This window comes from Corythoichthys intestinalis, chromosome 16, assembly GCF_030265065.1.
Source record: "Corythoichthys intestinalis isolate RoL2023-P3 chromosome 16, ASM3026506v1, whole genome shotgun sequence".
NCBI lineage: Eukaryota > Metazoa > Chordata > Actinopteri > Syngnathiformes > Syngnathidae > Corythoichthys > Corythoichthys intestinalis.
This window is the reverse complement of record NC_080410.1, coordinates 14,407,217-14,650,956: the sequence shown is the minus strand read 5'-3', so window position 1 is coordinate 14,650,956 and position 243,740 is coordinate 14,407,217. Positions and strand designations below refer to the sequence as shown.

Here is a 243,740-nt window from a genome sequence, read left to right as displayed (position 1 = left end):
AACAAGACAGCCAGCACTTCTACAGTTTGTAACCAGCCTTTATGCACATTTTATCGTCAGTATTTGTAACCATAGGCGGAGTTTTACTTTTGTGGGGCTGGGGGCAAAGCATGTTGATGACAAACAAAAGTCAAAAGTTTGGACACACCTAAACATTTTTACGTTTTATATATTTTCCCTATTATTGTAAATCCTCTCTGAACACATCAAAACTATGAACGAACACGTGGAATGGCAAAAAAAAGTGAAATAACTGAAAACAGGTTTTATATTCTACATTCTTTGTGTCGCCAAACTTTTGGCTAATACTGTATGTGTACATACAGTGCCTTGCAAAAGTATTCGGCCCCCTTGAACCTTGCAACCTTTCGCCACATTTCAGGCTTCAAACAAAGATATAAAATTTTAATTTTTTGTCAAGAATCAACAAGTGGGACACAATCGTGAAATGGAACAAAATTTATTGGATAATTTAAACTTTTTTAACAAAAAACTGAAAAGTGGGGCGTCCAATATTATTCGGCCCCCTTGCGTTAATACTTTCTAGCGCCACCTTTTGCTCCAATTACAGCTGCAAGTCGCTTGGGGTATGTTTCTATCAGTTTTGCACATCGAGAGACTTGACATTCTTGCCCATTCTTCCTTGCAAAACAGCTCGAGCTCAGTGAGGTTGGATGGAGTGCAGTCTTCAGCTCTTTCCACAGATTCTCGATTGGATTCAGGTCTGGACTTTGACTTGGCCATTCTAACACCTGGATACGTTTATTTTTGAACCATTTCATTGTAGATTTGGCTTTATGTTTTGGATCATTGTCCTGTTCGAAGATAAATCTCTGTCCCAGTCTCAGGTCTTGTGCAGATACCAACAGGTTTTCTTCCAGAATGTTCCTGTATTTGGCTGCATCCATCTTCCCGTCAGTTTTAACCATCTTCCCTGTCCCTGCTGAAGAAAAGCAGGCCCAAACCATGATGCTGCCACCACCATGTTTGACAGTGGGGATGGTGTGTTCAGGGTGATGAGCTGTGTTGCTTTTACGCCAAACATATCGTTTTGCATTGTGGCCAAAAAGTTCAATTTTGGTTTCATCTGACCAGAGCACCTTCTTCCACATGTTTGGTGTGTCTCCCAGGTGGCTTGTGGCAAACTTTAAACGAGACTTTTTATGGATATCTTTGAGAAATGGCTTTCTTCTTGCCACTCTTCCATAAAGGCCAGATTTGTGCAGTGTACGACTGATTGTTGTCCTATGGACAGACTCTCCCACCTCAGCTGTAGATCTCTGCAGTTCATCCAGAGTGATCATGGGCCTCTTGGCTGCATCTCTGATCAGTTTTCTCCTTGTTTGAGAAGAAAGTTTGGAAGGACGGCCGGGTCTTGGTAGATTTGCAGTGGTCTGATGCTCCATCCATTTCAATATGATGGCTTGCACAGTGCTCCTTGAGATGTTTAACGCTTGGGAAATCTTTTTGTATCCAAATTCGGCTTTAAACTTCTCCACAACAGTATCTCGGACCTGCCTGGTGTGTTCCTTGGTTTTCATAATGCTCTCTGCACTTTAAACAGAACCCTGAGACTATCACAGAGCAGGTGCATTTATACGGAGACTTGATTACACACAGGTGGATTCTATTTATCATCATCGGTCATTTAGGACAACATTGGATCATTCAGAGATCCTCACTGAACTTCTGGAGTGAGTTTGCTGCACTGAAAGTAAAGGGGCCGAATAATATTGCACGCCCCACTTTTCAGTTTTTTATTTGTTAAAAAAGTTTAAATTATCCAATAAATGTTGTTCCACTTCACGATTGTGTCCCACTTGTTGTTGATTCTTGACAAAAAAAATTACATTTCATATCTTTGTTTGAAGCCTGAAATGTGGCGAAAGGTTGCAAGATTCAAGGGGGCCGAATACTTTCGCAAGGCACTGTATATACAGTGGGGCAGTGTATCAAATACTTGTTCTCCCCACTGTATAAAACTGTTCAAGCTCCGTAGTTGTTGGTTACGTTTGAAAGCTTAGGTTTACAGAAATTCTAAAAACCCATTTTGCCTCCACAGGTGTAGTTTTGGCTTAGCAAAGCAAAAGCTAGTGTCTTAGGCAGGGGTGAAAGTGGGCCAGAACGGTCAGGAACGCAGTTCCGGTATAAGATTCAGGGCAGGAGTGCTGTTCCGGTGTTCTGCCAAAATATCCTACATCGGTGAAACGTCCTATATTAGTCGAATTTGACACCTAAAGTACTACTGTGCGCTCTAAACTTGTTTTGTTTAGATGCATACAGGAATAACGTACTAAAAAAATGCCTGCAGAAAATACTTAAATGTAGTTATATCAAATAAGGACGGTTTAAATACGCTACGTGACTAATGTGGTCAACTCCTTCAAAGCTAACAAAAACATGAAACATGCTAACATGCAAAAAGTATCTTTGAGGCAGTGAAAAGGTTCTAAATAACTAAATAAAAACAAAAATCGTGAGTACTCGCCGCTTCTAACTGATGTGCGCATGCGTGTGGATGCATGCGCAAGCGCCCTGAGCATTGTGTAGGACGTTTCGCCGCGTAGTAAGGAATGGCCGAACACCGGTACAGAGTGCTTTGATTTAAACCAGCAGAGGGCTGCTCCTCTAATGCCTATGTCACATTCTAATCTCTGCAATAAGATATTATGGTCGATTGTGTCAAAGGCTGCACTCAGGTCCAACAGAACCAGGATCGAGACTAATCCAACGTCAGCGGCTAGTAACAAGTCATTAGTTACTTTGACTAATGCAGTTTCAGTGCTATGATGAGCTCGAAAGCCAGACTGGAAATGATCAAATAAACTATTGTCCTGTAGGTGCTAACAGAGATGTTTAATTACCACTCTTTCAAGGACTTTGGAGAGAAATGGTAAATTAGAGATAGGTCTATAATTGGCCAAAATATCAGGATCAACAGTGGGTTTTTTCAAAAGCGGTTTAATAACTGCATATTTAAAGGACTGCGGTACGTGGCCAGTAACTAATGAGGTATTTATTATATTTAAGATAATATCAATAGAGGCAGGGTCTCTTTAAAGAGTTTGGTTGGGATCGGGTCTAGGAGGCACGTTGATGGTTTGGAGGACATTATAATTGAAATTACATCAATTTGGTCTACAGCGGTAAAGTTATTTAATATTTTAGAGGGGTTTATAGGAGATTCTGAATTTTTTGTCTGCTTTTTATAAGACCTAATAGTTGGAAGTAATTCATTTATTTTATTTCTAATAGTTGCAATTTTATTGTTAAAAAATTTTAGAAAGTCATCACAGCTAAGGGTGGTTGGGATATAAGGTTCTATTGAGCTGTGACTGTCAGCCTTGCTACAGTGCTGAACAGAAACCTAGGATTATTTTTGTTTTCATCAATTAAGGATGAGTTATATCTGGTTTTAGTCATACGCAAGGCGTGTTTATAGGTCACTAAACTGTGTTTCCAGGCAGAGAGAGCATGCTCTGTGTTGGAACGGCGCCAAAGTCTTTCTAATTCACATGCCAATTGTTTAAGAGAGCGTGTTTCAGCATTTACCATTATACCAGAGAGAGGCTCGTCTCGGCTTGACAAACTTTAATTTGGGGGGAGCGACAATATCGAGTGTAGTACGAAGAGTAAACGTAAAACTATCAACAAATTCGTCATTAACAGCAGGGCCGGACATTATTCCTTCATAATCAGATGACATGGAGGCAAATATTGGCTGGATTATCTGTTTATACTCTTAACCAGAGCGATCACATAATGTCCTTTTCATCTAAGTTCTGGTCACTAGTGACGGATTATCTTTAAGCACAAACTGAAAGGTAATTAGAAAATGATCAGACAGTACAGGGGTGTGGGGATGGACACTAAGATCACTAATCTCCGTACCGTAGGTTAAAATCAGGTCCAGGGTGTGCTTGTGACTATGAGTTGGTTTATTTACATTGTCTGTCTACATCATGACTGTTTTATGACAGTCATGATGTCGCTGTCAAATAAAGTGTTACCCGTTAATATGTTTTGGTGTAAATATCCCATAATACAGTGAGGACCGCTGCGGCTTATAGTCTAGTGCGGCTTATCTGTGAACAAATGCAGTTTCTGTGTCAAATTTGGTGGGTGGTGGCTTATAGTCAGGTGTGGCTTATATTCCGAAAATTAATGTATTTATATTGCTAAAACCTACCAAAAAGTTAATATGTTGTACTTGTGGTTTACGGCAAATTATGTCAATCTAAATGATCAAGTACAATTAATTACAGGACTGTATGAGCTCTCAACACTTCAAAGAACTTATCATTCCGTTAGGAACTTCGGTCATCACTTAATAGACAACATAGTGCCAAACAGAACAATATAACAAGGTGCGACCTCCAGGCAGGAGTTAATGTTGGCATTTGACCTCAGTCCAGGGATCGGGAACCTTTTTGACTGAGTGAAAAATAAAGGCCTTAACAAAGACTCCAAAGTTGACAAATTATTCCAAGTCGAGGACAATCCAAAATAGAAATATATTTTTAAAAAGTATATCGGCCTCAAATATCGGCTTACATACCCGGTTTCGGATATTGGCAATCAGCGAAAAAAAAAAAAAAAATTGACATCAAGATCAGCATTTGAAAATCACCGTATCAGTCGACTTCTAATATACATGGTGGAAAACACTCAGGTGACATGAAGTTCCGCTCTGAGACCCCCAATTTGGCCAAATTTCAAAATTGTCCTATACTGTATGCATGTGTGATACATCATTGAAAGCTTAAAATCTATTTTCTGGGGGGAAAAGTTTGAACAGGAGGACATTTTTTGACTCTTTAAAAGTAGGTCAAATTAGGTGAGTGAAGATTAACATTTTTGAGGCCTTTGACATTTTCTTAGTTTCTCTTTTAAAAAAGGTTTTGGACATCCATCCTGGTACATAATAAATAACGAACACTTCAAGATGATCCACCTTTGTCTACTCAAGTCTTTGATAATCAATATGCATGCATGAAGACACCACAACTATAGACACCATGATTTTAATGAGATATTATCGTATACTTACCTTTTTTCGATCAAAAAAACTCCATGTAGCATTTATCACCAAGTGTCAAGACAGCGGTGAATGGCCACAGCCGGACTTTGTGGCGATTTTATGGGTGAAACACAGTAATATAACAAAGGTCGAGATGCAGAATTCACAGACAACAAGGGGTGGTCGAGAATTTCTTTTTCAAATATTTACCCTTTTAAACGTTTTTTTTTTTTTTTAATTTCTTTGTATGGATCGATAGTTTATCCTCTAAAATATTGGGGTAAATGCGACAGTAACAAAAAAATACAATTAGGCGATAGTTATGAGGTAGATATCTTTGACCTACAGTGGGGTAAATAAGTATTTAGTCAACCACTAATTGTGCAAGTTCTCCCTCATGAAAATATTAGAGAGGCCTGTAATTGTCAACATGGGTAAACCTCAACCATGAGAGAAAGAATGTGGAAAAAACCTGAAAATCACATTGTTTGATTTTTAAATAATTTATTTGCAAATCATGGTGGAAAATAATTATTTGGTCAATACCAAAAGTTCATCTCAATACTTTGTTATGTACCCTTTGTTGGCAATAACGGAGGCCAAACGTTTTCTGTAACTCTTCACAAGCTTTTCACACACTGTTGCTGGTATTTTGGTCCATTCCTCCCTGCAGATCTCCTCTAGAGCACTGATTTTTTGGGGCTGTCGTTGAGCAACACGGACTTTCAACTCCCTCCACAGATTTTCTATGGGGTTGAGATCTGGAGACTGGCTAGGCCACTCCAGGACCTTGAAATGTTTCTTACAAAGCCACTCCTTTGTTGCCCTGGCTGTGTGTTTGAGATCATTGTCATGCTGAAAGACCCTGCCACGTCTCATCTTCAATGCCCTTGCTGATGGAAGGACATTTTCACTCAAAATCTCTCGATACATGGCCCCATTCATTCTTTCCTTTACACAGATCAGTCGTCCTGGTCCCTTTGCAGATAAACAGCCCCAAAGCATGATGTTTCCACCTCCATGCTTTACAGTGGGTATGGTGTTCTTCGGATGCAATTCAGTGTTCTTTCTCCTCCAAATACGAGAACTTGTGTTTCTACCAATAAGTTCTACTTTGGTTTCATGTGACCATAGCACATTCTCCCAGTCCTCTTCTGGATCATCCAAATGCTCTCTAGCGAACCGCAGACGGGCCTGGACGTGTACTTTCTTCAGCAGGAGGACACGTCTGGCAGTGCAGGATTTGAGTCCCTGGCAGCGCATTGTGTTACTGATAGTAGCCTTTGTTACTGTGGTCCCAGCTCTCTGTAGGTCATTCACTAGGTCCCCCCGTGTGGTTCTGGGATTTTTGCTCACCATTCTTATTATCAGTTTCATGCCACGGGGTGAGATCTTGCATGGAGCCCCAGATTGAGGGAGATTATCAGTGGTCTTGTATGTCTTCCATTTTCTAATAATTACTCCCACAGTTGATTTCTTTACACCAAGCGTTTTACCTATTGCAGATTCAGTCTTCCCAGCCTGGTGCAGGTCTACAGTTTTGTCTCTGGTGTCCTTCGACAGCTCTTTGGTCTTGGCATAGTGGAGTTTGGAGTGTGACTGACTGAGATTATGGACAGGTGTCTTTTATACCGATAATGAGTTAAAACAGGGGCCATTAATACAGGTAAGGAGTGGAGCCTCGTTAGACCTCGTTAGAAGAAGTTAGACCTCTTTGACAGCCAGAAATCTTGCGTGTTAGTAGATGACCAAATACTTATTTTCCACTCTAATTTGGAAATAAATTATTTGAAAAGCAAACAATGTGATTTTTTTTTTCACATTCTGTCTCTCATGGATGAGGTTCACCCATGTTGACAATTACAGGCCTCTCTAATCTTTTCAAGTAGGAAAACTTGCACAATTGGTGGTTGACTAAATACTTATTTGCCCCACTGTATTTACAGACACTATTTTTTTCATTGTGACGTAATTTGTTTAAAAGTTTTTAAAAAATGCGAGTGAATAATTTTTAAAGTCTTTTTTTTATAGTAAATATTAGACATAAATTAATAATTCTAAACTAAAATTGATAGACATTTTGAATAACAAATATAATCACTTACATTCTGTTTATGGCTGGGTTGAAACAAAAGCGTTTGCGCATTGTCTGTAAACGGGGGTCTCCAGGGTAAAATGGACAAATTAAAAATAATCTGGGGCATAATATGCCATGAAACTGCTATGGCAGCATATAGACATATTGTTCTATCAAACACAACAGTTCTCTTGGCTTAAAATCAAGGGTATAGGTTAGCATAGGGACGGTAGGGATATAACACTACCAACTTTTCAGGATGCTTGAATTATCCCCACCAACTTTTATGCAACCTTATTTGCATTGTATAATTACTTCAATTATATAGATAATTTAAATTGTCTTCCCATGTTGTAAGGTTAGAAATAACCCTACCATTATTAAGTGAACTACAGTACTTTCAATATGTTCAGACTTACATTGACCTATCTTCACTTGATGAATGTGCTCGTCCATTTTATCCCCCCTCAAACGCAAGTTTGATTGGCTGATGACTTGACATTTACACACGTTCACAGCCGGTGTTCTGTCAAAATTTTCACCCTGATACTATTTTGCTCCCGAAGCTTTTGTGGTGTTGAATAAGCACTCTTTTACATTCAGTTGGACTCTCAAAGTTATCCAAAGGTGCTAAATAAACAAAAGATTATTAGATTAATTATTTTATTATTTTCATGTCCAAAAAGGCATCGCTTCCACACGGGGTTCTCCAGGGATCTGTCCTCGGCCCTCTTTTATTTTCGCTTTATTTATTGCCTCTTAGTTCTGTTTTTAGGAAACATGGTGTTTTATTTCATTTGTATGCTCTATTTTCCAATGGCACAAAATGGCACGTTCTGTCAACTCATTGAATGCCTCAACGACATAAAGTCGTGACTTTTTTAAGTTTGAATGACAGCAAGACTGAAGTCATGGTGTTCAGACCAAGTAGCCAGGCCTCTTTGAATGTTGACCTCGGTTCATTGTCTCCATTTCTTATGAACTGTGTCAAAAATCTAGAGGTCCAATTTGATTCTGATTTTAAATTTCAGAAGCAGATTTTTTGCGTTGTACGTGACTGTTTTTATCAGCTTTGCCAGATTGCTAAGGTGAAATCTATTGTTTCACGCTCTGATTTGGAGAAATTCATCCATGCTTTTGTCATAACTCGGCTGGATTATGGTAATTCTTTGTATGCAGGCGTCGGTCAGGCTGCACTGGCCCGTCTACAACTTGTGCAAAACTCTGCTGCTCGACTCCTAGCTAAAACCCGCTGGCGCGAACATATCACCCCGATTTTAGCATCTCTTCACTGGCTCTCAGTACATTACTGAATCTATTTTAAGATATTATTACTTGTTTTTAAATGTTTGAATAATCTTGCGCCGCCATATCTGTCAGAACTGCTTTAGCCTTATAGTCCAACCAGAACCCTCAGATCAGCTGACCACTTGCTTCTAAAAGTCCCAAAATCAAGGCTGAAGCTTAGGGGTGACCGTGCATTTGCAGTGATGGCGCCCACGCCCAGGCTGTGGAACCAATTACCACTTACTATTAGACAGGCCCCTTCACTTACGGATTTTAAATCACGCCTGAAAACATTTTATTTTTCTTCAGCTTTTAATGTGCAATGACTGTTTGTTTATTTTATTTTTATGTGTTTGTTTTATTTTTGAAAGTTAACTTATTTTGCTGTTTTATGGTATGTAAAGCACTTTGTTCTCCTTGGCGGATTTTTTAAATGTGCTATACAAATAAAGTTGATTGATTGATTGATTGATTGATTGATTGATTGATTGATTGATTGATTGATTGATTGATTGATTGATTGGTAATTGGATTATTTTTTTGCAAGCAAGTAACTCTACCGATTTCACCAATGAGACGTCGCAAAAATAATCACATGACTCCATTATACCAATCAGAGGGCGTCAATGCTCTTTGGACGAATAAATGTTTTTTGTTTTTTTTTCTCTCATTGGAATTCAATGTATTTTTTGGGAGGTATTTCTTTGGCTTAATGTGGTTATGTATTGTGTTATTGTCCAGTATCATTATAACAACGGTTCATACACCATTGTTAAAAAAAAATCAAACAAAAATAAGCAGTTACCCAAAATGTTACTCTTACTTGAGTATTCTTTTCACTGTATACTTTTTTACTTGTACTTGAGTCCATTTTTTGGATGACTACTTTTACTCTTACTTGAGTAATATTATTTTTGAAGTAACGCTACACTTACTTGAGTAAAATGTTTGGCTACTCTACCCACCTCTACGTTTAAATATTGCAATTTAAATTTGCTTATAAAATCCAGACACCTATTCTGGAAGTTTTCAAAAGGTTTCTTTTGTAGTTTTTGAAAACAAAGGTTTGAATCGAACTGTGTACCACGTAACAAACCAGTACATATGCACAGAAAAACTTAACTTCCCTTGTTTTCAGCGTAAATCTACTAGAAATAAGTGAAACTATCTGCTAGTGCTTCAAGTAAATTTTACTCAGATTTCTTGAAATAAGAAAAACACCTAGCTGAAAATAAGCTTACCAGACTTATTTTAAGCAAAACGTTTGTATATTTAATATAAAAAAAAAAAAAAAAAATTGTTTGTCAGAAATGTTCTTAATTTAAGAATAGTTATTGTTCAAAACATTATTTGAAGGCATTTTTTTCTTGATTTAGGTGAAAAATGAACAACTTGGCCTTAATAAGAACAAATACTATAGTAACATTTACTTCAAGTAATTGGAAGAATCTGACGCATCTTTTAACCAGCCTTTAACACTCAGAACAAGATGGAGAAAATTATTCGACCAGATTTAAGAAAAATTATCAGATTAAGACGTTATAAATTAGCAGTGAAGAATAAATTTGTATTGATTTATTTTGCATTAATAATTTAGCCTATCAATTAATTTGGTTCACATTGGTGAGAAGTGTAGCCGTGACCGCCTTTCACCCAATCTGCTTGGTCTTATTAATGTCCCGTCTCAAGCAAAAAGTGTACATGGCTGTTATGCTGTTATATTGTCCCTACCAATATTGAGACGAAACCTATGCCCTTGCTTAAAATACAGCTGTTTCTTTTAAAGAGGGGTGCAACACCAAAAACTGCTTTTTCAGCCCTGTCTCTGTTTTCCACCATGTATATTTGAAAAATAATTGAATCATTTCAAAAGGTTTATTTGTAAAATTATAGATTTCTCATCAAGCATACAAATTCATATTAGCTATTATGCTAGCAAAGTTAGGCTGAGGGCTAACTCTTGCACAAAATGTCCACTCTGTTAGTGTCCACTCTGTTACTTCCAAATGACACCATATAAAATAAATAAATAAATAAATAAAAGAACCACGAAAGTATCACAGACATTAATGCCATGACATCTTTATTGGTCCCATTCAAAAAGTGTACACTGTACAACGATAGGCTGTTCTAAAAAAATAACCAAGTAAATTTTGAACTTGTTTGCTGTTAAAATGTATAGCGCTAATCCAAAAATGCTCATATTATGTGCCTTTTTGTCATTAAATTCACTTAATTTGCTATATGATTTCATTAACTTATTAGCTGCTAAGGGTTAAAGATGAATGAACAATTTCTGCCCTCCAAATCAAAATGGCAGCAGGGCCAAAAACCAAAAGTGGTTTTTACCATGTGGTATTTATTTGCCATGTGGCAAAAAATTTATGCCACATGGCAACAAAAAAATTCCACATGGCAAAATTTTTTTGCTACATGGCAAACATTTTTTGCCACATTGCAAAAAAATTTTGCTACATGGCAAAAAAATACCACATGGCAAAAAAATGCCACATGGCAAAAAATTTTGCCACATGGCAAAAAAAATTCCACATGGCAAAAAAATTTTGCCACATGGCACAAAAAATTGCCACATGGCAAAAAATGTTTGCTACATGGCAAAAAAAATGCCACATGGCAATTTTTTTTTGCCACTTGGCAAAAAAATGCCACATGGCAAAAATTTTTGCCACATGGCAAAAAAAATTCCACATGGCAAAAAAATTTTGCCACATGGCACAAAAAATTGCCACATGGCAAAAAATGTTTGCTACATGGCAAAAAAAAATGCCACATGGCAAAAAAATTTTGCCACATGGCACAAAAAATTGCCACATGGCAAAAAATGTTTGCTACATGGCAAAAAAAATGCCACATGGCAATTTTTTTTTGCCACTTGGCAAAAAAATGCCACATGGCAAAAAATTTTGCCACATGGCAAAAAAAATTCCACATGGCAAAAAAATTTTGCCACATGGCACAAAAAATTGCCACATGGCAAAAAATGTTTGCTACATGGCAAAAAAAAATGCCACATGGCAATTTTTTTTTTGCCACTTGGCAAAAAAAAAATGCCACATGGCAATTTTTTTTTGCCACTTGGCAAAAAAAGTTTGCTACCTGGCAAAACAATGCCACATGGCAAAAAAACAAAATGCCACATGGCAAAAAAAATTGCCACATGGCAAAAAAAAATTCCACATGGCAAATTTTTTTTGTCACATGGCAAAAAAAATGCCACATGGCAAAAAAATTTTGCCACATGGCAAAAAAAAAGGCCACATGGCAAAAAATTTTTGCCACATGGCAAAAAAAAGGCCACATGGCAAAATCGATTTTGCCAAATGGCAAATACCACTTTTGGTCCTCGCTGTCACTCCAAAATGGATTGGACGTCTATCGCTGTCAATGGCGGAGTATGAGATAAATTGCTCAGATTCTCAGAAGTAACCTGTGGGATCACTCTTGTCGCACATTTGCACGTGCACGTGCGAGGTGATTCCCGGGTAGACGCTCTGCATGTTCATCATGACGCCCAGACGCTGGCCCTTATTCACCGTTCCGCTAACCTTATCCGGCCTCACGTAGAAGAATTTGAAGCAAAGACCTGCATGGAGCAGATGAAAGTCACACAGCAAAAGATCATTTCTGAGTACTTTTGCGGTCTGAGGTGAAGGTATGAGTGCGGCGTTGACCTTCGCCCTGCATGTTGATGCCGTTGTTGATGGCCTCCTTCGTGGGGTCAGTATAGACAATGACTTTCCCGTTGAGAGTGACATCAAATGGAGCGTAGACCACCGAGCCGTCTTCACAATTGATGTCTAGACCTTGGTGGCTCCTGCCCCCCCTAGAAGACAACATATTCACAGGTCAGCAATTGGACAAATCCAATTTGTCCGCTCTGGGTTTTCAGGTTGTGTGAGGCTTACCGTGATGCTCCGTAGTAGCCTTCACCCCACCGGTCTGACCCTCTCCTGGCGTTATTGGGGTTCCCCTGGCATATCTGCCCGAAGGTCACGCCCTCACACACGCACACCAAAGCTGCACACGAGCAAAAACAAAGTTAGCACGAGACAGGCGAAGGTTTAGTGAATCTCCCGATTAGGTTTCTCACCCAGCAGAGTGGCAGGCAGAACCAAATTCTTCATCGTCTTAACTGCGATGACTCCACGGAGGTTTCTCTTCAGCTTTTAAGCACGGCATGACAATGACCGCCCAGCCATTGACATCATCAGAGAAATTTCCATCTGGGTGTTAAGTTAACAAAGTACACACAGACACATAGCGAAGGCCTATGCACATTTCAAGGTTGCAGTGTTGGTCAAAGTTCTTGTTGTGCAAAGCTGGAAAATCTGATCACTGTTACCCACAAAAAGATTTCTGCTTTTACTCAATATCTACTTTTTGACTGTGAGCTGACCAATTTCTCTGTCCTTCCTTTAAATGCTTGCTTTAAAACCTTGCCAAAGGTACTGAACCCCACGAGTTTCACAGGTACATTCACCAAACCCTTCAGAAATTCATAATAAAGCCATTTTTTTTTTACAAATTCAAAACCTAGCAAGTTAACATTTACGGCACCCGGGGATCTAAGGGGCCTGGTTTGCGGGCGTAAAGTGGGCACGGTTGGGCGAGGGGAGGGTCACACAGAAAGGTAAGATGATGCGTGGACAGTGGTGGGTAGAGTAGCCAAAATTTGTACTCAAGTAAGAGTAGCGTTACTTCTAGGGTTGTTCCGATCATGTTTTTTTTTGCTCCCGATCCGATCCCGATCATTTTAGTTTGAGTATCTGCCAATCCCGATATTTCTCGATCCGATTGCTTTTTTTCCCCTCCCGATTCAATTCTAATCATTCCCGATAATTTTTCCCGATCATGTACATTTTGGCAATGCATTAAGAAAAAAATGAATAAAACTCGGACGAATATATACATTCAACATACAGTACATGAGTACTGTATTTTTTTTTAAGACAATAAATCCTCAAGATGGCATTTACATTATTAACATTCTTTCTGTGAGAGGGAAAGATTTGTGACTTTATATATTGTGACTAAATATTGCCATCTAGTGTATTTGTTGAGCTTTCAGTAAATGATACTGAAGGCCATGCCCAATGCATGATGGGAAGTGGAACCATGACAAGTGAAACCACGACTGTGCGTAGTGCTACCAATTCATATATCTTCTCTGCGATGGGAGATAATTCAAAGTGTTAAGAAAAAGATCAATTGCTAATTGGCTTCCCCACATTGCTTCCCATGATAATTCTAATCGCAGGGAGAGGGATTGTAAGGCTTTAGGCAATTAAAATAAGGTTCCAAAGGCAGCCAAAAGTCACTCTACTCATTATACGCTGTCTTTTGGCTCTGTATATTGGCATAACGGCGCCATTACAGATGGAGCGCAACAATGCCTGAGTGGGTCGTGCAACGCATGCATTAATTGCATTAAATATTCTAACATGTTACATTTTTTAAAAAATCAATTACTGCTGTTTTTGGGATGAATTTGATATCCTTACCATAAGCCTAAACTAAAGACTCTGGATAAGTGTAATATATTATGTCTGTAACGTTAAATACAATAAGAAAACTATTTAATTAAAATATATTTTTTTAAAAAAGCATGGCCGATATTTTTTTGCCGATTCCGATACTTTGAAAATGACGTGATCGGGCCCGATCGATCCATCTTTTGTTACTTCAAAATAATATTACTCAAGTAAAAGTAGAAGTAGTCATCCAAAAAATGTACTCAAATAGCCAGTGAAAGGAATACCGTAATTTTCAGACTATAAGGCACACCTGACTGTAAGCCGCCACCCACCAAATTTGACACGAAAATGGCATTTGTTCATAGATAAGCTGCAGTGGACTAGAAGCCGTAACTGTCCGCACTGTATTATGGGATATTTACACCAAAATACATTAACCAGTAAAACTTTATTTGACAGTGGCATCATAAGAATGTTTAAGACCATATAAACAACCATGAAGCTTTGATGCAATTCGCTGCAAAGCTCCATTGCAAAGCTCCATTGCTTCCAGAAGCTTCATTTGGCCATCAATGCTCCCTTGGGGGAGACAGTCAACTTCTGCTGCCACCTGCTGTCAACATTATTGTCATCCAACATACCTCCTAGCATGCATTGCAGCGCTACATATATAAATAACAATCAAAATTCATGTTCTTTTGCTAATTATTTCTTCAGTTACTGTTCTAGTTGTTTCATTAATTGCTAGCGATGGTATTTGGCAACACTTTATTTGACAGTTGCGCCATAAAACTGTCATAAGAACATCATAATTATGATATGACACTGCCATGAGCATTAATGCATGCCAATGACAGATGTAATTTTGTGTCATCCGGCCAATCATCTCACTTTTAAATGGAATTAAAAGATCCAAGCTGGACATAAACGGAGTTAGTGACATAATTTGCCGGATGATACTTAATGGACCAAAGTGAGTCATAGCTGCACTGCACACACACATCCGCACAGATTGTTCCCACAACAAAATGGCAAACAAAGGATGATTAAATGTCAGGGACAGAGAATAAGACATAACAGTGCTCTAAAGATATGCCCTCCAGTAAAATTGGATTACTGATCTGCCATTGCAACGCGAGTGCTGTGTTTAACCTGCTGTAAGATGGAGCTTATCGACTGGACACTCAGCTCTTTGGACAAAATTTTTCTACAATGAAACCTACAGCAAGCCAACGGCCATGTCCGGCCAACACCTTCACGTCTGGTTATGTGGAGGATGCCTGGGGAAAATGGAGGCCAATATGCTTAACGTCTCTCCAGATTGAGGACATCGAGGACCACTTTATCTTCGGCTCTCTGATGGCGCCCGCCCTCCTGTTGCTTCTTGGTGCCCTCTGGGTACACCAATTCTCGATGAGAATCAAGAGTCAACTCCACGAGGCAATGGAGGTTGCTCATAACAACGGTGACAAATTGTCCCAGGTGACGAAGGAACAAGCAGCGTGAAGTGATGCCACCGCTCAAATGGTCACAAAAATCATCACGGAGCGCCGGGATCATGAAAGGCTCGCTCGCGGCAACCAGGGAAGGGAGGATGATGACTAATCTTCTGAAGCAGATACAGCAGACGTGGGCCTCCATGATACCCCCGGCCACCCCTCCCTACACCAACTTGGACATCAAGTGATACAATGAACCCACTCAAATGGACAATATGTGAAATTCCATGGCAATCAATGACTTTTGAATTATATGTGAGTTAAAAAACAAACAAAAAAACTGATAATAACTGGACTGTAACACAAACATGCTTGACTGTGCGTCCCGGGCTGTTGGGGGACGGGTATCGATAAGCATTTGCTTTTTCCCGTCTTTCCTTTGTCTGTCATCGTCTTTTTTTTCGGGCAAATTCCACACTCTGAAACTGTCAATGATTATGATGATGATGACAATGACAATAAATTCATTCATTCAATGACATCTGTCATAAGCATTCAATAATGCCCATGATAGTGTCATGTCATAATTATCACGGTCCTATGGCAGTGTGATGACACCATCGTCAAATAAAGTGTCACCTATTAACCCAAATAAATCAACAAATCAGCTGCGCTGGACTATAAACGGCAGGATTCAAAATGAGGGGAAAAAGTAGCGATTTATAGTCCAAAATTTTACGGTAATTCGTGTTCAAATTTCATCCAGAGTGAAATTAACTACAAATAATTTTGCCTTTTGCTGTTGATTTCTCGTTCCTACATAAAATGAAATTCATAAAATTTAACATTGTTCCGTTTTTTGTTTTCATGTCTGCATTCTCATTTTAATTTCGCATCCTTGCATCACATACTATTTTCATGACGTATAATGACGCAAATGTCTTCCTTTGTAATTATCCAAATCTATCATTTATTATTATCTACAAATAAAATAAAGCCTATAAATTGGGGGCAAACCTATAACGTTAGTCAGCATACAAAATAGGGTTTAGCATTTTCTAAACATTCACCTAACCCCTGAGGCTGACTCACCGAACTGCGTTAAGAACCACTGCTTTAATCTAAAGCAAAGCAGCCTACTTAGACAGGCATTGAAGTAATGTTCCTAAAACACAAAACTACAATTTAAAATTGAGAATATTTACTGTAATGTACTTTTTTTTTTTGTAATTAAACCAGAGATACCGTATTGGCCCGAATATAAGACGGCCCTGATTATAAGACGACCCCCTCTTTTTCAAGACTCAAGTTTGAAAAAAGACTTTTTGAAAACCAAATTAATTTTTATACTTAAAATAATTACAGTACATCCTAAACAAATGATTATAACAATATATTTGAGAGAAAAAGCATGTTATTTTGCCTCATTCAAATCTTAATATCTGAACAATTAAATATGTAAACTAAAGTGCAATTACATTCGTAAATGAATGGCTTCTGGTTTTTTAAATGTAAATAAACCAATCTATTGTGATAAATCATCAAAATTGCAATAACTGCATTAACCATCAAATTGAAGTCTAACTGTAGTCTTGAAACAAATCTGAATAAGGAAAAACATTGCAATACAATAATGCAAACTGGTTAAACTTGAGAGTAGCTGAGATCTGTCATGACAAAACATCGCTTCAATGATATCTGGCGCCATCTAGCGTCGTGAATGGGTATAATGTCAAGACCGCGAATAGAAGACGACCCCGTCTTTTTCAATCTTATTATCTTATCTTATCTAAACACCGTTTTATATTCGGGCCAATACGGGTATTTACTGGTTTTCCTTTTTGTAAAGAAATCCCCAAATGAATAATGTTTACCATTTAAGATAAAAAATAGTATGTCAAAGATTAGAAAAATGAATTTAAAAATAGGAAGAATATTTACAATTTTCCTTTTTTAATTAAAACAAACTGAATGAAGAGTATAGTTTCCCTTTTTATTTAAAGGGGAAAAAACTGAAATAAAAAAAATGCTATCAAGCTAAAAGAAAAAAATGTATTTGGACAATTTTCCAGTCAGCAATGTTTAATCGTCTATCAAAATTGATTTGATAACCGATGAGTTGACGATTACTCAATATATCGTGGCACTTGACGTCCAATCCAATTTGACTTGGAGGGGCGAATGAATGAAATCATCTTGATTATTCGGCCGACACAACGGCCCACTGAAAGAAAATCGAAATACGGTGTAGCCCCTACTACTGTGGCTTACCAAATATGACACCGACACAGCGTGGCATAGCAAAGAACTTCAATCGGTTAAAAAATGCAACAAAAACAATTCACTGCTACAAAGACCTCCGTGAAGTTGGCCCCCCATCAGACGCATATTTATTTAAACATTATGTCAATCATTTGTGCTATGATTGTGCTTGTTTGTGCTGCAAAAAGTTTCGTTTGTGCCATCATCGTTTTGCAGTTATTAAACATTGTTTTTTTAGGTCATCCAGAGTTCACCCAGCCCCCCATCTGCGGCGGAATGGAACCCCAGTGGTGTCATTTGATTCTGCCTCGTTAGTGCTGGATTGTGCTGCAAAAAGTTTTGTTTGAACTGCTACGGTTTTCGAGATATTCATAATAATGTATAGTGATGACGTCACGCACAGCTCCCCATCTGCGGCGGAATGCAACGGCAATAATGCCATTTTTTTCTCCGTCGTTAGTGCTGGTTTGTGCTGCAAAAAGTTTCGTTTGTGCCATCATCGTTTTGCAGTTATTAAACATTGTTTTTTAGGTCATCCAGAGTTCACCCAGCCCCCCATCTGCGGCGGAATGGAACCCCAGTGGTGTCATTTGGTTCAGCCTCGTTAGTGCTGGATTGTGCTGTAAAAAGTTTTTTTTGAACTGCTACGGTTTTCGAGATATTGGTAATAAAGTAAAGTGGTGACGTCACGCGCAGCCCCCCATCTGCGGCGGAATGGAACAGCGATGATGCCATTCGATTATGCTTCGTTAGTGCTGGATTGTGCTGTAGAAAGTTTTGTTTGAACTGCTACAGTTTTCAAGATATTCATAATAAAGTATAGTGATGATGTCACGCACAGCCTTCCATCTGCGGCGGAATGGACCCGCGATGATGCCATTTTTTTCTTCGCCGTTAGTGCTGGTTTGTGCTGTAATTTTTTTTGTTTGAACTGCCATCGTTTTGCAGTTATTAAACATTGTTTTTTTTTCAGTAATGAAGACGGTGCTCAACTTTATGAGTTTTTTTTTTTAGTTAAAAATCGAAAATTCCCTGCGTCGCGCGAAAATTCCATTCAATTCGATTTTTGACCGGTGACGGTCAGTCAAACGGTTTGGCCTGTGCGGTGCGCCGAAGAAACGCCTTAAAAAAAAAAAAAAAAAACAGGAATTTTGGTACGTGGGCTTTTGCCTTGCAAAGCCCTATAAAACAACTTCAAGGTGTTCTAATAAACATTGTGAAAATAAGAGCTTCAACTGAAGATATGGAAAAAGTGCCTATATTGCACCGGCTCTATATTGCACCACACCACTATATTGTTGAAATCAAAACATGAGTTTTTTTGTGCTTTTTGTGCCTCTGGCACAAAATAACAAAGGCACACAGCTTCAGTACAGTATATGAGGTATGTAATGGGTTTATAATCCGTTATTTTTTACTCATTTATTATTCATTTAAATTTTGCAACATGAATGCAAATGGTCTAGAGATGTCACCGAAAATTCAGCAAAACAATGTCAATATTATCTGATGTCATTTTAAAATGCTTTTATTGGCCGATAATATCAGCTACCCGATAATATCAGACAACTCTAATTATGTAAAAAAAAAAAAGATTTTTTTAACCATCAAGCTTATATAATTTTTAATGCCTGGAACATTTAGTTTAATGCTTTTTAATGCCTAATTTTGACAAAATCCATTTATAGAAACACTTGGTAGCTTTTCAGTTTTGGTCGATTTTTGCAACACCGGTGGACAAAAGCAGTAGTGTCAGCGCTGACGAGTTTGGTTGGGTAGGGGGGGTCACGCCAGCGAGTGAAAGCCGGGCCGATGTTTATTCTGTGTATCCTGCCTTTTTTTCTTCACCAGACCAAACGTTTTTGTTTCTTGTTGCTCTGCCGTCTTTGCAGAATTCACGCAAAAGCATTTGCATCGACTTCCGGGGAAAGTGACTTATTCCCTTAAGCAGTCAGCAATTTTTTTTTTTTTTTGTGGCAGGGTTCCTGCCACCCTCCTCGAAGTTAGTGACGGGGAAAGCGATACGGACCATCTCAAGATATAAAAGAGGTGTCTTTCAAATAGTTTCCAGTCGACATATCACAAATCTTATGAAAATATTTTATAAAGGTTGAAAAGTTACCAAATGTTGCTTTAATGTCTTTAAATGCTTTTTAATGACCCGCATAAACCCTGTAAAAGTAAAATATTAAGGATAATATTAGAAAATGTTTTCTATTGGTTGACTGACATAACGGCCCACTGAAAGAAAATACGGTGTGGCCTTCACTTTTGGGGCAGGGCTTCCCAAATATGACAGACACAGCGTGACATAACAAAGAACTTTAATCGGGTCAAAAATGCACCAAATAAAGTTCACTGCTACAAAGGTGTGAACACACGGGGAAATCATGTAGCTTCTTTGAGATTAATATACACAAAGAATCAACATGCTAAATAATACAATTGAAAGTCATAATGTTAAAACATGGAACTGTTTTCAACTGCAACAAAGATGCATTCATCTTCCAATGCTTCTGATTTTGAGAATCAAGTTTCTAACCAACTAAATATCAACAATGCAATCACTATCACGGGAAAAACATTTTTACAAAAAGATTGAAAATTTGAAGTCAAAAACTACTCACGATTTTAAATACAGCCATATGTTGCAATACCATACAACGCTAACTCCAGTTATATTGTGAATTCGAGTTTAAAATTTTTTTTTTTTTTATAGTGTTCCATGAGAAAGAAGCTACTACTTTGTATTTTGGGAGCTGACAGCACAGCACAAATAGGCGGTGAGTAAAAGATATTTAAGATGCACTTTATTTGCATTACCTAACCTTTTTTTTAGTAAATGAACAAACATAAATGAACCCTATAAAGATAGATCACATTGTAGGTCATGTAGACCACACTTTTACTCCAAATGTTAATATTGTGATCTCAATTATATATATTTTTATTTTTGATATAAATCATTTCAATGTTTTAAAAAACAAAACAAATTCAGAAAATTAAAATAAGAATACCAGAAATACACTCTAGTGTGATTGGGCTGTTTTTTATTTTTTTATTTTTATTTTTAACTCATTTATTTTATTATTATTATTTTTTAACTCATTGTCTGGCATTGACAACGATAACCGTCCAATTCAAACTGGGAGGACGGGCCTGTGAATGCTTAACTTTCAATGTCATTGACGGTGCCAGACGTCCAACCCATTTTGACTTGGACTTGAGGGGTGAACGAACATAAGTGGAAATAGGTAGGGTGTCTTGTCAAGTCTAGTCTAATGCTGTCAATGGCAGCTAAGATGTTCAACGAGTGTCCTATTGTGGGTTAAAATTTTGTGTCTTAAAAATACATGGGGGAAATCAGGAAAAAAAATGTAAATAGAAATTTTGTTGAAAAAAAAATATATAGCAAAAATCTGCAAGTAATTAAAGGAGGAACAGAAGATTAATTTTGAGAAAATAGAGCAGCTTATTTCACTTCAAATTGTTTCCTTGGTATCAAGATTCAAAGACGTCATGCCGAAAACCGAAATATTTTCAGTGAATAAAGCTTAGCTGAAAATTCTGACGATGCAGATGCCGAACCACAAGCAAGCGTCAGTTCACCGCGCAGGTTGTCAGTGATCTTTAAAAAAGGTGTTCACATGTCTTCAAAGCAAAAACAATACCACTGACGTAAGGACAAATCTCTAAGTGTATTTAGTATAAATAAACACACCAAGACAGCTGTACATTTGTTTTTAGAATTCTAAAGCTATGGTCCTTTTCTATCAGTTTTACTTATTCATTCCTTATTTCACGACTTGAGCCAAGTTAATGCAGTGTAACCCTGTTTCTCTTTTTGTAAGTGGTCAGACTGGCTCATGATGACATGTGAGTAGATGTGATTTAGTCTACACCAGGAGGTGGTGGTTGTGGTTGCGGAGGTTGAACAAACTGGAAGGGGACCATGGGCTGAGGCGGGATGAACTGCTGGACCATTAGGGGCTGGGGGCATGAGTAACCCGGTGGGACTAGCCCCACTTCAGCTCCCAGTGGCGCGGAGCCGCCCACGGGAAGACTGTATTGGCTTGTACTACCGTCGCCGCTGTTACTGTTAGTCTTCTGGTACGGGTCGGAGGCGGAGGTGGAGCCGGAACCGGAAACGTAGCCGCGTCCTCCGTCCCTGCTGCTGCGATCCCTGTAAGACGAGGAAGAGGATGAGGAGGAGAGGCGGTCCCCGTCCCGGCTGCTCGCGCCTCGACCGTCTCGGGAATCGCGTGATTCGTGCCCGTCGCGGCCATAGCTGCTGCTACTCGATCGTCCGTCTTTGCCGCTGCTGCTGACTGAGCGCATTCGTCGTTCGCACTCATCTTGGTACATCAGGTTGGGATTGTTGGAAGACGAGCCGCCTCTGAAACGGGAACGGCCACCTCAAAGGAAGAAGATACATACTGTTATTATAATAGTGATTCTTATTGATTTTTATTTTGTCATTACAGTGAACAGCTATTCAAAAGTTGGCACTTATACTAAAGATGTGACGGAAAACCTTCGGCCGAAAATAGCCAAAATGGCATTTTCGGGTTTCAGTTAAAAGACCGAAAGTTTACCACTGAATAGTGTGAAGAACAGAGGTCCTATTGTGATGTAATCAAAACACTGCGAGAAGCAATACAACTGGGTAACAGCCAACATGTCCACGGTTTGGAAGTATTTTGACGTATCAAAGAAATATATACCGTATTTTTCGGTCTGTAAGTCGTAGTTTTTTTATTTTTTCATAGTTTGGCTGGGGGTGCGACTTATACTCTGGAGCGACTTATGTGTGAAATTATTAAGACATTATTAGATCATTTCACATGTTATTTTGGTGTTTTGGTGTGACACTGATGGTTTGGTAAACTTGTTAGCGTGTTCTTTATGATATAGTTATCTGAAAAACTGAATAGCTATGTTATGTTAACATACCGGCCACGTTCGCATGTCATTGTTCATGCATCATATAACATTATCATACTGTACACTTATTCAGCATTAGGGATGGGAATTGATAGGATTTTTACGATTCTGATTCCATTATCGATATTGCTTAACGATTCGATTCTTTATCGATTCTCTTATCGATTCTAATTTGGGGAAATAGAACAAACGTTTTGATTGGCATCGAGTTTGTTTAATCAGAAGTCACAACCTTACAAACTCACAACGAGATCAAAAGAGGCCCAAAGCCTCAATTTTAACTGTGGCAATAAGTGGCAAATACACAAGCATGTGTAACATTTTACTGAAACATTTATCTAATAGAAATAAAAAATATTGGTATATATTGGCAGATAGGTTTTTGTTCTGCCTTTGGCAATATGTGTTAAAGCAGGGGTCCCCAAACTTTTTCCTGTGAGGGCCACATAACTTTTCCCTTCTCTGATGAGGGGCCGGGGTCAGTTTGTTACAGAAAAAGTGTGACGATTGCAGAAGTGCATAAATGTAAAAAATTTATTGTTTTTCAGAAAGCCACAATCAAGTACCCCTTTCTGGATTCTTTATAATAATAATAATAATTAATAATAAAAACACTATTAATTAAATAGATAATAACCAAATAACCCTCTCTGAATTCTTCAAAGAAAAGGCCAGAAAATAAATAACACGATTGAGAAAAAAAAAAAAAAATCAAAATGGCCGGACCAAATGTGGAGGCGGGCCGTATTTGGGCCGCGGGCCGCAGTTTGAGGACTAATGGAAGATATCACTTTGGGCCCCACCACCAGTGCCGGGACACACACACACATTTAGAGTATCAACTACGTAATTTCCTGCATTCTGGTGAATCTTTACACACTAATTTGTGCATTTTCTGCATTAATTTAAGATGAAAATATATTTATGTAAACATACAGCGTATAGAGCAATAATGAATAGACTGATATCATCTTTAAGAAATGTACTGAAGCCCATCTTTTACAATCTAAATATATTTTTATTAGAAATATTCTCAAATACCACAATGAATGACTTAAGTTCAAACAAAACTTTTATTCTAACAATACTACAGCATACATTAACGCCAATCAAAAAAACAATCTTTAGAATGATATAACAAACAAAGCGAACACCACACACACACACACACACACAAGCAATCACACTCACAATTACAAACAAAGTGAGCAGATTGCAGGTTGCTCAGCCTTAGTCACCAAGAGCCCAGCGCCGAGCCTTCTTGATAGCAAAGTCAGTGATCAAATCATTAAAGTCTAGCCTCCTAGCCAACTGACTTTCAATGGACAACATGGCAAGACTAGAAAGCCTGTCCTGACACATAGTGGACCTCATATAATTTTTTATGAGTTTTAGCTTACTAGTTCTCTCGCCGCCTGCAACCGTTACGGGGAGTGTGCAAAATATTCGTAAAGCGATGCACACTTCTCCAAAAATGCTTTGCAGCTGCATCTTAAAAATTGCATTCAGGAGACCAAGAGAGGACAAGTTAGGGGGGAATGTAGCAGTATACACAGAGTTCAGGTGTCTTACTGAAGATGGTCCTGGCTCTGTAGTGTACATAAAATGACAAATATAACAATATCTTCTATATTATTCTAGTATCATAATTTAATTATTAATTATGTATCATTAATTAATAATAATAATAATTATTATTAATTATTATTACTTATTACTATTTGTCTCTTAGCCACTGATATTTTATGTGTGGTGTGGCAGTGTTCAAGTTGATTCCTCACCTCCTTCAGTTGGGAGTAAAGATGAGGCTGGCTCATAAAGGGTGTCAGGAGACAGGGCTGCTGAGCCAGACGCAGCAAGAGGAATTGTGCTTGTGCCTATTACAACAGGCGAGGGCAGAGACAACTGTTTTGGTGTGGAGAGCTTGCGAAAGGGTTAACCTGCTGTACTAATTAAATGTAAGCTAAAAGTGGAGCAAACACTAGCTAGCAAACAATTACAGTATTTCATTATGGAGTAGGCTTAGCCCCATTTGAAAACTTATAAAAAAGCTACAGCTCCGAAGCCAGGTCCCTTCCTTGTTAACTAACTAAATTTAATTGATGACAAATTAAATTCAATAAATTCTTGACAAACTGGATTCAACCAGATTAAAAAAAAAATCCACACCAACTTTCAACATCTGTATGATACCAAAAAATGCCGTCATTATTTGGAATTCATGTTCTTGAATTGGTCAATGTCGCTCACTGAGGTCGGGAAAATCCCGTATTTCTTACGGAGTGAGCTGGGACCTGCTTCTGAGCTTTCTAATAGACGTCGCGTGAGCTAAAATAACAGGTTAATTTTCAGCACTACACTGACACAATTTACACCAACCTTCCTTTGTGAAGTACTTTTTCGCATGCTGTTGGCCTTTTCTACCCCTCTCCTGCTTTGCTTTATTTTCTTTCCTCTTTTGATAGCCTGATTTCTGTTTTGAAAACATTTTTGATGTAGCCTACCGCACGCACAGTACTCAGAGTCATTGACTGGTGTAAATGTGCACCGCTGCTCAGCCTGCGCGCGGTCTGATCAAAGGAAGGGCGGACGAAAATGGCGAAAATTTTCCGTCATACTGTCCCTACAGTATCAGCTATTTTTTTATGTCCCGAAAAATGCATGGAGAAATACCTCGCTTGCAGCTACAAGGCTCAACCCTCCCCCACAAGTTGTTGCTCATTGTCAGTGAGTCAGCTGTGCTACATGATGGCTGAAGGAGGTGAAACTCCGGAACTCCCACCCCAGAAAAAAATGAAATCGCTGGTATGGGAATACTTCGGCTAAAGAAAAGTTACAGACGGCTACTGCTTAGAGGAGGAGGGCCAACCGACATGTAAAACATATTTGCAGAGAGTGGCTGCCGAGGATGCAGTACCTCCAATATGATTTTGCATTTATACAAAATTAAAGGTAAGTAAACACTATAGGTGTGCAAAATTTTTGATTCTTAGATTATTCCCGATTCGGCCGTGGAAGATTCGAGAACGATTCACAAACATCAAATTCCGATTATTTAATTATACCACGTAAAGTGGAACTAAAACACAGTCAGCGCGGTCTTTGGGACGCAATGAGAAACGGACAAAGAGTAAATATCATGCTTCTCATAACCTGGGTAATGAAAATGCTCAACTCACGGCTCTTGCTTAACTCATGCCGCTAGATAAAAAAACAATAATACCTGACAGCTGCTACAAATTACATCCACATAATGCTATGGTAAATATCACATGCATAAAGAACTAGATGCGAAATGACAGACTCAGCGGCATTAGCAGCACATGTATTAAAACTGCATGCGAAATGACAAACTTGCCAGCGTTAGTAGACAGCCGCCATCTTAAAGCTGTAGACTTCCCTGAAAGGTTATTGTAGCGAACCTTCCAAGCGAACCTAATTAACTTTTCATCTAAAATACTCCTAGAGCGGCAAAATCTTGACTTGAATCTATCTTTAAAAGTTTTTAAAATTTCACATGTCTGAAGTAGACAGAAGGGAAATTATGGAATAACGGGAGCAATTTTAACAACTTTAGCGGTTGATTTACAACATTACATTAATTGAATGTAGTTTAAAGCTGCTGATACAGAATGGGGACTTCAGTATTTTATGTACTGTTTTGAACTATTAACTTGATACTAAAATAGTCGTTTATTTAAGCCTGAGAGGATTTTTGTGCAATTTTTGAAACTAATATACGAAATATTAAAAGCAGCTAATAGCTTGGGGGGAGGGGGGTCATCAATAATTGAATCGTAGCCTCTGAATCGTAATCGAACCGTTAGGTGCCCAAAGATTCCCACCTCTAGTAAACACGGTCATGAACGTTTCCCACCATCTACGAGAGTCAACTCCAGCGTGTTTAGTGTGTCTAGCGGTGGTAAAACGTGTTTTTTTTTTTCTCTCTAGCAACTGTCTGTGTTGAGAAAGAGAGTGTGTGTATAATGTGAACATGATACGAGTTTTACACACGTGATTTTTATGGAAAATAATTCAATTAGTTTTGTTCTGATGGTAATAATGTTGAGCTGTGGCTGTGGGTTTAGGCTCACCTAGAGGACTGCATTTTATGTCGAATATTTTGTTATTTTTTAAAATTTATTCAACATTATACTTATGTTCCAATTGGCTAATATGTTTTGAAAAATAAAAATCCTGTTCAATGGAAAGAATTTTTTTTAAGCCCAAATATCTCAAAGTAACACATTTTAGAGCAGCAATTGCAATACCCTGATATTTTGGCTTAAGGTTATCATGCCGTCAGAATCTCATACTGGCACATGACTATTAAGACGCCCAATCCATTTTGACTGGGAGGGGCGAATGAACACCTCCCAGTCAAAATGGATAGGACGTGTACTGCAATGGCAGCCAATGAATTAAATGAGTGCTCTGTAAGTGTCAAAAAATAGTTTGTGGATGAAAGGGTTCAATCTCATATTCCTGACCAGTGTTATATTTTAAAAAGTAGTTGGTCTAAAGTGGTCGTTTCATTTTTTTCTGTGTGCATTCACTTTTCACAAAAATGTAGGGAAATGTGGCTTTTGAGCGAAGGTTCGGCATGAACGGCTCGATTCAGCTTTAACTTTTCCAGGTGAAATGTTACCTTATTTAAACTTTTCAATGTCAATTAATCAGTATGTAAGGCTTTTTTTGTTGACAATTTGCTGTTCCTTACCTCCACTGCTGCCTCCTCCTCCCCGTCCAGAGTCAACCAGCTGCAACAGTTTGGGATTGATGTCCTGTCGGGCTTCCTCCAGAACCCGGATCAGATCGCGGGCCTGGCGGAGGTTACCCGGAGTAAAGAAAGTGTACGCAGTTCCTTTGTTGTTACTGCGGGCTGTTCGTCCGATCCGATGGATGTAGTCTTCCGAGGAATTGGGGTAGTCATAGTTGATGACAAACTTTACATCTTCCACGTCTTTTGGAAATTGGAACGGTAACAGGGGGTTGAATTGGGTCAGTTTGATGGGAGAAGTTGGGGGAAGGGAAAACAAAAATGGTAGTTAGAACAAAATAATTGCTCGGAAAAGTTTTTTTGCTTTTAAGAACACTCACTAGTATCCACTTACCTGTACAGCATATAATTAGCATATGACAACACTTACCACGAGTCATGACTATGAAAAATATATAAAACATGAATTTAGCATAGTTTCATTACACTCCTGTTAAGGCCGTGTAATTTAAATCAGCAGTCTTTGTTGCCTGCCTTGTGGAACCCTGATGTTATCTAGATTAAATATCGGGGTGAAAACAATTTTGTAGAATTGAGCACAATCCTGCTCACTATGGAAGAGATATAATTACCCAAGTGGAAGTCAAATTGATTTTAAAATTGGGGTTATAGTGGTTTTAATTGATTAACATACTGACAGGAATTAGAACTGCAGGAGAGGACTAGTAATTTGAAATATGTTGGTAATTACAGATGACAAAGGTAGTCATTGGATAAGAGGCTGATGGAAGTGAAGAGGCATGGTGGTACCTATCGCTTATCAGAGTGTGATGTGTAGTGATGGGTTTAAAAGGTTAACCCCTGATCACTTACACCTCACAATGTGAAGGGCAAAAGAGGTCCCGCCCCCTACTATTCACCAGATCACTCGCACACAAACAAGAAATTGCGTACAACTACACCCTGAAAACTTTGGTCTCTTACCAACCCCAGAAGGATCGTTAAGGGATTCTAGCGAGGGGTGCGTTGCCAGATTTTGACAGCTAGCGGGACAAATTGAGATGTGGGTCTATTGGAAAGATTGATTTTGAGACCCCAAGACTTTGGGGTTCTTCGATTGTAATCCTTAATTCCACTTTATTGACGTGCAGTATCCGTGAGGCCAAGTAACTTGAAGGACTGTATGGCCAAGCATAAAACAATTGAATGTGGCCTACAAAAGCTTGACAGAATTTTCTTTTACTTCTGTTCAAAATTAGCCACAGCAAATGTGAGTTTTTAAAAACAATAATTGCTCTTCATCATGTTTTGGTTGTACTTGTCGGCCTCTTTCATATCTTAAAAACAACAAGACTAAGAAACAAGGCCCTGAAAATACGCCCTGTCCATAGAGTCCTGCGTGAGGTAAATTGTCAGCAACGGTCTGGTTCAATGGCTATACAGAGGAGTTGTTTTGTGAGCGTATAGCCCTACAATGACATGGTGAGAGCTAAAGTCTAAAAATGAATGAAAACAACAAGGACATACAAAACGCTAACCAGGTTGAGGAAGAGAACGAAAGACGAGGCGAAGATGAGAAGTATCGTTAATGTGTGCAGGAAGAATAAGGAAGGGTGACGAACAATTACAGAGAGGTGACTCCTCCAGGCCAGGACTCCTGCCAGCCAGGACCAGACATGACGTCCGCAGAGGGAGAGGCCGGCCGGCCGCCACAGCCAGTGGTGATGTGTGTGTTGGTGGTGGGCGGCCTGGGGGGATGTCAGAAGCTGACGCGTCGGCGGGCGGGCGCGCGGCCTGCAGCACAGCCGTCCACGGGCGACTTTGGCTCCGATCCACCCTCAGCTCCCGGTGGACGAGTCGCTCTTCGCGTGACGCACCACAGTGTCACCAATTGAGAGCTGATTGATCTGTTACAGACATGCTCGGTTGACGCTTGTGGCTCCTCCAATCTGTGTGGTGCGCCACATGGACGATGGCGTGGCTGAGGGGAGCCCGCCCTGACAGCTCAGCAGCCCCCCATGCTCGCCCCTCCTTCCGTGCCCCCTCCCCAGTCAGCCAGGCAGCCGGCGTCCTGGCAAGGCGGGGAGAGAGCATTGTGTACTTGGAGATGGCTGTGCGGGGCTGATTAATCAGGCCGTCTCTCTCCCAAAAGTCGGCTTTCGATTAGTCATGCCTAGGTCCGGCTGCAGGCTCCCGAGGGCCTGTGTACTTCTAGTTGGCGGAAGAGAGACTTGGAAACAAACAAAGAAAATGAAAAGAAAACAAATGAACATAGAATTAGGTTCAAGCTTGATCTGCATGACCAGCCTCACCTCTTACATTTCATCTTTAAAGGTCTTCACTTGACTAAATATATGATTTGCTTCAGAGATGCACACTGATCTGAGAAGCAAAGCGCCATGTTTTGATAAGGAAGAGAGCTCTAAATGCTAGCGCAAACTTACTCTTATCTAACTAGACAAATCAAAATGTGTTTGTGTAGCGTGAGGCACATTTGAGCGCTGAGGACATACCCAAACCACGGGAAGCCACATCAGTAGCGATGAGAATTGGAGCTTTACCACTTCGGAACTCTAAAAAAAATAAAAATAAATAAATAAATAACATACAAAGAAAAGATGATTCAGGGTCTGGAATTAACTTTGTGTATTTCATTGGCAACAGGGGTGGTTCTCAAACATTTTACGGAAAAACTGCCTCAAAAAATGCTTAGCTCTCCGAGCATCGTCATCAGAGCCAACATTAACTCTGTGGCTGACATTGACGGCGCTATACGTCCAATCCATTTCGAATGGACGAACGTTCATTTGCCCCTACCAGTCAAAAAACGATTGGGACAACCAGGGATTTTAATGGCATTAAAAGATGAGAATTCGTAGCAAGTCATCCCCAGTTTAATTGTAATTTTATTTATTCATAAACAAATCCCAATTTTTTAAAAATACATATCATTTTAATTGAGATTGAGATGTATGAGCAAATCACATTTTGAGTCGACACTTGTATACCAAATGTTAATGTTGTGGCCTACATAACGCAAAATCTGATGTCCACATACTTTGACTGCAGGTCTTTATGCCAATTGCCTAAAATAGTCTAGTTCAGGATTGTGTTAAATGGTATTAGACCTAGTGTTGGCTCCCAAATATAAAATATTTGAAAATAAAGTTCTTAAGTCATTATATGTCACTATTTTGTAGTTGACATTGAATACAACTGAACTGTATTTGATTAATGCAATATAGCAAATTAAAAAGGTTGTTTGAACACTTAATTCTGTCAATCATTTGCGTAAAAGTAAAATTTAATGCTTAAGGCATTTTTAAAACTAAAAAACATAATTTAAGACTACAATTACTGATGAAGAAAAAAAAAATCTGTAAAAATAGAGCTGCTGCCATACACCGCTGGTGTTTTTCTTCTCCTCTGATGGGCGACTCAACAGCTTTGACCCCCATCATCCCTATTGAAAAAAGTCTTTTTGCAACTTTTCACTGGGTACTTTTGTTATTTTCACCAAGGGGCAATCACCTCTTGAATAAACCTTCCATCCATTTTTGATTGAATATACACTTCCCCATATTTGCATATTCCTACTCACCCTTACAACCGCGAGTAACCAGGAAATTGCCTCATGGCGACAACTCAAGTCGCCGACATACACCGAGGTTATGGACAACGTACCGTATAATATATTAATTCCAAACTCTCATATTTGGTGCATGGGCCAGTACGGCCATTAATAAAACAAATATACACCGTTAGGGGTTTTACGGCGGACTACAGTGATTTCCCTTTTTTTTTTGCAGCCTCTCCTAAAACTTGACGGCAAATATCCGTGGTCGCAAGCATAATTACGTTTCTTGGCTTTAACGATACGGTTCGCCATGAGGTATGATGCGTTCACTGGATTCGCTTTTGTTGCCTCGTTTTCTAGCTTTTAGCCACATATTATGCAGAATGGATTTGGTTGTAGGCTCCTCTTCTGGCTCAGCAGGTGGCCTTTTCCCCATAAAAAAGCTGTCAAAAGATATCGCCGCCCGCAGCACACAACCACCGCAGCTAAAATGACTGTTTACATTGACGGGCGGTGGGTTGCTATAGGTGTGGCAACACACCAGTAATTACCGCCAACCACTAGCTGGCGACCTGTACAAAGTTTGACTCGAATTAGTCTATAGAGAAGACAGGGATATTATGCGTTAAGGCCACAGTCACAGGCCGGATTGCTGTTGTTAACAAACAATTTATTATTTCTCTGCGGCCCGGTAGCAAATGTGCCACGCACTGCCCAGTGGTTGGGGATTACTGCACTAGAAGAAGCCCATGTAAAATTGGTGGTACGCGAACCACATTTTGAGAACTGCTGGGCTATAGTATAAAATTAATACCAAATGCTTTAAAAAGAGGATTTTAGTAAGTGGAAATGTGTTCAATGATTTTAAGGGTGAGGCAAAACTGCACATTTTTTTTAAAGTAGTCTGTCTACAATCATTATTTTAATCAATTGTGTTAGGGTATGAGTCATGAGACATAAATGGGGGTTTGCTGTATTGTTACTGTTACTGAGCTTGCTGTACCTGACAACACCCAATCTCTCTCTGGCTGGCTCTTGTCACCGTGAATGCACATTGCTGGCCACCTGAAAAAAACAAGTTGAAACCGAAACCAGCGCTGCGATATTAATGATTACCCCTCAGACGATCGCATCATCTTCCTCAGCTCACCCATCACGTCTCATCCTACGTGTGAGGTCATCACATCGCTTCTTGGTCTCGACAAAGATGATAGTCTTGTTCTCTTTTTCAGCCATTATCTCCTCCATCAGCTGTATCAACCTGAAGTTAAAATGAAGAATAATTAACATGCAAATAGGTGTTATAAGTGTGCTGTGGCTTACTTGTTGTCCTTTTCACTATCCATGCACACGTCCACTATCTGAAGGATGTTGTGGTTTGCACTTAGCTCAAGTGCACCAACATTGATCTGCACATAGTCTTTAAGGAAGTCTTCAGCCAGCTGACGCACCTCTTTAGGCCAGGTGGCACTCCACATCAGTGTCTGTCTATCCGGCTGAACAAGCATACAGATACATGTCACACAGATTAATATTTTTCATTCATTAGGAAACAGTTGGTCATATTCCCATTTGTAGATTTGTGTAGATTATTGGCGTTACCCTGATCTGGTCCACAATTTTGCGAATCTGGGGTTCAAAACCCATGTCCAGCATGCGGTCAGCTTCATCCAGAACTAAATATGTGCAACGCCGCAGATTGGTCTTTCCCGCCTCAAGAAAGTCAATCAGACGACCAGGAGTGGCGATACAGATTTCAACCCCTAAAAAAGAGGGAAATGGAAAAATATAACCATACAACCTAGGAAAGGAACATGATGCAGTGAATCTAGAAATGTTTAGATCTACAAATTCAGATGCCGTCTTTCTCTGAAGAACATAAAAATTCCCTTTCACCAATTAAAAGCTATGAATATTTTTTCCCCTCTTTTTTTCCCAAACAGTGGTCAATAGCGTACCTCTCTCCAGATCTCGGATCTGAGGTCCTTTGGGAGCACCTCCATAAACACATGTAGTTTTGATACGGGATGATTTCCCATAATCGTACGCCACCTGCTGGACCTGTTGTGCCAGTTCTCTTGTTGGGGCTAGAACCAAGCACTGCAGAGTATCACAATGCCATTAAGACTCACAGAATAAGCAGTTAAAAATACACAGCACAAGACTCTCAGCATTGTAGTAATATTCTGCTTCGAAACATACAACGGGGCCATCTCCACGCTCCAGGAACGGCTGATGGTTGATGTGCACAATGGCTGGCAATAGATACTGGGGATTGGTAAAAGGAAATAGATTCCATTAGTATGAAAATCAGCAACAAATTGACTGATGCTTATAATTTTGCAAGTTTAAACTGCATTCACTAGGCATTCCTGCACAAACTAATGTGAGCCAGTACAGGAGTTATGTTTTTTCTCAACAACATGTTAATTATTGTCATTGTAGTTTGTAGTACGCATCAAAGTATCGATAATGAAATATTGTATCCAGATACAATATTTGATAGCAAAACAATCAAGACTATAGTATTTATTTTGTTTTTGTACCATCTCAGGCCACCAGGAATTTGTCATCGGTGGGTAAATTTGATTTTGCACATGTCTTAATAGTAACAGAGGATATTTTTGTTTCTTCCTTGTCAACCCATTGGCTGCAATTGACGGTGATAGCCGTACAATCCATTTTAACTGGTCATTGCGAGTCAACCAAAGTTTTCCCAAACAGAGCTATTCAAGTCATCTGGTGAAAATTTTTAGTTTTAATGTTGCAAAATATATCGCAAAGCCCCCAAAAATCGCAATGTCAACTTTTTTCAATATCGTTCCTCCCCAATTGCAACCTAAAACCACAATCAATGTTAACTTAAAAAAAAAAAAAAAAAAAAAAAACTGTCTCACCGAAAGAGTCTTCCCTGAGCCGGTCTGCGCAATTCCCACCATGTTTTTCCCACTGAGGGCTAGCGGGAATCCTTGCGCCTGAATGGCTGTTGGCTCCTTGAAATTTTGTTGCATCAAGACATCCAATACATATTCTAAATGGAAAAGATATTCATGACACATACTTAGTAGACAAGACGCCCAAGATATTCACATTTATTTTCTGTATTTTTTTGTTTTTAATGGTCATGCAAGCTAACAGCAGTGTTGTTGGGAGGTAAAGAACTCTAAGTAAACTTTGTTAATACAGATTTTTCAGGTATCTACATATTTTTGGATTATTTTGACTCAGTACTTAATCCATTCACCACTGCCATTGACAGCAATAGACAGCCATCTACTGTGAATTTTAAAGAGTTTGTCACGAGCTTCTGCTTTTACACAAGTATCGGTACTTCAAAAGGTCCCCATCAGGCATGAAAATGGGTCAGGGGTTAAAAAGGTAAAAAAGGGTGTGGAGGAAATATGTTCCGGTGCACTGTACAACTAGAGGACTGTCCCAAACGATTAGTCAGCAGACTATATTTACGATTAGTCAACTAATCTAATTATTTTTTTCCTGCTTTTTTTTTTTTTTTTTACAAATTTAACAATGAAATTTTTGATGAACCTTATTAATTGACAAAAACATTTTTTAAATTTTTTACTAAAGTACAAATAAACAGGTAAATAACAACAATAAATCACAAACAATGAGGTCTAATGCTGATGGCATTAACTAGTAGAGGTGGGAATCTTTGGGCACCTAACGATTCGATTACGATTCAGAGGCTCCGATCCCCCCCGCTTTTAATTTTTTGTACACTAGTTCCAAAATTGTTCAAAAATCCTCTCAGGCTAAACAAACTACTATTTCAGTATCAAGTTAACCGTTAAAAACAGTAAATAAAATAAGACCCCATTCTGTATTTCGACTTCTCTGCCCCTTTTTCTGCCGGAAAGCCAATATCTCCAGCCTGCTACCAACGACGCATTACTCCATGCACATCAGGAGAGTTTGTGGCTGCTTTTGGAGACTTACAGCAGCATCCTGGCGCCGTGCTGCCTTCTCCTCTTTGCTCTGACAGTCTTCTCTCCATTTTCCATTCCACTTGCACCGCTATCTTAGACTCCATTGCCCCTCTACGGCAAAAAAGCTCCAAACCCAAAGCCGCTCCATGGTTCAACGACACTACCCGCCTACTCAGGCAAAAATGCAGGCGTGCTGAACGCCAGTGGAAAAAGGACAAACTCCATGCTTCTCTGCGATTGCTGAGGGACACCTTAGCTGCCTACCAGGAGGCCATAAAACAGGCCAAGTCTAGTTATTTATCTACCATTATAAATAACAGCTCCAATCATCCAAGACTCCTTTTTAACACTATTGATTCTGTTTTAAACCCACAACCCACTGTCTTAACTGATGTGTCAGCTGCCAAATGTGAAGAGTTTCTCAATTTCTTTCAAAACAAGGTCTCTTCAGTTAGGCAAAATGTCAGCAACTCTGGTTTCTCATCCGATAACGTACGTCCTTCAGAACTGCTCAATGTCTTTGAGCAATTTGAACATATTTCATTGTCATCCCTCACCGAAATAGTTAGTAGCATGAAACCCACTAACTGTCCATTAGACGTAATACCAGCTAGGCTTCTGAAGGAAGTCTTTAGTTGCCTTGGATCAAGTCTGCTGTCTCTCATAAACACCTCTCTCAGTTCCGGTTCTGTCCCAGCTGCCTTCAAACAGGCTGTAGTCAGACCCCTTCTTAAAAAACCCCATCTCGACTCCTCTGTGCTGTCCAACTTTAGACCTGTCTCCCACTTGTCTTTCCTTTCCAAAGTTTTAGAAAAAGTTGTTTTTATTCAATTGCAAACCTTCTTAGAGACAAATTCCACCCTTGACAAGTTCCAATCAGGTTTTAGGTCCAGACACAGCACTGAGTCAGCATTGTTAAAAGTACATAACGACATTGCTCTTTCTGTGGATAATGGAAACCCGGCTATCCTTGTTTTACTGGACCTCACAGCAGCATTCAATACAGTTGACCATTCAGTCCTTGTATCTCGTTTAGAACATTTCATAGGTATCCGTGGTAACACTTTAAAATGGTTTAAATCCTATTTATAACATAGAACATTCTCGGTAATGATTAGGGAATTTTCCTCCTCACAAACTTCTCTGTCTTGCGGGGTACCGCAAGGCTCTATTTTAGGGCCTGCTCTTTTTGCGCTTTATCTCCTACCTTTAGGATCAATTATAAAAAAACATGATATCGCTTTTCATTTTTATGCTGATGACCTGCAGCTTTATCTGCCCCTGAGACCTAACAAAAAAACTGCTCTTGCTAAATTGATGGGGTGCATATCTGATGTGAAGCAGTGGCTTGCACAAAACTTTTTACACCTTAACGAGAGCAAAACTGAATTTATTACTTTTGGCACACCTTCCATGATGAAAGCCCTTGAGCCCAACTCTGGCGCTCCGGCTGACATTTTTAAGACACACGTTAAAAATCTCGGAGTGATATTCGATAGCAGGCTTAACTTTGAAAAACAGATTAGTTCCGTTGTAAGAGCAAGTTTTTTCCAGCTTCGTCTCTTAGCCAAAGTGAAGCCTTTTCTTAGTCGCCACGACCTTGAAAAAGCAATTCACGCTTTTATAAGTTCAAGGCTGGACTACTGCAATGCACTTTATGTTGGCCTACCCAAGTCCTCGATCTCTCGGCTGCAACTTGTTCAAAATGCTGCTGCTCGATTTTTAACAGGTACACCTAGACGTGAGCATATTACCCCCGTGCTATCATCACTCCACTGGCTTCCAGTCCATTTTAGAATTGATTTAAAACTTTTACTGTTTGTTTTTAATTCTATTAATGGCCAGGCTCCATCTTATCTATCGGAAATTTTAACTTTTCGTAACTCTGGCAGGACTCTTCGCTCGACCGGCCAGCTTCTTTTAGATGTTCCAAGGTCAAAACTTAAACAGTGGGGAGACCGATCCTTTGCGGTTGCTGCCCCCAGGCTGTGGAACAGCCTTCCCCCCGAAATCCGCACCACCACGGATGTAGGTCTTTTTAAGTCTCGGCTAAAAACACACCTTTTTAGACTCGCCTTTTACAAAGATTAGGATAGCCTGGTTTTATTAGCTTAAGGGCTTTTTTAATGTTTCTTTTCGATTTTATCGGTTTTATTGTTTTACTTGCTGGAATTTTATTGCGATGCGCTCTTTGTTTTATTTTATTTTGTAAAATGTCATTGTATAATATTTTCCTGCCTTTTATTTATCTTGAGCCATGTTTTGTTGTAAAGCACTTTGGGGGCCTTTCGGGTTTTGTAAAGGGCTATATAAATAAATTTGATTGATTGATTGATTGTATTGGCAGCTTTAAACTACATTCAATTAATTTAATGTTGTGAACCAACAGTTAAAGTTGTTAAAATTCCTCCGTTATTCCATAATTTCCCCTTTGTCTACTTTTGACGTGAAAGTTTTGAAACTGTTTCATCATTTAAAAGATAGATTCAAGTCAAGATTTTGCCGTTTTTTTGTAAGATAAATATTAGGTTCGCTACAACAGAGCCTTCTAGAGAGGTTTACGGCTTTAAGATGGCGCTTGTTTACTAGCGCGGGAAAGTCTGTCATTTCGCATCTATTTCTTGGTATATGATCTAACACGGCCGCCGTATGTCATTTCACATCTAGTTCTAGATATATGTAATATCTACCATAGCCGTATGTTGCCGTATGTTTGTAGCAACTAGCAACTGGGCGCTGTTTGTAGCGGCTGACGGCCGCAGTCAGGTATTATTGTTTTTTTTGTTTTTTAAATCCAGTGGCATGAGTTGAACATGATATTTACTCTCGGTCTGTTCCTCATTGCGTCCTCAAGACCGCGCTGACTGTGTTTAATTTCCGCTTTACCTGGTATAATTCAATAATTGGAATTTGGATGTTTGTAAATCGTTCTTGAATCTTCCACGGCCGAGTCGCGAATAATCTAAGAATCGGAAATTTCGCACGCCTCTATTAACTAGTGCAAAAGAATGTAACGTAAACAGATTCAGAACACTGACTTTGCCCTTCCAACATTATTCAAAACAATTCTTTAAAAAAAAGTATCTAGCTTTAATATTATTAGTACACTACTATATATAATAGTATTATAATAATTGCCAATCAGATTTTTCAAAAAGGGTGTCATTTTAAAGCTGTTCTTAGTGTAAAATATGAATTCTGAAGTATGTGGGATTAACTCCAGAAATCGTTATTTACATGACGAACATAGGGGTTTTTATTTCGAAATATTCACCGGAAGTACATTCGCTAAACCGCTAACAGTAAGCTTTACACTCTGGAACAAAAAAAAAAGCTCTTTTTGTCATTGCATGTGGTGTTAATCATTTTTTTGTTGTTGTTGTTTTTTTCATTTGCAAACTCTGTTGACCAGTGATTTCTACATGTTTGAAGTGTCACCTTTTAACTGCAAGTTTGCGTTTTGGAGAAGACTGCCAATATTTTATAGCAGGCTAAAGTAGGTTGTCTTTTTCCCCCATTAGCCTCAACGTAGCAATGCTAACGTTTACAGTGTTTAATATAGATGTGTTTCCTTATTTTATATGTCTGAACTTTAATTCTATGGCATGTTGATGACCAATAAACATTTGCGAAAGGAACTGGAGTCTCACATGCCATCAACATGCACGTGTACATGCACACACAAATGTATGGACGCACGCAACGATAAAACGCAGCCGTGGAAATCCCCCCACTAATTTTTATTTACCATGCGATAAATGGACTAATTGCATATCGCGAGGGGCTTAGCAAGGCTTAGTTAGATGGACTTAAAATCTGTCAGCTTGTAATTGTCTCCTGTCGTCTTCCAAAATTACAACTGGGGGACTAAGCTTTAGGTGTTCATTCACGGCCGACGTGCAGCCTAGCTTGGCATTGAAGAGACAGGACACAAATGTGTACCCTCCTTTGTTTCGTTGAAATAAGTCAATGTTTTGGCCCCTCAGGTGCGTTTATTTTTGGCTTTGTGCCGCTTTCCCCAGTTGCATACCAGCGTCTGACATTAAAAAAAAAAAAAAATCAACAGAACCCTCCTTAAAAATGTTCTCCTCGGATCAACACAATTCACGTAGGTCACCCTTTTTGACTTCAAAACGGCGAATTTCGCCGAAAGGTGGGAGATTTCATGCCTGCTCTATGTAAACTGTGTGTTTGCCATGTCTAGATAAGGTTTACAGATACTTACGGGGAAACTTTGCTTGATGGAAGGCGGTAACGGGCTTTGGGCATCCTGAACCTCGGATAGTTATTTCTTTCTTCCTTCTGAACTCCTCAATGTCATACTAATAGGGGAAAAAGAATAGAGAGTGAGAATTCAAATGGCGGCGCTGTAGTTAAAGCTGTAGTGTGAACTAATTTCTTCACATGCCAAATAGGGTCACAAGTAAAGTAATGAAACATTGTCCACCAAATAAAGCATGAAAAAATAATTTATATGTTGTATATTTGACAAAATAATCGCGTTTCTGAAGTTCGAGCCTGAAAGGGGACGAACCTGGAAGTGATACGTCACACCGGGAACAGCGTTGGCAGCTCCATACATACGGCCGCCATACAAAGCCCTTCAAACAATGATTCAAACAGCGATATAAGCGATAGACCGAGCGCAAGGGAAGAGATCCAAGTTTTTAAAGAGTGGGAGGAAGAAGAGGAGCTTGGAATTTTATGTTGGATCTAACATGTATTAGCCAGACGCTAATCAGAATGCAAACAGTGTGCCTAGACTACCTGACATGGAATAGATACAAGACCCATCGAGATTACAACATTGGTAAGATATAGGCTGTTATTATTTTTATGATTGGAAGATGCAGGCATTTGCACATAATGTTATGTTTTTGTCTATCTGATGACATTGTTAAAAAAAATAATAATCAGACTTGATGTTCATTTTGGCAGAGCCGGCAGCTCTCGTGCATATAAAATAATAATATAAAAACGTTGGGGGGAAAGAAGGAGATGAGTCTTCGATGGCTTTCTCCACTTTATTGCGGCAACAATAAGACAACAAAATAATAGCGGACTGCCGCCACATTCGACCACGAAGTTTTGCTTCTCGCCGATCTCCTCCTCGCCTCCCACTCCAGCGTCTCTTAAACGGATTGTGCATAGTGTCTTGTTATGAGCTTTTTGTTTACAAATGTATCGAACACACGACGCGCTGACAACCTTGTCTCTTTATTAACACATGGAGCAGTTCTTATTGAAAAGTTAGAACACAGCTCGGCACAGCTCTCGGCAGGAATTGGCGTCTAATGGCTTGAGGAAATGTAGTTTTTTCACACAAGCGAACAGATTACAAAGCACCACTTCAGTGTTGTCCCGAGACTACATTTCCCATGATTCACTGCGTGACCTGCGCGCTCGCTGATTCGCTGCGAGATTGACTCAATAGCTACGCTAAACCAACACGCTATTTTTCAGCTGTCACCTGTCAGCGGCTCTCATAAAACACAAACTAGAAGCCTATCATGCGATCACCGTGAACGCTGAACCGTCCATAAGCAATGCAATGCTTGAAGAATGAAGGTGGAAATACATAATACAAATACAAATAAATGTGCACAAACTAACCGGCGGTGTGTGTCTCTTACAGCAATGTGACCGTGAATTACCGCGACGCCGACCCGTTTATATGCACATCCACACCCGTTTCCCAATTGACAGTGGATTAACCCTTTCGGACATGATCGTAGATGACGCACAATTTAAACACGCTTAACCTAGCGAACGCAACAACAACTATGATCGGGGATTTCCACGAGTTAACTTTCGGCTAACGTTGCTAGCTTATACTGTTCAATTCCACAACAGTAGGCAGCTATGCTTTGACAAAGTCATCAGTCATCTATCCAAAAATCACACTTACTTTTTGGCAAATCCTTGATCATAAGCAGACCGGTTAAGGAAGCAGGCATCTTCGAAGTGTTTGCAGCAGAGAACACTACTCGATGATGGCGTGAAATTCATTCGCTTTGTGCGAACGAAAGATGTCCATTTACGTGCCCTGCTATCCTTTGGCCACTCATACAACTTTTCGTTTGAGCGAGAACAAAACATCGCCACACACCGCTGTGGCATCTTACCAAGAAGCAATGCAACAAAGAATACTGTTCTATGGTGGACTTCCCTCGCATGTCTAGGTGTGACGTAATTTCCGAAGATTGCCGAAGAAAAGCATTTTCGTTGTCAAGGGCGTTGCTATGGGTTAAACAAAGAATCTGGAAGGGTTGCGTTAAAAAAAAAAATGAAAATATGCTTATAATTGTTTAGCCATTGATGTTATTCAAAAACATGGTTGGCCAACCTTACTTCAAAGTTCCCCTTTAATATGCCTAACACAAAAATGCAGCATCATGACTAACGTAATTTCAAAAACATACCTGACTCATGCGCTGTACTTCCGGATGTTCGTTGTAAAAGTTCTTCTCAAATTTAGGGAGATCATCCAGGTCCCATCTTTTCTTCCGTAAACGCTCGCCAGGACTGCCGTATTTTTTAATCGATGATGAACTGCTTCTGCTAGACCCAAAACGAGGGCTCCTGTAACATGATAAAACACAATATTAATACGTCTTAAGTTGTATAAAATAGCGAATTGTTCTTTCCGTGGCGATACTCTCAAGCATGTGGTGCACACAAATTGAGCTGATGTTAGCTTATAGGCTAACGTGGATTTTTCTGTATTTTCTTACCCCCTGTCACGACCACGGTCTCGGTCTCTATCTCTATCCCTGTCCCTGTCTCTGTCTCTATCTCTGTCTCTATCTCTATCTCTGTCTCTATCTCTATCTCTGTCTCTATCTCTGTCTCCGTAGGAACCTCTCATTTTCAAGACTCTCGCTTCCTTTGTAGATGATGGCGTTGTTTCTGTTTTCGTTAGCTTATCTCGAGTTAACGTTTTTCAGAGCTTCTGCAGCTACACTCCGGCGCACTAACTTGTCGGGGGAAATGCTCAACGCTTCACCCTGGTTGCATAAACAGTCTGTTACGTCCTTAGTGATTCCTAGGAAAGTAAAACAAGGAAAATAGTAAGTAGTGTATCTTTTGGCAGTAGTGTAGACGTTTAGACTGGTGTGAAATCGAAGGTAGTATCAGCTAAATTGTTAGCTTAGCTGTTAGGCTGGGAACGGAAGCCACATTGATTGGTTAGTTGCTGACTAGCCCCGCCCCAGAAAAAGATTGGCAGATTGTTATTCTCTACATTCAGGGCGCCATAGAGAGCACATACATAAGACTCGATGTCTACAGTCAGTAACAGTCATCTCGTGACAGAGTACTTCCACGGTGGGGTTAATTGTAGTGGACGAATATTAGTGATTTTCCCCCCTCCACTAAAACTCTTAACCGGCTGAATTCGTAACAGATTTAAAAAAAGATTGGTTTATTTAAAAAAAAAAAAAAAAGAAACCTATTAACGTGGCTATGACTGAAGCCGTATGTTGAAAGGAAATCATGCATTTTTAAGTATGCATTTAATTTATTGCAGTTATGACGTTTATGAAAATCCAAGCCGTTTGAAAATTGAGCAATTTAGTTACTTCAATGTAGACGCTTCATTGGGGCTTATTAAATCGTCCCGATGCAAAATGGCCGTCAAGTGACGACACTTAACGCGGACATCGCGCATCAGCATCTAGCTATATGATATCTCTAAAGGGAAAAACACTCAGGATAATCCTATTGCTATACTGATCATTTTAAATGTTTAATTGACTTTATGGTTATTAATGCCAAGTTTGTTTGTTTTTTTTATACACAAACAAGTTTTTAAAAACACCTCCAAAATCAATATATTCGAATTATAATTTGATTCTTCACCGAGAGCTATAAAATGAATTAACAAATTTAAAAATCAACAGTGATGAGAATGTTTTCACTGAAGTTCCTTTTTAAAAAATATATAATATAATATAATATAATATAATATATATTTCAAGTCCCCGTTTAAAAAAAAAAAAAAAAAAAAAAAAATCCAATCTGTTCACATGTTTAGCTGTGTTGCTGTTTTCTTTCTTGATTTTATAAATATTATTGATCATTTCTGTATATGTTGTGCGGAATGTCTAGGTTTATAAAACAGATGTTGTGTTGTGTGTACAAAAAAAAGAAAAGGAAACCAACAACCAAGCATATAAGGGTGCCTACAGGTTTCATCAAGGGAAGTTTTAAGATTTTGTCTTTTAAACCTTTTAAGACCGCCATATAAAATTTAAGAATTTTAAAACTAACCAGACAAAACTCGATGCCTTTTTAAGACATCAAGATGAGTAAATTCAAGAGCCCGTGTGAACGCTGTAAATAAGTAAACCATCAACCCATGTGTGAGAAAAATGATTGTACCCATGACATCTTTTCATCACAAAATATCTTCATTAGCCTATTGCACGAGACTTCACAATCTCACTACATATGCATAAAATTTGTAACAAAAATAAATAAATAAAATAAATTGTCTCCTCACAAACCAGAAGACTGCATTTGAAGAACTACTCTATATATAGCAATTTGTTTTTCCATCTCTTCATATTGCAGTAAGGTGGTAGTTTGGCATCAAAACAAAAACTGTTCAGATTTTGTCTTTGCGTTTATTTCCATTTCAATAACAAATTCCAGCAGCATAAAAGTATATAACACAGCAATAGGCAGATAAAATATATACAACAAAAACCGAACAGGGATTTATACATATATTTCAAAAAATTGGAATTGTAAAACAAAGCACTATATGAAACAATGCCATTAAAACATGAAATGCCTACCAGTGTTTAACTCTTACAACATTTTCTTCTGGAATGTTTCCATATTTTAGTATATCCAGTTCAATTATGGGATTTTAAAACAGCCTTTTAAGTTTGTTGAAGAGCAATAAGAGCGGAAGTTATCATTGCCCGATATTGCCATATTTGCGCTCACTGATCATAGTTGTTGATTTCAGATGAACACTTCTCTTAGTTTGCATCCTATATATTTTTGCATTCGCCACAACACGCAACAGCTATTTAGAGGCAACATATTGCAGTGCTCCACCATTAAACATTAACAATCACAACCACAATGTCTATTGGCTGCCGCAAAAACACAATTAGTCATCACTTTAACTAAAGTCTACTCAAACACATTCCATATTCTGTCTTGAAAGAGTAATAGTCATTTTTTTTTGGGGGGGGGGGGGGGGTAATGAGAGCTTCCGCCTGTGATTGACATTATGCTCTCTTCCACGTTCCGTTTTTTCTGCACATTATAGAAACCTTTCAAAGTATGATTTCCCCGTTTTAGAAACAAGTGCATTTATCATTATCCTCTGGTACGTCTTTGTCTAGCTGTTACAACCTAAGTCAATGTGGCTTGATCTGGGATGCGTGCAATGACCTTAATTGTGGGATTACAATCCAGTGCACACCACAACTGGGCAGCGGTGCAGTTTCAATAATCCGTGTAGGCCTTGTCCTTCTGTCAGTCTTCCTGGCTCACTAAAATCTCTCCTAAATCACATTCCATGGCGGTAAACATTAACAAACATCAGAAGGTCATTAAATCTAGTTATGACATGACACTTGACACCCCCCCCAAACAACTTAGAAATAACAATTTTCATAATCAATCCGTACCTTTTAAGGTCTCATGTGATACAATATTTGTTTAAAAAAAAAAAAAAAAAAAAAAACTTTTAATCGCAGGTTAAATTGACTACCGAAATCGAGGAATCCGATTAAATAAACACACTTCAAAAAAAAAAAAAAAAAATTATGTAATAAACAAATGTGGGTTTGCAGTATATAATGAGCTAGTCTTTAATTCACCCACATATTTACATATTTTTTGTTAAAGTTAATGGGAGTTTTAGTCCTCTACAATAACTTTAATCAGCACGAAGTTGTGCACTTTTTGGGGGGTCTTTTTTAGATTTAGATTTAAATGTTGGACTGTTCCGAGTGGGAAAAAGTCCTAAAATAGCACTTTTACTCATTGGTTGCCATTGAAAATGACACTTTCAATCCATTTGAAGTGGGAGGGTGAAAGCGAATGATTTACTGCCACTCTCCCACTTCAAATGGATTTGACATATACTAGTGATAAACCCATTACAATTAATCAAGCCCCACCCCTAATATTAACATAAAGCCTTTGATATATTTAAATATAACTATGTCAGAGTGCATTATTAATTTGAGCAATTGTTTCCTCCCTTTTCTTATTTGGCAAGGTTTCGGCACATGTTCAAATCAAGAATCAAAATGTAAAAAAGATGACGTAAGCCACCAGAAGTGATAAGATGATGGCACTTTGTAATTCCAGCTCAATATATCTAGTTTTCCAAAAAATAGCTATGGGGTTTAAAGTGCAGAAACAGGAAGCTATATGTAGCCATGAAACAAATCGTAAATACAGATTCCAGGCTGTAATTGCCTCTCTGACATTAATAATCTTACCATCTAATAAACAGATTATAGAAATACCCCAAGCACTTAACTAAAATTCTTAATCCTTTTAGTGCTCTCACCATGTCATAAACCAGACATGAACCTCAGCTAAACAAGGAAAAGCTCAGAGTTGTCTGCCATGGCCACAAGAGTGAATGGGAAACTCCAAAGAATGTGTTTAAGTCTCAGAACTCATCGTCAGAGCTGAGCAGCAGGGTCTTCTCATTGTCCCCTCTGGTGCTGAGGTTACTGTGGCTGCGAGAGAGAGCAGGGCCTCCCCCTCGCTCCAGGGTGGACTGTTGGGTGTACTGCTGATAAGCTGGCGAGAAGTTATGGATGGCATCCTGCACCATGTCCCCTGGGTTCATGGTCTCCTTCAGGCTGCTGGAGATGCTCTTCATTGGTGCACAGCGGCCTAGACATAAAATATATCAATTACTATTACTACTGAGCAGAGAAATTGAGAGAGAGACATAACAGAAAATCCTGTTGTGACTGTTTGTTTAAGGTTCTCCTGCGACAAACTTGAGTGTTTATTCTGAATCGGGAAGACAAAAATTATTTACTAATCAATCAAATAATTTGCCAGGGTCAACGCTATAATAGAATATCAGTAGATCTTATATCTATGCCACTGCTCAAAAATGTTGTACTGTATAGAATTCAATAGAGAGCCTTTATTATCGTTGTACAGAGTACAACGCGTTTCAAAGCTTTGCCATAACATGCACCACATAAAACAAAAGCATAAGTTTAAAAAGGTTATAATTAAAAAAAAAACACACAGTTTACAGCACAGGTGTCAAACAGATTCCAGAAAGGGCCAAGTCGGTGCTGGATTTTGTTCCAACCGATACAACGCAGAGAGTTTAACCAATGAACTTCCTGCTGAAACAAGCAGCACCTGACAAAGTTTAACTGATTACACATGTAAAAAATCTAATTGGTGAAAAGGTGTCCTCTTAATTGGTTGGAAAGCAAACCTGCACCCACTTGGCCCTTTCTGGAATCGGTTTGACACCTGTAGTTTACAGTGTACACAGATTGAGAATTAAGTGAATAAGTGACTAACAGGAAGTGGTGATGTAGTTTGTTGCAATATGACAGTGCGTACAGGACAATTTAGAGCACCCTAATTTTTGGACTATAAGCCGCTACTTTTTCCCCTCATTTTGAATCGCGCGGCTTGTAGTCCAGTGTGGCTTATTTGTTGATTTATTTGGGTAAATAGGTACCACTTTATTTGACAGTGGCATCATAAGACTGTCATAAGAACATCATAATTATGACATGACACTATCATGGGCATTACTGAATGCTTATGACAGATGTCAATATGTGTCATGTGGCATATTATGTCACTAAATCCATTTATGTCCAGCTCAGATCTTTTATGTCCATTCAAAAGTGAGATAATTTGCTGGATGACACTAACTGACATCTATTATAAGCATTCATTAATGCTTATGACAGTGTCATGTAATAATTATGACTGTCTTATGACAGTATTAGGGCACCACTATCCAAGAAAATGTTACCAAATACCATAACTAGCAATTAATGAAACAGCTGGAACAGTAACTGAAGAAATAATTAGCACAGAACATGACTGTTATTTACATCTGTAGTGCCGCCATGCATGCTAGGAGGAATGTTGGATGACAACAGTGTTGAGAGAAGGTGGCAGCAGAGGTTGACTGTCTACCCCAAGGAAGCAGTGCTGGCCAAATGAAGCTTTTAGTGACAATAAGGCTTTGCAGCCAATTGGTTCAAAGCTTAATGGTGGGTTATTTGGTCTCATGACAGTCTTACGGTGCCATTGTCAAATGAAGTGTTACCAGTTAATATCTTTTCGTGTAAATATCCCATAATACAATGAGGACAACTGCGGTTTATAGTCCAGTGCGGCTTATCTATGACCAAATGCTGTTTTCATGTCAAATTTGGTGGCTGGCGGCTTATAGTCAGGTGCGCCTTATAATCCAGAAATTACGGTACTCAGGCTAGGAGGCAGATAGCTGACTTGATATGATAGTAAAAATGACAATTTGTGCATAGCTATTGATGCAACAGTGCGAAATGCTATAATGTAACTGCAAATATTGCATAGGCAGTACCCAGATTGAGACATCTTTGAAAACATATTACTTGGTGAGATGCATGTGACAATGTTGTGGCATTAGCAGTGCAATGACAGTAAAATTTTAGTCACTGTCATTCCACTGCAAAATACCACATTTTTCAGACTATAAGTCTCACCAAACAAAAGATGCACAATGAAAACAAAACAACTAAAAGTCACAGGTGTATAATATAATTTTATCAGAGACCATGATCAACATCATACATGATGGTAATAACAATAAAATGTAGAACAATTGGCTAAATAGGTGTCCATTAAAAAAAAAAAAAAAAAAAAAAAAAGCTCCGATACCGATACTAGTATCGGCAGGGGGTGCCGATCCGGCCCAAAATGGTGGTATCGGTGAGTACCAACAAAGACGGCGCAGATACCATTTACCGGTCCATTATTATAACATTTGACCGCAGCCTTTTTTTTTCTCCTGGCGCTCACTACACTTTGTCTCTGTGTTGTGTGATGACTAGGGATGGGAATTGATAGGATTTTTACGATTCCGATTCCATTATCGATATTGATTAACGATTCGATTCTTTATCGATTCTCTTATCGATTCTAATTTGGGGGAAAAGAAGAACAAACGTTTTGATTGGCATTGAGTTTGTTTAATCAGAAGTCACAACCTTAAAAACTCACAACAAGGTCAAAAGAGACCCAAAGCCTCAATATTAACCGTGGCAATAAGTGGCAAATGCACAAGAATGTAACATTTTACTGAAACATTTTTCTAATAGAAATAAAAAATATTGGTATATATTGGCATATAGGTCGTTGGTCTGCCGTTAGCAATATGTGTTAAACTTGCAGGGTTCCCCAAACTTTTTCCAGTGAGGGCCGCATAACTTTTCCCTTCTCTGATGAGGGGCCGGGGTCAGTTTGTAACAGAAAAAGTGTGACGATTGCAGGAGTGCCTAAATGTAAAAAAATTATTGTTTTTCAGAATGCCACAATCAAATAACCCTTTCTGGATATTTCACGGAACAAAAGTAAATAAAATAAAAATAATAATATAACAATAATTAATAAAAATAACACTATTAATCAAATAGATAATAACCAAATAACCCTCTCTGAGTTCTTCACAGAAAAAGGCCAGAAAATAATTAACACTATTGAGAAAAAAAAAAAAAAAATTCAAAATGCTCTCTGGTATTGTTCAGGGGGCCGGACCAAATGTCGGGGCGGGCCGTAGTTTGGGGACCCCTGTTAAAGTATTATTTACCAGTATATTGAAATGCACGCCTTTTAGTCTTTATGGTGCTTTCACGCTCAAGTGGGGGCGCACTTGCGCTTCCTCACGCGAAGAAGAACGCGCTCACGTGAAGAAGAAGAAATGCCGCATCCAAGCGAGTTAGTGAGAGAGGGAAGCACTGTTGCGACCCTACGTTCTTTGTTAATGCTTGTAAAATATCTACAGAGGCAACGCCTGTATGTATCATCTTTTGTGTTGTTGTTGTGTGTTTCCACTCGCGATCGGACACTTAAATCCAGTTGTGTAGTGGTTTGAACGATGTGCTAATGCTAGCGAACGCATGCTAACTGCTTTGTTATTACTGAATTAGCCGCTAATCATCGCTGATTTACGTTGATGCAAACCTGTTTGTTATTGGGGACGAAATTGATTTGTTTCATTTCTATTTTTAGTTTCACTCTTCAAGTGATGGTTGAATAAAGTCAGCAAATTATACCAACGTCTTCTGTATCGTAATTTCGGAGTTTAGCTAGCTGTATAGCTGTCTCTGTGAGGACAGTGCAGTCTATTCCCTCCCGATGCAGTTATCTCCACTTTCCCTCCCGATGCAGTTATCTCCACCTTGCAATGATTGTAAGTCGTTTTGTTGTAATTTTTTCTCGTGAAGTGAAGACACACTTTCGAGTGTTTGAACCTACGTGCTGTCATTGTTATGTTTACAGCTGCAATGCTCGTGCTAAACCATCGTAACCTTTCATTTTCACCCTCTTTCCTGTTGAAGTGTAGCCAAACTTTGGAGCAGGTGGTTCTTGGCGCCATGCTAGTTTGATGTGTTTGGACAACAAGACTCGTTAAAGGGATCGTTAAAGGGATCGTTAAGGCTTTTTCATTGTGATGTCGAGGCCTCGAAACACTAGAAACCGGTTCCGAATTGGAATCGGATTTTGATTCCCATCCCTAGTGATGACACGTGAACACCAAGCAGCTATCGCTATTGGCCTGCTCCAGACCAATGAGAATGGGCCAATAGCCACTTCTGACCAATGACAAGGCCGCTTGGCGTCATGGCGGCGGTCGGGAAATATTTCAAAATATAAATCCCGTCAATTAAAATCAATGGCTGCATGCAAGATTTGCGGCCTGAAAGTTTCGAGATGTGGAGTTAAATCGGCCAGTTTCAATACCTCGAACCTGATAAAACATTTGAAGACGAAACGTGAACGAACACAACGAGTTTGAGCCTGCAAGAGCAGGACTGCTATCCAGAGGAAGGGCGCTGGACAGTTGCAACAATCTCTGGTCAGTTCACTACGTCATCTTTCCTTTGTCTTTTACTTAAAGAAATGCTGCAGTAATTTGGGAACTGTTTCCAAAGTAGGGTTGCCACCTTTCAGAAATAGAAATAAGGGACTCCCCCTCTCAAAAAAAGGAGGCTAATAGAGAGACGGGATGCTGTGGTCAATTATTATTACTTATAATTGTCAGCGTCCGCAAATGCGGAAACAAGGTTGGACCTCGAAGCGGACAACAAGCGGAGGATACATACAAGGGTTTAATGATTGCAAACAAAAAATAACACGCGATCGCGGGATAGTAGAAATAACAAAAGGAGTCCTTGACAGCAGGTTGACGGAGCTCAATACTACAAACTCAAAGGTTAATAAGACGATAGGCAGCGAGCCAAAAAGCCAAAATAAAAACACTCAAATACCTGCACAGGGTAGAGGTTACAAACGAGTGCAGCACACTAACAGAAAAACCCAATGCAGGGGCGTAACAAGCAAATGTAGCGAGACTATAGTGCGAGATGTCAAATGGCGATCAGCAAAGCAAATATCTCGGCAGCCTTCTCTGAGCTCACCCGTGCTTAAATGCTGCGTTGATGAGCCCGCATTGGATTCAGGTGCGACGTCAGGAACGCCCCCACTAACAGCCCAGCAACAAAACACAATCGAACCAGCAGCAGAATGTGACAATAATTTCATGAAAGTTGCACTGTTTGGCCTTTGAGAGGTTTAAAAAAGTTTACTCAGTTCATTCAGTTTATTATTATGAACTTAGTTTATTATTATGAACTTATTTTTACTTTCTTACTGTTGGGCTAGTATTATACTTTGTACAAGTCTTTTTCCTATTTTGCAAAGGTAAGCAACAGCCTGACAAAGCCTTGATAGCAATGATTTCACATCCAATTATGTAGCTCTTTTGGGGGGGTGGGGGGGTTATATATATATATATATATATAAACGGGGTGGTATCGGTATCGGCCGATACTGCGCAGCCAGGTATCGGGGCCAAAAAATGGTATCGGTGCAACACTAATATATATATATATAATTCAGATAACTATAGCCTTTCAGATAACTATAGACTAAACAAGGCAAAATGACTAGGAGAAAAAATGTGAGGGAAAGCTTGCATTCTGGTTGATGGATGGAGCACTAGTTGGTCAAAAGTGTGACAATGTGAAAGCTGACGATTTTGGTTGTAATGTGTTGAAGGATAATTTGAGATGAAAGGATATTATAATTATGTATTGGGGCTAGTGCTCTATGATATAGATTGCTTAAATGATTAAAAGCTTTATATTTTACACGTTTAACGTCATTATCTTCATAAATACACCTGTGCCTGTATTTTGTATTTTGGACAGCAGATGGCACCAAATTTGATCTGAATTACTACATTGATGAGATTTCATATGCCATAGTAGTACCACCAATCGGCTTCAAGATGTCCCCATCTCCACTCAATAGTTCCCCCTATCAACTGTATGCTAGTAATGCATGGAGAAAAAAAAATGAAAATAGCAACATAATCCACGCACAGCACAGATAACAATTCAAATGAGCTGTAAACCATAATTTAAAAAAATGAAACTGAACTCAGTGATTAAAAATGTAAATGATGACAAACTTTTACTATTGTGAAGCATTAACTTTTTCACTGCCATTGACAATGATACAGTGCCTTGCAAAAGTATTCGGCCCCCTTGAATCTTGCAACCTTTCGCCACATTTCAGGCTTCAAACATAAAGATATGAAATTTAATTTTTTTGTCAAGAATCAACAACAAGTGGGACACAATCGTGAAGTGGAACAACATTTATTGGATAATTTAAACTTTTTTAACAAATAAACTGAAAAGTGGGGCGTGCAATATTATTCGGCCCCTTTACTTTCAGTGCAGCAAACTCACTCCAGAAGTTCAGTGAGGATCTCTGAATGATCCAATGTTGTCCTAAATGACAGATGATGTTTAAATAGAATCCACCTGTGTGTAATCAAGTCTCCGTATAAATGCACCTGCTCTGTGATAGTCTCAGGGTTCTGTTTAAAGTGCAGAGAGCATTATGAAAACCAAGGAACACACCAGGCAGGTCCGAGATACTGTTGTGGAGAAGTTTAAAGCCGGATTTGGATACAAAAAGATTTCCCAAGCTTTAAACATCTCAAGGAGCACTGTGCAAGCCATCATATTGAAATGGAAGGAGCATCAGACCACTGCAAATCTACCAAGACCCGGCCGTCCTTCCAAACTTTCTTCTCAAACAAGGAGAAAACTGATCAGAGATGCAGCCAAGAGGCCCATGATTACTCTGGATGAACTGCAGAGATCTACAGCTGAGGTGGGAGAGTCTGTCCATAGGACAACAATCAGTCGTACACTGCACAAATCTGGCCTTTATGGAAGAGTGGCAAGAAGAAAGCCATTTCTCAAAGATATCCATAAAAAGTCTCGTTTGAAGTTTGCCACAAGCCACCTGGGAGACACACCAAACATGTGGAAGAAGGTGCTCTGGTCAGATAACCCCAAAATTGAACTTTTTGGCCACAATGCAAAACGATATGTTTGGCGTAAAAGCAACACAGCTCATCACCCTGAACACACCATCCCCACTGTCAAACATGGTGGTGGCAGCATCATGGTTTGGGCCTGCTCTTCTTCAGCAGGGACAGGGAAGATGGTTAAAATTGACGGGAAGATGGATGCAGCCAAATACAGGAACATTCTGGAAGAAAACCTGTTGGTATCTGCACAAGACCTGAGACTGGGACGGAGATTTATCTTCCAACAGGACAATGATCCAAAACATAAAGCCAAATCTACAATGGAATGGTTCAAAAATAAACGTATCCAGGTGTTAGAATAGCCTAAGTCAAAGTCCAGACCTGAATCCAATCGAGAATCTGTGGAAAGAGCTGAAGACTGCTGTTCACAAACACTCTCCATCCAACCTCACTGAGCTCGAGCTGTTTTGCAAGGAAGAATGGGCAAGAATGTCAGTCTCTCGATGTGCAAAACTGATAGAAACATACCCCAAGCGACTTGCAGCTGTAATTGGAGCAAAAGGTGGCGCTACAAAGTATTAACGCAAGGGGGCCGAATAATATTGCACGCCCCACTTTTCAGTTTTTTATTTGTTAAAAAAGTTTAAATTATCCAATAAATTTTGTTCCACTTCACGATTGTGTCCCACTTGTTGTTGATTCTTGACAAAAAATTAAAATTTTATATCTTTATGTTTGAAGCCTGAAATGTGGCGAAAGGTTGCAAGGTTCAAGGGGGCCGAATACTTTTGCAAGGCACTGTAGACGTCCATTCATGTTGGCTCTTTTCATCCATTTTCTTAAATGAATTTATCGCTAGTAGATGTTCAATCCATTTGAACTGGATAGAAATCCACTTCAAAGGGATTGGACGTCTATCGCTGACAATGGCAGCAAATGAGTAAAAAAAAAAAAAAAACCTGATAGGCACAAACATTGATGTAACAAAGCTTAAGATACACCTACCGTATTGTCCATAGATTGGAAATGAACCTTTAAATGCAGCATGGCAAGGAAGAAAAAGGGCAAGGGGAAATACAGTGCAAAATTCAGAAAAGTGAAGGACTGACATAAGAGGAAAATAGAAACAATAGCAAAATAAGACAACTCACAATAGAAAGAATTAACTTTTATATACTGTATAGAAAAATAACTCACCATATGAATCCAATCTTTTGTCCATGTAGACCTTATAAGTGAAGGCATGGCGCAGAGCAACAGCAGCGAAGAACATCTCAATGCAGATGATGAAGTTCTGGTACCCAGCAGCAACAGTTCCCTCACCCACCGAAAAGTCAGCCGAGTTTATCTGAGGAATGGCACCACACTTCTCTAGGATGGCCAGCAGCATCCCTGGAATAGATTAATGGCATATCAATGGGAAAAAGTGATTAGACATACGAGCAAACTGAAAGCACGGTCAGAGAATAAATTGTTCTCACAAATCAAGTCACTTAATCACTTTCCATTATGGTTGCAGTACAGCAAAGTGACTTTAGTCAGGTGTGACATTATGTGCAGTTTGTTGTGGTCTTCTTACCCTGCCAGAAGGAGAGAAAGATGACAGACTTGACCATGAAGAACTTCAGCACAGGGCTGTATGGGACAAGTAGCTCTCTTGTGGCAAAGTAGAAAAGGAAAAGCGCATACAGCGACAGGCTCACAGAGATGTTGTAGATGATGGTTGCGTACAAGTAGCCACTGGCCACACTGAAAGAAAAACATAAAAAGGAGCCATTAAGGTGCACTGTCAAACACTAATGTGGAAGTACACAAACTGTGTAAATCCCTTCATCCATTTTACATTTTTATCATTTATTACTTTGAGCCAACATTGATTTTTTTATAGTTATGTGTGTTAACTAGCACAATGAGATTTGTGCTCATATTTTATTATAGCAAAATACATACTGCATTTAAGCATTGTGAAGGCATCTGAGCATTAGCTATGACAGCTGTATTGCTGTTACAATACTAAAAATTTCAACTCGATATTCATACACCCAAAAATATTCAATACTATTTTCAATACTACATAAATAAAAACCCCAAGCGTTTTTCCATTGGTGGTCATTCTTTATGAAAACAACAACAAACAACCTCCTTTTAATTGCCCCCCAATTAACAGGCAGTGACCCAGGCCAGGAATGCCTCAAAATCAACAGAAAGTGACCTAAAACCAACAGAAAGTGTCCCAAACCCAACAAGAAGTGACCCGGAAATGCTCAAAAACCAACTGAAAGCGACAGATGAACTGGAAGTGACAGGGCAATGACCTAAAATCAACAGGAAATGATCAAAAAGGTACAGGAGGGGAGACTGGAATTACACTAAAATTAACAGGGAAGTGACCAAAAATTAAATTATTGCCTGCCGCTGACAACGATAGACACCCAATTAATTTAAATTGGAAGGACTGGCTGTGAAGACTAATGCAACCAAGAGTAATGAAAAATTTAGTTTACCCCATGACAACAAATCTCTGGTGACCTGTGGTAGTGCAAAAACGAATAATGGGAGTATTGATACTTTTGCAATCAAATATACTTGGATACATTTGACAACCCCCTAGACAGCCATGAATGACGGTAAACTGTTGTAGAAACATACTTGAAATCTCCATCTCTGTATTTTCCAAAAGCCTGAAGAATGACGGTAATGACTGCCATTAGTGGTTTGACCACACAGAACTGCAGAGTGGCCTGGGGAAGCGAGAGAGTCAAAGTCAAGTCTATATATTTGGGAAGCTGGGGAATGTATACCCTTGTCATTATACTGTTTGTACATATAGCATGAAGACTGGAGAAATACATTAAAGTCACGTAATTAGACAATGGTAAACTTAATACCTGTTTGCAGAACCTGAGGAAGCCGATGGAGTAGGTCTTACCCCACAGACAACAGGTACCATACACACAGCTTGACCTGTGCAGGGTTGCAGAGGTCAAATAATGATGGAAACAAATGTGCAGATTATGTCACTTGATTTTAGCAGGCAATAAGACTTACTCAATGGGTTTCCCCCTGATTTCAGCCATGATAGCACTTTCACCTCCCAAATACTCATAACACAGACTGAGGAAGTTGTAGATGACGAAGGCTGGAAAGAAAGCACACAAACATTTACAGTACTGTACTGTTTACAGTACTTGTTCTCCCTCTTTTTCCGGTAGTGTTGCGGAGTTTAAAACGTACATATTTTTGTTTCTTTTGGAAATGGTACGGTGAGGAAAATAAGTATTTAGTCAACCACCAATTGTGCAAATTCTCCTACGTGAAAAGATTAGAGAGGCCTGTAATTGTCAACATGGGTAAACCTCAACCATGAGAGACAAAATGTGGAAGAAAAAAAAAAAAAAAAAAACAGAAAATCACATTGATTTTTAAAGAATTTGTTTCCAAATTAAGAGTGGAAACGTATTTGGTCACCAACAAACAGGCAAGATTTCTGGCTGTCAAAGAGGTCTAACTTCTTCTAACGAGGTCTAACGAGGATCCACTCGTTACCTGTATCAATGGCACCTGTTTTAACTCATTATCGGTATAAAAGACACCTGTCCACAACCTCAGTAAGTCACACTCCAAACTCCACTATGGCCAAGACCAAAGAGCTGTCGAAGGACACCAGAGAAAAAAATTGTAGAACTGCACCAGGCTGGGAAAACTGAATCTGCAATAGGTAAAACGCTTGGTGTAAAGAAATCAACTGTGGGAGCAATTATTAGAAAATGGAAGACATACAAGACCACTGATAATCTCCCTCGATCTAGGGCTCCATGCAAGATCTCACCCCGTGGAGTCAAAGTGATAACAAGAATGGTGAGCAAAAATCCCAGAACCACACGAGGGGACCTAGTGAATGACCTACAGAGAGCTGGGACCACAGTAACACAATGCGCCACCAGGGACTCAAATCCTGCACTGCCAGACGTGTCCCCCTGCTGAAGCCAGTACGCGTCCAGGCCCGTCTGCGGTTCGCTACAGAGCATTTAGATGATCCAGAAGAGGACTGGGAGAATGTGTTATGGTCAGATGTAACCAAAATAGAACTTATTGGTAGAAACACAGGTTCTCGTGTTTGGAGGAGAAAGAATACTGAATTGCATCCAAAGAACACCATACCCACTGTAAAGCATGGAGGTGGAAACATCATGCTTTGGGGCTGTTTTTCTGCAAAGGGACCAGGACGACTGATCTGTGTAAAGTAAAGAATGAATGGGGCAATGTATCGACAGATTTTGAGTGACAATATCCTTCCATCAGGAAGGGCACTGAAAATGAGACGTGGCTGGGTCTTTCAGCATGACAATGATCCCAAACACACAGCCAGGGCAACAAAGGAGTGGCTTCGTAAGAAGCATTTCAAGGTCCTGGAGTGGCCTAGCCAGTCTACAGATCTCAACCCCATAGAAAATCTGTGGAGGGAGTTGAAAGTCTGTGTTCCCCAACTACAGCCCCAAAACATCGATGCTCTAGAGGACATCTGCATGGAGGAATGGGCCAAAATACCAGCAACAGTGTGTGAAAAGCTTGTGAAGAGTTACAGAAAATGTTTGGCCTCAGTTATTGCCATCAAAGGGTACATAACAAAGTATTGAGATGAACAATTGGTACTGACCAAATACTTATTTTCCACCATGATTTGCAAATAAATTCTTTAAAAATCAAACAATGTGATTTTCTGTTTTTTTTTCTCCACATTCTGTCTCTCATGGTTGAGGTTTACCCATGTTGACAACTACAGGCCTCTCTAATATTTTCAAGTGGGAGATCTTGCACAATTAGTGGTTGACTAAATACTTATTTGCCCCACTGTATTTTTGGAATATTTTGCGACTCTTTAGTCCTTTTGAAAAAAAAAAAAAATAAATAAATTTTTTTTTAAAAAAAAACTAAAAACACAATTCTTTTCACCCGAATCTGATCCCCAGAAAAATGGCTAAATTAGCCCGATTTCGATCATGTGATCGGATTGAGTACATCCGTAGTTAATTTAATTACATATCGACGTTTCTGCACTCATTTAAATGGGACTCCAGTCTGGTGATCTTCATTAGTGAAGTAACATGGCAAATCAAGCACTTTCATTCCCAAGAGATTTTTTAAATGTTTTGCCTTAATGCATTCATTTCTCATAGAATTTTTTAGTAGTTAAAAAATAAAACATTTCTAAACTATGATCTGGTTAGTTATAATGAAACATTAGACAATAGCATTCTAAAAACTAAATACTGACATAGTGTTCACTAGGGCTATGTAATCATGCAGAATTCATAATGAGGATTAATTTAAACTTTTCCCTCATTTTCAGTCATCATGCCTCAGCTTATGTTGTAGATTTTTCTTGTAACCAACCACACAGACTTGAATTAAAATAATGTGAACAAAAATGGCCGTCAAAGGCAGTGTAACATGATCGCTGAATGCTAACTATCCCATTTCAAACGGATTTGATGTCAATCACAGTCCATGGCAGTGAATGTGTAAGAAGACGCAAGGACGGACAACTTAAAAGTCTTAGCATTCCCACATTAATGTCTCAAATGTCTGTTTTGCAGCCGTTTTGGGAAATTATCAAATCAATGCAGTTTTACTACAAATGAATGACAATGACAATAAAACATTTAAAACAAAAGATTTAAAACAAAAGATGTGACATAACATTCATTTGAAAAATTTGTAAGTACTGCCTGCTGACGAGCTTTTTGTTTTTTTTGGTCTTTTCTGAATTTGCTGCGTTTTATGTGGTTGCTAGGAAACAGGTTAGCCCTCTCTTGTAATATTCTATGGGCCGTAGAGACGTGATAATAAAGACTGAAGCATTTGTAAACCAACTGTATAGTGTAAAAGCCATTGGCCACGTTTACATGCTGACTTTTATTCATACCGATTCAAATCATTCCGAATGGAAATTTCAGATCAGCTGTTTACATGTCACTTCATCTATTCCGATTCAGCGTTTACATGTGACTGCCTTTATTCCGAAAGGACGTTTGACAACTGCCGTCTGACATGCGCAGATTAATCAAAACAAAGCGTCACGTTGCAAAACATGGAGATCGATCGTCGGAGTGCTGCTGTTTTAACTTTAACCCACTAGTTGTGTTTGTGGGGTCGTATCCGCTTCTGCTGTTTTGCTCTTTTGCCTTGTAGTAGCCGGTTTTCCACCGGTTTCTAATCTGGTCAACGCTCCGGTCTATTCCGGCTTCGTGTAACCTCTCGTGAACTTTCTTAAATAGTTCACTGTTCCTCGTTTTACGCCCGTCTAAGCGAGCAATTATATTCAATTCTTTTAAAGTTTGAATTAAATACAATCTTTCCGCCGGACTCCAATTAGGTGCGCTGTGCTTGGAAGCCATGTTGCAAGTGACGTTACTTACGTCACCAAGTGACGTCACCACGTCAGTACGGAGCATGCGCAGAAAGAACGCAACCAGACACCATTCCGCTTCCCTGTTTACATGATATAATTTTACTTCTAATCGGTTTGGGAAAAGGAATATTCCACCCCTGTGAATCGGAATGAAATTCCATTTGGTTTAGGCCTGTTCATTCCGAATGAGGTGTTTATATTAGTGATGGGTCCGTGAGACCTCATGAAGCGTGTCGACACAGTGACACATTGTGTTGACACAGTGTGGATACTGTGTCATTGAATACTGACACCTGCTGGACATAAAAAATCCCTACAGGCAACCCACTTGACAGACTGACACGGAATTGATGACATAGCATGTAAAATCAAATCATTTAAGTCTTTGCATTCATATCGCATTATTCCATATCTTTAAATTATGTGAACATATATTATAATGTGAAAATGTAAGTAATAATGAATGGGTGAATAAGGAATGCCTGTGGACTTTTTGTTCTGATAAAATTTTATTCAAAAACCTAGTTTTTTTTATGTTTAAAATTTAGTTGGTTCCTTTTTTTTTTTTTTTTTTAAACAAGCCTGCTGTGGACAACACACTCGCATGGAACCAACGATGCCAGCATGCAATAGAATTTCCAGTTGAAAGAGGTTTGGATAAGATGTCCATTGGCTCCTCCAGTATTGAAGAAAATTGGCATTGCGTACCATGTTCGGCTCAGCCATGCATCGGTGCACTTTTGCAATTTCATCTACAGTTGCATTGCCTCCTTGACTCCCCACTTCGTCATCTAAGTGCTACCATAGCCCATCAGTAAGAAATTGAAGTGGATAAAAAATAAATTATAGCTTAATTACAGATTTCTAATAAATTACATAAAAAGTGACTGTGGGAAAGTAAAGGAATGGCTCTATACCTGTGTTTATTTTGGGATTATCAGAAACTTCATTCTCATGCTTTGCCCAATAATGCTTCAGCATTGAGGAGGTGGCAACTGTTTGTATATGACAGGTTAGTCATATACAAAGTACAAATGTGACATTTCATCTGCAAAAAAATAACTTTAATAGTAAAATCCAAAATTTTGAAACCGCGCTGCGCTTCATTCAACACGTCCTGATCAGGACTCGAACCCACGCGCACGACGCGTAGGGGACGAATGGCGTTTGCTTTGACCACTAAGCTAGCAGGTCACATGTTGTCGTGTCTTGAAGGCAATCCAACACAAACGACGGACCAACGTGCACCCGTTACACTTATAAACTAAGATTTACCTTAAAATTAATTGTATTTTGAATGGAAGATGAGAAGTGCGTTTCCCTGTCTTACGTCCATTTCCACAGCATGTAGACAACGAGGAAGTAACCGTGAGATGTGGATTGTTTCAGCAGCTCCATCGCGTTGACAGACGCGCTTCCTTTTGAACCAGTTTGCCGCGTCATGACTGTGTCGACACAGTTCAATGAGTTCATGCATCGGTCACGTGATTTTCTTGTAGCGATACGCGCACCGACGCAGGGGTTCCGCCATGAGCTTGGCGCGCGCGCCGGCGCATTAGTATCACTGGACCCATCACTAGTTTATATGGAACACATTTATTCGGTTTGGACAAATATTCCGATTGTAATTGGAATATTTGGCTCCATGTAAACGTGGCAATTGACTGCAAGCAAAATATTCACCTCTAGTGTCTATCAGTGAGTATGGCAATATAACTCAAGGCCAATAACAAAATGAATTCATTTATCTGTCTATTGACTCACCTTCATAGCAGTCTCTAACTGTGTCAAAGTATACGTAGTACTCCTCATTGGTAAAGAATAGAAGGCTGAGCCAGGAGTCAAACGCATAGATGGGGACAATGAAGAGAATCCTCACTATATGCCTCTGCTCATTTGGAGAGCTGTAGTAACGTAGATGCATGTAGATCTGCAGTGTAAAGGAGAACAGGATTATTGGGTTCCATAACTTCCATTGGAGTCAGATGCACATTTTTGTTAAAAAAATGCCCCCCCCCCCCCCCCCCCAAAAAAAAAAAAAGATTAACAATAGACCAGAGTAACACTACACAGCTCTAAAATCATATTAAGAGAAGAGCTTTGAGACCAAGTTCCTCATTTCCCTTTGAAGGAGCGTCAGCGTTCCTTTTTTTATATGGGAAACCTCCCAGGAGAAGTAAGGGGCAAGTGAGAACCCATTCCTTGGTAAAAGGCAAGATAACCCAACTGGAGGTGCCCAACACATTCTCAGAAATAAAATTATATGATCTGACAAAAACACATATACAGTGGGGAGAACAAGTATTTGATACACTGCCAATGGGTTGTATCAAATACTTGGTCTCCCCAATGTATAACTACTTAGCCTGACTACCAAGCTTTGTTTCAAGAGAAACAGGGTTCGAGTCATCATCTGACCAATATCAGCCTTGCAGTGAAGAAAGTCGGCAGCTTCAAGTTTTCAAGGATGTTTTGTAGCACCAGGAATTTTAGACTACTGTAATTTTTGGACTATAAGGCGCACCTGACTATAAGCCACCACCCACCAAATTTGACACAAAACAGCCTTTGTTCATAGATAAGAGGCACCGCACTATAAGCCGCAGCTGTCCTCACTGTATTAAGAAATATTTACACCAAAATATATTAACCGTAAGGGTGTAACGGTACATGTAATAGTATTGAACTGTTTCGGTTCGTGGTGCTCGGTTCGGAACACACGCGTACCGAACGTGTTTCTGACATAATATAACCCTTACTTTTCGAGGCTGTGAGTCGATCGGGTTACAGTTTCTTTGTGTAGATTTTATTTACTCCGTCTTCTCTTCTATAATGAGGACCGACACGGTAGGACAGTACCCAGAAACGTCGACGGCGCGACAACGTGTCCGCCGCGAGAACGCAATGAAACGCGGGCGTTAAAGTCAATCAGCCAATGCACACCAGTCGCAGTGCGGCCGCATGTTAGAAGCGTCTCAGAAGCGGCTCAACATGATGCACGCGAAAAGAACGGCAGCGTTTATTATTTGACACGAGACGCGACCCTCCTGCGTCAATACTACTACTGGGAGCTAGGATCGGGCAGACCGGAAGTCACTTGTTTAAAAATATGGTGGATTCGGTCGATTTTCACACTAATACGCAATCGTAACCCACTTTTTGAATCCATCAGATCTCTTGAGTGGTAGATCGGGGCACAGTTGACTTGTCTTTGTTGATTTACTGCCGTCTTCTCTGCAATAATAATAACCAATACGGCCCCGTGTTCAATACAAAACCCTCCTACCACAACAAAACAAGTAGGAACTATTATTCACATAGGTACTAAAGTTATACAACATAAAATATACAATATAAATGAATACTACATCACATTGGTAAAATATAAACACATAATAAAATAAATAGTAGCCCATTTAAATAAAATAAATTGAAATGAGCTAAAACACCTGTAATTAAATAGTAATAATACACACATCCTGCTTAGACAAATAAATTTATTAATTTCTGTGTGGCGCTTTAACTTGAGAAAATCCACCAATAAAGCTTTTGAAAACCGTTCATAAGAAAAAAAAATGTTTCATTGAGGCATTTAATTTGTAAAATACATGTTAAAATCTTTGTCCCTGGGATTGCTTTTCTTTTTAGCACAGGACTTCTTTTTCTCCTTTCTTTCAGAAAGAAAGCTGACCAATATGCGGGGTCTGAAAGGCAAATTGTTGTTGGATTATCTTTAAATATCCACTACTTTTTGAGCAGAATTCTAGCTTTGTATAGGCTAATGTTCCTATTGTTGAAAGCACAGAAGTGTGTAATAAAAAACAAGCACATTTATATTTTGCATTTTGTTTTCTTACTGTACCGAAAATGAACTGAACCGTGACCTCAAAACCGAGGTACGTAACGAACCGAGATTTTTGTGTACCGTTACATCCCTAATTAAACGGTAACACTTTATTTGACAGCGGCGTCATAAGACTGTCATAATTATGACAAGACACTGTCATGAGCATTAATAAATTCTTATGACATACAGTGTATCACAAAAGTGAGTACACCTTTCGCATTTCTGCAGATATTTAGGTATATCTTTTCATGGGACAACACTGACAAAATGGCACTTTGACACAATGAAAAGCAGTCTGTGTGCAGCTTATATAATAGAGTTAATTTATTTTCCCCTCAAAATAACTCAAAATATAGCCATTAATATCTAAACCCCTGGCAACAAAAGTGAGTACACCCCTTAGTAAATACGTACATCCTTAAATGTCCAAATTGATTACTGCTTGTCATTTTCCCTCCAAAATGTCATGTGACTCGTAACTGGAGTGCTGTCAGCACTGCTGCAGAGATTGAAGAGGTGTGGGGTCAGCCTGTTAGTGCTCAGACCATACGCCGCACTCTACATCAAATTGGTGTGCATGGCTGTCACCCCAGGAGGAAGCCTTTTCTGAAGATGGTATGTAATAAGTGTTATCCGGCAAATTTTTTCACTAACTCTGTTTATGTCCAGATCAGATCCATTCAAGAGTGAGATAATTCTTATGATAGTCTTATGATGCCGCTGTCAAATAAAATGGTACCTATTAACCCAAATAAATCAACAAAAAGCCGCACTGAACTATAAGCCGCAGAATTCAAAATGAGGGGAAAAAAGTATGAATAGGACAATGTTTTTATTTAATTTGACAAAAATAAAGAATGCACAGTCTGTTAATGAAATGGAGGTCTTTACCTGGTGGCATGTAATCAGGAGTGCTGTCCAAACAAAAAACCCCGATATAGTTTGGGCAGTAGAGGTCATGAGGAAAATGGGCTGCTCTGGGGTGACCAATGGAGCGTCTGGTATAAGGGAAGAGTTTGACCCTGACCCCTGGGGGCGCATGGTGGCAGCAACTCTGGGTGCAAGGCCTGCAGGAGAGTCATTAGCCAGCCTCTCTGACAAAGGTATATCTCTCTTCCAAAGCTGACTCATCTATTTGAAAAAGCGAAAGAGAGGAAGCATTTCAGCAAAAGCATTCAAAGACACACCTACTGTAAGTACGGTTGAATTTCAAAAATTGATTGGAACAGCGAGTCATGTTGTGTTTTAAAACTAAAACTATTTAAATGAGTTTATCATTAGTGGACGTTTGATCCATTTGAACTGGGAGGCTGGCAGCAAAAGAACTTGCTGCCACTCCTCCCAGTTCAAATAGGTTGGACTTGCATTGTTGTTAGTAACGCGTTAATAAGTAACACGTTACTGTAATCTGATTACTTTCTTTCACTAACGAGTAACCTAATGCATTCATTTTTCCAAACCAGTACTCTGATTGGTTTCCTTAGTGTCTGTGCGTTACTATTTTGTTATTGCCTCATAATGTATGAAGAATGAAGAATATTGTAGTCATGTATGAAGAGCATTTTGAATAGAAAATGCTAGAAAAAGGGTTCCGCTACGTATTTGTTTCCATGGTAACCGCTCAAAGTTACTTCCTGTTTTGATCTCGAGTCACACAAGGTAAGTGTTTTGGGACTAAGAAAGGCCAGACAGCCAACACGGGTGCACATTCGAGCTGAGTGCAGCCACTTGTTGAGATGTGCGAGGGAAAATTGATCCGTGTACGTTTATGAATGAACGTGAGTATTTTTCCTTCATTCTGTTGGGTTCCAGCGATAGGCTGGACCCCCTGCATGCGCGGCCGTCTCAAAGGCTTTGCCGTTGCGACGACGGGTAGTCATTGCTCCAAGTTGGCAAGCATTGTTTACATCATATTCGTGTTGCACGTTTATGCTGTGAGGTGATGTGTTCATTTAGTATCTTTGGGATGTGTTGTAAGGCCGCTTGAGTGTAAAGTGCTTAGTTGATGCTACGTTTTGTGGCCAAATTGACCTCGTGTGTGTACGCTGTACTTCTGCCTCCACCTTTGTCTTTATTGCACTGTGCAATTCATTTGTGTGTTGTTGATTACTGTGCAGTCGATTTGCATTGTTTTACATTAGCACTGATATGCTGTTAACCCTAAACCCTAACCCGAAACTCAGAATTTTTGAAGTTAGGCTTAATCTTCAAATTAGCGGGGTTAAATTAGTCGGTGGAGTTGATTTCAACAAATTCCACGCAGTTTGTCAGTTACTTGTTAGTTTCAGGTAGTTTTGCACCGATACCATTTTTTGGCCCCGATACGATACCTGGCTGTGCAGTATCAGCCGACACCGATACCACTTTGTTTGAAATATACATATATATATATATATACATATATATATATATATATATATATATATGCACATATATATATGCACATATATATATTAGGGCTGTCAAAATTATCGCGTTAACGCGTGGTAATTAATTTTTTTTAATTAATCACGTTAAAATATTTAACGCAATTAACGCACATGTCCCGCTCAGAAAGTATTCTGCCTTTTGGTAAGTTTTACAGCAAGGCTTTTTGTGCTGTCCAACAGCGAACTCTTGTGGTCGCTTTGCGACATGGTTTATTGTTTTCTTGCCAGTTCATCATGGCTGCACGACGTCTCGGGCTGATAATGTTGTGCTTATATGATCCTTGGACAAGATTTGTCCGTAAGTATGGTTGTTGTAAAGAATGTACATATTATGTTAGTAAGCGAAATGTTATATTTTTTGTATGAGACGCTTTTTGTTTATGTTTAGTGAACCTGTATAGCGTGCTAAGCTAATGTTGTTGCTAATGCAATGCTTGTGTACTTTTTTTTTGTAGTTTTATGACGGTCTAAAGAGGACAATGGTTTGAGGCCATTTCATTAATAAATCAGATGAAAAAGGAAGAAGTCTAATTATTAAGGCGTCGTTCACTAGCTGTCTAGCTTTGGAAAAAGTAGACGCTTCGGAGTGAGGACAGCATAGACAGATTTAAATGACAGTAGAGTGAAATGCCCACTACAGTCCTTATGTACCGTATGGTGAATGTATATATATATCCATCTTGTGTCTTATCTTTCCATTCCAACAATTTATTTTACAGAATATATATATAATTTGCAGAAAAATATGGCATATAATATAGATGGTTTGAATTGCGATTAATTACGATTCATTAATTTTTAAGCTGTAATTAACTCGATTAAAAATTTTAATCGTTTGACAGCCCTAATATATATATACATACATACACAAAGTGAATCCAGTTGAACATTTTGTTGCATACCTGGTATGGGTGACAAATTAGTTAAACATTTGACCAACAAAGGCCAAAAATAGTTCTAAATTTGTGAAATTAAAACATGTATAATATAGTGAAAAAGTAAAAATTTAATGAATGAATAAACTTTTTAAACCCCGAGTTTTGGCTCTCAAAGGTCAAACAGTGCAACTTTCATGAAATTATAAGTAATAATAAATTGACCACAGCATCCTGTCTCTCTATTAGCCTCCCTCTTTATGCACCAGCAGCAACATACACTTAGCCACTTAGCTTAGCTTACTTTGCTTACTTCTACAGCACTTTTGAGTAGGTTTGCCAACCATCCTTTGAAATAAGGAGTCGTTCCAAATTGGGCATTAAATATTGCGTTGCGTATTGAACCAATACGGAATATATATAAATAGATACATTTATATGGATTTTAGGAATTTTGGGAATGTCCCTTTTTTTTCGTTGCATGTCAGCTTTGGGTGTGAGGGGGGCGTCCCTTTTTTTATATTTCTGAAAGGTGGCAACCCTACTTTTGAAACAGGTCTCAAATTACGGCGGCATTTCTTTCAGTAAAAGAAAATAAAAGTAAAGTAGACGAGGTAAACTGACCAGGGTTTGTTGCACCGGTCCCGCCCCCTTTCTCTTGGTAGCAGTTGCGGCTGTTGTAGCCTCAAACTCTACCATACTACCATTTCGGGCCGGATCGGCCCCTCCTGCTGATACTGGTATCGGTGCATCTTTAGTTTCAGGGCTCCGGATTGGCTAAGCTAGCTAGTGACTCAATGGTGGTTGAAATCAACTCCATTGACAAATTAAACCTCCGCTACTCGAAGATAAAGCCTTTTGTTAAAAATTCTGATCTTCCCATTTTAATTCAATTATCGGAAAGTCAATTACATGCGATGACATTTTTCTGTTGTTATTCTTATGTTGAGGCGTCAAAGGGAGAAAAATTGGTAAAAAGTAACTGATAAATTATTTTTAAAGTAACTTAGCTACTTTGATAATAGAGTAATCAGTAAAGTAACTGGATTACTTTTCTGAGGCGTAATCGGTAATCAGTAATTAAATTACTTTTTCAAGTAATCTGTGACGACACTGATTGTCATCAAAGGTAGCCAATGAGAAGCATGATTGAGGACATAGAACTGACTTGATCGAGAGGACAGTGCACGGTTCATTGTTTACCTTATAAAGTAAATGATTTTCATTCATAGATAGATTGATAGATAGATATAGAATGTGGTCCTCTATACAAATAACAACAACACAGCACAAGCAAAAGATTAGATTTGAACTACAGTGAACAACAGTGGGTCTCCTAGCGACCCACTTTTAAAAGGTGCTTCCAAAACCGTGAAACTGAGCAAAATGTTAGTCAGGCTCAACACAATCAAATTTTTAGCACCATTCAGACGAATAATAAAATTAAACATCAGCATCCTCAAAACAGACTGAAGAGTATTCACTCGAGCTGCTGCAAATATAAAAAATGTTGTTCTGCAGTTCTAACAATAACACAGTTCCTAAACTCTAAACCCAACCCAAAGACATTGGTAGCATTGAAAGTCACAAGTCATTATTAAGGTCTGATTCATAACAAGTTTTATATGATAACATGGATTTGGCTTCTCTCACAGATTGTCAACTCAGTCAAACTGCGTTAGAGGGGACCGACGACAATCACTGCCCCCTAAAAATTGACCACGATTTATGAATTAAATAAGATTCGTTTACAATGCGTCTACAAATATATATATTAGCATGACACGTAATATATGGCACTTACCTCATCTGCAGTTGTCTGTTCAGCGGAACCGCTTCGTATAGAAATCAATTTAGCTCATCTCGTGTCAATTTTCAAGATGACCGACGAAACTGTGGCATTCTGACGACCTACGATGTAATCGTGGAACTGCTGCTTTTAACACAAACACATTTTCTTCTTTACAACAGCAAGCTAATGTCGGTAGATGGAGGGCTAAAGCGACAGACGCTAGCTCGCGTTAGCTTGACGATGACTGACTTGTTTTCTTTTTGTTACATTCAGAATTAAAAAACGCTATGATGTTTTAAAAAGCCCCAAACGGTGAAACATCATTCAAATATAACGACTACTATCTTGTAATTCCCTCGTAGGATCCAAGTCCAGTCCAGTGTCATTCAGTCCTTCATATCCCCACCAGTCGCAAAGCAAACATCATATTTTTACGCATGCGCAGTGATGTTTATTAGTGCACGTATTACAATGTAGAAAACATTCATCATCGTACATTTTTTAGTTTAGGCCGCACACGCATGAGAATGGGTTACGGTCGGATCATAGATCATTTTGCTTAATTACATCAAATTAAAAGTCGAAATAAACTATCCCCACGGAATCCCCCCTGTGCCAGGGTAAAGAAAAAACATTTTTCATAGGTAATCTTTTGTGAATTGTGGGTCAATTTGGTAATTTGCACCCACAGATTAACTTTATTATGTAGTATTGGGTCTGATCTTCTTCAGCATGTACAGTCATGGGCGAAATTATTGGCATTCCTGGAATTTTTCCAGAAAATACAGCATTTCTCACAGAAAGGTTGTCAGTATTTGTTTCTTGGATGTGCACTGGAAAAACACAAGTTAAAAAGAAAAGCCAAAATGTACAAAATTTTACACAGAATGCAAAAAATGAGCTGGATAAAATTGTTGGCACCCTCAACTCAATATTTGGTTGAGCATCCTTTAGAAAAAATAAAGTAATCGCTTTCTATAACCATCAAAAAGTTTCGTGCACCTCTCGGATGGAATTTTGGACTGCTCTTCTTTTGCGAACTGTTCCAGGTCTCTCAGATTTGAAGGGTGCCTTCTTGCAACAGCAATTTGAGATCTCTCCATAGTGGTCAATATGATTTAGATCCAGACTCATCGATGGCCACCTCAGAATTCTCCAGCACTTTGTCTCCAACCATTTCTTGGTGCTATTTGAGGTATTTTTTGGGTCATTGTCTTGTTAGATCACCCAAGACCTCTGACACAGACCCAGTTTTCTGATACTACATCCTACAAACATTTTGATAGTCTCTATATTTCATGACTTGCACACTGTCAAGGCACCCAATGCCAGAGGTAGCAAAGCTACCCCAAAACATCATTGGATCTCCACCATGTTTGAATATTGGCACTGTATTCTTTTCTTTGTAGGCCTCATTCCTCTTTCTGGCACTGGGTGCCTTTACAGTGTGCAACAAGTCATGAAATATGGAGATTATCAAAATGTTTTGGGCCAGTCACGGGTGTTCCAACAGGGCATTGACCCAAGACATACCTCAAATAGCACCAGGAAACAGTTGGAGACCAGTGCCCAGTGCAAGAAACAAGAATGAGGCCTAAAAAGAAAAGAACACAGTGCCTATAGTCAAACATGGTCCAATAATGTTTTGGGGTTGTTTTACTGCCTCTGGGACTGGATTCCTTGACAGTATGCAAGGAGTCATGAAATATGGAGACTATCAAAATGTTTTGGGCCGGAATGTAGGGTGTAGTGTCAGAAAACTGGGTCTGCGTCAGAGGTCATGGGTGTTACAAAAGGACAATGACTCAAAACATACCTCAATTAGCACCAAGAAATGATCGGAGACAAGGCGCTGGAGAATTCTGAGGTGGCCATCGATGAGTCCGGATCTAAATCATATTGAACAGTAGGGAGAGACCTCAAAATTGCTGTTGCATCAAAGCACCCTTCAAATCTGAGAGACATGGACCAGTTCGCAAAACAAGAGTGGTCCAAAATTCCATCTGAGAGGTGCATGAAACTTGTTGATGGTTATAATAAACGATTGCTTTCTGTCATTTCTTCTACAGGATGCGCAACCAAATATTGAGTTGAGGGTCCCAACACTTTGTTCCAGCCCATTTTTTGCATTCTGTGTAAAATTGTGAACATTTTGGCTTTTCTCTTCAGCTTTTTTGTTTTTCCAATGCACATCCAAGAAATAAACGCATTCATACCAAAAACATTTGTAACTGCATTAATTTCTGTGAGATGTATTTTCTGGAAAAATTCTGTATGATAATGACTGTATATTAATGACTTGCCCTCGGTGTGATGTATTTCAGTGCTATGGATGACTATCAATAGCGGTACTATGACATCAACATTGTGCAGATCAAAAGTGCTGAAATTATGTCACCAAGAGTGTGAGATTTGGTTTTATTACTTCATAAAATATACACAATTACTGTTGTAAATAAAGTGTTAAAGAACTGTACAAGATATCAGTACACAATACATTAAGTGAAATACTGTCACCTGAACCTATTGCATACCCACCCCCAACACGCATACACATATACACAACAGTTACAATGCCACTGGGTCATGGTGGCCTGTACAAAGGTAATTACACAGAGTACCAAGCTATTTACACATCCCTGCAATTGAGTCACTTGGGTTCATCTGAATGACATCATCAAGATCGCAGGTTAAAAAAAAAGAATGAAGGTCACATCGAGCGTTTGGACTCATTTCTGCAGGAGGGTTATAGAAAGCCCTGTGTTTTATAAAGGTGATCAGACAGCCTTTGAAGGGAAGTGAGAAACAAACATGGCACATATTACTTCAGGTGACAATACAGAAAGATACATTTAAAATAACATTTTCAAGACAACCATAGTAGTTTAACAAATAGCTGACGGGGAGAGGGGAAGGGCAACTCACAAGCACACAAATTGAACCTTGAAGTCCTATCGGGGATTCATTCCACTGCCAGTCACACTTTCACACCCATAACCTTAATTCACCCACATGTACACTTTTATGACCCAGCTGGCAGAGCAACATAAATGTCCAAAATATAGTACTGTAAATAACAAAATGTTTATCCCATACCATTAATACACACTTTTCTACTTTTCATCCCAAAAAAAAAAAAAAAAAAAAATCTTCACGAACTTAAAAACAAAACATATTTACAGTGATGTAAACATAAATGGATGGCCCCAGCCCCCCAAAATAGTCCATAATAATGGACTTTTCAGCTATTTCCTCTAAGGGTTAAAAAACAAACAAAACAACAACAAAAAATCCTAAAAATTACACAGCCATTCTTTGTTGGTTAAGAAACCACAATGGACATTTTCCGAAGACACCGTCTCAAGATTTGGGAGTGTTTTTCTGAAACTATGGTGAAAGATAATAGAGCATACTTAAGTGATAAGAAATGGGTACTGGATATTTTTTACTATTTGAGATTTAAGTACAGTTAAAATAGAGAAAGGACAAGCAAGCAACTCACATAAAACAGAAGAAAAGAAAACCTTTAAAACCTCTTTGGGCTTTAACGCTTCCATCTTGGGCTTCCCCGGAAAGGGTTTAATTTTCACTATGACTAAAAAAACAAAACAAAAAACAACAAAACCAGGAGTGGACCTTTGAAATGAAACATGCTAGGACCCGTTATCTTTTCTCGTCTTCAATTCCTCTCATTCATCAAGACTCAAAGCTTTGTAGGGGAATGTTTCTCAGAGGGGGGCAGTCACGAGCAACCATGATGTCACTTTTTGCATCGGCATGATGATCCTGGGTTTCGCAGAGGTTTCATAAAAGACTGGATGCTGGCTACTATAAAAAGTACTTCTCTGGATCCTGTTGGAATTTGTTGTTCTTGTCCAAAGATCCACGTGTCCATTGGCATCAATCTTTTTATTAGTTGAAGTAAAAATGAAGGGAGGGTCCAGAGCAACAGATAATAAAATTGCAGCCCTGCAACAAAATATATATTAGTCATCTATTGTGAAGCAGTGCGTTTCTGCTATAATCACACATATTAACACAGAGAACTCACCTGTCATTTTAATGTTCATGCAGAGCCAAGGAGCTTTACTTTCCCATGTGCTCGAATGGCACGCTCACCTGCAGAAACAAGTATATATCTGACCCAAGAGAATTTCAGTCTCTTCTCAATGAGAGACAGTTTTACTACAATCAATTTTAAAATTGAAAAACAAAGGATATATTTCAGACCCACAATTTGTGGACATCTGCTAAATAGAAAGGCTATATTTTAGAGCTGAAACGATTACTCGAATAATTCTAGTAACTTGATTTTAAAAATTGATCGAGGCATTTTCTCCGCCTTGAGGAATCGTTTAATTTTGCCAGCTCTAAGCATGACGTTTTGCCCGGACTACTTTTAATGCGGCAAAATGCACTGATGTCGCGTGCGTAGAGGAAGAAGGGAGAGGTGGCGGCAGGGGTCGCGTTAACCGAATATTTTCCGTCGTTGACCGGTTTTTTAAAACGGTGACGGAAAAAACTGAAGTCCGTCCGTCATTTTGACAGGTTGCAATTCACACCCCAGACCACAGGGTGGCGAGTGAGCATATTAATTAGCTATTGTCTCTCTTAATGCATGACGTCGTTGGCTATTCTGTCAGAATATTGTAGCGTCACCGGGGTCTGGCGGCGGCACCGTGATTGACACATCAACGCGAGGTTCTTATTGGTGCACCCGGTGTGCCAGCGCGTCATCCAATTGGTGGACTAGATTTCCGCCTGTGTATAGACCCCAATCACATGACGTCACAACTCCGCCCCCTGACTGGAGCCGCCATATTTTCCGTCAGCTCGTCGTGTTTACACATTACCGCTACGTACATGCCTCCCATTACGGCGTGTTTTTCTGCTCGTTAACATTAATAATCAAAATGGTGAAGGCGTGTGTGGCGGTTGGTTGCAGTAACAGAGAAGATAGACGGAGAGACTTGAAGTTCTACCGTATTCTGAGAGACCAGAAGAAGAGAGCGAGATGGACTGCTGTAATTCGACAAGAAATCTGGGCACCAAACGATCACCACAGACTATGTAGTAGTCATTTTATATCTGGTAAGATGCATTTAATATATATTTAGAAGATTTTGGGCTGACAACCACAATTAAGATCATTGTGTGACGTTGGTGATTGGGGCCTATATAGTTGCCTTTTTTTCTTTGGGGGCGGCGTTGTTGTTTTGTTGGTGTTGTTGGCGGTAAGCAGAGTAAAAAGAGGGTGAAAAATACCACGACTTCCGCGTCTAATTTTTCGCCGCCAAGCAAGCGTTACAATATTAATTAAAAATGAATGAAAAGTAAATACTATTGAATATGTCATCATTATCATTTAAAAAATTTAAGTGACAGGTAAAAATAGATTATGACCAGATTTTTATGACCCTGTCAGTCAAAATGAGAGACAACGAAAATGTCTAGCGCAACCTCTGGGTGGCGGATATGTTTGATTTCAACCGCGCATGAATATAGAGGTAACGACAAAGAAGCCTACAAAAGCAAAGAAAAAGGCACCAAGAAAAAGCAGAACATGTCAAAAGTGTGGCTTCAAGCTGGAGACCAGGGGAAATACTGTTTCATGTATTCACTGTAAGACAGCGCTTGCATAACACTACCCCCGCCTGGCCCCGGCTACCGGTGGGCCTGCCAAAACTTCCGCACCCCCGGCTGGACCTCACGACCGATGACCACCCCTGAAACCCGGGCCGGGCGCCACCATGCAACCCGCCCGCAAAGCCCACGCTCCACCAAAGGCACCACGTTTACTCCGAGAGCGGAGAAGTGATACTCGGGACAAGGTAAAATCAAGTAACTTAGCGCTAATAAATAAGATTAACATTACTGTACCTTGCTAACGTAACGTTAGCCTTGCGGAGGGCTAGGTTTTTATTAATTATGACTACTGTCGACGCATGGCTAACGTGTCTTTCATACAGGCTTTATTTTATCTGTTAAAACACAGCGCTGTAGAGTGATGAGGGTGTAAAGTAAAAACATAATAAAGCTGTCAATTTTAGCTCGGTAGTCACTGATGGATAAAACACCAAGTAACACTGGTGCCTAATGTGCTCCAATACAGCAGGTATCATACATTTATTTTGAACACGGCAAAAACTCAAAATCCTATCAAGGACTTACAATTTAGACTTGACCTTAAAACTAGAACTAAAAAATAGCTTGAAATCAAATGGAAATTAAATTGAAACATTTGGGAAAAACACCTTACTTTTAAGTGATGTGTGTGCTATCTCCCGTAATGACATTTTTGTCCCCTCAGCCGACGACGGCTTGTCGCGTATCCCCCCCCGCCGGAAGAGCACTATACTCGGTTTATTGCCCTCTTCATGTGCCCGGTGTTCTGTCAAATTTTCCAACCGATCAGAAATTGCAACTTTGTGTTAAAAATAGCCGCGAATACAGCGGTAACAAAGAAAACACTACAAACTTTCTTTAAATAAAGGACTACTAACATTTGATCATGGATGGGCATGTAAAAAGCTCTCCTCATACACATATTGTCATGTTAGCTGCATAACAACTGCAGCCGCCCTCCTATGGGTCTCTTGCTGTTTATGACTTCGCCGTGTAGTAAAGCATTATTTTGCTATATTCATGTTAACCATTTGGCAGCTCCACGCTTTTACGCAAGTAACGCACATGCTCCGCTCAAACAGATTAAAATGACAGCACAGTGCAATGCCAACTTGTTACTTGTGTTCTTTTGAGTTTCGTCGCCCTCTGCTGGCGCTTGGGTGCGAATGATTTTATGGGCTTAAGCACCCATGAGCATTGTGTAATTATTGACATCAACAATGGCGGGCTACTAGTTTGTTTTTTGATTGAAAATTTTACAAATTTTATTGAAACTAAAACATTAAGAGGGGTTTTAATATAAAATTTCCATAACTTGTACTAACATTCATCTTTTAAGAACTCAAAGTCTTTCCATCCATGGATCGCTTTAACAGAATGTTTATAATGTTAATGCCATCTTGTTGATTTATTGTTATAATAAACAAATACAGTACTTATGTACCGTATGTTGAATGTATATATCCATCTTGTGTCTTATCTTTCCATTTCAACAATAATTTACAGAAAAATATGGCATATCTTGTAGCTGGTCCTGATCGTCCTGAATAAATGCATTTTTATCATTTCATATTCCATTTGGCACAAGACTGTTATTTGTCATGACCATGCCGTTTCTTTAGCTATTTGGGAAAAATACTTGGATAAAAAGAATATCCTGTAAAAATATTGGAGTAGAGAGACAAACAATGACATTTTCATCCACCTGTTGGGGACGCTACAGCCCTATAATGGTAGGTGTGGCTAACCGGCAGATTAAAAGACTAATTTCTTCACATCTGTGCTTTGCTAAATTGTTGTATATGGTCGAATCGTCTCAAAATATGATTCTAATTCACATAATAATGCTATTTAAGACTTTTTTTCTCCTGTCGTACGCACTTTAAGCTTTTTGAGTAAAAGCAGTGAATTTATTGGGGTTTTTTTCCTAGTCACATCTGAGATGTAATTGTGTGCCGTTTTCAACAATGTACATCTAATCTAATGTCTAAAAATGGTTCAATATTAGGTGAAACGTCTTGTTTTCTCATGTATATTTATAAGTGCTCCATCTAAAAAAAAAAGTTTTATCCGATTAATCAATGGAATTTTCAGTAGAATACTCGATTACTAAAATATTTTATAGCTGCAGCCTACTGTATTTCTCACCTGCGATGTGGAAATCCTGGATTGGTCATGACGGGCCGTCAGGTCAGAGGATGACACATTAGCAGGAGCGCCACGATGGAGTCGCATGCTCACCTTCCTTTCCCTTTCTGCACGAGAAATGGCACGAGGCGATGTGTTTCCTGAAACAATGCATTAAATTGATACCAGGCTACGGCATGTTTTGTTAAATGACTGGGAATGCCATTTGGAGACTTTGTCAATTCTGGGACCAACTCACCAGACTGTTGGACTCGTGAAGCGGGATTAGAGATGGCCTGTTCTGGTCCGTTTCTGACTCTGTTGGCTGGTCCAGGGTTAGGACCTGGGGGTAGTCCTCGCGCTGCGGAACCCCTGGGAGCAACACCAATTCGATCATCCCTGTCGTCACCAGTCCTCCTCTCCCGGTCTCCATCTTCTGTCGTCCGTGTGGCCCCCTGTTTAGGTAAGAGCAGCTGCAGTTAAGATTGATCACAAAACTAAAATCAACATTTAAAGCAAGGTATATAAACCTTCACTTAGAATACGCTTTGTAATTTGGGGGGGCTGAAAGCACAAATAAGGGCGTGAGAAAAGAGATCTAATACAAATGTTCTGAAATTAATTTGCAATACTTTTGTTCAACATGTAACTTTTTTTTTCACCCTTACATTGGACAGGTGACTTTTTCGTAATTAAAAAAACAAATAACAAAGACCTGCCATCCACAAACAAGTGCATGGATTCTAGATCTCAATTATACAAAGTTTTGGATTATGAATAATTCTTCATGTATAAATTAGTTAATGAACAAAATCTGATATACACTTTCTAGTTAAGGCCGTTTCAAACTAGCGGCAATCCATTATTTGTGTATGTGGGAGGGGACTCCTCAGCGGAAGTAAGCGGCGGTGGTCATTTTGGACGGCACGGAAAGTCTTGAGTGAATTTTCACCAAGGGGAGGGGCCCAAAATACAGACTTGTTCCATTTTCACAGCGCCGCCGCGCTGACGTCAGCAATGCATCCAATAGCAGAGGCGCAGCCGTACGTATATTTGTGCTATCAGGCTGTTTGGTGGACTGAAATACTCAAATCACGGTCAACGAAACCTTGGTAAATGCGCTTTTTAAAAAGTTTCACAAGCTCTGGGACACTTGAAAAATAACTCTCATACTTCTCCTTGCTCAGCTAAATGGTAACTGGGTGTGCGTTTGTGTGGAAATGTAGTTCACGAACAAAAAACTATTCACCTTTTCATCAAAACTAATTAAACTTTACATAGCTATTATAATGCCTACTACTCCTTGAAATAGGCAAAGTCGCTGTTTTCTTGGCAAACAATAAACATATTGGTGCTTGGGCTTATAGTAAATATGCTTGGCGCTTTTCACTTCCTGGCAGCGTCTAGGTCAGGCTACATTATATGACTGCTCCCGTTTTGCACTTGCCATGGACCCCTCTTCACACTGGACTGACACTTGTGTGAAAAGGCCTTTGTGGTCCCCAATAAGAGTCTAAAATAGGTTTTATTTCTAGAACATATATCCCAGCCCTACATAAGACACTTGCACAACTTACAAATTTAAGCATATTCCAGTCAAAGACATAATCGTAGGAGAAGCCCTGCCGGTGGAAGAGATTTCTGAAGAGCTGTCGTAAGTAGGAATAATCTGGCTTGTCATCAAATCGGAGTGATCGGCAGAAATTCAGGTATGTGGAGAACTCCGCTGTAGGTGGAGGGGGGAAGAAATGTCATATTTTGAGATTTTTTTACATTTTTTTCTACTATGTAAACAGAAAAATAAGAGTGAAAATCCAGCACTACTTACAGGGGTATCCTTTGCAAAGAACCTCAATTGGTGTGGACATTTTCTTCTCACTGATTCGTTCATACTTCTGTCTCTTAGTCGCAGCCTTAAGGCCTTGCCAGGGTAAGGATCCCAGGTTGAAATACATGAGGACGTAGCCAAGAGACTCCAAGTCATCACGTCTGGATTGTTCTGCAAACAGTATTCAAGAGTTAGAGCTTCACCAAGTAATATATTTCGATGATAGTTTGATTTCATGTGCATGTATAGCTGATTTTATCGAAATAATTCAACTGCATAAAGTCTACAAAAGTCAACCAAGCTCACTTTTACACTAATATCATTTTCGACACCAATGTTCCAAAGGAAAATTGCTTCATTTTCCCCATTTAGCAAAAAGTGTCAATGTTTATTGAGGCTACGTCTACACTAGGACGGATAATTTTTTGACTTATAATTCGGACAATATTTTAATACTGTCCGCACTACTTTTAAGGTGCGTTTATAAACGCCCTGCTCCTGCACGGAATGCCTGCATTTGTGCAGACTACCCATGCACAAAAAGGAGCAGCCTCGTGTGTGACGTCATTGTCCGCGAGGGTCACCTCTGAACTGAAAGCTTATCATTTTTAGGTGTTGTTCGAAATGTCCTCCGGATATATTAAAGCGTAAGAAATTTTAATTCATTCCGAGCTTCTTGGCGACGGATGAAAGAGTTAAAGGGTACCACAGATAGAAAGACCTGTAGTTCCTAAAAGATAAATGTTAGTACGATTTATAATAATTTAAATATTAAAACCCCTCGTAATGTTTTTGTTTTAATAACATTTTAAAAATTTAAATAAAAAAATTAACTCGTAGCTCGGCATTGTTGTTGACGTCGCAAGGCGGTGACGTCACATGGGCTCCCTGCCGTACTTCCAGTGTCACTCTATAACAATGTAAGGTAGTAATTTAAATACAGCACAAGGTGTCAATGGCGAGTTTTAAATTAATTAGAGATCAAACCAATGAGTGCGTTTTGTCCTTCGACTGACGCAGTAGTTCCCCGTTTAATGTGGGTCAATTGTACTTTACGTTCATTTGAGTGTTGTCCTCGCAACTTACAAGACTCCTGATAATGGCTCCCAGAATCAGAGTTTGTATATGTGACTAAATATTGCCATCCAGTGTATTTGTTGAGCTAAAAAAGTTGCTAAAACGTTTGAATAGAGTTTGACCAGAGTCTGAGTAAGTTTTATGTGAATTTTGCATATCTATTATGATTGTGAATGCCAGTTCTCTTTGCATTGTTGTTTAAATGTGTGAGAATAGGGCCTCATTAATACAGTTAGAAGCGCTTTTCTTTTAGTGAACATTATTTTTTTTGAGAGATATGAATACTATTTTATTTATATTGTCAACATATGATACTTATTTTTTTTGTGAAGGAGTTGCCGAAGCTTTTGCCAATAAATGGCGCGGTCCAATGAACGCCTGTGTCCACTTGCCTTTCTCTGCCTCTTCGATCTCAAAATAAAGTGTCATTATAATCTGTTGGGCATTGTTCTAGTTTTCGTGTCGCTTATTCTCCGGGAAGCAACCGGCAGGATGATCAACAATCTGGACATCTGCTTTTACGTGACAAAATGTCACGCCATTCGACATTTCGGTAAAGGCAAAAGTTTTCGTGTATCATGATGCACGGCCCCGGGCTATCAGCAAAAATAATCAAACTGCAGTGTTTCACTGTACACCCTAATCACATGTAAAGCACACGGCAGCTCTGGATGCTATCTCCAAAATAATTTTGGAAGTTGGATCACACAATAGTTTGTCAATATCTGCAAACAGTTTTTGACATCACTCTCCTGCTCTCGTCACTAGAGCATGGGAGTGCTGTCACTAGCGAACTTGACACATGAACGCTCTCGACTCATTCGCGTCTTTTGCTTTTCTTCACATGTTCCACTCGAGTCCAAATTGGAAGGGCAGAACCGAGGACATGTTCATGTAGTTAAGGGGTGACATGGTGGAAGTCTGGCAGCGTGGCCATGTGACGTCCCCGCCGTGCGACGTCAACAACAATGGCGACCTACTAGTTAAAATAATTTTACAAATTTTATTAAAACAAAAACATTAAGAGGGGTTTTAATATCAAATTATTATAACTCGTACTAACATTTATATTTTAAGAACTATGTGTCTTTCTATCTGTGGTACCCTTAAAGTTTGTGGAATCAGATGATTCAGCGGTCGCAATACTTGATTACGTGGCTGGCAATAAAAATTTTAAAAAAACAAACCTAAATGACAGGTTATAAAAGAAAATTAACCAAATATTGATGTAAAAATTCTCTTACAAAAATATTTGCAAAAGCAAAACATTCTGATTATCAATTTCATAAACATCAAGTGTTTTTCACTCTTTGGCAGATTTTTTTTTTTTTTTGCATTGTTAATTGCGGAACAAGCGGAAGATAATGGATGGATGTTAATTGCAGACGACCTTTGTCTTTTTCTGTACATAATGGCCCTAAAATTGCTTTTGCATCATTTTATCCTCCAAATACTATACTAATTAGATGTAACACTTCGCTATCCGTCCACTGCACACCTCCATCTCTGCCATTCTCCCTTTTGCCTGTTACTGAGCAATACAAACTAGGCCAGGACGCATACTGCATAAAAAACACAATCACAGCTCATTGTGGCTGACATAGTCGAGCAACACAATGAATCAATAATAAAATTTGTTGACAACACTTTAAGTGATCAATTCTCATCAATTTCTTGTTGCAGTCCTAGAAAAATGTACGTTATGAGAGATTACCCTTCAGGACAGGTCTGCTTCAGCACAAAAGTGGTTAACAGGCAGATGCCAAAGAGGGCAATGATACATCTTTTATAAATTAAGGAGAATGTGTGTAAACAACAGGACTGAAACTGCATTCAGTCAGCTATCAGCTCTGCTCTGTTTGGGAATAATATGACTTGATTCATTAAATGAGAACAGCAGGTGAGACTGGGCGATTTTGAGATCTCTCTGCTTTGGAAAATAACTTTAGGTGTTAAGACAAAGATCAACTGCCACCTTGCTTTCCCATATGACTTCCCATGATATTTCTAATCATAGGGAGAGGGATTGCAAGGTTTTAGCCAATTGAAGAAAGGCTCTAAAGGCTGCTAAAATTCACTCTACTCATTTTGTGCTGCATTTTATCTCTCTATATAGGTAAAACGGCGTCATTACAGATTGAGCGCAACAATGAGTGAGAGGGTCGTGCAGCACACATATTAATAGCGTTAAATATTTTAACGTGACACATTTTTTAATAAAATAATTGCCGCTGTTATCGGGATATTTTTGATAACCCTACCTTAAGCCTAAATTAAAGACTCTGGGTGAGTGTAACATACTATGTCTGTAACGTTAAATACAATTAGAGAACGATTTAATAAAAAAAAAAAAAATATATATATATATTTAAAAAAGGCATGGCTGATATTTTTTTGCCGATTCCGATAATTTGAAAATGACGTGATCGGACCAGATCGATCGGCACATCTCTTAATTCAAGCAGCTATTACACTCCAGTGATGTCAACTGTGAAACTGTCGATTTACATTAAAAAATTACAAATTATTATGAATAACATTAGACTAAAGCCTTATTTTTCTATTATTTGACTTCATTCGAGGTTCTTCCGGGTTTGAACAAGTGAATTTGAAAAATTAGGGGACCAAGTGGAATAGAATTTAAAGTGCTTACGACATCAAAAAGCATGTTTATTTCATATTTCACACGTTTTTTTAAGCTCCTGAATGAAATGGACCGCTTGGATGTGTGCGGAAGCGAGTGACATACAGTGGGGCAAATAAGTATTTAGTCAGCCACTAATTGTGCAAGATCTCCCACTTGAAAATATTAGAGAGGCCTGTAATTGTCAACATGGGTAAACCTCAACCATGAAAGACAATGTGGAAGCAAACCCTAGAAAATCACATTGTTTGATTTTTAAAGAATTTATTTGCAAATCATGGTGGGAAAAAAAAGTATTTGGTCATTACCAAAAGTTCATCTCAATAGTTTGTTATGTTCCCTTTGTTGGCAATAACGGAGGCCAAACGTTTTCTGTAACTCTTCACAAGCTTTTCACACACTGTTGCTGGTATTTTGGCCCATTCCTCCATGCAGATCTCCTCTAGAGAAGTGATATTTTGGGGCTGTCGTTGGGCAACACGGACTTTCAACTCCCTCCACAGATTTTCTATGGGGTTAAGATCTAGAGACTGGCTAGGCCACTCCAGGACCTCGAAATGCTTCTTACGAAGACACTCCTTTCTTGCCCTGGCTGTGTGTTTGGGATCATTGTCATGCTGACAGACCTAGCCACGTCTCATCTTCAATGCCCTTGCTGATGGAAGGAGATTTTCACGCAAAATCTCTCGATACATGGCCCCATTCATTCTTTACTTTACCCAGATCAGTCGCCCTGGTCCCTTTGCAGAAAAACCAGCCCCAAAGCATGATGTTTCCACCCCCATGCTTTACAGTGGGTATGGTGTTCTTCGGATGCAATTCAGTATTCTTTATCCTCCAAACATGAGAACCTGTGTTTTTACCAAAACGTTCTATTTTGGTTTCATCTGACTATAACACATTCTCTCAGTTGTCTTCTGGATCATCCAAATGCTCTCTAGTGAACCGCAGACGGGCCTGGACGTGTACTTTCTTCAGCAGGGGGACAAGTCCTGCAGAGCAGGATTTGAGTCCCTGGCGGCGCATTGTGTTACTGATAGTAGCCTTTGTTACTGTGGTCCCAGCTCCCTGTAGGTTATTCACTAGGTCCCCCCGTTTGGTTCTGGGATTTTTGCTCACCGTTCTTATTATCATTTTGATGCCACAGGGTGAGACCTTGCATGGAGCCCCAGATCGAGGGAGATTATCAGTGGTCTTGTATGTCTTCCATTTTCTAATAATTGCTCCCACAGTTGATTTCTTTACACCAGCGGTCTCAAACCGACTCCACAAAGGGCCGCAGTGGGTCCTGGTTTTTGTTCCAACAGATCCAGCACAAACAGTTCAACCAATGAGGTTTCTACTAACATAAGCAGCACCTGATTGCAATCAACTGATTACACTTGTAAGAAACCAGATTGGTGAAAAGGTATTTGTCTCGTTTGGTTGGAATGAAATCCAGTACCCCCTGCGGCCCTTTGAGGACCGGTTTGAGACCACTGCTTTACACCAAGCTTTTTACCTATTGCAGATTCAGTCTTCCCAGCCTGGTGTAGGTCTAATTTTGTCTCTGATGTCCTTCGACAACTCTTTGGTCTTGGTCATAGTGGAGTTTGGAGTGCGACTGACTGAGTTGTGGACAGGTGTCTTTTATGCCGATAATGAGCTAAAACAGGTGCCATTAATAGAGGTAAGGAGTGGAGCCTCGTTAGACCTCATTAGCCAGACCTCTTTGACAACCAGAAATCTTGATTCTTTGTAGGTGACCAAATACTTATTTTCCACTCTAATTTGAAAATAAATTCTTTATAAATCAAACAATGTGATTTTCTGTTTTTTCCCCCACATTCTGTCTCTCATGGTTGAGGTTTACCCATGTTGACAATTACAAGCCTCTCTAATCTTTTCAAGTAGGAGAACTTGCACAATTGGTGGTTGATTAAATACTTATTTGCCCCACAGTATTCATTCAATTTTTTTAAACCCTATTTTTCGTCTAGCAGATTAAAAGACTAATTTCTAATCATCAGCGCTTTACAAATTGTTGTATATAGTGGAATCGTCTCAAAATATGATTTTCCTTCCAATAATAACGCTATTTAAGATTTTATGGTGTGACAGGTACTTTAAAGCCTATTACAGGATTAATTTCACACACTCTAAACAAAATAAAAACAATTCTTTGCCGTATGAGCATTTCTCAGACACAAGACAGCGCAATTTAGGACTGATATGACAGAATTCAAAGCTTTTAAAAGACACTTTTTAAGACCCTATTTATTTTATTTTTTCCCAGAAATATTTTTATTGCCTGAACAGCGAAAGATCAAGTTTGGTAAAGGCACAAGTAAAACGATTAGTGCCCTTCTAAAAAAGTTCACTTTAATCCCAAGCAAATTATATTTTCAACCAGTCAATTTACAAAAGGTGCTGGGACTCAAATGACCAAAACCTTTGCCAAGTAACAAATAGGGTTAGTGTGTACATGTCATGCGCTGCTTACCAATTCCAAGATGGGTGTTGATAGAAGCATAGCGTGCTGTGCCTGTGAGGTTTTTGTTCTCCCTGTAGGGGATGTGCTGGTGTGTGCGGGCATCACGGTATTTTTTTGCCAGGCCGAAGTCGATGATGTACACAAGATTACCCTTCTTGCCGAGCCCCATTAAGAAGTTGTCTGGCTTTACGTCACGGTGAATGAAATTCTTGGAGTGGATGTACTCAATACGGCTTATCTAGATAGTCGAGAAAAGAGGGAAAAAATTGAATTAAATTTTTGGAGTTGATATACTCAATATGGCTTATCTGGATAGTCGAGAAAGGAGGGAAAATGTTTTGCACAAAGAAAGGATAAACAGTAAAGAAGGGCCTGCTGCATATGATTGCAAGATGCCTGGAAGTAGTTTCTGATAATATACCGCTAAACTGGAAGATTAAAGTTGCATGACCCTGATGACATACGAGTCTGTATCCCATCACAAAATTGATGGAAAAACACTCCCCTCCCCCAAATTTGTCATGCATCAAGAAGTCAACAAACTGTGAAAGATGTCAGCTAAATTAGCAATCAACGATTAAGGTTTTTTTTTTTTTACTATTACAAAGTCACCTCAACTCGTTGGCTGCCATCAACGGCCATAGTCACTCAATCCATTTTAACCGGGAGGGCTGCCAGCCCTTCTTGTTCAAATGGATTGGATGTCTACTAGCGACAAACTCATTTAAGTTCACAGCAGAATGACGAAGAGTCACATGATTGATGTCTATCATTGTTCGTGGGACTGAGAGAGTTAAATGTCATCAAAGTTGAACCACAGAAAGTTATGTTTGAAGCTATGCTTAAACCCTCGACCACATTATTTAAATAATAATATTTCCTATCAGGAAATATTGTGTCCGATAGCAAAGAAAAAGGTTAACGAGTGTCTCAAAACAAATTGTGTTAAACAATAAACCCTACCCACCGACGTCACAAAATCACGTGATCGCTGTATTGTTCCGCCCCCTTGTCCGTCATTTTGTGTCTGTATTATCAATGGTCTCAATTAATCGAGCAATTTATAATGCATTTCATGGAAGACCCGGTGCTTTCGGATGCCGTAAACTCACTGGATGCGTTGCATAAAAGGCATTATGTGGAAAAGCTTCAGTTTATCCATTCGCCAGATCCATATTTGATGCCTAAATCGATGTTTTTCGACCCGCTGTCTGCGCCGTCTTTGCCTGACATCTGCTAGCTAGCCTGATATTTACAACTATCTTGTCCACACAAAATCAGCCTATTCTCACAAAAGTTTGAAAAACTTTAAGAGCTTGGAGGCTTATAAATACTTCGTTGCTGGTTGGGTGAAACAGGTCCTCGTCCACGAAAATTCGGCAGGAATCTATCTTGTGCTTGGAAAGGTGAGTTACGAAATTTTCAATTTAAAATCTTTTGTTCTTGCTAACATCCACTGTCAAGTCTAATGTATTTCATGTCATTTGTCAATGGAGCTAGGGCTTTTAATGTTTATATGGTTTAGCGATAGCACTCTCACTACATACATACGTGTATGTTGTCGGCGATTAGCCTAGCAATGATCTTAATTGTGGTTGTCAGCCCAAAACCCTCTAAATATATATTAAATGCATCTTACCAGATATAAAATGACTACAACATAATCTGTGGTTGGAGCCCAGTTTTCTCGTCGAATTGCAGCAGCCCATCTCGCTCTCTCCTCTCCGGGTCTCTCGGAATCCGGTAGAACTTCAAGTCTCTCCGTCTATCTTCTCTGTTATTGCAACCGACCGCCACACACGCCTTCACCATTTTGAGTATTAATGTTAACGAGCAGAAAAACACGCCGTAAATAGGAGGAATGTACGTAGCCGTAACAGGTAAACACGATGTGTTGACGGACAATTGGGCGGCACCAGTCAGCAGGGCGGAGTTGTGACGTCACGTGGGTAGGGTCTGTAGAAAGACCACTGGTTCAAATTCCAGAGTAAATGAAAATGATCAGTAAGATATCACTAGAAAAAATAATTAACAGTCAAATACAAATGCATTAAACATAGGACCTAGTGGCGTCCAAAAATTATATAATGAAAGCCATACCATTTGGTCCGCCAAAAGCAGGACCGTTTTGAGGCTGAACTTTCGGGAGCAAAAGTTGAAAAGATCCTCAAGACTTGGACCAAGAAGCTCCATCACCATCACATTATAGTCACCTTCTGCACCACACCACTTTATCGATGGAATGCCCACTGGGAAGACCAAATGCACATATTTAGCATGACATTGGTTCAACTCTAAACATACATGACACTTTAGTTTTTTAATCTCAAAGCAGACATTTAAACTCAAACATGGATTTTATCGTTCCTTTGAAATGCCCCTCCATTCTTATGATAATTTACATGCCTCTTTTCCATTTGCTACAGTTGAAATGCAGAAATTCTCCAGTAGATTTCAACTGCTGATCACATTTAGTGGAAAACCAGTCTGACCAGGCAAAACTGATACAAAGTTGTTTTTACAGAATTTTTAAAGTTAAACCGTGCTTGTTAACTTCAGATGTGTTGATAATCTAAATCAGTACTTGCACCTCTACAATACCTCTTAAGAGTTTAAGTACATTTATATGAAGGTAAGTGTTGCTGTTAAATAACTGTGGCATGCGTGGCAACATTAAAAAGCACAATTAACATTTCTTGTCTGGCTATAAACAACCTAAGTTTAATTGTGCAAGTAGAGGGTTGCCATCAAATAGAACAGTGGTCTCCAACTCTCCAAACCGGTCCTCAAAGGCCCGCTATGGGTGCAAGATTTAATTCCAACCAGACAAATGACAAATCTTTTTCACCAATCTGGTGTTTTACAAGTACAATTAGTTGATTGCAGTCAGGTTCTGCTTGTTTTAGCAGAAACCTCATTGATTCAACTATTTGTGCTGGATCGGCAGGAACAAAAACCACGATCCACAGCGGGACTTTGAGGACCGGGTTGGAGACCACTGAATTAGAAAATTGGTATTTGTGTTTCCAACATCTTTTAAGCATATACGTAAGGCTTAAACCAGGGGTCGGCAACCGATGATGTTGAAAGAGCCATATTGGGCCAGAAACAAAAACAAATATGTCTGGAGCCGCAAAAACATTGAAAGCCTTAAAGTGCCTGCGATAGCAGGAAAAAAATCTTAAATAGCATTATTTTGTGAATTAAAATCCTATTTTGAGACAATTCGACTATATACAACAATTTGGAAACGCGCAGATGACGAGAAATTAAGTCTTTTAATCTGCCGTTTCGACCTGCCTGTCAGTATAGCGCTCTAGCGTCCCCAGCAGGATGATTATGTCGGCAGGGTCACGATTTCATCTGATTTAGAATTCAACCTATTGGGGGTGGGGGGGGATGGGGATTCAGAACGAGGAAAATACGACAGAGAGGAGCAAAATGTCATGAATGTTTCAGTCTCTCTACTCCAATATTTTTACAGGATATTCTTTTCTTCTAAGTATTTTTCCCCAATTGCTAAATACATGGTATGGTCATGACTCATGGCAAATAACAGTCTTGTGCTAAATGGAATATGGAATATTAAAAAAGCATTTGTTCATTACGACAGGGCAAAATTACTGCATAATGGTCAAAACTGGACACTTCTTCCTCTACCAAACCGTATTTTATGCCACCGTAGTTGTCCGACTTTTGTCATTTCCCTGCCCCGGCTTCGGAGAAGGAGGAAAGGGCGTTCTGCTGCGGCCACGGCAGTGCTCGTCAGAGCGGGGTGCTGCTTGTGGCGAAGCCGAGGAAAGTGCATTCTCGGCGGGCACGCGAATATGACTGAGTGGGAGCAGTGGGGTGCTGCTTGTGGCCAAGCCGAGAAAAGCTTGCCTGGTACACCAGACTCACCGCTGTTCCAGCGATTGACTCTGGCGACCATCCGGCGGATCAAATTCCCAGGGCGGAGCAAGCCACAGCAAACAGACAGCGGAGTGGAGCAATCGGCGACGGGCAGATGTGACGTTAGTAAAGCGACAATTAACTATCGGTAGCGTAGCGGAGAATGGAGAAGTTTATTCAACATGGCTAGCATGAGACAGACTGTTGTCAATGACTTGTGTCGATGTGTTTTTGGTCATTTAAAACTGATTTTACCGCGGACTCAAACATATTCTTGGCTCTCCCGTTCGCCATTTGTGTTGTTGTGGAGAAGACTTCCTGCGCGCAAGAGTGACGTTGCTCATAATGAACATGTCACGCAAATAAACGAATCTGATTGGACGGCTGATTTTGTTCTTGCTTGAGAGGTCGTTAATGGGCTTTTATCGGCCGGCGACCATGGTGTGGGACAAGCCGCCGGTCATCGGCCGTGTGGCCTTCTCGGTAGACAGGGAGTATTTTCAGTTCACCCACAAAATGCAAGCCATCCATGATCCCAGTATGTGACATAATATAAAACACGTACCTTATTTCTCTCAACCATCTTTGTCCATTTTCAAACATTTTTGAAAATGCTCCAGGGAGCCACTAGGGTAGCGCGAAAGAGCCGCATGCGGCTCTCAAAACACGAGTTGGCGACCCCCGGTTTAAGCAAATGACAAGTCCTCCTCCGGCTGTCCGTTGAAGTGAAACCAACAAATAAGGGAATCATTGATACTTTTTATATTTTTTATTCCCAACACAACACTATTTGACACGATTATGGCTAGCAGAGCAAATTATTGTTGAACATATACTAAATTAAGCTTGCGGGACCTCGGTTTGCAAATAAATTCAGTCTTTCAGTGTACAGTGGGGGACATAATTATTTATTATTATTATTTTTTAAACCATGTGTATAGTTGAATAAGCATGGATAAAACAAAATGTTTTCAATGCTCTGCCCGGCCATAAAGCAAAATGTTACAATTTTTAAATCAAATTTTTTTTCCCCTTCTAATTGACGGGGAAAAATCTCTGGGTGCACTGCACATCCCTGTCATGACTTTGATGCACGCACACCTTCTTGGGAATTTGATAATTGCTGAAAAAGGATGCGTTTTGTTCATACCTCCTCCTTGCATCATCTTGTAGAACTTGCTCTCAATGTGCAACTGAGGGTGTTTGGTCTTTACACATTCAAGTTTGATGGCTACCTCCTCACCAGTGGCAATGTTGGCACCTGACAAGATTCAGAGAAACAACCTTAAGTGCAATCATTCATGGAAATGAATAGTGAAACAGCATCATTTTTACTTACCAAGGTAAATGTCTCCAAAAGAACCGCTACCTATCTTTCTCCCGAGTCGATATTTGTTACCCACTCTGAGCTCCATGATTGAGAGCAGTCACTATAAAAAAACAAACAAACAAAAAAACATAAGATGAAAAGATGACAGCAAGATAACATACTAGAAGACTAATGTGAGAGCTATAATATAGACACAAAAAAAAAAGTGGTGGAACAAGTCAGACGCTCACACAGTCCTGGTCAATCACACACACACATTGATTTGGACAGCGTTAGTATGAAAACTGAGCTGGGCTAGTAGATCAGCACACAGCTGTCTGCCCTCCAGTCATGCACAAATAGATTTGGAGGGTAGCAGGGCGGGGGTAGGTAGTTGTATGCAGTGAGATCAGCAAAAACAAGGGTGGGGGGGGGGGACAAAACGAGGGCTTGGCAGTTCCCAGTTGCCAATTGGAAGAGAAGTTGAGAGGGAAAAAAACAACTAGGACTATGGAGACTGCACGGGAGAAGACAAAAAAAAGTATGAGTTTGCTGGGCTGTGACTGCATGTGACGTTAGAGCAGGATCATCATTTATTCAAAAATCTACCACGCCACATTTTGCAGCCAATGTGAAAGCAAGACTAAGCTCTTAACCAACTTTGGCGGGTAAAGGGAGGCAGCAGCCACAGTCTGCTGGCTGCCTTAATCAGTGTCAATGCCCTCAGATGAGTCTGTGCAGTGGACTAGACAGCAAAGTGCTGCTGAGAACACATCAGCCCAAAGCATGACTTACTAAAGAGATTTCCTTCTTCCCAAACACCTTGGGTACATGACTGAAAAAAACTGTGCCTTATATAGAAACAGCAGTGTGTGTAGACTTGTTCCAAATCAGGCACTGCTGCACCCTCAAAAATACATTTCCAGTCAGCCTCTGGACTTTTGACCGACCTATTGACAACTGAGCATGGCCATTCCATGAGAGATGGACCATTTTAAAACTTCAATGAATTTAGTCATGCAATGTGCAGCTTGCTCTTAAGCCACACAGTCTGAATAGTAACGCAGATTTGTTAGTCTGCTGGAAAAAGTAAGAATCATCCTTTTATTCAGCAGCCAGAGAGTTATTTTTTCCCCTTTGCTTGTATATTATCCTTTTTGATGCAAGACTATAATCCACCATGGTACTGGCCCGAGTAGGACTAAAATCAGATTTCCAATTTTAATCTTTGTTTTCCCCTGTTTGCTTACAGGACAGCAAATGACAAATTTCATAACTGACCAAAGAATCTTTGAGACAGTTTTTTTTTAATCTTTTAATTAAATGGTTTAATTAAATGGTAACAACTCCCAAACAAATGCATGTATGGAAACACACTTTTTCTTCAACAGACATTGTGACAAGTGCTTCCTATTTAGAAAAAATCTTTGATACTTGATGAAATAACATTTAAAATGTCAAACATTTTCACATAAAATGATCTATGTGGCACATGTCACTTCGAGATTTTCTGCAGTTGTTTCTTGATTAGGGTTGGTCAAGGTAGCCTTAGTGAAATATTTGCATGTTGGAAAAATGTCATTATAAGGTAAAAAAGTTCAAGAGATGCTTGGTACTTTGATTACTTTTAAGTATTTCTCCTTATAACATGCAAAACAATGGTTAAATGATTTCAATTATGATGCATAATTTGTAGCAAGATAAATGTCACAAATCAAAAAATACACTCACTAAATGAGACAAAATATGGCAAAATAGTTCCTCTCTGTTCCACAGCAGTGGTGGTATTGCAGGCTGTGCGTACATGTGACCTATGATGCACTTTGAACTATGGAAGCCACGGAATTGATTTTAAAAATGCCTTTAGCAAGTTTTAATCAATCTGTACTCATTTATCCTTTAGAAAAAATGGAGCATAGAGTAAGGGTATATTTTTTGGGACAGGGTTGTAGCACATTATTTAAAAACCTAACCTCTGCCTATCTGTCATGGACCTAAAACACAAATCTGTCATTGCACTAAGCCCGTATTCACATGCAAACACCAGATGATGCGACACATTTAAAAATGGAGTCGACAGACCCCCCCCCCGTCTGCAAATGATGCCAACCTCCTTTTTTTTGTTGAGCTGATGCATTTCAGCACATGAAGGGTTAAAGCAACACGAGGTAACTTTTCAATCTTTACAAAATATTTTCTTAACATTTGTCATATGTCGACTGTCAACTAGTTGAATGACACCTCTTTTATATCTTGAGGGGGTCTTTATTGCTTTCACAGGCATTAATCAACTTAGAGGAGGGTGGCAGGAACCCTGCCACAAAAAAAAATACTAATGTGCAGTAGGCCTGAACGATACTGGAAAAAACTATTGCTGCGATTTTTTTGGGGTTTGCGATATTATATTGCGATATTAAAAAAAAAAAAAAAAACAACAACAACAACAAAATATATATATATATATTTTTTTTAAAGATATTTTCACTAGATGACTTGAATAGCTGTTTGGAAAGACTTTGGATGACTCTCAATGACCAGTGTACAGTGATCCCTTGTTTTTCGCGGTTAATGGGGACCAGAACCCGCCACGATAAGTGAAAAACCGCGAAGTTGCGCCCCCCGCCCCCCAAATTTTTATTTTTTTGTGTGTGTGTGCTCAATGTATTTATTCAGATTTAGCATTGGAAAGAGATACATATAAGGCATGTTTTTTTTCTCACCTTTTCCCCAAAGTATGATTAAAAAAAAAATATATATATATATGTATACAGTACTGTGCAAAAGTTTTAGGCAGGACACCTGCCTAAAACTTATGCACAGTATTGTATATTTTTATTATATTACGTATATACAGGATATACTGTATGTATATATTTTCCCCAAGTGGAAGCTTCCATGATCCTAATAAATTTAATAATTAAATAATTATATATATATATATATATATATATATATATATATATTATTAATAAATGGTTTTAAGCAATTCAAACGTTATTTTATATTATGATCAGTTTTAAACACAACTGTTAAACCAAATCATTTTTGAACAAGAATAAAGTACTGTAGTCGAAAAATGCTTGGCTTTATTAAATACTTCTGTTTATCTACCTTAGCTGTGACTCTTGTTGGACATGTAGAAATTACAAACTCCTCATGATCACTTCTGGCATTTAATTTATATGTCTCAAACGTCTCCACACACGCACACACATTCATTCCAAAGCGCTTCCTTGGTGAAACGGTTTTACAAGTTAAACGATGATTGACAGCTGCTGCGCTGTGATGTCCGCTTCTTTGACAAGATCAAAGATACCAGCATCATTAACTTTAATAAGCAAGTGCTGCAGTGACTGTGAGGTTCAAAGAGCGTGTGAGGCTCTGCGCAGAGCAGAAAGCAGGGTGTATGTGGATTAAGAAAAATAAAAATTATCGCACGTCCTTGCGATGGGACTATCGCGCACACACACATCGCGATGGCGATGTTTAAACGATATATCGTTCAGGCTTAATGTGCAGACTGCTTCACGGCATACGTCACTTCCCCCTTTTCCCATTCATTATTAGGACGGAAGTAGATGCGAACGCTTTCGCGCGAATTCTGCAACAAAAGAGACAAAGTTTTGTCTGAGGAGACATAAAAAATAAAAAAAATAAAAAAAAGTTGGGGAATATGGTAGAAAATCAAACGTTTGTGATATTATACCCTGTCATATGCTTTTATTTTGCCACAACTGGATTCATTACAATTCACCCTATCACACAGCCACTGGAAACAGACAAACATGTCGTTTAATCCATCTGCATGCGACCGGGAGACCCGGATTTTAAGACGCTGTGCGCTGGTCCTCATGCGAAACGCAATCTTTCTTTAGACAAAACAGTAGAGGTGCGCGAAATTTGCGATACTTAGATTATTCGCGATTCCGACACGCAAGATTCGTGAACGATTCACAAACATCCAAATTCCGATTATTGAAATATATATAGTAAAGCGGAACTAAAACACTGTCAGTGCGGTCTTCGGGACGCAATGAGGAACGGACCGAGAGTAAACATCATGCTTGTCATTATCCGGGTAATGACAATGCTCAACTCACGGCTCTGGCTCAACTCATGCCGCTAGATAAAAAAAAAAAAACAACAACAACAACACAAAAAAAAAAAAAAACAACAACAATATCTGACTGCTACCGACAGCCACTACAAACTACGTCCACATAATGCTACGGTAGATATATAACATGTATAAAGAATTAGATGCGAGATGACAGACTCAACAGTGTTAGCAAGACATGTATAGAAAACTAGATGCAAAATGACAGACTTGCCAGTGTTGGTAAAAAGCCGCCATCTTAAAGCAGTAGATTTCCCTGGAAGGCTGTTGTAGCGAACCTTCTAAGAGAACCTAATAAACTTTTTATCTAAAATACTCTTAAATCGGCAAAATCTTGACTTAAATCCATCTTTAAAACAGTTTAAAAAAACTTTCACATGTCAAAAATAGACAGAAGGGAAATTATGGAATAATGGGAGCAATTTTAACGCCTTTAACAGTTGATTTACAACATTAAATCATTTGAATGTAGTTTAAAGCTGCTGATACAGAATGGGGACTTGAGTATTTTATGTAATGTTTTGAACTATTAATTTCAGCCTAAAATAGTCGTTTATTTAAGCCTGAGAGAATTTTTGTACAATTTTTGTAACTAATGTACAAAACATTAAAAGCAGCTGATAGCTGGTGGGGGAGGTGCATCAATAATAGATTTATAATCACATCAATAAATCGATTTATAATAGAATCGTAGTCTCTGAATCATAATCGTAATCGAATCATTAGGTGCCCAAAGTGTCCCACCTCTACAAAACACTAAAGCCTTTGTCCACTTGCGTCGCTAAAAATCGACCAAAACTGAAAGGTTACCTAATGTTGCTTTTAGTTTAATTTCTTAGTGGCCATGCTTATTTAAAAAAAAAAAAAAAAGGGGGGGGGGGGGGATACTAAAATGATGTATTTTGCTATGTACAAGACAAATCTGGCAATTTTAATTCTCACAATCCTGACCTTCATTGATTTGCAGTTGGTTAGTGCAAAATTTCATATTATTTTGTTAATCTTCTGGAACTAATAAAAATGTTGATACCATTTTACTCAGACACAATAAAAATGTTGATTTGGGGAAGTTGATGAAGTGTTATATCAATTCTTTTATGATTCCGGGATTCCTGTGGGAAAAGCTCTTTCATTTCCAAAGAGCCATTTTGATAGTTATGGAGTTAGAGGTGATGTTGCAGTCAACATTGTGTAAGGTTGTCTAAACTTAAAATATGCCGAGCTCAAGAAACACAAGTTATTTGAAGTTCTCACTTGTTCAAATTGCTGACTGAGTGAGTGAGTGAAAATTTCACTGAAATTTCATAATTATTTCTGAAGTAGTTAAAAAAAGTATTCTTGTTGGCAAAGGGCAGAACCTGTTGGTTTCTGAACTGTCAACTGTGAGGGATAACCTGATATATCTACTTAAGGGAAGAAAAGTGTAGCTGACCAAACAAACTACCAAGTGGATTAGTTATATACAGTGGTAACTCTTCTTATGAACATCTCTACATACAGAATTTTCAGGTTAAGACACACCTCAACGGAAAAATCTTCTCGTTACGAAAATTTCAGGATACGAAAGGTAAAAATACAGTATGGCTAGTACTCACAGCTCCCAGTTTACTAAACGTAACATACCTATACCTGCTCTGCCATTGGCTATTGCCTAGAATTCCTGGCATCCAGTTGGGTAAGAGGGACCTATACTGTATGTGAAAGTGTGTATCCCAGCGTCCTCTTCATCCGCCCCCTGTGTTCCGACAGCTTTCCATGAGTGTATTAACTTTTATTCTTTATTCTTGTTTTTTTTTACATTATGCACAACTCTGATGTGATGTTTATTGTGCAGTAATATAATTGTAACATGTATTTGTTACATGTTCTGAAGCACTTTTATGCATTATAAAAGACTTATGTCTGAATTCTGAGGGGCTTGGAAAGGATTAGGGCATTTACATGGAAAACGCGTCTCTACTTACAGAATTTTCAAGTTACGAAACTACTTCCAGAACCAATTAATTTCTTAAGTAGAGGTACCACTGATTATATCTACCCTGCTCTACTGCCTCATTGTGTGACTGCGGTAAGGTTTTTTTTTTTTTTTTCTTTCACAAAGTGACACAATAAGTGCTATAATCTAATTAGATGGTACAAGATCAGTGTCACACACTTCCACATGGCCTGGTTAAGCTCAGGTATATCTGGTTTGTTTACATTACATTTCAATATGCCATTATTTAGCTCAACAGACCACTGGAACCCTCATAATATGAAATTATTTCTATGAGTATTCTAGGTTCGGTGGGAAATGAAAGGTATTTCTAAAGCTGTATTATCATCACCTTGTTCAACTATATATGATAAAAAAAAGCACAGTAACGGCAGTACATATATTTGATATGTGCTGACCTGCACAATTTTTTTTCTTTAAAATCGCAATTGCTCCTATAAGTATAAAAATGCTTTCATGGTTGCTTAATATACTTACTTTACTGTGTGTGTGTGTGTATATATATATATATATATATATATATATATATATATATATATAAATATGACTTCTGAGTATTTAGTAATCACCACAAATGGTTTCTGTTTGGAAACTATACCCCACACTTCTTGAACGGACCTTTTGATAATTTACTTTGTTGTATAATACCAAATTCTATGTGCCCTCACATCCCTGCAACAGACTGACAATCAATGTACATGATATTGTCGCTAAAGCAGTGAATAGTTGTGATATGCATGAGCCTGCAGATGTCCCCATTATCTTTGAAAAGCAACATACATGACATTTCTTTGTATCAATGAGTCTCAAATGGAAATCCATGGACTCACACTGCATTATGAGCTGATGTTGAAGTTAACAACAAGACAATGACCAGCTCATATTTTGGTTTATATTGATGTCAGTCTTGTTGAGGGGGTACCTACAAACTATCGTATGAGTATCGAATCTGAAATGAAAAAGTAGTTGCTAAATTTAAGTAAATATTTTAGTACAAAAGCTTGAGAAAAAAAAAAAAAATATGGGTAAAATGGCAATTCTCAAAGCCCTCAAGGCAGGTTTCACAATCGCAGAGTAAAAAAGCAATACTGCAACGCCTCTTACGCTGTCATTCCATTATCACATTAAAATCTCGACAACCAGCCCTTACACAGATTTATAGTGTAATATAACTCTAATCCTACACAATATATACATATCGTTAAAGGGTCTCCTTGATTTAGTATGCTACGTTAGCAATTTTACGAAGAGCAGCTCGGTTGAGATTCACAACAGGGGTGAGAGCCTAAAACATGAGATTTTAACAAATGTCGGAAACATTTAATGTGTAAAAGATATTCAGGGATTTCACCCAGATGCCCGAAAATCACTTTTGATACCGAAGTACAGGTGTCAAACCACGGTTAGCTTTGAAGCGTAAGCTAGCGTTACTTGGTAGTGGGCTAGCCAAAACGTTGATGCGTAACAATTACTACTGTTTCGTCAACATTAAAAATAGTTTTACATTTCGAACGTCAATTAATATCTTCACTTTTCCAATCTTACTTACAACCACACCCATTCGTACATTGGACTGTTCTGTGTTGATAGACACGGCCAGCTACTCGCCCCCCTCCCCCTATGCTGCTAAGCCGTGAATAGTATACCATGGTTCGGCCGCATCAAGCCCTCTTTCCCCCCTGGTTTTTCCGGTTCCCGAAAGCCCCACTCACCCGATATTGGATTCGTATGATAGCTGGTTCTCTGAAGATTGTGTCCCGGCAGTTGTCAGGCAGGTAGGAGCCTTGGTTGAGGAGGATTGGAGCGGATTCTAGCGGCTCTCATTCCCCCAGCTCGTTGCTCTGTCGTCGGTTGCACTCCCTGTTGATAGTCCCTGAGAAGCTCCAGTGGCACGAGCGGCCGTCCTCCACGAAACTGCCACCCCCCGCCCCCGTTACTTAAGCGTCGATGATGTCATTCTCCCGACGTCAACGCACGGGTATTTAAGGGAAAACGCACACATTTTTACCCCTTTATACACGAATTCATGCACAACAACTAATTTTTCCCACCGTCGTCAACGTGAACCTTTTTGTAGCGCTTACGATCTCTCATCACGTTATTTTCTGCACAATTACCCGTTATCAATACAATTGATCAAATAGGATTATGCAAAGAATAAAACGGTTTAAAATGATCAAATCGTTGTGAGAGGGGGCTTAATTTTAATAACGTAAGCAGTTTACAGTAAACCGATGTAGGATTGATTTGGGTACGGAAAGTCGCTGATGTCACAATTTATAATTGGCAAGGTCAATAAACGCGCTTGAAAGGTGAGCTTTATGACATGCTTAATGATTCCCACGCCACATTATAATTTCAAAGACAAGACTAGAATATCTGAAGTGACTCCAATACACATTTTAAACAAGCCAATACTTTATTAATATTGTTCTCATTAGTTTAAATATGTTTTTCTTTGTAAAATCTCAAAACAAAACCACTGAACAGGAGTGTTAAAACCTGTCTTAATTTAAAACAAATACACATCATCAGAACATTAAAAACGTATGGTAACTCTTTCTGCATTTGTAAACAACCCACCCCACCCCCTTCCACAGAGTTTGATAAGATTTGGCATTTCATTTTTTTTCTAACACGTATGCCTTTAGCTGTTTGTGTCATTCACTTTTTTCAATTATTGCAGTTTGGACAATATAAATCTAACTCTACTAAAAACAAACAACTTCTAATAAGAGAAAAAAGCTTTAGTGCCAATATTCTTAACACATTCAGCAGTACAACGAACACACAAAACAATTCATATAGACCTTCTGTATAGTAAGCAGCCTTGCCTGCACTTTTGACAGGCAGTAACATGCACACGCACGCGCACAAATTAACAGTGGTGGTTTAATCCACTTACTTGGTCTCAGTCTCACTCACTCTCATGTCCATAGTGTGAATGATAATAGTATCCACACAAGGAGAAATGCAAAATGAACTTTTAAAAAAAGCCTCAATTTAAACATGTATCACTGCAACAGTAACAAACATATTCAAGAGATAACAAGAGTGCGCAAGGTAAAACAGTAGGAGGTCAGCATTTTGAAAACAAAATAACATTATTTTCACAATTCAAAAATTAAAGCCTTACATACAAATTGGAAAAATATAAACAAACTTGACATACACAGTAAGATGCAGTTCTGTTAATCAGAGCTGATTGCATGTGTTTGGATTAATGTCATTTTACCAGATGCGTGAATACAAACTGCACTTTTCACAAGTCGTAGTTCTACATTTTCTTAAAACAATGAAGGTAATGCTGTTTACAGTGACCTTTTAAAAGGTGCATCTGAATTTGGTGTATGAATGAAACTCTGTTCAAAAATCCTCCATTTACTAAGCACAATACAGTCTCGTCTAGTCTTTCAGACCAACTGACTTACCATTCTTATTCAGTTTTCAAGTCTAAGCAGTTGAAATCTTCATCTGTGGAAAAAAAGGCTGTATACAACTAACAGTCCCTGCGTTTATTATATAATAGCTTAAGTCTGGCCACAAGAATGTGTGTAAGCATGTCTCACATTTTTTCTTTATGCGTGAGCACATTGATATGCAAACAATGTGTATGCACATGTGTGGAACATTAATATATGCATATCTGTAAATGTGTCGATGTGCTATAGTAAATACATAGTCTATCCCAGTGTATGCAGTATCAGTGTGTCCAAACCTACATAAGGACAAGGCTCTTCAGATCGAATCAGCTCCACCACCCAGCAAATCACCCGGCAACAAAGCAGCGGGACTGTCCATTTGGTGCCGTTCCTCAATTTGTGGTGCCCCCCACAGGCCGCTACCATGGTATCCTGCAGCCATGCCCCCCCAAAGTCCAGACCTGCCATGTTCTGTTCCAGTCCCCACCCCTCCTGACCCATTGGCACTCCATTGGGAAAAAATCCCCAGCCCGGGCGCTTGGGCTGAGGTGGTTTCTGAACAGCTACCTGTACCTTCCAGACTCTGCCAACCAGAACCGGGGGACATTACACCACTCGGACCAACAGATGCGCTTTCTACTCCACTTCCACTTCCATCTCCACCCGAAGTGGTGCTCACTACTGCCCCTTCACTTCTTGGAGAGCTAGCTCCACCTTGGGTCACTACGCTGCCTGCTCCAGGTGAAACCTGCATACCAGCAGCTGCTCCTGCTGCTGCTGCTCCTCCTCCTGTGCTAGTTTCATCAGAAGCTGCAGCCTGGCAATGTGCAAAATAGTGAGCAACTTCTTCTTCGCTCAGGAACTCTGCCAGGATTGTGGTGTTGCCCAGTACACACCTACAAAGAAAGAATTTCAGTCATGTTCTGGAAGACTTTATCTTAATTACGTATGGTCCATTACACTCAAATTACTCAATCATAATACATACCTGTTTATCACAGTTCAGAATTTTAACAGGATAGATTTTTTTTTTTTTTTTTTTTTAAAACACTGTTACAACCAGCAAATTCTGAATGAGTGTATAGTTACAATCTATGTATTTACAATCTATGTATTGTATTTCATTAGCTGTTTTGTCAGATAATCCTTTTTTTAAAATCAGGAAATAGTAGTGTTGTTATAAATAAACCTACATGTGCAGTGCACCCTGGGCCTTGGCTGCTTCAAGACGGCTGCTGTAGCGAATCAGAGCGCTGCCCTGGGTAAGGCCAAGGTGAAAGGTCAGCAGGGGACCATGCTGCATGCAGATCGTTTTGAGTGTGGAGCCATCTATCTACAAGGCAAGAACATGAATTTTTCCTGTAAGTGGGATTCGGCAGTACAGTAATGATGTTTTTCTCTTGTTGGAATATAAATTGTAAAATCCATAGATAGTTAAATGGTCCATCCAACTTGCACAATTCAATTAAAGCAGGCTCAGCTATCATTTTCCTGTCTTGTCTTGTTTTAGAACACAGATGAATGATGACTCAGGTTTAAGATGCTCTTACTCAACGAGGATTCATTTTTTTATTAGTTATCTTCATTCATCACTCTTGTCAAACAGTTAATCATTCTTTTGTATAAAACAATCCCTCCTTACTTGCGGTGTCAGGTTGCTCAACAGCAACCAGGAACTGCCTCTCGATGCCACACCATCACTCCAAGCTGTGCCTACAAAAAGGACAAACTCCATTTAGTGGACAGTTTAAAGAAAAGCCATTATATTATTAGATTGCAGGCTTGAGTTAAACTACACTACCTGGCCCAAATCTTGAGTCGTGTTTACCACCACCCGCTCCCCAGCCCCGGGCTATCCGTGGGCCTACGCTTCCCCAAGGAGAGGGTGCGCCCTGCTTCTGATTTGTTAAGCCGGGAGGGGGGCGTGGCGGCTGTGAGCTGTTGCGATTGGCCTTCCACGACTTACTTTGTCCGATGGGCTCAGGGGGCCAGCTGGACTTGTATTCTGAGTACTTTGCTGGAAAGGAAATGGGAGGGGCAGGGGGGCGAGATGGGGAGGGAACACTAAGTTTCAACAAATAAACCGAAAGTTATGGAAAGAGTATGTGATAGAGCTTGTTCTAGATTTTTAGTGCATAACTTAAACAGCAATCATGTACAGTTGGTACAATTTATTGGGAGAGAAAAATAGTCCTGAATACGCAGAACTTCGAGTATTTACCTGTATTGTGTGCTTTGCCGAGTGGGCTGTCTGAGGCACTGTAGGGCCAGGCACCATGTGAAGGCAGTGAGGTGTTGAGGGCAGGATTTGGCCCTGTTAAACATTGCAAGATTGTTTAATGTTAGAAATAACGTGTGGCAGTCATGATAGGAAAATTATAATGATGAATAATGATAATTGTAGAGTACAGCAGAGATATCTGGGCCAGTCTTAAGCATCCATCCATTCTTAATATCACTTATTCTCACACAGGTCAATCACAGTTGACCCTGGGCAAGAACCGGGCTATAGACCCCATTCACGTGACGTCACAACACCGCCCCCCTGGCTTGTGCCGCCATATTGTCCGTCAGTTCATCGTGTTTACTTATTACCGCCAGTGTTGTTAATAACGGCGTTACAATATAACGGCGTTACTAACGGCGTTATTTTTTTCAGTAGTGGGTAATCTAATTAATTACTTTTCTCATCTTGGCAACGCCGTTACAGTTACTGAGGACGGAAAGGCATGCGTTACTATGCGTTACTATATTGGTCGAAAAGTCTGAGGGAGACGGACTCACCGAGACGACAGAGCAGAGCAGGAGTAGGGAGAAGGAAAGTAAGTTGTGACGCCGAGCAAACGCGATGCTAGGTAGCTCCAATAATACATGTTGTAGCCGATAGCCTACAAACTACGCCCGCATGTTATGGTAGATATGGTAGACATGGTAGATATCACATGTACTGTACATAGATAAAACTAGATGCAAAATGACAGACATGGCACTAAATGACTTAGTAGACAGCCGCCATCTTAAAGCAGTAGACTTTTTAGGACGGCTCTGTTGTAGAGAACCTTCCTAGCGAACCTAAGTAACTTTTTATCTAAAATACTTATAAATCGGCAAAATCTTGACTTGAATCTATCTTTAAATGATGAAACAGTTTTAAAACTTTCATATGTCGAAAGTAGAGAGAAGGGAACTAATGCAATAATGGGAGCAATTTTAACAACTTTTAACAGTTGATTCAGGGTAAAGGGTAAATTAGGGTAAAGAATTGGGCTCGGGCCAATTGTACCAAAAACCTTCACAAAAAAACTTTACATAGTGTGGCCAATGTTTTGTTTTTTTTTTTTTTTTTGGAGGAAAAAAAGTAATTATTACCAATTACTTTGCCAAGTAACTAATTAATCTTACATTCAGGTAATTGAGTTACTAACGCAATTACTTTTTGTTAGAAGTAATTTGTAACTATAATTAATTACTTTTTTTCAGTAAGATTAACAACACTGATTACCGCTACGTAAGCCTGTTGCAATATGCAATAATTCCATTTATCGCACGGTAAATAAAAATGAAGGCGATAATTTTTCTGCTGCGATTTATCGCCTTGCGTGCACCTGCGTGCGCGCGTGCGGCTGACGTGCTGTTAAAAGTTCGGCTTCCTTGTTACCAACTACGCAAAATGCATTTTAGTTCTGTTTTTAGTTTAGTGCAGTTTAAGTTTAGTGCAGGTGGAGAAAAAAAAGAAAAAGTGACGCTTACCATTGAAATGAAGATGTGAATGATAGCAAAATATAAGCATGCTGTGTGCATCCATGAACTGGGTCGTAGAATGCCGATCTCGGCCGGCAGTCCCCCTCCGTTTGCCTGTCTTTATAAGTTAAGGTGACAGTTCTTATTGTGGTAACATCGCCTAAGAAATCGCCAGCTTCGTCAGGTTTCAAATCATTTATTCCATCAACTCGCCGAGTGTCCACTGCCGTTGACGCCAGGATCGAAACAGAAAGTAAAATAGCGCTCTCCTGCTCACCGTCAGCCCTGCGGTGCGTTCAGGTAAAGCAAAAAAAGTCCGCGCCATTAGAAGCCGATTCGTTACATTATTACAGGTACTGTACTGTATTATTGTTATTATTATTATTATATTACTGTTATTCTGATTTTTATTCATATTTTATTTGTTTTGCTCTTTGTAATTGCTATATGCAATAGTAAAAGCAGTATTTATTAAGGATGTAGTGTGGGTTTTTGGGCTGTGGAACGAATTATTGGAATTATAATGTATTCTTATGGGAAAATCCTGCTCGACATACGACCATTTCAACTTACAAACAAGCTCCTGGAACGAATTAACTCCGTATGTAGAGGTATCACTGTATTACACATGGAATGCCATAGCAGAAGCCATGTTTCTGCTGTGTTTCTGTGCAGTATTAATATTGTCTTTTACTTAAAAGAGGCATGGTCTATTGTTTTTAGTTGTGATTTCCTAAAAAGTATTTTTGAATTTAAGAGTAAACATTTATTGCGTTTAAATGGGTGTACATGATCTATTAATATATACTGTATTCTCACAGTGTTATTGTAATTTTTTTTTTTTAATTGGGGGGTGCAATAATATCGCATATCGCAATAATTTATTAAATAAATTATCACACACTAAAAATTGTTATCGCGACAGGCCTACCGCTACGTACATTCCTCCTATTACTGCGTGTTTTTCTGCTTGTCTAAGGAATCACCGCCTAGTAAACGAACCCAAAAACTTTCCTGACGATCGTTAACATTGATTAATCAAAATGGTGAAGGCATGTGTGGCGGTTGGTTGCAGTAACAGAGAAGATAAACGGTCATTTTAGTAGTTATTGTGTGCCCACTGTTAAAAGGGCAAATCTCTAAAGCAGCACGGTTTGTTTATCTCGGTCCATGATGCGTTTGTGTTGACAGCCGTCAGACAGCGGCGAAAACATCAATAGTCGTGATGCCAACACGATCGCAGACATCATCAGACGGAGACTACGAAGCTCGTTGCCACGGTCGCGCAGCAAGAAGGTGAGCGCGACAACAGGTGTTGTGCCGAAAAATAGCCGCCCCGCGTGAAATGTCCCGACTGACAGAAGCGCCCACACGGAAACGACTTTCTTGTACTGTGAATATGTATCATTTTACTCTGCTTGAACAAATAAATCTTGTACTGTGAATATGTATTATTTTACTCTGCTTGAACTAATAAATGTCATACCTGTTAGATTGTCATTGGGATATGGTTTTGAAAACCTGTAGACTAATACATTTCTGTTCAAAGATGGTTATGTGGCCCAGTCCATGATTTGTTACTAAAATACAGTACTAATATTTTGTGTAATTATTTAAAACTGATTTTACAGTCGTAAATCCATTACTATAATGCGTCCATGAAAACATTTGATGTTTTCACTTCAATAAAGCATTATAAATAAGCACTCCCGTCAGGGGGACATTTCACACGGGATGGCTATTTTTCGGCACACTCCGGCCCGTTGTTGAACCGCCAATCAAGCTTTATTTTACAATCGTGACAACGGTGACGCTCAGCTGCCCAAATGTTGGTTTATATTCGGGCCAGTGCCGATTTTGGGTACCCGACTCCTCATCGTGACATAAACTGGAGTATGATTGGAAATGTTGTGGTCTCAGGACGAGCTCTGACGCGCACGGGACGGGACTGGACAGGAGGAAACATCGATTTGGACATCAAATATGGATCTGGCGACTGGATCGACCGAAGCTTTTCCAAATAACGGCTATTATGCAACTCATCAAATGAGCTTACAGCGTATGAAAGCACTGGGGCTTCCATAATTTGCAAGTGAATCCACCTTTAGAAACTACGATCATTGACAATACGGACACACAATGACGGACAATATGGCGGCACAATACAGCGATCACGTGATTGTGTGACGTTGGTGATTGGGGTCTATACCATGAACTGGTCACCATTATGGCGAGTCTTCTTTTTGAATATTTGTTGTTTTATGATCTTTTCATTGCAGAGTAAACTGAAGCACACAATATAAAAATTGGGGTAGTTTGGAATGAAATCAAAGCAGAGAACATACTATAAAAAAAACAAGAAAAATGACTGCACTTCAGTGCCACATGCTGTGCAAAATCTTTTTAATCGTAAACAATTCTTGTGTGCAATTTACATTGCTTCTACTTTTGGAAACCGTGATTCCCCCAAAAATAGTGAATAATTTACCCATATAATTTTGTATGTAATTGTTGACGAAATATCGAAACTTGTGATCAAAATGTAGACCGTATATACAGTCTCGGCAATTCACATCGCATGGCATCCCTTAATAAAATTGCTCATTGCGAAAAAGTGAGTAACTGATAGTTTTTTTGCTATTTGAAGTCAGATTTGTAAGCACTGTACTGTGTGTGGCAGCAATAAAGTCTTATAAACTATTCTCTCAATTTTGTAGCCCTTTGTTGTGCCCTGTATATTTTAATGTAAGACTGCTGAAAATTTCACCCAATGTAATACAGATTTTGTTTATAAATGTTTACCATATAACAAAAAATTAAATAAGATACTCAGCTGAGCTAATTAGCTTTACTGTAATAATTACTCAACATACCTATGTTATCTCGCAATAACTGATGGTCAGAATCATTGAGGGTTGGGGGTCCTGGGGATCCAAGAACACTACTGGGGGTGATGTAAGGGTCAGAATCAAGGTCACCGCTATTCTGCATTCCGTTCCAGGGCACACCAGGCTGGAACTCTATCATTACAGAGGAAAAATATCATTGAATCATTAATTGCCCTTCCCACTCATTGTAACCTTACCATTCAAATCTATCAATTTCATTCTCATGTTGTACTTTTCAATAAGGCAAAATAAACACAAACAATCATAATTACCTGGAGGCCAACTGGATAAGGAAGGCTTGTTCCCCATTTTACTTCCAGGGGTACGCTGCCAGTTTTCTGTGGAGCCTTGAAAGGGAATACCCAAAACATTAAGACTCAAAATCTCACCAGCAATATGGTGAGCATCCACTCATCTTTAATGAGCACGAAAAACTGGCCTCAGCAAAGGTATGCAAGAGATACAGTTGTTACCGAAAGTATTCAGACCCTTTCATTTTTCGCCTCTTTGTTGTATTGCAGTTATCCCATTAATATACACACGGCAACTTATTTTGACAGAAATATACTTAAAAAAGAAATATCAAAAAGAGTGAAAAAGTTCAGGAGGTCTGAATATTTTCCATACGTACTGTAATTTCAGCCACAGAACACTGAGCGCTTGATATAATTTCGACTTAAAACATTTTACATTCAATATGGTTCATTAAAATACACTGTCAATGAGGATGAGTTAAGACCAGATTGAGGTTTGGGAGGTGGTAAAAATTCGGCGACAAACCATCTGCTGACCTACCGTTCTTGAGAAGGGTTGAGTCAGGTGGAGATGGTGCTGGGGAATGTCCCTCCATCATCCATTTGAAGCGTGACTGCTGTCCTCCAATGTCTTTCATCCCTCCCATCATGGGACTTCCAAGTTCCAATCCTGATAGGTTGCCACCAGGAGCAAACCCTGACCACATGTGAAATTAAAACATGTTAATGTTTTGATTCATAGCATGTTTCTCACAGAAAATGCCATCAGGAAGAGTATTGATCATGTCAAACGGGAAGAGTGAGACACGTTACCCAATCATACAGAATGAACCCAAATTGGCAGCATAATTGTAACACACAGTATTTAATAATAAACAATCTTCAAATTTGCAATTGTTGCACAAATGTTATGATTGGTTTAATATTATTTATGAATTAAATTACTGGTACAAAAAATTGAAATGTGAAAAATGAGATAAAATGATTAACGCACCAAAACCTTTGTCATCCCAAAGCATTTATATAGTTCTAGGACTGCAGCTATCGATTATTTTAGTAGTCGATTAATCGATCAACTAGTTAGTTCGAATAATCGAGTAATCGTATAAGGAACATAAAAAATTAAAATACCTTAGCTGAGCCTCAAACGGTACAAAAAATAAATAAGAATCTAGGTAAAACAAAAGAACAATTAGCAAACTTACATAGTAAAAGTCCGCTAGCTTAAATGCTATAAAATACTAATGTTTTTTTTCTATTTATACAATGCTCTAAACAAATGGTTCAGACACATATTCCCACAAAAAATGGCTAAATATACCTTTAAACTAAATAACGAATGCATTAAAAAAAATACTTCGAAGCCCTCCTCAATTCCACCGACACGCCTTCCTTTGAGGGAGCAGAGTCTGGGGACTCTGAGGTGGGCTCTTCGATCTCTGGGGTTGAAGTCACTGAGGCGGTTGGTAAGCTCCTCGGTGGCAAGGCCCCAGGGGTAGATGAGATCCGCTCGGAGTTCCTAAAGGCTCTGGATGTTGTGGGGCTGTCATGGCTGACACGCCTCTACAACATTGCGTGGACATCGGGGACAGTGCCTCTGGATTGGCAGACCGGGGTGGTGGTCCCCCTTTTTAAAAAGGGGGACCGGAGGGTGTGTTCCAATTATAGAGGGATCACACTCCTCAGCCTCCCCGGTAAAGTCTATTCAGGGGTGCTGGAGAGGAGGGTCCGTCGGGAAGTCGAATCTCGGATTCAGGAGGAGCAGTGTGGTTTTCGTCCCGGCCGTGGAACTGTGGACCAGCTCTACACCCTCGGCAGGGTCCTCGAGGGTGCATGGGAGTTCGCCCAACCAGTCCAAATGTGTTTTGTGGATTTGGAGAAGGCGTTCGACCGTGTGCCTAGGGGAGTCCTGTGGAGGGTGCTCCGGGAGTACGGGGTACCGAGCCCCCTGGTAAGGGCTGTTCGGTCCCTGTACAACCGGTGTCAGAGTCTGGTCCGCATTGCCGGCAGTAAATCGAATTCGTTCCCAGTGAGGATTGGACTCCGCCAAGGCTGCCCTTTGTCACCGATTCTGTTCATAATTTTTATGGACAGAATTTCTAGGCGCAGCCGAAGCGTTGAGGGTGTCCGGTTTGGTGGCCTCAGCATTGCATCTCTGCTTTTTGCAGATGATGTGGTGCTGTTGGCTTCATCAAGCCGTGACCTCCAACTCTCACTGGGGCGGTTCGCGGCCGAGTGTGAAGCGGTTGGGATGAAGATCAGCACCTCCAAATCCGAGACTATGGTCCTCAGCCGGAAAAGGGTGGAGTGCTCTCTCCGGGTCGGGGATGAGATCCTGCCCCAAGTGGAGGAGTTCAAGTGTCTTGGGGTCTTGTTCACGAATGAGGGTAGGAGGGAGCGGGAGATTGACAGGCGGATCGGTGCAGCGTCTGCAGTGATGCGGACTCTGCACCGGTCCGTTGTGGTGAAGAAGGAGCTGAGCCAAAAGGCGAAGCTCTCGATTTACCGGTCGATCTACGTTCCTACCCTCACCTATGGTCACGAGCTGTGGGTCGTGACCGAAAGAACAAGATCCCGGATACAAGCGGCCGAAATGAGTTTCCTTCGCAGGGTGTCCGGGCTCTCCCTTAGAGATAGGGTGAGAAGCTCGGTCATCCGGGAGGGGCTTGGTGTCGAGCCACTACTCCTCCGCGTTGAGAGGAGCCAGTTGAGGTGGCTCAGGCATTTGGTTCGGATGCCTCCTGGACGCCTCCCTGGAGAGGTGTTCCGGGCATGTCCCACCGGCAGGAGGCCCCGGAGTCGACCCAGGACACGCTGGAGACACTATGTCGCTCGGCTGGCCTGGGAACGCCTTGGAATCCCGCCGGAGGAGCTGGCTGAAGTGGCTGGGGAGAGGGAAGTCTGGGCTTCCCTGCTAAAGCTGCTGCCCCCGCGACCCGACCCCGGACTAAGCGGAAGATGATGGATGGATGGATTAAAAAAAAACATTAGCTCAAACAAAAATTCAGCTTATGTTGGTCTTAACAGGGAGCTGATGGATTTAGCCATGTGAATGAGGCAGACTAGAGGGCAGTGTATTCACCCAAATCAATAAAACGAAACGCAAAGACTTTAAAAAAAAAAAAAAAAAAAAAAAACATTACAACGCCACTTTAATTAAACGAATACTCAAAGCAGCAAAATTTAATTCGAATATTTTTTTTCTAATGAAATACTCGAGTTAGTCGATTAATCGTTGCAGCACTATATAGTTCATCTCTGCATTTTAGGGGTGTTTGCGCCAGTCTATCCACCTCAGAGTGCCACATTTAGGGTTAATCCGTTACATTTTGCCTGAGAACGTGGATTTCACCTTCATCTTCTGTGTCCTTTTACCCAAAAATAGTGGGCTTCGGTCAGAGGTTTGAGTAACTTATTGAGAAAAATGCACTTCTAAGAGTACTTTTACTAAGCCATACTTTTTACTTGAGTAGATTTACTTTTTGAGAAAAATGTACTTCTAAGAGTACTTTTACTAAGCCATACTTTTTACTTGAGTAGATTTGTGAAGAAAAAAACGCAACTCTTACTCTGCTACTTTGAGCTCCACAAGAGTAGGTACATTTTTCCACTTTATTGTACATATTAGATTTTTTTTTTTTTTTTGCCAGCAATGCCAAGAGTACCTCGACTAATTTTGCCAATGAGACGTCGCAACAATAATTACATGACTCCATTGTACCAATCAGACGCAAGCTTGCCGTTCTATGATAACGCCAACCTGTTAATCACGTGGCGTCTTTTAAGCACTGTAAAAAAATAAGGTATATGACATAGAGAGCTGCCCTCAACATGACTCCAAAGCGCACATTTAAACCGCTCTCCTAGTTTTTATTTGGCACCGATTGACCACGGAAAACCAGAGATTCTTTTAGTTTCATAACAGTAACTATGTAGGAACTATTCAAACTAGGAACTATTTTCTCCAAGCGAGGGCACCCATGCTCTTGGATGAATAATGCTTTATTTCTGTCTTTTTTTTTCTCTCTCACTGGACTTCAATGATTTTTTTTGTATAGTTATGGCTTAATGTGGTAATGTCATGGGTTATTGTACATTATCATGATAGCAACAGTTCTTCAAAAAAAAAAATAAAAAAAAAAAAAACTAACCCAAAAAAAAAACCTTGTTTAAAAAAAAAAAAAGTCAAACAAAAACAAGCAGTTGCTCAAAATGTTACTCATTACTTGAGTATTCTATCACTGTATACTTTTTTACTTGGACTTGAATTTTACTTGAGTAAGATTATTTTGAAGTAACGCTACTCTTACTTGAGTAAAATTTTTGCTATTCTACCCACCTCTGGCTTCAGTTGGCCATGAGAGCAGCGCGAAGTACCTGGAGCCTCAGTGCTGGAGGTTCTCAGAAGCATTCATTCTTTCATTCATTCCACACATTCATTTACAGTTTACCTGTCTATTGCAGCTCAATGAATTACAAAATTCGCCTCAGACTGACACATTTTGGGCTGAAACAGCCAGTTACTTTCTGCTTGACACAGGGACTCCACCCCGATCCTCTGTGTGCTTTTGCCCACATATGGTGCGTCTCGAGCGGCCAAGTGAGCTCTGCATGGCGCCAGGAGGTTCATCATTGTATTTTCATCTAAACATGCTCAAAAACGAACATGATGGGTTGCACCAAGCAGCCAGACGGGTCCACGTACTTTGTGCTGACTCAACGTGCCCCATTTTGGCCATTAAAACACAAAATTAAGTTTTACCTGGATCAGGTCACCAGGATGATTTCTGGCTGTCCCCCAGAACTGGCATACATACATGAGAGTGTGCGGTGTCTTGAATTCCAAACTACGGGATGAGGGCCATAATTTATCGAGCATCAAAAAATTAAAGGTGGAAAAGGGGGGGTTGCGTTAACGTTGTTGTTCACGCCGTTTTTAACGTGTTAAACTGACAGCATTAATTAATACCTTTAGAGAATTTAAAGTGTCTTCAATGACCTTAAAATCAATGTTTTTTGCAATGTGGGAGGAAGCAGGCATGGAAGGGGGAAAAAAAAAACCTGCGCAAGCACACCGGAAGGTCAGAGCCCAGATTAGAACCTCAGAAGTGTGATGCGAATGTGCTAACACATGCTGCCTATTACTCATCTACATCTATTAAATTCAATAAACAACAATATTTTGCCTGTTTTACTTACCAGAGTACATCCCTTGCATTTTGGAATGTGGATCTGATACATGGCCTCCCACTCCAGGTGGTGGATAGGAATCAACCATTGGCTGCTTTGACAGACTTCCTCCAAGATGAGAGGGGGATAATTTTGAACTCCCTGTAGCTGCTCCACCCTGTTGATGTCGTTGTTGCTGGAGAATTGCCACAATCCTTGCCAACTGAGAACCAGGCAAAAACATCACTATTTAATACAAAATAAAGTATTTGATTGTTTATTAATAGTATAAATGAGAGCAGTTGATGTAGCTACAGCTAATAAATGCACATTCGACAAAATGTTAGGCAGTGTCAAAGAAACCATGTATAATGCTTACCTGCTGTGGGTCTAGCTGCTGTCTGAGTGGCTGTGGCTGTGGGAATTTACGCTGGTTTTGCAGAAGCTGCTGTTGTTGTTGTTGCTGCTGCTGTTGTTGTTGTTGTAGCAAAAGCTGGCAGGCCTGTGTGTTTGAAATCAGATAATGTGAGCTGGCGGTAAAGAAAGAGACGGGATATAAATTGATTCTCGTGTTGGAATCAGTGTTAGTAAGGGTTTATGTAATTCTGATATCTTACATGGCCATTAGTTTATTGTATCCTTTTTTTGGTGACCCCAATGTACTGATTTGAGTTTTTCCTTAACTCCTCTGTCTATCTATCATATTCAATAAAAAAAAAGCCACGTATAAACACATAAGTCGTAAAAATTACATACAGGCATTCTAATGAGCAATCGTAATTGAAGCTTTTTAACACTTTTAGAAACAAAGTAAGTATAAAATAAGTAAAAAGAAAATATTTTTTGATGAAAACAAACAATCCATAATTTTCTGGTTTAATACGAAGAGGTTTAAAAACAATTCCCAGTTAAATTTTTAAATATCACATACCAGATGGAATTGCTGCATGTGGGGGTAGATGTTGCTTAGCACAGCTAATTGTTGTGGGGAAATCTGAGGGAACACTCCTCCACCAACACCGCCAGCCCCACCAACGGAACCAACACCTCCTACACCTCCAACCACACTGCCACCAGGAGACGGCATCTGCTTCAGCATAGGACCCGGCACCTGTATGTCACAGGATATGCGCAGAACTTGAGAAAACACAAAGCTAATTTTTAAATTTAATTTCAACAGGCCTGACCACAATAAAATGATAGCTAATGATGACATTACATTGACATGCCAGATGACATTACATTACACATGCCAGTGATATAAGGCCCAAAGAGAGAATTGTCTATGACTTAAAATTTAGCTTGTATCAATTGCCAGAGCAAAGTGGGATAACCCAGTTGTTCCTTAGCATTTTCGTGGCACCCAACGTTTTAGATTAAATTAAACCTGTCTAAACAAAATGTGCTCCTTTTAACAAAATAACAAGCGATTTTTACGATAATGCATTCCTCCTCATTTTCCAACAACACTGTCTAAATACCAAAACAGACAAAACACCATTGTTTTCAATATTGCATTAAGATTTCATGTTGGTTAGTAACTTGCAGTGCCAACTATGTATGCTTTTTGTTGCAAAATTGCTTAAGATTTATTGATGTCACTTTTCCAGCCTTTCTGCATTCTGCTTTGAATGCAACTACTAAGGCGTTTCTTCTTTTCCTTTAATCTTGCAAGTGAACTTTCCATGCAGTCTCGGCTTTACTGCCAATAGTATGACAATCAAGTATATTTAACTCCTGACTAACAAGATCAGACATGCAGGACCTGTGCAGACAGGAATGGATGAGGCACTTGAGCACGAAGCCCCTGAGATGGGTTCATTGGATGCACACTAGGTTGGTGTATCCCCCGGGGCTGATGCATCCCACCACCGCTGCCAACATACATTCCATGGCTACCCATCTGTAGGAAGAGTATAATAAAAATCACATACTTTTATCTCATCACTATGACTTTTACACCCCGAGTTAACTAAAACACTAATATTGTCGTTCAATAAACTTAGGGTTAAAAGATGCCATCCCTGTTGACCTGACATGAAAATTCGCTTATATGAAATAGGTGTACATACTTTTTCACCGTAAGTGCTCATGTCAACAGGACCCATGTCTTTGGAATTAGACATGCGGTAACCTCCTCCACTTCTTCCTCCTCCTCCTCTCCGCGACTCCCCATTGTAATCAGCAATCCCTCTCTTGTCTCCGTCTTTCTTATCTAGGCTGGTGTCCTCACCCTGAGAGTGAGCAATGCAACGATTAACAGAAATTTAGGATAGGGACACATTCATAAAATCATGGAAGGAAAGTATTTTGGATGACAAATGCATTATTGGCACATTTGTAATATAGTTTTTTTCAGTTGCATGAGTAAAAGATCATGAAAATTTGTCTCTTCCAGTTAAATCATTGGCTGGCACTGACGTGCTAGACGTCCAAATCATTTTGACTGGGAAATAAAATTGGACATATAGAGCCATCAATGGCAGTAAAACATAATGACACAATACCATTTATACCAGTTCAAACTGTTTTGATGTCTATCAATGTCAATGACAGCGAGTGAACGAGTTAAGGATAAAAATATTACCAGAGGACCCATGTTTGAAAACTGCCGTGATATTGGATTCAGCCAGCTGTCTCCACTCCCCACCTTTGGGAAAATATTCAAACATTATTGTCAGCCATATTATGTAACAGTACAATAGTAATAACCCCCAAATATATGTTGCAAAACTGAAAACGCTGCTGTGCCATACATTGACACCACAGTAAGAGAATCAATTTCAAATACTAACTCATTTGCTGCCACTGACAGCAATAGACATCCAATCTATATGAAGTGGGAGGGCTAGCACTGCCAACCTCACCAATTCAAATGGAATGGACTAGTGGCAAACCTATTTAAATTCACAGCTGAAAGGCAAAAATGGCAGCCACAGACTCAAACTCCAAATCCAAAAAAGTTGGGACATTATGTAAATGTAAATAAGAAACAAGAATACAATTAATTGATTAATCGACAACTAATCGATTAGCAAATTAATCGCCAACTATTTTGATAAACAATTAATCGTTTGACTTATATTTTGTTAAGTCAAAATAGGACATGAAAAAAAATCAGCTTTTACTTTGGAAAACAACAATTCATATTTTTGACGATTTTCAGACATCTTACTATCTAAACTAGTATCTTAATGGGGCTGCAACAACTAATCGATTAAGATCGATTCATAAATTAGTTGCCAACGAATTTGATAATCGATTTTTGTCCTTGTTTGAGTGTAATGTGTGGCTGTGCGTGCGCGTACCAGTGATTAGAGCGAGGGAGAGAGAGTTCACTGCTATACTGAGGTTGGGTTGCTGAAACAATAATATTACGAAAAGTCGAGTTAGATTGTCTTTTGTGTTGTTAGATCCAGTGTGTCTCAGAGGTGAGTAAATGAAGCCATGCGTTGTTTGTATTCTTTGTGGATGAGACGTTACTACTTATCACGGAGGGCGAAGCTAGGTAGCGATTATGCTAATCTGTGTCCTATGCGTTCGTTTCTATTGTGTTTAGGAGAAGCATATTAGCGCTTGAGTTATCATTAGATAGTAAAGTTGATAGTAAATTTCTTTTTATAAAGACACCACACACATAAACCCATTCATATAACAGCTTAATCTCAACACAAACTCATATTCAAACTGTAAATTCTCATATAAGAGTTTGCTTTGAAATTGGATTTTGGCTTTATTGTTACTTACAACATGCCTCAGGTTAACATGCTAAGGTAATTGAAAAAAGTGACATTTATCCGATTAATTGATTAATCGTTTAATTAATTGGCAGATTAATCGATTATAAAAATCATTGTTAGTTGCAGCCCTAAATACATTTATTTCCAAATCGTTCCATTTTCAAATACATTTGAATTTTGAATCTGATGCTTGCAACACATCCCAAAAAAGCTAGTATAGCGGGGCAACAAAAGAAGAGATACAGTTGAGGAATGCTAAAAAAACAAAACAAAAAAAAACAATAGTTTGGAAAATGGGACAGGTGAGCAAATTAATTGGAAACAAGGAAGCAAAGGCTCAGTTATTCAAATGTCAGGATTAGACCAGGTTCAACACTTTGTGAACAAGTGCATGAGCAAATAAATCCAGTATCTTTAAAAACACAACATAGGCTTCGTAGAATATATAGGTTGGGTATTATTTGTGAAGCATTGGATTTCTTTTTATTTACATTTTGGGCTTTGCACTTCGAAAGTTCAATTTTTACTAACCTTCAAGTTGCCCCGCCTTCCTCCATGACTCCAGCCTCCAGAGTTAAAGGAGGAACTACTCCCTTGGGAACCAGTGCTATTCCAGATCCCTACTCCACTATCATCTTCCTCTTCCCAGCTGGGATGACGGGAGGCTGCTATTGAGCCCTCTCCCTTTGCACCCCAGGTCTCCATCGACTTGGTACCTTCAACAGCACAGAACTAACGGTAATCATGCTCTTGAGTAAAACAAATCAAAACAACAACAAAAAAATACTGTAACTGGCGTGGGTCTAAGAATGGCTCAATGTCTATCCCGATATTGCCATTAAGATATGTTGGCATGTGCTGAAGGAGCAGAAGCTTATTAGGTATCAGCCAACCACATAATATGAGTCACTGAAGTAATGGGGTTACATGGCAATCTTTAATCTTGTACTTACTTTTACCAGGGTTGGGTGACATGCAACCCCAGCCAGACATTTTCGGATCATCTGAGTCACCCCATCCTGATGCCGTATCTGAAGGTTGGTTCCAAGCACCTGACCCATTATCAACAGATTGTGTACCTCCTCCCCACATACCTGGACCTATAGATTTATAAAAATGGACATTTAAATGTAAAGTCAGTATTCAATTCGGAAAACTGACAAAAATTGGAAAGCGCACAAACAATGCTTACCAACTGCTGCATTTCCAGAATTCGCATCCCTGTGTCGTCTCAGTGGCTGCTGCTGCAGTGGCATTGCTGGGGCCTGCTGATTAGGGCTTTCGTTGGACGGGGCTCTATTTTTGTCCCATAAATTCACATTTTTGCCATTGTAATTGGTGGGATCTCCCCAGGCTGAAGTCCCATCGTCAATTTCCATTTTGCGGCTAATAGACTGAGGAGAGGGCTCATCCCAGCCACTGGGTTCTACAGAGTCATCGCCTGAAATTTGGGGGATTGGGCCTGATACCCAGCCCGAACTTTGGTTTTGAATCTTGGATGGTGGGCCGCCACCTAAAATATTTGGCCGACTGTCCCAGCCTCCTTGTAGTAAAGTTCCTCCTGGTGGTTGGTTTTTCATTGTGGCCACTTGGTTGTCTGGTGATGGTGCTGCTGTGTGATGCTTGGAACCTCCCCAGTCATGGCGAGACTTAGCGACATCTCCTCCACCCCATCCTCCCCGCTGAGATGCACAATCATCTGGGTTACCCCACGAGGATCCTTCATCAGAGCTGCTTGTGCCTCTGATTCGAGCATCTCCCCACCCAGCTCCAGGTTTGGAATCACTCTGTGCCCAGTCTCCCCAACCACCAACCTTCCCCCTTTCAGTTCCTTTCCAACCCCCCGTCCCTTTATCCTCTGGGCTTACTGTCCAGCCAGTGCTCTGTTGTCCTTTCTCCCTCCAGTTCCCTCCTCTTTGCTCCCCCCAATGGTGTTCTTCAGTCCATCCTTTGCCAAGGTTCTCAGTTGGAGGATCACCCCAACTTCGTGCAGTATTTCCTTGACTGCCCTCTATATCTGGCATTCTTGGCTGTTGTATGATGCCATCAGAAATGTGAGAACCACAAGTAGCTTGTAAGGTACCACTATCCCATGTGTCCCTCGCTGAAGCAGGGTTAGAGTTCATGCTGTCAGTTTGGCTGCCAACAGACTCGTCGGTAGTATTTATCCTTGAAGTAGTGAGGTACCCACTATTGGTATTTAATGTTCCTGATGAGAACATGGAAGATGTTGTTTTTTCATTTCGGTTTCCTCCCTGTTTGGAGGTGTTCAGATCCCAGGCCACATTCTGGCGAATTTGTGTCTGCCCCCAACCAGTGTTAGATAGAACCCTTGGATCCAGGTCAGATCGATTCAGCATGCCAAGTAAGGCCACTTCCGCATTGGAGGTCTGGTTGGAGAGGGTGACAATTTCCTTTTTCTGTTCAGTACCTCTCCCCTCTCCACCATTTTCTGTACCATCACCGCCAGAGGTAGGTCCATCCCCTCCGGTGCTTTCTCCTTGTTGTTCTGCTGTACACCCACTCTCTATCCCTTTCTGATTGTCCCAAGCATTTTCCATTGTTGCAGACTTTGGTGACGCAGAATCTTGTATAGAACTCCCGCCATCACTTTCAATAGCTCCATCCCTACTGCTGTTGTTTTTGCTCCCACAACCCACTGTTGCACTTGCTATTGCTAATTTATTTGAACTTACACATTCGTCTGTATCCCCACAGCCAAGTTCTGAGCTCCTATCTTTCCACGCTCCCTGAGATACCTTTTGGATATTTGCACCATCATCATCCCTTCCTTTTCCCCACCCTGTATTGTCACCCTGGTTACCACAGTCCCCCAGATTCACTTCTCGTTCATGGGCCCCAGTCTGTCCTCCACTCCATTGATCTTCCTGTGAACCACCCGTTACATGAGCAGAGGGCACTGTAGTCAACGGTTTCCAAGAAGAAGAGGCAGCAGAAGATGAAGACAAAGGGACAGATCTATTCACACTGCTTTCTCCTTCAGCATCAGACACAGCTCCCCTGTCACCATCTTCTCGATTTGGTCTTGGTCCCACTTCTTGTGCCTCTTCACTTGAACCCAGCCTGCGCTCTGTGTTTTTCAAGGGATGTTGTTGTTCTGTACCCATGTCTAATTCTGCTGTCTCAATGTGTTCATGAGAGAGAGAGGTGGGACTGACAGGAAGTGGGGACAAATGTAAAGAAGTAGCTGAAGTTGATGTATTCCCCTGAACTAGCGTTGGCCAGGCCGAGGGATTCACATTGGGGTTTAAGGTGGCACCAGGGAGATTGCTGTTGCCATCTGCGGGACTGTCTTGGGGTCCTGGAAGCAGATGGGAGACTTTGGAATTATAAAATGCTGCTGATCCCAATCCTGCCTCCATTCGACAGGAAGTGGAGGAACTCCACATGACACCACCTGTCTGAACACATTCATTTTGTGATGAAAAAGAGGAAGGAGTTGAAGAACAAGGCTGAGTGGGATTGTCCACTTTCCCTGCTGTTCCTTCAACTGCTCCTCCTCTCTGCTGGAGGTTCTCACGACATGAGGCACTACTGTTTTTGTTACCAGGGCGATCTTGCTCCTGCACTCCTCCAGAACCATCAGAACTTAATTTGGCTGCACCTACGATGCTAGGCCAGCTGTCCAGATCAGTCCCATCCACAATGATCTTGTCACAACCCTGAGAGGAGGACAGGTTGACGGACCCTGCCCCCCATGTGGAATTTGCATAAGTTGAATTGGTAGAAGTTGAAGACGATGACAGAGTAGTGACACATAATGAGGATGATGTGTTTGGTGGTGAAGGAGAGGATGAACCCAAATTTGAATCTAGATGAAAAAGATTTAGCAGAAGTTAGTAAATGAATGCCATTCAGCGCATTAACTTTAGTTGTCATTTAAGAATCACATCAACTGCTTAATTGACACTATTGTAAATTGCAAAAATAGAACGTTTAAAGAACAAAATCCATTTTAGTAGCACATGAGCATAGGACTGCTCACACAACTCATTAATTACTGCTCATTAATGCTGTTGAACCTACCTGTGTCTGTGTTTGCATTGGTGTTTTCTGCTTCCTGCGAGGAAAGAGATGGTGTGGCACCCCAGCCACTGCCTCCCCCAACCCCACCTGTACTCTCATCTCCCCCACCTCCCCCAAGCAGCATGGAGGACAGTGGAGGCTGCCCCCTCTTCAGTAGCACTTTGTGGTCCTGCTGGCAGCGAAATCTTGGGGGAACCTCTCTGGACATGTATCGCTGCTGCTGGGAAGTTTGGTTTCCAGAAAGGGAGGAGGGCTGTCCGTTGGCCACAGCAGTCCGCTGCTTTGCATTGTTCCCACCACCAGGAGGAACAGATGCAGAGAGCCCAGTGGCAGTAGGACTTGGGGAAGAAGGGGCCACAGGGCCAGGGCTGGGGGAGACTGAGGCTGGGATGGTGGGTTGCTGGGAACAGGAGGACTTGTTTGATTCTGGCACTAAAACAATAAAGGAGTACCTTAGGTCAATAGCCTCAACAGGCAGATAAATCATAATTTTTGTAATGTAAAACATAAAAAAAACTATATTTACCTTTGACGTTCTGCTCTGGGACCTAAGGAAAAAAAACAATGGATATAATGTCGTGCAAGGACGCAACTTTCAAACACAGAAGAATAAACAATAATATGAAAATATGTACACTACACTAATCCTCCACAATGCAGTTGTCAGATTTATTGTCCATTTTTTCCTTTCTGAGATAAGTCTTCTATCTCACCATTTCAACCAGTAGCCCAGACATGTGAAGATTGAAGGGATTGTTTTCACAAGTACTAAACAGACAATACACATCACTTTCATATTTCTTTACTTGACGATGACTGTTTGCAATATATTCCATGGTATGTTTAATGAATTTGAAATCCTTTTATACTTTTCTCTTTGTAACATTAAACAATGTAATTCCTTTGATACTGTCAACATTTTCTGTGGACTGTGGATTATTTTGTAAAATGTGACCAAAAATATTTTTTTAGGAAAAGCCTATTTGAACCACTAAAATTAATTTGCCGCACTTTATTGGGAAATGTTTTATTTTTGTCTCATTTCTATTGATTAGAAAATCATAGTATTTGAACAGTGTGTTGACTTTTTATATCCACTCTTAATCCTTACAGCACTTTGATTCAAAGCATACATTCATCTACGATTTGCTAGTCATGTATATATACATATACAGTGGGGAGAACAAGTATTTGATACACTGCCAAAAACCCATTGGCAGTGTGTATATGTATGTATATATATATATATATATATATATATATATATATATATATATATATATATTATATATATATATATATATATACTGGACTGTCTCAGGAAATTAGAATACACAATATTCTAATTTTTTGAGACAGTCCTGTGTATATATACAGGACTGTCTCAGGAAATTAGAATACACAATATTCTAATTTCCTGACTGTCTCATTTTTAAGTTCTAGTTAAGTTTTAAGTTAGTCTAAACTGTAAGTCCTGATAGGATTTTGAGTTTTTGCAGTGTTCAAAATAAATGTATGATACAGGCTGTATTGGAGCACATTAGGGACCAGTGCTACTTGGTGTTTTATCCAGCAATGACTACTGAGCTAAAATTGATAGTTAGCATGATTAAGTTTTTATTTTACACCCTCATCACCCCACAATGCTATGTTATGTTAAAGCCTGTATGTAAGACACGTTAGCCACGCATCGACAGTGGTCATAATTAATTGAAACCTAGCCCTCCGCAGGGCTAACGTTACGTGAGCTAGTAGCTACAGTATCGTTAATCTTATTTATTAGCGCTTAGCGCTCTTTATTAGCGCTTAGCGCTGTACTGCTTTAAGATGGCGGCTGTTTACAAACGCTGTCCAGACGCGGCAGAGTCTGTCATTTCGCATCTAGTTCAACATACATGTGATCTCTATGAGACGCACCAGAGGCTACCTGCTGTTACCAATGTAGCATTGTGCGGGCTAGTATTTAGCAACGTCGGCGTGGATCCGTTTTTAAACTCGAGTTACTCGAGTTGCTTGAGTACTCGTTTCAGCTCTAATGAAAAGGTAAAAGCAATAAGACGAGGAATGCAAAACCATGTAACTGTTGACCTTCTGAGAAGTTTCCTTTTTCTTTTTTTCTTCTTTCTTCTTTTTCTTGTCTTCCATTAACTGCTCTTCCCGTTCCTTATTCTCCTGTCTGTAAAGAGAACATAGGACACATATATACACACCTAAGAAATGTTTATCAACAAACTCTTGCAATTAAGAAAAAATCCTGAACCTGCACAAAATTACTGTTTATTCCTTGGAACAAGTGAAACTATTTTGTCTATTTTCTTGAGCCCTGGTAGAGCTTTTTGTCAAATTGTAATGCCAATGTGGACTTTCCAGTGAAACCTCAGTTTTTGTATCGTTTAGTTTTGGGGATAATATGGTTTTTGTACAATATTTATCTCAAAAGCTTCCCCCCACTCCTAGTGTAAAATGGTATGTGCCTATGACAAATTCATCTACCTGGTTGCATAAATATGCCACTAATTTCCAGAAATCCAGCAATCACAAAACACATTTAGTGAGTATGCGCAACTTTTAAAATGTCTTCTTGTTGTGCGAGCTTCACGTCCATAGGTCATGTTCAAGATTTTCTAAAGGCTTTTGTGCTTTTTAATCGGGTGCAACTTTGGAAGTTTCAAGTGTCTGGCCTATGTGAACATTGGCGAGAAACACCAAAGAATTAAAGAGGAAAAAACTGGTAGCGTAGTACAAAAGTGGTAGATTCTTCTGACAGTCACCCCTTTCGCCCTCTTCACTTTTCAATGTCATTCATGCACCATCAAGCATTTTTAAAGTGATGTTTAACTAATTGGCTGCCACTGGTGGCGATTGACTGGGACTGGGAGTCCAGCCCAATCTACGTCAAGTCCAAATGGATAGGGCAAGAACTTCCATCAATGGCACTGAAACATGATCATTAACTGCCAGCCATCCCAGTTCAAATTGATCTGATGTCTATTGCCAATAGCAAGGAATGAGTTAATGTTAATGTATCCATTTCATTTGTCTATTATATCTGCAGTGTTTCACTGTTTTTTTTTTGTTTTGTTTAATCATTGGAGTAAACATTATCCCCATGAGAAATATTGCTTCAAAATTGTGTTCAATTCCCATTCTGAGACATGAGTTTCATCAAAATTTAGTGTTGCACAGATAATTTTGGCTCCCAATACGAAAAGTGGGAATCTTTGGGCACCTAACGATTCGATTACGATTCAGAGGGTACATTTAGATTATAAATCGATAATTGATGTTTTAAAACTGTTTCATCATTTAAAGATAGATTCAAGTCAAGATTTAGGAGTATTTCAGATAAAAAGTTAATTAGGTTCGCTACAACAGAGCCTTCCAGAGAAGTCTACTGCTTTAAGATGGTGGCAGTTTACTAACGCCAGCATGTTTGTCATTTCGCATCTAGTTCTCTATACATGTTCTAACGCCGTCGTCGTCTGTAATTTCGCATCTAGTTCTACATATTAGTATATGTGATATCTACCGTAGCATTACTAGTATTGTGGCCGTATGTTTGTAGCAACTAGAAACTGGGCATTGCTTGTAGCGGCTGTCGGCCGCAGTCAGGTATTATTGTTTTTTTTTTTATCTAGCGGTATGAGTTGACCCTCGGTCCATTCCTCATTGCGTCCAGAAGACCATGATGACCGTGTTTTAGTTCCGTTTTACCTGGCATACTTCAATAATTGGAATTTGGATGTTTGTGAATCGTTCTCGAATCTTCCACGGCCGAATCGTGAATAATCTAAGAATCGAAAATTTTGCACGCCTCTACCCAATACCCTTTCCATTACCTAGGTGTTTGGTAGCGGTCAATGCCGATACTGATACCACATTTTTTGACCCGCAACCTTTGATCACTAAATTACTGCCTACTCACTTGAATGTAAAGTCATTCCTATCATGGCTTGGTCAGACACTGCTTAATTATTGGCTGCCATTGATGGTGTTAGACATCCAATCCATTTGAAATGTATAAACCCTTGGTCAAACGTTTTGAAACTCTAATTCAACTGTATGGTGAATTTTTTTTTTAAAAAACCTATGACTCGGGTGTGCTTATTTACTTATAAATATACATATGAATTCATAATCTTGTATAGATTTATTTGTTTCTTTTGGGGAACAACACTTTTAAAAAAAAGAAAAAATTATGTAACATAAAAGTCATCATACAATAAAAGATTCCTTATTATAAACATATGCAGCAAATGAGCACCCTGCAAGAGAAATGCAGCAATGTCGACCATATATTTATCATTATCTTATAGACAAGGCAAAACAAACAAACATTGGTTTACAAAAACATTAGTGAGGATTCCGACATTCACCAACATTTGCTAACACGTCTGAACGTTTGTGTGCAATGTAACGTTTGATAATGCTACTCAGGGCCAATCCTAGCTGAAGCTAGCTGACCTACGAGCTGCTGCTGCACGGGCGCAGTGACCGGAAGAGCCCGGGGGCAAAGAGGGGGTCATGACCGTCAGACACATCCAGTCAGCACGTCAAGTTAAAATATCCGTTACTCAAACTGTGCACCCCATTTGACCTAACTCACAAGCAGAATGCGCGAAATGGCTATAAAACACAAGCAAAAACAGCCACTATCCAGCTGTACCCTGTAATGGCCTACATTACAACATGCCGCTTATTAATAACTATGTTTACGATACCCTTACCTACCGTGTTGATGTTGTAACGCAGTCGAAGCTGTTTGGACAGACCCCGAAATGCCTTTGACCTGCATAACCGCGGATAGAACAAAACGAACACACGAACGACGAAGATGTCAAAAGACAACAAATCAAATGGTTGACTCACCTCGGGAATCACATCTGAAATAAAGTGCGTCCCGTGCAGAAGACGCTCGCAGACCGACGGGCTAGCTAGGGAAGCTAGCTTAGCGAGCTAGTTCTTCGAGGCTTTCAAGGCTAAGTTGGATAAGAAATGACATCACCGAGACGTGAATCGCAGGGAGGCCAATATCCTTTTACACGACTGTGGTACTCAGGCTGTAAACAAAACACACACAATAAGCCCACGGTGACTGACTGACGGTACGAGATCTGTTAGTTTACTATCGGCCATTTTGCTTCTGTGTGGACTGACTGCCAAGCAGCATAACATTTCACTGGCTGCTTGTTGATCACTGGGGGGAGGAGAAATTGCCGTGCTGCTACAGTCCACCAGAGGGAGATGTCGTCATAAAAAGAGGTTAAAGGAACACGGGCCGTTGATTTACGAGTGGAATTCATTCTGTGACTTAACTCGTAGCTCGATTTCTAATACAGAATTAAAATAGGGCAATGGCGTAGGTTTGGTCAAAACATTGGTAGGGACGATATAACAGCATAACCTGCATGTATACTTTTTGCTGGAGTAGGGACATTTATAAGACCAAACAGACTGGGTGAACTGGTGTCAGGGCTACATTTCTCACCAATATGAACATAAAAAATGATAGGCTAAATGGTCAATGCAAAATAAATCTGTATTGACTTATACTAACTGTGTATTGGTTCAGATGATAAACCGTTCGATTCAAACCTTTATTTTCAAAAACTACTAAAGAAACATTTTGAAAACTGCCAGAATAAATGTCTGGATTTTATGAGCAAATTTAAATTGCAAAATTTGAACACAAATCATATTAACATACAGAAGAAATACAAACTTGTTCATCATGAATTAACTATTTATAAGGGAGTAATTCTTAGTTCACTGCATTTCTTAGTTTGATTAACATTAACAGTAGAAAACATACAGGAGGATTTCTCTCAACGCATCTTCCTCCTCGAGTTCGACAAATCACACAGATTAATGTTATGCTAACTCTGATGCAGGTCGGACTTTCAGTAGCAAAATTAGCGGCGTGTTCCCTTGTCTTCGAAGGGGACTAAGGAGGCGGCATGTTGTATTTCTGTCAGGCTGTGAATGCGTTTGTTTGTGTGTGTGTGTGTGGGGGGGGGGGTCAAGCACATCAAACGTGCGTTTGAGGGGAAAAAATTGACTGGCACATTCAGCAAGTCAAAAGGGGCTCAATGTAAGTCTGAACATAATGAAATTACTTTAATTCACTCAATAATGGTCGGGTCAATTCTATCCTTACAAAATATGGGAAGACACTCTAAGTGACCTTTATAACTGAAGTCATTATATAATGCAAATAATATTACTTAAAGTAGGGCTGTCAAAATTATCGGTAATTAATTTTTTAAATTAATCCCGTTAAAATATTTAATGCAATTAACGCATGCGTGGAATGATCCACTCACGCATTGTCGCTAATAGACTAGAATCGCGCCGTTTAATGTGTTTTGAGAGCTCAGAGGCAGAGACAAGTGGAGTGGGCAAAGGCATTCATTGGAGCCTCGTTATCAATTGGTATTAGCTCTATCGTCTCCTCCAGAACAATTAAGAGTATTGTGGTGAGTGACGTGGAGACCCACGATAGGAGATGATCATTTTCTTAACCCCCTGTATTGTGCACAACGCAGGGAAGATATACCGTTGACAGCCACCACTCACAGTCATGGTTGCACAACTTCCCATCATGCATTTGGGCAGTTAAGAACGGTTAAGTCGCTACAGTATCATTTAGTGAAATCACAACAAAAATAATATTCCTATCTCTCATATAAATATAATGTTCACAAAAAGACGCTCAATGCAAAGAGAGCTGGCATTACCAATCAAAATAGCCGTGCAAAACAATACTCAGTCACTGTATCCAAACATTGCGTTTCACTCAACAAATACACTAGATGGCAATATTTAGTCACAATATACAAACTATAAAAATTACTATAACTTGTACTCACATTTATCTTTTAAGAATTACAAGTCTTTCTATCCGTGGATCTCTTTCACAGAAAGAATGTTTATAATGTTAATGCTATCTTGAGGATTTATTGTTATAAAAAAACAAATACAGTACTTATGTGCAGTATGTTGAATACATACATCCGTCTTGTCTTATCGTTCCATTTCAACAATAATTTACAGAAAAATATGGCATATTTTGGAGATGGTTTGAATTGCGCATAATTATAATTAATCAATTTTTAAGCTCTGATTAACTCGATTAAAAATTTTAATCGTTTGACAGCCCTACTTAAAAGTAGGGTTGGGAATCTCTGGCTTGAAGCCGATTCGATATGTATCTAGATACACATGTTACGATTCGATTAAAAAAATGATACATTTTTAAGGCCGAGCGATTTGATACGGTTCAATACAGTGTAAGAACAATACGGTTCGATAGAGTGAAAACGATACGATAGTAAATATTTGTTGTGTGTGTTTGTACAGTATTTTAAACATATAAAAGACCCCATTTCTAATATAGCAAAATTGAACAACAAAATTTCATACCAATGTTATGTTTTATTTTATTTTATTTTTCTTAAATAAGGCTTACTATATGACCGTTATTTTGATAGATGGGATTGATAATAAAACTCCAATGACAGACAACAATAAAGTGCAGTAATTCAATTAATGTATTTCCTGGTGTTTTTAATACAAGAGGTAAGTAATTTAAGTGCAAACTTTCGACGTAAACATCTTACAAACAAAAAATATTATATGCAGCAGCTCTAGAAAAAAAAAGAATCAAACCTGCTAGTGTTATCATAAATAAATAATAAATTAATCTTTATGACTGGTATAATTGGGGGAATAAAAACATGGCATTTTAGACAGACAGGTCAATAATCATTACTTCAACCTAATACACAGCAAAGTCATTCACTTATGTCTGTGCTTCCTCATTTTTTATTCCTCATCACTGTCCATATCATTTTTTGAAGGGCAGATTTTTCTTGAGGAAGATCAACTAATCCACATGTTCATGTTTAAGTAGACTGTTTCGTGGAAACAATATGCCGTCCATTCCACCATTGTAGTGGGTTATTTTTCAGGGTTAAAAACTCACGATCTCTGTATACCGCTCCACACTTCACACAAGCTCTGTCCCATGCGAACAGATCTGGCTGCCTTCATCACTTCAAAGTCTGACTTTTGTTTTCCTGGGTGCGTTGAAAATCAATAGCTGCACGTCGCTGGCGTCGGTGATCACACTGTTCATTGTTTTAGCATGTTGCTTCGTTGCCACTACTAGTTTAGTTTTGGGCTGTGAAGAAAATGCTATGGCGCGTGCGTTACAGTGGTTTCGTTAGCTCTCGCGTTGTTATGCCCATGACGATCGGGTAATGACGGCGACGAGTAGCGGTTGTGAGTAGTGCTTGTCCATATTATATCAGGCGTGCGGTCTCGTGCTAAGTGCGCTGTGTGGTGAATGACACAAGCGCAGCTTGTGAAGTAAAAGCTAAATTATTATCAAATTTCGCAACACATTGAACTAGGCATTAGAAGCCGATTCTTGCGCTCGCGATAGCCGAATTCTATCTCCACTATCGGTTCATTGAATATTTAATGGCTAATTACTGTCGAATGGTAACTTTACTATTGATACATCTATATCTCTCACCTGTAAACCCGGATATCTGGTCGTATCGGTTTATCATTCTCAAGCTTACTTAAAAGTGGTAAGACAATTTCAGCATCCTGAAAAGTTGGTGGTGTTATGGCCCTACCGTCCCTATGCAAACTTACGTCCTTGAAATAGGAGTAATATTCAAGCCCCGACAAAATGTGGTTATCAAGCCTAACTTTTCTATTCAAGAATATACAGTATTCCTAGAATATGGCCGAATGAATACACGAGACGTCCTCTTAACATCCTCACTTCTGCATTTATTTTCTTTCTTAACTCTTTGTTCCTCATAACCCAAGCACAATCACATACTGGCGCCCACTGGCGGCATGGTTTTGTTGCTGATCAATAATGTAATACATTGCTCCTTCGTTTTTCACGGTTAATGGGGACCAGAACCCGCCGCGATAAGTGAAAAACTGCAAAGTAGCGCAACCCCCCCATTTTTTTGTGTGTGTTCGATGTATTTATTCAATATTAGCATTAGAAAGAGATACCTATAAGACAAGTTTTTTCGCTTTTTTCATAAAGTATAATATAATAATAATAAAAATATATATATATATACATATATATATATATATATATATATATATATATTAAATGTTTTTATGTTTGTTGTTTGTTTGTATGTCTGTTTGTTGTATGTTTTTAAGCACTTAAAATGTAACAATTCTGATCAGTTTAAAATATGTTAGTGTCCCACTGAATTATCTTTAAACAAAAATAAAGTAGTAGAAAAATGTTTGGCTTTATTAAATGCTTCATCCCACTGAAATCCGATCACTCTGCTGAGAGCACTTACACACACAATGAGTTGCCACAGCAACTGTTTAACAAGTTAAATGATGATTGACACATGCAGCGCTTTTGAAGTTCGTGACTCTGCCAAGATGATACACAAACATCCGTCAATCATCGCTAACTTTAATAAGCCACACCAGTGCACGTGCACTGCCTGACGAACAACGAGCAGGGAGAGGAAGGGAGGGAGCGAGAGTGAGACTACACGATCGGCTCGGGACATCTCATTCGTGGGTTTTTTTTTTTTTTTTTTGATTGAAAAAAATACGCGATGGACTGAGGGCGTGAAGTTTGAAGCGCGAAGTAGCAAGAGATCACTGTAATCCCAATACATAACTCTTAACACTTTCAGGGACAAGAAAGCTAAACTAATGACATTTAATAATATACCAATAAAAACAGAAATACACTCATGTTACGGCCCCAAGTAACACCCTAAAGTACTGTAGACTTTTTTAAAGACTATTTAACTCATTGCATGTCATTGATGGCAAAAAATGTCCAACTCATTAAAACTGAGAGGACTGGCCGTGAATGTTCATCTTTCAGAATGGGCAAAATAAATATAACATCTGCGCACGGACTGAACCCTTTATTGCTTCAATAAATGCTACATAATGAAGATAATAGACTGCTGGTAATGCTTTCATACAATTAAGTGAACAAATAGTTTTTTAAGGTTGAAGATGTACCCTGGTCAGTGTTACTGTATCTTGTATACAAAGAAATTGGATCTTGAAACGGCAATGACTTCTATATGTTTCCTACTTTTACATAAAGATAACACATACTTGCTGTATGCTTAAAAGGATCCTCGATCTTTAAGACAAGTAATTCTTAAAAGATAAATGTTAGTATGAGTTATAATAATTTGATATAAAAAACCCTCAATGTTTTCATTTTAATAAAGTTTGTAACATTACTTTAAGTGATAGGTCGCCATTCTTGTTACGTCGCAGAGCGTGACGTCACCGTCCGTTGCCGAACTTCTAGCGTGTCACTCGTTAGCTTTCCCAAAATGTCGTCGGTTCTGCCCTTCCTATTTGAACCAGATCTGAAAAGTGAAGAGCTGGACAGCACTGTCAGTCGTTCACAAGACGAGCAACAGGGCAAAATGCGGTGCAGCAAATACCTGATAAGACAAAAGTTGGGCAAAACTGGTGATGCGTTCGCGGCAAGTGCGTCTCAATGCCAACGGAGCGAGAGAGTGTATGCTGTTGAGAACTCCGGTTTTCGTTAGCAGATCTTCAAGGTAAGCTATTGCGTTTTCAAACTTATTCCAGTATATTTGTTAGCACCCAGAGCTATCCTGTGCTTTACATACAGTCCAGGCCAAAAGTTTGAACACACCTTGTCATTCGTGCATTTTTATTTTCATGACTATTGACATTATAAACTCTCACTGAAGGTAATAAAACTATGAATGCACACGTGTGATAGTCAGGATCGGAGTCGTGTTGTGGCTGACTGTCCTCGTTAAATTCGTCATCTGACGGGAACAAATCCTGGAATCGAGTGTAATCCATGTCTTATACATTGTAACGCGTGGTAGGTAGGGTACGTGCATAAAAGTACCAAAAAGGGGAGAAGCTTACACTTATGCACATTTATTCACAAAAAATAATATTTCCACCTTGACCACTCGACACTCGGGAGCTCAGTGGTAAGCACACACATTCCCAGAGGAACGCCAGCATAAAAGTAAGGTCCATGTCAGAGTCACTGTCGTCACTGTAGTGTGCCATAGTGCTTTAATTATTTGGTATGATTTGGGGAAAATTCCCACGAAGAATAGAGAACACAAAAAAGATAGCAATAGTAATCCAAATCTGCGTTTTTTTCACTCACACGAAGATCCAGGAATTAGTCAGATCCCATGGTAATGTTGCAGCCGCGATCAGGCTGTCGAATTACAAAAAAAAATAGACAGATCCAAAAAGCCGCTGTGAGACCAACAAATCAAGAAAATAAACAGATCCGAAACCAATATTGCAGCTGCGGTGGGACCGTCTGAGCCAGAAAATAGACGGATCCCTTACTTGACTGAGGATCCAGGAAAAATGTTCAGGCGCCAGTTGTAACGCGTGGTAGGTAGGATACGTGCATAAAAGTACCAAAAAGGGGAGAAGCTTTCACTTATGCACATTATTCAAAAAAAAATAATAATTCCACCTTGACCACTCACGTCACTCCCCTTGTTTCCATTTGACTGGAAATTGCATCCAAAAGCAGCACATCGTGGCATTTTACTTCGCGAGCTTAGGCAGCAATACGCAATTTTTATACACGCTACACTTTGGAAACATCCCATTTACGTCATCACTGCGAGCCCGCAAAAAAATGGCGCCAACTATCGGTCAAAATATGTACTAAATTTTATGAAATATTGCCATTGATTTAACATGTAATGTGTTTCTTACAACATATTTAATTACAAGAGAGCAATTGTGGTTTATTAGAGCCGACATGTATTTAAGGTAGAGGATCCATTTAAATACATGCATTTAGCACAAACAATTTTTCATAGTTTACATTAAAAAAATTTTTTTTTAAAAACTGTTTACCAAAAGTAATGCTTCAAAAAGTGAAAAGACTTGCTGTGCACAAATCAAAAGGCAGCATGGCTGAACCTCTAAAAAGAAAAAAATTAATTATCAGAATATCTATATGAAAACAGTGCTGTTTTGATTGGAAAGTACTTTGGACATGTTGACATGTCACCAGCAATTGTTCGATTAGATCATAAAGATGTGAGTGACTCTCACCTGGGCCTGCTACATCGGGTCACTAGAATGAATTATTTGGCTCTGTTTTTACTTACAAAGCATGTTTCCTAACAGTAACTATAGACAGTGCTGAATGGACAGCGTTTGACCTGTGCAACTTTATATGTACAGTACATCGTTCTAGCCACAATTCAGCAAGTAGATGAAAAAGTAAATAAACCATGGCATTGTAAGAATAAGTAAAGCTACGTGTGTCGGAATAAGAATCCACACACTGTTTGATTACAATTGAGCCTAGTCAAAATTAAGATTAAGAATTTGTCTTGTTGACTAATCCAGTAACAACATTCACTCTGTGAGTCTCTCCACAGTGGTGTGGTGTCAATACTCTGGCATCGACTTTTTGTGACATTTTCATCTGGTGGTGTGCAGTGAGATTTTTTTCTCATGCCATGTTGTCTCCTTGGGTCAATAAAAGTGGGGAAACTCGTATATATTACTGTAGCCTATCCAGCTCAACCCAAGCTACTGACATTTGTTGGCTAACGATGGCATTGCGTATGGCTGTGAGCAGTTCTTCTGTGCTGCTCCATGTGCTGGACTCCAAAGTACAGTAGAGCAGGGGCAGAGTTTCCAGCTGTAACTGCTCTACGTGGCACATCTCTTCCATTGCACTCTCCTTCCCATATCGTGTGAAAAATTTTCTGTTTGCAACACAGATTGGTAAGGGAAATGAGATTTACATATTATTGACTCACAGATTTATGCCCAACACATAACACCCCCCCCCCCCCCCCCACAAAAAATTTTTTTTTTCATTTTCATTTTTTTAGTTTCTGAGTACAATAGTTGAGGGTTGGTATCTGACTAAATCTCCTCCATTGACAATGGGTCAAATTAAAACCAATAAATAAGTGTTTTGGGAAAAAATAAATATATAAATATGGTATATGTGTAATTTTGTCATGAATGTAGATAGTAGGAAAATGTAATGCAAAGTGTGCTTTTTGCTACATTGATGGTTTTATTTTTTAAAATTATCTTTCTTTGCATTAATTGTTATAATAATTACCCATTAAGCTTCATAATAAACCATGGTATTCAATAACATTGTATTGTTTTCAACTGAGTGTTTAAAAAAAGAATACAAAAAAAAAAAAAAAAAAAAAAAACAATTGCCAAATATCAATGCGGAAAACAGAAAATCCTTTTTCTGTTCATCTCCATGCATTGTGGGCTAGATTTCATTATTTAGTTAGCATCACCACTCATCGAAATGTAAGGTGGGACACACTGAGGTTACTCAGTACTCACCTTAGCTTCTTATGTTTTTTGCTCTTTGGAAGGATGTGGATAACAATAGGATAAATACCATGTCGCAACAAACGCTCGACACTGTGCAACCCCAGTTCTAACAAACAGTGTTTATCCTGAAATTGGCAAAAAAAACAACAACTCAGTTTGCAGCAGGAGCATTTATCATTACTGTATTTTTACCAACGACCTGGTTATTCACCTGTTTAATGACCTCTTTTACGGATTCTAGCCGTACGCCGAGAGCTGGCTGTTGAGCTTGGGAATCCAACAGAAATATTTTCTTGTCTCTCCTCTCCGATACCGGTATTATCTCTACAAATGACAGGTTCGATTGAGGCGAGGATACTGCAGTTCATCATATGCTCAGGCGACATACTGTTAGTTCCCTTTACACAGATTTAAAAAGTATCACAATAAATATAAATTCAGGTCACAAAACAAATTACTAGTGTGTACAAAAGAGTTGAGCAAAGTACAGACTACAAAATGCAATTTCTGGAGAAATTTGCTCTCCCATGCATGTGTCAGTTCTTGTAGATTTTCACTTATTAATTCGGGGACATTTTCTGGTCAGTTCCTTACTTAATTAAGTTGCAGCCATGTCATTGGCTGTCTCTTCATGTTGATTATGGGTCACTTCCTGCACATTTTGGGTTCACTTCCTGTATATTGATCCATAGACTTCATAATTGTATTGACGGGTCACAATCATCAGCCACTGCGCAATGCCTTCAAGTAGGGGGCTGTACTACAGTCTGCTTCAGTTATTCGCAGTCGGTCGCAGTTAGTCAACACATGCAAGGATCCAACATTGGATTTAGGTAGGAAAAGTACGAAAGCTGTACCGCATACAAACAGGAAGAATTGTCTCAGGAGTGATTTGTTCGAGGATTCAAGGTAATTATTATATTTTTTGTACAATGCATGTGTTTTGAAACATTGAGAAAAAAATCAATGGGAGAAATTAGCCGCTACAGCATTGGCATAATACTTCGCAATATTTTCGCAGAATAACTGCTAACTGCACATTTTTTTTTTTTTTTTTTTGCTTTTAACCAAAAATGTTTATGTCCAAATCTATAAAGAATTCAGGGATTTAAGCATTTATTCACAAGTTTTTAATGAAAAAAGCTCTTTGTTTACATATGGCGGCTGCTAATGTCCTGACTAGCCTCATAGTTTGAAATATTTACGTAAAATAAATGCTACCTGCACAGTTTTTTTGCTTTTAGAGAAGAATCAAATCGAGACTGTTTTACGTCCATATCTGTAAAGAATTCAGGGATTTAAGCATTTATTCACAAGAGTTTTTAATGAAAAAAGCTCTTTGTTTACATATGGCGGCCGCTAAGGTCCTTACTGACTAGCCTCATAGTTTGAAATATTTACGTAAAATAAATGCTACCTGCACATTTTTTTGCTTTTACAGAAGAATAGAATCGAAACTGCTTTACGTCCATATCTATAAAGAATTCAGGGATTTAAGCATTTATTCACAAGAATTTTTAACAAAAAAAGCTCTTTGTCTGTGTTTCCACTCGGTCAGCTTTGACGGAGATAGGCCCCCTATGAATCGGCCTCGTGTCCCGTCAATACATTATGAAGTCTATGATTAGTCATTTCCTGTAGATTTAGGTTTTTTTTCAGGTAACTTCCTGTTGATGTCGGGTTAGTTTTCCCACTGGAAATGAATGGGGCCATTTAAAATAGATCAATCGATCAATCAATACACTTTATTATTCCCTTTGGAGGGTTCCCTCAGGGAAATTAGTTTTCCAGCACCCATAACACCTATGTGTAAATTATGTGAATTGGATATAATAAAATTTAGGACCGTTTGTGTAGTTTCTAATTTTTTTGTCATTGAAAATTAATAGTTTTTTTCTTTGCTGCAACTGTACAAATTTTTGGAACATTTCGAACTTGGAACAGTGAGAATCAATCAAAGTGCTGTGGGCTGTGCAGTGCTCTGATAAAGTGGATGGAAAAAAACACAAATATTATGTGAGTGGAGCTTTGCAAAGCATCCCCGCTATAATGTGCCATTCAGTATGTAATAATAACAATAACAATAATCATTTTGGATATACCTGGTGCACAAGTGTTGAATTGCAAACCAGACTCGACAGGCTGCAACAGTCTCTCAATGAGCCCATGAGAGAGGAGAGATGGTGAGAAGATGACAGGTCGCTTGGTGTCAACCTTTACTGGCTGCACTAGGCTATAAGGGATCAAATGCTCCTCATAACCTGAGTTAAGCAAACAAACAACACACGCACACAGACACACACACTTGCACATTAATGAAAAACAAAATGCACAAATAGCACAACACTAATTGCAAACGGACTGATTTTGACATTTTGGACCCGACCAATTGGGCATTTCTTACGTTTGTTCAGAGTGTAAAGAACCTGCTTCGTGGACCCAATCTCATTGAATTTTGGATCCAATGCCTTTACCAGGCGAACTCGACTGCAGGATTTCCTTATTATCTACAGAATATGGTGATAAATTCATGAATTTATCATGAATGAACTAATTTTGCAGCAAGAATATGACAATGACTTATAATCACCTTCTTTTTGAAATCTTTTTGCTCCAAGGCCATTTTCCGTAACTTGACAAGTAACAACTGTTGTGCCCTTAAATACAAAAAAGTGCAAATGAATTAGAAATCTGCATATTTATATTTTCTAACATACACGTCTCACCATCATGCAGATACGTTCTACCCTAAGGTGATCATTAATACACTGAAAGTACATGACCCACCTGTTATAATTTGGCACGCTTCCTGCTTGCAGGGGGTTGGCTGTTGTAGGGTCCACAAGGGAACAACGCCAGCTATATTTACCATCGTACCTTGTGTCTGTTACATGAATGATATCATCACATGACACGCCTACAGACGATGGGTCTCCGAGAGGCTCAATGCTTAGATTGACCCGCACATAAAACGAGTCAGCACCCTTAAAAGTGGACGATGAGAGTTGGGAGCACAGCTTGGCATATTCTGAGGACAGAAAGCAGAGGGACAGTAAAATTATTGAATGAATGAAAAAATTTTTTGTGTGTGTGTGTGCAAAGAGACCCACCCTCTTTGTTGCACTTGTGTTTGAGGGTGGATGGTTCAGTCCACCATTGAAGAGAAAAGTGTGCTACCTCGGCAGTGCACTGGCTGAGCAGAATATTTCCTTCACCCAAGAGAACATTTTCTAGCTAGACGGGAAACAAAATTACATGTACAGTATATTACATTTCTGATCTCAAATTAGTCCGTTTCTCTATTCTATATTCAATATTTCCTTTTCTTTTATGTGCTTGTGAACAAAACAGCATTTAACCATGACCTTAAGCAATGTCTCACAAACTATTAGGCTGTAAAAATAATATTAATGAAGTCTTTTGATCTTTTAGTAAATGAATGCTCTGTCAATTCAAAAGAAAAAAATCATAATTTGTGCATGAAAAGGGTTAAAGATGCTTTAGCTGTTTACTCAGACTGGTACGCACCTCCAGGAGTTCACTTCCCTCCTTCAGTCCACATTTCTCTGCCACTGAACCAGCTTTAACGTGGCTGACAAAGATTCCTGTTTGGTTTCCACCAATGATGGTAATGTCATCAGCGAGGTTGGCTTTACCGTTTTTTGGTGTCAGTGGAGGACTTGAGGATGGAGAGATAGGAGGTATCCTAAAATATAGCAAGCATCACAGTGGTGTAAACTTTAGGCTCGGTCTGTTAAAACTGATTGGGATTGAGGTTATTGTTTCCATGTTATTACAGTTTTTCTCAATTGCTTTGGTACGTTTCTGAGATCAGAATTGCAATTCTCAAAACTACTTGTTCAATCCTCACAACATCACATCACTAGTGCACATCAAAAAAGAGTTTCTCATTCGTTTGAGCAAGTTGCAGATGTTTTTGTGCATCCATGCAAATGATTTTGTACAATTCTCTGCTGTTTCCACATTATTAGTTGCATCTACCATGATGGTCAAAATGGATTATCATGGGTCTCTATTGAATAGTCTCACCACCCACAACATCTAGTCATTACTTCATTGCATAAGCCTTTATGTGCAAAATGGATAAACATGTTGTCAAAATATATCAACAAGTGTTTGCTTCTTTCTGAGCATTTTCATTACTTATTTTACGTAACTTATTTTAACCTGCCAAAATTTCGAATAGTTTGGGACAATGCGAGTTTCCACGCCAACATTATCAGGGAATGGTTTGCAACCCACAACAGAATGGTAATGAAGACCCTACCACTACACTCTCATTTCCTCAATCCCATAGAAGATTTTGGTAACACTTTATAATAACTATCCGTTTGACTAGTTAATAGATCATTAGTAAACTGTTGATAAATGATATATTTTTGATTTGTGAAGTATTTGTTAACAGTTTGTTAAGCATTTACAGGGTGTTCCAATATTGTTGACCCTATTCTAAATGCCCATACTAGTTGATGGATCTTGATAAAACTATATACACTTTATGTTGAAGGTCATAAGTTTTATTGGTTAAATATACAAAGAAAAGTACAAATATTTGTTGGTTCTGTGGCAGATTTTCATAAATGTGCGACATGAGCGCTGCCTGCAAAATGCCTATCAAAATGCCTTTTCTTTTGAAGTGAACGGCCTTTCTTAACCTGAAAAGATAGAAATGCTAAACGTTACACACAAGAACTTGAAACGTTTCTACACAAACTGTGTTACAGGTTGAGAACACCTGCAAATGCTTAACAAACTGTTAACAAATACTTCACAAATCAACAATAAATCATTTATCAACAGTTTACTGATGATGTATTAACTAGTAAAAAGGATAGTTATTATAAAGTGTTACCAAGATTTTTTTCTCCACATGGAGATGGCAAGTGTATGATCGCCAGCCTCACAAACAGATGACTTTCCTGGATACCATGAATGCAGCATGCAGTGACATCACAGCAGATGCCTGTAGAGGCTGGGTAAGGCATTCAAGAAGAATCTCTCCATGCTGTATAGCAAGTGAGGAAATCTGTTGTGACGTGGATGAAAATTTGTGGCCAAAGAGAGGAACATCAAGATGTGTAAAAGGAATGGATGAATAATCCTGACGACATTTGAAGTTTAGTTGAGCCGATTGTCTTATGTTCACATTTCTAATTTATCTTTTATGTTATATTTCTTTGTGATACTCAGTGCTGGCTTTTGCTTTCTGTGTTGCAATGACATGGTCTGTCAAGACATTGTAAAAACAGTAAAAGTGTAAACTGAATCTTGTCCAGTCTCTTGCAATCAATCTCCCACACACAAAGGTGTAAACTTGCCATTTTCATCAAAACCTACGCACACCATCTTCAGCACCAGAGCCTTTCACCAGAGTAACCAAACAATTGAGAGCATGACTAAGCAATTTGACTCTCTTGTCTGTACACAATGAAACAAGGACTTGTCTTTCTGACAGCACTGACATGCTCATTGACACAGAAATTTAATTTTGAACGATAGACGAAGTATTCTGCACAGAAAACTGGCTTTTGCAGGTAATTCATGTTGTTTTTCTACTTGTGCGACATGTTGTCAGGATTGATCAAGTAGTTTTGAGAACTTCAATTCTGATCTGAGAAACGTATCAAAGCAATTGAGAAAAACTGTAAATGTATCTCATTTCACAAGCCTGCAGGTAATACAGTACCGTAATTGCATCTTGAACAAAAGGGACATATTAAGTTATTTTTAACTTGCTTTATACATCTTGAACAAAAGGGGACATATTAAGTTATTTTTAACTTGCTTTTATGGACAATAACAATTACCTTGGACTGCTGGGACTGTGTTGATGTGCGCTAACTGCTGGCAGGTTGACCAGATCAGGGGGGAAAAGATGAGAGTGAAGAGAGTTCCATGAATCCTCTAAAGATGGTTCACTATGTTCACCTAAAATAAAATTTAGATCCACTTACAACATGAAATGTGATGATGCAAATGAAGACAAATTGGCATTACCTGGAAAGTCATTCTCATCACTGCCCCAAGAGTCCAAGTCAAACCTTTTCAAACGGCAAACAGATTCAGATTAACTGAAACGCCCCCAATTGTTTAACTCTTTCACAGCCATTGACAATGACAGACGTCCAGGGCTCGCAGTGAATGAACAAATGTTCGAATTAGTTGGTGAATTAATTGGTTCTGGCAGCAAATGGGGTTGATTGAAATAATTGAGTCAGAGTAGTCCAATTTTTCGTGAAGGTGAATAAGAAATTTCAAATTAAATTATTCATATTCAGTTTTCAATGCAAAGATTCAAACAATACAATTTTAACTGACGTACCATATTGGCCCGAATATAAGACGGTGTTTTTTGCATTGAAATAAGACTGAAAAAGAGGGGGTCGTTCTATATTTGCGGTCTAGACATTATACCCATTCACGACGCTAGATGGCGCCAAATATCATTGAAGCGATGTTCTGTCATGACAGATCTCAGCTACTCTCCCCATTCACGAAGCTAGATGGCGCCAGATATCATTAAAGCGATGTTCTGTCATGACAGATCTCAGCTACTCTCAAGTTTAATCAGTTTGCATTATTTTATTGCAATGTTTTTCCTTATTCAAAGTTGTTTCGAGACTACAGTTACAGTTAGACTTCACTTTGCTGGTTAATGCAGTTATTGCAATGTTGTTGTTTTATCACAATAGATTGGTTTATTTACATTTCAAAAACCAGAAGCCATTCTTTCACGAATGTGATTGCACTTAAGTTTACATATTTAAATGTTCAGATATTAAGATTTGAATGAGGCAAAATAACATGCTTTTTCTCTCAAATATATTGTTGTAATCATTTGTTTCAGATGTACTGTAATTATTTTCTGTATAAAAATGAGTTTGGTGTTCAAAAAGTCTTTCTTCAAACTTGAGTCTTGAAAAAGAGGGGGTCGTCTTATAATCAGGGCCGTCTTATATTCGGGCCAATACGGTTTTATATTTCGACTATTCAAGTGAAGTATTTCAAATTCAAGTTTAGCATTTCAGATTCAGTTTAGAATAACAGATTCAGTTTGATTCGGATGGCACAAATATCAGCACAAAGCCAATGAGTTAATTATAAGAGGCTGACAAAACTCACTCAGTATTGAATCTTCGGTTGATGGAGTTTATACCGGGAGGAAATGGGAACGTTGAAAGCCGATTTATTTCCTTCTCATCTTCTGTCTGAAGACACAAATGTCGACAAAGGTTTACTATTCTTCTTATTTTTTATATCTGACTATGAATCGCCACCCCAACATGAGTTAAAATGTGTGATACGCACCGATGACAGCGGATTCTCCTCAGAGTTCGAATGATAATCTGTGAATGGAAAAACACGATATCCAACCAAGTATACATATCCATTCAGGAGAAACTCGTAGATCATATTTGGACTTGCAAACAAAAAAAACTATTTACCTTCGGAATTGTCATTTGTTTGGCCTCTAGAGGATGCCTGTTGCAGACAATAAAAAAGAATTACAGTACAAGTATCACCTCATACTAGGAGAGCAGCTCACTGCACGTACTAACTTGTCAAACATTGCTCAGGAATTTACCGTTTCTTACATAATGGGATCTTTATCGTAGTTTTCTTGAAATCTCAAATGTACATTGAAAACATAATAATAATAGCATCAGAACAAGACATTTTTTTTGCTACCAAAACTTTTTTTTATGGGGAAAGAATACCATATATGTATCCCAAATAATATACAGTACAGTAAAGACCAAAAATTTTTTTTAATTATTTGATGACCTTCCGTAACTGAAGATGGGTGCCATTAACAGGTAAGTTATGGTCCAGGCCAAGGGAGCAGCAGGGTCCGTAGCATTGGTCTTCACTGCACAGCGACAGGTGGGACTGGAGAGCACATGTGAAGAATCATGTGTTATATAATAATTGGCTGTAGTTCAAGCATTCCTGTCTATACCGTGTATTTTATATTTGTTTTTCAGTAATGATAGTCATAATAATTCATTATACTTTGTAGAGACATGCTACAAAGAACAATTAACACAACAACTTGTTATTCACAAATACATCATTCAGGCATGCGTGGGCAATAAGAAATGAGGAAAAAATGTTAAGTCAAATTGTTTTAATTATTTATTCTGAACAGTCTATTCTATGATTTACTTCTCTTGGCTTTTTGTCCAAACAGATTTTTTATCAGTAGTGCTGGCCATAAAATAATGTAATTTAATATAAAAGTAATATAAAAAAATATAAAATAATATAAAGTGTCTGTTTCTTAAATCAATGAGAATTAAACTGTTATGTCCTATTACATTGAGTTTTGATTGTGAAGTTGAAACATTATGGTAGTGCTATTAAGAGGCAGATTATGTGAGATGAATTTGCACTGAAGATGCAGGTACTAAAATGCACCGCCTGCCACTGGACAGTAATTCCTACACGCAAATTATTATGACTGTATTCCAATTGACAGAATTGTACTGCTTCATTGACAAGTGGCTTAAGTCAGCTAGTACACAAGGGGGTTCACTTACACAGTGCAAGCAGGAGCTCTGCTCCATTTGCTCCCTGCTTTTTTCTGCCTCCCGCTCCAACTCCCGCTGCTGCAGTTCCATTTTGGCCAGCAGCTCTTCAATGCGTTTACGCAAACGATTCTTGTCCAACAGACAGTCAGTGTACTCCAACTGCAGGCTGTCACGACTGCGCATTGCCTGAGGGAAAAGGGAATATGGACAGGAAAAAATGATATTTAATGTCCATACAGTCTGGCTCGCAGGAAAATCTTTAATTATTAAAAAAAAAAGAAAAAAGTTTCGTTGTACTCCTTTGCGCATTGCACGAAACCGCGACGGTCACCGGTCATATGCTGGTGCTATGCAGTAATGAGCAGACGTGACTTTTGCGGCGCATGTTAACTTTTTTAATGCTGCGACAACACTAGCACAAGTCGCACTGGATATCATCAAATAGCAACCTAGATGTGCTACGTTAGATCCCCCCTACTCCCATGTCATTGGCTGCGTGAGCCCAGGGTGATCATGGGACACGTATATAGTCCGTATACTACAACCGGCAACTAGAAAGCCGGTTCGCAGTAATTTTAGTGGGAAAGTGGCAAACGTACATGTTGTGGTGTCTATCTATGTATTTTAGGGCTGTCAAATTTATCGCATTAACGGGTGGTGATTAATTTTTAAAATTAATCACGTTAAAATATTTGACGCAATTAATGCATGCATGGAATGACCTGTTCATGCAAACAGTTTACAATGACGCCGTTTTATCACATTGAGAGCGAAAAGGCAGAGAAATGCGAGTGAACACAGGCATTCATTGGACTGCGCCTTTTATTGGCTTGAGCTTCGGCAGCCACCACTGACAGTCATGGTTGCCCAACTTCCCATCATGCACTTGGGCAGAACAGGAGAAGTTCTTTTTCTTAACACGCCTAATTGAACACAACACAGAACATACTGCATACCATTTGCAGCCACCACTGACAATCATGGCTGCCCAACTTCCCATCATGCATTTCGGCGGAACAGGAGACATTCTTTTTCTTAACACGCCTTATTTAACACAAAGCAGAACATAGTGCATACCATTTGCAGCCACCACTGACAGTCATGGTTGCCCAACTTCCCATCATGCATTTGGGTGGAACAGTTAAATTGCTACAGTATCATTTAGTGAAAGCACAGCAAAAAGAATATTCCTATCTCTCTAAAAAATAATGTTCACAAAAAGAAAAGCGCTCAATGCAAAAAGAACTGGCATTCCCAATCAAAATAGCAATGCAAAATACACATAAAACTTACTCAGACTTTGACTTGGCTATATCTCTAATTAATTTAAAACTCGCCATTGACACCTTGTGGTGTATTTCAATCACTACCTTATGTAGTTAAAGACACTGTGGAAGAACGGCAGGGAGCCCGATGTGACGTCACCGCTCGGCGACGTCAACAATGGCAAGCTATTAGTTTATTTTTTGATTGAAAATTTTACAAATTTTATTAAAATGAAAACATTAAGAGGGGTTTTGATATAAAATTACTATAACTTGTACTGAAATGTATCTTTTAAGAACTTCAAGTCTTTCTACCCGTGGATCCCTTTAACAGAAAGAATGTTAATAATGTTAATGCCATCTTGTAGATTTATTGTTATAATAAAAAAATACAGTACTTATGTACAGTATGTTGAATGTTAATGTCCGTCTTGTGTCTTATATTTCCATTCCAACAATAATTTACAGAAAAATATGGTATATTTTAGAGATGGTTTGAATTGCGATTAATTACGATTAATTAATTTTTAAGCTGTGATTAACTCGATTAAAAATTTTAATCGTTTGACAGCCCTGATATATTTATTTATTTATCTATCAATCGCATTGGCAACGCAGATGAGGCAGAGACACTGTTCAAGTGGGGTCGCCGTATTTTGCTGTCGAAAAAAGCGGCCGATGTGCTTCCCTTGTTTTTAGTTTCATTTTCCGCATTGTTCAGCTAATTTTAAAAACCCTTTTGAGAAGAGGGCAAAAAGAAAAAAAGATGAGGAGTATTGTATTTTTCAGCAGAAATGGACAGAGGAATTTACCTTTGTGGAGTTTTTGACGACTTTTCGGATAAAGACAAGATAATTAAACGGATAAAAGACATGCCTCTGTTGGCAAGAACTGTTCACGATCTTACCATCACGATGTCAAATCAAATTGAGGCAACGCAAGTGAAGGACATAAATGCGGCACCGTTTTTTTCTTTCGCGTTGGATAAGTCAACAGATGTAAGCAATTTATCCCAATTCAGCGTGATTGCAAGATTTTGACTATGAAAGGGACAACAAGAGGGGAGGATTTATTCAGGTCCTTCACTGAGTTCGCTAAGGAAAAAAATCTACTGATGGACAAACCTTTTTCGGTGTGCACTGATGGTGCTCCGTGAGTGGTGGGAAAAAAACGGGATTCGTGGCGCTTCGTGAACATGAAAAGAGACGCATTCTAAGTTTCTCAACGCCTGCATGAAGCTTAACCCCGCCAAGTATCAACCAGACTACAAAGCTATCAGCACAACAATGCGGCACCAGAAGTCACATTAATGGTAAGAAATACTCATCATTGATTAGCAACAGCATAACAATGTTACTAAAAAGAATTCAGAGATTAACCCAAGCCCTTGTACTTTAAAAGTGTTGAAATTACATAAAATGCACACATTGTATTTTTAGTTTTAAACATATTGCATGGCTCTCACGGAATTACATTTAAAAGAAATGTGGTGTTCATGTCTTTCTCAGCCAAAAAGGTTCCCGACCCCTGGTTTAGGCTATTGTCTGAAGTGTTGGGATGGTGACACCCATAAGCCATGACTCATGGCTCGAAGACCATAATAATACACTGACCTGGTCCCTCTCCCTTTCAATTTCAGTGATCTGGTTAAAGTAGGACATGCTCCTCTTCTGTTCTGTCTCCCAGTCCATCTGGAGAGTCCTTACTTTCAGCTGTAGCTGCTCACACTGTGATTGCAGCTGCAAACATAGCTCAAACTGTTTGTTCATGACATCGAAATATGAAACCTATTGATTTTTAAATTCCTGGAAGAAAATTTTCACCTTGTCCCTATGCTCCTCAGTGTTCTGTATCTCCCCTTGAAGTCTGGTGATGAAGTTGCAGAGCTCCTGTCTCTGCTCTGCAGCTTCCTTGCGATCCTGCCGAAGTATATCCATCAGAGCCTGGAGGAAACACACATTTCTTATTGGATGAAATACATCTTCCATCCATTTTCACTTGTCCATGAACCCAAAAGATGTTTATTGTGAAGTTGTCATTCAAACCACTAGACTGCCATTGCCCGGCCATTTAATAATAAGATGCTCAATATACCATATTTGAATATTAAATGAGAAGAACATACTATGACTCCAGTAGTAGGAATTGGATTCTTCATTGGCGTTTTCGGAACTTCAATACGGTACGACGGCTTTGCGGGTACAGCCGGCGGACAACCGAACCCTCCAGTGGTCAACAAACGGTTCTTTGTATTTGTTTGAATCTGACTCATTTCAGGATTTATGGTTTGATGATCTGCTTCTGTTAATCTGGATTTTAGATCTTGAACCTATACGGAAATAGAATACAGAAACAATCAAATACAGTATGAACTCCAACCAAAAAAAGCAACAGTTTTTATTGACAGCCTTGGTTTCTAATGTTGATGCATGTAGATATTGTATGGTTCTTTTTTATTGATTTTTAAAAATTCATTTTGAATTAAATCTACTTTGCTTTCCAAATGTAAATGTATTGTATGATTCAAGTCTCACTTGCTTGAGCAGTTCTTTCTCTCGTATTGAGGCTTTACTTTGTTCTTCTAAGGCTCTAGAGTACTTGTCAGACTGTTCCAGGTGTCTGTCTTTCAGCTTGCCCAGCTCACGACTGGCCGAATCCAAGTCTTGACGTAACCTGGATGACACAAATGATACAAGGTACAATATGATAAGACAATGACGACCAAAAAGCATTTCACATTGCTCTGGTTGGCTATGTTTGAGTTGCTGCTCACAGACCATAGATGGCATATTTCTCATATGTGTATGATACCAATGAATTTATCAATCAGAGGTTTCACATTAAATTTTAATCAAAATGTATTTGATAACTTATTTTCATCAGCAAATGCAAATATCTAAACCCCATCAGACGAACCTTTCTAGCTGCAGTCTGTCATGGCGCATCTCCTGGGATTTACGTTCAGCACGGCTACGGTCCTCCTCGGCTACCCGACAGCGCTGAGATAAGCGGCGTTCACACAGCCGGCTGTTTCGAAGCTGCACTCTCAGTTTTCGGACTTCCAGCAGCAAAAACTGGGTCAAACCCTCTGGACCTTCCTCATCTGTGAAGCCAAGTATTTAGCATGATGCTATATTTTCTTTTAGCTTGCTTGAAATAATAAAATTTCACCCAAACTTTATTTATGCATCATTTAGTTCTTTTTCGGTTTACCCAATATGAGAGAGCAGCGTTGTGTTGGCTGCTCTCCAGTCAGCTGTGTGTATTGTTCCGGATGGTAAAACTCCAGTGACTCCATGAAGGCCTGAAGACCTCGTGGACCTTGACCACGCAGAATGTCCAGCAAACGACCTATGCAACGAAATGGAAAAAACATCTTCAGTGAAGTGGGAAAAAATGTTTGGGGGCGTGTCTATGGGGTGCAGGAGCATGCAAGTCCACATTGCACCACAATGATGTCCTCTACAACACAATCTTAATCCTAGCCAAATTAATATCAGAATTCAAAATGATCCAATTTATATCGCCACTTAGCTTTTTATTATTGTGGTGGTAGTGGCGTAGAATTGCAGTGGATCCCACCACAATATCTGTTTAACTTTCATTTACAGTGGTATGAAAAAGTATCTGAACCTGTAGGAATATCTCATATTTCTGCATAATATCACCGTCAAATGTGATCTGATCTTTGTCAAAATCACACCGATGTAAAAACAGTGTCTGCGTTAACTAAAACCATCCAAACATTTATAGGTTTAATATTTTAATGAGGATAGCATGTAAACTATGACAGAGGAGGGAAAAATAAGTAAGTGAAACCTCTGCCTAAGGAGGCTTAAAGAGCAATTGAAACCAATTTTTACCAAACAATTTAACTCAGGTATGTGCCCAATCACTCATGAGTGGTTTAAAGCTGCCCTGCCCATTATAAAACACACACCTGGTTAGAATTGTCATGATGAGAAGCATTGTCTGAAGACCTGCCATCAAGGATTGTTGATTTGTATAAGGCTGCGAAAGGATACGAAACCATCTCTAAAAGTCTGGCTGTTCATCAATCGACATTCAGAGAAGTTGTCTACAAATAGAAAGAGTTTGACATTGTTGATTCTCTCCCAAGGAGTGTCAGTCCACCAAAGATGACGCCAAGAGTTCAGCGCAGAATATTCAGAGAGGTAAAAAAAAAAGAACACTCGAGTGTCTGCTAAAGTCTTACAGAAATCACTGGCACAGTCCAATATCTAGGCCAGGAATGGTGTTCATGGGAGGACTCCACAGAGGAAGCCACTGCTGTCTAAAAAAAAAAAACCCATTGTTGCTCGCTTAATGTTCGCAAAAAGGCACTTGGACGCTCCACAGAAGTTGTGATAAAATATTTTATGGACTGATGAAACGAAAGTGAAGCATGGTGGAGGGAGCATCATGACTTGGTACTGTTTTGCTGCTCCAGGGCCTGGACAACTTGCAATCTTTAATGGAAAAATGAATTTGTAGAGGTGTGCATCGACACCGCCCTCACGATTCGATTCGATTACGATTCGGAAGGCCACGATTCGATTCGATTCAGAGGGTCACGATTCGATTCGGTTCGATTCGGCAATGCATTGCGATGCATTAAAGCCTGGGATGCATTAAAATTCTAAAGCATAGCATATTTTTTGTGAATCATGAGCCAACACAAGCGGACAGACATTAAACAACTTTTTATTGGCTCTTGTGTCACTCCTGATTGAAATCAAATGAAAACAGTATACTTTCATATTTATTAAAAAAAAAAAAAAAAAATCCGATCACAGCATTTAATTAGTGCTTATAATGAGACCATGGCTTTCTCTTTTTTTTCTTTTTTTTTTTACACACAGTAGCAGCCTTTCACACAGTGCAACATCTGAACTCCTGTGCAAAATCAGTAATAACAGTCACTGTATTTTAGTCACAACGACCCATCAATAAAAATATTCAAGTAAATATTAAAGAAAATGACAAAGAAAATATTGCAGTGCAGCAGCATCTTTATCGCAATATCAATCCAGGGATCAGTTGAGTTGCAAACAAAACATCAACTAAATTGCAATGTAGAACAAAAGTAAAATGTAGGCCTAGCCAATCTTATATCTATAATATTTCTCGCTCCCTCTTTCTCCGTTTCAGCCATTGTTATGTTATGTCCTATCTCTCTGCTCTCTCGATTACAACTGCGCTTGTCTGTGACATTACTCCTGTTAGGAAGCGGATTTGGGTTCCTCGTCCCCCCTGCATAGAGGTTAGATCTTGTGCCCGAACCCGACCCGACCCTAAATGTTAAGCATTCACGTTTCGGTGGGTCGGGTCGGGTCGCCGCGCCGGACTAATAAATTATTTTAAAAAAAAAAAAAATGCTTTCTTCTTCTCCTCCCGTTATTTCGTTGCGTGAATGCTTTTATAATTCTCATAAATATATGTAGACTATTTAAATATTGAGTAAACTTGCGTTTTTTTCCTGCCAACTGAGAATTCGTTACGAAAGACACTTTTATTTACGCACACAAAGGCAAATGTGATCCTTTTGAATCTTCTCCTCTGCGTGTCTGTAAAACCGTTTTTTTTTTTTAATCAAACTTTCCCAGTGTTATTTCATTGTGTAAATGCTTCTATAAATTTCATAAAAATATGTAGACTATTTAAATATTGAGTAAACTTGCGTTTTTTTCCTGCCAACTGAGAATTCGTTACGAAAGACACTTTTATTTACGCACACAAAGGCAAATGTAATCCTTTTGAATCTTCTCCTCTGTGTGTCTGTAAAACCGTGTTTTTTTTTTTTAAATCAAACTTTCCCAGCGTTATTTCGTTGTGTAAATGCTTCTATAAATTTCATAAAAATATGTAGACTATTTAAATATTGAGTAAACTTGCGTTTTTTGTCTGCCAACTGAGAATTTGTTAGGAAAGACACTTTTATTTATGCACACAAAGGCAAATGTGATCCTTTCGAATCTTCTCTGTGTGTCTGCAAAACCGTGTTTTTTTTATATTAGACTTTCCCAGCGTTATTTTGTTGTGTAAAGACTTTTATAACTCTTATAAAAATATGTAGACTATTTAAACAGTAAGAAAACTTGAAGAAATGAAAATAAATTGCTGCTGCTGCAGCATTTTTTTTTCTGCATCACTCGGCTCGGGCATGCAAATCTATAGTTAATTGATCTGGCCGGTCGGGCTTCAATACCAACGGGCCGTGTCGGGTTGGGCTGGAATTTTTTAGGCCCGATCTAACCTCTACGGGCTTGCTTTGAATGTAAAGTAGCTCTCTCTACAGGTAAACATGAGAATAACAATACAAATGGGGAAAGCAAATCCATTGCATCACCGGAATTGCGCAGGGAAGATTTTTGAACGTACTTATATATTTTAAAATGCGCTGAATCGATTCAGCGTGTTGCCCGCATCGAATCGAATCGTCCCTGCCCCGCATCGGGATGCATCGCCGCATCGATTATTGTTGACACCCTTAACGTTTTGTAGGAAAACCTGAGGCCGTCTGTCAGACAGTTAAACATTAAAAGAGGATGGATGCTGAAACAAGACATGATCCAAAACACAGAAGTAAATGAACTTCAGAATGGTTTCCAAAGAACAAAATACTCCTTCTGGAGTGGCCAAGTCAAAGTCCAGACTTGAACCCAATTGAGATGCTGTGGCATCACCTAAAGACAGCGATTCATGCCAGACATCCCAGGAATCTGACTGAACTATGGCAGTTTTGTAGAGAAAAATGGGCCAAGATCAGTCCCGATAGATGTGCCAGACTGATCTGCAGTTACAGGAAGTTATTGCTGCCAAAGAAAGGGCCACAAAATATTAAATGTGATGGTTCACTCACTTATTTTTCCTTCTTCTGTGATTGTTTCCACACTATCCTCATTAAAATATGAAAATGTATGTCTATAAATGTTTGGGTGGTTTAAGTTAAAGCAGACACTGTTTTTTTTTTCATCTGTGTGATTTTGACAAAGATCGGATCACATTTGATGGTGATTTTAAGCAGAAATGTGAGATATTCCAAAAGGTTCAGATACTTTTACATATCAATGTAGCTCAATACCATTATATGAAAAAAATATCCCACTACATACTCATACTACAGCTAAATGCATGTACATGATACAAAGTCTACCAAAACCAAATATTATTTTGGTAATTAAATACCGATGTTATGACCTCAGTTTGGGACCACTTGCAGTTCTCATCTTTGTCATTCGTCATTGCATTATATTCCCCTTCGTGAAAGCTTTCATCATGCTGTTTTTACCCATTCCTACCTGTTTATGTCACCGCAACACCTGTTCATGTGTGCCTAGCAGTTAACGACTCATGTATTATGCTGTTATTTTAAAGGTCTAAAATGAAAAATACTGGCTTTTCAAAGTGTCCAACACTTACCAATATGCACTTTATTTTAGTAAATAACAAAAAAACGAAAACCTAAAATGACTCCCCTAACTGCTGCAGCTGGGGAGAGCTCCGTGCCGCCCGTGGAATAAATAAATCATAAATATAGGTGGAAACGGATGACGCCATGCTAGCACTTTATAATGCTTGTTGTAAACACTTGTATATGTAAATCTGACGTTAGTAGATTGTTTCCCGCTTGGAGATGCCTATGTGGCAGTTGCTGTCATATTTTTGGGATCGAAGCACCGTTTTGCCCCGTTCCGGCGCCGAACCTCTTACCGGAACGGTGTTCCGGACCGTTCCGGCCCATTTTCACCCCTGTTTATAAATCATTTTAATTAATTAAAGTTAAAAAATTGTGACAAAATGGCGGACGAAACACTGTCACGCGACAGTAACAAAACAAAAAAAAACATACGACTGGAGACAAAATGGCGGACGAGACTCTGGCGTCGTAAAGTCGAAATCACGTAATTCCATTAAGTCGTAACACAGGGACTATCTGTATACATTTTCAGATAGATTTGTTTAATACGATAGTTGTCATTTTTTTCTGCTCCAATAATTATACTTTCATAAAATGTGACATTCAAAAACCTGTAAGCTAGTTAGCCAGACCTCTTCATGTAATGCTACATTATGTTAATTACAGCAACTTGCAACTTGCAAAGCACCCTGGACTGTAAAGCACCCTGGACTATGAACTCCAGTGTTCAAAGTGTGTGTGTGCGCGTGTATGTGTGTGTGTTTGTTGGGGGGGGGGGGGGGGGGGGCAGTATTTTATAATCCTAAAATTCTGGTATTTAAGGGGATTTTAGGTAGACTTTCTCTTACCAGCTTTGGTGATACGCAATGGGTACTGAATGGAGTTGAGCACCTCATCTTCATCCTGTTCATCAATGACCTTGCACTGGCGCAGATATGGGGTGAGTTTGGCTGGGTTGAGGATACGGGTTAGTTTATGTCGCACTCCTTCCACGCGGTCCCACAGCTCCTCACAGTACTCTTCTGACCATGAAGGACAAAGACGGTTTTCCCTCTGTGGAATTTCGCCTTCCTCTGTCCAAAGTGTGACACCTGCTTGGTCAAAATAAATAAATAAACAAACAAACAAACAAATAACCAATCATTTCAGGTTGATTGCAGTTGAGTACAATTGATAGTATTGTTGGATATTATGTATTATATGATTATGCTCGTTTCATGCACGAATTATGATTTTTTTGAAAACCTAAATGTTTTTATTACATTTATATAGGACAGGGGTCTCAAACTTGCGGCACAGGGGCCAATCGCTGCCCTATGGAAAACATTTTGTGGACCCCATTTAATTGATGAATGTAGTTTGGGGGGAAATCAGTTATTAAAATATTACTAAATAAAACACAGAATTTAAACAACGCAAATGAAAAAGTCATTAGTATTAAAAACATATACTGTATATATATATGTGTATATACAGTGGGGCAAAATATTGAAATGGTGATATATTGTGATACTTTGTATCACAAAAGGTTATTGATATTCTCCTGCCAAGAATCGAGATATTGTTTTAAAAAGGTGTCAATCACCCCCCCCCCCCCAAAAAAAATTAAAAAGAAACCAACAAGTTGCTACCAAAATCTTCCACCATAATAGTGTCTCAGTTAACTCTAAAGCTGCATTGACGGTGCTCGACGCCCAATCCATTTAGACTGCGAACGTACGTTCATTCAAAACCAGAGCATTCACAGTCATTCTTTCCGATTTTCACGGCATTTACAGGTCACTTGCTGTTCATTTTAGGGCATTTACGGGTCATTTCCTGTTGAGTTTGAGTCACTGCCTATTCATTTGGGTGATTCCCAGGTCACTCCCTGTTCTGTAACTCAAAATAAACACGAAGTGACCCATAAAATACCCCAAAATCAACAGGAAGTAACTGAAAATCAACAGGTAAATGACCTTAAATGGCCTAAAATTACCTCATTGCCTGGCGTTGGCTGCCACTGACGTCCATAGACGTTCAATCCGTTTGAAGTGGGAGGGATGGCAGCGAACCCTCCCAGTTCAAATGGATTGGACCTCTACTAGTGATAAACTCATTCCAATTCACAGCACAAGCTTGTTTTTCTGTTTATTAGTTCTTTGTAGAATATCCTAGAATGATTTCCTGAGCATTGTATCGATAATCGTTGTATCGCCATATCGTCAGATCATCGTTAGCGTTAGCTTTGTATCGCAAATTGTATCGTATCGTGAGGTACCAAGAGGTTCCCACTCCTAGTGTACATACTGCACATAAACATACAGTATATACGACAGTATATACACAAGGGGCATTCAAAAAGTAATGCACTCAAGTGCATTGCTCGTACAGGATTTTACCAATCTTGTTTATATTTGGCAAAAACATGATAGGACACATCTTTTTGCTATTGTTATATGTGTTTTTCTTATTTTCAGATTTTTAAAGCTTAAACTAGCTTCCAAAATGGCTGCCCCTCTTGACGCTCGTCAGAAACAAAGAGCTGTAATCGAATTCCTTGTTGCAGAGGGAGAAACCCCTCTGATGATTCACAACCAGCTGGAAAATGTCGACAAGGATGATACCATAGACCAGGAATGTCCAAAGTCCGGCCCGGGGGCCAAATGTGGCCCGTGGTCAAATTTCATCCGGCCCCCAGCATATGTCATAAAATCAATAAGGTCTGGCCCGCACACAGTCTTAATAAATTGGTCAGCAGTACTGCTACCAGCATATGAAGTAGCTTACATACTAAATACTGCTCCTCATTTACCCACGAGAAGGCAGCAGCACTCTAAACAACATTACCCCATGTTACACTTGACTTGCAATTTTCTAAAACAAAAAAAAACAACAACAATCAACAAAAAAAAGAAAGCTGACTGCGATGTCCGACGCTTCAAGGATAGGTGAAAATTGGACTATTTCTTCACTAAAATACGCAACAACTGTGCCTTTGCCTCATTTACAAAGAGGCAGTCACTGTTTTTAAAGAGTTCTATGTGAGGCGATATTACCAAACAAGACACGCTGACAAGTATGACAAGATTCGCAGGGAAGAATATACGCAGCAAGAAATTGAAGCAACTTGAAGCTAGTTTAATTTCACAGCAGCGGTATTTCGCTAGAGCATGAGAGTTGAAAGAGAACGCCACAAAGGCTAGTTGCGAGATTGTTAAAATTATTAATTCAAAAAAATAATAAAGCAAATGTGACACACAGAATGGCTTGCTAAAATTTGCTTAAATATATTGTTCTACGTAAAGGACGTCAGTCAAGGTCGGCCCCCCACATTTTTACCACACCAAATCTGGCCCCCTTTGCAAAAAGTTTGGACACCCCTGCCATAGACTATAGTACTGTAAAAAGATGGGTACAGCAATTTAAAAGGAGTACTGAAGAACATGAAGAGGTAGGTAAAGCCAGCATAGCCAATAAACCACGTAGTGGTCGCCCATCCACCTCTGTCAATCCTGACAACAAAATTTACTGTATGCTGATGAGTTAGTTAAAGCTTCAAAAATCTGAAAATAAGAAAAACACATATAACAATCACAAAAAGGTGTGTCCTATCATGTTTGTGCCAAACATAAACAAGATTGGTAAAATCCTGTACGAGTAATCCACTTGAGTGCATTACTTTTTGAATGCCCTTTGTATATGTATGTACTGTATATGTGTATACTGTATATATATGTAATTCTAAATAAAATAAGAATGATTAAAAATCTTAAATTTTAAACACGTTGTTATGAATAAAAAACAAGAAAAAAAAAATTCAAGTAAGTGTGGTTCGTGTGTATTTTGCTCTGGGAATTTTCTTCCTTTCTTTTTGTTTTAAAAATCTCTTGTGACCTCACATATCTTAACTCTTTGGCTGCCAATGACGGGAATAGACTTCCAATCCATTTGAACTGGGGTGGAATGATCGCTTCCAGCCCCTCCCAGTTGAAATGTATTGGGATGTCTATTGCTGTCAATACGTATTTTCAATAACAATTTCCCTCTTTTACTAACTACCACAACACATACTCAGTAATTTTGGCTGGCAGTGAATGAGTTAAGATAATGATAACTTTTGAATAGATGTCCACTGAAGTGACCACTATCCCTGATGGGGATATACTGTATTGTATAATGTGATTGAGAACAAATATACAGTAAATATAATGTTCTTCCAGTTGTGTTTATTGGTTGTGGCATGTTTTTCTTACAGTCAAATGATCTGGGTTCATATTGCGGTTATAACGTTCTTTTGTCAAGGTAGCATGTTCTCGCCATGCATACCTGTACGGTTCTTCAGTTTCCTCCATAGTCCCCAAAACATGCATGTTTTACATGAAGAATTTAAATTACCCATGAGGTGAATGTGAGTGCAAATTATTTTTTGCCTGAATGTGAACAGACCAAGGGCTCTTACCCAAAGCCACTGGCATATAACCTCGACCCTTATAAGGAGAAAAACGATGATGTTGCGATGATGTCTCAATGATGTCATGTCATTGATGGAAACATACTAAAACATTTTCTTTTAAAAGATGCTTTGATGTATAGCTTCATACTGCTTACAGCCCCTAGAACGCATACTTTCGTAATATTTTCTGATAGACCAACATATTTCCATCTAGCATCAGAGTTAATTCTCAGTTTGTTTAAATTTTCAAACAATATTCCAAACAGGAAAAAATTCGATTTGTAATGAGTTCAAAAATCCAACAGCCGTTGTCAAGTTTTAACCATTAACATGATAACATAAATCATCTGTTATTAACGCATTGGCTGCCATTGATGGTTTTACACTTCAAATCATGTGGTATTCATGTGATAGACGTCCAATCATACTCAGCCTTTTCTACAGAGTAATTCAGACTTTACTTGTGTGTTACCATTGTTAATTCGATTCACAGGATATGTGTTATGGTTGTTAGTAAACTGATAGTCCAAAGGAATTGGGTGTAAAAGTGTTAATGAATCCAATAACAGGCTAATTAATGTTATCGTGTGTGTGACATTCATGGTGACTAATTGATTTGCTTAATGTTTGTAGACTGTGGAAGGAAAATGAAGCACCGGTGAAATAAATAAATAAATAAAAAAATAAAACTGCAGAGCGAAAACATACAAGTACCATACAGGATGGATGGCGCCGAGATCCAAACCTCAGAACTGTACGGCAGACTCATGCTCTAATATACAGTAGGGGTGAGACAATATCGAAAATGTGATATACCACGATACTTTGTAGCCCAAAAAGTTATCGATATGCTCCCACCGTTTTGAGAAGGTGTGACGAAAAAAAAAAAAAAAAAAAACAGGACAAACAGGTTGCTACCAGAATTTTCCATTAGAATAGTGTCTACGTTAGCTCACTGGCTGCCACCGATGGCGCTGGACATCCAGTTCATTTCGACTGGATTGGACGTCTAGCGTCATCAATGGCACTGAAACCACAGCATTTGCAGCCAGTCTTTTGGGTGTTTACATGTGCCTTCCTGCTACTTTTAGGGCATTTACAGGTTACTTCCTGTTGATTTTGAGTAACTTTGTACTTATCTGGGTACATTCTTGAGTCACTTCCATTTCCGTAGCATAAAATCAACAAGAATTGACCTGTAAATACCCTAAAATCAACAGGAAGTGACCAAAAATGAACAGGAAATAACGTGAAATGCCCCAAAATAATACATTGCCTGGCATTGTCTGTTCATTCACTGCTACCCTCCCAGTTCAAATGGATTGCACGTCTAGTGGTGATAAACTCATTCCAACTGACAGAAGAAGGATGAAAATAGCTTGTTTTTCTGTTTATTAGTTGTTTTGTAGACTATCCTAGAATGATTTCCTGACCAATGTATCGTAAATCGTTTCATCGTCATATCGTGAAATCATCGTTATCATGAGCCTTTTGTATCGCAAATCGTATCGTATCGTGAGGTACCCTGAGCAAGGGCATATGTTTGCATAAGGACAGTAGGGACATAACACCACCAACTTTTCAGGATGCTCAAATTGTCCCCGCCAACTGTTAAGCAACCTTAGTTGCATGATATAATGAGTTCAGTTAAGTAGGTAATATAGAGTGTCTTCCCATATGTTGTAGGGATAGAATTGACCCTACCATTATTAAGTGAATTACAGAACTTTATGTTCAGACTTGTGCATTGACCCCTTTTCACTTACGGAATGTGCCAGTCCATTTTTCCCCTCAAATGCACGTTTGATTGGCTGATGACTTGACCTCCCACCCCGCCACACACACATTCACCCCCGAGAGAAATACAACATGCCAGCTCCTCCACCCCCTTCGAAGACGAGGGATATTAGAGGTTTTTTCCGCGAGCAGCAGCCACTGTAAGTAATGTAAAAACGTCAGTGTTGTGTAGGTTGGGAACACACCACTAGTTTTGCTACCGAAAGTCCGACCTGCATCAGGTTTGCATAAGATTAATCTGTGGGAATTTCTCGAACCGGAGGAGGAGGCTGCTTTGAGAGAAATATCCGCCTGGATGTTTTCTATTGTTAACGTTAATTAAACTGTAAAAAATGTAGTGAACCAAGGTTTACCCCCTTCTCCCCAGCTTTCATTTTTATTTTATTTATGTGGTCTTAAAGCAGTCCAAAGTAGCATTTTTTGTTGAGTTTGGCTGTGCTTGTTGACAAAAGCAGTAGTGTTTTACTTGAAGGAAGGCTCCATTTTTATCTGTTTTTGGTATTCTTTGCCTGTTTTTTTTGTTATATTTAATTTATTTAGACAGACAATTTTTAATGGTATTTTTTTTGCATTCCTGGATACTTAAGAGGTGATTAACAAGTTTGTATTTTTTGTTTATGTTAATATGATTTATGTTCAGATAACGCATTTTAAATTTGCAAAGAAAATCCAGACATTTATTCTGGACGTTTTCAAAATGTTTCTTTAGTAGTTTTTGAAAACAAAGGTTTGAATCAAACGGTGTATCACCTGAACCAATACATAATTACTGCAAAAATCCACCTCCTCAAAACTGGAAAAAAAAAAAAAAAAACTTGAATTCCCTTGTTTTCAGTGTAAATCTACAAAAAAAAAAATGCCAGTGCTTCAAGTAAATTTTACTCAGATTCTTGAAATCTTGAAATAAGAAAAATGCGAGCTGAAAATAAGCTTAACAGATTTAAGCAAAAAGTTTGTATATTTAATCCTAAAAAAAGCCTTGTTTGTCAGAAATGTTCTTAATTCAAGAATAGAGGTTGTTAAAAACATTATTTGAAAACAGTTTTTCTTGACTTACGTGAAAAATGACGTATGGGCTTAATCAGAACAAATAGTAATATTCACTGAAAGTAAGTGGAAAAATCTGATGCATTAATCTGTCAACTAGCCTTTAACACTCAAAACAAGATGGAGAAAATTATTTGACAAGATTTAAGAAAAATGTCAGATTAAGACTTTATACTGTAAATTTGCAGTGTGAAGGTTGTACAGTATTAAACAATACAGATATATTTTGCATTACTCTTTTAGCCTATTCAGGGGTTGCGTTAACCGAATATTTTCCGTCGTTGACCGGTTTTTTAAAACGGTGACGGAAAAAAGTCCATCCGTCATTTTGACAGGCTGCAATTCACACCCCAGACCACAGGGTGGCGAGTGAGCATATTGATTAGCTATTGTCTCTCTTGATGCATGATGTCGTTGGCCTTACTCGGAAAAATGTCAAGGCAACTGAGCGTCCGAACTAAGGCTACGTTCATACTACAGGTCTTAATGCACGAATCCGATTTTTTCGTGTTTTTCCGACTCGAGTGAAGCATTAACTTGACTGTCTGAACGTGACAAGTCGCATAGAATGGGACCATTTCAAATCCGATCTGGGTCACTTTCGTATGTGGTCTAAATCCGATCTGGGCCACATTTTTCCAGACTGTCGCGGCGGTCTGTACTGTCCACTCCCGCAAATCGGATTTAATGCAGCAATTACGTCATCAAAAAGCGAGTGACGGTACGGTAGCGATGCAGCTGTGCGTTATTAGCGTCTAGCTTGCCTTGAACACAGCTTTTTAGGAAGTGTTTTCTCTCTGCTCCATATAATCAAATTTCAACATTGCTTACACGGCCGAGAGTCTGGGCAAACTGCCCGTATGTGTGTGTGACATGCACGAACAGTGCGTGCATGCTATCGATCCATATACTTTGAATATAAGCCTAGACGGGGATTATATATGGCTGTTATTTGTGTCCTCTTTTTAACAGCAACAAGCCTATGGCTACGTTCATACTACAGGTCTTAATGCACGAATCCGATTTTTTGTCATATCTGTTTTTTTGGCGTGCCCGTTCAGACTGCCTTTGTCCATTGAGACCATTCAAGTATTATGCATGCGCACTAATTCGCAGTCCGACATGCGCTGAGCAAGACGACCCGCATGCGCAGAAGCATCAAAACGAATGACACACATGTCATCCGTCATTCCAGGGATATCATATCTTGCTTATTAAAAAGAGGACACAAATAACAGGCATAAATAATCCCTGTACAGGTTTATATTCAAAGTATATGGATCGATAGCATGCACGCACTGTTCGTGCATGTCACACACACATACGAGCAGTTTGCCCCGACTCTCGGCCGTGTAAGCAATGTTAGAATATTGCTTATATGGAGCAGAGAGAAAACCTATCATTCTCAGGTTTATCCTCAAACCCTTTTTTTTTTTTTTTTTTTTTCTTTAATGACTTGTCAAGTCCGACCCTTCCTAAAAAGCTGTGTTCAAGGCAAGGTAGGCGCTAATAACGCACAGCTGCTTGATGTGTGATGGCGCGGTGTGGATTCTCTGTTAAGCTTGTTCGGACAGAATATTAATTAAAGATGAATGAAAACTAAATACTATTGAATATGTCATTATTAACATTTTGAAAATGTAAGTGACGGGTAAAAATAGATTATGACCGGATTTTTATGACCCTGTCAGTCAAAATGACAGACAACGAAAAAGTCTAACGCAACCTCTGAGCCTATTAATTAATTAGGTTAATTTTGGTGAGAAATGTAGCCCTGACCGCCGTTCACCCAATCTGTTTGGTTTTATTAAAGTCCCGTCCCCAGCAAAAAGTGTACATGCAGGTTATGCTGTTATATCGTCCCTACCAATATTGAGACCAAACTTACATCCTTGGAGATTCCCAACCTACTATACAGTATACACTTAAGGCAACACATAAGGTCTACAGAGGAGTGAAACTATGTGTCATCAGGATTGATCATGAAGATTAACAAGACTGGCAGAAAGGTGTAGGGTAAATTTGAGTGTGTTCCTTGAGTTGAAACAACTGCTTAGCACAGTCTGCATTATCAAACTGTTAGAGCAAAGAGGGGCACTTTCAGAGTGAGTCACAACACTAATGACTCATTTGATAAAGTCATACACTTGTATCCACATCCTTGCACTGCTCAATTAGTTTATTGCTTAATTAGTAGCACGTTGATGCACAGTTTCTTTTTTTTCAGTTCTCAAATTGTATGACTGAAGGCTTTTAGCCAGTGGTGATTCTTAATTCATATCTAGAATTTTGACATATCACATTTGTCTCATGCATTTCTTTTTATTGAAACGATGATCAATGTATATTTTTGAGGGACTACAAAACATTAGACTTTGGGTCTGACTGAAAGTATTTTCTTGGAATTAAAAAAAGGATGTAGGTGGGATAAAAGAGAAAATCTACCTTAACCAAATTCATTATAATCAATTCAATCAATATTTAGTATTAGTGTACTGTAAAACTCTACAGTACAATTATAGATTCATTAAACAACAATTTTGCTCAATAATGACACTTAAATGTACATGAGTTTTCATGACGTATTCTTAGAAAACGTAAGACATTCATCAATGTCACATTCTCTTAAAAGAGTGGCTTAAGAATGTTAGCGGATGACGCCCAATGTTTGTACTACAACTAAATTCCAGACAAAATAAGTTTGTTTTTGTCTGACTCCACTGTCATTTACGATTTTGTTTCCAAAGATACAAGATGTCTCTTTAAACTTTAAATCTTTATACTGCTCTCATTATGCATTATATTTCAAAATTACTAAAGCTGGAATGTCCAGAACACTGATTACCTGTGATCTTGTATAAGAACTTTGAATAATACCTTGTGTTGAATTTTGCTATACAAATTAACTTGCCTTGTCTTACATGTACAGTGTATCACAAAGTCAGCACACCCCTCGCATTTCTGCAGATATTTTCAGTATATCTTTTCATGGGACAACACTGACAAAATGACACTTTGACACAATGAAAAGTAGTCTGTCCGCAGCTTATATAATAGAGTGAATTTATTTTCCCCTCAAAATAACTCAAACCCCTGGCAACAAAAGTGAGTACACCCCTTTGAAAAAATGTACATCCCTAAAGGTCCAAATTGATTACTGCTTGTCATTTTCCCTCCAAAAGGTTATGTGACTCGTTAAAGGAGTGCTGTCAGCGTTGCTGCAGAGATTGAAGAGTTGGGGGGTTAGCCCGTTAGTGCTCAGCCCATATGCCGCACTCTACATCAAATTGGTGTGCATGGCTGTCACCCCAGCCTCTTCTGAAGACGGTACACAAGAAAGCTCGCAAACAGTTTGCTGAAGACATGTCAACAAAGCACATGGATTACTGGAACCATGTCCTATGGTCTGATGAGACGGGCGGGCTTTCTTGTGTACCGTCTTCAGAAGAGGCTTCCTCCTGGGGTGACAGCCATACAGACCAATTTGATGTAATGTGCGGCTTATAGTCTGAGCACTAACAGGCTGACCCCCCACCTCTTCAATCTCTGCAGCAATGCTGACAGCACTCCTGTAACGAGTCACATGACATTTCTGAGGGAAAATGACAAGCAGTACTCAATTTGAACATTTAGGGATGTGTGTTTTTTCAAAGGGGTGTACTCACTTTTGTTGCCAGGGGTTTAGATATTAATGGCTATATTTTGAGTTATTTTGAGGAGAAAATAAATTAACTCTATTATATAAGCTGTACACAGACTACTTTTCATTGTGTCAAAGTGTCATTTTGTCAGTGTCGTCCCGTGAAAAGACATACTTAAATATCTGCAGAAATGCGAGGGGTGTACTCACTTTTGTAATACACTGTAACTCTTTCACTGACATTGATGATGAAGACGTCCAATTATGTGGCTCTTTTCATCCTTCTGCTATGAATTTAAATGAGTTTATCACTACAGTGGTACCTCTACATACGATCGCTTCGACACACGAACTTTTCGACATCCGACGTAAAATTTGACTCGCCATTTGTTTCTACATCCGACGACATGCTCGAAATACGACGACAATGGCAGCACCGCAGACGAATGCACGGCGGATTTTCTTGTGTGGCAAATCAACACTGGTTTCAGAAAAGGTTGGTACAGGTGGTGAAACAAGGAAAAAGTTGACGCTTACCTTCTAAATGAAGATGCAAATGACAGAAAAATATGAGCGTAGGGTGGGCATCCGTGAAATGGCTCAACAATAGACCCTACCCACCGAGGTCACAAAATCACGTGCTCGCTGTATGGTTCCGCCCACTTGTCCGTCATTTTGTGTCTGTATTATCAATGGTCTCAATTGATCGAGCAATTTATATTGCATTTCATGGAAGACCCGGTGCTTTCGGATGCCATAAACTCACTTGCATAAAAGGCGTTATGTGGAAAAGCTTCAGTTTATCCATTCGCCAGATCCATATTTGATGCCTAAATCGATGTTTTTCGACCCGCTGTCTCCGCCGTATTTGCCTGACATCTGCTAGCTACCCTGAACTGTACAACTATCTTGTCCACACAAAATCAGCCTATTCTCACGAAAGTTTGAAAAACTTTAACAGCTTGGAGGCTTATAAATACTTCGTTGCTGGTTGGGTGAAACAGGTCCTCGTCCACGAAAATTCGGCAGGAATCTATCTTGTGCTTGGAAAGGTGAGTTACGAAATTTTCAATTCAAAATCTTTTGTTATTGCCAACATCCACTGTCAAGTCTAATGTATTTCATGTCGTTTGTCAATGGAGTTAGGGCTTTTAATGTTTATATGGTTTAGCGATAGCACTCTCACTACATACATACGTGTATGTTGTTGGCGATTAGCCTAGCAATGATCTTAATTGTGGTTGTCAGCCCAAAACCCTCTAAATATATATTAAATGCATCTTACCAGATATAAAATGACTACTACATAATCTGTGGTAATCGTTTGGAGCCCAGTTTTCTCGTCGAATTGCAGCAGCCATCTCGCTCTCTTCTCTCCGGGTCTCTCGGAATCCGGTAGAACTTCAAGTCTCTCCGTCTTCTCCGTCTATCTTCTCTGTTATTGCAACCGACCGCCACACACGCCTTCACCATTTTGATTATTAATGTTAACGAGCAGAAAAACACGTCGTAAATAGGAGGAATGTACGTAGCCGTAACAGGGAAACATGATGTGTTGACGGACAAGTGGGCGGCACCAGTCAGGAGGAAGGAGTTGTGACGTCACGTGGGTAGGGTCTATACATCTCTACAGTCCTCCTCCGACCATCGTTCGCCAGTCTTTATAAGTTAAGCTGACAATTCTTATTGTGGTAACATCTCCAGAGAAATCGCCAACTTCGCCATGTTTTTATCATATATTTCACAACTTATTCAAAACAAAAACACTTTCTGTCTGCCGCAATTGACGGTGTTCTCAAGAAAACATTCAAAGTGAAAGTGAAACTCAAGCTCACCGGTCTGTCTCTGGCACGTCAGCCCCGCGGTGCGTTCAGGGTCAGCAAAAAACGTCCGCCACATTAGAACCCGATTCGTTACATTAATACAGGAATTATTATTATTATTATTATTATTATTATTCCGATTTTGATTTATAATTTATTTGTTTTGCTATGTGTAATTGCCATTTGTAATAGTACCCGCAGTATTTTTTAAGGATTTAGTGAAGGTTTTTGGGCTGTGGAACGAATTAATGGAATTATAATGTATTCCTATGGGAAAATCCTGCTCGACATACGACCATTTCGACTTACAAACAAGGTCCTGGAACGGATTAACTTCGTATGTAGAGGTACCACTGTACTATTGTAGTCAATAGCAGCCAATAAGTGAATAATTGACCAAGCAATTGATTGCAGAAATATTTTACATTATGTTTGGGTTATTTAATGTTAAAAATAAGTCAATTAGAAGGCCTGCTGTGACTCATTGTTAGGAGTTGTTAGGAGATAAAGTTGTCGTGTTTGGCTGATTCAAAAGCTAAAATGGGAGCCAGCAGGCATGCTTGGACTCGCTGTGGAATCTAACAACAACAACTAATAAACAGTCCAGAGAGATACTGTACAACTAGTGTAATTATCTCCACACGCCTTCATTGTAATACTGACAGTAATATACACACATTAAGTGATTATGCGCATGCAAAAAAGAAGTAAGTATTGCATAATTTCAATATACTGTAGTGAGCAAATTAAAGCCATCATCTTGTATGACTTGGGAGACGAATGAACAAAAAACATATGCGAATCAGTAAAAATCAGCATGGAAAAATGTTTAGTCGCTTGAATCATTGTCTGTAAATATAACAAGGCCGGTTGGTTTAGATTATAACTATAAAACCGTGAGCGACTTGTTTTGCGCTATAGTTTTAGTCAACGGTATTACTCATTCATTAACATGAGAAAGAATGAGTGTTCACATTTTGTCGTGTCTTTTTTTTTTGCGCATGATTAATGTCTCAACTTCTCATTTTTCTTATAAAAACATGTTTTTGAGTGAGTTAGAGTAGCCAAGTGTCATTGGAAAATGAAATTTTTTAATTACTATACCGCCATTTCAATAAATTTTGTATTACTTTCAAAGATTGTTTTTTTAAATTATGATTAAAGAGGATACGTGTTCATGAAGCATTGTTTTTGTAAGTTTATTATTGAGTCAAGAAAAAAAATGTCTATAAACTAACTTTGTTTTGTTTTTTTTAAATAAAATTCAAGTGAAAATTAAGCGTCACAATACTTAAGTAGTTTTTGTGCCAACATCTGCATTAAACATTCTCATACAATGACAGTGTTTAGGTGAAGTTTGGCATTAATTGAGACTTTTTGTGCATTTAAACCGATGATATACAAATGTAAACCTCTAGAAATCGATAAGTGTTGAGAAAACCGGCAAAAAAGAAAGAAAAAAAAAACCACAAAAAAAGTGCTTCTTTCTAGAAAAAGGACTCACCGCTCATGTCTCCTAGCGTTTTATTGAGCTCCTGACTCCAGACTGCACTGTGAGTTTATTGCATTCAAATCCCATTCCTGTCCGGAGGTGAGTCAGGGGAGACACAAAACACATGACAGGGTAAATGTTCGAGCGTCCCAAATGAGTCATGAGCGAAAGAGTTATCGTGTTCACGCCTGACATTTAATGCCAATAGGTGGTGCTGTTTACCAACATGTTCAAGTTCTCAATCAATCAAGAGCTCAACCGCAGTCTCACACTGTTTCTGTTTGACTCTCCACGGAGCATGAAGAAGGAACAAGCCTATTTTGCCAAATTTTAAAAGTACAATTATCTGTTATCAGATATAGGGCGCAAAAGTCAAGTACAGGTACTTGAAAAATCTGATCGTTTGTTGCTTCCCACCTCAAAAAGCACTCTAATGTGCAACTAATTATTATAAACTAATTGAGCAGTACAAGGTCAACTAAACAAGGGTATGATTTAAATGAATAAATAAATAAAGAAAAGCATAATCCCTACATTTTTCCTGAAGTGCCCCTTAACTCACCTATTCTTTGCAGTTACGTTACTTCAAGCAGTTTTAAAAACCCAAGAACACGTTTCCATCATTTGTCATGCCAAATTCAGCAAAACACAATGACTCTCAGTTTAATTAGACTTATATGCTACCGCTAGCACTAATAGAATAAAATAGAATGGAAAGCATTTATTGTATTTGTACAGAGTATAATGACATTTAAATTAGAGATGTCCCGATCGATCAGCATCCCGATCGATCGAGTCCGATCATGTCATTTTCAAAGTATCGGAGTCGGCAAAAAAATATCGGCCATGCCTTTTAAAAAAAAAAATATATATAAATATATATATTTTTTAATTAAATCGTTTTCTTATTGTATTTAATGTTACAGACATAATATGTTACACTCATCCAGAGTCATTAATTTAGGCTTTAGGTAGGGTTATCAAAAATATCCCAATAACGGCAGCAATCACTTTATTAAACAATGTGTCACGTTAAAATATTTACTGCTATTAATATATGCGCTGCACGCCCCTCTCACTCATTGTCACGCTCAATCTGTGATGTCGCCGTTTTACCTATATAGAGAGATAAAAGGCAGTGCAGAATGAGAAGAGTGAATTTTGGCAGCCTTTAGAGCCTTCCTTCAAATGGCTAATACCTTGCAATCCTTCTCCCTATGATTAGAATTTTCATGGGGAGCAATGTGTGGAAACAAGGTGGCAATAGATCTTTAGCTAAACACCTTAAGTTATTTCCCAAAGCAGAGAAAATATATCCATTGGTAGCACGACGCACAGTCATGGTTTTACTTCCCATCATGGTTCCACTTCCCATCATGCATTGGGGCATGACTGCAGTATCATTTACTGAAAGCTCAACAAATACACTAGATGGCAATATTTAGTCACAATAAACAGTCTTTCTATCCGTGGATCCCTCTCACAGAAAGAATGTTAATAATGTAAATGCAATCTTGAGGATTTATTGTCATAATAAACAAATACAGTACTTATGTACTGTATGTTGAATGTATACATTCGTCCGAGTTTTATTCATTTTTTTCTTAATGCATTGCCAAAATGTATATGATCGTGAAAAATTATCGGGAATGATTGGAATTGAATCGGGAGCAAAAAAAAGCAATCAGATCGGGAAATATCGGGATCGGCAGATACTCAAACTAAAACGATCGGGATCGGATCGGGAGCAAAAAAACATGATCGGAACAATCCTGATTTAAATCTCATCTTGATTTAAGTAATAGACAATTCTACAAACCCAGGAGTTCTATTTGACTCAGACTTATCATTTAAAGCTCATATTTAACACACCTGCAGAACAGCCTTTTTTCACCTGCGCAACATAGCCAAAATTAGAAATATTTTGTCTAAAAACGATGCAAAAAAAATTAATTCACACATTTGTTACATCTAGATTAGATTACTGTAACTCCCTACTTGCAGCTTGTCCTAAAGGTTCTCTAAAAGGTCTTCAGCTAGTCCAGAATGCAGCAGCAACAGGAACTAATAGAAGAGAGCACATCACCCCTGTGCTCCAGGCCCTTCAATGGCTTCCAGTCGAGTTTAGAATTAAATTTAAAATCCTCCTTCTTACATTTAAGACCATTTGTGGTTTTGGGCCATCTTATCTCACCGATGCTCTGGTTCCATTCCGCCCCAACAGAACACTCCGTTCTCAGAATGCAGGTCTACTGGTAGTTCCCAGGGTTTCTAAAAGTACAGTAGGCGCTAGAGCCTTTAGCTACCAAGCTCCTGCCTTATGGAATCAGCTTCCAACTTGTATTAAAGAAGCCGACACAGTCTGTACATTTAAGATTAGACTGAAAACGTTCCTATTCGACAAAGCTTATGGTCAGGCTAGTTGAAATCGGACTAGACTCACAGTTCAGTCTAAGTTGCACTAGAAGCTATAATGCTGGGGGAAGTACAGCCACTGAGTCCTATCTCCTTTTTCTCACTCTACCTACCACTTGTCTTACTTACCTTACTTACCTTTTGTCTTACTTTCTCTTTTCTAATTTTAATATCTAGTTGACTAGTCTCTTCATCACTAGTCACCTGGTGTCCCCTTTCACCTCTCCCCTCTGGGGAGGGGCTATTTTTCAGCTGCAGCCTCCTGACTATCCGGACCCCTGGCTGGCTGGACGTCCTCGTTTCTTATCACAATAATGATTGTCACTTTAACTTATAAAGACTGGCGAACGGAGGTCGGAGATCATAGACATTCTACGGCCGTATTGTTGAGCCAGGTCGCGGATGCGCACCGCACACTCATATTTTTCCATCATTTCCATCTTCATCTCAATGGTAAGTGTCACTTTTTTCTTTTTTTCACCACCTGCACTAATCTTCTTGGAACCTGTGTTGATTTCTCTCACATGAAAATCCGCCATGCGTCTGTTGCAGCGCTGTCATGTCGTCGTATTTCGAGCATGTCGTCGGATGTAGATACAAATGGCGAGTCAATTTTACGTCGGATGTCGTAAAGATCGTGTGTCGAAGCAATCGTATGTCGAGGTACCATTGTATAGTCGTGAATACACTCCAATGTGCAACACAGTAATCACAGAAATTCTTTATTGTGCACTGAACCCCTATTTTTCGTGAGGAGTTACGGACACACCCTTAATAAGTGAAAATCTGCATATTCAGAGACCATAAAGATATATACTTATACATAACTTACTCAAACTCACTCAAACATGTCAAAGAACACTTTTCAACCACATAGTGAATGAATGATTTGACAACATACAAAAAAAGTACATGCATGCATAAGTCAATCATATCAATAAATGACTACAAAATGCACCGGCAACATAGCTCTGTTTTCCCAAACAAATGTATTTGATTTATGTGTATGCATTTCTGCCATAAGATCTCAGATTTTAAGGTCAGCTTTTTGCAGCCCGGATGGCATTGCAGATGAGTTGAGAAACGGTTCCAAATCGCCTCATCTGGAAGAATAAAAATTGAACACAAAGAAAGATACGTATAGAAATGAATGACACTAACCACTGTGGAGGAAACAAAGCTACTTGAATAAACTGTTGTTGTATTAGTGGGTGGAATTTGAAGTGTGTAGTGTGTAATGTGTAAGAAAAGTCTTCAAGAGCTGGCAGGAATTACGAGTGTCCCGAGAGAAGAATGTTTCTCATTCTTGGCAAAGGGACTAAGCTGGTAGGCCACCCTTAGTTTTTCAACTTAAAATGCTCTTTGCGGTCTCTGTGCTGATGCTGAGATTGCAAGATTAAAACAGGATACCGTACTTACAAACCCACATCGACACTCAATCAGTCTGTGGCGAGCTGGTTCTAGGAATAAGCTGATGCTTCATTTCAAAAGTAGGAGAAAGTTTACAAATCTGTGTTGGCTTCTCTTTGTTTTTTGCCTGCTTGAGTGAGTACATCACACAGATAAACCTATATCCACACTTGTGTGCTTTTCTACTTTAAAGGAAGTTAACCTTCAATTTTTTTGGTGGACTATTTATTATTTTCACTCAGACCAATGCGTCCTTTGACACCCCGATGTGAGGAGGGGCCGCCACATTGGTAGAGCATTCCTGTTGTCTCTAAGGTGACAGCAACACAGAGGCACTATTGACAGCAGCTCTGGACCCCACAGTCTTCTCACACTGGAATGTCATTATAACAGCTCGCTCACATAGAAATAGCTCTTGCAGAGTCCCCCCAACGGCTTTTTATGTGTTATACTGTATCTAGTTGCCCGCTCCTCTTGCCAATTTTCAGTATGAGCTGAAACCTCTTAACCACAAAAATGTAAAACAATAATGCTAATAGCATCTTTAGATATTTTGTGCAAAATTATTACGTTGTGAAGACCTTGAAAACATTCTCTTACTGTTTGAGGCAATGACTCTCAGTGGCATGAGGTCCACTAGTGAGTGATATGCAGTCTCACTCCAATAGCACTTAATTGAATATTTCAACTCTGCATAATCTTAATGTTCAATTGTATTTAATTTAACCCCTATATGCACAAATTATGACTACTTTAAAATCCTTATAGCAGGGGTTCCCAACCTATTCCACTAAGGCACACTGTGGGTGCAGGATTTCATTCTTACCAAACAAGATGACAACACTTTTTCCCCAATCTGGTGTTTTACAAGTGCAATCAGTTGATTGCAGTCAGGTGTGGCTTGTTTTAGCAGAAGCCTTATTGGTTCAACTGTCTCTGCTGGATCGGCTGGAACAAAAACCAGGACCCACAGTGTGCCTTGAGGACTGGGTTGAAAACCCCTGCCTTATAGAGCACTCATATTTGCCGTTTAATCCGGTTTTGATCTGGAGTGGCGAATGAATATTCGTCACTTGACTGATAAAAGATTGAAGGTCTCAAGTGTCAACTTTTGAATAGGTCTCCACTGTATTGATCCCTGAAAGGGTTAAAGTACAATACATTTGCATTAATCTTTACTTTTTCAGACTACTGCAATACATTTTTGGTCATTATGGTGGAACTCTTTTTTTCTGTGGTGTATTTGGTGTAAAAACAAATGAACTAATAAATACACTGATAACAACAGTTCTAAACTGCTTTTACATGAGAGCAACCATTAAACTTGAACTCTGAGAAGGTTTTACAGACTGATACCAATCAAAATGCTTTCAAAAGTTCTTTTAATATGGAACTGGCAATATAACTGTAAATACTGTATTATGCGTGTTATTAAGTATTTGTTGTTGACACTGCTGTACACTACATGCATTCCTGATATATAGATAGTATATATTTTTTTATTTGTACAGTGCCTTGCAAAAGTATTCGGCCCCCTTGAATCTTGCAACCTTTCACCACATTTCAGGCTTCAAACATAAAGATATGAAATTTAATTTTTTTGTCAAGAATCAACAACAAGTGGGACACAATCGTGAAGTGGAACAACATTTATTGGATAATTTAAACTTTTTTAACAAATAAAAAACTGAAAAGTGGGGCGTGCAATATTATTCGGCCCCTTTACTTTCAGTGCAGCAAACTCACTCCAGAAGTTCAGTGAGGATCTCTGAATGATCCAATGTTGTCCTAAATGACCGATGAAGGAATTTAGTCCTCCCAGCCCAAACCCCACGGGGAGGCCGGCAACAGAACGGAAATGTGCTCCGCCGCTCGACGCCCCCGAAGAGCCAGGCCAGGAGGAAGCCAAACTCCGCGCGTTCCTGTGTTAACCCTTTGCACACTGACTCCATGTTTCAAAAGCTTGAAGAACACTCGCCGAAAACAGGTTGACAATTTATTTGTCGACAATGGTAAAAAACAAGGCAAAAACAGACGACGGAGGGACAATTCTGGATCCAAAACAAGGCTACATGTTTCCGAGCAGAAGAAATCTGTCTTATCTCAGTGTCCAGTCTTTTTGAAGTCTTTGCTGACGCGGGTCTTGTCGAAGGCGTTTCTGGGCGTTGCTTTTGGGCCGCCCCCGCTGTGGCCGGTTTTGGGCGGCTTAGGTTCGTGCGCGGATTGGGATGCCCGCTATCAACTTTGCTGCCCAGGCTGGTTGTACTTGTTTTAGGACAAAGCGCTTTGTCCTTGGAGTTTGCTGGGAGAGCAGATTACCCGAGTTGGTGCGTCACTCTTGTGATAAGACGGCATTGCGTATCTCTTCTATTTCTTCTCACTAAACTATGGTGTGCTATTTATTTTATATTAGTAGTGTAGTCCTACCGTAAATATGAAAATGATACTATTTCCTGATTAATTATATTACGTGTGTTAGACTAATGCAAACAGTTAGACGGTGCCTACAAAAACCTGTACCATATGTATGTATTAGACTATATATGTGTTAGACTAATGCAGACAATTATATGGTGTGTGCGATGACGATATCGTTTCTCCTTCACCGATGATGTTTAAATAGAATCCACCTGTGTGTAATCAAGTCTCCGTATAAATGCACCTGCTCTGTGATAGTCTCAGGGTTCTGTTTAAAGTGCAGAGAGCATTATGAAAACCAAGGAACACACCAGGCAGGTCCGAGATACTGTTGTGGAGAAGTTTAAAGCTGGATTTGGATACAAAAAGATTTCCCAAGCTTTAAACATCTCAAGGAGCACTGTGCAAGCCATCATATTGAAATGGAAGGAGCATCAGACCACTGCAAATCTACCAAGACCCGGCCGTCCTTCCAAACTTTCTTCTCAAACAAGGAGAAAACTGATCAGAGATGCAGCCAAGAGGCCCATGATCACTCTGGATGAACTGCAGAGATCTACAGCTGAGGTGGGAGAGTCTGTCCATAGGACAACAATCAGTCGTACACTGCACAAATCTGGCCTTTATGGAAGAATGGCAAGAAGAAAGCCATTTCTCAAAGATATCCATAAAAAGTCTCGTTTAAAGTTTGCCACAAGCCATCTGGGAGACACACCAAACATGTGGAAGAAGGTGCTCTGGTCAGATGAAACCAAAATTGAACTTTTTGGCCACAATGCAAAACGATATGTTTGGCGTAAAAGCAACACAGCTCATCACCCTGAACACACCATCCCCACTGTCAAACATGGTGGTGGCAGCATCATGGTTTGGGCCTGCTTTTCTTCAGCATGGGCAGGGAAGATGGTTAAAATTGACGGGAAGATGGATGCAGCCAAATACAGGAACATTCTGGAAGAAAACCTGTTGGTATCTGCACAAGACCTGAGACTGGGACGGAGATTTATCTTCCCACAGGACAATGATCCAAAACATAAAGCCAAATCTACAATGGAATGGTTCAAAAATAAACGTATCCAGGTGTTAGAATGGCCAAGTCAAAGTCCAGACCTGAATCCAATCGAGAATCTGTGGAAAGAGCTGAAGACTGCTGTTCACAAACACTCTCCATCCAACCTCACTGAGCTCGAGCTGTTTTGCAAGGAAGAATTGGCAAGAATGTCAGTCTCCCGATGTGCAAAACTGATAGAAACATACCCCAAGCGACTTGCAGCTGTAATTGGAGCAAAAGGTGGCGCTACAAAGTATTAACGCAAGGGGGGCGAATAATATTGCTCGCCCCACTTTTCAGTTTTTTATTTGTTAAAAAAGTTTAAATTATCCGATAAATTTTGTTCCACTTCACGATTGTGTCCCACTTGTTGTTGATTCTTGACAAAAAATTAAAATGATATATCTTTATGTTTGAAGCCTGAAATGTGGCGAAAGGTTGCAAGGTTCAAGGGGGCCGAATACTTTTGCAAGGCACTGTATTATTTATTTATTTATTTATTTTAAATAAATTCCTCTAAAAAAGGTAGGAATGAGTATGAGAGTGAATTGCTCTTTGCTTATTTTTGTCCTGTGTCCTAGAAGTCTCCAGCCGTATAAAGAATGGGTGGACGGTGTACCACTTTGCACAATCTAAATCTCCACATTCGAGTGTATTCCATTTCGACCCAGCTGACCCGCCGTTGCAGCTCCTTCTATGACTCAAGCCTGTCGTCTGCACATAATCGGCCCTTTGTTTCCCCAATGAGTGTCTTTTTTTGACTTTCTTTCAGAAAATAGAAGGATGACGACATGAGTAATTGGGACGGATCTAAACATGGACAACTGATTTATGCTTCTTTTGTCGGCGGAACAGTGAGACAGTAGCTTTCATTGTTGATCCAGCTGGTGGAACTCAAGTTTTGTGAACCATGTTAAATGACCGACTTAGAATTCAAAGTAAGAAATGCGACATTTGCATTCTCTTGCAATTATTCGATATTAGTAAAAAAGGAGTATGTACAGTATATCCTATGGTGCCGTGGTTAAAAATCCTGAATTTAGTTTTACTCTATAGTCACACAGCTCTAATGCATGATTAGGTTGCAGTCAGCATTGAAGTTGATTTTTGTGAGCAGAAACATGAAAAACGCTAACAGGGCAAAGATGCAACAATAAAGTTGTAAGATTAAGATAAAAAAAAACATAATTCATAACGAGGGGCATGAGAGCAGAACTTCGATTATGAAGTCCCTGGGAGGAAAGAAGATATACACTGAAATTTGAAGCAATAAAAATGCGATGGTGAAAAAGAAAGTCTGAAAAGAAAAGGGGAAAAAAATCAAAAGGAAAGTCAGCATATGATGTAAGTGATCAGTCCTGTAAAATTTCCGCACACTATTATACAAACTGTATATCTCATTCACTAGACTAGACTATTTCATTTTACCTTCAAAAATAGCCACACACACAAATGAACTCATGCTACCATGCTCCCTTTCCTTTCTGTTCTTCTTTCACGACTGTGAGGTCTGAGCACAAGTTGGAATTACAGGGTGTAGCTGTCTAAATGTGAACTCCACCACACTTCTGAACAGCCGAACAACTGCCACAGATAAATTTCCAGACACACAAACAGTTAGAAAATCCAACTTTTTCTAACCATATACTAAAAGCTGCCTCCAAAAATGGAGTTGACACAGAGGAAACAGGAAGAAAACTTTGTGTTGTGTCCATGTACTTTAGTGACTACATGGGAGCTTATACAGTGTATCACAAAAGTAAGTACAACCCTCGCATTTCTGCAGATATTTAAGTATATCTTTTCATGGGACAACACTGACAAAATGACACTTTGACACAATGAAAAGTAGTCTGTGTGCAGCTTATATTACGTATTGGCCCGAATATAAGATGGCCCTGATTATAAGACGACCCCCTTTTTTTCAAGACTCAAGTTTGAAAAAAACACTTTTTGAACACCAAATTAATTTTTATACGGAAAATAATTACAATACATCTGAAACAAATGATTATAACAATATATTTGAGAGAAAAAGCATGTTATTTTGCCTCATTCAAATCGTAATATCTGAACATTTAAATATGTAAACTAAAGTGCAAACACATTTGTAAATGAATGGCTTCTGGTTTTTGAAATGTAAATAAACCAATCTATTGTGATAAAACAACAAAATTGTTATAACTGCATTGACCATCAAAGTGAAGTCTAACTGTAACTGTAGTCTTGAAACAAATCTGAATAAGGAAAAACATAGCAATAAAATAATGCAAACTGGTTAAACTAAAAAGAGTAGCTGAGATCTGTCATGACAGAACATCGCTTCAATGATATCTGGCGCCATTTAGCATCGTGAATGGGTATAATGTATAGCAGTGGTGTCAACAATAATCGATGCGGCGATGCATCCCGATGTGGGGCATGGACAATTAGATTCGATGCGGGCAACAAGCCGAATCGATTCAGCGCATTTTAAAATATATAAGTACGTTCAAAAATCTTCCCTGCGCAATTCCGGTGATGGAACGGATTTGGTTTCCCCATTTGTATTATTATTCTCATGTTTCATTTTTTACACACTGCATAACTCTGGTCAAGTTTCCCACCAACCTCTTTGAAGCCAAAGTGTCTCCAGATGTGTGCTTTCAATGTCTTAGGTGCATCAATAATCTTTCTCGCTCCCTCTTTCTCCACTTCAGCCATTGTTATGTTATGTCCTATCTCTTAGAGGTTAGATCTTGTGCCCGGACCCGAACGGGTCGGGTCGGGGCCAAAATTTTAAGCATTCACGTTCGTGTCAGGTCGGGTCGGGCCACCGCGCCAGACTAATAAATTATTTAAAAAAAAAAAAAAAAAAGGGATAAAACCGAGAGCAGGCTCTCTGTTTTGTGCATTTGCTTTTGCACGCACGCACATGAACGCAGTGGCACCGCCAGCTTTTTCTTCTTCTCCTCCGCTGTGGCGCTTGCTTGCGATTCATTACAAAAGACACTTTTATTTATGCACACAAAGGCAACACAAATGTGATCCTTTTGAATCTTCTCCTCTGTGTGTCTGCAAAATCGCAAGTTTTTTTTTTTTTTTATATTAAACTTTCCCAGCTTTATTTCATTGTGTAAATGCTTTCATAATGATCATAAAAATATGTAGACTATTCAAACATTAAGAAAACTTGCGTTTTTTCTGCCAACTCGATGAAATGAAAATAAATTGCTGCTGCTGCGTTTTTTTTCCGCGTCACTCCAAGTCGGGTCGGACTTCAATACCAGCGGGCCGTGTCGGGTCGGGCTGGATTTTTTAGGCCCGATCTAACCTCTACTATCTCTCTGCTCTCTCGATTGCAAAAAAACTGATATTTCCTCATGTTGAAACAGATTGTTATGGCTGCTAAAATGCTGCTGCACTTCATTTTAATTCATTATTTTTTATTGTTATGTTGTAGTTACTGATTGCATTTCTAAGTTGATTGCACATATATAGTGGGCTAGCCCTAGATTTTACTTTTGTTCTACATTGCAATTTAGTTGATGTTTTGTCTGCAACTGAACTGATCCCTGGATTGATATTGCGATGAAGATGCTGCTGCACTACAATATTTTGTTTGTCGTTTTCTTTAATATTTACTTGAATATTTTTATTGATGGGTCGTTGTGACTAAAATACAGTGACTGTTATTACTGATTTTGCACAGGAGTTCAGATGTTGCACTGTGTGAAAGGCTGCTACTGTGTGTAAAAAAAAAAAAAGAGAAAGCCCTGGTCTCATTCAAAGCACCAATTAAATGCTGTGATCTGTTTTTATTTTTTTTTTAATATATATATATATCTGAAAGTATTTCCATTTGACTTCAACCAGGAGTGACACAAGAGCCAATAAAAAGTTGTTTAATGTCTGACCGCTGCATCCCAAGCTTTAAGGGATCGCGACGCATTGCCGAATCGAACCGAATCGAATCGTGACCCTCTGAATTGAATCGAATCGAATCGTGGCCCCCCCGGATCATAATCGAATCGAATCGGGAGGGCAGTGCCGATGCACACCTCTAATGTCTAGACCCCCATAAGACGACCCCCACTTTTTCAGTCTTATTTCAATGCAAAAAAAACACAGTCTTATATTCGGGCCAATACGGTAATAGAGGTAATTTATTTTCCCCTCAAAATAACTCAAAATATAGCCAGTAATATCTAAAGCCCTGGCAAAAAGTGAGTACACCCCTTAGAAACTACATACATCTTTAAATGTCCAAATTGAGTACTGCTTGTCATTTTCCCTCCAAAATGTTATGTGACTCGTTATAGGAGTGCTGTCAGCATTGCTGCAAAGATTGAAGAGGTGGGGGTCAGCCTGTTAGTGCTCAGGCCATACGTCGCACTCTACATCAAATTGGTGTGCCTCTTCTGAAAATGGCACAAAAGAAAGCCCGCAAACAGTTTGCTGAAGACATGTCAACAAAGCACATGGATCACTGGAACCATGTCCTATGATCTGATGAGACAGGCGGGCTTTCTTGTGTACCGTCTTCAGAAGACGCTTCCTCCTGAGGTGACAGCCATGCACATCAACTTGATGTAGAGCGCGGCGTATGGTCTGAGCACTAACAGGCTGAGCCCCCACCTCTTCAATCTCTGCAGCAATGCTGACAGCACTCCTGTAACGAGTCACATGACATTTTGGAGGGAAAATGACAAGCAGTACTCAATTTGGATATTTAGGGATGTACGTAGTTTCTAAGGGGTGTTCTCACTTTTGTTGCCAGAGGTTTAGATATAAATGGCTACATTTTAAGGGGAAAATAAATTAACTCTATTATACTCTACTCTATTAACTCTGCACATGGACTACTTTTCATTGTGTCAAAGTGTCATTTTGTCAGTGTTGTCCCATGAAAAGATATACTTAAATTTCTGCACAAATGCGAGGGGTGTTCTCACTTTTGTGATTTACTGTATACAAAAACACTCCGTTTATGTCTACAATATCTATGTGGCAGGATTGGCAGTGAATGAACATTCGTTCATTCGCTGTCAGCTATCCCAATTCAAATGGACTGGATGTCAATCGCTGTCAATGGTAGCCAATGAGTTATTATAGATTATTATTGCATTAATATGGCAGTGCATTTAACATAAAAGTGCCCTAAATACTATCTTAAATCGTGATTAAAACAAGTAATCATTGCACAGCTTGAGTATGTTCACATCACACGTTCAGTATAGAATTTTTTTTTACCCCATTACTTTTGCTTGAGTAACATTTTAAGAAAAAATTACTTCTTAGAGTAGTTTTACCACGCAATACTTTTTACTTCTACTTGAGTAGATTTGTGAAGAAGAAACAATACACTTACTCCGCTACTTTAGGTTACACTAAAGTCGTTACATTTTTCCTCTTTCTACATAGTGATTTTTGCCAGAATGCCGACAGTGGCTTTCTCATGCTGCATTCGAGGAAGGTGGTAAGTTGGACATCCCACTCGGATGGTATCAGTTGCGACCATAAAGCATTCCAAGCGAATGCAAACAACAAAGATGGTTAATCGCAACAAGTTGTTTTTTATTTTGGCCGTAAAGAGCAGCATATCTTAACACAAAGTCATTATATATTCATACTGTGTTACGTGAAGATGTGTTGAATAACTAAATTAATTTAATAGTAGGTACAAATTAATAAGGCAGAAAACACTCAGGTGACTTGAAATTCCGCTCTGATACCCCCGATTTGGCCAAATTTCAAAATTGTCCTATATGCATGCGTGATATAGTGGGGCAAATAAGTATTTAATCAACCACCAATTGTGCAAGTTCTCCAACTTGAAAAGATTAGAGAGGCCTGTAATTGTCAACATGGGTAAACCTCAACCATGAGAGACAGAATGTGGAAAAAAAACCCCAGAAAATCACATTGTTTGATTTTTAAAGAATTTATTTCCAAATTAGATTGAAAAATAAGTATTTGGTCACCTACAAACAAGCAAGATTTCTGGCTGTCAAAGAGGTCTAACTTCTTTTAACGAGGTCTAACGAGGCTCCACTCGTTACCTGAACTCATTATCGGTATAAAAGACACCTGTCCACAACTCAGTCAGTCACACTCCAAACTCCACTATGGCCAAGACAAAAAAGCCGTCGAAGGACACCAGAGACAAAATTGTAGGCCTGCACCAGGCTGGGACGACTGAATCTGCAATAGGTAAAACGCTTGGTGTAAAGAAATCAACTGTGGAAGCAATTATTAGAAAATGGAAGACATACAAGACCACTGATTATCTGGGGCTCAATGCAAGATCGCACCCCGTGGCGTCAAAATGATAACAAGAACGGTGAGCAAAAATCCCAGAACCACACAGGGGGACCTAGGGAATGACCTACAGATAGCTGGGACCACAGTAACAAAGGCTACTATCAGTAACACAATGCGCCGCCAGGGACTCAAATCCTGCACTGCCAGACCTGCTGAAACCAGTACACGTCCAGGCCCGTCTGCGGTTCGCTAGAGAGCATTTGGATGATACAGAAGAGGACTGGGAGAATGTGTTATGGTCAGATGAAACCAAAATAGAACTTTTTGGTAGAAACACAGGTTCTCGTGTTTGGAGGAGAAAGAATAATGAATTGCATCTGAAGAACACCATACCCACTGTGAAGCATGGGGGTGGAAGCATCATGCTTTGGGGCTGTTTTTCTGCAAAGGGACCAGGACGACTGATCTGTGCAAAGGAAAGAATGAATGGGGCCATGTATCGAGAGATTTTGAGTGAAAATCTCTTTCCATTAGCAGGGGCATTGAAGATGTGACGTGGCTGGGTCTTTCAGCATGACAATGATCCAAAACACACAGCCAGGGCAACAAAGGAGTGGCTTCGTAAGAAGCATTTCAAGGTCCTGGAGTGGCCTAGCCAGTCTCTAGATCTCAACCCCATAGAAAATCTGCGGAGGCAGTTGAAAGTCCGTGTTGCCCAACGACAGCCCCAAAACATCACTGCTCTAGAGGAGATCTGCATGGAGGAATGGGCCGAAATACCAGCAACAGTGTGCGAAAAGCTTGTGAAGAGTTACAGAAAACGTTTGGCCTCCGTTTTTGCCAACAAAGGGTACATACAAAGTACTGAGATGAACTTTTGGTATTGACCAAATACTTATTTACCACCATGATATGCAGATAAATTCTTTAAAAATCAAACAATGTGATTTTCTGGGTTTTTTTCCACATTCTGTCTCTCATGGTTGAGGTTTACCCATGTTGACATTTACAGGCCTCTCTAATCTTTTCATGTGTGAGAACTTGCACAATTAGTGGTTGACTAAATTCTTATATATGAATGTAATTAATTTTTTAAAGCCGTTTTTTTTTTTTTTTTTAACTAAATATTAGAAATCAAATAATGATTCTAAGCTAAAAATGACACACATTTTGAATCATAAATATAATTACTTAGGGGGTGCATATGCAGAAACTGCATTTTCAGCCTTGTCCGTGTTTTTCGCTATATGTTCTTATAATCATGTAATTTATGTTTTACCGTTGACGGTCTACTTTTCAATGGACAGCACAATTTAATCGAGTGATGTAAAGCAACTCCTGAAGTCAGGGTACTTTTTTTTTTACCGACTTCGCAACTAGGACCTCCCAGTTTGAGTGGCGTTTCAATTAGATCTACTTCCCACCTTCCTTGAATGCTGCATCAATGTCACCAATGAGACATGGGAACAATAACCACATGACTTCATTATAACAATAAGAGGTAACAATGTTTTTTTTTCTCCACGAGAATGCTCTTTGGACTGGTAAGGGGTCATAGTGTTGTTCTGGTCTGAACTGGATGATTTTTGTGTCATATTTTAGGCCTAATATGGTCATGTAATAGGTTATAGTAGAGTATAATAATAACACTTCATATAAATGAACTTGTGCTGAGAAAAAAAAATGTACAAAAAAATCAGACATTGTAAGCAGTTACTCATAATGTTACTCGTTACTTGAGTATTCTTTTCAACGAGTACTGTTTTACTTGTACCTGAGTAATTTTTTAGTAATATTATTTAGAAGTAACACCACTCTTACTTGAGGAAAAATGTTAAGTTGCACTATCCAACTCTGTTTAGATGTTATTAGTACTGAACATTCAATTTCTGACTTTTATACCCACTACTGAAAAACAAACAAACAAACAAGCAGCCATATTAAGCAGGCGAAACAAAGGTTTTGGTCTGTGTAAGTGTCTTTCGAATTGTTTTGTTGTGACCCAGAATGAGCTATAGTCCAACATTACAATGCTCTATTGTTTCTGGGCCAAGTCTCCGTGTCCTGCATCCAAACAAAACATAGACAACTGTCCAAATAAAATAGAGGACGGTCAATCTATCAAATAATTTATTCCTAAAACCTTCTTGCCAGATCATCATCATACGTACAGTTCATCCATTTGATCAGTCTCATTTTCAGAATAATTGTCACCAGATTTACATCTGGATTTGATCAGAACACATATGTAAACTTTATCTGTCTGCCTAAGCAGGAGGAGGATGCCCTAAACCATTGAGGGGGTCCATGTGATAAGGAGCTGGATCAGCTGAAAAGTCATTAGTTAATGGAAAACCCCTCACCGAACTGAAATGACTCAAAGTGTCTGTAAGGCATTAAAGCTGCCAGGCATCATGCATGATTTGTGTGATTGTGTGTGTCTCCTGTTTAAAAAAAACAAACTGTCAGACAGTTCTCATCTTGTTTGAATAGAACTCTTTCCCCTTGTCCCTTCCTCTGTCCTCCTTTTGGCCTTTTTGGCATCATTATCAGTGTTTTGGAGACTGCAGTCTAATATGTGTGAACATTCAGCTGTCAACAGATTTGCCAACTTTTTGACAAAATCTCCCCTTCCCCTTCTCATATGGCTTTCTTCATTTCTTCCTTCACAATCCTTTACATGCACAAAATGTGTCGACTTTCCAGGCATGAGCTATGCAAATTTAGGTAGCCCTTCAAATCGAACGGCGCGTATATATTTCACTGGTTCATTTCAGCATCAATCGAGGTTCATGCGTGGGGAAGTGATGTTCTTTGTCGTTGGATTAGTAGTCGATTGAACTTCTAGAAAGCGCCCACCTTTAGAGTGTAGAGATGCTTTATTTTTTTTCCATGTGTTAATTCATTGTACTTGGTACATTTATTTCATTTCGTATTGTTTTGTCTTCCTGATAAAGATTGCAGCTCTCAGCTTCTTCTCTGAAGCAAGTTTTAAACAGATAATACAGCTGCCTAGTAAAATTTCACTTCTTGTGAGCCACTTCATGGCTTAAAGTTGGGGCCTGCCTATTCGCACTGGAAATAACAAAAAGTCTATGCGTTGAGAGTTCGGGTTAGATCTTCTCGAAGGCACTTGGGGAGGGGTTACGGGGACATTTGTCCTGGCAGGCCAACAATTAATAATTTCCCTAATAAAAGTTTTATTTTAGTTGATGATTGCTTTCTTTTTGTTCCTGAATTGTGTATCATCATCTCCTGTTCATTAAGAGAATAAAAGAACCTGTGAATGGAGAAAATCAACTTTTTTTCTTCTTCAAGAGGACAATTATTAAGTGCATGTATCAGTTAAGGAAGAAACACACTTCCAAATTATTTGGAGACAAAAAAAAAAAAAAAAAGAATAAACAAAATAAATAACAAAAAGCCTTAACAAATAGATAAAAAATGATTAGAAATAATAATGATGAAAATAATTAAATAACAAATAAAAATGAAGTAATTCATAATTGTTATGAATGTGGTTGTAGTAGGCAGTGAGGATGAGGGTAATCATATCATTAGAAACAAATTTCCGTCTCTAAAAGCACGTACGGTGTTGCAAATAAGTATTGAGTCAACCACTAATTGTGCAAGTTCTCCCACTTGAAAATAATAGAGAGGCCTGTAATTGTCAACATGGGTAAACCTCAACCATGAGAGACAGAATATGGGGGAAAAAACAGAAAATTACATTGTTTGATTTTTAAAGAATTTATTTGCAAATCATGGTGGAAAATAAGTATTTGGTCAATTCCAATAGTTTATCTCAATACTTTGTTATGTACCCTTGGTTGGCAATAACGGAGGCCAAACGTTTTCTGTAACTCTTCAAAAGCTTGTCACACACTGTTGCTGGTATTTTGGCCCATTCCTCCATGCAGATCTCCTCTAGAGCAGTGATGTTTTGGGGCTGTCGTTGGTTAACACGGACTTTCAACTCCCTCCACAGATTTTCTATGGGGTTGAGATCTGGAGACTGGCTAGGCCACTCCAGGACCTTTAAATGCTTCTCACGAAGCCACTCCTTTGTTGCCCTGGCTGTGTGTTTGGGATCATTGTCATGCTGAAAGACCCAGCCACGTCTCATCTTCAATGCCCTTGCTGATGGAAGGAGATTTTCACTCAAAATTTCTCGATACATGGCCCCATTCATTCTTTCCTTTACATAGATCAGTCATCCTGGTCCCTTTGCAGAAAAACAGCCCAAAGCATGATGTTTCCACCCCTATGCTTCACAGGGGGTATGGTGTTCTTCGGATGCAATTCAGTATTCTTTCTCCTCCAAACACGAGAACCTGTGTTTCTACCAAAAAGTTCTATTTTGGTTTCATCTGACTATAACACATTCTCCCAGTACTCTTCTGTATCATCCAAATGCTCTCTAGCAAACCGCAGACGGGCCTGGATATGTACTGGCTTTAGCAGGGGGACACGTCTGGCAGTGCAGGATTTGAGTCCCTGGCAGCGCATGTTGTTACTGATAGTAGCCTTTGTTACTGTGGTCCCAGCTCTCTGTAGGTCATTCACTAGGTCCCCCCCGTGTGGTTCTGGGATTTTGGCTCATTGTTCTTGTTATCATTTTGACACCACGGGATGAGATCTTACATGGAGCCCCAGATCAAGGGAGATTATCAGTGGTCTTGATTTCAGTTGACAGTTGATTTCTTTACACCAAGCGTTTTACCTATTGCAGATTCAGTCTTCCCAGCCTGGTGCAGGTGTACAATTTTGTCTCTGGTGTCCTTCGACAGCTCTTTGGTCTTGGCCATAGTGGAGTTTGGAGTGTGATTGGCTGAGATTGTGGACAGGTGTCTTTTATACCGGTAATGAGTTAAAACAGGTGCCATTAATACAGGTAACGAGTGGAGCCTCGTTAGACCTCATTATAAGAAGTTAGACCTCTTTTACAGCCAGAAATCTTGCTTGTTTGTCGGTGACCAAATACTTATTTTCCACTCTAATTTGGAAATAAATTATTTAAAAATCAAACAATGTGATTTTCTTTTTTTTTTCTCCACATTCTGTCTCTCATGGTTGAGGTTTACCCATGTTGACAATTACAGGCCTCTGTTTTGAAGTGGGATAACTTGCACAATTAGTGGTTGACTAAATACTTATTTGCCCCACTTTACCTGTCCCATGATCACCCTGGGTTCACGCAGCCAATGGCATGGGACTTAGGGGGGATCTAACGTAGCACATCTAGGTTGCTATTTGATATCCAGTGCGACTTGCGCTAGTGTTGTTACAGCATTAAAAAAGTTAACATGCGCCACAAAAGTCATGTCTGCTCATTACTGCATAACACCAGCATATGACCGGTGACCATTGCCGTTTTGTGCAATGCGCAAAGGATTACAACGAAACTTTTTTGTTTGTTTGTTTGTTTGTTTTACTAATTAAAGAAAGATTTGTCACAATTGTTGGTTGACTAAATACTTATTTGCCCCACTGTACCTATTGTTCGATCAGATAAAAGTACACATGCACTGTAAACATTTTCCTCAAGGCATTGAAAACAAAGACTCACTCTCATACACACACACACACACACCATACACACGCACACAGACACACCCCCACTATTGTAGCATTCACATAAAAGATCTTATAAATCTCATGAGTGACGATGGCACGAGAAAAAAGGTCGATGACACTGATGGAAGTTTTCAAAGAGATCAGTGTCAGAGGAATGAATGAAGGTCAAGGGTGACAACATTCCTGACTTCTATTGGCAGCTTTCTACTTTTAAGAAATGATCAAGACTATGTAAATACAAATGCACTTGAAACACTGAATAGAAGAGTATATAATGCATACGAAAAGTATACAGAATTTAGATTTAAAAGAATAGCTGATGAAACCAGATGAAACCGGTGACATCTCTGCAGTGATGCAGTATAACATAATCTGACGAACCTCAGTCCTTTATCACTCGGTTGATATTTATGAAGGCTTATGGATCAGTCCCATTGACGGCGGGAGACGTCCAATCCGTTTTGGCTGGGAGAGGGCGAATGGATTGGATTCATGGACTGGACATCTCACGCTGTCAATAGCAGGGAATGGGTTAAGTGCTTTATAATGTACTAGAAAATGCAATTTCCCGAGAAATTATGATGGGACTTTGCTGTTGTAGATAAAGATCTATCAGGGGACACGTCCTGTTGCATCGTTGTTAATGACATCGACTTACTTGGGTGCCAGTTGAATGTGAGTGGGCTGTAATGGTAAGTTTTGGTTCAAAAATCACAATTACACAGGTTTTTCTTTCATTGAAAATGAATGGGAAAATCGGACGTACATGGCCATCAGTGACAGACGTGCATGGCTGTCAATGGCGTTGACTTGCTTGGGCGCTAGTTTCATGTCAATTGACGGACATGGTAAACAGTCAAAAATCACAAGGACCTATGTTTTCCTGCCATTGAAAATGAATGGGAAAATAGGACGTAAATGGCTGTCAGTGGCATCCCATTAGAAATGAATGGGACAGTTTTGGCGAGTTTTGGGGGAACCATGAGTTATTGGCAAAATTCTGTATACAACTTTTTTGCCCCTTACCGTCCAGGAATTTTTAATGTGTAAATTATGCAATTTGGTCAAAAATTGTAGGACTAGATACTCTTAGAAAAATAAAAATGTTTTTCCCCCCACTAAAAACACGTGTTTATGGGCAAACAGAAAATTTTGGGGGGGGTCATTCAAAATATTCCTTGCACTGAGCGAAAATTCCGGTCATTTTGATAATCGAACGGATTGGGCTATGCGGCACGCTAAAGAAACGCCATTCGAAAAAAAATTTACTATCTACCATCTACAGAGCACGAAAGATTGTGCGGATGGTGGATAAAGAACCTCGACAAACATCCAAACAAGTTCAAGCTGTCCTGCAGTCCGAGGGTACAAAAGTGTCGACCCGTACTATTCGTCGGCGTCTGAATTAAAAGGTACACTATGGTAGGAAACAGAGGAAGACCCCACTTCCAACCCAGAGACATATAAAAGCCAGGCTGGAGTTTGCCAAAACTCACCTGAGAAAGCCAAAAACGTTTTGGAAGAAAGTTCTCTGGTCAGATGAGACAAAAGTAGAGATTTTTGGGAAAATGCATCAACATAGAGTTTACAGAAAAAAAAAAAAACGAGGCCTTCAAAGAAAAGAACACGATCTCCACATTCAAACATGGCGGAGGTTCCCTGATGTTTTGGGGTTGCTTTGCTGCCTCTGGCACTGGACTGCTTGACCGTGTGCATGGCATTATGAACTACCACCATTAAGACTACCAACAAATTTTGCAACATAATGTAGGGCCCAGTGTGAGAAATAGGTCTCCCTCAGAGGTCATGGGTCATCCAGCAGGACAATGACCCAAAACACACTTCAAAACGCAATAGAAAATGGTTTGAGAGAAAGCACTGGTGACTTCTAAAGTAGCCAGCAATGAGCCCAGACCTGAATCCTATAGAACACCTGGGGAGAGATCTGAAAATGGCAGTTTGGAGAAGGCACCCCTCAAATCTCAGAGACCTGGAGTAGTTGGCCAAAGAAGAATGGTCTAAAATTCCAGCAGAGCATTGTAAGAAACTCATTGATGGATACCGGAAGCGGTTGTTTGCAGTTATTTTGTCTAAAGGTTGTGCTACCAAGTATTAGGCTGTGGGTGCCAATACTTTTGTCCGGCCGATTTTGCGAGTTTTGTGTAAAATGATAATGATTTAATTTGGTTTTCATTCTCTTTTGTGTTTTTTCATAGCAAGCAAAATAAATGAAGATATTACTACCAAAGCATTTGTATTTGCAATCCTTTTCTGGGAGAAATTGAGCATTATCTGACAGAATTGCAGGGGTGCCAATACTTTTGGCCAGCACTGTAACTAACAGCTAAAAATAACCAGTATTTGGTTTTGTGAATACTGTTTAAAACCTGCACATTGCAAATATTGTATTGCGAAACAGCACGGGGAAAAAAACGCATGAGATATTGTTCACTATAACTTTGATCCCACCCCTAACGTCTGACTCCTCCCACTTTTTCTCTCCATCTCTCTCTTTCCACTTGCCACCAGCATAGCCAGTGTGCAATTGCTCAGCACTGATGCAAACTTCATGTCCATATGGGGATATAGAAAACAGAAGAGGAGCACTAGGACAAAAGCAGAAAGTGCACACTTTGTGAAGGATTTTAAGCATATATTTCAAGGTAAGCTTATGCAGCATATCATAAAGCAACATATGCAAAATGTTTCAGCATCATTTACAAATAACTAAAGATGGCAATGAAATGTTGGGTAATGATAATAATAATTTTTTAAAAAATGTTTTCATTCAAAGTTATGTCTTTGCGTCTGTTTTTGGCATTTTGGCATTCAAGTGCTAAAAAGACAAGGTCAATAGTAGTCGTCTGTGTAGAAGATCCGCAGCTTAGAACTTGGGTTAGTTAAAATGAGTCAAAGAACTGCGCACATAATGCAGGGAATTACAAAAATACTTATGTTGCAGATTGATATTTCCAAATTAAATTAAAATGTGTTAATTACAACACTGAAGAATGGTTAAGTGCATGAACATCAATTACACAGACATTTCAAACACCGGTTAGTTGACAGCCACATTCCTATACACAACCACTTTGAGGTTTCATGAAGTGCACCTCGCTGTTTATGTTTGCTTAGCGGACGTTTGCAGAAGGATTTCCTTTTATGCCCTTAGTTCTGCCACTATTATTCAAATGCTATACGTGTTTGCAGTTCACCGTGACTTGTGACTCAGCCTTGTTTCACTCCTCAGTTCTACTGATAAAGGTTCGGTGATATAAAAAGAAACCTCTCCAATGACTGAGCGATGGCAAAGATTAAACAGACCATACAGATTTATTGGTGTACCTCTGGTCGCCTGCTCTTATGCATTTAGTTGCCTTTTTTTTTTCTTTAAAATCTCTTATTATTAATCAAGTTGACATATTGTCATTAACACATGTCAAGTTTTGTTTTCATGAAATTTGTCATCATCATAGTTTGGGATTTTTACCTCCACCAGGAGGTGAAAAAGCCAGAGGTTATACATTCAGATTCGTATGCCTGTCTGTTTGTTTGTGTTCATATACAGTGGGGCAAATAAGTATTTAGTCAACCACTTATTGTGCAAGTTCTCCCACTTGAAAATATTTGAGAGGCCTGTAATTGTCATCGAGGGTAAAAATGTGGGGGGAAAAAACAGAAAATCACATTGTTTGATTTTTAAAGAATTTATTTGCAAATCATGGTGGAAAACAAGTATTTGGTCAATACCAAAAGCTCATCTCAGTACTTTGTTATATACCCTTTGTTGGCAATAACGGAGGCCAGACGTTTTCTGTAACTCTTCAGAAGCTTTTCACACACTGTTGCTGGTATTTTGGCCCATTCCTCCATGCAGATCTCCTCTAGAGCAGTGATGTTTTGGGGCTGTCGTTGGCCAACACGGACTTTCAACTCCCTCCACAGATTTTCTATGGCGTTGAGATCTGGCTAGGCCCCTCCAGGACCTTGAAGTGCTTCTTACGAAGCCACTCCTTTCTTGCCCTGGCTGTGTGTTTGGGATCATTGTCATGCTGAAAGACCCAGCCACGTCTCATCTTCAATGCCCTTGCTGATTGAAGGAGATTTTCACTCAAAATCTCTCGATACATGGCCCCATTCATTCTTTCCTTTACATAGATCAGTCATCCTGGTCCCTTTGCAGAAAATCAGCCCCAAAGCATGATGTTTCCACCCCCATGCTTCACAGTGGGTACTGTGTTCTTCGGATGCAATTCAGTATTCTTTTTCCTCCAAACACGAGAACCTGTGTTTCCACCAAAAAGTTCTGTTTTGGTTTAATCTGTCCATACCACATTCTCCCAGTCCTCTTCTGGATCATCCAAATGCTCTCTAGCGAACCGCAGACGGTCCTGGACGTGTACTTTCTTCAGCAGGGCGACACGTCTGGCAGTGCAGGATTTGAGTCCCTGGCGGTGCCTTGTGTTACTGATAGTAGCCTTTGTTACTGTGGTCCCAGCTCTCTGTAGGTCATTCACTAGGTCCCCCCGTGTGGTTCTGGGATTTTTGCTCATTTTGACGCCATGAGATCTTGCATGGAGCCCCAGATCGAGGGAGATTATCAGTGGCTTTGTATGTCTTCCATTTTCTAAAAATTGCTCCCACAGTTGATTTCTTTAAACCAAGCGTTTTACCGATTGCAGATTCAGTCTTCCCAGCCTGGTGCAGGTCTACAATTTTGTCTCTGGTGTCCTTCGACAGCTCTTTGGTCTTGGCCATAGTGGAGTTTGGAGTGTGACTGACTGAGTTGTGGACAGGTGTCTTTTATACCGATAATGAGTTAAAACTGGTGCCATTAGTACAGGTAATGAGTGGAGCCTCGTTAGACCTCGTTAGAAGAAGGTAGACCTTTTTGACAGCCAGAAATCTTGCTTGTTTGTAGATGACCAAATACTTATTTTCCACTCAAATTTGGAAATAAATTCTTTAAAAATCAATCAATGTGATTTTCTGTTTTTTTTTTTTCTCCACATTCTGTCTCTCATGGTTGAGGTTTACCCATGTTTACAATTACAGGCCTCTCTAATCTTTTCAAGTCGGAGAACTTGCACAATTGGTGGTTGACTAAATACTTATTTGCCCCACTGTATAAAGGGATTATTCAAACTTGCACGATGTATTTGTATGGAAGAGGTGATTCAATTTTGGGGTATTAAGGCCAAAGGTAAAAGGTCACAGAGGTCAAAAAAGGAATTGGTCCTTGAATTTGACTGTTCAGGGAGCTCCTCTAGTTCATCATGGTTTTATCTTTTTTTTTTTTTTTTTTTTTTTTTTTTTACTTTCATTTGTCAAGATTACAAATTCAAATTATTTTTTTTAGATCAGTTAGCCAAAATTTAAATTATTTTATTTGAATGCTTTGTTTTAGCTTGGTTATTTCATTCCAGCCACCCTAAGGTGGAGCTTATGTATTGTGTTCTGTATGTCTTTCTGGTTGTCTGAATGTTAATATTCAAGATAAGTCAAGAATAAATTATGGTAACTCATCAATCTGTTTGTAATATGTATTGGAGGATGTTGTTGAATTTTGGAGTCATTATGTCAAAGGTCACAGAGGCATTTTGGGATAACTTGATAACTGCGTTGTTCAGAATTTCTTGAAGCCATTTATTGTGCGTAGGTGGGAATGAGTGAGTCCACTTAAGAAGAATAAGCCTCCTAGCAAGAAGGGTTGTGAAACGAATGACTTTCCTTGATGGTTTAGACAAAGCGGGTGAGGGAGATGTTCCAAAAGTTGCAATTAGCGGGTCGGGATTCAGTTTGGTGCGGAGCAGTTTTTCTAAAATGTCAAAAACAGTTTGCCACTTTGCCAAAAAACATTTAATTTGGGACATGACCAAAACATATGTACCGTAATTTTCGGACTATAAGCCGCTACTTCTTTCCTTCATTTTAAATCATGCGGCTTATAGTCCAGTGCGGCTTTTTTGTTGATTTATTTGGGTTAACAGGTAACACTTCATTTGACAGCGGCGTTATAAGACTGTCATAAGACCGTCATAATTATGGCATGACACTATCATGGGCATTACTGAATGCATATGTCATTAGGTATCATCTGGCAAATTATGTCACTGACTCCATTTATGTCCAGCTTGGATCTTTTACTGCACATCCATTCAAAAGTGAGATAATTTGACAGACAACACTAGATGACGTCTGTTATAAGCATTCATTAATGCACATGACTGTGTCAAGTCATAATTATGATTGTCTAATGACAGCCTTATGACACCACTGTCAAATAAAGTGTTACCAAATACCATAACTAGCAATAAATGAAATAACCGCAACAGTAACTGAAGAAATAATTACTATAGAACATGACTTTTAATTGATATTTACATTTGTAGCGCTGCAATGCATGCTACGAGGCATTTTTGACAGCAGGTGGCAGCAGAGGTTGACTGTCTCCCCCAAGCGAACAGTGATGGCCAAATGATGCTTCTTGAAGCAATAAACCTTTGAAGCCAATTAGTTCAAAGCTTCATGGTGGCTCATTTGGTCTTATGACAGTCATATGATGCCGCCGTCAAATAGTGTTACTGCCGGTTAATATCTTTTAGTGTAAATATCCCATAATACAGTGAGGACAGCTGTAGCTTATAGTCCAGTGCGGCTTATCTATGAACAAATGCAGTTTTCGTGCCAAATTTGGTGGGTGGTAGCTTATAGTCAGGTGCGCCTTATAATGCGAAAATGATAATATATGATTGCCTGGTGAACGTTTGAGTCTGTTACACGCATCTGATCTTCTGGCACAGTCGATATTAACAAGCTGCTCCAATTGTCTCATTATGTTTTAGCTTTGTCAGGGTCCGCAAACGCGTAAACAAAGTTGGACCTCAAAATAGACAATAAACAACCCAGGGATGCGTTCAAGAGTTTATTAAATACAAAACAAAAACACGCGATCGAGGAAAAAAGGGGAAATAACACAACTGATCCACGACAGAAGGTCGACGGGGATCGATGCAGTAAACACGAGGGTAAACCGAGGTGGTAGGCAGAAGCCAATAAACAACTAAAAATACACTCAAATACCTGCATAGGGTAGAGGAATACAAAACGAAAGTGGCAGACGATCCAAACCCAAGGCAGGAGCGAAATTATGAAATAAAAAGACTCGAAAGTTCAGGGTGTCGAATGGCGACCAGTAAGGTAATATCTCGGCACCCTTCTCTTGGATCGCCTTTATATATATATACAGTGCCTTGCAAAAGTATTCGGCCCCCTTGAATCTTGCAACCTTTCGCCACATTTCAGGCTTCAAACATAAAGATATGAAATTTAATTTTTTTGTCAAGAATCAACAACAAGTGGGACACAATCGTGAAGTGGAACAACATTTATTGGATAATTTAAACTTTTTTAACTAATAAAAAACTGAAAAGTGGGGCGTGCAATATTATTCGGCCCCTTTACTTTCAGTGCAGCAAACTCACTCCAGAAGTTCAGTGAGGATCTCTGAATGATCCAATGTTGTCCTAAATGACCGATGATGTTTAAATAGAATCCACCTGTGTGTAATCAAGTCTCCGTATAAATGCACCTGCTCTGTGATAGTCTCAGGGTTCTGTTTATAGTGCAGAGAGCATTATGAAAACCAAGGAACACACCAGGCAGGTCCAAGATACTGTTGTGGAGAAGTTTAAAGCCGGATTTGGATACAAAAAGATTTCCCAAGCTTTAAACATCTCAAGGAGCACTGTGCAAGCCATCATATTGAAATGGAAGGAGCATCAGACCACTGCAAATCTACCAAGACCCGGCCGTCCTTCCAAACTTTCTTCTCAAACAAGGAGAAAACTGATCAGAGATGCAGCCAAGAGGCCCATGATCACTCTGGATGAATTGCAGAGATCTACAGCTGAGGTGGGAGAGTCTGTCCATAGGACAACAATCAGTCGTACACTGCACAAATCTGGCCTTTATGGAAGAGTGGCAAGAAGAAAACCATTTCTCAAAGATATCCATAAAAAGTCTCGTTTAAAGTTTGCCACAAGCCACCTGGGAGACACACCAAACATGTGGAAGAAGGTGGTCTGGTCAGATGAAACCAAAATTGAACTTTGTGGCCACAATGCAAAACGATATGTTTGGCGTAAAAGCAACAGAGCTCATTACCCTGAACACACCATCCCCACTGTCAAACATGGTGGTGGCAGCATCATGGTTTGGGCCTGCTTTTCTTCAGCAGGGACAGGGAAGATGGTTAAAATTGACGGGAAGATGGATGCAGCCAAATACAGGAACATTCTGGAAGAAAACCTGTTGGTATCTGCACAAGACCTGAGACTGGGACAGAGATTTATCTTCCAACAGGACAATGATCCAAAACATAAAGCCAAATCTACAATGGAATGGTTCAAAAATAAACGTATCCAGGTGTTAGAATGGCCAAGTCAAAGTCCAGACCTGAATCCAATCGAGAATCTGTGGAAAGAGCTGAAGACTGCTGTTCACAAACACTCTCCATCCAACCTCACTGAGCTCGAGCTGTTTTGCAAGGAAGAATGGGCAAGAATGTCAGTCTCTTGATGTGCAAAACTGATAGAAACATACCCCTAGCGACTTGCAGCTGTAATTGGAGCAAAAGGTGGCGCTACAAAGTATTAACGCAAGGGGGCTGAATAATATTCCACGCCCCACTTTTCAGTTTTTTATTTGTTAAAAAAGTTTAAATTATCCAATAAATTTTGTTCCACTTCACGATTGTGTCCCACTTGTTGTTGATTCTTGACAAAAAATTAAATTTCATATCTTTACGTTTGAAGCCTGAAATGTGGCGAAAGGTTGCAAGATTCAAGGGGGCCGAATACTTTTGCAAGGCACTGTATATCTTTATACAATTGTTGATGAGCAGGAATTACACCGGGAATACACCAGGCACATCTACGGCGCGACAACATGGCCGAGGCTTCAGCACAATTTCTACGTGGCGCTTCAACTTTAGAAAATCCATCAATAAAGCTTTTGAAAACTGTTCATAAGAAAAAAAAATGATTCATTGAGGCATTTCATTTGTAAAATACATGTTAAAATCTTTGTCATTAGGATACTTTTCTCTTCAGCACAGGACTTCTTTATTCTTCTGTCTTTCAGAAAGAAAGCTGACCAATACGCGGGGTCTGAAAGGCAAATGGTTATTGTATTATTATCTTTAAATACCCGCTACACTCGCACGATCTTGCAATCCTCGCGTCAACCGATCGAGACGCTCCACAGACGCTCTGCTCGTAAAACACATCCTATAGAAATTGGGAGCGAGCGTCAGTGGTGCGTTGATGCGCCGGCCTCCCTGATGCGCCGTAGACATCCCTGGTGTGTTACCTGGGTTAGCTGCAGTTGCGATGATAGGAACACTCCCACTCTGTAACAACAGAAAATCTGACCAGCAGCAGAACGTGACAAGCTTCTTCCATGGATGTTCAATAGGATTTAGATCTGGCCCATAAAAGGCCACTGCAGCATAGTGGAATGTTTTGTTCTAGCCATTCTTGGTAGTTTGGAAAGGAGAGAACACTTTACCCAGCATGCAATATCAATCGCGTCTGCCCAAATGGCCAGGAAATGTTTTGCCACGTTGATCCTTGTAAAGTCAGTGCTTGCTATATTTTAATCCATGCATAATGATCAGGGTGTTTTGACCTCAACCACATTTAGCTGGTTCTGCACTATAATAGGACCAGAGGCCCTTTTGTCCACTGGAAGGACATAGCACAAGTGTATTTACTCAAGCTAAACTTTTGCTCTAAGTTCACATCTTTGCAGCACAAAGGTACAACCATTCGAGCAGTAAATATGGCGGAAAACACTCAGGTGACCGCTCTGAGACCTCCAATTTGGCCAAATTTCAAAACTGTCCTATATGCATGTGTGCATCATTGGAAAGCTTAAAATCTCCATTTCTGGGGGAAGTAGGTAAAGTCAGGTGAGTGAAAAATAGACATTTTTGAGACCTTTGACATTTTCTTTAAGTTTCTCATTTAAAAAAAGGTTTTTGACACCCATCCTGGCACATAATAAATATTGATTTTAATTAATTTAATTTGATTAATTTAATTCTTGATTTTAATCTATGCAAAGAAAAAACATTTCCAGAGGAATTTTAGGGGTTAAATACCAAAAGCATAATATTTGAATTTTTGCAGTGGGCTTTTAAAATATTTTTTCAATTATGATTAAAGAATGTGAATGCGAGACACTGAGAATAAAAGGCTCCACATGCATAAAGGGAACATTTAAATGTGAGTACATAACACTATTTATTGTATTTATCCTTGAAACCTAGGAACTAGGCTTTATAATTTAAGCATCTAATGTATCTAATACATCGATATCATCCCATAATAAGCAATCCAAACGGCAACAAGCGTCAAAAAGGTAATGGATAGCACGTTAGTCAGTTAGCCTGCTGTGTCCATAATTCTCACGCTAGTGTTCAACTGCAATGTACGTCTTTTTGTGGCTTTCTGGCAATTCGAGGTGCGAGGATAAGCGAGCATCATTAAAGGCACACTGATTTTGATTAGATATTATCGCGTACTTACCTTGTTTCCATCGGTGTATCACAGAGTGTCAAGACACAGCTGTGAATGGCCACAGCCAGACTTTGTAGGGATTTTATAGGTGAAACACGGTAATATAACAAGGGTTGTGACGTGGAAGTCACAGCCAAGAACGAGTAGTCAAGATTTTCTTTCTCAAATATTTACCCTTTTAAACTTTTTTTTTTCAATATTTCTTCATTTGGATTGATTATTTATCATCTAAAATATCGGGGAAAATGCGACAGGAACAAAAAACAAACACAATTAAACTAGAGTTATGAGGTAGATATCTGTGACGTATTTACAGACACAATTTTTTTCATTGTGACGTCATTTGTTTAAAAGTTTAAAATATGCGAGTGAATAATTTTTTTTTTAAGTCGTTTTTTATTAGACATTAATTAATGATTTTAAGCTAAAAATAATAGACATTTCAAATAATAAATATAATTATTTACCTTCTTTTTATGGCTGGGTTGATAAAAAAACGGTTGCTCAGATTCTGTAAACAGGGGTCTCCAGGGTAAAATCAAAAATAGTCCGGAAGCATAATGCGCCATGAAACTGCTATGGCAGCATATAGACATATTGTTCTATCAAACATAACAGTACTTTTGGCTTAAAATACAGCAGTTTATTTTAAAGAGGGGTGCAACAGCACAAACTGCTTTTTCAGCCTTGCGTGTGTTTTTCGCCATATGCATTCTGCAAAAGGGAATGACAATGGAATAAAACATTGGCTACATTTACATGCAGCTAATAACCATTTCATAATATGATTTCTTCTCTCATAATTCACTTATGACTGTTCCAATAGTTTTAGTGTATGTTTCTTTTTGGAATTTCTTGATATTTTACATGATGGCCTTGTTTGATGACATCCGGCGTGCCTCGTTTGTGCAATCAATCATGCAGATTATGCGAATCAAGATTGTTGATGGAAGTCTGTAATCATGAATTAGGAATGATTACACGTTGAGTGAGATTTTTTTGTTTTCTAATGAGGCTGATTTTCTAAATCACTGTCCCGGAAAACAATATTATATAATCATTTGACAACAGACATATGAAATAAAGCATTTGAAGGTGGAGTATCTTTTGAGAACAAAAATATAGGTCTTGTAGAATACTGACGGCGTCATCGTCTATTGCAATGAGTCATGCATAGTATTCAACATTTTTGTCCTTTAGATAAGTAAAATTGATGATTGTTGATAGACTATTCTTTACTTTTTTTTGGGACTGGATATCTACTAGTGACAAACTCATTTTTATCTACAGAAGAAGGAGGAAAAGAGGCACATGATTGGACGTCTATCATAGTCAATGGCACTGAAAGATTTAAGCATCTTCTAAGTACTGTTAAATTCAGAGCAAAGGTCTTCTCGTTATTTATTCATTATTTTATCCAGACTTTAGTGTTTGTCTCTGCTGTCTATGTTTATCTGCAACCAACCACCACATGCCACACTGCCTCTAATCCCACATGGATCAGAAGTAGCCATGCAGGCAACAGCTAGAATCCATTTAACCTTTCATTTGTATAAATGCCTACATCCTTATAGCCTGTTCTGACACATACTGTGCCCGCAATTTCTTTCCAATCAATGTAATTTCTCTTTTTGATATTTGGAGCAATTGAAAAATGAAGGATTAGTTGACGATTTAACAAGCGCCCAGTAAGAGTGGCACCTTTCTTAAGGTGTTAAATCGCAGCTTGAACTGGCAAGTGACTTCAACTCGACTGACTTCACCTCCATGTGGCATTAATCCAATACACTGACCTGGAGCGGTCACATGATTAGGGTTTACAACTTTTGTGTACGCAGATAGGAATTACACACGCACACACACACGCACACACACACACACATAAACCATAAGGGTGATCATAATAGCATTTAGACAAGGGGTCGGGAACCTTTTTGGCTGAAAGAGCCATGAACGCCACATATTTTTAAATGTAATTCCGTGAGAGCCATACAATATGTTTAAAACTAAAAATACAGGTAATGTGTGAATTCTTTTTAATAACATTGTTATGCTGCAGCCAAAGCTAGAGAAAAGAAAACTGCCGCATTTATGTGCTTATATCCTGCTGAAAGGTACAATATTCTTCGTCTTTTTTTGTTTTTGCGCCGCAACCATATGAATGGATCGCTCTCGCTCCGATGACGTCAGCACTCGCACACGTCACTTTGGTAATGTGCAGTCGCTGCTACTAAACATTCAAAACAGCAAACATGGTGCATATATTTCTCTATCAGTTGACGAGACAGCTCCTACAGACATTGCGCCGCAGCTTCCCGCAGGTGGCCGCACTAGGCAGAGCGTCATAGCAGCTTTCCCTGCAGTAAATTCAAACACGCGTTGCGTACTAACGCCGGATTTAGGGGGTAAACAGGAAGAGAGAGATTTGGTCGAGGATTCAAGGTAATTATTATATAAAATAGCACCATGCATGCACTTTGAAACATTGTGAAAAAATATTAAATGAATGGAAAAAATTGGCGTAACTATAGCTTGGAATATTTACGTAAAATGAACGATAACTGCCTGTTTTTTTGCCAGACTGTTTTACGTTCATATCTATAGAAATTCCGGGATGTACAAATTTATTTACAAGAAATTGCAACTTAAAAAGCTCTTTGTTTTGTGATGGCAACCTAGTTGGATTTTGTATCCATACACAATAGCTTACCATTACATTCAAATAATCAGGTAATTTTCGGCCAACTGCCCCCATTTTTTGGCAAAAAACTAGTAATTTTGACATTTCTGCATCCTGACCAAAAAAAAAAAAATGGGCCATTACGTGTTTGATTGTATGTAACATTTAAATCTAAAAACGACGAGGGCCAGATAGCCGGCAAGACGTGCTGAGGCAATAGTGACATCGCAATTCAACCTAAATAAGTTTTGATTGTATATAGAAAAAAAAATGCAAAATTTGCATGAGTAAAATTAAGGTGATTCTGCATGATTTCCTCAAGTATTACGTTTCTGATGTGAAAATTGAGCGATTTATTAGCTGTTGAAAACTTAATTCAAAATTGCACTGAATAAAATTAAGTCACTCTTTCGGGCAAAAACTTATATGATATGTTAAATATTGCTATTGATCCTGAAAATATAGGTGATTATCTCTGCATTTGGTGATTTTTGTGCATCTAGCGTAAAATCTGACAATTTTATAGCCATTTTAAGTATTGTTATACTTATATAAAAAATTATTAATTGGGATTTTATTAGGAAACGACTTTGAATTTTTTTATGCCGCTGCTCCTGGAGACTCATATATGCCTAAGGGAGGTGCCTGTTTTGGTTTCAGGTCGCTAGCTGCTTTGGTTTTGAAAATATTTGAATATAAAGTTTTTGAAAATAGGCTCTCTACGGAGAGGCCCCACGCCCCGTTTCCTGGCAACTGATAGTGAAGTCTATGAATGGTGGAATGTCAGCTTTAATTGACTGTTTTTATAATATTTTATATTAAAAATTGTTATTGTTATTGTTATTGTTTTTGTGCCTTTTGGAGTAAAAGGAAAAAAATGCGTGGATGCAATTGCTTTGAGTGGGTGGGTATGTTGTCTTTCCAGCTGAGGAGGTTGTTGTCAAGGAAGTGCACCATTTGCTGTCACCTTGTAAAACTGCACTGCCCCCTAGGACCTGGCATGAATACTACATCGTTTTCACGAGGAGCTGCGACATCGTTCGAATGGAGACGGAACCAATAAGGAAACATGTAAATGCAAACATGAAATGTGTCGTATTCTTGGAGCGTCACCGTGTAAATGGCCCTATTCTAATTTGCCTCATGCCCTAAAACTGATGAACTCACAAGCTTCTCTGGCGTTCTGACATCCTGACTGACAAGCCGCAAATTACATCCATCATAAAAAAGTTTGGAAGTATTTAATGTAAAATTCCTCCCAAAATGTCAGTTTCTAACTGTGTGTCATTTTCTATGTTTAATCATTATTTTTTCATAGTTCTAAGAAATTCCTGATTTGCATATTTACATTCTTTGAGCAACCATGTTTCATATGGAAGTCATTTTTACAAAAAGTTACTATTGCTTTAAGAGCATTTTAACCGTCACTCTCTTGTACACATTTCTCATCACGAGGGCAGGAAAGTACAAAAAGTTACTTGACACATGTTGCATCCTTGGACATTTGGATGGGAGAAAACATTCCCATCATTGATTTTAGCCATATGCTTGACATATGTGTTTGTTTCCTATTAGTTTGTAATTCCCACTTGTTTTTGTTTGTGCTTTGTTGGTTGAATGAAAACAGAGGAGCCCCTTTACCTGGAAACCATCAGAGAATTAAGTGGATTGAAGACGGTAGAGAGCACAAGTGAGGGAGTCACAGTTGGGGGGTGGTAGACAGAAGGGATTAAGAGCTAATCTGACACACGGACGATCCCAAAGAAGCCTTATCTTTCTGCCAAGGAGTCTCAGACTGAACAGTTAGACGATTGTTTCTTTTCTCATATGTTTTTTCCACAGTTGACTCACCCCCGCCAACTTTTTTCTTCTTCTGTAGTCTGACGTTCTTTGCTTGAGGAGTTCCAGGAAAGAACCGACAAAGCCATTCGGTGACAGGATGGTACCGCACATGGATAAACCTCTTCAATAGCAGATGATGCATGAGGCTGGATCCACCCTGCTGGATGTTAAATGACTCACACAAGATTCTCTCGGGAAGTGAAGATCTTTTGAACACAAAGGACCCACTGCCAGTAAGCAACATGACCTCGGGTGACAGTGTCGCACTTTTAAAATGACTTTTTTTCTAAATCAAATTGTAGAACACTGGAAATGGGGCAGGAGTCGGATTAACAGATCAATGTGGGTTCTGTTAAATATAGATGGAGTAGGGAATAAATCAGCACAGGTCCTTTACTCATTCTTTCGTAAAGCCATGTTGAGATCATTACTGCAAAGATGGTGGGTAGAGTAGCTTTTTTCCCTGCCTTTTTTTTTTTTTTTTTTTTTTTTTAATGTGCACGACAGTAAGGACCTTAACCTTATTGGGTTTCGATGGGTTGAGGAAAGGGAATTTGTGGTTGAATTGCTTGTTTTATTCCATTAAGCATTAGATTTCGCAAATGCAAACTGTTTCTTATCTTCTAAGTGGAGTTCTTTTAGCCGGAGCTCTTACGCAAGTATAGCTATTCTTTTTCAAAGTCTGTGCATCCATTTTTTTAAATTGCTGACTCTGGTAATGTGTGAGCTAGAGCCTATTATTAAATATAATTTTTAGTTTCAGTTTCAGTTTATTCACACATCGTATCATGATACACACAAGAACATGGTCATATATACAAGCAGTTCATCTGACAAGATGCATGAAAGGGACACTCCGAATAAGTTATTTAAAGCTTAAATTTAGCTGTTTATTAAAACAAGGACCAGTGTGGTACAGCACAATACAGGCTGAAGGCTGTGCACGCATGCCCTCTACTGGCTAATTTATAACTACAGGTTACGCAGGCGCCAATAAATCTGCAATTAATTAATCAGCCCTGATACAAAAATTAAGTCAATAGATACTGGCCTATGCTATACAGCTACCTAGTTTCAAGACAATATGTTTAAGAAAAACAGTGGCGTAGGACTTCAAAGTTAGTGTCCACAAGAAGAACAACTTCTACTTGAGTGGCAACTTGACAGGCCTTCAACCTGTAAATAAAAAAATAATAATAATAAAAAATACTCGTAGCAATTACATTGTTGATCATTGCAACAAAGTTTAAATTATACTGTCTTGTCGATAAAAAAAATATATGTAAATGTAAAAATTCTGGTAGATAATGAAAATTAGGGCTGTCAAATGATTAAAACTTTTAATCGAGTTAATCGCAGCTTAAAAATGAATTAATCGTAATTAATCGCAATTCAAACCATCAATAAAATATGCCATATTTTTCTGTAAATTATTGTTGGAATGGAAAGATAAGACACAAGACGGATATATACATTCAACATACTGTACATAAGTACTGTATTTGTTTATTAAGACAATAAATCAACAAGATGGCATTAACATGAGTAACATTCTGTAAAAGCGATCCATGGATAGAAAGACTTGTAGTTCTTAAAAGATAAATGTGAGTACAAGTTATAGAAATTTTATATGAAAACCCCTCTTAATGTTTTCGTTTTAAAAACTGTAAAATTTTCAATCAAAAAATAAACTAGTAGCTCGCCATTGTTGATGTCAATAATTACACAATGCTCATGGTGCTGAAACCCATAAAATCAGTCGCACCCAAGCGCCAGCAGAGGGCGACAAAACACCCCAAAAAAAAAACACAAGTAACAAGTGGACATGACACTGTGCTATCATTTTAATCTGTTTGAGCAGAGCATGTGCATTAAATGCGTCAAATATTTTAACGTGATTAATTTAAAAAATTAATTACTGCCCGTTAACGCGATAATTTTGACGGCCCTAAAAAAAAAACTCTTACAAGGTCTGTTCAACTGAAAGTTACCTATAAGCAAATGAAACTGAGCAAATATTATCTTAATAAAATAAAATATACACTTTTGGTTATGCTAATGCTGAATATGAATTTGTAAAATAATGAGCAAATGATATATCAGTCAATGATACGGTCATGTTTGATTGACACCATTCTAAAAATTTAGTGTTGTTACAATATTCTTTAATGAATTTAGTTTGAAATAAAAGCTGTTGTGTCTAAAATGAAAGCGCACATCAGATTTAATTTTTTCTAATAAAGCGGTCATTTGCCTTTTAAAAAAAAAAAAAAAAACATTTTGGGCAAAACAAAAGTGACATGATGCACAGCACCACATTTAAGTACACGTTCTTTGTATCAATTAGGTCAATATTTATTTTTCTCTCTTTTTTTCCCCACAGTGGAGCAAATCTGGAATTCAAACGTAAAGCTTTTCTAATTGAATTTGGGATTTTTCGTCAAAATTAAAAAGAAAATTACAGCCATGAGTATTGGAAAACTTCCAGGGATTAAGGGCCTAGTGTCTGGCTCCCAGGAAAGGCGTCGCTTCAAGAGCGAGCTCTCTGTGGACATGATCAGCCCGCCGATGGGCGACTTCCGACACACGATGCACGTCGGCCGTGGGGGAGATGTCTTTGGTGACACATCATTCCTGAGCAACTACGGAGGAGTCAGAGAGCCTGGGAGCCCCGACTCGGCAAACAGCTCCAAGTCGACGGGCTTCCTCACACGCACCTTCAGACACATTCGGAAGAATTCTGGGCCACGAGGAGAACCGCGGGACTGTTCCTCGCCACCGCCGGACATCTCACCCATCATCAAGAATGCCGTCTCTCTGCCTCAACTCAACATTGACACTTCCAATGGGTGCCTGCAGAGAGTGATGCTCCCAAATTCTATCAGCTCAACAGATAGCGCCATCTGCACATATGGTGAGCTCATGGTGTGGTTAAACCACTTCTAGTGAGGGAGATTCTAGCGAAGAATTTTTTTACTGACCATTTTATTTACATTTGACCTGTAAAATTTTGTTCACATCATCATATCATCAACAGGTCCTTAAAATAAGGTGACTCGGACTCGAGTCCAACAAATATGTGATTGGGACACCCATATTTATTAACAGTGGTGGAATGTAACGAAGTAAAAGTGCGTTGTTACTGTACTTAAGTACATTTTTTATGTACAGTGGGGCAAATAAGTATTTAGTCAACCACTAATTGTGCAAGTTCTCCCACTTGAAAATATTAGAAAGGCCTATAATTGTCAACATGGGTAAAGCTCAACCATGAGTGACAGAATGTGGAGAAAAAAAAGGAAAATCACATAGTTTCATATTTAAAGAATTTATTTGCAAATCATAGTTGAAAATAAGTATTTGCTCAATGCAAGTTCATCTCAATACTTTATTATGTACCCTTTTTTGGCAATAACAGAGGCCAAACATTTTCTGTAACTCTTCACAAGCTTTTCACACACTGTTGCTGGTATTTTGGCCCATTCCTCCATGCAGATCTCCTCTAGAGCAGTGATCTTTTGGGGCTGTCTTTGGGCAACACGGACTTTCAACTCCCTCCACAGATTTTCTATGGGGGTGAGATCTGGAGACTGGCTAGGCCACTCCAGGACCTTGAAATGCTTCTTACGAAGCCACTCCTTTGTTGCCCTGGCTGTGGGTTTGGGATCATTGTCATGCTGAAAGACTCAGCCACGTCTCATCTTCAATGCCCTTGATGATGGAAGGAGATTTTTACTCAAAATCTCTCGGTACATGGTCCCATTCATTCTTTCCTTTACACAGATCAGTCGTCCTGGTCCCTTTGCAGAAAAACAGCCCCAAAGCATGATTCTTCCACCCCCATGCTTCACAGTGGGTATGGTGTTCTTCGGATGCAATTCAGTATTCTTTCTCCTCCAAACACGAGAACCTGTGTTTCTACCAAATAGTTCTCGTTTGGTTTCATCTGCCATAACACATTCTCCCAGTCCTCTTCTGGATCATCCAAATGCTCTCTCGCGAACCGCAGACGGGCCTGGACGTGTACTTTCTTCAGCGGGGGACACGTCTGGCAGTGCAGGATTTGAGTCCCTGGCGGCGCATTGTGTTACTGATAGTAGCCTTTGTTACTGTGGTCGCAGCTCTCTGTAGGTCATTCACTAGGTCCCCCCGTGTGGTTCTGGGATTTTTGCTCACCGTTCTTGTTCTCATTTTGACGCAACGGGGTGAGATCTTGCATGGAGCCCCAGATCGAGGGAGATTATCAGTGGTCTTGTATGTCTTCCACTTTCATAATTGCTCCCACAGTTAATGTCTTTACACCAAGCGTTTTACCTATTGCACATTCAGTCTTCCCAGCCTGGTGCAGGTCTACAATTTTGTCTCTGGTGTCCTTCGACGGCTTTTTGGTCTTGGCCATAGTGGAGTTTGGAGTGTGACTGACTGAGGTTGTGGAGAGGTGTCTTTTATAACGATAATGAGTTAAAACAGGTGCCACTAATACATTTACGGTAACGAGTGGAGCCTCGTTAGACCTCATTAGAAGAAGTTAGACCTCTTTGACAGCCAGAAATCTTGCTTGTTTGTAGGTGACCAAATACTTATTTTCCAATCTAATTTGGAAACAAATTCTTTAAAAATCAAGCACATTCTGTCTCTCATGGTTGAGGTTTACCCATGTTGACAATTACAGGCCTCTCTAATCTTTTCAAGTAGGAGAACTTGCACAATTGGTGGTTGACTAAATACTTATTTGCCCCATTGTATCTGTACTCGAGTACAAATATGAAGTGGTGCTTTTAACTTTTATTTCACTGCATTTTACAATATGTATCCGTACTTTTCATTCCACTACTTTTCAAATTGTTGCCTGCATTACACTTTTCTTTTGTTTGTTTTATCTCTCATTGTGAATTGATATTCGTTTTCATGCATCGGCGCAATCGATAAGCCCCGCGCAATTATACCGTAATCGAGCTTAGAGGCAGCAACATGAGTACAAGCAAGATTATGGAAGATGAACAAGATATTGACCAATAAAATCCAACAGGGAGAGCAGCGCACTTTCAGATGTGTGCTGCACATTCTTTTACAGTAGGTGGGAGTATTTACCTGATAGTTGCCTGCAATCCGCCATTAAAGTAAATTTTTGAGTTTTTAAGCTTGTTAAGCTTCTGTTTACAGTGCAGTCAATTTTATTCCTTTTTTTTTCATTCTGCAGTTTTAAATGAAATTGAGCAGTCAATTAATTTTCTGGTCCTTTTTTGAATAGATCTCGCATCTCTGTATACATATATACATACCATTTTATCATCGGGAGAAAATATTTACTTTTTAATTGTAAAGTAAATTTTAGATACTTGTACTTTTACTAGAGTAAAAAAAAAAAAATTTATTTATAATATATTTATTCGTTAAAAAAAATATAATAACAATAATATTATAATTTGAATCGTTCGTCCACATATGTGAACATCAATTTTTGGGTCATGTCGGCCACACGTGTATTCTAAATGTTAATATAGTGGCCTACATGACCAAATATGTCCATATTAGGGCTGTCAAACAATTATAACTTTTAATCGAGTTAATTACAGCTTAAAAATTAATTAATCGTAATTAATCGCAATTAATCGCAATTTAAACCATCTATAAAATCTGCCATATTTTTCTGTAAATTATTGTTGGAATGGAAAGATAAGACACAAGATGGATGTATACATTCAACATACGGTACATAAGGACTGTATTTGTTTATTATAACATTAAATCAACAAGATGGCATTAACATTATTAACATCCTGTTAAAGCGATCCATGGATAGAAAGACTTGTAGTTCTTAAAAGAAAAATGTTAGTACAAGTTATAGAAATTTTATATTAAAACCCCTCTTAATGTTTTCGTTTTAATAAAATTTATAAAATTTTCAATCAAAAAATAAACTAGTAGCCCGCCATTGTTGATGTCACTAGTTACTTACACAATGCTCATGGATGCTGAAGCCTATAAAATCAGTCGCACCCAAGCGCCAGCAGAGGGCGGCAAAACTCCATAAAACACAATTAACAAATGAGCGTTTCACTGTACCGTCATTTAAATCTGTCTGAGCGGGACATCTGCGTTAATTGCGTCAAATATTTTAACGTGATTAATTTAAAAAATTAATTAACGCCCGTTAACGCGATAATTTAGACAGCCCTAGTCCATATATGTAGATGCCAGGTCTTTTTGGGGTCAAGTTTTATTTAAATTACCAAAAATGTTGACTGAAGCGTTAAAAATGTTAAAAGTGGCATAAATAAAGTGCAAAACGTCTTAAATATTTTTTTCTCTCTCCCCATTTGTCCTGCCAGCCCCCAATTACAAGTTAATAACTGTATACAAAATGGATTGAACACCTAGTGCTGTCAGTGGCACTGAAAGATGAGCATTCACAGCCAGTCCTTCCAGTAAAATGAATTGGATGTCTATCGTCTTCACTCGGGACAGTGAATTAATTTCGGGTCACTTCCTTGATAATTTTAGGGTACTAACAGAATACTTCCTGTTGATTTTGGATAACTTCCTGCACATTTTCTGGCCATCATTTTCTTTTGATATCGTGTCATATTTTTCACATTGGAAAAGAATGCGGCCCATCGGAAATAAATAACCGTATGTTTTTGGCAATGCATGATGTATCAGTTTGGTATTCACAATTCACTCTCCTGTAAAGCAAACACGATGAAAACTGCATACAAAAAGATAGAAATGTCAGTACACACACGCACTATATTGGCCTCCTTTCAACATCATTCCCACAATCCTCCAGGCAACCCAAAAACAGGCGTCCTTTTTCTTCTGATCTCAAATCACCCTGACAACACCTGCTTAGTAAAATAAACACAAACACACAAAGTTGCTACAGAAGAACAAATATATGATTTCCAATTGCCTCATACTCGTATTGCAAATGTGCAGAAACCCCACTGGAAATCCCCTGTCCTTTCTAAGATTCAGCTCCCACTTCAGAGGAATCTGATCCAGTTTACTAATGTGGTATTTAGGTATAAGTACTCTATGGGGAACTGTTGCAGACCACTGGCTGAAATTAACAAACTATTTCAACTGCCAGACCTCTCAATTTAAATGGATTGGATGTCTGTTGTCATCACTGGCAGTAAATTAATTAAACCGAGCATTTATAGTCATTCAGCAATATTGTACTGTATGTGGGCTCGCTCTTGTGGTACATGAAATAATTAACTATTCAAGCGGCCTTAAATTTTGGGGCATTTGGGGTGCGGGCATTATCCATTAAGTACTGTTCTATTTTATTGAATAAGGTATTCTTTTCCCCCAAAATATTTACTTTCTTTTTTCCACTTTATTTTACTTTTATGTTTAAAACAATTTAATTTAAACCTTAAGTACAGTTATTTGTTGTGTTGCACCGATGCAAGTTCGTTTATTGGATTCAAGCCCTCCACTTTAAATGGAACGGATGTCTATATAGTTGCGTGCAGTAGCATCGTTAGGGATGTTTGGGGGGGGCTTCAGCTCCCCTAAAATATTAACTCCCCCTAAATAATTTGGTGTTTTATTTAAAAATAAAAATAAAAATCCAAAATAATGCTGACATATTCACTATGAAGTTGCCAGAATGTTTGTTTAAATCAAATCGTCATATAACTTGTCATGATTAAGTTAGATATGTCATAAATATGTCAGTTTCCGATTACTAAGGTACTACTAAGGTAGAGAGCCCCTTCAGTGCGTCGCTATCCTATCCATTCCACTTGTGCATATAGAGAATGCCCACATCTCTGAAAATCCAGTCCCGTTATCCCTGTGACCTAGCTAGCACTCGGTACTACCTTTTTGTGTTTTCGGCTTTTGTTTTTGTCTTTTACGTTTGTTGTTTTGCGGTCAAAAGTTACATCCTAGCTCTAAAACAAGACTGCTACTTAGCTGCTGCGAGTTAGTTAGTCTTTTGGCCTGTATGTAAGTATGTTTGTTATGAATTTTTGGATATCTGTTGGTGTTCATGTGTCTAAGGCAAATTAGCCTGACCCAGATATTACTTAATTTCAGTTAATTCAGTTGTCAGTATTTTTCAGGGTTTGAAATTACAGACATTTTTGCAACATATGTGCCCAAAATGTAATATGTGTAATTTAAAAATATTTGGGAACAAACAATTACTGCGATAGAGAGAAAAATTATCAGTCTTTGTTAGCTGTTTGTGAAGTTTTGTGTTTGTACGCTACGTTCACTTACATCCTGTGTAACTCCTGGGGGCTAAGCACCCCCTGTTCTTAAAACCTAGTGACGCCCCTGGCGGCGTCAATTGCAATGAGTTAACAAGTGCCTGACCAAGTAGTGAAAGCAATGTTAAGTTACATTCAGTTTAGTAGGCAGTAGTTTGTAACGTGTTTTTTTTTTTCCCAAAAAATCGTGGTATTGGTTCAGTATCATCATTGGCCAATACAGAAAGTGGTATCAGTGCAGTTTGAAAGGACAAAAAAAAAACTACTGTAGATGATAAATTCCCCTAAAATTAAGTCTATTCTACTATTTGTTTTCACCTTTATTTTTGCAGGGTTGTGAGATATACAGTACATCATCCATCTTCTATAAATGAGTTTAAATATATGCAGAGGTGGGTAGAGTAGCCAAAAATTTTACTCAAGAGTAGCGTTACGTCAAAATAATATTACTCAATTAAAAGTAGTCATCCAAAAAAATGAACTCAAGTACAAGTAAAAAAGTACTTGGTGAAAAGAATACTCAATGACATTGTGAGCAACTACTTGCATTTTTAAAAAAAAAAAAATAATGGTAGTTCTTTTCTCAACATAAAGTTATCTATATTAACTGCTGTTATAGTGATGTTGTACAATAATCCATTATATAACCACATTAAGCCAAAGAAATACCCCCCAAAAAAGTTATTGAATTCCGAGAGAGAGAAAATGACAGAAATGAAGCATTAGTCGTCTAAAGAGCACGAGTGCCCGCTAGTGGGGAAAATAGTTCCTAGTTTGAATGGTGATTAGTCCCTACATAGTTACTATTATGAAATTAAAAGGATCATATCTCCAGTTTTCCGAGGTCAATCGGTGCCAAATAAAAACTGGGAGAAGTTAAAATCTGCACTTTCGAGTCATGTTGAGGGCGGCGCTCTATATCAAATACTTCATTTTTTATGGTGCTTTAAAGACGCCACGAGAATGAACAGGCTGGCAGGATCATCGAACAGCAAGCTTGCGTCTGATTGGTATAATGTAGTCATGTGATTATTGTTGCGACATCTCATTGGTGAAATGGGTAGAGCTGCTCTTGGCATCACTGGCAAAAATATAAACTAAATCTAATACAGGTATGTAGAATAAAGAGGAAAAATGTAATGACTCTTGTGCAGCCCAAAGTAGCGTTTTTTTCTTCACAAATATACTCGAAGTAAAAAGTATGGATTAGTAAAATTTCTCTTAGAAGTACATTTTTCTCAAAAAGTTACTCAAATAAATGAAACAGAGCACATGTAACGCGCTACTAATGTCAGGTGGTGGGCATGGAAGACCCAAACGCAGGGAAACAAAACACAAGAACGCAAGGCAGGGTGGTTGGAAACTCAAAATGCTTTAATGAAAAATAACAACAACAAAAAAAAGTTCAGACAAAAGTCCAAAAACAGCCAAACAAACAAAACCCAGGGTACTAAAAAAAAAGTATCAAAATAAGGGCTTGGACGGAGAACTAGACGCTGGGTAGACACTTGGATATACAATGACTGAACAAGAACTGACAGCACATAGGGAACTTAAATACAGACATGGGGTAACGAGACAGGTGGTTGATACAAGAGGCAGCAGAATGGTCAAGGCACAAGGAGCAGGCCACAACAGGTGAAGTCAATGGGTAATCACATGGTCAAGAAACACTAGGGCAAAATGTTAACAAAACTCAACTCAAGGCATGAAAACTACCCACCTGTACAATATAACCCTCAATTCATGCACGTCATCATTAGGGGTGTGACAAAATATCGAAATAGTGATATATCGTGATCATTTGTATCCCAAAAGGTTATCGATATGCTCCTGTCAAGAATCAAAATATCGTTTTAAAAAGGTGTCAATTAACAACAACAACAAAAAAAGGCTGCCATTGACGGTGCTCGACGCCCAATCCATTGAGACTGGGAACGTTCGTTCATTCAAAACCAAAGCATTCACAGTCATTCGGTCTGATTTTCGTGGCATTTACAGGTCACTTGCTTTTCATTTTAGGGTATTTACATGTCATTTCCTGTTGAGTTTGAGTCACTGCCTATTCATTTGGGTGATTCCCAGGTCACTTCCTGTTCTGTAACGCAAAATAAACAGCAAGTGACTCATATAATGCCCCCAAATCAACAGGAAGTAACTGAAAATCAACAGGTAAATGACCTTAAATGGCCCAAAATTACTCATTGCCTGGCATTGGCTGCCACTGACGGCCATAGACGCAGGGGTAAAAGTGGGCCAGAACGGTCAGGAACGTAGTTCCGGTATAAGATTCAGGGCAGGAACGCAGTTCCGGTATAATATTCAGGGCCGGAATGCTGTTCCGGTACACGGTGCTTTGATTCCAAAAATATGACGGCAACTGTCAAAACGTTATATAAAAAAAAAAATGCTGAGCTGCCACACATGCATTTCATCTACAAGAAGAAAACAATTTACCAACATCAGATTTACATACACAAGTGTTGACAACAAGCATAATAAAGTGCTTGTGTAGCGTAATCCGTTTCCGCCGATATTTATTATTTCTTTTATTCCACGGACGGCATGGAGGTTTCCCTAACTGCTGCAGTTATCAGAGTCTGATGATGATGAGTCACGTCAATACGCGAATGCACGCAGCAAAGCAAAACGTCTGGACTCATTTATCTGTTCAATTGGCTGACATCCTGACACGTGATCAGCAGAGATAGTTAGCTAGCTAGTGCATGTTTTCTGGAAAAGCAACAACAACAACAACAACAAGTTTTTTGAATTGATGCGACAAAAAAAGGGCAATGCAACAGAAAATGGATCAAGTCTTTAAGAGTAAGGAAAGAGTTGAGGAGGCTTATTTATCATAATTAGTTTTATTTGCTCTTATGGGGAGGTTCAGAACATCTTAGCTGTCAATGTGCACTTTGGACTTGTGTTTGTCCATTTATATTAGGCTAATTATTCATTTCCTTATGATTGAAAAAAGTCAGTGTTTGCGCGATCTTCAAAATATATTCCATTTCACTCTGCATTATATAAGTCATTTGTATTTTACTGAATGTATGTTACTTATATCTTTATTATTGCAAAAAAAAAAAAAAAAAAAAAGAAAGCAAAAGTAAATGTTTACATTAACTTCAATTTTAATATACATTCTATGTTCTTAAGTAGTTAAAATTCAGATTTGGTATTTAGTATGTGAGGAAATGAGGGAAAATAAAAATTAGGAGATGGAGGTTGGGGTTATTGCTGTTTTTTTTTATTTTGCAAATCATTTAAAAAATACAATTTTGAATGAAAATCAGTTTTTGTATGTTTTATAGAAATAACTGTGCCAAAACAGTTTTCTTTGCATTTCAGTAGTTTCAGCAGGTTTGCCCCCCCCCCCCCCCGCAAAAAAAGAAAATAAATAAAAATAAACTAACTAAATTTCTGGCTCTGTGGCGACCTTCACTTCGGGGAGTTCCTGCAAGAAATTGTAGCCACTTTTACCCCTGCATACTGCTACTGCTACTAGTGATAAACTCATTCCAATTCACAGCAGAAGCTTGTTTTTCTGTTTATTCGTTTTTTGTAGAATATCCTAAAATGATTTCCTGACCAATGTATCGAAAATCGTTGTATCGCTATACCGTCAGATCGTTATCGTGAGCTTTGTATCGCGTATCGTATTGTGAGGTACGAAGACGTTCCCAATCCTAGTCATCATAGTTCCTCATAAAATACAATAATAAATCTTTCAAGAGGACTGACCTAAAGTTATAGTTTTGAATTGTGTTGTACTTACAAGAAAGAATATATTTTCCCTAAATGTACTTTTAAACCTAAAAGTGGTTTTGCCATGTGCGTGCAGGTATCCAGTCCGGATTCGCCACTCTGCCGCGCTTTTCTCGCCTTGACAGACCATTTCTCGACGGAGAACTCAGAGTGTCTCAACGAAAGACCGTGACCCGTTCAGACTCCTTCACCTCCTTCACTCTGGACCTCGGCCCCTCTCTGATGAGCGAGATTCTGGGCTTGTTTGACAACCCCGGCTCCCTCCGGGTGGCCAGCCAGGTCACCGCAGCTGAGGAGGAAGAGAAAAACAATGCTGATGATGAGGAGGATGACAGATCTCAAACAGAGACATTTGTGAGCCCCGCCGCGAGTTCGACAAACTCCTCCGTGCGCAGCGTGTCATCGAGAAGGAACGTGAACAGTAAGGAGCATTCTTGTAGCAGCAGCTGGACAGAGGAGGACAGGAGGTCAGTTGCTGCGTCCTCCAAATCTCCTCCGAGGTCTCCTCCCAAACAGGAACCTGCCATGGAGTCGGAGCGCTTCCAGAGGGCAGCTGATGTGCTGTCTCGACATTACGGAGGGGGGCCTGTCTCAAAGTTGAGCCCTCCTGTTTCCAAAACACCGTACACGTTCTCAGAAGAGGAGGAAGAAATCAAAGTGTAAATGAGGACACTGAATTCTGCAATCATCTTGCAGTCGCCATTTTATACAACTTATTTAAACTATTGTAATAGTTCCATAATTACAGCATGTTTTTGCAAATACCTTGTTGGAGATTCAGCACTCGTATGGAATTTATACACTTCACTCCACAAACTTAAGAGATAGTCAATGCAAGAAAATTGTGCAAAATTTAAAATGTGAATACGTAATTTGAAGTCATTACTTTTGTAAAAAAAATATTAGTATGCATATGTTTTAGTTATGTTTACCATGACAACAAGAAAAAACAAAAATAATCATGGTGGTTGTTGGTTTAATAAACTTTATTCCCACTGACTAATGTGTTGATCCTGGCTGGGTGTGTTGACTTTTCTTTTGTTATTAAATCATTCAGAATTATTTTTAGCTAACAAAACTGCAGTATGGTAACTATTTGACTACAACTTTGAGTATATTTGCTATTGGGCTTCCTTCTTTCTAAGCACATGCAGTGACAAAATGCATTGCAATTATTTGGAAGTTATAAACAAGGGCTAGGTTTGCATAGGGACAGTAGGGACAAAACACTACCAACTTTTCAGGATGCTCAAATTGTCCCCACCAACTCTTAAGCAATCTTATTTGCATTATATAATGACTTCAGTTATATAGGTCATTTAGATTGTCTTTCCATTTGTTGTATGGATAGAATTGACCCTACTATTATTAAGTGAACTATTCCAATTATGTTCAAACTTGTATTTACCCCTTTTTCTTGCTGAATGTGCCTGTGCACCCCTTCCCTCCAAACGCACATTTGATTGGCTTATGATGAGACCCCCCTTAGTCCCCCCCAACACAAACACACACACACATCGTCGACGGATATATATGCCGCCTCCTCAGCCCCCTTCGAAGAGGAGGGATATTAGTCCTTTATGGCCACCAGCAGCAGCAGCAGCAGCCACTGTAAGTAATGTAAAAAGATGTTAATATTGTGGACAGTGGCAAACATGCCATGACACTAAAAACATGCATCAGTCAGTTAGCATCAGGGGTGAAAGTGGGTCAGAACGGTCAGGAACGCAGTTCCGGTATAAGGTTGAGGGCCAGAACGCAGTTCCTTTTTTTTTTTTTTTTTTTTTTCTTAACCTGTCCTGTTCAGTTGTTTGACACGGAGAATGGAAGTCTAAGTGCCCGGATAGTCTGAACAGTTTTAATGTTTCACATTGAGAGTCTGACATACTCCCTTTGTGATCATTCAACATACCTCATTTATTATGACAAAACAGCGAACAGGAAGGGGATATGGGACACCACGGGGCCCCCAGCGTCCCACCAAGCCCAGGGCAGGGCACGGTCCCCCACCGTAGCAGGCAACATCCAGACGATACTCCGCCACCCAGCCAGTGATCCGCGGCGGAGCACAGGGCGGATACCCAGTTAGAGAAGAGAGGGGAAGGCGGAGGCAGGAGAACGCCGAGGAGCCGCCGTGGGGCGACGCGAGACCGGAGCCCCGACCTCCCCCCACTCCCGCGGCTGGCAGCCCAGGGAGAGAGGAGACCACGCCTCGGGAGCCATGCCATAGAAAGACGTGTGGGACCCACCTACCACCCTATTACTGTGGCTGCCAGGATCCCGGCTGGCAGCCATAACCCAGCACTGTGATGGGATTGTGAGGGGAGGGTAGTGCTATGTATGCATTAAAATAGGAGATCTTGGCTTGGGGCAGTGGGACCGCAGCATGGAAATTCAGCCTAGCTGCCCGTCCCACCGCCCTTTGCCAGAGCTCTCCTGTGTAGTATGATGTGTGTGGTGCGTTAAAAAAAAGGTGCAGGGATGGTAGGGCCTGCCGTGAGGAGGTAACCGTGAGGCACCCCCCCCCACCATGTCCCAACCATCCCACAACCTTGGTGTGTGATGCACTGAAAACAGAGGGGAGCCAGGCCAGGACTGTATGGCCCCATCCCAACTCCCCCCGGAGAAATGAATGAGTATGTAAGTGTCAGGGTGAAAGATATTTACAGTGCTGAAGTAAGGAGTGCGTGAGTTAAGAGGCAGGCTCCCGCGGGCGTGGCCCCGTCCACCGGAGCAACCGGCATCAGGGCAGGAGAAGCTACAGCGGCGCACCCGCAACCGCCAACCCCTCCCCCCGCCGCCCGAGCAACCACCCCGCACCCCGAGCAGGTGCTACGGCAAACGCCGGAGACCAGGTTATGTCCACCTCACCAGCAAGAAACAGCAAGCCCCACCCAGGGCCCCGCAGGTCGACCCCGCCGGCAGGAGGGCAGCGGCAGCCGCCGTGGCCCAGGGAGGCGGACAGGGCCGGAGACAGACTAAGGCGACGGAGGCGCAACCCCCCCCCCAGCCCACCCCCGGGCCTTATTCTATGTTCATCATTTTTGCAACTGTTTCCCACTGTTGTTAATATTTGTCCATTTTATTTGACTGTTTGGCAGATATTTTTTCTAATGTTATATATTCAATGATTAGATTTAGCCTTTGGTTCATGCTAACGTTTTGTTTGTTTTTCCAATTCACTACAACGCAGTTCCGGTATGAGATTCAGGGCCGGAATGCCGTTCCGGTACACAGTGCTTTGATTCAGAAAATATGACAGCAACTGTCAAAACGCTATGTAAGAAAAAAAAAAATGCTAAACTGCCACACATGCATTTAAGCTCCAAGAAGAAAACAATCTACTAACATCAGATTTAGATGTACACAAGTGTTAACAACAAGCATAATAAAGTGCTTGTGTAGCGTAATCCGTTTCCACCGATGTTATACTTTAACTCCGTTATTAACAACACTGGTTATAAATCTCAAAGTAGAGGGGTTCAAGCATGTGCTGTACAAAAGAATCACAGTCCTGTGCAGTGCTATTTTACTTTTCATTTGAATGTAGGTAATCTTTAAATATAGTTTGTTTTAAAAACGGGACTAAAGTAGGAATTTTATATACCTTTTGTTCGCAACGCTATCGTTTTTTTCTCAAATTGTCAAGCTTATAACTAGGGTTGTTCCGATCATGTTTTTTTTGCTCCCGATCCGATCCCGATTGTTTTAGTTTGAGTATATTCCGATCCCGATATTTCCCGATCCGATTGCTTTTTTTTTGCTCCCGATTCAATTCCAATCATTCCCGATAATTTTTCCCGATCATATACATTTTGGCAATGCATTAAGAAAAAAATGAATAAAACTCGGACAAATATATACATTCAACATACAGTACATAAGTACTGTATTTGTTTATTATGACAATAAATCCTCAAGATGGCATTTACATTATTAACATTCTTTCTGTGAGAGGGATCCACGGATAGAAAGACTTGTGACTTTGTATATTGTGACTAAGTATTGCCACCTAGTGTATTTGTTGAGCTTTCAGTAAAACGATACTGTAGCCATGCCCAAATGCATGATGGGAAGTGGAACCATGACTGTGCGTAGTGCTATCAATTGATATATCTTCTCTACGTTGGGAAATAATATAAGGTGTTAAGAAAAAGATCACTTGCTCCCTTGCTTCCCCACATTGCTTCCCATGATATTTCTAATTGTAGGGAGAGGGATTGTAAGGCTTTAGCCAATTAAAAAAAGGTTCCAAAGGCTGCCAAAATTCCCTCTACTCATTTTACACTGCCTTTAATCTCTCTATATAGGTAAAACGGCGCCATTACAGATTGAGCGCGACAATGCGTGGGTGGGCCGTGCAGCGCATGCATTAATAGCGTTAAATATTTTAACATGATACATTTTTGAAAAAATTAATTACTGCCGTTATCGGGATTAAAGACTCTGGATGAGTGTAACATATTATGTTTGTAACGTTAAATACAATTAGAAAATGATTGAATTTAAAAAAATATACAGTATATATATATTAAAAAAGACATGGCCGATATTTTTTTGCCGATTCCGATACTTTGAAAATGACGTGATCGGACCCGATCGATCGGGACATCTCTACTTATAACATTTTGATTTTCTGTCTTTAAAATTATACACTTTTTCAAAAATAACATTGACTATTGTCAAGAATTACAGATGCTTCTCATCTTATACAGTATAACCTTTGTTCAATTTTGATTTCTTCATTAGTAATTTCCTTTGATTTTTGTCGTTAGTATTCTGTCTTTAACCTCAGATTTTTGGGAGGTTTTGTTTTTGGTCCAAATCACAATCTTGTCATAAAATGACTTCCGTTATGTTTAATTCAAAATTTTTCTTGTGAAATTTGGATTCATAAAAATGACTTGATGTCGTTATAGGAGTACTTGACAAGCCTTTTTTGTTTGAGATCCACTTATTCAAAGTAAGCTGGGATAGGCAACAATCAGGCTAAGCGGTTTACAAACTAATTTTTGTGACTTTCAACCTCATGTTTCACTCATGAATGAGGAACAGTACTTGTACATATTGTTCGTATACTTGCACCATAAACACATTTTAATCCAATACCAAAGACAGATGCGATATGTGAAGTTGAACTCGTATTTTAATGACATCAGTAGCTTGACATAAATTATTTAGCCAATGCAGTTTAGAAGAAATGAGAAGGGTAGGGCATTCATTTGTGGCTTAGAGATGAACTTCTGCTGTTTAATTTAACAGATCTTTAAGCAAGTCAGTTTGAAGTCTCCTGTGATTCGGACAAAGTTGATCACCGCCATGTCCACACGATTGGGAAACTGGATTTCATGTCCATCGGGAAGTTCTACTTCAAACATGTCACCAGTCAGCTTGAACACAATCTACAACAGAAAGAATGTTCATCAAGTTAACCTGAGATGTTTTTAATCTAAAAAACAATATGTATTTTGCAAAAAGATTTTTCAATACGTCCTAGACAAATTAGTCTAAATGTTGTATAATTATGTCACATTAATTAACCTTAACATGTGTGCCTCTGTGCAAGGGGTTGTGTAGTTCCCTTTTCTCATCGCCCCAGGAACCAGCCATTTTTGAGTTGCACACAATAACTGCTCCATCTGTGTCATCGTGGAAGCGCGGGTTGAAATGCAAAGCCAAGTCTTCTGAATCATAGCCAAGGTCAATCTGGAATCTGAGTGGATTTTGAAATAAAGACTTCAGTGCAGCCGCAACACAAGCAACAACACTGGTGAACAGTGTTGGGCACGTTACTTTAAAAAAGTAATTAGTTATAGTTACTCACTACTTCTTCCAAAAAGTAATTGAGTTAGTAACTGAATTATTCTATAGTAACAGTAACTAGTTACCACAGAAAATAACTATTTCCGTTACTTTAAAAAATTGTTGTATTTCAAAGAATTTGAAACTTTCTGAGCAGTATTCGAGTCAGTTGAATAGAGAAGAACAGACAGGTAGTTGTGTTATAGAACCTTGTAATATTTATTGCACCTCACCAGCAACAGATTTGTCCTACACTTGAAGTGCAACAAAAGATTTGAATTGCTTACCACAGATGTCGACAAAAGCTTTGCCCCGGGACATAAATTACACTTTACATGCACGTTCTTTCCTTTAATTTCGACCAACTTCAAATAGTGTCTATATCTCCACCTCGTAAAGGACAAATTTTCCTCTGAATGCTCTGCCAGCATATCCCTCTGCATTTGTTTTGCATGTGTGTGTTTGCCGCACGCGTTGTTCCGGTTTGTGTGTAAAAACACATGCGCTATTAGGCTTGAGCGTTTATGTCACAGAATGGGGGATCACGTGAGATTTGACAACAATGCAGCCATATTGGAAGCAGGTCTGGCTCGCGGGACATTAAACTTTAACTTGCCAGTTCGATAAAGAGACAAACTCGTTACTAAGGCAAATAACAGATATGTGATCAAACTTATTAAGGATGTGAACAATGTTGACCCTTACGAGCAAGCCGAAGACAAATGGAGTAAAGATGTCGACGGGCTTCCACAATTACTGCTGTATTTATTGTTTGGTGTATGTTACTAAACTCATCAGCGATTCCGAAATTACAAATCGCTACAAAGCTACGAACAGTTTTGCTGCGGATGAGTGCAGGACCTGCACATTATGACCGTATCAAACAGCAACTCATCGTTCTTACAAAGGTAGGCTATGTGTGTTTAGTATTTTCATTGCCATGAACTTGAACGCACCCCAAGTCTTGGATGACAAATAAACAGAGCAGAGTAGACCCGCTACGGCTGGTAGTTTCTTCAATTTATTCAAAGTAAGTTACACACCGCTTTTGACCGTCAGTAACGTTAACGGCGTCGTAACGGCGGAAAAAATAGTTAGATTACCCCGTTACTGATACGTTACTTATAACGGCGTTATTCCCAACACTCCTAGAGAAGTACTCAATAAATCCTGATACTGACAGTGTTAGTTATTCTGTCAACATAATGCACATACACAATAGAATAACTCATTTACTGTTGAACTTACCTTTGAGCATCATGGAGGATTTCACCCTTTATTTTCAGCTGATCCCCAACTTTCAGATTCATGTTGCTCATTTCAATTTTCTAAATTACAAGGGTGAATAGTGTCAGCAAGATGAATACAAATACGATAAAATAAGTCAATTACAATCACATGATGGTGGCAGCTGTGTGAAGTCTATTCACATTTAAAAAAATAAATAAATAAACAGTACAATTATATAAACTCACCATTGTCATTTAGGATGTTGGCTAAGCCTCTGAGGTACTGAGGAAGAAGGAGGAAAAAAGGAGCTCCTGCAATACAAAAGGGGAATTGTTAGATCCTGATTATATACTGAGACACACACTGATTATATCATCCTAATCAATCAGCGTTTTTAATTCAATTGAATCATGACTGTTAATAGATTAAAAAGAAGGTGGTTAAACAAGTGAAGGGGTCAAAAGTACGTTTTCATGATAGCAAAAAAAAAACCAACAACAACAGGAAAAAAACAAACAAACCCACACACACACACTTGAAATTTGCTTTTTAATTTGGCTACACCACTAAATGGATAATCATTTTATTTCATGAAATGTTTAACATTTAAAAATGAATATATTTTATGAGCTTTTTTTTTTTTTTTTTTTTTTTTTTTTTTAATATGTAACAGCAATTAGAGTTATATGTGCCACCATCACTTGACATTTGACATAATTATGGGAAAATTAATGATTATTTGATTTGCAGAGACAATTTTGTTCATTGTAGCGATTAATTTATATAACAAAACTCACCGAAATATATGATATCTTTCTGTTCCAGACAAAATTTGAACAGACAAATGTGAGGTAAGCTACAGGAAAACTTACACTCTAATAATATAAGCAGTAATACGTTACCTCCCTCTAGTGGTCACCGGTAGATGACAGCAACTGTTATTGTCCCTACCCCGCATCCATTTGATATCAGTCGCAACTGTTTATTTTACTTTAAATGTATATTATAAATGTATGTGACTCTTTTTAAAATCCCTGTATCATTGCTAAATGTCTTTTATTTTATTGGGAATTATGACGTGACGAATCAGGAATTTCCATGGCCGACTTCCTCGACACAGTGGAAATGACGTCAATAAGTAAATAGAACGGCTGCTGTTGGGACAGGTGAACAAACTGTGTTTCCTACAGAATTAAAACATTCTGTAAACATTTTGCCATGTACGCGTAGGAAGAAACACCGATTTGTGCTTGAGGAACAGCTGTCCATTCTGTAGAGGTTAGTTGTTTCAAAACAAAATGATGGCTGCCGCGAAGGAATAGCTGCCGGCTAAATAGCCACGGTTTACATTTTCACGTATTTGGCTACGTCATCTCAACGAAACTTTCCTGTGGTTATAAAATGCTGCATGCTTTTTCTTGCACTATTAGCTTTTACAGCAACTTACTCAAATGTAGTGTTTTGTCCGTAATCTTATTTGACAGCTGTGGAGATTCACCTGCTGCAATGTCTTCTTTATTGTAAGAGGGATTTAATCAGCTGTACTCGCAGACGCAAAATGTTCTTTTTAATTACCTTAATATGAGTCTTTTTTCTCTCTCAGAGTGCTGTCGGATCGAACACTTTCTTAACCCTTTTGTTGTTATAATCGTTCACAGGTATTTACAAGGACAGGTGTGAGACTTATGTTCACAGACATGGATTTTGAATTAGAAGAGGATAAATTGTAAGTTTACTATCTATTCTCTTCCTGTACTGTACTTTGCATTTGAAAATAGATGTCACTCTTTCTTAACTTTTACACTTGTTGTTAAAACACCTGTATATACTAGAAACTGCAATTTCTGGAGAAATTACTTATGGTCTTTGCCGTGTGGAGATACAGATCTTACCCCCGCCCAGGGCTATCAATAGAATGGACAAACATGCCCGTCAATGGCATTAAACAAAGTAAATGCCATTAGGAATGAATGGGAAATTTGGACGTCTATGGCAGCACCCTTCAAAAGCGTCAATGCAATCGGGGAAGTTTGGGGGACACGTCCTATTGATATCTGGTCATGTGCTGTTGATTTGGGGAATTGTTTGTTTTTCCCATTGAAAATGAATGGGAAAAATTTTGGACGTCCATGTCCGTCAGTGGCATTGCTACATAGGCGTTGATAGAATTCAAGTTCATTAGCATCAATGGATTTGACATACATGGCCGTCAATGGCAACAATGCAATGTAGATTCTGTTGGAAATCCCATTGAAAGTGAATGGGACATTTCCCATTAAAAATGAATGGGAAAGTTTTTGTCAAATTCCCGGGGAACCGTAAATTTTTTCCAAATTCTGTATACAATCTTAATGATGTTTATTTCTGATGTCCAAATTATGTGATTTGGTCAAAAATTGTAGGACAAGTAGCGTTTTGAAAAAAATTTTGAAAATCGGCTTTTATGTGAAAACGGAAAATTTTTCGGGGCCATTTGACAAAAAGCCACAGTCACACGAAAATTCCGGAAGTGTCGATACCTGAACGGTGCCGATCGGTGCAGCGGTACGGGCTGTGCGACGCGCCGAAAAAACGCGGAGAATAAGTTGATTAATAAATAATAATAATAAAGTCGCAGAATAACATTATCTGGCTTTGCCAAAAAGGCAAAGACCAGATAATTAGACATGTACCGGTTTCAAGGTATACCGTGGTATGAAAACGTCACGCAAAATTTTTCCGTCATACCCTCCCTACGGTATTAGCTATTTTTTATGTCCCAAAAATGCAAGGCTCAACCATCCCCCACCGGTTGTTGCTCAGTGTCAGTGAGTCAGCTGTGCTACACGATGGCTGGAGGAGGTGAAACTCCTGAACTTTTTCTCTCCATCGAAGACAACAAAATCGCTGGTATGGAAATACTTCGGCTACAGAAAAGTTACTGACGGCTAGGCCTGTCGCGATAACAAATTTTAGTGTGCGATAATTTATCTCATAAATTATTGCGATAAGCCCCCCAATTTTAAAAAAAAACCAATTTACAGTAACACAGTGAGAATACAGTATATATTAATAGATCAAGTACACCAATTTAAACGCAGTAAATTTTTACTCTTAAATTCAAAAATACTTTTGAAGAAATATCAACAACAAAAAATAGACCATGCCTCTTTTAAGTAAAAGACAACAATATTAATACCGCACAGAAACACAGAATACATAAAATGTATTTTTCAAGAAAAAAATAAAATGTAATAACTTAAGCATTTAGGCAAATGAAAACATTTCCCCTCATAGCTTCTGCTATGGTGTTCCATGTGTAATATTCTGATTGGATGTTTTCCGAGGCACCGTGAAGCGCACGCAACGGTGATCTTGTTTTGTTCATGTGGTGCGGCACAGCCTTACGAGAGCCACAGGTTGAGGAAGTGTTGTGTTAATAAAAAACAAAGTTGTCAGCACGCCTTGTGTTTGATATCATTGTCAGAAAAACACACATAATAGGACACCATACAGCTTCCTTTTTAATGTTGTCCTTATAATGATCATCTGCTGCATCATAAATACCGTATTGCCCCGAATATAAGATGGCCCTGATTATAAGACGACCCCCTCTTTTTTAAGACTCAAGTTTGAAAAAATACTTTTTGAACACCAAATTATTTTTATACAGAAAATAATTGCAGTACATCTGAAACAAATGATTATAACAATATATTTGAGAGAAAAAGCATGTTATTTTGCCTCATTCAAATCTTAATATCTGAACATTTAAATATGTAAACTAAAGTGCAATCACATTCGTAAATGAATGGCTTCTGGTTTTTGAAATGTAAATAAACCAATCTATTGTGATAAAACAACAAAATTGCAATAACTGCATTAACCATCAAAGTGAGGTCTAACTGTAACTAGTCTTGAAACAAATCTAAGGAAAAACATTGCAATAAAATAATGAAAACTGGTTAAACTTGAGGGTAGCTGAGATCTGTCATGACAAAACATTACTCCTCAAGTTCAGCATTTGCTTCAATGATATCTGGCGCCATCTAGCGTCGTGAATGGGTATAATGTCTAGACTGCGAATATAAGATGACTCCCACTTTTTCAGTCTTATTTCAATGCAAAAAACATTATCTTATATTCGGGCCAATACGGTAACTTTGTGACTTTCCACCTCCATGATGGAGCGTTCTTCGTCCATGTTCGCTCTGAATAAGAAACGGGCTGTTGACGCCAGGCCTGGGTTTGACGGATGCGTCTCCGGCAAAAATAGAAAATAGCCTAATCGCATCCTGCCGGAGATGGTCCGCAGTCAATCCGGAGCACTGACGCGGCCCATTTACATTGAACACTAGGATATAATGGGAACAGATTGGCTCCAGCGCTATTTTTTGCCGGACCCGGAACGAAGATGCATTTTGCGTAGTTGGTAACAAGGAAGCCGAACTTTTAACAGCACGTCTGCCGCATGCGCTCATGCACGTGCATGCGAGGCGATAAATCGATGCGGAAAAATTACCGCCTTCATTTTCATTTACCGTGCAATAAATGTAATTATTGCATATTGCGACAGGCTTACTGACGGCCGCGGCTTAGATAATGGCCAATCGACATGTAAAACATGTTTGCGGAGGGATTTCACATTTATACAATATTAAAGGTTTGTACACACTGTCATGAATGTTGCCTACCAGTTCCGAGAGTTAACTCCAGCGTGTTTAGTGTGTCTAGCGGTGATAAAATGTGGTGTTTTTTTCCTCTGGCAAATTTCTGTGTTGAGAAAGTGTGTGTATAATGTAAACATGATACGAGTCATACACACGTGCTTTTTATGGAAAATAATTTTGTTCTGATGTAAAAATGTTGAGCTGTGGCTGTGGCTTTTGGCTCACTTAAAGGACTGCATTTATTTTAATTTTATTTAGAATATTCCAGTTATTTATCTTTTTTTTTTTTTTTTTTTTTTTTTTTTTTTTTTAAACTTAACTATATACTGATGTTCCAAAATCCTGTTTAATGGATTTTTTTAACCCAGATATCTCAAAGTAACACATTTTAGAACTGTAATTGCAATACTGTGATACATTGATTGGCTTAAGGTTATCATTAGAGGTGTACGAAATTTCCGATTTTTTAATTATTCGCGATTCGGCCGTGGAAGATTCGAGAACAATTCACAAACATCCAAATTCTGATTATTGAAATACACCAAGTAAAGTGTAACTAAAACACAGTCAGCGCGGTCTTCGGGACGCAATTAGGAACAGACCGTGAGTAAACATCATGCTAGTCATTACACGGGTAATGACAATGCTAAACTCGCGGCTCTGCCTCAACTCATGCCGCTAGATAAAAAAAACAAACAAACAAAAAAACATAATACCTGACTGCTGTCGACAGCCGATACAAACTATGCCTACATAATGCTACGGTAGATATCATATGTATAAAGAACTAGATGTGAAATGACAGACTCTGCGGCGTTAGCAGCACACGTATAGAAAACTAGATGCGAAATGACAGACTTGCCGGCGTTAGTAAACAGCCGCCATCTTAAAGCAGTAGACGTCCCTGGAAGGCTGTTGTAGCAAACTTTCCAAGCGAACCTAATTAACTTTTTATCTAAAATACTCCTAAATCGACAAAATCTTGACTTGAATCTATCTTTATATGATGAAAGTTTTAAAACCTTTACATGTCGAAAGTAGACAGAAGGGAAATTATGGAATAACGGGAGCAATTTTAACAACTTTAACGGTTGATTCACAACATTAAATTAATGAACGTAGTTTAAAGCTGCTGATACGGAATGGGAGCTTGAGTATTTTATTTACTGATTTGAATTGTTAACTTGATACTGAAATAGTCGATTATCTAAACCTGAGAGGATTTTTGTACATTTTTTGTAACTAATGTACGAAACATAGCTGGGGGGTGAATCAATAATTGATTTATAATTGAATCGTGGACTTTGAATCGTAATCGAATCGTTAGGTGCCCAAAGATTCCCACCTCTAGTTATCATACCGTCAGAAACTCATACCGGCACCTGCCTAGTATATATACATATTCCTGCTTTGCCCACCAGTTTGGACTATTTTCAATTATTAATCATATTAACTCATTGCTTGCCATTGACAATAATAGACTTCCAATTCATTTGGTGTGACGAATGAACAAATATGACAAAATGAAGAAATGAGTTTATTGCTAGTAATCGTCCAATCCGTTTGAACAGGGAGGGTGGCAGTGAATGAACGTTGCCAACCCTCCCACTTCAAATTCATTGGACGTGTAGTGCCGTCAATGACAGCCAACAAGTTAATGTAATAAACATAGCTGTGAGTTCCACTGTTGAATTCTAACATTGATTTTCACCTGACGTTGAATTGTGATCAGTCATTTCTTAAAAAGTAATGGCTTACCCTTGTTTTTCCACTAATATGCACTGAAAAGCTCGTAGCCCAATTTGTATACTAGAAAATCCCTGTTAAAGGGGAAGTTCAGAATTGTTGACATAAGGCTTAATGTTCGAGTTAGCGAGGGTTTAATTAGTCAGTGGAGTTGTTTTTAACAAATTCTGTGCAATTTGTTACTTTCAAGGCTCTGGAGTGGCAAAGATAGCGCGAGTCAATGGTGCCTGATTAGCATACCAATAAAATAACAACATATGCACGCATGAGAATCACTGATGATGACCCATGCAATCAATAGTGTTGGCTATGTTTTCAGGATAAAGTTGTTAAAACTTACCATTGCATGGCAATAATTGTAGTATGAACAGCAACATTTGTAATCCTGGAGCACCGCAGGGAACAGGCCTCCTAGGGCAAGCAGGGTGGAGTGATATCACAGTTTTTTTCACCGCTGATTTTTTTTTTTTTTTTTTTTTAGTTGTGGGAACGAAAGAGACTCCCCAGCAGACTGAGCACGAGTGCCGAAGCACTCCTCTCTATTGTGGTCACATTACGCATCTAAAAAGAAATAGTCCTGCAGAATTAAATGAATTACTGTGACATTGTTCTGGCCGCATGTGTATTTCGAACAATGATCTGCATTTTGAATTTATATGACTATGTTAGATCTGGTAATATCGTTTTTTATTCCCATGCTAAGCAAAAACTATTGGCTCACGCTAGCTTCGCCACTCCGGAGCCTTGAAACTAACAAATAACTGTCAAACTGCACGGAATTTGGTGAAATCAACTCCACCGACTAATTAAACCGCCGCTAACTCAAAGATTAATTTAATAAATCTGAACTTCCTCTTTAACAGTGTATACATTTCTGCGGTTTAACATTAGTAGTTTTTAAACTCATTCTTCAAATCAAACATGTTTCTTTGAAAAATGTGCACTGCATGTTTACATACTGGATAATAATTATTTTTCTCACAGAGGGATACCAACAGTACCTGGGACTGTCTGTCTGAAAAAAGATGCAAATAACCTTATTGGGATCAGCATTGGTGGTGGGGCACAATACTGCCCCTGTCTCTATATTGTTCAGGTAGGTTCAGTTCAATAAAGTCTAAAAAGATATTTACTACAATGAGTGTTTTTCATCAAAAGGGAGATTCAGTGTAATGGTCCTTTAAAATGTTTTCTCTGGCTTCTCAGGTGTTTGACAACACACCAGCAGCTCTCGAAGGGATGCTTGCAGCAGGTGATGAAATCACTGGTGTCAATGGCAAACCAGTAAAGGGAAAGACAAAAGTGGAAGTGGCCAAGATGATTCAAGCTGTACAGGTATACTATGACGGTATCCTATTAATTACTTTATTTTGGTGTATAGTAACAATGAAAACTGTATAAGGTGGTATTGAGTACAGTATAGATTTAGAAATTAAAGCTACAGAAATAAATATAGCACGAAAAATGACTTACAGTTCAGAGTCCGGTTCGACTGCAAAGCGAGAATAGATCCAACAGTGCCAAATGACTTCACAGAACTCAGCAGTGGAAAGCATTTCAGGACAATATCTGCAGAGTTGCTGTGTTGTTTTTACCATCCATTGTTGGTGGCCAGGGAATTTCAGGACTTCCGGAATGCTCGGATAAAGACGGGTTTAGTGTGCGAAACAAAGGATTACCTTGTCCTGTCGTTGCCGATTCAATACAATTGTTTCTGTTTATTTCATGATTGTATCATGTAGTTACTGTCTAATGAGTGCATGCTATTTGTTTACTTGAGTAGTGAGATAAGAAAAAATGCTGAAAGGACACAAACATGCTAATTGAAAGAAACATGAAGAATTTTAGTTTTTTTTTTTTTTTTTTTTAGAATTTTAGTTGTTTCAAATCACAATTTTTACCATCTACTGAATATCTAAGGTCTATGTGTTCATCTGATTTGTCAGGGTGAAGCAATTATCCACTACAACAAATTGCAAGCAGACCCAAAACAGGGAAAGTCTCTGGATATAGGTTTGTGACGCACTCAAACATACATCCAATTTTATGTTTGCATTAAGAGCAGACATTTTATTTCATTATTTCAGTTCTGAAAAAAGTCAAACATCGACTCGTGGAAAATATGAGCTCCGGCACTGCAGACGCTCTCGGGCTTAGTCGAGCTATCCTATGCAACGGTAAGACAATGAATGAACTCATAGAACAATAAACATAGTTTTATGACTGTATTACATATAACATATCTAATGTGCAGATGGACTTGTTAAAAGACTGGAAGAACTAGAGAAAACAGCAGAGCTTTATAAAGGTAACGTATCGGAGTGTTATTTGTTTTAACTCATTGCCTGCCGTTGATAGCGAAAGACGTGCAATTTATTTTAGATGGGAGGACTAGCTGTAATAGCTCATGTCTAGGTGCCATTGACAGCGCTAGACATCCAATGCAAGTCAAAATGGATTGGATGTCTAGTGCTGTCAATGGCAGTCCAAGAGTTAAGTTACTTGTCATACTCATTCAGGTATTCTCTCTGTTCTCCAACAGGCTTGATGGAGCACACCAAGCGACTGCTCAGAGCCTTCTTTGAGCTTTCGCAAACCCACAGAGGTGATAACCAGAGTTGTTGGTCCCCCCCCCCCCCCCCCCCCCCAATTAAAAATATTGTCTAATGCCTCACTTGATTGAACTCGCAGGATTCGGAGACGTTTTTTCTGTCATCGGAGTGCGAGAGCCCCAAGCCGCAGCGAGCGAAGCTTTTGTGAAGTTTGCGGATGCTCACCGCAGCATTGAGAAGTACGGCATTCAGTTACTAAAGACCATCAAGCCTGTGAGTACCGTATCAACTTCTTATACAGTGGGGAGAACAAGTACCATTGGCAGTGTATCAAATACTTGTTCTCCCCACTGTAGATTGAATTTTTACCAGCAAATCGCCTTTAACCCTAAGAGCAGGGGCCGGGAGCCTTTTTGGCTGAGAGAGCCATGAACACCACATATTTTTAAATGTAATTCCGTGAGAGCCATACAATATGTTTAAAACTAAAAATACAAGTAATGTGTGCATTTTATGTAATTTCAACACTTTTAAAGTACAATAAGTCTCTGAATTCTTTTTAACTCATTTGCTCCCACAAACGTATAAATACGTTCTATTTTTAAATGCTTCATTGTCCCAAAAACGTATTAAAACGTTTTGTGGGTTTTTTTATAAGAAGAATCTATAGTTTGCGATCTATCTGAGAAACAAAAAACAAGGCTCCAAACCCATTTTAAAGCAATAAAACTGGCCACTGGAGGGCAGTAGCGCATTTTGTAAAGACCCGCAACCTGATTCAACAGCAGTGAAAGGCCGGGCAGCACGGTCGGAGCGCCGGCGGCAGTATGCCAGGCAGCGGACGACCGAACAAAACAACCGAGAGGACGCCTGGAATGCCAGGCAGCGGACGACGGAGCAAAACGACTGAGACCACCGTGCAGCGGGCTCGCCAAGCAGACCCCGCAGAGTTTCAAAAATAATCCATCTTTGTGGGACAAACAACGATGAGGGAAATGTTTACATGGCAGACGCGGCTAAAACGGCGTCATCTCGGCGACAACAGGCGTCATTTCTCAGTAGTCATGTGTAAACAAATTGTTACTTTGGTATCAAAAGCTCTATTTTTCTTGTTCATTATATTTTGTAAAAGGAAAACATTACTCAGATGTTTGGGATGTAACTAATGCAAAAAATAGCTGTGTTAACGTCAGTTATGTTTGAAATGTATGCGTTTACAAAAAACTCATTTTCTCCGTTTTTTTCATCAGAAATTGGAAAATTGCTCAAACTAAGCTATTTTCTAATGCTGATTTCTAAAGAATGGAAAAAGATATGAACTTACTTTTTTTCTCTGCTGAAAGAAGAGAGTATAATCTTTCTTTTGGTGGGTTCCATGTTTATATAGTAATAGAACAGAATTTCCTGTCGGCCTTGCAAAATCAGTCAAAATCCAGAAAAACGGCCGGGAGCGAAGGGCCTTGCTCTGGGGAAAATGGCTGGGAGTGAATGAGTTAATAACATTGTTATGCTGTTACTAATCAATGATGACAATTTCTTACCATTAATGCGACTTCTGGTGCTGCATGGCATTGTAGTAGGGGTGCACGATATCCATTTTTTAAAACCGATACCGATATCAATAACCTATAGTGAATTTATAATTTTTAAATGTATATTCAGTTTTTGAACCCCTAGAGGTTAAAAAATTATTATAATGAACAAAACAAAGACAAGAGCAGTCGCGACTTCAAATAAAGTGCCAATATTTATTTTTTCAAATAAAATATAATTTGAGTCAATCACAGTCAATTAGTCAATGTCATTGAAGAGGTGTTCCCTGAACAATGAGCACTGAACTAAAACATAAACCCAACAGGTATTGTGCTTTGTCATCAGATAAAAACATTTGGTGCTAGAGGAGAGGAGACAGTTGTGGTCTTGGTCCATTAAACAACTTAACCTGGCAATTATGGGACAGCAAGCCTATCAATAACCATAAGACCTCTCAATAACTTGTAAAAATAACACTTTAAAATGCAAACATTTGCTCATTGCCATAGTAAGAGTCATCACTCAATGATAGAAAAATAAGGCCTCTAGAACAGTAACAAAACTTTGCATAAGTTAAGGCTAGGATTCAAGTAAACAAATACTTACAGGTAAATGTTGATACTTTTAACTGAAACAAAAAGTGCATTGAGACTCTTCACATTATCCAAAAGTAAATAACTATGACACTGAAACAAGTTATAAATTTAGTGAAAGCGCATTCCTCATGATCAAATATGGTAGAACAAAAAACATTAATGGCTTGCCTTATAATAATCCATATAAATACCACAGTGAGTGAACCCATTTTCAATGAAGCATGAGATTTCTTCTTCGTACAGTACGAAATCCTTATCCAGCCACTGCCGCTGTCAGACCAAGCAAGCTGACAGGACTAACATTACACGTCAATATGTCAGTGGTGAAACTTATGGTGCATGGTTGCCGCGTTGGACGAGTGTGGCAATCTCATTATAATTTGCCGGTAAACATTCATCTGAAAAGTGGCGACGGCTTGGAATGATGGACCTGGGATGGGCAGCTTCATTCGCAGTTCGCACGTCCTCGTACACTTTTAAAACACCATCGAAGCGATTGTGATCTTTTAAGTGGCTTATTAAGATGTGTTGTAGCTCGCCAACTTTTCCCCTCCTCGTGGAACTTAGGCTTTGCATGTGTTACAAATTGCAAGAGAAGCGTTCTCCACTGACAATTAAAAAAAAAAAAAAAAAAGTCCCACACAACCGATGCCGTGATTGTTGTGTACTAGCCAGCTCTGCTGCACACTGCCGTCACTTAAGCGTTACGTCACAGAAAGGGAGCGCTCGATTTGTTCTTTAACTCCATCTTCCCAAACCACAAACAGTCACTGATACGTTGTACTGGCAAAACAATGGAAACAAACGCACACATCCCAATCCGCCAACACCGTGCCAAAAATATTTGTCATTGACTTTCTTTTTGACATTGAAAATCACAAACAGAAAAAACTGACAATTTTTTCCATTGACTTGTACTGCTTTTCATTGAAAAACACAAACAGAAATACAAACAATGGCAATGTTTTTCTTTGTCTTTTCTGTTTCGCTTGTCATTGTCTTTGCCTTTGCTTTAACCGAAAGGAATTGTCTGTCAATCAAATGGCGTTGGGAGGGGCTTTCCAAGCAGGAATAGTAGTCGATAGCTGATTTCTCCTAGTTTACATGAAGGAAAGTGATGTCCCGGTGCGACCAGGGTGGGGGCGGGGCAACTCTGTATCACTTGCGATTTTTGATCCATCATTTATTTGGAGAGAGATGGAAAATTCATTTTCACAACTGCTGAAAGAAGCAGCTGTTAGGCTGAATGGATCGCCTCAGCAAACTACCCCGTCACAGAGACGATCATTTTAATGCCGTCGAAAACTAACCCTTTCCTGTTTGGAAATGCCATTTGATTGACAGACCATTCCTTTTGGTAAAAGCCAAGGCAAAAGTAAAGATAAAGACAATGACAGTGAAATAGAAAAGGCAAATGCAAAGAAAAAAAATTGCCATTGTTTTTTTCCGTTTGTTTTTTTTTTTCAATGGAAAAAATTAAAAGTTAATGACAAAAATTATCAGTTTTTTCCGTTTGGGATTTGCAATGGCAAAAAGTAAAAGTCCATGACTCGATACACTTTTATATTTTCATTCATTTATTCATTTATTTCTCTTCATATTCAATTAATCTCTTCATTTATTTATATGTTCATTGCATTTATCTTTCAATTTTGGCATTTATGGATCAAGACCAACAAATAACAAAGAAACTTCTGATATAATAGGATATGGTCCCCTGGTATTTTATTTTTTTATCGACACAGTTGATAATAGTCAAAGGTGGGCACCTTTGTTTTCTTTGTTAAAAACCCTCGTATTCCATAGAAAATGCATGCGGATCATTTTCGACCCACTTTTGGAAGATTGTGGGTGTCCAGTCGCTCGTGCATCTAAGGGTTAAAAATGCCACATCGCAAATATGAAGGGGCTCACTATATTTTTGCATAAATGTTTAAATTGTCTTCAATGTTGTACTGATGACATTTTGCTGTGCAGATGCTCCACGATTTGAACACTTACCTTCACAAGGCCATACCAGACACAAAGCTCACCATTCGCAAATACCTCGATGTGAAATTTGAGTATTTGGTGAGTGGGCCACATCCTGCCCAGTTGGGAAACTTCCAAAGCATTTTGTTATTTCACATGAAACAATAAATATTTTTGTCTTGCAGTCATACTGTTTAAAGGTGAAGGAAATGGATGATGAAGAATACAGCAGCATTGTAAGTTGTTTTTCAAGTTAGAGTCAGAAATAGAGAAATGAATATGTTGCTGGCGTCGGGAAGAATCCTTGCACCTCCAGGAAACTACAACATTATCGGTGATTTCAGACATAAAATACTGGAACATTAGCGACTAACGTGAACCGGAATCTGTCCAGCTCAGGGCTGTCAGACACGGAAATGTAGCAGAACTTTAATGGTTCTTAGATTGAAGAAAAATGAGGATTGTAGTCAAGGGCGTAGGTTTGGTCTCAACATTGGTAGGGACGATATAACAGCATAACCTGCATGTACACTTTTTGCTGGGGACGGGACATTAATAAGACCAGATTATTGAACGGTGGTCAGGACCACATCTCGCAAGAAAATGCAAGTAATTAAATAATAGGCAAAATGATCAAAGCAAAATAAATCTTTTTTGACTTATACTTTAAACTTTTATGTGTATTGCTTCATTCGATTCAAACCTTTGTTTTCAAAAACTACTAAAGAAATATTTTGAAGTCCAAGTCCCATTAGTTAAAAAAAAAAATGTGGCGCTCTTCAAGATTGTGTCCACTTCTGGGGCACACTGGAGCACTCCTAGACTCAATCTAATGTACAGCGGTACCTCTACATACGAAGTTAATTCGTTCCAGGACCTTCTTTGTAAGTCGAAATGGTTGTATGTCGAGCAGCATTTTCCCATAACAAAACATTATAATTCCGTTAATTCGTTCTACAGCCCAAAAACCTACACTAAATTCTTAATAAATACTCTTGTTACTATTGCAAATAGCAATTACTAAGAGTAAAACAAATGAATTATGAATAAAAAGTGTAATTATTTTTAATATCATAAGAGTAATGATAATAATAATAATACCTGTAATAATTTGACGAATAGGGTTTTAATGTGGTAGACTTCATGAGAGCGCGGTTGCATTTTACTTCCGGTTTTGATGCTGGCAACAGTGTTGCACAAGTTGACGGAATAAATGATTACAGACCTGTCGAAGCTGGCGATTTCTTTGGCGATGTTACCACAATAAGAATTGTCACCTTAACTTATAAAGATTGGCGAACGGAGGAGGACCGCCGGCCAATATCGACATTCTACGGCCCTATTGTCGACCAGGTTCATGGATGCACACATCACCCTTATATTTTGCTATCATTTACATCTTCATTTCAATGGTAAGCGTCACCTTTTCTTTTTGTCTCCACCTGCACTAACCTTTTTGGATCGGGTGTTGATTTCTCTCAAAAGAAAATCAGCCGTGCGTCCATCTTCTGGCAAAACAAAGAAACTGCGGCACTGTCAAAAATTGTCGTATTTCGAGCATGACAGATGTAGAAACAAATGGCGAGTCAAATTTTACGTCGGATTTCGAAAAGATTGTGTGCCGAAGCGATCGTATGTTGAGGTATCACTGTATTGTAATATAAAAGTGATTTGGGGAAAAATAAAACATGAAAAAAAGACTTGACTTGACTACCCCAAGACTCGAACCAAAGTACTCTCATGAAATTCTGATGTGTGATTTCATTTGACAGATTTTTTTTTCATGTCAGTGTCCCTCTGAAGTGGACCCATTCTTGGGACTTGCACTCTGAAGCCACCGTGTTGCATTACGGTAATGCACATAATGCAAACAATGATCCAAATGAAGGACGGCTAGCTTGACTTCGTTGTTCCTTGTGGAGGCTGACCTGACCGCAGTAGTTTTGCAGGTCAGCAAGTTGACAAAGATTAATGCTATGCTCACACTGATGCAGGTCGGACTTTTAGTAGCAAAATCAGTGGTGTTTCCCGCCACCTCCACTTCATTAACGTCTCTTTACATTACATACAGTGGTTTGTGCTAGCCGAAAAGAACCTCTAATATCCCTCCTCTTTGAAGGGGGTGGAGGAGGAGGCATGTTGTATTTCTGTTGGTGGGTTAATGTGAATATGTGTGTGCTTATGTGTGGCGGGAGCAGGGGACGGGGGGGTCAAGTCATCAGCCAATCAAATGTGCGTTTGAGGGGGGAAAAATGGCCCCATTAGCAAGTGAAAAGGGATAAATGTAAGTGAACATAATCTAAATAATTCACTGAATAATTTCTATCCTTACAACATAACTGAACTCATTATATAATGCAAATAAGGTTGCTTAAAAGTCCATGGAGACAATTTGAGCATCCTGAAAAGTTGGTAGTGTTATGTCCCTACCGTCCCTATGCAAACCTACGTCCTTGATTGTAGTGCAGTGCGCTGTAATCGCTTGATAGCTAGGTTATCAACCTCCCAGTTTTGAAGCAAAACATTACCTGCTGCATTCAGATATAGTGCAATCAGGTAATATTCTCAACTTCTTCACATGTCTGAATGGGGCTCATGTTTGTTAACCTATTTTCATTGTATCTTCAAAAGAGCAAGTCATTTTCAACACTTTACAAAACGACTGACCAATAGATTTATGAAAAATATGAACCTGAACAAATGTAGACAAAGGAGGTTTAAGCCTGATGCTAGCAATGTGTAGATTTGATGGACTGTTGGCATCATTGCACTAACGTTAATTCCAAAAGGCTATGGGAGAACCTCTGTATCGGGTATGCACCGGCAACTACGAGTACCGTTTGGTGCTGCGGTGTCGACAGGAAGCGCGTGCCAGATTCGCGAAGATGAGGAAAGATGTACTGGAGAAGATAGAACTTCTAGATCAGAAACATGGTTTGTTGTTCTTTTTCTCATTTTTTCCAATCATAAGATGAAGGCAGAGTACAGAGTAGTTGCTAATCTGTTTTACACGTGGAAGGAGGTCCTATCAACTATCTTGACTGAACATGCACAGTACTGTTGTGTGCTCTATCTTTCTACCATTGTTTTCTCTTATCACAGGCCAGCAGTTTTGTCTGACCTTGTCATATTCTGATTTAGTCCAATGTGAACTTATGCCCCAACCTTAAATTGACTCCAAGGATGACCCCTTGATGCCTGAATTTAATATATTTATTGTACATTAAAAATCATTGCGGGAATGGAATGAATAATAACGTAAATATAGTAATAACTAGAGAAAAAAATAGAGAAAATCCAATTGAAAAATACAGTATAACTAAAAATCAGAAAATACTAAATTAACAAAAATCATTAAAAAATATAGAAAACATTTAAAATATATATTGAATTGAAATAAAAAGGTCTTAATAATAAATGACTCCCTTTTTATTTAATATTTAAATATTCTTTCTTTCTTAAAACATTCATTCATTTGCTACTCCCAGTTAAAATGAATTGGACGTCAAGCAGCGTCAGTGGCATTGAAACATGAGCCAGTCCTCCCAGTCTAATTAGATTGGATGTCTATCACCTTTGTTTTTTCAAGTTATTTCTATATTTAGTATTTTTGTTTAATGCTATTTATATGTGTTTATGTATTCTTCCAATGCTTTATGTACAGTGGGGCAAATAAGTATTTAGTCAACCACTAATTGTGCAAGTTCTCCCACTTGAAAATATTAGAGGCCTGTAATTGTCAACATGGTTAAACCTCAACCATTAGAGATAGAATGTGGGAAAAAAAACAGAACATTGTTTGATTTTCAAAATCATTTGCAAATCATGGTGGAAAATAAGTATTTGGTCAATACCAAAAATTCATCTCAATACTTTGTTATGTACCCTTTGTTGTCAATAACGGCGGCCAAACGTTTTCTGTGACTCTTCACAAGCTTTTCACACACTGTTGCTGGTATTTTGGCCCATTCCTCAATGCAGATCTCCTCTAGAGCAGTGATGTTTTGGGGCTATTGTTGGGCAACACGGACTTTCAACTCCCTCCGCAGATTTTCTATGGGGTTGAGACCCCATAGAAAGGAGAAGGAGGACATTTTCACTCAAACTCTCTCGATACATGGCCCCATTCATTCTTTCCTTTACACAGATCAGTCGTCCTGGTCCCTTTGCAGAAAAAAAGCCCCAAAGCATGATGTTTCCACCCCCATGCTTCCCAGTGGGTATGGTGCAATTCTTTTTCCTCCAAACAAGAGAACCTGTGTTTCTACCAAAAAGTTCTATTTTGGTTTCATCTGACCATAACACATTCTCCCAGTCCTCTTCTGGATCATTCAAATGCTCTCTAGCAAACCGCAGACGGGCCTGGACGTGTACTTTCTTCAGCAGGGGGACACGTCTGGCAGTGCAGGATTTGAGTCCCTGGCGGCGCATTGTGTTACTGACAGTAGCCTTTCTTACTGTGGTCCCAGCTCTCTGTAGGTCATTCACTAGGTGTGGTTCTGGGATTTTTGCTCCCCGTTCTTGTTATCATTTTGACGCCACAGGATGAGGAAGGAGTTGAAAGTCCGTGTTGCCCAACGACAGCCCCAAAACATCACTGCTCTAGAGGAGATCTGCATGGAGGAATGGGCCAAAATACCAGCAACAGAGTGTGAAAAGCTTGTGAAGAGTTACAGAAAACTTTTGGCCTCCGTTATTGCCAACAAAGGGTACATAACAAAGTATTGAGATGAACTTTTGGTATAGACCAAATACTTATTTTCCACCATGATTTGCAAATAAATTCTTTAAAAATCAAACAATGTGATTTTCTGTTTTTTTTTTTTCAACATTCTGTCTGTCATGGTTGAGGTTTACCCATGTTGACAATTACAGGCCTCTCTAATATTTTCAAGTGGGAGAACTTGCACAATGAGTGGTTGACTAAATACTTATTTGCCCCACTGTATATTTGTGAAACGTAAATTCAGGCACCAAGGCGTTAAACAGTCTTTATCAAGCAAATTAGGTCACGTGTGAGACCTAGTGTTTTGTCGCTTGCTAATTGTGTTATGTAGTGATCGGTAATAAACATGTACTGTAACTGGCAACTTTTTGGTACCTTTGATTGAGCCCTGGTGGCAAAAGCACCTCTATTCACTAGTAAATGGCAATCTATTTGATTGGAATGCTTTGAACTTAATTACCATCCTCCTTTTTGTCCTGTCCAGTCCAGGACATCGTTTTCCAGCTTCAGCGCTTCGTGTCAGGCATGTCCCGTTACTACGACGAGTGTTACGCTGTGCTCAAAGAGGCTGACGTGTTTCCTATCGAGGTAGACCTCTCCCGCACCACCATTAACTACAGCAGCCCGTCTTTTACTTACACCGATGAGGAAGAGGCGGAGGATTGTGTGGGAGGAGCCGATGAAGGAGGAACGTGCGAGGGCATCCAGGCGGAGAACGGAAGTGAGAAACTAATCGATGATGAATGAATAATCACTGTCGATCGTTATGGTGGACATTAAGAAGTCTCACTCTTTGCCATCATGTGCTGATAACTTAGTGATCTTCAGAAGGGAAATCAACTGGATGGGTGAAGACTAGTGCTGTACGATATGTTGATATATACTGTCTATACTTCTATCGCCATTTTACATGTCTATCGTCATTATCGCCATAAATAGACCTGTTCCCACAATACACATTTTGGCCAGCAGATAGCACCTAATTTGCACCGATTTGCTGCACTTTGGGATTCCATATGCCATAGTAATACCACCAATCGGCCTCAAGATATCCCCATCTTAACTCAATAGTTGGCCAACTGTATGGGAGTAATACATGCAAGACAATTGAAAATAGCAACACATGAAATCCACACAGATATCAGACGACACCGTTTGCCCCAGTATCGATATTCATTAATAGTTTTAGGTTGCAGTACTTCTTGATTCATTTAGCATTTGAGGCAGGTCTGTTTGATGTCAATTCAATAATTAGGTGACTGGGAGTGGAACCTGTTGTAATTGTTGTATAATTTTTAACAAATGATTAAAAATGTACTATATCCTGGCATATTGATATTATTATATAAAATGGCCCGTATCGAAGATTGTTTTCCATATCGCACAGCACTCGTGAAGACTACTGATAGTGCTGTAGTCCTTTGTTTTCTTTGAATGGTTGTTGAATCCTTTTTTTAAAAATCCTCTATTGCTCAATTCGTTGCTAAATAACTGACCAAGAAGTCAAAAGAATCTGAATGTTGGTAAAGTATTTTGCTGCTCCAGTGTAGGACTCATTTAATTTGAGTTGTGCCTTTTTTTATTTAATTATGTGTCAACGTGGCGAGGTTGGGTAACATACTCTGTATCGGTGATGTTTACTAGTGATTGTTTCATTTTTATTTATGACTAAGTTGGACCAAGAGAAGTGGTGACATAGCGTGTATACCTCTTTAAAAAAAAAAAATTGTTTTCGTCTACATGACAAGGGATATCTTGTACAGCTTCGCGACCAAAGTCTTTAATGCAGATCTGTTACCATACACTACTTGTATTTTCAGGTTTTGTACACGCTGGGAAAAGATATTGGCTGTACACATGATGAAGATGAAAACTCTACTTGTAATTATGAATGTTATAGGGAAATATTGCTCAAGTATTTAAACTTTTACATGTATTTTTTTGTTGTGCTCTTGCCAAAACTACTTATTTTGAGAGAGTTATATATTTGTTGCATAGGTCATTTGCTATTTCCTGGGAACCAGGTAAATTTTATGAATTGTTAGATTTTTTTTTTTTTTTGCTTCTGTGTTTTGGTTGAAAGTGTAGTTTATCAATGCAGAATAAATTGGATTTCAAAGGAAGTATTTGGAAGGTTTTGGCTTTCATTTGCCCCTCCCAGTCAAAATAGATTGGACGTCTTGCACCATCAATGGCAGATAAACTAGGGTGTTCTCATGAATGTTGACTAATCGGTTGGCAAATAAATTGTCATCTACAGTATTTTGACGGTCAAAAAAACAACGTAACATTACTTCTATTTTGAGCCTCTGAGTAAAAAAAAACATTTATTTCCCCTAAAAAACAAAAGTTTAAGGACAGTATCTTTTTGAAGTCATTTTCATATTTTTAACAATAAATTACATGTGTGACTAATTTTCTCCCGACTAGTCAGCCGACTATTTTTATGATTAGTCGACTAATCTAATAATTTAAACATTTTTTTTTTTTACTAATTTAGCAATGACATTTTTTTTACGCTTATCAATTCACAAAAACATTTGGGAACACTTCTTTATTAAAGTACAAATAAACACGTAAATAACAATAATAAATCACACTTAATGAGTTCAAATGCTGATAGAGTTAACTAGTGCAAAAGAATGGAATGTAAACCGATTCAGAACACTGACTTCTCCTTTCCAACATGATTCAAAACAATTCTTAAAAAAACACCTAACATTAATATTATAGTATAGTACTATATATAATAGTATTATAATAATTATTCATTGCCAATCAGATTTTTCATAAAGGGTGTCATTTTAAAGGTGTTCTCAGTGTAGAATCTGAATTCCGAAGTACGTATGTGGGATAAACTCCAGAAATCGTTATTTATATATGACGAACATGACATGCTTTTATTTTGAAATGTTCACCGGAAGTACGTTCGCTAAACAGCTATCTTAAACTTTCCACTCCGCAAAAAACACACTTTTTGTCATTGCATGTGGTGTCAGTAAAAGATTTTTGTTTCTTCGTTTTTTTTCGTTTGCAAATGCTGGTAACCAGCGATTTTTCATTTTTGAAGTGTCACCTTTTAACCGCAAGTTGGAGAAGACTGCCAATAATTTATAGCAGGCTAAAGTAGGTTGCATTTTTCCCCCCATTCACCTCAATGTTACGGTGGCCGAGAGGTGTCAGGCGAAATGCAAAGTCCAAACACTTTGCAACAAGAAAAAGCACGAACCCAAATTGCAAACGCTTTGCAAAAGAAAAAAGCACGAATGCAAACTGCAACAACACGATCCCCAATTCCGAAAGCGCGATTGCAAATTGGCAAAAGCACGAATCCCAACTGCCACAACACGACAGCAAATAGCTCGTAGCACAACAGCAAACGGCTCACAGCACAGCAGCAAAATCACGCAACACAACGGCAAGAGGATGACCCGGAAGTTAACTTTATACACTTTAAATGTGCTTTGTGACCATCTATACGGACCTCAATGAAGTTGCCCCCACCCCGCAAATTTATATTAAAATTATGTTAATCGTTTGTGCTGCAACGGTTTTGTAGCTACAGTATTATGCTTTTATTGAGATATTAATTTCGAGTGGTGACGTCACTCGTAGCTTTTCCTCAGTTTAGCTCCCGCGGCTAAGATTGGAGCCAAGATGGCGGCCAGCGAGGCGTGTTTTTGAGGTGCTCCGAGGCTATATAATGTACCCCGTCAACAAAGAAAAATTAAACCAGTACTGACAATACCTGCAAACTGGGGCTATTCTAAGGACAAGCTAAGCAGGTGACATTGTGAGTGAGGCGTTTGTTGTCGGCGGCGCTTACTTTGTGAAGCTGCGTGGCGCTACAGCTAAGCTGCAAGTGGCTATAGCTAAGCTACGTTGGGCGCAGAAACTACGTTGGGCGCAGTGCTGAGTGCGGCTGTTGCAGCATGGCGAAAAGAGCGAAAGATGTGAAATGCAGTGCTTCACTGCTTCTCGAAGACGTTGGAAAGTTTGATGGCTCACTCACTCCGCTACCAATCACACCTACGAAAAGCCCAGAATCCAAGAAACAGCGTGTGAAAGACATGAATAGAAGCGCATCCACTGATGACATATTGAATGCTGTGCTTGAGCTAACAGCCCGTTTTGATACATTTGATGAAAAACTGTCCAACACTAACAAATTCATTGAAGATGTGCACAACCATCTGAAAACGGTGGAAGTGCAAGTACAATGCAACGAAGATCGGATAAAAACAAACTCGGAGCAAATTGCCAAGATTCAGCAGAAAAGTGACGACGCAGACGGTACAGCAGGCGCTGGAACCTGAGGATCCACGGGATGAAGGAAAGGCCGGATGAAAACGTCAGAGCTGAAATAATGTCTCTGTTTGCCCTTCTTACGCCAGAGGATAAGGAAAAAATGGGTTTTCTTATCGACACGGTGCACAGAGTTGGGGTTTCCCGAGTCGACTCAAACCGGCCTGTCATCGTCCAGTTCACCATGAGATCCTACAGAAGCAAGATTTGGAGAATTGCAAAGGACAACGTCGTCTTGAGGGAGAGGAAGCTGTATCTTAAAGAAGATCTGACACATGCTGACAGGATGGAGAGGAATAGACTGTGGCCTTTGATTGAAAAGGCCAGAAAGCAAGGGAAACGGGCAGGCTTCCGTGGCCCCGACGCCTACATTGAAGGAAAGAAGATAACTTAGAGACACTACCTTGAACTCTACAACCAGTAGTAGAATTGCAAGGTAATGTTTCAGGGATGGTTTAGAATGTGATATTGTTATGATGGTACGTATAGTTGAGGTTTAAAGTTAGCGTACTGTTTATTCTGCAACTTGTTTTGCAGACGAGTCTTGTCTTTTTTGCAATGTCGTCTTTTATTTTTGAGGCACTAAATTTATGTTCCTTAAATGTTAGAGGTTTACGTGACAGTATTAAGAGGAAAGCTATTTTTTTATTTGCCAGAAATTGCAATGCAGATATTATATTCCTACAGGAAATTCATTCAAATAAGGAGGATGAGAGGTTTTGGAAATCACCATGGGGTGATACTATACTTTTTTCTCATGGTTCTAACCATTCTGCAGGTGTTGCGATTTTGTATAATAAGTGTAAAGGCGAAGTTTTGGAAACTGTAACATCAGACGATGGTCGGTGGGTTGTTGTAGTTTTAAGAATGGATAATTTGATCTTCATTATTGGAAATGTTTATGGACCAAATAACGTTACCCACGCAAAACTTATTTTTTCCAAACTGACTGAAGTTGTTGACACGTTAAAGCTGAAACATAAAGAAGCACTTGTTGTCATGGGAGGGGATTTCAATGATGCTTCTGATGATGAAAAAGATAGACACCCACCGAGGTTTTTAAGGACGGGATTTAATTCCACAAGGTTTCTCTCAAATGCATTGTTGCTCACAGACGTGTGGAGGTTTATGTACCCGAATGGTTCTGAGTACACGTGGACAAACTCAACGAGGTCTTTACAATCACGTATAGACATTTGGCTAATGTCTTCTACAGGTTTGCAATTTGTGAAGGAGGTTAGTCATTCCCATGCTCCGTTTTCGGACCATAAATTGATAAGATTAAGATTGAAAGGTCAAATTAGTGATGTAAGTTGTAGAGGTTACTGGAAATTGAATAATACTTTGTTAGATGATGAGTGCTTTAAGAAAAGGGTGGCATTACTTGTAAGTGAGATATTTGGTAAAAAAGAAATGACTCCAATTCAAAAGTGGGAGTTTTTCAAGTTTAAAGTTAGACATACAGCAATATGTAGAAGTAAAGAGTTAAAAAAAGAAAGCTCCTGCAAAATGACCTCTATATTTAATGAACTTCAGCTGTTAATTACGAAGCAGAACCTATCGGAAGAAGAATTGAAATCTTTAGATACTCTTAAAGAGTCTTTGGATATAATGTACGTTAACATGGCAAAAGGGGCGTTCGTTAGGTCTAGAGCCAAATGGTTAGAAAATGGAGAGAAAAATTCAAGTTATTTCTTTGCATTAGAAAAAAGAAATCGGAAGCGAAACAATATTACAACTCTCAACATTAATGGTGTGAGAAATTCAGAACCCAAGGTAATCTCTGATTATATTACAGCATTTTACAATGACCTGTACAAATCACAATTTAGTCAGGCCAAATGCGAAATTTTTCTCAGCCAAATTAGAGAATTTACACCTACAATATCAGAGAACTTTAGAAGTGCTTGTGATGCTGAGGTCACCTACGATGAAATATCTGAAGTTGTCCGTTCTATGAGTCCAGGGAAGACTCCCGGAAATGACGGTCTAACTAGTGAGTTCTACCTTTGTTTTTGGGATTTAATAGGTGGACACCTATTGCTTATGTTGAAAGAATGTATAAAAAGAAAAGAGATGACGGCAACAATGAAACAAGGTTTGTTGACCCTAATACCAAAACCTGGGAAAGACCTTTTGTCAATTGAAAACTGGAGACCCATCTCTCTTCTAAATAATGATTACAAAATAATTGCTCAAGTTTATGCAAGGCGACTGAAAAAATATTTAAAGGAAATAATAAGTGAAAATCAAAATGGCTTCATGGCAGAGCGTCATATTTGTGATAATGTTAGGCTTGTATTGGATCTAGTAGATTATGCTGATTTAATAGAAACTGATGCATTGATGCTTTTTCTTGATTTTTATAAGGCTTTTGATTCAATAGAACATCCTTTTATCCTTCAAACATTGGAAATCTTTGGTTTTGGGAACGAGTTCATTAATATTATTGCCATGTTCTATAATGACATTAACAGCTCCGTTATTTTGTATCCCACGATGCCTAAAAGATTCTCTGTCTCGAGAGGTGTTCGTCAAGGCTGCCCGATTTCTTGTTTTTTATTTATTATTGCAGCGGAACTCCTATTTTTGCACATTACAAAGAATCCAAATGTCCGTGGCCTATGTATATTTGAACAGGAGGTAAAGATTTCACAGCTTGCAGATGACACAGTTTTATTTCTGCGAGACAAATCTCAAATTAGTGCAGCACTGCTGGCAACTCAGGACTTTTCTGACGCCTCAGGTCTTAAGCTTAATATCAATAAATCTGAAATAATGTGTCTGTATGACACTGTTGAGCAATTTATATCTGGTATTCCGGTCAAACAAACCATTAAATACCTAGGTGTTCATATAACCAAAAGCTCTTCTCAGAGACAGCACCTAAATTTTTCCTCTAGAATTCAGAAAGCGAAATCAATTTTCAATTTGTGGTTGCAACGAGACCTTTCGATTTACGGAAGAGTCTTACTATCCAAAGCAGAGGGTGTGTCAAGATTTGTGTATCCCGCTCTTTCACTGTTTGTAAATGAAAAATTTTGTAGGGAGATCAATAATTTGTTTGTTCATTTTGTTTGGAAAAATAAACGTCACCTTCTGAAAAAAGAAATTCTTAGGCTAGAAAGGGCAGAAGGTGGTTTGGAAATTTTGGATTTTTTTCATCTCAATTCCACTTTCAAAATTAAATGGCTTAAGAAATGTATGGAAAGACAGAAGTCACTCTGGAATTTTATTCCACACAATGTATTTAGAATTGTGGGTGGTTTAGATTTTCTCTTGAAATGCAATTTTGCTGTGGCAAAGTTACCTGTAAAATTATCAAAATTTTATCAGCAAGCTTTATTAGCTTGGAAATTGTGTCATGTTCATAATTTCTCACCGCATAAAGAAATAATCTGGAACAATTCAAATATTACTATTCGGCGTAAAACACTATACAATAAAGATTGGATAGACAGGGGTATAATTTATATCTCAGATATGTTTGATAATAAGGGTAGTGTTTATACTTATGAAAACTTTATGAAAGAGAAATCTTTTCCTCTGAAGTTTCAGGAATACAACTCTGTTGTGAAAGCTATTCCTCAAGGTATAGCTGAATTGATGAAATGTCATCTTACATATCAGAAAAATAAGCTTCAAATGCCATCTCTGACAATTGCGGGAGTTGATATTCGTGATAAAAAATGTACAAACAAGCATATTAGAAATGTTCTCCATAGTTACGAAAAAATTTATCCTAGAGGAAAATCGTTTTGGAATTCATTTTTTGATGTGGTTAACTGGCGAAAAGCTTGGTTGTGCCCCTTTCAATTTTGCATTTCAAATAAAATAAGAGAACTACAATTCAAAGTACTCCACAATATCTATCCCTGCAATAGTGTGATTGCCAAATTCATGGACATTGACGATAAGTGCTCTTTCTGTAAATCTGAACCAGAGACACTTATACATCTTTTTTACTTCTGTCCTGTGACAACTGCATTTTGGAAAGATCTTGTGCATTTTTTTGGTGTAAAAACTGGACAAACGATTGTCATTGAACTAAGTGTGTTAATTGTAGGGTATAAATCTGATGTTAAACCTTTATCATTTGTAGTTAATTTGATGTTGCTGCTTGGTAAATTTTACTTGCACAAAGTGAGATTTTCAAGGTCTGTGCCATATTTTCGACTATTTCTTTTGGACTTTGAGTCTTATATAGTTACGCTTAAACATATGAAGAACAAGAAGAGTATTTGCACACTACAATATCTCAGGGATCTGTCATTGGCTGACTCTTAATGTTTGTATCTTTTTTTGTAATAATGTTGTGAATACGGCAATTGAAGTGCCTTATGTTTGTGATAGCATTCTGCCACGACTCACGAGTAGTACACTATGTACAAAGTGCCTCAGTTTTTTTGTTGTCTTTTTTTTTTCCTCTTTTCTCATGTAGGTTTTGATGCTTGTCTTGCACAGTTTGTATCATGTGTGTATGTTATTATTTGAAATAATAATAAAAAAAAAAATAAAATTAAAAAAAAAAAAAAAAAAAAAATAGCTCCCGCGGCTAATGGAGCGTACCAACTCTCTCAATAACAGAGGGGTATCGTAACACAAATTCGGGTCCGTTTTGCAGTAAATTACGGGCTTGAGATACTAATTTCGAGTGCTGACATCCCTCTAAGCCCCTCATTTACAGAAAAATGGTTCCGAAGTGGTGCCATTCGATTGTGCTACGTTCCTGCTAGCTAGTTTTTACGACACCCCCCTGTTATCGAGAGAGTTGGTACGCTTCATTAGCTGCGGGGAGCTAAACTGAGGAAAAGCTACGAGTGACGTCACCACTCGAAATTAATATCTCTACAAAAGCATAATACTGTATCAACAAAACCGTTGCAGCACAAACGATTAACATAATTTTTATATAAATATGCGGGGTGGGGGCAACTTCATGGAGGTCCGTATAGATGGTCACAAAGCACATTTAAAGTGTATAAAGTGTCGTCCTTTTTTTTTTTTTTTTTTTTTTTTTTTTTTAAACTTCCGGGTCATCCTCTTGCCGTTGTGTTGCGTGATTTTGCTGCTGTGCTGTGAGCCGTTTGCTGTTGTGCTACGAGCTATTTGCTGTCGTGTTGTGGCATTTGGGATTCGTGCTTTGGCCAATTTGCAATCGCGGTTTAGCAATTGGGGATCCTGTTGTGACAATTTGCATTCGTGCTTTTTTCTTTTGCAAAGCGTTTGCAATTTGGGTTCGTGTTTTTTTCTATTTGCAAAGTGTTTGGACTTCGCATTTCGCTTGACACCTCTCGGCCACCGTAACTGGTGTCACAAATGAGTGCACGCGGGCGCGCAGCGATAAAACACAGCCATGAAAATTACCGCCCTCATTTTTACTTACCGTGCGATTTATGGATTCATTGCATATCGCGACAGGCTTAGCAACAGGGCCGTGCAGAGACAGATGGAGGGGAATGTGCTTATAGATCATAAGGGGCACATGGACAAGTATTTAATA

General features: G+C 39.0%; 9 protein-coding genes across 12 annotated transcripts; 2 read left to right on the top strand and 7 right to left on the bottom strand.

Moving 5' to 3' along the window:
• Positions 1-10,444: 10,444 nt before the first annotated feature.
• On the bottom strand, positions 10,445-12,618 carry lect2.1 (leukocyte cell derived chemotaxin 2, tandem duplicate 1). Its single transcript, XM_057817783.1, has 4 exons — positions 12,496-12,618; positions 12,311-12,422; positions 12,077-12,228; positions 10,445-11,988 (listed from the first exon to the last, which is right to left on the bottom strand). The coding sequence occupies exons 1-4, from the start codon at positions 12,527-12,529 to the stop codon at positions 11,822-11,824; spliced, it is 465 nt and encodes a 154-aa protein (XP_057673766.1). The 5' UTR covers positions 12,530-12,618; the 3' UTR covers positions 10,445-11,821.
• Positions 12,619-19,887: 7,269 nt separating this feature from the next.
• Positions 19,888-41,961, bottom strand: LOC130904319 (probable ATP-dependent RNA helicase DDX17). The gene is made up of 13 exons (XM_057817012.1): positions 41,503-41,961; positions 41,191-41,350; positions 38,994-39,090; positions 33,719-33,852; positions 33,024-33,089; positions 32,780-32,921; positions 32,424-32,584; positions 32,145-32,317; positions 31,972-32,082; positions 31,825-31,886; positions 29,758-29,817; positions 27,245-27,487; positions 19,888-21,995 (listed from the first exon to the last, which is right to left on the bottom strand). The coding sequence occupies exons 1-13, from the start codon at positions 41,634-41,636 to the stop codon at positions 21,472-21,474; spliced, it is 2,067 nt and encodes a 688-aa protein (XP_057672995.1). The 5' UTR covers positions 41,637-41,961; the 3' UTR covers positions 19,888-21,471.
• Positions 41,962-43,393: 1,432 nt separating this feature from the next.
• Positions 43,394-68,126, bottom strand: LOC130904775 (transmembrane protein 184B-like). Of its 2 annotated transcripts, XM_057817781.1 has the most exons (10): positions 67,723-68,126; positions 63,506-63,745; positions 60,532-60,697; positions 55,404-55,494; positions 55,244-55,319; positions 55,005-55,096; positions 53,935-54,104; positions 53,553-53,747; positions 53,361-53,387; positions 43,394-45,646 (listed from the first exon to the last, which is right to left on the bottom strand). In XM_057817781.1, exons 2-10 carry the CDS (start codon positions 63,743-63,745, stop codon positions 45,417-45,419), a joined length of 1,287 nt encoding a protein of 428 aa, XP_057673764.1. In that variant the 5' UTR covers positions 67,723-68,126; the 3' UTR covers positions 43,394-45,416. The 2 variants fall into 2 exon arrangements, with proteins under 2 accessions (XP_057673764.1, XP_057673765.1); XM_057817782.1 differs by lacking the exon at positions 53,361-53,387.
• A 1,988-nt stretch (positions 68,127-70,114) lies between these two features.
• LOC130931947 (casein kinase I) lies at positions 70,115-96,683 on the bottom strand. Its single transcript, XM_057861208.1, has 11 exons — positions 96,510-96,683; positions 88,715-88,805; positions 88,526-88,636; positions 85,585-85,733; positions 83,494-83,722; positions 77,291-77,461; positions 77,040-77,188; positions 75,722-75,917; positions 75,484-75,623; positions 71,762-71,829; positions 70,115-71,679 (listed from the first exon to the last, which is right to left on the bottom strand). Exons 2-10 carry the CDS (start codon positions 88,788-88,790, stop codon positions 71,797-71,799), a joined length of 1,254 nt encoding a protein of 417 aa, XP_057717191.1. The 5' UTR covers positions 88,791-88,805; positions 96,510-96,683; the 3' UTR covers positions 70,115-71,679; positions 71,762-71,796.
• A 174-nt stretch (positions 96,684-96,857) lies between these two features.
• On the bottom strand, positions 96,858-123,236 carry LOC130931946 (trinucleotide repeat-containing gene 6B protein-like). Of its 2 annotated transcripts, XM_057861207.1 has the most exons (22): positions 122,928-123,236; positions 122,790-122,847; positions 120,147-120,234; positions 118,585-118,606; positions 118,059-118,490; positions 115,204-117,843; positions 114,965-115,111; positions 114,543-114,727; positions 112,859-112,921; positions 112,344-112,505; positions 112,037-112,174; positions 111,203-111,382; positions 110,651-110,773; positions 110,302-110,494; positions 105,644-105,799; positions 105,121-105,195; positions 104,834-104,980; positions 100,441-100,533; positions 100,021-100,236; positions 99,862-99,932; positions 99,413-99,552; positions 96,858-99,115 (listed from the first exon to the last, which is right to left on the bottom strand). In XM_057861207.1, exons 3-22 carry the CDS (start codon positions 120,201-120,203, stop codon positions 98,536-98,538), a joined length of 5,820 nt encoding a protein of 1,939 aa, XP_057717190.1. In that variant the 5' UTR covers positions 120,204-120,234; positions 122,790-122,847; positions 122,928-123,236; the 3' UTR covers positions 96,858-98,535. The 2 variants fall into 2 exon arrangements, with proteins under 2 accessions (XP_057717190.1, XP_057717189.1); XM_057861206.1 differs by lacking the exon at positions 122,790-122,847.
• A 4,586-nt stretch (positions 123,237-127,822) lies between these two features.
• On the bottom strand, positions 127,823-163,054 carry zmp:0000000896 (caspase recruitment domain-containing protein 11). Its single transcript, XM_057860579.1, has 24 exons — positions 162,922-163,054; positions 149,524-149,766; positions 144,469-144,606; positions 144,172-144,358; positions 143,790-143,928; positions 143,381-143,584; positions 143,079-143,198; positions 142,869-142,994; positions 140,000-140,176; positions 139,245-139,349; positions 138,905-138,941; positions 138,768-138,805; positions 138,582-138,667; positions 137,457-137,500; positions 137,267-137,387; positions 134,967-135,144; positions 134,549-134,672; positions 134,226-134,466; positions 134,029-134,095; positions 133,843-133,945; positions 133,541-133,699; positions 131,650-131,762; positions 131,448-131,563; positions 127,823-130,837 (listed from the first exon to the last, which is right to left on the bottom strand). The coding sequence occupies exons 1-24, from the start codon at positions 162,926-162,928 to the stop codon at positions 130,630-130,632; spliced, it is 3,081 nt and encodes a 1,026-aa protein (XP_057716562.1). The 5' UTR covers positions 162,929-163,054; the 3' UTR covers positions 127,823-130,629.
• Positions 163,055-184,566: 21,512 nt separating this feature from the next.
• Positions 184,567-210,247, top strand: cdc42ep1b (CDC42 effector protein (Rho GTPase binding) 1b). 2 transcript variants are annotated; one of them, XM_057861096.1, is made up of 4 exons: positions 184,567-184,686; positions 197,166-197,361; positions 199,512-200,042; positions 209,204-210,247. In XM_057861096.1, the coding sequence occupies exons 3-4, from the start codon at positions 199,595-199,597 to the stop codon at positions 209,788-209,790; spliced, it is 1,035 nt and encodes a 344-aa protein (XP_057717079.1). In that variant the 5' UTR covers positions 184,567-184,686; positions 197,166-197,361; positions 199,512-199,594; the 3' UTR covers positions 209,791-210,247. The 2 variants fall into 2 exon arrangements, with proteins under 2 accessions (XP_057717079.1, XP_057717078.1); XM_057861095.1 differs by lacking the exon at positions 184,567-184,686 and having other exon boundaries at positions 197,024-197,361.
• Positions 210,248-213,062: 2,815 nt separating this feature from the next.
• Positions 213,063-216,662, bottom strand: LOC130931902 (galectin-1-like). The gene is made up of 4 exons (XM_057861099.1): positions 216,405-216,662; positions 216,178-216,257; positions 214,669-214,840; positions 213,063-214,529 (listed from the first exon to the last, which is right to left on the bottom strand). Exons 1-4 carry the CDS (start codon positions 216,411-216,413, stop codon positions 214,383-214,385), a joined length of 408 nt encoding a protein of 135 aa, XP_057717082.1. The 5' UTR covers positions 216,414-216,662; the 3' UTR covers positions 213,063-214,382.
• A 609-nt stretch (positions 216,663-217,271) lies between these two features.
• Positions 217,272-236,183, top strand: pick1 (protein interacting with prkca 1). The gene is made up of 14 exons (XM_057861094.1): positions 217,272-217,437; positions 217,818-217,885; positions 223,539-223,650; positions 223,761-223,889; positions 224,501-224,567; positions 224,642-224,731; positions 224,809-224,862; positions 225,097-225,159; positions 225,246-225,379; positions 229,213-229,305; positions 229,392-229,442; positions 231,996-232,140; positions 234,417-234,653; positions 235,753-236,183. The coding sequence occupies exons 2-14, from the start codon at positions 217,845-217,847 to the stop codon at positions 235,791-235,793; spliced, it is 1,257 nt and encodes a 418-aa protein (XP_057717077.1). The 5' UTR covers positions 217,272-217,437; positions 217,818-217,844; the 3' UTR covers positions 235,794-236,183.
• Positions 236,184-243,740: the final 7,557 nt, after the last annotated feature.

Excerpts from the sequence above, each read along its gene's own strand:
- lect2.1 (XM_057817783.1), bottom strand. The coding sequence starts at position 12,529 with ATGAAGAATTTGGTTCTGCCTGCCACTCTGCTGG. Across the intron at positions 12,423-12,495 it reads TCTGCCTGCCACTCTGCTGG|CTTTGGTGTGCGTGTGTGAG; the intron begins GTGAGAAACCTA and ends GCTCGTGTGCAG. Across the intron at positions 12,229-12,310 it reads GGCTACTACGGAGCATCACG|GGGGGGCAGGAGCCACCAAG; the intron begins GTAAGCCTCACA and ends GTTGTCTTCTAG.
- LOC130904319 (XM_057817012.1), bottom strand. The coding sequence starts at position 41,636 with ATGAGAGGTTCCTACGGAGACAGAGATAGAGACAGAGATAGAGATAGA. Across the intron at positions 31,887-31,971 it reads CGTAGGATGAGACGTGATGG|GTGGCCAGCAATGTGCATTC; the intron begins GTGAGCTGAGGA and ends TGTTTTTTTCAG. Across the intron at positions 29,818-31,824 it reads GAGAGATTGGGTGTTGTCAG|AGTTCCGAAGTGGTAAAGCT; the intron begins GTACAGCAAGCT and ends TATTTTTTTTAG.
- LOC130904775 (XM_057817781.1), bottom strand. The coding sequence starts at position 63,745 with ATGAGTCAGCTTTGGAAGAGAGATATACCTTTGTCAGAGAGGCTGGCT. Across the intron at positions 60,698-63,505 it reads TCCTGATTACATGCCACCAG|ATCTACATGCATCTACGTTA; the intron begins GTAAAGACCTCC and ends TTTACACTGCAG. Across the intron at positions 45,647-53,360 it reads TCCAATCTATGGACAATACG|GCCGCTGTGCACCAATGAAG; the intron begins GTAGGTGTATCT and ends TTTTATGTCTAG.
- LOC130931947 (XM_057861208.1), bottom strand. The coding sequence starts at position 88,790 with ATGGAGCTCAGAGTGGGTAACAAATATCGACTCGGGAGAAAGATAGGT. Across the intron at positions 85,734-88,525 it reads CAAGATGATGCAAGGAGGAG|TGGGCATTCCATCGATAAAG; the intron begins GTATGAACAAAA and ends TGGTCTTCCCAG. Across the intron at positions 83,723-85,584 it reads TGCTTTTGGCGGACCAAATG|ATAAGCCGTATTGAGTACAT; the intron begins GTATGGCTTTCA and ends TCGACTATCTAG.
- LOC130931946 (XM_057861207.1), bottom strand. The coding sequence starts at position 120,203 with ATGGAAGACAAGAAAAAGAAGAAAGAAGAAAAAAAGAAAAAGGAAACT. Across the intron at positions 115,112-115,203 it reads TTCTGGAAATGCAGCAGTTG|GTCCAGGTATGTGGGGAGGA; the intron begins GTAAGCATTGTT and ends ATAAATCTATAG. Across the intron at positions 104,981-105,120 it reads CTTATCCAGTTGGCCTCCAG|AGTTCCAGCCTGGTGTGCCC; the intron begins GTAATTATGATT and ends CTGTAATGATAG.
- zmp:0000000896 (XM_057860579.1), bottom strand. Across the intron at positions 131,564-131,649 it reads TAAAAGAGGTCATTAAACAG|GATAAACACTGTTTGTTAGA; the intron begins GTGAATAACCAG and ends TGCCAATTTCAG. Across the intron at positions 130,838-131,447 it reads AAAAAACATAAGAAGCTAAG|AAAATTTTTCACACGATATG; the intron begins GTGAGTACTGAG and ends TGTTGCAAACAG.
- cdc42ep1b (XM_057861096.1), top strand. The coding sequence starts at position 199,595 with ATGAGTATTGGAAAACTTCCAGGGATTAAGGGCCTAGTGTCTGGCTCC. Across the intron at positions 200,043-209,203 it reads TAGCGCCATCTGCACATATG|GTATCCAGTCCGGATTCGCC; the intron begins GTGAGCTCATGG and ends ATGTGCGTGCAG.
- LOC130931902 (XM_057861099.1), bottom strand. Across the intron at positions 214,841-216,177 it reads ATCCTCCATGATGCTCAAAG|ATTCCAGATTGACCTTGGCT; the intron begins GTAAGTTCAACA and ends AAATCCACTCAG. Across the intron at positions 214,530-214,668 it reads ACAGAGGCACACATGTTAAG|ATTGTGTTCAAGCTGACTGG; the intron begins GTTAATTAATGT and ends TTTCTGTTGTAG.
- pick1 (XM_057861094.1), top strand. The coding sequence starts at position 217,845 with ATGTTCACAGACATGGATTTTGAATTAGAAGAGGATAAATT. Across the intron at positions 223,890-224,500 it reads AGATGATTCAAGCTGTACAG|GGTGAAGCAATTATCCACTA; the intron begins GTATACTATGAC and ends CTGATTTGTCAG. Across the intron at positions 224,863-225,096 it reads AACAGCAGAGCTTTATAAAG|GCTTGATGGAGCACACCAAG; the intron begins GTAACGTATCGG and ends GTTCTCCAACAG.